This window comes from Pinus tabuliformis, chromosome 9, assembly GCF_031772625.1.
Source record: "Pinus tabuliformis cultivar Carrire ecotype Pingquan chromosome 9, CPIR1, whole genome shotgun sequence".
In the NCBI taxonomy this organism is placed as follows: Eukaryota; Viridiplantae; Streptophyta; class Pinopsida; order Pinales; family Pinaceae; genus Pinus; species Pinus tabuliformis.
In genome coordinates, this window is record NC_142307.1 from 1,583,566,591 (window position 1) to 1,583,854,948 (window position 288,358).

Here is a 288,358-nt window from a genome sequence, read left to right on the forward strand (position 1 = left end):
ATTGTAAAATCCAGTGGTAAGCTTGCTTCAGAGCATGCCCACTAGATTTTGTAAATGTCTTTGTACACATGCAAATTTAAAAAATCCAATGGTAAGCCCTCTTCAGAGTATGCCCACTAGATTTGGAAATTTGCATGTGCAAGCAACCAAGTGTTCCTACGCAATGACAACAAAGGGAAGGCTCACCCACTTTCTGATTAAATTATGAGTGTAGAATTTCCCACTGTAGATCAACAAATTATGCAATATACTAAAGCAAAATACAAGATCTACTTCTACAACAAACTTGCGGAAGCTTAATCGATTTTGAGCAAGATCAAATAGAACACATATAACTGAGAATGAGAAAGCAATCACACATGAACACAGAAGAATACTCTGGGGAAAGCCTCAACTAAAAACCCTGATCTCTATATTATCATACAAGTGGAAATATGTCTGGATTACACAAAGCATTAGCTCACAAGCTATCCTGCTCTCAGTACAATCCCTCAATACAACTCACAGACTGAATAGACACAACATATGCCTTCCCTCAGCCCTCCAAGCCTCCTATTTCCTTGCGCAGTTTCTCTTGGGGTCCAATGCTGCCACCTGTGTGAATTGGCCTCATCACACACTCATCAAACTCAAAAGTAACTGCGCAATCTCCAAGGAATGAATTCCTTCTGCATGCAAGAGATATCCTCAATGGAATATTCCTGCAACTGATAGTACACTGTCCCATCATCTGATCTCAACTGGGTCTCTGACTGAACTGACATGCATGAGTTATTTATGAGAGAATATTCAGTTATCTGAAGTGCAACAATTACATGCATGCATGCATTAACTAACTGAACTCACAATTAGTTCAAAAAACTATTTGAACTAATCTAACTGGACTTAACTCAGGTAACTGAGCTAACTAATTACAACTCAAAGTACAACTCATCTTGATCTCTTTAATCAAGGGATAACTTCCTCAATCAATGGAGAAATTGTTGCATGTCTTCACATAGACTTCATGTTTGATTTTCTACAGCTAATTAACTCAAGATGAATTAATTAATTATTTTACAAACAGCTGCTAAGATCAAATTCGAATTTTAATTTTCAATTTTAGTTTAGGGACTAACTAAAATTGGAATGTATCCCGAAATGCTATTTATAGTAGTGCTATTTTTAGCACTTCTATTTTTAGCATTTTTTGTTGCTATTTTCAACGATCCCTCTCAACAAGAAAGGGATTATCAGTCGCCCCAATCCTATCTCTGTGGAACTCGAACTTGCATTTTGACAATGCCTTAGTCAAAATATCTGCATCTTGTTCCTCAGTCGAAACATACAGCAACAACATGATCCTCTTCACCCCACAGTCTTGAAGATGATGGTACCAGATATCAATGTGCTTGGACCTGTCATGAAATACTGGATTCTTAGAGAGTTTGATACAACTCTGATTATTGTAGTAGATCACAGTTGGATCCATCCTCTGACCAAACAATCCCACTAGAATCTTTCGCATCCAAATGGCCTTGCATGCTGCCTGATTGGCAGCCATGTATTCAGCCTCTGCTAAGCTAAGTGCAACTCACCTCTGTTTCTTGTTGTACTAGGAAACTGCAGCTGAACCAAGGTTGAAGATTCCTCTAGAAGTGCTCTTCCGGTCCGATGGACTCCCTGCCCAATCTGCATCTGTGAAGCCCTGAAGCTTCACTCCCTCTGTCCGTTTGTACCACAATCCATATTGATATGTGCCTCTGAGGTATCTCAACACATGCTTCGCTTCCTTCCAAAACAACTTGGTAAGATGAACCATAGCTTGACTCAGCTGGTTCACCGCAAAGCATAAGTCTGGTCATGTGTTCACTAGATACATTAGTGAACCCACAAGTTGCCGATAAATAGTAGCAACTACTACCTCACCTAAAGTAGCATCCTCCTTCCTCCAGTTACCAGCTAGAGGAGTCTGCATGGGCTTGCACTTCTCCATGTGGAATCGCCTGAGTATCTCATTGGCATACTTGCTTGAGACACAAATACTTCCCCATCTTTCTGCCACACTTCCATGCCTAGAAAGTAGTGCATAAGACCCATGTCTTTCATCTCGAACTCTCTCGCAAGGTCCTCCTTGCAAGACTTGATCAATTGATCATCACCTGTCAAAATCAGATCATCCACATAAAGAACAATGATCAATGGCTTACCTCCTACCATGATGTGGTAAAGGTTCACATCTGCTTCACTCTTGGTGAAGCCCAACCTGGTGAAATAGTTGTCGATCCTGGTGTACCAAGCACGAGGTGCTTGATTCAGCGCATGCAAAGCCCTCTTGAGTCTGCACACATGCAACTCACGATTGAAAGTCTCAAAACCTTCCATCTGCTCAATGTACACCTCTTCCTCAATCTTCCCATTGAGGAACGTTGTCTTCACATCCATCTAATGGATCTTCGAACTCATCTGAGCTGATAGTGCTAACATCGATCTGATAGATGAGTACCTTGCTACAGGAGCAAAGGTCTCATTGTAGTCGATCCCCTTGACCTATGCGAAACCACAGGGAACAAACCTTGCCTTATGTTTCTCAACACTGCCATCAGTTGCCTGCTTTACTTTGTAAATCCATCGGGAACTCACCATTGACTTGTCCTGAGGTCTTGGGACAACATCCCACACACTGTTCTGAATGATAGAGTTGTACTCCTCTAACATAGCATCAACCCAGACTGGTTGCTGCACTGCCTCCTCGAATGTAGAAGGTTTGGACTCTACACACTCTCCAACTAGGGCCATGTAACCAGTATACCACTCGGGTGACCTCCTCTGTCTGCGCTGAGAATATGGTTATCTCACATTGTCTCGCACATCTAGCATCAACCTGTCAACTTCCCTTTAGCGTTTCCACCCATCTCTGCAAGACTCAGCATGAGTGGATGTCTCCACTCCAGGATCCTCTGCATGCGGATGCTCCGCATCAATTTGAGGCTCCTCCTCCTTAGGAACTGAAAGTTCCTCCTCTACATGCAACTTGAGCTTCCTCTCAAGTGATACTCACATAGCTTTCTACTCGTCGACTTCAGATCTCTGCGTACCACTCTCCTCTGACTATTAGGCAGGAACACCCGATAGTTGTGGGGTGTATCAGTGTACCCCACAAGTATCCCCAACTCAGTTGTTGGATCTAGCTTCTTCTGGGCATCTTTGGTCACATGGCAATAAACCGATGATCCAAAGATCTTGAAGTGACTCACATCTGGTCGCTTCCTGGAAAAGGCCTCCATAGGTGTCTTCATTCCCAGTATACGGTGCGGGCTTCTATTCTGTAAGTATACTGTTGTATTGCATGCCTCAACCCACAAATGAAGTGGTAAGCTTTGGTCATGCAACATCGCTCGAGCTGCTCCCACATCGATCTGTTCTTCCTTTCGGGCACCCCATTCTAGTGTGGGTTATGGGGTGTCGTCAACTCCCGTTTAATTCCTTCTGCAGCGCAGAAGTCCTTAAACTATTGGGAGACATACTCTCCACCATTGTCACTACGTAAGGCTTTTATTTTCTTTCCAAATTCTTTCTCTGCCAAGGCTTTAAACTCACAAAACCTCAAGAAGGTATGATCCTTCTTTTGCATAAAGTAGATCCAGCATCTACGAGAAAAATCATCAATAAAAATAACATATTACCTTTGTTTAGCAGTGGAGGCTGTAGAGAATGGTCCACATACATTTGTGTGAACTCGCTCCAGGATTGCTCCAACTCTATTGTCTCAATATTGAAAGGAAGATTTCGCATACTTACCCAAGGTACAACCTTTGCATGTATTCGTCTGCTCCAGTTTTCCCTGAGGAAGTCTGGTAGAAATATGTTGCATGATCTTCAAGGCCCCATGGTGCAAGTGGCCCAATCTTCTATGCCATAGCTCGCCAACATCTTGGCTCTGCACCATCTCTGCTTTGGAACTCAATGCAACACAGTCGTCTACCTCCAGCTTGTAGAGATTCTTAACTCGAATCCCAATCCTCTTTATCTATCTAGTACCGATATGCCTTAGGAATACCTTTCCTTTACTAAAGACTACATCATAGCCTTTGTCTTCTAGCATAGCGACAGACACAAGATTCTTCTTCAGACCTGGTGCATACTTTACATCAGTCAGGGTGAGAGGAGCTCCATGCTCCCTTTGAAACGCAACCGTACCTTCACCTGAAACACGATACTTTCCATCATCGCCCATCTCGATCAGCATCTAGAGATCCTTCTCCTCTAAGGTACTGAAAAGATTCTTGTCACCAGACATGTGGAAAGAAGCTCCACTGTCCAGGCACCAAACACATCCCACCATGGATGAAACCATGCATGCAATGAGGGAGAAATCCAATTTGAACTGTGAGGCCAGTGCCTCACCATCTGATCCCTTCGAGGATTCCTTTTTGGATTTCTTCTGTGGACAATTCGTAGCATAATGGCCCACCTCATGACAATGAAAGCATTGCACTTTCGATTTTTCAAACTTCTTCCCACCATGGGAAGAACTGGATTTGGAATGGGACGCCTTCCCTTTCCCTTTCCTTGCCTTACTCGCTAAGGCTATATTTTCTTCATCATCTTGCTTTGATGAAGATCCATCTCTGGTGCTTCTTCTTATCTCCTCCTGCATCAAATCCGACCAAAGTCGTTCCCAATCTGGCAGTTTCTCTCTTCCATTTACCGAGTCTTGGTAGCTATGCCAGCTCTTAGGAAGACCGAGGAGAGCAAGACTCACCATGTCATCATCAGCTGTCGTGATCCCTACACTTCCAAGCTCATCCCTGCAGGTGGTGAGCTTGTTCAGATATGTAGAGATTGTGTCGCCCTTTTCACACTTGATTTTCCAAAGCTTGTCTTTCAGTGCTAGCTTCCTCTGATTGTTGTTGTTCTGATATAGATCTTTCAATGTTTTCCACATTGAAAATGGTGTCTCCTTCCCATGGAGGCTCGAGACAATGTAGTCTCGAACTCCTTCAAGGAGGATTCTCCTCGCTCTAGCCACACATTTCTTCCATTCCGCCAATTTTGTAGCATTAGCCACTGTTGGCTTGGGGACTTCTTGATCAATGAAGTCCTTTAGACTGTTGTCCTCTAATACTACTTCCATGCGATCCTTCCAGGCTATATAATTCGAGCTACCATCAAGGGCATACTCAAGTCTTAAACCGTTGAACGCCATTGGTGAAATTTGAGATGTGATAAGAATTTGAATTCTATAATCAGGAACTTGAAACTTGAAACTTCTCCCTTCTTTGTATATTGTTCTTTGCTTTGATCACCTTTGCTCTGATACCATGTAGAATTTCCCACTGTAGATCAACAAATTATGCAATATACTAAAGCAAAATACAAGATCTACTTCTACAACAAACTTGCGGAAGCTTAATTGATTTTGAGCAAGATCAAATAGAACACATATAACTGAGAATGAGAAAGCAATCACACATGAACACAGAAGAATACTCTGTGGAAAGCCTCAGCTAAAAACCCCGATTTCTGTATTATTATACAAGTGGAAAAATGTCCAGATTACACAAAGCATTAGCTCACAAGCTATCCTACTCTTAGTACAATATCTCAATACAGCTCACAGACTGAATAAACACAACATATGCCTTCCCTCAGCCCTCCAAGCCTCCTATTTCCTTGCGCAGCTTCTCTTGGGGTCCAATGCTGCCACCTGTGTGAATTGGCCTCATCACACACTCATCAAACTCAAAAATATTTGTGCAATCTCCAAGGAATGAATTCCTTCTGCATGCAAGAGATATCCTCAATGGAATATTCCTGCAATTGATAGTACACTGTCCCATCATCTGATCTCAGCTGGGTATTTGACTAAGCTGACATGCATGAGTTATTTATGAGAGAATATTCAGTCATCTGAAGTGCAGCAGTTACATGCATGCATGCATTAACTAACTGAACTCACAATTAGTTCAACAAACTATTTGAACTAATCTAACTGGACTTAACTCAGTTAACTGAGCTAACTAATTACAACTCAAAGTACAAGTCATCTTGATCTCCTTTAATCAAGGGATAACTTCCTCAATCAATGGAGAAACCGTTGCATGTCTTCACATAGACTTCATGTTTTATTTTCTACAACTAATTAACTCAAGATGAATTAATTAATTATTTTACAAACAGCTGCTAAGATCAAATTCGAATTTTAATTCTCAATTTTAGTTTAAGGACTAAATAAAATTGGAATGTATCCCGAAATGCTATTTATAGCATTTCTTGTTGCTATTTTCAACAATGGGAGAACCATATAAACCCAATTCTAATGGTAATATCCACTTCTAGATTGTTGGTTGCACCCAATTGTAATATGTACACAGTTGCAGGCATACAACAATACAATACTAAGCTACCTCAGTTCATGTTTTTTTCTCCAATTTTGACGTTGTGAAAAATATTCTCCTCGAAGACACCAGTTGAAACCTTGCAATGATTGTCAGTAGATCTACTCACAAGCATGCTAATGTAGTATTGTTTTTCATCATTTTCTAAGTTTTCCACTTAAACTTTGAACTTACATATTACAAAGAATATTTGCAGGTATTTGCTCTCTTGGAAAATGAAATTATTTAATGTTGGTGGTTCTAATACTGATTGAAAGTTTGGACTAAAGTAGTCCAATGCCGTTTTTCAAACGAAAAGTGGCTTTTGGGTATATTCTTTGGGAGAGAGGCTTAGGAGGCCTCCTTGTTTATTGGTTCCAGTCAAACCCAACATGAATGCAAGTATGCTTCTTCCACCAGATGATGAACCCTTCGAGGGAAAATATATGTCAAAATCACTTCAGAACTTTGGGAAATCAATACAATCTCTTTTGGGGTCCAAAACAGACTTTACCTTCACATGGGTTGAATCAGTGCGCCTGATAGTAGAGGATTTATCTTTGGCTAATGAATCTTGTGATTATGATGGCAACCTAGCACGTTTCACAATCACCAAGTTGTTCGAGCAAGAAAAGAGTGATTTGAAATTTTCCATTTCAAAGCTGGAAGGTAGCTTTTAAATATTTTGCATCATACATGACAACCTAGATTTTTTTATTTTTTTGGACGTTGTGGTTGAATATTTCTAAGAATATTATTGTTGAAAATGGGTATTATCTCTGTTTTAGATGAGTTAGTTGCACTCCACGTCTGTCTCAGACAATTGAATGCAAAGCAGAGAGAGACCCTCAACAAGCTACTAGATCTTAAAGGTAACTGGAGCCTGCGGATCAAACTTTGACACTTTGTAATTTCAGGGGTCAAGAGTTCTCTGTTGTGAAACTAGCTAGCAATATGAAAGTTTGAAAACAATTTATTACAATGTTGTGAGAATTAAACAAAAGAACTCCACAAATGTTTGACAAACAATGCTCTTTTTTGGCCTATCAAATTGATTGTCTATTGAATGTTTGGTGGATAGAACATTCAACCCCTTTTATGATGGGTAAGGGCCTCTCAAAAGCAAGATACCCTTAAACTTGATCATCACTAACACTCTTGGATTGAAGGGTTCTTGCAAAAGAAATTAAAAACAAAAAAAATCCCCCTTGACTCTAGAGGCAATTGAATTTTTTATGGAGATATGATCTTCAATAAACCTACATTGTCTCAGTAAATTTTTTCATTAACATGCCATTCTACAAACATTACAAGGATCAACATTAGGAGAAATTAGTAAACTAATTGCAAATAGATTTTGTCTTTTATGTAAAAGACACCTATTTGACATTGCTTAATTAATTAACACATTTGCAGTTCTCACTGAACGATATAGTCCTTTGACGAACATTTCATTTTTCAAGCTTCAATCCTTGGTTTTGCTTTAGTGGTAGGTTGTAAATTTCACACACAAATTTTTGACCTGTTTGTCTCATAAGAAGAGTAAATTGATAACCTTCTGGCTATTAGTACAATCCTTTCTAATTATCATTGAAACCTTGATTTCCAATAATAAGATAGATGTGTTTTTAGTTATTCAAGGAACAATTTGACCTTACCCTTTTTTTATGGCCATTTCTTGAAACTTAATATACTTAGCAAGATGGTCTTGCTGACGTAGATGGTTTCAAAGTTGATCCATGATTTTCATGCTTGAAATCATACATTTTGAATTATGTAGGAAAAAAATGTGCTTTTTGTTCAGTGGCTCCTTTCCTCTTTAGTGAGAAGCAGGCAATACCTAGGCCTCATGTAGTTCCTGATCTAGACAAAGTGGTCATAAAATTAACTAGATGGAAATCTAAAGAATATAACTTTGACAAGGTTTTCCTTCCTGCCGTTTCATAAGGTGCAAAAAAACACTATATTTTGCAGTTAAACTGTAGGTTATTGTTTAACAGAAGCTTCACTTTTTTGTCATCATTATATCTAAGCAGTGCATTATATAACAAAATGTGTCTTGCAATTCTACAGATGAAATATTTACAGAGGTCGAGCCAAATATCACATCAAATTTGGATGGATACAATGTATGCATTTTTGCCTATGGACAGACAGGGATTGGCAAAATGTTTACTATGGTTGATATTTTCTATTTTGAACTTCTCATTGAGCCATCTATAATGATGGTATTGTTTCTTAAACACTTTGTGGATACAGTTAGGCTATTATCTATTTGATTCTTGTCAAATTTTGCATGAAGGTGCACCAGATTATCCTGGGATTGTTCCCCATATGATTCAAAAACTATTTCATCGGGCCTTTCTAGACAAGACTATTAGCTTCACAATCTAATTTAGCATGCTAGAAGTATACATGGGACACTTGAGGGATTTACTTACCTCTCAATCAACAAAGTTAGTAGACCATTTTTCCAAAATGATATTTTATACTCACAACATGGTATCCTTCCTCAAAAGTCAAATGTGTATGGAGTTGCAATGCAATTAGAAGTTTTTTTCTTCTTGTTATTTAGTCTTTCTATCCAAATGGATGCAAAGGGTACTATTGAGGTTAAGAACCTAAGGGAAGTGATCATGCCCAATGTTAGCCAAGCAAGAAAATTGTATAGCAACGATAGTAGAGCTCGATTTATAACTTAAACCAATGCCAATGAGTAATCTAGTAGGTCACATTGGTGGGTACCTCTTTTGACTGATAATAATGGATTGGTACAGTGAGTATAAATAGAAATTGCATTTGAAGTTCTATTATTTTTCATGAATGACCAAAAATGGCTCAATGGGAGTGGAGACTACTACATGCACTAGTAGCTACAAAGGGAGTGCATAATACATCTAATAGGAAAAACAAGAGTAAAACGAAAATTATCCTAAATCTAAATCTAAATTAGTAACCCTAAAAAATAACTAGCAAAGGGGTGGACCAAAGAAGATAAGTCCCCCCACAAAGTAAAGGGTGGAGATAATTCCTCTTATCATCTACACTTGTAATAAAGATTGTATTTACTCACATTCATTCATCTCGATAATTCTTCTGTTATTTGTAGTTTAATCTAGAATGCTATCAATTACTCGGATGCTTTAGACAGATACAAAAATACCAACAAGCTTTGTATGGTAGAACTTGCTGGAAGTGAACATTTGCAAAAGGCACATGCCATAAGTCAGATTATGGAGGAAGGAAAGGCAGATACATATGTCCCTATCAACTCTTAGTGATGTGATTAGTGCATTACAAAATAAGCAAGCTCACATTCCCTATAGGTAAATACTCTTGAGTCCTTAACCTACTTAGGTGCATCTTTACCTTAGATCTATCAATTGCTGAGATGGATCAAATCCCTTGAGGTGCAAATTTTTTTTAGAGTGCAAATATTTGAGGAAAGATTTTCATCTGGAGGTCTTTGATCCCTCTTGGTGCTTAATAGATTTGTGGTTAGGACACATCTAAGCTGGTTTAAAACACTCTCCTCTCTTGATATGTGTGATTTTATTTGTCCAACTTATTATTTTTATAACCATAAATGAACATTAAAGTATTCTAATTTTTTGTTTCCCTTCCACATAGAAAAGGTCAACAACGTAAGTGTTACACACAAACATTGCACATATCTCCCACTTGGGCTATAGAATGCACCTCTTGGTGCACCGAGTTTCATGTGAAGCTTCCAAAGTATGTTTTTCACATAGGTCACGATTCTACATTTTTTGTATCCTAAGATGTGGATTCCTTTCAGTTAATACTTTCTTATGAGATCTTGTTTCTAGAGGTGGAGGTCGCATTGACACAATGATTTTGGCGAGTGGTCAGAAAGCCAAATCAAGTATCTCATAGTTGACCCTCTTGCAACTAGGAAAGACACCCAAAGAGCCTTTTACATTAATGGAAAATGCTTTCTTTCCACACTTTTCACTTTCTTGGATCAAAATTTGATATACACTTTAGTAGCAAAACAAAATTTGTGATTAGGTTGATAAATGAGTGATCTTATTTGTAATGGACAATTTTGTAACATAGAATGGAAGATTTTGGGTTAAGGAAATTTAACTTGTTATACACACGGTTGCGATCCAGTGGGCTTCATCCTCTTTGATTTGGCTTGCCACAATTTTGGCTTCGATTACATCTTAATTCCTTAAAATCGATTGAAATCTCTTGGGTGAGGAGGAAACCCAATTTAAAAACCCTTGGATGAGAAGGAAACCCCAAATAGACTATCTTGTCTTGAATTTCCATTATTTGTTTGATAACGCATCACCATATTTTCAAAATCTTTGATATCTTTTACAACTATTGTTATTATAAAAATATTATAAAATATATAAATGCAATTTGAAATTATACAATTGTTTGATGGTTTGAGTGTGCTATTGAGCAGGGTTTCACATTGCACCGGGAATATTCCCAAGTGGTTATTAGTATTTTTAATGTTAGTTGCTGTACTAAAGTTTCTGTTATTGCCAAAGCTTCCTCTTTTCCCAAAATTCAAGCATGGTAAGCGGTTTTAACAACACCGCCACAAACATAATTCTCTATAGGTGTTTTGTGGCTACCGTAAGATAAAAATAAAACTTTATGGGATTTGCCATATTTAACATGTATTTCGCACATGTATTTATGGTTTTATATCACGGAAAATGGCCGTCGTTGACCTGCGTTATGCTTGATACTCTGGCCTTCCTTTTGAAATTTCTTCTTAGATGGAGACTCTATTGTTCATTCAATATTTCTCCCAACAATTATTCTTAAAACTAAGTAGGCCATACCAAGGTAGAAGATTTACATTTTTTTAAGATATTCCAAATCATGATTACTCTTTCCACGCCAAAGTGCTTTCACAATTTGGCTTAAAAATTTACCAATATGAGCATACTTTTAGATGAATGGTTATGCGTTGATGGGTTAAGCATCCGCCCTCTCTCTCTAACATTCTGTCAAAGTGGATTTCTTTGGTCTATGAAGAGTTAATTTAGTGTGGTGTGTGTTTTATGTTCCACTGTGGAATGTTGGGTGCAATATTTTCCATTATGAAATGTTGGCAAATAGGGCTGGAACTTGCAAACACCCCTCACCCATAATTTTGATGGTCTTATATATGTAAACGTGTTCATTAGTTTTTGGTATGTTTAACAACAGGGAGATCAAAATATTAATTGTACTTGATGGTTAAAATGCCTCATGACAAACATTTTGATTGTCAACTTCCATCCCTACCTATGAAGATTTCCTCCATGAAATATACCTCCCCTAGAAACCAATGGGCACTTCCCCTCATTTTGAAGATGACACTTCCCTTCCGATGTTATGCATTATTTCTGAGTTATTTTGGTTCCTAAATTTTCTTTCCCCTTTGTAGCCTCTATCTAGATATAAACTTGTGCAATTATTACATTGTTATGGTTTTGAGATATGTGTTGACAGCAAAGGGGTTGAAAAGGTCATTCAACTTCATTGCATTATACACATGTCCTCGTGGAAAAAGACATAGTAAGCTAAATAACATCAAGAAAATGAGTTTCCAACTTTTTAGTGGAGCCATTTCTTCATTTTGCTGAATATCCTCCCAATTTCTGGAACCTTTTTCCAGTGTATAAGATTGGGCAGAGTCTAGATAATGTAATTATCTTTACTTATAGTTTTTTAGCAATGCATGATAATGGTATAGGTAAACTATATATTCGAAGGGTCAAAAATCCTGGAACACTATTAACGTGCCCTTTATATATATATATATATATATGTATATATATATATATATATATATATATGTATATGTATATGTATATGTATATGTATATGTATATGTATATGTATATGCATATACATATACATGTACATGTATATGTATATCATGTATATGTATATGTATATACATATACATATACATGATATACATATACATATACATGTATATGTATATGTATATACATATACATATACATGTATATGTATATGTATATGTATATACATATACACATACACATGTACATGTACATGTGTATATATATATTAAAGGGCACGTTAATAGTGTTCCAGGGTTTTTGACCATTCGAATATATAGTTTACCATATACCATTATCATGCGTTGTCTTTCTTCATTTTGTTGAATGTCCTCCCAATTTCTGGAACCTTTTTCTAGTGTATAAGATTGGGCAGAGTCAAGATAATGTAATTATCGTTACTTGTAGTTTTTTAGACAATGCATGATAATGGTATATGGTAAACTATATATTCGAAGGGTCAAAAACCCTGGAACACTATTAACGTGCCCTTTAATATATATATACATATACATATACACACACACACACACATATACATATACATATACATATACATATACATATACATATACATATATATAATCAAAATTTAAACCCAAGTTTGAACAAACTATCTCAACATAACAAAATAGTTGAGAGCTTGGGCCTGGAGTATGCCTTAAAACTGCTTCTGCTTGGGTAAAAGCTCGTCTTCCTCAGACGTAAGGAAACAAGTTAACGACCCAAGATCCAAAGACATCTGGCAGGAGTGAAAGCCTGCCCCCTTACGGACCACCAATGGGTTATTCCAGGTGGTGTGGTTTTCCTTGAATAATGGTGATGAGTCATCTTGCATTCACGATAGTAGCTAGAGATGGTTGTCCTCACTGTTGGTTTGACAACTGAGTTATGATAGGTTTTCCCACATTGTGAAAAAAATAGAAATAGTTGAGAGCATATGTTTCCTCTTAAAATGTCACAAGTTCAATTCCAAAGGGGGTTAGAGTATGTACACCTCCATAAGCTTTAATAGTCAAATCACTATGGGAATGTAGGTCTCTTATCACTCAAACAAGGAAATCTAGTACAACAATTTAGTGTCTAACTTAACGATCACCTTAATAATAAATTATTATTATTATTTATACACAATAAGGTGAAAACTTGCAAAACCTTCTTCCCAACCAATTGAATAAACCATCTCAACATAACAAACTAGTTAAAAACACATGTTTCCTTTTAAGAGGCCAGACATTCAAATTCAAAGAAGGTTAGAGTATCTATATCTCCATAAACCTTAAGAGTCAAATCTCATCATGTAAAAATGAAAAATGAATTTGTTACCACAAAAACAAAAAATCCCACACTAATTTAATATTTAACTTAACCATAACTTTAAAAATAAATTATTATTATTCATTCCAAAGTTTCTCTCCAATAAAAATGTTGTAACGTCATGTTATACCATCATTTTAATAAAAAAATAAAAATAAAAATAAAAACAAAAACAATTAATAATTAAACTAACTAAAATTTATCTTAACTCCAAACCAACCAAATTTAAAAAAAATCAAATTTATAAAGCTATTTTATAATAAAAATAATTTGATGTCTCTCTAAACTTTAATAAATCCAACCATAATTATTACCTACCATTCCATATTCACAAAATATCACCCAATGCCATCATCTATAAAATGGATTACCATTCCATAGTCGCAAAATATTACCCACTGACATCATCTATAAAATGGATTACCGGAATTAGATAAAAGAACATAGAACATGTGAACATTTCCCTTTGCATCTTCATTAATTTTTTTTATCAATAACATTTTAACCTTCACCTTCATATTTGATGAACAAAATATTAACAATCGATTCTCCATAACGCAATGTCATGACAAGACCAGCAGTGCCATACATGAACCTCGCCCAACCATAAAATTACAGAACTATCTCATATCATACCATACCATAAATACTGTGTTTTTTTCATTTCAGACCATGTGAATGACACGTATGAACTATTGTGATTAAAATATTCCCATGTATGTAACCATCCCAATGATCTCTCATCAGAAAGCTGACTTGTCTTCAGAGGGAGCGAGCAGCCCGGGAAACCAGTTATCACAGGACAGTGAATTTAACTAAAGAATGGGCACAAGGCTTGCGATCCCCAGGTGATGAAACTGGCGTGCAAAGCTCATGTCAATGGATGGATTGCGGGTAAGTTTTCCAAAACCAGTTTCCAATTCCGAGTCTTATAAATCATTCTTTAATCCTATAATGGACATGGCGTTATATGTTTCAAGCAGGGTTTGGAAGATTTTTTTTCAGTTAGGGTTTACAGAGGCTTTGTTGTCAGCGTTGAAATGATGGCAGTCGCTGTTTGTTGGTAGAGTTTCAGTAAGTCAAGATGTTTTCAGGTAGGATTTCGAAACATGAACATCGCGGTCTGGTTGGACTTTACTGTTGGTTTTGGGCAAACATTTTAGAGAAGGGATTTTGGGTTGAGCATTTCTGCAGCTAGGATTAAGGTTAAGTTTCATCAGCATAGCGTGGAAAGGGATTTGCAGAAGTTAGCTCTGCTTTTGTTGGGAAAGCTCTAAAATTTTGTAATTTTTTTGACTTATTTTTTTCCATCAACAAGGGTTTGCTATCTTTCTTCTCTACGTAGGGTATTAACTGAAGTTACTAGCTGTAGAGTGCTGAGTAGGGCATAACCGTCCATGGAGCGAACCATTTTCCTTTTCTTCTTTAATGGTTTATTTAGCTGTTGTTTTACATGAGAAGTTTGCTAAACTGTGCTCTTGTTTGCGTTGGCTGGGATTTGATGAAGACTTGTCCGATGACATGTGAAAATTCAACACGAGAAATTTAGAAACATATCACATTAAAATTTTAACTGAGTGAGCTATGGATGGAGGTGACAAGGCTGTTGATGTGCAGCAAACATTGCAAAGTACTTTAGATGGAACCCATGTTGCATCTGGAGCGGAGCAGGAGCTGCCCCAAATTCAGCATGAATGGATTGGGAAAGATCTGGGCGGAGTAGAAACGGAGGTTGTGGCATCCCATGGACATGGAAAAATTCATCTTATTGATACGTCGCTGAATGTTCCCTTCGAACAAGGCAGTGAAAGCATGGTAAACAGTGGAAACGAAGAGAACAAGACAAGTCAAGAGATCGATGATAAAATATTGCAGCACCCCAAATCTGGCGTTCGTGATGTGATGGAAAACATAAGGACAATGGACAGTTTGAGGGTAATGCAGTCTGAAAGTGGGAATGGTTTGAGAACAGTTGAATCTAAACAAAGGGGTGCTTCTGAGTCGATAATGGCACAATCTGTGGATGATTTGAAAGTAATTACACCAGGAGAGGGGCTTGATTCCGGGACCATTAAGCAGGAAGAAGGAAATGCTTCGGTGTCAGTTCAGCCTGGTTCAGGGCTGAGTCAACCAAAAAGTAGGGATAATTTGAGGGCGCTAAAGCCAGAAAGCATGGATAGTTTGAGAGTATTTCAATCTGAAGAACAGAACTTGAGTCCAGGACAAACTGAGGAAAACTGTCCTTCAGATATGGCACTGAGCCAGGACACAGGTGATGGTGCTGAAGCATTCTATCGGATGAATCCAGAGTGTACAAACGGAATGCCATTTTTCTTATCTTCGCAGTCAATGGAAGATGCTGATGGGTCAGAAGAAGAGCAAGCTGCATTTGTTAGGGAACTGGAAAACTTTTTCAAAGAAAATAATATGGAATTCAAACCACCTAAGTTTTACGGAGAGAACCTGAACTGTTTAAAGTGAGCATGCCTATTTATTTTATTTTTGACATTTCTTAGAATATTGCTAGCCTTTTTCTTTAGTAGGAAAATGCACTGCCTACTGAGCAGTGGATATGAAGAGAAGGCTGATGGTTGCATTGTTGGACTTCGATTATCATGTTATAGGCTTTGGAGGGCTGTTACAAGGCTTGGAGGCTATGAACAGGTAGTTCAATTATCATGTTGACTTGCTTGACATGCACGCATGATTTTTTTATGTTTAATTTGTGCTGAGTTTTATTTCTAAGGAGTCATTTTTCTAAAAAAGTATTGTTATTTTCGGCCATAGCAAAATTTAACAGGTTCTATGTTTATTCATTGATTCTATCTACAGTTTTAACGTTGAGTGACCAATATACAGCATTAACATTGAGTGATCAATATTATGTTTTAGGTGACATCTTCTAAATTGTGGCGGCAAGTGGGCGAGTCCTTTAAGCCTCCAAAGTAAGAAATACTATCACATTTTTTATTTTGGTCGTATTACTTACTCTTTATCTACCTAGATAAACAGTATTCACTGACAGTTTTAGCTGCATGTCTGCCTTCTTTCAAGCATCGCAGTATTGGATTTATTCTGTTTGCTTGGTTGTTTTTGTGATAGATAGTTTTTGGCAATTAGGTGCATTTACCTTCCTTGCAAACTTTTGAATCAAAGTGGAATATCATTTGTCTGTATTCTGCAAGAGCTGTTGCTGGGCATTTCTAGTTGTCTTTTTTGGCGTGATTTATTGAGATGTTTTTGTCTTGGATTTTTCACGAGTTTACTTGCAGTGTTGGGGAAAATGAAGGAGAAGAAAGCACTAGATGGCTGCCAATGGGATGGAACTAATGCTATTTTTTCTGAGCAATTCATAATATATATTACTTGGCTTACTGTATGGTCCCATTCTATGCAACCACATTTTTGCCATTTCGTGTACAATGTCTGAGACAAATGGGTTAATGTGTCTTTGTTGTGTCTGAACCTGCTTCTTTATATTAAGACATTCACTGTACTTCAGTGATGGTTGTGCTTTAGCACCTGATCTTTGCCCACCACGGTTCATATCTTTATCTGTGTGAAGCATATGCTCTGCATGAAAGGCTTAGCAGGGTTGTTTTGCTAATACTAAATAGTTCAACCTCTTGTTACTTGTTAAAATTAGGCTGCTTGGTTGTTAGGCTGCATTACAGAGCCTATGGTGCTATGGTGGTGCAAGTATGGATTAATTACTTTCTTACTGAAACATTGCTATGTTTAGGCTTATAGTTATTTCTCTGAGCTTCAAAATTTCTTCTTGATTTGTCTTCATAATCAGTTCAAGAATTATATTGTTTATTAGTTGCTTCAAATTTTGATTCTGACTTACATTTGCAAAAAGAGAAAGCTTGTTTCACGTTATCAAAAATAATTCAGGTCCAATTTAGTATCAACTTCGATGTTTTCCATTGTTTATAAATTTTACAAATGACAAGATTTCTCATTTTCTGACATGTCAGACATTGATTTATGGATGTTTTAGAGTGGTAATTCCAGCCTGGTAATTTATTTGGCTTCTCTTTGTACAGGACTTGCACAACAGTTTCGTGGTCGTTTCGAGGTTTTTATGAAAAGGTGATGCCCAAGTTCTGATGGGAAACTGCTGTCAATGTTGTAAATGTTGTTTGGACACGTTCTTGGACTATTTTGGAATATCTATACTTAGTTAAGTACTGCTTTTGCTGGAATGTGTGGATGATTTTGCCGATATTTCTCTTTTTTCCATCTCTAGAAGACCAAAGCAAGGCTTCCTTTCTCCACTGAGCATATCTGTATCTGCTTAAGAATTGAGGGTGGACAAGAATGCATTGTGCTTAATCAATTTTCCAACCATTGATTTTTACAGTTAGGCTAAAATGTTTTTTGTGAACTCTTAGTTTTTGCTGTGTTACAGAGATTGTTTGATAACCAGAATCACTATTTAAACCGTAATACCATAAGAGAGCCACCAATTCAAAGAGAGTTTGGAGTTTTATCATGTGGCATTTTAATAATGAAGTCTCCAATCCTGGATCTGCAAAGGGACATTGGTACCAGTCCATTAGATGGGCAGCTTAGGTGGTGTCATACAACAAGATCCATTGTGTCTGGAATTAAGCAACTTGTCAAGCACTGATATTGTTCCAATATGCTGATGCCATGATATACCCTTATTTTTGCTACACAAAAATATTTCTTCCATTATAAAAAAAACATAAATGTTACAAGTTCACCCATTCTTGAGAGCCAAATTTAACCAGAGAGGGATATACCAACTCAATCTACATAAACAGCAGTAGATCTCAAAAAGAGACTAGAAGATATGTTCATGAAACATCCTAAAGAAGATAAAATGTAAAAGGATAGGACACTCATAAGAGATCTGGATGTAAGACTTCCTCCCTCTTGTTGATGAACTTCGTGATTAAGAGAACACCAACTTGCCTATTAAATCCCTGTTTTGACAAATGATCAACTTACTTGTTATGCTCTCTCAAACACATGTCAATCAGTACAACGCTGAAAGATATCTACACGGTCCCAGACTGAGTGAACAGCTGCACTGAAATCCAGATTTCTAGCCTCCATGGAACCATTCGTCCAAGAGATCACCAACTTCAAATCCCAATAATGATGCGGATCCCTAATGTTCAGTTCTAAAGCAAAAGGAAAATGAATGTTGGCAGCCCTGGGCCAGCAGATTTATTTGAACATCTTGCCAGACTGCCTTTGAAAGACAGCCACTGAGTATCTGACCAGTGAAGAACTTCACCTGCCCAACTCACCACAAGAAGTTTCCGTTGTGACGCTGCACCAAAAAAGCGGCAAGGCCTGGATTTATCAATTTACAAACGAGATACCTCTGCTTGTTTCTGCTGTTTCTTGGCCACCCCAAAATGCTGTGAAAAGCACCTTGAATTGTGCGAGAGAGGTATCCATACCCTGCACTTTGCTCCTCGGAGACTCTTGCCTCAGATCCTTCAACACGCTGGGCGTGAGGTTAGTTCTTAGAGGTGTCTGGGCTCCTTTGGATTCTCCCTTGAGGTGCCACGACATCTCTTGCAGTCTATAAGTCATATGACATAATGTCACAAGACATGGAGGACATGGAAATACATGTGTTCGACACAAGACACAACGACCATGGAAATAGGACACATTACACACATGCAAATTTGTTATATATATTAAATAGTATAACAAATTTGTGAATTACACATACAAAAATGAAATATAGAGAGATCCATTTTTTTTCAGAATTTAGAAACTAAAAGCATTTAGAATTTTACATTATCATGATACAAATTCAATCATACAACTTTTGCTCTTTAGCTTTTTGTCTTGCTAAAACCATGTTTTTTCAGCATCTGAAGGTACTATTGCAGCCCACTTCTAGCAGATGGAGCACTAGTAGATCCTGAAAAAAATGGAGTGGGGGGCATTCCTTCCTTTCCTTTAACTTTTTCCTGCTTCCCTTGATGATTGAGCCATGATTTTTCTGAAATGAGGAAGCAATGGGATTACTATAGGAAAAAAATGAAGATTGGTGGAGAAATCCACCTGCACAACAGTTGGAATCCCTTCTAGCACTACACAATAACGCTCATCTACACCAAATTGTTGAGTGAAATGAGCTCAAATGAAAGGAAAAACATGTTTTTATATGCTAGAGGCCTCTTTCACGATGGACATGGTGAGGGCATGTGTTGAACACATGTTTGACTGGTGTCTTGTTAATAGGACACATTCCAGACATGTATCAGACACGTGTCCTCACTTATTGGTGTCTGACACGTAGGATATAGGACGCGAGCCCTATTTGGAGGTGTCCTGACTCCTGTTACTTAGCTTGTGGACTAGATAGGTACTGAACCAGGCTATCAAAGAGAATATCTACAAATTGTACATTCAGGTCACTTGGACTTCACCTTCGACGAGCCTTGGCTCGAAGATGTCTTTCTACCTAGAGCACTTTTTGGAAGTGTGTGATTGCATGATCATTCGCTCCTCGTATACACATAGACATAGGATGCACTTGCTCAAGATCCTTTTGGGATGGCTTCGGTTGGATCCAATTGACTTCGGATAAAGACAAATCACCATATACTGTGATATAATAGGATTTGTGAGGTGTGCCCTTCAGGAGCCAAAGACAAAGGTGCACCTCATTTTTCGATATCCCTATATTATGAGATTAACAGATGCGATCGCTGCCTCTATAGGGACTCGAGAAGCTCCCTCTCTACTTTCTTTTGGTACCAGAATCAGAGATGCTTAGCCCTCTTCATCAGGGAGACTTTTAGCCACAAATCTCAACTCCTACATGCCATACCTTGCCTTAGGGTGACCAGACCGATTACCTCATGCTTCCTTGTTGATCCATTAGATCGGGACAACAAATGACAAGCAAAATTCTAGAGCGCACTAGACAATAGGATGGCAAGACCCTGGGTTTCTCCTCAGCCTCCCCATCTAGAAGACCACATGATATTATCGAGACTAGTTTGGAGGTGTTGGAACGTTCATTAGGCCACACATTCTTTGAATATTAAAGATACCGACTCCAGATGAATCTAGATTAGAGGATGCCCCGTTCATTAGACTGCATCCCAAATCTCGAGGAGCAACTAAAGATCTATTTAGAGTTCCATTCTTTCGGCATTGGATGTTAGGAGTATGCAGCCAGGCTCCTCGATGGTTCCAGTAGACTCTGATAGCGAGCCAGTGCCCAATCTGCCTTGCTCATCCTCGACCATTAGATTCAAGAGACCTTGACATCATTGGCCCCATTGATTGATCTCCCTCTCTCACTCTCCTGTGAGAACTTGGTTTGTCTGCTTTCAGACTTGGACAAACTCACTTAGTGTTTTATAACACCGTACCTTTGCCACAATATATATATATATATATATAGATATATATAGGTTTCTTTCATTGTATTATTTTTGGCATTTTCTAGGAGTTGCACTAGCACTCCCACATTGTATTCATACTGGTTGTACTCTTCAGTCCTATTGACCTACTTTTGTGGTCATTTGTTAGGCATTAATAAAATTATCTTATCTTATTGCAGGAGAAAACACTTTATCTTGAAATAGAGAGGCATTCCCAGTCAACTATAAAGCATAGGGAATATACTGGCAAATAATGGAAGTGCTTTCTAGTTCCATCATCATTCATCCAAGATTTAAATGCTTCATCCACAGAATATCCTTCCCACTGCCCTCTACTACGAGTAATACTTTTTAGTGCTGCCCACACTTCTATAGTGAAATGACACGAGACAAACACATGATAAACACTCTCTTCTTGCCCTTTGGGCAGGACAAAAATATGAGGGCCTTGTGAAGTTATATGCTGTAAGTTATCTCATGTTAGAACTCTATTGTGAGTGACAAGCCATAACAATAACCTAGCTTATAATGGGGCTTGAAATTTCCAGAGAAAATGTCAATCCCAACCCTAAGACTCCAAAAGCTATGCCTGCCAGATGCATAGATACCTTGTAACCCAACCTTACCTTGTAAATACCTCCATTTTTATTTGCAGCCAAGAATAAAGGTTCTTGATGATCTCCCAATCTGATTTCAAGAGCAGATTTGTACCTCTTTTAGTCCTCTTCCATTCTCCATCTATCTGCAGCTGAGATGCCACCCTGAATTCCATAATCACCTGAATTTCTATTTCGGCTAAAAAGAATAGGCCTCCTGAGTGAAGAAAGTTTACCAATCCCTGAGTATGACAAGGGCTAGCTTCACCTGCATCCATGAATCTGTACCAAGCTTACCAATTTTACCATCCATCACCAATGCGTCAAGCAAGAGGAAACCTTATAATAGGATAAGCTCTGATGAAAGCTTGCCAATAAATGCAGCTTCCGCTTGCTCTCTTCACAGGTATCCTGATCCAATCCTCAACTCTCTGAGGGTTCAATATATTTGTCCTTCATCGATTCCTGCCACCAACCCTTTATTGCAAGAATCTGTCACATTCCTTTCGCTGCCAACATGGAAAAATGCGCAATGTCTTTTAGACACCCCCGCCCCCCCCAAATACAAGATTGCAATCTAAATGATTTCAAACAGTAGCTCATTTACTCATCGATTTTACAGAAAGTTATGAAGCATTCAACCATAAGCAATATAGAATTATACTCATAACATGACAAGAAATTTCAGAGCAGTGAAGTATTTATCTTTTGCAAAAGCCAAATATATCAAATAACGGACTGAGATAGAGCAGTTTTCCGCCCAACCACTTAACTGGGCTATGAGACCAACAGGGTGAAGAAGACAAATACAAAACTCTCATATCAATATCTCCATCCCAAAAAGTAATAAAAGTTCAATCAAGCAACCCAGTGCTGAGTTCTATAATCAGACCAGCATTTTACACTCATAATACCTGCTCTACACAATAGTCCCTTAGAAGTTCTTCCCTCCATCTTTCTTTAGTGTGTGTGCAGAAAGTCCACAAAACTGCAACATAATCTCTATTGGTTCTTGCGCATATTTGTGATCAATTTTTTTCAAAGACTCTAATGGTGTCTCTTTTCTTGATCTTGTTACTATTGTTGCGCATCAATCCCTTCCTCTATTTCTCAGTTGCTTCATCTTCCTATTCCTAATTAGTGGTCACTTGTTGGACATTGATACATCTTATCTTATTTCATGGGTTTCTTTCATAGGCTACCCAATCTCATAGTATGGTAACTCCCTTTTCCAAAAGTAAAACTCCTTTTTCCTTTTCTCTAAAGCTTGCAAATAGAACCTCCTATTTTTATATTTGAGTTTCCTCTCCTAGCATGAGTGAAAGGTGGCGAGAGAGTTCTACTCCAACTTATTTTCGTTCCAATAATGTGGGGCATAATTCTTCCATAACGTAGGAGTTGGTTGTGTAGATATAGCATATGGTTAGGTTCACTTTGTCTATCTCAAATTAGACTTTAGGTTAGGTTCAACGTCAACATATAAAAGAATAAAGGGTTAGGATGGTGATGGCAAGGTGGGTAGGATGAGTAGACATAGGAAGTATAGGTATCCAGGCGTATAGATATTCCCTTGGATTCCCTTACCTTTCCTACCTTGTGGTATCATAGCCCCTTTAGGTGCTCATCTTCAGTCAACCTTTGATATTTCATCTATTTCAAATGTCAAGTTTACAAGTATTTAGAATCACCATGGCATGTCTACCTCATGGTATAAATAAGGCATACTGATAAACCATCTATGCAACACAGTTAACATATACAAATTAAGTTTAGATCATTTTGAAGGGTTGAACCAGGAAATTATATCCCCTCCCCCTTGGATTAACACCGTCCTTAGTGTTCTTTTTTTTTTTTTTCCAAAGAAAAATGCGTAATTTCCATTAAGATTTTAAGAAAATTACAAGTTGTATGCCAACATTTGAGCAATGCTTTCACTACTATCAGGTGGTGAGTCAGTTCAGATGTTCAATTTTGATGTTTAGAGCAATATATTTACATATTCCTTCATTAAACTTGAAGGATCAAAATAACCATGACTGTATTTGCAATGTTTAAAAAACTGTAGAGCAGTAGTAAAAAAACAGTAACAAAAGCTAGGATGATCATATTGATCAGTCCTGTGGATGAACCGCCTCGTCGATGAAAGGCCTGTGGTAGATCTGGAAAAAGTCTCCATCCCTGTACTCCTGGATTATCCACTGTCCTCTAGTCAACTGCACAGCCTCTTTGGAAAGAAGATCAACGACTTCATTCCTTTCCCTGTAAATATGAGAGCAGACAAAAGACTCAAACTGTGATTTTAATTCAATGGCTTCTTCCACCAAGTCTCTGAGTGTGTGCACGTGACAGTTATAAGTCCCATTTAGCCAATTTATGATGAGCTGAGAGTCTCCATAAATTTGTATATTGTGGCAGTGTTTTTCCTTGGCAAAGAGGAGTAGGTGTCTGAGACTGTTTAGTTCTGCGAAGTTGTTGGTGCCTCTCCCTAGTCCCACTTTTATTTTGAAGCTCACAGACTCGTTTAGGTGTAGGATAGCTCCTCCACCACAGCCCTCCGGTTGGGCTGAGCCGTCGAAGTATGCCCAAGGCTGGCCTCTATCTATTACTTCTGGGATTATTGTCCGAGGGGGACGCTGTGCTTGGTCTTCAGGGATAGAATTGTATGTGGCCAGGATGTTGTTGCAAATTGCCGCTCCCAATATGTCTTTGTCCTGGAAGATTTTATGGTTCCTGATGATCCAGATGCCCCAACAGATGATGGGTGGCAGATTTTTTAGCTTCTGGCTGGCTGTTTTAGACCACCAGTTTTGCCAGGCCTCCTTTACATTTTGGCCGGTCCAGCGAAGAGGAACAGTGAGTGTAGTGGTGGTTATTTTCTAGATGTCCGCTGAGACAGAGCAGTGGAGAAAAAGGTGGTCGATGTCCTCAATCGCCAATTTGCAGAGGCTGCATCTTGAAGGCCCGTGTATATTCCGTTTTGTCAGGTTTTGGTCTGTTGGGATTTTGTTTGATAGGATAGACCAAAGGAGGAGTCGCGCTTTGTGAGGGGCTTTCAGCTTCCAAATGGAACCCACCACTAGCACAGAGGGCCATTTGCTTGAGCTTCCATGATGGCCTCGAACCCAGTCTTGGGGGTGTAGTTGCCGTTGGGGGCCTTTGCCCAGATTAGCATATCTTCTTTTGCTGTAATCTTGATGTTCGCCTCTTCTAGAGCCCCCACGAACTGTAACCACTCCCTGCTCCATCTGTCTCTGATGCCCAAATTTTCAAAAGCCCGCCATTGTTTGTAAGGATTCTCGGCCCACCCCTCCTCTTTGATGTGGGCTAAGTGTGAGTATCCAGCATCATTGAGTTCCTGTCTCATTTCCTGTGGTAGAATATGGGCGTTGCCACTGCCTTCCCAGGCATCGGCCCCAATTCTGATTTGGGTGCCATCCCCCACCTTCCAAGCCAGGCCTAATTTGATGATGTTGATGGAGTGTGTGATGGCCTTCTAGATGTTTGAGACCCCAACTTGGTAGTGAATAGGGCTACGTAACCAATCTGTGGTTGTTTGTGGATAAATATATTTGTTGTAAATCACTTCTATCCAGAGGCTATTTGAGGTAATTATTTGCCAGGCCAGCTTAGCTCCCAAAGCCTTTGCGAACTCTTGGGGCTCCTTTAGTCCCCAGCCTCCCCATTTCTTTGGTTTTGCTATCCTCTCCCACTTGACCCAGGCAAAAGTTTTTCCAGCTGTTTGGCCCCTCCAAAGGAATCTGCAACAGATCTGTTTGATTCTGCGATGAATGCCTTTTGGGATCCAGGCCAGGGACATCCAGTAGACTGGAATGGCCTCAAGGACTGATTTGATGAGAGTGAGTCTGCTTGCCCTAGAGAGCCACCTCTGTTGCCAGATGTTTATGCGGGTTTCTATTTTTGCTATCATCCATGCCCAATCTGCAATGCAGTACCCATTTGGCTTGAGTCTGAATCCCAAGTATTTTAGGCCATCCTCCAGCTCCTGTCTCACAAAGCCGAAGTGTTGGGAGGCGAATCTTTGTTCATTCCGGAGGTAGGAACTGAATATGATTGTTGATTTGACAAAGTTTGGCTCCATTCCTGTAGCTTTACAAAAGAGAGATAAGATTGCCTTGAAACTAGAGGTATCCCTATAGGATCCATTTAGAAAAATTAGAATATCATCAACAAAGAGAAGGTGAGAAATGGTGGTCCTGTCATTGATTTCCACTCCTCCCAGTGTGCCATTGTTTCTTGCTGATGTTATGAGTCTGTTGAGTCCTTCCATTACCAGAAGGAAAAGCATTGGGGAGAGAGGGTAGCCCTGTTTGAGGCCTCTTTCAGCGTGGAAGAAATTGGAAGCTGCTCCATTGATCAAGACACTAAAGGAAACCGACGTGAAACAACACCCCATCCACTTGATGAATTGGTGAGGGAAACCAATGTGCGTGAGCATGAGCTGAAGATAAGTCCAGTTGACTCTGTCGAAAGCTTTGGATAAGTCGATTTTGAGGATGGTTGCTTTTTTTGAAGAGGTTTTTATGGAGTGGAGCATTTCCTGGGCAGTGCCTATAGCGTCCTGGATGTGGCGGTGCTTGAGAAAGGCAAATTGTTCCTTTGAGATCATGCAATTATCTTGGAGGTGATCTTGTAGATGCAATTGCATAGGGAGATAGGTCTGTAGTCATCAAAGGATTGGGGTTTGTCCACCTTGGGTATGAGAGCTATGAAGGTGGAGTTGAAGGCTTCGGACATTGTTCTCGAGGTTCTACAATCTTCGGCAGCTAGAAGGAGGTCCTGGCCGATGAGCTCAAGGAAAGTGATGTAGAATTCAATGGGCCAACCATCCGGCCCAGGACTCTTATCTTTTCCCAGACTTTTAAGGGCAGCCTCCAATTCATCCATGGTGATGGGCGAGTTCAACATCTCCCTTTCTTCTTCCTCGACAAATCGAGGGACCGCTTCAGCAACCTGGAGGATTTCTGCTATATTTGCTACTCTTGGGTTTTTGTAGATGTTCGAGTAGTGTCGAACCCCTAGGTCCGCTAGTTGAGCGAAAGTGTTGGCTTCTCTTCCATGTTGGTCCTTTAGAGCCCAGATAGTGTTGATACTTCGCCTTCCTCTGGCGAATTGTTGAAAGAACTTTGTGTTTTTGTCGCCAGCTTTTAACCAAGTAGCTCTACTCTTTAGGCGCCATGTCTCTTCAGCTCGTCTTAGGAGTTTTATTTTTTCCTTTTCTAGATTGATGAGCTGATCCTTTGTGCAGAGTGTAGAATAGCTTGTCAGCCCCAAAGATTCGAGCTGAGCTAGTTCTGCCTCGATCTTGACCAGTTCCTCCTCTTCTTTTTGTTTTCTGGTCTTTACCCAAGCAATTGTTTTCTTTTTGAGACAGTTTAGGTTGTTTGTGATAACTGTTCTAGGAGATAGCCTAGCTTCCCTGTTATAATGGGTCCAATTTCCTTTTACCAAATCTTGGAACCCTTCTTCCCCAATCCAGGCAACATTGAATTTGAATGGGGATCCTGGCTTCCTAGCTGCATCTTCAATTTCCAGAAAAATCAGGGAGTGGTCTGAATAGCCCCCAGATCTAACCCAATGCCTGATTCGGCCAAGACTATTTAGGAGGGAAGACTTGATAAGGAACTGATCTAGTCGATGGGCAAGGGAATTCTCCCCTATTTTGCGGTTCCTCCAAGTGGGCATTTTACAAGCTGATTCTATGCTTATGAGATCATTGTTGTCCAACATTTTTTTCGAAAAATCCTGTTAGGACATCAGATTGAGCCTTGTGCCCCCATGATTCTGCCAGCCCCAGGGAGAAATTTAGATCTCCCCCAATAATTATGTTCTCTGATTGCATGAAGTCCGACTGTAATAGGCTTCCCCAGTAGGCCTCTCTGTGATGGCAGGGGCCGTATATATTGAAGATTCTCAGAGTGATATGGGGGGAGTTTGAAGTGATGTCTGCTCCCAGGAAACCCTGCCCTCCCCAGACATTTGTGATCTTGACTGAGGATTTGTTGAAGCCCAGGGCTAGTCCTCCTGAGCGACCTCTCGCATCCAGAAAGAAAAACTCCCAGTTGGGCAAGAATGGTTTGAGTGTTTGAAGAACTAAGGGTCCATCGCCAAGAGTTTCTTGTAACATTAGGAAGTCCAATTTTTCTGCAAGACATAGTCTTTTTAGAGCCAACTTTTTATCAGGGTTGGCTAAACCCCTACAGTTGAAGGAGAGGCCTTTCATGGGTTCACTGAGGCAGAGTTCCCCTTTGCTCTAAGGACTTGATCTATGGGAGTTTGAATACTGGAGGCCACCTCCAGGCTGGCTCTTTTAATGGCTTTGGAGATGCGGGATTGTCTTCCTCGTGGGGCTTTGGGGGGGAGAGGTGGGATTGGGTCCTCCTCCAATCTGAAGGCATGGAGGGGTGGAGGGATGGAGCATAGGTTGTAGCGGTGGGAGGATCTGGATATCGAATCCCCGGGGGGCTCACTTGGCAGGATGAGATGGCTAGTAGTGCAAGGGGTGTTTAGGATGGGGGTGGGAACGGATATCACCGGGCAGTAGGCTTGGCTCGGCTTGGGGAGGGGGGAAGCTATATTCAAATTTACTTGTAATGAATTAGAAACAGAATTTATACATTTAGTCGGAGTATTAGTGTTAGAGGGAGAGGAGATACCCGTGAAGCCCGTGCCTTCTCTGGAACTTGCCTTGGTGATTGGCGCCTCTGGGTTCCAGTTTGCCATTCCCGACTGGGTTGGTGAAGTTGGGGGCTGCCTGTCAGGTCCTTTCGGCTGTCTAGATTGTAGGTTTGTAATCTCTGCCATTCCCAAGTTCGTCTGTGTATTGGCCGTGACATAGCTTCTCGGGGGGGATGGTCTTAGCCCTGTGACTAGTGGGCAGGACTTGTAGAGGTGACCAACTTCATGGCATCTCCTGCATCTAAACGGTATGCCCTCATAGTCCAATTCCTGCCAGTGGATTGTGGATCCCAACTGAAATTGATAACTTTCCACCAAACTGTCTCTAGTGTCTAGGTAAATTAGAATACGTGCCATCGCAAGGATGCCGGTGTCCGTATATGTTCTGTCATGGTCCAGAGAGGTGCCAAGGTCATCCCCAATGATTCTGAATATATCCTTGGACCATAATTGCAGTGGGAGACTTGGTAGCCGAACCCATATTGGCCTTGCTCCAATGCTCTCCTTCTCCGGGTCGAAGAGCGTTGTCCATCGCTTGAGGAGCACGAGAGTCATCTCTATGTGCTAGTATCGGGTTAATATCTAGTTCACATCTTTTGGCTCGGCGAAGATTAGTGCGAACCATCCTCTTGACATAGCCAACACCGCAGGGAGTTGCGCCAGGACGTTCCCCCAGACCTCCATCGTCCATCGTTTCAGGCGGCCCAGCAAGTAGTTTCTTCCGCGCACTTGCCCCACTAGGACAGTGCTCTCTGTTAGGGCTGCTTTGTCCATTCCAATGCCTTCGCCAAAAACGAGCTTCCAGCCCCTTTCCCTTGTCTTAGAGAGCTTGGACTGTTTGGCCTTCTTTGCCTTGAGAAACTGTTGTTCAGTATGGCTGCTTCTTGCTCTCACTGGAGTCCGGACTGCTCTTCGGGTCCGAGTCCCTTGGCTCTTCCTTGTTCGGCTCGTTGTTTACCAAGCCCTCGAAATAGCCCGAAGGCTGTACCTTGTTCCTTGGGTTGAGGTGCGTGTAGGCATCCAGTGGGTGTTCGGGCCTGTTGGGTTCGTTGTTTATTGTCCCATCTGCTGTGCTCAACTCAATGATGCCGAAATTCGGATCTTTAGAGACCTAGGCCGTGAAACCCTCTCTTTCCTGCAGGTCCTCGGAGGGCTGCTATTGTCCAGTCCAGACTAAGAGATCAGACGGAGACGGAATGGTGAGGAAAGGGGAGTTGGTGCCCTCGACGAGGCTGATAAAGCCCTCAGTTACCGCCGCTATCGGTTGGGTTATTCCCAACCCTTGTAATGAAACTTCCATGTTTGCCATCCCATGGGTATTTTGGTTAACCTGTTCATCCGGTGCAGAGGCAGTAGCCGGTCTGACCCCTTCTTGCGTTTGCGGATGGGAGGCCACAAAGATCTCGGTTTCTGAGTAATTATCTGAGGTGTAGTCAACGAGCTCCTCCTCGTAACCCTCTTCCATCCTCAACAAATTAATAATCTAATGGGGTTCAGGTCAAGAAACCGCGAACCAACTGGCCCGAGTAACCGTTGCGGGTTGCGCTCACACCTTCGAACCCTTAAACCGCGGCAGGTAGCTTCCGGTGACCTGCTGTCTTGAGTTTTGGGCACCCGTAACCACAACGTAGTCTACAACGGTGAGTGATGGGCCGGGGTTTTGATCGGGAGTTTGCGGGCCGAGTTAGTAGGGTAGGCCGACAGTCTTCGAGAAAGTTGGCTGACACCTGCTGCGCGCTATGTTAAGGGGACCCCGTGACTGTTCTGACGATGTTCTGTTGGAAAGCTTCCTCACCCCATCCTGAACCCTAGCGCGGAATGTTGGAGCACTGTGTTGAAACCAGACCTGGCTTCGATTCCCATACCCTTCACTTCATTGCTCCACCTTCTTAGTGTTCTTTTATTCCAACAATGTTTAAGACTAAAATAGAAATGGAAATGCCTCTTTCATGGCATCCTCCATCTCAAATAGAAATGGGTATGCCTCTCTCATAGCATCCTCCATCTCCTGGGGAGTCTCATCTGCTTCCATTCCACCTTTACTGAAGTGATGACTTGGTTTTGGAGCAATGTTACTTTCTGAGCTAGCATGAAGCCCGTCTTTCTTATCGAATTCCTACACCCTACCTTTCTATAGTGGAACATAATAAGCTGATGATTAGCATGAATGATTGTGTCCTTACCGGGGGGATGTAATATCCCCATTACTTGAGCGCTTGAACGCATGGAATTCCTTCTATATATATGCACTTCAATTATCTCTTTTCACATAAGGTGTTTCAGAATGATAAGCAATGGGCCTCCTTGCTCAAAAACGGCGCTTACGGATTTGAACCTGGATATGGGCCTGGAATTCTATCTGGAACCCTGCCCGGGGAAGCCTACGGTTGCAATATATATAATGACCGCCACGTTACAGTTGGAACTCTTAGTTTGGTTACACATGAATCACAACCCAATCAATAACATTGTTAGGATCATGTACATATTTATTAAGCAGTGAAACATGGAAAATATTATGTGCTTTAATGTTATAGTAGGTAAGGCAAGTTTATAGGTTACCGGGCCCATCCTTTTTAGGATCTCTAATGGCCTATAGTACCTAGGTGCAAGCTTGGCACAAGTTCCCAGTCTCAAGAACTCCTTCGTGGTTTGAGATAGACATGTTCTCCAACTTTAAACTCTTTATATATTCTATTCTTGTATACAGAACTCTTTTGTTTGTCTTAAGCTGTCTTTAGATTTTGTTTAATTTTAATAACCTCTTGTTTCATTTCCTTGAGCATTTTTGGTTCAAGCATGATTATGTTCACTGCATTATCCCAACTCAGTAGATTATTGCATCTTCTGCAATAAAGAGCCTCAAATGGCTTTATTTTCAATGATGCTTGATACACATTGTTATAAGCAAACTTTACCAGGTGCAATTAGTCCTCCCACTTGGTTTGTTTATAACGTACATGAGAAACATGTCTTCTAGTATCTGATTTGTTCTTTTTGTTTGCCAATCAATGTTGAAGTTTAATTGTGTATCCAATCCTTCAAACAGTGCTTTCCAAAATCTTGATATGAATTTTGAATTTTTGTTTGATATAATCGTTGTAGGCATCCCAAACAATTTGACTAATTTCCAGTGTTGTTAAAATCGCGATTAAATCGCGATTTAATGAAAAAATCGCGATTTTTTCAGCTTGCCGATTTAATCGCGATTTTTATACGAAAAAATCGCCTTTTTTTTTTGCCGATTTTTATTGAAAAAATCGCGGGGGCTTGGGACAACGCGATTTTATAATTTTTTTTTTGGTTTTTCATTTGGTCATTTGGGTTTTTTCATGCAATTTTTTTTGAAAGAAACAAATAATTTTTGAGTGGGGCAGCTTAATGATAAAGTCTAGGCCCTAGTATGGATATGCTATTCATGGTAATGTTAAATTCTTAAAGTAAAAGTGACATTCTCCTTAATCTTCATTTTCATCCTTTTACTTAAATTTTTAACATTACCATGAAATGACTCAAGTTCCAGCCTCATTGGATTTCATATGGAGAAAGTAGAATTTTAGATTTCATTTAAAATCCAGCAGACTTATCAGTTTTTTAGGATTTCAGGATTGGGAGATTGTAATGTTTCCAGGTGACACCACCTGCTCGGGCTACCCCTGCCACCAGTAGAGGACGTGGTCTACCTCCTATAGCTCCTACTTCTAGTTCTTCAGCTTCTAGAGCACATCAGACTCCACTGCCATCTCCACCAGCACAGGCACCAACATCTACATCTAGAGGGAAAGGGAAAGCTGTGGCATTTTCTCACAAGAGGGGCAGAGGAAATCAATAGGATTAGAGTTCATTTTATTGTATATGACATTATGACATGATGAGATACATTATCATATTTTTTGTTGATATTTTGAGGCTGAGTTGGGACTCAGGAGTCAGGACTTACTATTCAAGACATGATTCAATGTTATGTGTGATTTTAGCGCTAGAAATGATATTAAACATCTTATATATTAGTTTTTTTATCATATTTATGTGTCAATGTATTTATTTTATGTTGTAGATGGTTTAGATATTTAAAAAATTGAAAAAAAATGAATATTTTTGTACCAAACGATTTTTTCCCGCTTTTTTCCGATTTTTTCCCGATTTTTCCGATTTTTTCCGATTCGTTCCCTGCGCCGATTTAATCCCGATCGCGCTTTTAACAACATTGCTAATTTCCTCATAAAAGTTTCTGCAATGTTCACTGCTTTGTGTGTGGGTTTTATGGGATAAAGTGAGTAGCCTCTATCATTTTTCCAACTACAACCATGTTAGCATCATGTTATTTCATTGCCCTAGGCAATCCTGTGATAAAGCCAATTGTTATTACCTCCCATTTCCTCTTAGGTATTGGCAAAGGTTGTAACGTGCTTATTGGATGTTGGGGTTCATCATTAACTTGCTGGCATTCAATACATCTTGCAATGGAGCTTTTGATATCCTCTTTCTTTTTGGGCCAATAATGATGTTTCCTTGCTGTAGCAATCATTTATTGGTAGGTGTCTTAGTATGGTTTCTTGTATATTTCATCCATAATGGGCATCTTTAGCTCCACTAATTTAGAAATGTATGGCCAATCCTTGTAAATCAACGATCCTTCCTTCTTCAACCATTTGATAACCATCATATTTTTGTTTAGGTTGTTCTCGCAACAACGTATTTCTTGAATAATGTGTTTATCATAAACAAGGGCTTCTTTCACTTTGATTAGATTAGATTCACAAGTACTAATGGTTACCATAAGTATCACTTACATGCTTTAGTTGAGTTCATTAGCTACATTGTTTTCTTTGCCTTATATGGGTGTTATGTCAGAATCATTTTCATTGAGGAAAACTAACGCTTGAGCTTGTTTGGCATTCAAGTGTGGTTGATATAAATGCTTTAGCTGATTGTGATTAGTAAAAATTTCCTGCCCATCAAGTAATGGTCCCTCATTTCCAATGCATGGGTTATAGTAGCAAGTTCTAAACCATGGGTAACATAGTTTTCTCTCTTGATCTTTTTGCCTAATGGATTCATAGCATACCACATGGTTATCCTACAAAGAACTACACCAAGTCCTTCTCCACACACGTGTATGCACACTGCAAATTATCTGTTTGGGCCTACTATTTTTAGTACTGGAGCACTGGTAAAATGATTTTTCATTTGCGGAAAGCTCCCCTTACATTTTTGAGACTAGACAAAATTTACCTCTTTCTTCGTGAAGTTTTTGGGTGACCAAACTTGCAGAATCCCTTAATGAACCTTCAATATAACTTGCAAGGCCCATTTTTGGAAGAGGGCCAACTCATGATGGCCTTAATCTTTTCTAGATCAACTACTATTCCTTCTTTTGAGATGGTGTTCCAAATAATGGATCTGCTTTTGATAAGAATCACGCTCACTGAACTTTGCATACCATTGATTCTTTCTTAATATTTGCAAAGCCATCAAAGATGGTCCTCATGATCTTTTTAAAATTTTGAATAGTTAAGTATGTCCTCAATGAAAACAAGTACAAATTTATTCAGATTAATACTAAAGAGACTGTTCTTAAGGCACATGGATATGGTTGGTGCATTGGTAAGTCCAAATGTGCTACCACAAATTCATAATTACATTACCTTGTTCTGAAGGCTGTCTTATCATTATGTTCATATTTGATTATAACTTGATGATATCCTGATGTCAAGTTAATTTTAAAGAATACCTTCACGCTTCTTACTTAATCAAACAAGTCATCAATCCAAGGCAACGTGTATTTGTTCTTCATTGTAACCTTTTTCAACTCTCTTTAGTCTATATGCACAATTTGAGGGTCCCATCTTTCTTCACAAACAAAACTGGTGCTTCCTAAGGAGACACACTTGGTTTAATGTATCCTTTCTCTAGGAATTCTTGCAACTGCATTTTCAACTCCATTAGGTCAGGAGTACTCATTCTTTAAGGAGCTTTGCATATAAGTGCAACTTGAGATATCAGATTGATTAAAACGTCAATGTCCTTTTTGAGTTGTAGACTAGGTATCTCATTTAGAAATACATCGTTGAATTCTTGAAGTATTGGTTGGTCTTCAAGCTTTGGACCTTTGTTTTTTGCTGATTCCAACACATGACTTGCTTACAATTGACATCTCCTTTTGAAACTCTTCTTCAATTGTAAGGCTGAAATTAGCCTTATGGAAATGGTTTTTGGAGAACCTTTTATTGTTTTTGGATTGCCATCCTCATCTCTATAGTCAAAGATTTTGTTGTGACAACCAAATCTTACCTTATGTGTTTCTAGCCAAACCATGTGAAACAAGTCATCATATGAACCAAGTGGCAAGATATTCAAATTTGCCAAAGTCCAGACTCCATTAATTTCCAATGGACATGTCTCCACTGAATTTTTTACTTTTTTCTTTTAATTCTTTCATATGCCTGCATTTTTTAAGAACATACAAATCACCAAATTTAGGTGCAATATAGTTGTGACTAGACCTTGGATCAATCAAAATAGAAACACGCTGCTTAGCAATCTTACCTTCAATTATCAGCACTGATTTTTGGTGGTTTGCTTGTCGTTTCTCCAAAGCAGCATAGATTTTACTATTTAGGAATGGTCCTTGTTACATCCTTGATTGTTGTAGCTTTTTGAATGTTGTGAACTCCTAGTATTCAATTGTTTATGGAAACAATTTTTGAGTAGATGATATTCTCCATAACCCCAATATTTCAGAGGTCCTTTCAAAGGTCCACTTGGCCTACATCCCACTAGTTCTATTGGCTTATTTGCACTTTATGCTTGGGAGTTTTTCTAGAAACTACTTTGTGTTAGGTAACTTAGTTGGAAACTCCACTGTTTTTTACTGTCGAGGATCAAATCCTTTCTTCCTCTGCTCATATTTCTCTTTTCTTTTTTTCCCTACATGCCTTGTCGACCTTTGATTAATGCTTGTTCTGTTCATAGCAATGTTTAACCTTCCTAATTGCGTCGTCAAGAGTTGTAGGCTCATCAATTTTAATCATTTCTTTGTAAGATTGAGATGGTCCACTTTGGAAACGTTGAATTGTTAGCTTTTTGTCCCTCATATATGGGACATAGTATATAGTACATACCTTAGCAGTTCCAAAAACTTGCTTACATCATCAATTGTCATAACCTATCCTCATCTCATGGAACTCTTTGGTCTTATTATCATAGTACTTTTCTGAAAGAAATTTCTGTTGAAAGTGTTTCTTAAATTGCTTTCAGGTGATTTTTTTCTTACTGATCTCTTTTAGTTTCTTGAGATCTTCCTACCAAATGGATATTCTGCTATTTAGAATAAAAGTAGCCACTCTAGCTTTCATGTTCCCAAAGTAGTGATGGACTTAAAAATATTTCCATATGCCAAAAGTTGTTTCAACTTGTTCACCTAATTTCACTTCACCATTAGAAGTAGGTGGTTTTATTTTTATGAATTTTCCTTATAAATAATCTCTAGAATGCCTCTTCTTCTGCCCTATATAAGAAGAAGGCCTTGAACCATTATGATTGAATCTTTAGTAGTTGTATCCTTGTCCAATGATTCAGATGGTGTATGTGTCCCATCACTGGGGTCTGTGCTTCTTAATACTATTGAATCTTTTCCTTGAAAGACTTTATGAATATTGCTTGAAATCTATTGCTGAAGCATTTGTTTCTGAATTCTGGTCAAGTCATTTCTCTTGCTTGGCTATTATTGCTGGTTTTAATCTCTAGTCTTTTTGACTTATTTTGGTCTTTAGTGGACATCAAGTGAAATTTCAATTTCATTTTTCTTTTGTCAATCTCAAGATGGTTCCCACTACAAGGGGCCTCATGGCCAAGTCTCCACCATAAAGTTGGTTAGGCAGTGTAGATTCTAGAGTCCCAAACTATTGCCAGTCTGAATCTCATCACCATCGTTTTTTCAACCATGAATTCTAGGAGAGCTGCTGGGTATACTTTTCTTTCTTGGTGTCATTATTCGTAGGTTTCTTGTGCTTCATTATATCCCATATAAAACCTTCTTTTCATCTTATGCACTATTCCCACTTCTTTTCTTGGAGATGCTTTCCATACTCTTGATGTACACTCTTATTTTTGTACTTTTGCAATTTTCTCAACTGTTGATGCTAGGAGAGCTGCTGGGTTTTCCATTTTGGCATCCCTCTTCATACACTTTTCCATCTTTACTCTGGTGGGCTTTGTTATATCTCTCTCATTATATCTTGTATGAACACTTCTTTTCAATCCCATGCTTTCTCCCGGCTTCTTTTCTTGGAGATGCTTTAGCCACTCCTGATGGACACTTATTTTGTTACTTTGCTGTTTTCATGGAGATAATTTCAGCACTCTTGCTAACTTATTGCATCTTTTGCAGTTTCATTGCCCAATGTTGCCTATTTGTGGACGTTGCCTGGAAAAGGATGCAATGCATTTACACATTCTTTTCCCTTGATATAACATATAAATAATAACACAAAATACTTACTTATCCCTTTATCTGGAAGCTGTTATCTCTTGATGGGTTGTTGGTTCCTGGCTAGTACTCTGTTCCTTTTAGCCCTACTTACAATATTAAATCTGAAGGTCAGTTGCATCCTGTTCAGACATACCCATTTATGATCAATTCACTTTGGATTGTAAGAATCTTTGTTACAGACACATGTACAATACTTACACTGTATTGTCCTATTTGAAGATGTGTTTAAGATTGTCTATTGAACTTCCACCTCTTGGAATATATGTTCTTTTGTTAAATCAGAAGTGCCCTTGGGCTGTTAGTGATGAATGTTCACACCAACCTTGCTTGTCATTTACTGGTCTAAATCCATAGGTATAGATTACATTCAGCTGTTCTTGAATGCCGTTTGATGGAATTTCATTAATTTTGGTTGTGTTTTGAGGGTGGCTTTTCGTACTGGTTGTTTTTTGAGTTCACATTTATATAGGAGTCCACAAAAGTTCAAATATGTACATTTTGGGCTCTTATTATGAAATAATCATAAAATTTATTGAAGTTTTGATAGGTTATGCAACATAGCCCCTTATATCTAAGATATGCACATACTAGGCTGATGGAGATCAAGTTATTATTCTTGCAGGCTCTTCTTGACTATGAAAGGCACAAGTTACATGGTGGCAGTGGTGGTGGTGTTGGTGTTAGTGGTGGCAGTGGTGGTGGTGGGGGTGGTAGTGGTGTGGTTGCTATGCCCAATGTCCAAACAGATGGTCTGCTTCCTGCTGGTGCTGAAAGCCAGGTTTGTGTCCTCTTACTGTATTGTGTCTTTGTTCTCAATGTAATATGCCACAACAGCATTAGCTTTTTTTTTCACAAGAAAAAGACGACTATCTTTTATTAAAAAACAAAGTTAGTTACATTTTCATCCTTCTGTGTTCCCAATAGTCTGTACATCAAAAACCTCTCGAAAGAGAGAAACTTGTGATTCTGGAGAGCACATTCATCATTGTTAGTCTATCTTGCTGAATGGAACTGAAAACACTCAATTGCTTCTCTATTCTCTTCTGATATATGCTAATTGTCTATGTAAATAGAATACTGCTAAATATATTAACTTTGACCGTGACATGTCACAGCAGCATTAGATATGATAGGAATCTTCCATGAATTCAACATTGCATCCAGTTTTGAAACCAGGTCCAAACCTGATGAAGATCAACTCATAGAAAATACATTTTATGGTTTATGAAAATGTACATTAGTGTTATTCTGAACATGTATGAACTTGTCAATGTATGCTTCAATAACCCTAGGTTGAATCTTGTGTGACTTTTTGTTGTATATGGAGGAAAAATGGAAGGTAGAGGAAGTTGATAAAGCTGCCTGACAAGTGTTAATGATGTTTGAAGTTTTGAACTATCTTGTAAGGTTGATAATTAGGTGGAGGAGTTTTAAAACTTGTTTGGATTTGGTATCTGTTTCAGCCATGTGCCACACAGGTTTCAGGCTCAGGAAGAGCCAGAAGAGATGCAGCTGCTCGAGCTATGCAGGGATGGCACTCACAGCGACTCTTGGGTAATGGTGAGGTTGGTGATCCTATTGTTAAGGTAACTAATGTTTTCTGAGATAATCTAATCATGGTTGAATCTAATGGAGCTGAACCTTGTCAAAGATTTCAGTGCAACTTTTCTCTTACTGAGTATTCCCTCATGGCATTCTTTACTAATGGGTGAATTACAGGATAAAAACTCTGTCTCTGTGACCAAACGAGAGAAACAACTGAAGAGCATTGGTATGCCAATGAATGTATTTGCTCTTTCTAATTGTGAAGTGTTGCTTGATTTATTGATATTTGAAATTTGTGTCCCATGGAAGGCATGCTAAAAAGGAAGAAAACATCAACTATAGAGCGGGCTGTAAAAGCTGCACGTACAAAAACAGTAAATCCCCAGTTAAGACATGACTGTTCCATCTCTATAGATTTGATGAAGAATGAAGTCTCATGCAGTAATATTCATTCACCACAACATTCTAAAATTAATGAATATGATTGTGTCCTCCTTTGCAGAACGGATGCAATGGTTGTGGATGTTGGACCTCAAGCAGATTGGGTGAAGGTCAATGTGCACAGAACTGTGAGTATTACTTAAATATGAATGATTAGAATTAGATAAACATACATACATGCATGTGTGGATATGTATGTATCTATGCATATTTCGATGACTAGTATGGTCTCATTACAAATAATTGTGATGATACCAACCATACTTCATATAATTTATATAGACTTCTTTTTGGTAAGGGTAAACACTTTGTTGGATCTGTAGGCTAGGTCACCAGGTTCAATGAACTTGAAGCTTCGAGTTTGAAGTGCACAAAACTTCAAGCTAAATCAAACCTTTAGTTTTGTTTGTTGAATTTCAAGCATTATTGAATGTGGAACCCGAAAATGAATTTATTGGGTGGATAAATTCACGTGAGTTTGTCCAAATACAATTCACACATTTAATTTCATTTTTTAAATTAAAAAGGAAAAGCCCTAATTCTCTGCTGCTTCAAACTTGGTTTTTGTTTCTCAGCTCCCTCAGTGCTGTCCTCTCTGAGCTCTGACTCTGGTAACCATTCGACAATGCATCATTTATGTGCACAAATTACTTGAATATTTACTCATACCAGTGCCCAATTTACAGCATTATAAGCTCATTCGGAACTTAATAATCTCACCAAATTTACATCAAGACCTGCATTGAGAGGAGCACTAAGCACTCAGTTGTAAAGATTTAAAATCTCCACTCTCTGTTTGACAATGCTTGCAATTTCAACTCTCCGCTGGACAGCGCTTCAATAGCTCACTTGGTCTATCTTTAATAATAAAATATATATTTGGATATCTTTCTATGATATTTATACGTTTTTATTTATCATATATATATATATATATATTTGTCGATAAAAAATCTTCTATTAATTCATCCAAAAACTACAACATGCCTGACTAGCAGTCCTTGTTCTTCCAGCCTCACTCCTACCAGATTTGTTGGCCATAAGAGAAACACAAAAGCTGTTTACAAAATGCCAGAATCTGCTCAGAACTGAGAAACAAAAAGACTAGTACGCCCACAAGAGCCCTAAGATAAAGACACAACCCACAAACATCAATGATTAGGAGGATTAATTGGTTCGACGTCCGGTGCATATGGAGGCCTGAGTTCCCCATGAACATGAAACGCCAGATGAGCCAGTCTCCCCTCCAGTTGTTCCTTACGCTCATCCAACCTCCTTTGGCCTTGCTAGAGTGAAGCTAGAGGATCTTGCATATTCCATTGGTTGTGTTGCAAATTGTTCATCAAACTCATGATTTCATTTTGATCACCATGGCGGTTCCATCCCAACTGTTCCAGGAGTGCGGTGACATGTCGCAAATGTGCTTCCAAGGTATCAAAAGAGGGAGGAAGAACCATACGACCAGGGGAATGAGTAGGCTTATGGGCCACCTCCTCCTCTATCTATGCATCCATACCTCCTTCTCCCTCCATTGCCACAACTTCCCTTCTATGCACAACCCCTTTCCCTCTCATTCCTATCCCTCTTCGCGCTTTGCCACATTTCCTGAGCATATTCACTGTGACCCTAACCTGTTGAGACCAACACCAAACCTCTCGTAACAAACCATGGCTTGACGAAACCACCAAACCCCAGTTCTTGACAGAAGAGGTCGATAAAAAATCTTCTATTAATTCATCCAAAAATTACAACATGCCTGACTAGTAGTTTTTGTTCTTCTGGCCTCACTCCTACCAGATTTGTTGGCCATAAGAGAAACACAAAATTTGATAACAAAATGCCAGAATCTGCTTAGAACTGGGAAACAAAAAGACTAGTACGCCCACAAGAGCCATGAGATAAAGACACAACCCACAAACACTTAAGCGAACAAAGTTCCTTCTATAAATTAATTACTCCAGAAAACTTGGAATATCAAGATATCCATTAAGGATATAAATGTTATATTAAATAAGTGAATAAGAATGAGAATGAATGATTTACAATGAGAACAAGAGGCTTGCTTATATATCAGGCAAGTGTCTCTTCATGAAGAGTCATGTCTCATTTAGACATGCCTCTTCAACCTAATTACTAATTAACTAATAGTTATTTATGCTTATTATCATTTATATTATTTTACATTATTAATATATATTTTATTCGTTACATTGCCTCCTTCCTCAAAGAGCTTTGTCCTCAAAGCTTGTCGATGAAAAAAGGCTTGATCTCTTTTTCAGCTTCGAACGTCTTTCTCTCTCGGAATAGTCATCCTCGTCGATACAAGTTGATATGATCTTCTTAGTGACAAACAAAATTGTTGCACTGAGAAGGGATCAGACCATCCGAGATTAATCTTCTGTATAGTATTTTGATCACTGGAATTTTGTAACGACTTGTTAGCATAAGACTGGATTGAGGGTACATCACTATTATATGGAACATCAGTTTGTTGTTTCTGGTTTAAATGGTCCTGATACGTAGCTTGGTTGATTTGTCTACTCTCGTGATTCGGATGCTGATATAAAGTTTTTAGATTTTCTTCTGGCGAAGATGTTGTAGAGTTGGTTATGAAACATTCACTGGGGATGTTCATTGGCTGAATTGCAACATCTAAGTGTGTCGTTTCTTTAATTGTGTAAAGTTTTGTAGATGTTCTATGCTAAGAGCAATTTCACTTTTCTCACAGCAATCATACAAGTAGATAAGCAAAATGCAGATAGAACATATAAGCAGATCTTACAGAAGACAAATCAGAAACAAGAAAAATGTATGTGTTCGTTTCGGCGGTCAACATGATGCTTCAACCAGCAAAGTCTCCTTTGGTCAGCCAGCCTAGCATGTGTCACAACAACCCTCCAACCAGTAGATGAGTCAACCCAAGTCAGTTCTACCAAAGTCAACGCTGGTCAAACTTCTGCGAAACCCTAGCAGCAGAAACCCTAGCAGCAAAAAAATCCTCTTCGTCCTTCTCACGTGTGGTTCGTCCTCCAGGTAGCTCGTACTTTTAGGATGAGAGAGGAAGATGTGAGTTGTGTTGTTTTTAAATTCTCTCCAACTTTTCCTGTATATATATCCATCAATGAGGGTGTGTGACACATCTGTTGGGCATGTGAGCCTACATTACAAAACTGGCTGACCTTGCACATATAATTTATTAAGAATAATAAATTCAAAATATAAGTTCTGCTCATCGGATTAAGACTATTTTTATATGGATTTTACACCTCTCAGAAAGAGGAATCCAACAAAAATATTAGCCTCTTAATCTGAGCATCAGAACATGGAGTTTGGACCTAGTTGTCCAAATTTAACACTCCCTCTCAACTAGGGAGAACTCCATCTATTAGTGCAATTAACATCGTGAGTCATCCCGCCGAAACTTGCTTTGCTGGCTTCTTTATTTCAGAACAGAAGTGGGTCAGTCACAAAGACATCATTCCCCGACTGACTTAATCAGTCCAGAGGTCCCAGACCTCACAAATTTTGATCCCAGATCAAGTGGTTGGACCATGCCATCCTAGATAGAGAGTACGGCAATCTCTGATGCGTCCATCAGTCTTTGCTAATAGTCTCTAGCTTTTCCACACCTCATTGGCCAAATGAGAGGTACTTCCCATGAGCCCTGAACTCAATGGGTAGGATGCATACGGGGCACAGATTAAATGAGTGGCGAACCAGCTCAATAATCACAAGGGTGGGGCAGAAGCATTATGAGTGCTTATAGCTCCGAGAAGCTATCCCCAAAGCCCCCCAGAGCTCCCAGAGCTCATCGTCCAACAGGATCCGCATCATAGGGTCTTTCCACGACACCAAGATTCTCATGGAAGGTTAGGAACTTGACCTTCCCCAGGGGCTTAGTGAGAATATTTGCGACCTGCTCATCAGTTCCTATATGATCGAGCCTTACGGCGCCTCGCTGTACCATATCCCGGATAAAGTGGTACCTGATATCAATATCCTTGGATCGGTCGTGGAACACAGGATTCTCAGTCATACGAATCCCACTCTGATTATCACAGAGTATTACAGTGGTATCTAGCACATGTTGGAACAGCTCACTAAAGAGCTTCCTCAACCAAACTGCTTCACAACAGGCCATACTAGCAGCAATGTATTCGGCCTCCGCGGTGCTCAAAGCCACCGACTTCTGCTTCCTGCTCATCCATGAGATCGAAGCAGAACCAAGATTGAAACAGCATCCAGATGTGCTCTTATGATCCACCACACTGCCAGCCCAATCGGCATCAGTATATCCCCGGAGTATCACACTCCCGGCAGTGTATCTCAGCCCATGGTTTATCGTGCCCCGAAGATATCTCAAAAGATTCTTGGCACCAACCCAGTGAAAATGATGAGGCTCAACCATCTGTTGACTCAAATTATTCACTGCAAAATATATGTCCGGACGGGTGTTCACTAAGAACATCAAAGCTCCTATGAGTTGACGATACTCAGTAGGATTGGCCAAGATAGGCCCTGCAGCGCTGCCACTCAACTTCTTAAAGTTGAGTTCCATTGGTGTCGACATGGACTTACAGTCCATCATCCCAAATCTTTCCAGAAGCTTCACAATATACTTTCCTTGAGAAAGGAAAATCTCTCCAGGTCTCTGCCAGACCTCCAGGCCTAGGAAATAGTGCATCAGTCCTAGGTCTTTCATCTTGAACTCAACAGCAGGCTCCCTCTTACATTGATGAATGAGAGGGTCATCACCTGTCAGGAAGAGGTCGTCCACATACAGTACTAGACTGAGAGGCTTTCCTTCCACAACCTTAAAGTAAAGGTTTGGATCAGCATTGCTTCGAGTGAAGCCCAGCTTCATCAAGTAACTATCCATCCTCTCATACCAAGCTCTGGGTGCTTGCTTTAACCCATAGAGGGCTTTCTTCAACCTGCAGACATAAGTGTCTCGATCTTGAACTTCAAATCCCAGAGGTTGTTCTACATACACCTCTTCCTTTATTGCACCATGCAGAAAAGCGGTCTTGACATCCATCTGATGAAGACTCCATCCTTGCGTAGCAGCAAGGGCTATGATGGATCGGATGGTGGTATATCGTGCCACAGGTGCAAATATATCGTCATAGTCAATTCCTTCCTTTTGAGAGGAGCCACGGGCAACAAATCTTGCCTTAAACTTTTCAGCACTCCCATCAGGTCCATGTTTAATCTTGTAGAGCCATTTAGAGGTGACAACAGATTTGTCCTTCGGTCTCGGGACCACATCCCGGACATCATTCTTCATAATAGCCTCATATTCTTCATGCATAGCATCCTTCCAGACTTGATGCTTGATGGCTTCCTCAAAAGATCCAGGTTCAGATTGTATAATAGAACTCATGGCAGCGAGATACCCTTGGTATCTACACGGCTTCTTGCTTTCTCGGAGTGCCCCCCTTGGGGCAGCATGACCCTTAGCATCTTCGAGGGTGTCCCTGAGCCATGATGGCCTCTTTCTTAGAGAAGGGGAAGGATCAATAGGGTCCATTGGCCCTTCAACATCAGGCATAGTCTCATCCTGGGGTTCTTCCAGATTTCCGGGTCTTTCTTCATGATTTTCTTCAGATCTAGGAAGATCTACTACTTTCTTCAGGGAAGCATCTTCGTCAAAAAGTGACATCATGGCTTATCTCTACTTCCCTTTGACCAGGTACATAGACTCTATATGCCTTAGAAGTCTCACTGTAGCCCACAAACATTCCTTTCTTTCCAGTAGCATCCAACTTACTTCCCTTTTCTTTCGGCACATGAAAATAGACAGGACATCCAAAAATTCTAAAATGTGAGACATCAGGTTTCTTACCAGAGAAAACCTCTTCGGGAGTTTTGGAGTCCAAAGCGGAATGAGGGCATCGGTTTTGAATGTACACAGCAGTATTTGCAGCTTCTCCCCGCAGAAACTTTGGAAGACCCTGGTCACATAGCATGTTCCTTTTTTTCAAAGAATACAATATTCTTACAACCAAGTGTGCCGACTATTCACGGCCACACTTTATTTTATTACAACAGGTCTGCGCTCATTCCACGTACTACTGTCCACGTGCCAGCATTCCAGCACAACCCGATCTGCAATATACAATATATCCCTGTCTATGTGACAGGTCTTCAGCAAACCGCTCAACTGTTAAGTCAATCCGACAGTCTGCAACCTGCATATAATCTCCGTGCTTCCACGTGTCTGCACATTTACATGACAGAGCTACTATCCGGATTCTGAGATCAATTCACGTATAAACCGAGGCCGCAAATCCGTCGTTCACGCCATAACCCGACTGTGCACGCTCCTCGCTTCAAGTATGTCCAACTGTATAATTTTCGCGCTGTTTATTCAAGCGTTTCACGCTTTCATAAACCTGCGCAGCGATACACCCAATCGCTGTCCTGTATTTTTACTGCCTAATCTGTTCAGCAACCGGCTGCATATATATATACTCCTGTGCGATTATATCCAAGCTCCAGCGCTCATATAACCCTTGCAACCATATACATATCCAGTCGCTGCCTGAACACTGATTTCCAGCTAACCTTTCGGCCTCAACCTGCGCAATTGTTTATTGTCCGAAAGGCAGCTACCTTCCCACGTAACTTCACCCAAAACCCGACAGCTTGTTGGTTACATATAAATTACCGCGCTTTACCCGAGGGCTGATACCCAAAGCATACTTATCTCTCTGCGCATTTATATGTCGATCTACTGCCCGAGTTCTGTCCCTCGGTCGTATATAAACCCGAAGCTATACCACGTGAGATCCTTCCGCCAACCGCGTAGACTTCTCTCAATCGTATGACAGGTTCAACCCAAAACCCGACTGTTTGTTGATATGATCCCTACGCTTAATCGGGAGCAGTTATCCACGCGGATCACCCAAGACGCTCCTGTATCTCTGCGCAATTACACATCCAATTGCTGTCCAGGTTCTGTCCATCGATTACAGTCGCTAGATAACAGACTTCTACATCACTGTCTTAAGTGTCCAGCACTTATACAATCTGCAGGGATATACCTATACTTCGACTCACGTACCGATCCTCTGATCTGTCCACGTGACGATCTTTGATAAGCTGCTGACCAAATATATCACCCCGTTTGCTGCGTACGTGTCAATTCCTCGCACTGTTTATCAAGCGTTTGGCGCTCTGTATAACCCTACGTATTAACACGTCCCACTGTTGTCCACGTGTTAATCTGCTATACCATGCAACCTGCACAATCTCCTTCGCTGTTTGCTCCAACCGCATCAGCGTATATATATATAAACCTGCATATATATAATACTGTCCACGCGTTAGACCACCAGTGACCTGCGTAATACCACCGATCTCTGACCACGTGTTCAACCAAGTCCTGACAGCTCACTGCGTACATATATTACTGCGCGATTCTGTGTTTTCTGTCCACGTGACAGCCACCAGATAATCTACGTTCGAACGCAGATCTCTTCCCACGTAGCAGACTATCAACAAGTCCACGCAATTCACATACTCAGTCAATTGTCAGAAGCCGACAGTCTATGATCTGCGTAAACCTCTGCGTGTTAACCCGTGAACGCCAATGTTCATGTAATCCACGCTGTCTTACGCCCACAGCTACTGCCGAATTCTATCGAACAGAACTTCAATCGACCACCCAACCCCAATCAGCACAACCCCGTGCTTCTTTGGGCGTATGGGAGATAACTGTCGTTCCCAAACTTCTGTTACCAATATCCTCTCTCGCTGTTAATTCCACCGACAGGAATTAACGCCTGCATCTTGTCCTCTTGCGCCCCTGAACCTTACGCATTAGAACTGCGCAGTTAATCCGAGAGACTCCATTGATTGATTGCTATAGATAGAGTTTGTCTTCACCTCAGCTCTGATACCATGTAAAGTTTTGTAGATGTTCTATGCTAAGAGCAATTTCACTTTTCTCACAGCAATCATACAAGTAGATAAGCAAAATGCAGATAGAACATATAAGCAGATCTTACAGAAGACAAATCAGAAACAAGAAAAATGTATGTGTTCGTTTCGGCGGTCAACAGGATGCTTCAACCAGCAAAGTCTCCTTTGGTCAGCCAGCCCAGCATGTGTCACAACAACCCTCCAACCAGTAGATGAGTCAACCCAAGTCAGTTCTACCAAAGTCAACGCTGGTCAAACTTCTGCGAAACCCTAGCAGCAAAAAAATCCTCTTCGTCCTTCTCACGTGTGGTTCGTCCTCCAGGTAGCTCGTACTTTTAGGATGAGAGAGGAAGATGTGAGTTGTGTTGTTTTTAAATTCTCTCCAACTTTTCCTGTATATATATCCATCAATGAGGGTGTGTGACACATCTGTTGGGCATGTGAGCCTACATTACAAAACTGGCTGACCTTGCACATATAATTTATTAAGAATAATAAATTCAAAATATAAGTTCTGCTCATCGGATTAAGACTATTTTTATATGGATTTTACACCTCTCAGAAAGAGGAATCCAACAAAAATATTAGCCTCTTAATCTGAGCATCAGAACATGGAGTTTGGACCTAGTTGTCCAAATTTAACACTCCCTCTCAACTAGGGAGAACTCCATCTATTAGTGCAATTAACATCGTGAGTCATCCCGCCGAAACTTGCTTTGCTGGCTTCTTTATTTCAGAACAGAAGTTGTCATATTCACTCTATCGGTATTTGTTGTTTTGTCATCAACTTGAATTCCTACATTTGATGCTTCTTTCTTGATAAGTTGTTGTACCTTGTTTTCTAATGACTTCTTATCCTTCTTAAGTTTCTTAATTTGCGACAGTAATTTTTCGCTATGGTTTTTAAATTGAGAAACTTCTTCATTTTTGTCAACATTGATTTTGTCAATTTCTTTTTGCATATTTTGTAATACCTTTTTACCTTCTTGAGACATTACTTTTGAAATATCTGAGATATCTTTTGGTGTTACTGAATTTGGTTTTAGTGTAAAATCTTGGAGCGTTATTTTCTTCTTCTTGTAAGAAAATGTTAAAAACTTCTTCTTTGTATTTAGAATAAAGGAACCTAGAGTTTCCATCCAAGGTAAACCCAAAATAATGTCACCTTGATTGTTCCATAGGGTCTGAACTGAGAATTGTGATACAAATGTATAATCTTCAATGTTTAACTGTAAATTGGCTATGTCATATATTTTATTGCGTAAAAGGTCTAATTTTTCAGTTATATTTGACTCTGGAATCACTAGTTGGTTTGCGATTTTAGGTGTTATATAATTTGCATCTTCTGCTGGAGAAATAGAAATAATAGCATCTTTCCCTGCGAGAGTTCCTTTAATGTTAAATAATGCTTTACCGTCTCTGGGTAAGGTTTCTGGGAATCTTATAGCCTTCATTTTTGTATTAGACTCCATTTTTGCTTCTTGAATATATATATATATATATATATATATATATATTTGGTTCTAATAAATCTTTTTTTCTATATATATATTTTCCAAATATTCTCCTTTAATGTGGATTGTTAAAAACTTGAATACCCTTTTATTAAAAGAAATACTCCTTTATATTGTTGCCCTCTATATATGTATGTATTTCTTTATATTAAGACTCATTTTAAAAATAACTTTATTATCTTATAATAATAATAGTTTCACTTCTTTACCATGGGTTGTTTTTAAAACCACGGCCTTCTCCACTTAAAAAGTTTAAATATACTTGGAAAGATTCCCTCTTGTCTTTATTATGCATTTTTTTTTTTTTTTGAATTTTTTTTTTTGAATTTGATTTGATTTTATATTTTTTAATCTTTTTTGTTTGTTTGTTTTTTATATCACTTCTTTTTTTTTCTTAAATTAATAATCTTTATTATTATTTTTGCTATATATATATAGCTAAAGGCCTGGTAGCGAGACAGAGAAACCCCAAATATTTAGCGAAACGCTTGAACTGCAACAGCGATAAATTTGACGAAGAGTCGATAGCCAAAGACTTGGATTGAAGAACGAGCTTTGTGCACCGGTTAAACAACCTAGAGGACCGAACTGCTTTGATACCAAATGAAGCGAACAAAGTTCCTTCTATAAATTAATTACTCCAGAAAACATGGAATATCAGGATATCCATTAAGGATATAAATATTATATTAAATAAGTGAATAAGAATGAGAATGAATGATTTACAATGAGAACGAGAGGCTTGCTTATATATCAAGCAAGTATCTCTTCATGAAGAGTCATGTCTCATTTAGACATGCCTCTTCAACCTAATTACTAATTAACTAATAGTTATTTATGCTTATTATCATTTATATTATTTTACATTATTAATATATATTTTATTCGTTACATTGCCTCCTTCCTCAAAGAGCTTTGTCCTCAAAGCTTGTCGATGAAAAAAGGCTTGATCTCTTTTTCAGCTTCGAACGTCTCTCTCTCGGAATAGTCATCCTCATCGATACAAGTTGATATGATCTTCTTAGTGACAAACAAAATTGTCGTACTGAGAAGGGATCAGACCATCCGAGATTAATCTTATGTATAGTATTTTGATCACTGGAATTTTGTAATGACTTGTTAGCATAAGACTGGATTGAGGGTACATCACTATTATATGGAACATCAATTTGTTGTTTCTGGTTTAAATGGTCCCGATATGTAGCTTGGTTGATTTGTTTACTCTTGTGATTCAGATGCCGATATAAAGTTTTTAGATTTTCTTTTGGCGAAGATGTTGTAGAGTTGGTTATGAAACATTCACTGGGGATGTTCATTGGCGGAACTGTAACATCTAAGTGTGTCGTTTCTTTAACTGACTTGTCTTCTTGAGTTGTCATATTCACTCTATCGGTATTTGTTGTTTTGTCATCAACTTGAATTCCTACATTTGATGCTTCTTTCTTGATAAGTTGTTGTACTTTGTTTTCTAATGACTTCTTATCTTTCTTAAGTTTCTTAATTTGCGAAATAATTTTTCTCTATGGTTTTTAAATCGAGAAACTTCTTCATTTTTGTCAACATTGATTTTGTCAATTTCTTTTTGCATATTTTGTAATACCTTTTTACTTTCTTGAGACATTACTTTTGAAATATCTGAGATATTTTCTGGTGTTACTGAATTTGGTTTTAGTGTAAAATCTTGGAGCGTTATTTTCTTCTTCTTGTAAGAAAATGTTAAAAACTTCTTCTTTGTATTTAGAATAAAGGAACCTAGAGTTTCCATCCAAGGTAAACCCAAAATAATGTCACCTTGATTGTTCCATAGGGTCTGAACTGAGAATTGTGATACAAATGTATAATCTTCAATGTTTAACTGTAAATTGGCTATGTCATATATTTTATTGCGAAAAAAGTCTAATTTTTCAGTTATATTTGACTCTGGAATCACTAGTTGGTTTGCGATTTTAGGTGTTATATAATTTGCATCTTCTGCCGGAGAAATAGAAATAATAACATCTTTTCCTGCGAGAGTTCCTTTAATGTTAAATAACGCTTTACCGTCTCTGGGTAAGGTTTCTGGGAATCTTATGGCCTTCATTTTTGTATTAGACTCCATTTTTGCTTCTTGAATATTATATATATATATAATTTTTTTTTTTTTTTTTTTTTGGTTCTAATAAATCTTTTTTTTTTTTTTTTTTTTTTCAAATATTTTCCTTTAATGTGGATTGTTAAAAACTTGAATACCCTTTTATTAAAAAAAATACTCCTTTATATTGTTGCCCTCTATATATGTATGTATTTCTTTATATTAAGACTCCTTTTCAAAATAACTTTATTATCTTATAATAATAATAGTTTCATTTCTTTACCATGGGTTGTTTTTAAAACCTCCGTTAAAAATGTTCTCCACATAAAAAATAAAACATATTCCTTTTGTTTTTCTGTTTTTGTTTTTGTTTTTTAACTTTCTAAAATACCATGGGCAATTACCATGGGTTGTTTTTAAAACCATGGGCTTCTCCACTTAAAAAGTTTAAATATACTTGGAAATATTCCCTCTTGTCTTTATTATGCACTTTTTTTTTATAATTTTCTTTTTTTGAATTTGATTTTTTTCTATATTTTTTAATCTTTTTTTTGGTTAATTTTATTTTATATATCACTTTTTTTCTTCTTCTTCTTCTTTTTTTTTTTTTTAATTAATAATCTTAATTATTATTTTTGTTATATATATATATATAGCGAAAGGCTTGGTAGCGAGACGGAGAAACCCCAAATATTTAGCGAAACGCTTGAACTGCAACAGCAATAAATTTGACGAAGAGTCGATAGCCAAAGACTTGGATTGGAGAACGAGCTTTGTGCACCGGTTAAACAACCTAGAGGACCGAACTGCTTTGATACCAAATGAAGCGAACAAAGTTCCTTCTATAAATTAATTACTCCAGAAAACTTGGAATATCAAGATATCCATTAAGGATATAAATATTATATTAAATAAGTGAATAAGAATGAGAATGAATGATTTACAATGAGAACGAGAGGCCTGCTTATATATCAAGCAAGTATCTCTTCATGAAGAGTCATGTCTCATTTAGACATGCCTCTTCAACCTAATTACTAATTAACTAATAGTTATTTATGCTTATTATCATTTATATTATTTTACATTATTAATATATATTTTATTCGTTACATTGCCTCCTTCCTCAAAGAGCTTTGTCCTCAAAGCTTGTCGATGAAAAAAGGCTTGATCTCTTTTTCAGCTTCGAACGTCTTTCTCTCTCGGAATAGTCATCCTCGTCGATACAAGTTGATATGATCTTCTTAGTGACAAACAAAATTGTCGCACTGAGAAGGGATCAGACCATCCGAGATTAATCTTATGTATAGTATTTTGATCACTGGAATTTTGTAATGACTTGTTAGCATAAGACTGGATTGAGGGTACATCACTATTATATGGAACATCAATTTGTTGTTTTTGGTTTAAATGGTCCCGATACGTAGCTTGGTTGATTTGTTTACTCTCGTGATTTGGATGCCGATATAAAGTTTTTAGATTTTCTTTTGGCGAAGATGTTGTAGAGTTGGTTATGAAACATTCACTGGGGATGTTCATTGGCTGAACTGCAACATCTAAGTGTGTCGTTTCTTTAACTGACTTGTCTTCTTGAGTTGTCATATTCACTCTATCGGTATTTGTTGTTTTGTCATCAACTTGAATTCCTACATTTGATGCTTCTTTCTTGATAAGTTGTTGTACCTTGTTTTCAACCTAATTACTAATTAATAGTTATTTATTCTTATTATCATTTATATTATTGTACATTATTAATATATAGTTTATTCGTTACAAACACCAATGAGCAGGAGGATTAACTAGTTCGATGTCCGGTGCATATGGAGGCCTGAGTTCCCCATGAACATGAAATGTCACATGAGCCAATCTCCCCTCCAGTTGTTCCATACACTCATCCAACCTCCTTTGGCCTTGCTAGAGTGAAGCTAGACGATCTTGCATATTCCATTGGTTGCGTTGCAAATCGTTCATGAAACTTATGCTTTCATTTTGATCACCATGACGGTTCCGTCCCAACTGTTCCAGGAGTGTGGTGACATGTCGCAAATGTGCTTCCAAGGTATCAAAAGAGGGAGGAAGAACCATACGACCATGAGAATGAGTAGGGTTACGGGCCACCTCCTCCTCTATCTATGCATCCATACCTCCTTCTCCCTCCATTGCCACAACTTCCCTTCTATGCACAACCCCTTTCCCTCTTCGCGCTTTGCCATGTTTCCTGAGCATATTCACCGTGACCCTAACCTGCTAAGACCAAAACCAAACCTCTCGTAACAAACCATGGCCTGATGAAACCACCAAACCCTAGTTCTCGACAGAAGAGGTCCACCATTGCCAAATCCAGTCCTTTCTTGAGGACGACCTCCCTTCTTTAGTGAAATACTTGACACCAAAATATCTTGACAACCCCCCAGAACAAAAGTGCAACTCCAAAAGCTTCAAAACCCCACCAGAAGACCTAATTCGCCAAGATCAAAATGGGGGACTACTTCTGTCAACCTAATTATGGGGAGACCCGCTCATTGTAGAATCTTTTAAACAAAAATGCACCCTTAAAAGACCCGTGAATTCTCCATACCAACTACCCTTCCACCCTCTATTTCTTCTTTCATCTAGATGGCATTGAAATACCCGACCAAGCACCCATATAACAGACTCAAGCCCTAAAAACCACATAAATGAAAATGACCCGCATATACAACCACAATGGGCCTGGTCGTCTCTAAAACCCAGGCTACCTTCAGCAGGAATTGAAATGCCAAAGTACAAACACTGCTAATAAAATCCACCCATAAGTTGTAAGAAACAATTACACTATGAAAGCAGGAAAAAAATGCCAGGAGAAATGACCAGAGTGACTTATGCAGAGCACCAGGTCAATACCTCCGCTTCCGTTAGCCAATTCAGAGTGCGCCTTTTTTGCTTTGCACTGTCCCAACAACAACACAACCTTCCACGAATTGCCTCACGAGTCCCAAACTTCGCACGGCTAGCCTACAACAGTACCCCAAGGAAGTTCCCATTTGCAAAGAAGAGTCATTATCACTGTGTGCCATAAACTAAGAAGCTTGCACAGGTTGGCAACCTGCGCAAGCGCTTCATTATCCTCGCCACCTTCATGGCCGCCCATGCCCAAACCTACCAACACCAAGAATGCACTTGCCCGCTCGTATATAAAATTACTTCCCTATGTCTTGAAACTTCCATGCGCCATATGCATGCTTCCCATATGCCAGATGTACTTAGGTTCATATATCGAGAGGGCTGTAAGCCCTGTCCCCCATCCCCCATGTGACCATGATCATCCACCCCCATCGGGGGTAGGTAATCAATGATCATATTTATTATATTATTATGTTATACCTTTATTTATCATATTCATATTTATTGTATTTTTGTTATTTATTTTTTACGAGTTTTTGTTATAGTTAGTGAATTTTATTATATACATTTAAAAAATTTAAATTTAGAGGTTTTCGAATTTCATGATCAAAATTTAGAATGTTGAAGTTTTATTGCACTTCAACTCAAATACAATGTGGAAAAAGTCGAATTTGGGAATAAATCAACAAGCGTGCAAGAATTGAAAAAGTCGTTAAATTTGGAAGAAAATTGAAAAAATTGGCAAAAACTCGACAAAATAAAAAAGTACAAAATGAGTAAAAAATCGGTCTTTCCCCAACTTATATGCGGCACGGTCTTGAGTCACAATTTTTTTCATTTGAATTGCAATTTTATTAGGAGCTTATTGATTATATCACGAGTTTTTAAAGTTCTGAAAAGCTTGGCCGATAATATCGGCGAGTTGAAGAACTTGTGATTTCCAGATGTTATTGGGATTTTATCGAGAGGTTTTCCATAGAGCTCAAACACGGACAAGAACCAAATGAATTAGTCTGTAGGGAGCTTTGAACTCAAAGTTGCATTATTAAGGACCCACTTCGATGTGGGGAGCTGTGAATCTTAGCCAACAAACACATGCCACCAAGGTCTGAACCTGGGTTGTTTTGTTTGGAAGGCATTGGTCCGTTTCATGCTACATCGTGGCATGGCCAGGATAATTCATATATACATTAATAGTACACAAATATTTAAATATTGTCCATTTTAAATTTACTGTCTTTAAGTTCGTGATGGCCATTTTAAAATATTGGCTTGATGGACACTTAACAAGGAAAACTTGGTTTACACCTGAGTCACATGACATTAGCACATGGGACACAAAGGACACATGGATACCAGTGTCTGACATGGGACATGTTGACCCAAGAAATAGGACAGAGGAGACACGTTGTACACATATGCACACATAAAAAGAATCTACAAATTACAAATACAAAAAATGAAATATAGACATAAGGATCCAATTTTTTTTAGAAACTAGAACATTTGCAAAATATTGATACAACTAGTTACTACATCAATGATGATCAAACACAAGAAATTAGAATATTCAATACAGGTCATAAAAAAGAAGTTTATAAGTTAGAACCGTAAACTGCAATTTTCTCATAAATTGATATGAATCATGATGTTATCAAAATCAAAATCTGTTACATGGATATTGAGTCACTGATACTATAGGTGGGAATGTTAATGGTAAATACAAAATAGAGCAGATACTAGAACCATAGATGGAAGAATCTCATAGCTCATCACTATAAGTAGCATTATTGATAAAATTGCTGATTTTTCTGTGATGTCCCGGAAAATCATTTTATAGCCCAAAAAAATCGTGATTTTTTTCTCGATTTTGCCGTTTTTTGCCCAAAATTTATCAAATTTTCCCGATTTTTTTTTCTTCCGATTTAAAAAAAATGAATATATTTTGTATTTTTTAATGTGTCGCGGTTTGCCAATTTTTGCCGGTTTTTTCGCTGATGTTTCCAAGATGTTTTCTAGACCCTTGCCTATTTTTTGCTGATGCCGATTTTTCCAGCACTGATGAGTATTCCTCTCCCATGTCAAAATCTTCAAAGTCATCACTACTGCCACTACTCTCTCCTCCTCCTTGACCTTCTGTATATGCAATAAAAAATATGCATCTTCTGGCGCAGAGGCTGACCTCTCAAGAGGATCACCATCATCAAAAGTGACTGGATCTAGCACTGGTTTATTGGGATCCGATTTGGCTAATGCTAATTAACACCGCTGTCCAAATTCATATAATCAGGAGACACAACCCACATTTTTGTCTACATTGAGAAAAAACACTTTGAAAGAGTATCTATAGGTCTTTTTGTACCTTGGTGTTTGACTCATTAGGACATGTCTAGGGCATGTGCCTGACACATGTTTGGCAAATGTTGGACACATATCCTAGCATGTCTGACATGTTAAATTTCCTAACTCCAGTACATTGGCAGATTACTTCTTAATAATTTCCTTGTTGAAAATTAATTTAAATAAAAGCTTACTGGGATTTTTAACTGGTAAAATAAGATCTCAGTGGAAACAAATAAACCAATTTCTACAGATGCAACCAAAATATTTGTGCCTTTCAAATCTGCTTTCCTTTAAAATAATATCAAAGCATACAAGGGCTCTCTTCCTAGGAAAATGGCCCACAGAATTATTGGAAAACTTACATCTATTAAAACCTGACTTATCAGCCCTTGAAGAAACCAGATCTGCACCTTTGCTGGCTGTACGGCCTGCTGCTGCCCTGTTGTTTCTGTACCCATGTGGCATGTGCAGCCTGCTCATGCCCAGTGCTGCTGTACCTGTGCCATACGGTCTGTGTATGATGTGTGCTGTGCTGTGTCCACACGTAAGGCTCGTGTATGGCTTACCAACTGCCTGCTGTTGCTATTGCTCGTACTACCCTGCAATTTGGTGCCAGAACAATTTTCTGGCGCTGGGTTTTCTTCGCTGATGCACTATTTCCTTTTCTACTCAGCTTGAACACTGGATGAAGATCCTTTATCATCCTTGTTGTGTTCTCCTTGAATCACTGTCCTTCAGGACTCAATCACTCAAATGTCTTTCATGTGTCTTTTAACTTCACCTGTCCTTGCTTTTATAATCTTGAGTTATGAGCGAATCAATTAATCCTAATCTCTAAAGTGATTGATGGTTGAGATTAGATCTTCATCTCACCTTGCTTGAGATCTACGATCAAGATTTATCTAAGTCACTAATATAAAAACCTTTGCATTTTATTCAATTAAATTCACTTCACTTTAATAGTTTCTTTAAACTATTAAGGTAAAGACTTTGGATGACTTTCACATGCCATGACACTTAGACTTGTGCGGAAGTTCCTGTCTAACGCTACAAATATCAACACAACACATGGGATATGGACGTGGCCCCCCAAAGGGACATGTCTTGTTACTTAGTTTTACACTCGTGTTCATGGATGGTGAGGATTTACCATCCATGATCAAGCAGTATTGGTTAGCTCTTCTCATGAAGGTAGCATCCTTTACATATAGCAGCTTTCCAACGCCTCACCACATACATTAAGTGGCACCATGCCTACTTTTACTTCATCAATGAAATTTGTATTGATGGCAAATTTAAGTAAATAATAATAATAATAATCTATTTTTAAGGTCATGGCCAATCCAAAGACCAAATTGGCATATGAGATCCCCTTGTTTGTGGGACAAGTGACCTGCCTTCGTGCAGTGATTTGACTGCTAAAGTCTATAGAAGTGTACATACTCTAGCCCCCTTTGGATTTGAGCCTTGACCTCCTAGCAGGAAATACATGCTTTTAACCATTAGGTCCACTTAAGCTGTACATCCATCTTGTTTGGTAACTTTCAGCACAACATCTATATTGACCCATTGTAAAGGGTATGGATGAGGATGGTCGTTACCTCCTATCCAACTTAGGGTCTTTTGCAATGAGGTTGGCTTGCAAGCCATGTTGAAGAATGTATCCACTTTGTTCTTGTTGACATGGATCTTGGATGGAAGAGTTTTGTTATCTTCTCTTAAATATTATGGAGTTGGCTAGACAGTGTGTCCTCCTGCCCAGTAGTTTAGATAATTTGTTCAATGAGATATTCAGCCTCAATGAATAAGAGATGAAGTCAATACAGATTTATACCCAAAAATATTGTCTAAGCCCTCAAACAAATGATTTTCTGTGCTGACATTGCTTGGTGGAATTTAGGGTTGATCAAGAAAACTCTGATTTTCCTCCCCAAGCACCAGAAAGGATGACAAAATATATTATGATCCATTTTGGATCACCACAATTGTGCACATGTATATTTGCAATCATTATACAACTTTTGCAATATGCAGTCATGGATCTACTAAACAGACATATAAAGTATGGTTCTCATGTTATTGCAATGGAATGTGTGATTTTGTGCAAAGAAGTAATGTGCACCACAATTATTGGTGATGGTTGGAAGAGATAGAGTGGATATAAAATAGCATAATGCAAAACCATCGAAGAAAATGTGCTTGCCTTCATGCAACGTGTAGTGATGGCCATTACATATTAGATACTCATTTCCCTAATTTAGCAAAGGTTTATGTAACAGTAGACATCATGGCAAATAAAATAAAAAATGCAATTAAAGGGCCTAAAGATCCCCCTCTAGATCTTTATGGCATGATTGATGTTATTCTTGACAAGATTTGAAAGTAAAGTCTCTTTGTATATGGCGACACACTTTTATCCTAAATAGTATGACTACAGGCATAGCAGCTTCACACTTACAGATGATGCAGTTGTAAAGGAAGGATTTGTTGAAGCTTTGCCAGAAATATATCCTTCAAAACGGATTAGTCTCAATAAAATACTGTTTCTGCCCTTTGCTATATTGAGGAGCAAATGTGGGTTAAATTTATCATGCAAAGATAGAGCCAGAATGCCCCAAACAGGCTTGACTGATGGGTTGATGATGTGTGGAGATTTAACTCCAGATATTTGATGTTTGGCTGCTTGATTGTTATGTCACTTTGTGAGCTCCCTTGCATGTAAGAGGAACCAGAGTTCATATTCCTTTTATTCACTGAGTCAAGATGATTGGGTTAGTAGCAAAGAAGGCAGAAGTTTGTATTACATTCACAGTGACCTATATTAATGTTGCAGAACGAATGAACTTATTTGTAAGCTATAGCAGTTTAGTGAATGTTGTTTAGATGAGCTCGGCAAATTGACGAGGATGTTTGGAAAACAAAGATGGATTTTTTAATATTATTCACTTGCAATTAAAGGAGAAGGTTCATGAGTCACTACCACCAGATCACTATGGTAACCTTGATCCTGATGCATCTTTTAAAAGAAACTATGTAGTTGATAATTGAGCCATGATGGTGTGATAAAACATATTGGCATATGATTTTGTTTCATTTATGGTGATCTTGATCCGGAGACATTGCTTAAAGAGACTATGTAGTCGATAATTGATTCATGATGTTGTGATCAAACTTTTTTGACGTATATGATTTTGTTTCATTTCAATATTTGTATTTTGTGAATTATAAACATTGAATATTAAATGCAAAATTTAATCTGGCAATTAATATTGTTTTTGTCTACGCAATGAAATTCAAGTCAGGAATTATGGTTTATAATTTCATTGCTTTATTAAATGCAAATTTTAATCTGACAATTAATATTGTTTTTGTCTACGCAATGAAATTTAAGTCAGAAATTATGGTTTATAATTTCATTACTTTATATTTGAATAAATTATGAATTTTATAAATAGATGAAAAATTTTAATTGAAAATTTTCTCTATGTTTGAAAAAAGTGTTTCCATTGTTTATTGCAGCTTCTCCATAAGTCTACACAAAGTTTGTTATCCTTGGTGGATCCTTGCTTTGTGTCTTTGGAAACTCATTTCTTGATCCGAATTTATGAAGGGAATGAAATGATATACAAATTTATAACCAAAACGCAAACATATAGTGAAATTTGACTTCTATTAATAAATGGAAAATGCTAAAACTGTATGCATGTAGAATGAAAACGAACTAGCTCGAATAGTAGCAACTTATAATAGAGTTCAGGCTTCTGTGATCCATATCAAGTTAAGAAAGATTATTCGGCGAAAATCACATGGAATATCATTTGTCGACGCGTTTCGAACCAACTAGTGTGGTTCATCGTCAGGACAAGTTGAAGAAACAGATCCAGCTTAGCATGATAAATAGTTTGAGCAGAGACTCCAATGGCTAAATTAACGACTAATTTTGACCTTAGGACCCAGGTCAAATTCTTATTTACTATTTTAATGATATTATTATAATAATATCATTAAAATAGTAAATAAGAATTTGACCTGGGTCCTAAGGTCAAAATTAGCCGTTAATTTAGCAGTAGCAATTTATCTCTGAGAAGAGATGTGACGGCTACACATCTTCGTGGAATTGTCTTACAGTGAGGCTCAGAGGCCTTTTTATCATAAAGAAGCAATGGGAAACCGTAAACATCCAAAAACCTAACCCTAGGAGATGGAAGTGCCAAAAGCTTGTGGGCCTCAATGGGTTAAGTTGGAACATTAAATTCTTGGGGTTGTAACTTTGTCATACGATCTCTGTTTGACACACACGATAGCCCGTTGGAAATGTTTATTCAAGAAGTATATTTTTCGACTGTAGAGTGTTTGTTACCCACTACCTGTGGGTAGTATGCATAGGAGAAGATTTTCTCTTAGATGGTCCTTCGCTGACAACCAACCACCCCTTGTAGCCACCAGATAGTTCAATGTGCCACTATCTTCGCCATTGAGCCAACCATGTGGTCCCTCGCCCATTTGTTATGATCGTATGTTTGAAGGTGGGCGACCTGACCCTGAAGGTATGGCTTTTCATTGGCGTAGTTGAGTAATTTTCCTTACTTATCATGGACACTTTTGGTAATGGATTGGTGGGGGGATTTGGCGGAAAGAGTGGGTTAAGTCTGTACTCTTGTCTCCTCTGCTTGCTTTGGTGGTTCACCTTGTATCCTAGTCTTGTGTGATCTCCTTTACTGGCCATTAGCTTTAGGGTTGGCACTACACGGGAAATCCCAATTTTGGTTGCGTGGTCCCACTTCTTGACACCATATATATCGCTCCCTTGCGTTCTTTCTAACCCCATTCATCATTTTTCCCATCCGGGTCCACTCGTGTCCACTAGGTCCACATAGGGTTAGCCTCCCCCTCTCTTTGTCCACACCTTGGGTCGGGCTTAGAACGATGCCCCATAGGTTGATGCAGCGAAAAAGAAAAGAGCCACTACCAATAGGAAATGTACCACAAAATGCAAAAGATGGCTGGGACAAACAAATTTAGCACGTGGGCAAAAGCCAAACATGAGTTCTACCCCCTTATTTATAACCATCACCATGGTTCCTATCTGCCCTAGATGAGCCCCCTCCACATTAAGGAACCCATGATCATCCCAACCCTCGGTGGGCAATGAATGCCCCACCTTAAGGTGGGGGGGGGGTACTTACTGCGATATTCTGTATATCAGGCTCTCATTCCCTGGAGCCCCGAGTAATTATGAAGAAAAATCAATCAAAGACAAAATGCATACGAAGAAAGGTGAAAAACAAAGGCCGGGGTAACTCATGTACCACGATTTGCTCCCTCCTACACTCATATACCCAAGTGTGGGCTTCCCTTGTTATAGCCACCCTTGTACCATGGCATGTGGCTTGGAGCCTTCCCCTGATCCCCACTTCATACCATCATTATATCACTTGCCACCTACCACTTGATGGATGTACCATGGACATGTCACCTCCTTTAAAGGCTGAAACCACCTAATAAGGCCTTGGTTAACCCTCTTATTGAGCTTGGAGACACTTGTGCATGCCAATTCCCAGTATGGAAGGGCATGGCACCTTGAAGTGCCCCATTGATTCCATGATTTGTAAGCACTTTTACTTGATTTTTCTAATGATTTGTTGTATTGGAGGGCAAGAGGACACATTGGATCTTATGCAAGATTACAAGTGAGCCTCCATTTGAGGATTGATCTCCCTATACGGGGCCCATGCCCTCCAAAGGGCCACATGGGCACTTGTAGGGTGAGCGTTGAGAGCCATAGGCCTCCACCATGACAGAGCTTCATGGATCCCCAACACCATTCAGTGATTGCTCGTGTTCCACCTTTTTGGATGAGGATGATGCACCTAGTTCACCATGCCCAGTTAGCTCCACACTTGCACCATACACTTGGAAGATGATCTAGGGCCCAGATGAGGATGTGTCTCACTGCAAGAGACAAATGTAGGGCTTATTTCACCATCCTAGCTCTTACATATGGTTTACAATCATTATCGATCCACTTGGAGACCCATGAGGATGTCATATTCCCCCCCACCCACTTGTGGCACCACATATGACTTGCTTGGATGTCAAGGGGCCAACCCCTTGTCCACTATGTTTGGAGTCCATTCTTTCATCATGGCACACCTTGGACTTCATCAGGCCTTCTCAATGGCCCAACTATTCATTATGTTGATTATTTTGCCCTCTTGAGAGGCTTATTCTTATGTTATTGAGTTATCTTGGTGGGATTGTCACCAAGGGGACGTTATTATTGCACATTATTTTATTATTTGGGGATTGATTTGGCCTAATTAGGCAAATCAAACTCTTTAGAGATGATATAAATAAATGAGAAGTGATTCATTTCTCTCATTATCACTTGGATTGGATTAGTATCTCTTGAGAGATTTTTGCACTTTTGCTAGGATAACTTTTGGGAGCTTTCTTAATGCACTATGATATTTGGATTTTTGCTATTGTCTTTGGAGCTTCTTTCTAATGCGAAATTGATGAATGGATATACTCTTTCTCTCTCTCTCTCATGTAAGTAGAATTTTTGATGCTATTCTTGTTATCTTACTTGTCAAATGCATGTATCTTGTTATCATTGTTCTTGTATGGGTTAATGTAATGCAAAATTCTTCTGGGACCTTGAACAAGTGATTAAATGCATGCGTTGATCTTTGAGAGATTAGGTGAATGTTCTTAGAGACACCCCTTAGGTTGAAGATCTCGAAACTGTCTCTTTTGCAAATTAGTATAAATCCCTATTGACTTAGTTGCTGCCCTTGGAGAGGCTAGCAAAGATCAATTAGGGCTCCTTAGCTCACGAAAGTTCTCGATCTATGTGTATCTTGACTCCATTAAGCCCAAGCAATAAGGCACTAATCCTTGTATTCCTTTGGTAGTCAAATTTACTTCTTTTCTTCACTTTTCCAAATTCTAGGCCTAACCCAAGAGGGTCACCTAGGGCATCAAGCGAAATTCATTCTAGCCATTCAAAACTGTTGAATTTTGGTCCACTACTACGCTGGGGTTTTCTTAAGTAGTCCTCCAAATTTGTGGCAAATCTGACGATGGAATCCCGAGATATAGCAAGCCCTAGCCATAAGACCAATTCTTGCCCTAGGTTGAATTGGGTTAGTGTTCTCACATGGATCATTGCATTCAAATCTAAAAAAAAAACTCGTCCTTTGATCCTATTCTCTCCCCCAGCTAGGTCAAGTCCTTCCTTGGTCTATCAACTCCATACCCTTGACCTAGTTTGGGTCCACTTGGGTTCTTTGTGGTCCCACAACTCTACAACTCAAATTCCACAAGGATTACATAGAATCCATTTCTTCACAAGGATCTGTCAGCCTAGGAAGCCCATTATCAAGGCATATCCTCCAACTCTAGGTCTAGGCATCCTCATAACCCTTCTTAGAGAGCCAATCACCTTGCTTTCAAAGCAAGCAAGCTAATTACTTGAGCCTCTCTTGTGAATAGGCTTTAGGAATCACCCCATATCTTATCATTAATCCATCTATTCTTGTGATTCCTCTCGTATCAAGACTCCTCCCATTGGTGAAAGTCCATAAAGAGCAGGGAGCTTTAGCTAAGGTGACAGTGGATTATTGCGCTATTATTGCCCCTTGACCTAGTAGTTTCTCTATAGAAAACCCTCTTAGGACCCTGCTAGTTTGAGCGGTAACATTGTCCATTCCCCCAGAAACATCGTTTAGGGCCTCAAAATGACTTCGAAAGTTCAGGACCTAAAAACTGTAGAAGAAAATGCCAAAATGGAAAACTGTGCTATGAGCCAGTGGAATAGGTGGGTGGCCATTAATATGCCCCTGGATCAATCCTCCCACCTTAGGAAGCAATGCCCCCCATTGCATTGAATGCCTCCATTAGATGGGGAAACTTCTGTTGAACTTGGCCCCTAGTGAGTCACTTCCCTTGGTGCAGGAGTTGGCTTGCTTGGATAACTCGGTACAATTGGATCATCTGTTGGTGAGTGCTCTTAATCTGTGTGTTCACAATTTGATCAATGGTGGCTTGTTTAATGCAATCTGGGTTGAGCTCTATTGGTGTTAGTTGCTTTGCGATTTTTTATGTGTCCAACAATGGTGGAAAGTATGGCCTAAGGTGTTCCATATTAAACATTGGGTGTAGACCAAGGAAGGGGGGGATACTTAGCTCAAAAGCGTTGTCACCCACAAACTTGGTGATGGTATAAGGCCCATCGAAAAGTAGCCGAAGCTTCTGATAGGCCTGTGCAAGGTGTTCCTTCTGCATATGCAACCAAACCTTGTCTCCCATTTGAAACTTGTGTGGCAATTCCTGGCGTTGTTTGTACTTATTATTGACTTTTTGCAAGATATCATGGATCTGCTGGTGGGTGTGTTGAATTCATTCAATAAAGATGGTAGCTTTGTCGACTTTAGATTGAACATGTGCATATTTTGCCTATGTAGCTGCAAGGGGTAGTGCGACATCAATGGGACCCAATGGTTGAAATCCCAGACCCAAGAGAACTGTGTTGTAGTTGTGCTGAACATAGGGGAGACACTTGTTACATATTTGTGAATGCGTGGAGTTGTATATGCACAAAATGTGCATGATCATCCTGTTGATGACCTTTGCTTGACCGTTAGTTTGGGGGTGGAAGGTGGTTGATTTGGTGAGTTTGGTGTTCAACAATGACTAGAGGCTCAACCATAATGCGCTTAGGAACTTGTTATCTTGATTTGATAGGATAGTCTACAGGATCGCAAAATGTACCCACATTCGTTCGAAGAAGAGCTTGCCAGTGGCTTTTGTTGTGATACTCTTCTTATAGGTAGCTAGAATGGCAATCTAGAAAATCTATCAACGACCACAAACAGACAATCATTTCCATGCTTGGTAGAAGGAAGGCTAGACATATAGTCCATCGAGATGGATTCCCAATGTTGGTTAGGAGTAGGCGGAGGGGTGTAGAGGCCTTGCTTCTTAATGGTTTGTTTGGCAATGGCACAAGCGATGCAAGGCCTGACATAATTACCAACATCTTGTCGAAGTTTTGGCCAATAAAAATACTTTTGTAGCACTGCTACTACCTACTTCACGCTAAAGTGACCTGCTACCCGATTATGATTTGCCTCCCAGATCAACTTGGCACGCCCACTTGAAGGAACACAAAGGTGTCCCAAATAGCACAATAGTGCATCCTGTAGGTGGAAGTCTGGAACTTGCTTGCCTGTGATCAATATCTTGTATGTGGCAGTGAATTCCAAGTCACTATTGTATAGCTGTGGCCATCCAGAGGCCTTGTGCTCACAAAAGTTGAGAATTGTGGTTAGTGTCACAAGCGGGGGCCGACTAAGGCAGTTTGCGACATGATTGGTGCTACCCTTCTTATATTTGATGTTCAAATGGAATTGTTGCAGGTATGTGGACCATTTCTGATGGTGTTCGTTCTGTAACTTCCTTCATGTCTGCATAAATTGAAAAAGCCTGTGATACGTGTGGATGATTGTCTCCTTCCCCAAAATATAATGTTTCCGTTGTCAGCAAGCCTGCACGATGGAATACATATCCTTATCATAGGTGGGGTATCTTTGGACAATATCAAAGAGTGTTTCACTATGATATGTCACCGAATGTCCTTGTTGAATGAGTACTGCACCAATAGCATAGTCAGAGGCATCTGTTTCAATCTCAAGTGGCTGTTTCAGGTTGTGTAGAGCAAACTTGGTCTTTTAGTTCATCGAATTCTATCCTGACTCGGACCAAAAAAACTTTGCTTTTTCTCTACCCTTGGTCACTTGACTTAAAGGCCAAGCGATATAAGAGAACCCGGACACAAATATTTGGTATAAGTTAGCAAGGCCCAAGAAGTTGTGAAGCTCTATTAGAGTCGTCGAGGTCGGCCAATCCTGAATGACTTGGATCTTGGCTGGATCCACATGCACACCTTGCTCATCAATAATGTAGCCTAGGTATTGGACCTTGTCCATGTTGAAGGAGCATTTTTCCAAGTTAGCACATAGCTTGTGTTGTCACAGAGTGTGAAGGACCTGTTGAATATGTTGCAAGTGTTCTTCCCAACTCTTGCTGAAGATGAGGATATCATCTAGATATACAACCACGAAAGAGTTGGTGAAAGGCCGCAAGATATCATCCATCAACCTCATGAAAGTTGTTAGGGCATTCATCAAACCAAAGGGCATGACCAACCATTCAAAAAGACCCTCCTTGGACTTGAAAGTAGTCTTCCACACATCAGTTGGTTCTATTGGGACTTGGTGGTAGTTGGACTTCAAATCAATCTTACTGAAGTACTTGGTCCCCTTGAGTTGGTAAAGAAGGTTGTCATTCCAGGGAATCAGGGACCAATTTTTCACTGATTTTGTTTAGGGCTTGATAATCAACGCTGAGTCATCAGGTCCCATCTCTCTTCTGCACAGGTACAATTGGGTTTCCATAGGGCGAAGAACTCAATCGTATGTGCCCTTATAGGAGTAGCTCTTGGATATGTCACTTGATTTCCGAATTTCCAGAAGAGTGCTGTGATAGATTGGCCCATTGGGTAGAGGTGCACCGAGGGTCAAATCGATTGAATGCTTGACTTGACTGTGCAAAGGTGTCCAGTGGGTGACGAGAGGATGCCTTTTTGTTCTTCCATGACCTTATCCACTTGCTTTTGCTACGTGGAGGATCCCTGTGAGGAAGCCATGGATGTGGCCACAATATTCTCCTTACTTTTAGAGTGAATCGGGAAGAAGACAAATTTCGTAGTTTGGGAGATGACCTTATTGCATTGCTTAGTAGAGATCAAAGAAATGGCAGTAGGCGAGACTACCTCTGGTATCCTATATAGTTGTTTACCCAAGTAACAATAACACCACAAGCTTTAGACACATATATGACACTTCCATAAGTATGGCTGGCCTAAATAATCATCACAAACTTAAAGGGGAGCAACACCACATAATACCTTGTCCTTGAGAGGCTTGATGTTGTAGGGTGGGTGGCACTGTTGGCGGACTTGAAGATCTCGCCCTTGGTGGAGCCACTCGATGGTGTATGGCTGCGGGTGTGGTGTTGTTGGCAAACCTAATTGCTTAGTAACCTTTGCTAAGATGAGATTCTTTTGACTCCCTCTATAGATAATGGAACACAGTGGAGCACCCTTGGCCCACATTTGTTAGTGAAAGAGGTGCTCACCTTCTTTCGTATCTTCGAGCTCACTTTGCTAGACCTTGGTGGTGGAAATGGTGGCACTGGGTTCTACATCAATGATCTGTTTCCCCTTGTCTAGGTTTGGTTCAGTGTCGGAACTTGCATCTGACTTTGAGGCTTTTAACTCGGGCACCAATGACTTCCTTGCACGACATTCATTGGTGATATGAGAGGGGATCTTTTGGAACCTGTACCACTTTCCTGTATCTTTCTTGGTCTTCCCATTACCATTTTTTGTTTGCAGCTTAGATGGGTTGTCTTCGGGTGGTCCACCCAAGCTTTGCTATTGGTTGTGTGATTTGGGGATGCCATTGCACTGCTTTTGCTGTGAATGATTCACAAATCCAAAATTTTGCTTCTTCTGTTTAAATCTCTGCTCGATTTTGACAACATATCTGTATGCTGTGCCAAGTGAGATGTCTAGGAATTCCTTTTTTGTGTGGATGTACCTTTGTAGACAACCATGACACTTGAGCACCAGATGTCGCTCAAAGTATTTGATACCCAACTTGGTGCAAGGTATGAAATATTTTTGTGAACTCACTGCTTGATCCCTTTCTTCCTGCAGTGTGGTTCATCTCATGTATTGGTCTTCGTAGCTTCCAACAAGTTAATATTGTTACCTATCAACATTCCTAAAAGAGTCCCACGTGGTACGATTGAAAATAGTATGAATTCCTCCGTGGCCCTTTGCTGATGATGGTAAGTCTCCCACCCGCTTGACATGGAGGGCTGCCTTAAGGAGTGCAAAGGTAATCTTTTCTCTATCGGAAAAAATGATGATCGAAAAATACCCTTCTAGTAGATTTAACCATTTTGTCTGGAGCATCTACATCTATCTGGCCTTTGAATATAGGAATATCAAAATTAACTTGTACCTTAAAGGGGGCGACGCCTCCAAAGTGGCCACTTGATGAAGATGCATCGCCTATTGGCATCCGTCGAAGGATTTCGGATAAGTTCTACATAATTTGGTTCCGTTATTGCTTGAGGGCTTTTTTGAGCAACAATTTAATAGGATCACTTGCTCCCTCGTCTTTCTATTCTTTCCGCTATGGGAGGCCGTCAGGGTAGGCGAGAACAGTGTTGCAAGGGCTCAAGTAGTTCAAGTCCCAACTCCTTATACCTCGACCTTGTTGGGGACATGCACATAAAAACAAAAAGAGAGCAGACCACTCTGATACGATTGATCCGAATTTATGAAGGGAACGAAATGATATACCGATTTATAACCAAAACAAAGAGATACATTGAAACTTGACTTCTCTTAATAAATGGAAAATGTTGAAACTATATAAATGCATAATGAAAACAAACTAGCTCGAATAGTGGTAGCTTATCTCGATGTGACAGCTACACGCCTTTGCGGAATTGTCTTAAACATAGGTATTTTTATAATGAAGAAGCAATGAGAAACCCTAGACATCCAAGTGCCAAAGGCTTGTGGGCCTCGACGGGGTAAGTTGGAACGTCAACTTCTCCAGGTCGTAACTTTGGCATACGATTTCTATTTAGCGCGCATGATAACCTGTTGGAAAAGTCCATCCGAGATGTACATTTCAACTTGAGATGGACTTGTTGAGTCATTATGAATACCTCCCTAGTTAAGAGGGAGTGTTGGAAAAGTAACTAGCTTTGGTCTTCATAATTATTTATGTACTTGTATCAATTTGTTTTTAATGTAAAAGAAGAAAAATAATTTTATTTAAGCATGGTTTTAATGCTCAATTCTAGGTTAGGCATGTTCTGTTGAAAAATGTGTAACTAGGTTCGGTATTTATTAGTATGACATGTATTCTTGTATATATAAAATGAAAAATAAATTATTTTTATCATTGGAGCATGGGTTTCAAGCTTAAGTTCTTTTATTTTATAGGTCAAGCACCCATTGAGTGCTTCTAGGGTTTGACCTAGGTAAAGTCATTGTCATATATGGAAGATCCTATGGGCACATTATAAATTGTAAAAGAAAATTTATTTTGTCTTGAAAATGTCAAAATACCTCCAAGATCAAGTCGGCCTACATGAAGAGCCATGTCCACCCTTGAAGGAAGCCTATATATAAGAAGAGCTCGTCCTCCATTTTGTTCATTCACTCGCTCATCACTCATACGGAGAAGGAAGCAGTAGAAGGATGAAGAAGGAGGTGCGAAGGAGAAGGACAAGAAAAGTTGAAGTGTTTTGGGTCTCTCTACTTTCTTTTGAGAGTGCGAAGTTAGGGTTTTTGTACTGGGCAAGTCTAAGGTTCGATTTTGAAGCAAGAAGAGCAAGAAAGCAAGTGAAGGTCTCTTAAGGTTTACTACTAGCCCTAAGACTCCAGTCATGGCAAGCGAGGTCAAGGGAAGAGCAGTTAGAGGGAGATCGAAGTCTCCTAGAGAAGCAACAACAATTGCAGCAGTTGCTGGGGGCAGAATTTCAGGGTTACTGGGAGGTCGAAGATATTGCAGCAGGAGGCCGAGGAAGACTTGATCTTGGAGAGTATTTGTCTGAGTCTAGGTCATGGTATTCGTCATTTGAAAGATCTGAAAGATAAGAAGAGATTTGACGGGTTTCCCCTCAAGAGGAGGGGTTTTGGCCCTGGCTTATAGCCTACATACTGTGTCATTGTTCTTATTGTTTTGGTAAATGTTTGATGTATTGCACATTGAAATAAGAAAGATCAAAGCTAATAAGTAAAAAGCTAACACAAGCAGTTATCAAGTTAAGAGAATTAACATATACATTTCCCTATTGAATTCTCAACATGGTATCAGAGCTTTGGTTATCTAAGGGCATCATGAAGATCTCCTCTACAATGAAGAAGGTCATCAAAAGGATTGCAAGCCATCTCAAGAAAAGCATCAAAAGGGTATGGAGTCTCATATTATCTTCAAAGAAGGAATCAATCATAGAAAAGGATGAAGGACTCTTCTCTGCTCTCTCTGGGACATTTCAAGACGAAGACATCTGGGTAATTGACATCGGTGCATCAAGGTACATGACTGGTCATTCTCACCAATTGAAGACCTTATCAAAAGGAAAATCCACATACTCTGTGGAACTTGGAGACAACAAGAGCTATCCTGTGAAAGGCATTGGATCATCATCCATAAAGCTAGAAGATGGAAGCAACATCCACCTCAACAACATTCTGTTTGTTCCAGGTTTGCACAAAAATCTACTTTCTATTTCAAGCTTAGAAGATAAAGGAGATAGAGTAGCCTTCATTGATGGAAAGGTAGTTGTATGGGCAAAAGACTCAAGCATAGAACAAGCTAAAGTGATTGGTATTCGAGAAGGAAGGCTCTACAGATTAATATCTCCCGTAAATCATGCCCTAGTTCACACTGAGATTAGTCCATGTGAACTTTGGCATAGAAGGTTTGGTCATCTACATTTCAAAATTCTTCCAACCCTAAATTCCATAGTAGATGGAATACCAAATCTAAAGGAGGATCATGAAGGTGTTTGCAAAGGATGTGCATTAGGCAAAAATATCAAGAGACCATTGGAAGCAGTGCTTCACGGTCGAAAGAAATCTTGGATCTCATTCACTTTGATGTATGTGGCTCAATGACTCCAAAATCTCTTGGAAGACATCTTTATTATGTCACATTCATAGATGATCACTCAAGAAAGACCTGGGTTTACTTAATGAAAACCAAGGATGAAGTACTTACTAAATTTCGAGAATTCAAAACCGAAGTAGAGAACCTTACAGAAAGAAGGATCAAGATACTAAGATCTGATAATGGAGGAGAATATATATCCAAGGAGATCATAGCATTCTGTAAGGAATTTGGGATTAAGAAGGAGCTGATTGTTTTATACAATCCCGAACAAAATGGAGCTGCAGAAAGAAAGAACAGGTCCACTGAAGAAAGTGTAAAAGCAATGATACATGATCAAGATCTACCGAAGTTTTTGTGGGGTGAGGCGACTAAGACAACAATCTACATACAAAATCGATGTCCTCACAGATCTCTAGACAATAAAACATCGGAAGAAGTGTTTACCGGGAAGAAGCCATCTGTCGATCATCTCTGAATCATTGGATGTCCTGTGTATATCCAGGACAAAAGAAAGAAGTTGGATCCTTCTGGTGTGAAAGGTATATTTGTTGGGTATAGTAACTCCTCGAAAGCCTATAGAATCTATATGAAAGATGGACATCACATTGAAGTTAGTCGTGATGTCATATTTGATGAGAGCATAACATTCAAGAAATCAAAAGAACTTTCTATAGATTCTGATGACTAAGAACTTCCTATGTTTGAGGAAGAAGTTGACAAGGAAGAAGGATCTCACCATGATGAAGAAGGACCTAGTGAACCTGTTCAACCCGCGATCATTCAAGAAACAAGGAAAAGACCTATTTGGTTGAAATCTACATTACTTGATGCAGAAGGTCACGAGGTGGCTCAAGGATCATTTAGAGAAAGTAAAAGACCCAAGAGATACTCTGGGTATGCTGCATACATGACAAAGTTAATAGAAGTAGAACCATCCACTTTTGAAGAGGCTATAGAACATCGAGAATGGAAAGATGCCATGAATGAAGAATATCAGTCTATAATGAAGAATGGAGTCTTGGGAGATTGTACCAAGGTCTGGAGACAAATCTGTAGTTACTTCCAAATGGATCTATAAGATCAAGCATGCAGCTGATGGAAGTATAGATAAGTATAAAGCAAGATTTGTGGCAAGAGGGTTCTCTCAACTTGAAGGCATCGACTATGAAAAAACTTTTGCTCCAATAACAAGATATACAACAATTCGATTATTACTCTCTTTGGCAGCATCGATGGGATGGAACATCCACCAAATGGATGTCAAGATCGCGTTTTTGAATGTCACAATAGATGAAGAAGTCTACATAGAACAACCCTTGGGATTTGAGATCAAAGATAGGAAGGCATATGTTTGCAGATTAAAGAAAGCATTATATGGCCTCAAGCAAGCACCAAGGGCATGGTATGTTAGAATGGATGCATACTTACAGAGACTAGGCTTCACAAAAAGTTTTATTGACTCAAATCTCAATATTAAGGTTGTAAACAATGAACCTGTAATTATTCTTCTGTATGTAGATGATGTTCTCTTGACAGGTGTAGAAGGTCGAATTGAAGAATGTAAGAAGCAATGGGCAGCATAATTTGACATGAAGGATCTGGGGCTGATGCATTACTATCTGGGACTAGAAGTTTGGCGGGAACCTAATGAAGTCTATTTAGGTCAAGGAAAGTATGTGATCAAGATTCTGAAGAAGTTCAACATGATGGATTGTAAAGAGTTGACCACTCCGATGAGCACAAACTTGAAAAGACTAAGGAGTTCCGAATCAAGCCTCGTGGATTGTTCCAGATATAGACAATTGATTGGCTCGTTAATGTACTTGGTGAATACTCGTTCGGACATATGTTTTGCAGTAATTGTACTTAGTCAATTCCAAACAGAGTCGAAGCATGATCATTGGATAGCAACGAAACATATCTTGAGATGTCTGCGGGGAACCATCAACTATCGCTTGAAATATGGTAAAAGGAATGATGTTCAATTGACTGGTTATATAGATTCTGACTGGGGAGGCAGTGAACAAGATGGGGGAAGCATTACAGGAGGATGTTTTAGTTTGGGATCGTCTATGGTCTCATGGATGAGCAGAAAACAAAACACCGTTGCTTTGAGTAGTGCTGAAACAGAATATGTTGTAGCATGTGAAGTTAGCCAGGGAGCAGTTTGGTTAAGGAAGCTACCATCTGACTTATTTGAAGGAGCGATGAACCCTACAGTGATACATTGTGATAACATCGGTTGTATTTGTTTGTCTGAGGACCCAATGTTTCATGGGAAGATAAAGCATATCAATAACAAGTATCACTATATACGAGAGCTAGTGCAAAATGGTGTGGTGCAACTACAGTATATCTCCACTGATGAGCAGGTAGCTGACATATTGACAAAATCACTTCCAAACAAGAAGCTTGTATACTTAAGGGACAAGCTTGGTTTGGTGGATTTTTCCTCTCAGATTGAGAGGGAGGGATAGACACAACATTCTTGTCTTCACTTGGGAAGAAAGAATGGAGGATTGGGTAACCATTTGGCATTGGATACTCTTTGAGAATGTGGTAGGGCATTCAAGGCAAGAGTAGTTGTGGATCGATATTCTTTGAGGATTAGCTACCGAAGATAAAAATAGTCCAACTATAGGTCATACTCTGGGAACACCTAGGTGGGGTATGTACCTTGGAGAGATAATGATGATGGTGTCTACACATCATTGGTCTCGCCAACATTGTGCTATGATCTTGTGGAGAGATAGAGATGTTAGTCAAGGCCTTGTTATATGACAATGTTGGTTATTATGATTCTAGACAGATGGGTTACCAATCTAACTCTTCTTATGAGATCTCTTCAGATTGAGAATGACCATGTACCTCCTATGAATACCTCCCTAGTTAAGAGGGAGTGTTGAAAAATGTGTAACTAGGTTCGGTCTTCATTAGTATGAAATGTATTCTTGTATATATAAAATGAAAATAAATTATTTTTATCGTTGGAGCATGGGTTTCATGCTCAAGTGCTTTTATTTTATATGTCAAGCACCCATTGAGTGCTTCTATGGTTTTCCCTAGGTATAAGAGTCATTGTCATATATGGAAGACACTATGGGCACATTGTAAATTGTAAAAGAAAATTTATTTTGTCTTGAAAATGTCAAAATACCTCCAAGATCAAGTTGACCTACATAAACTATCAAGTCGGCCTACATGAAGAGCCACGTGCACCCTTGAAGGAAAGCCTATATATAATAAGAACTCGTTGTCCATTTTGTTCATTCACTCACTCATCACTCATACGAAGAAGGAAGCAGTAGAAGGACGAAGAAGGAAGTGCGAAGAAGAAGGACAAGAAAAGTAGAAGTGTTTTGGGTCTCTCTACTTTCTTCTGAGAGTGCGAAGTTAGGGTTTTTGCACTGGGCAAGTCTAAGGTCGATTTTGAAGCAAGAAGAGCAAGAAGGCAAGCAACAGTCTCTTAGGGTTAACTACTAGCCCTAAGACTCAAATCAAGGCAAGCGTGGTCAAGGGAAGAGCAGTTAGAGGGAGATCGAAGTCTCCTAAAGAAGCAACAATAGTTGCAACAGTTGCTGGGTGCAAAATTTCGGATTTACTGGGAGGTCGAAGATATTGCAGCAAGAGGTCGAGGAAGACTTGATCTTGGAGGGTATTTGTCTGAGTCTAGGCCATAGTATTCGTCAGTTGAAAGATCTGAAAGATAAGAAGAGATTTTTCGGGTTTCCCCCCCAAGAGGAGGGGTTTTGGCCCTAGCTTATAGCCTACATATTGTGTCATTGTTCTTATTGTTTTGATAGCTATTTGATGTGTTGCACATTGAAATAAGAAATATCAGAGCTAATAAGTAAAAGGCTAACACAAGCAGTTATCAAATTAAGAGAATTAACATATACATTGCCCTATTGAATTCTCAACATGTTCTTCGTGCTTCTAGGTTTTTGATTAAGTCAAAGAATTAATTTTGAGTCAAAGTCCACTGGGACTCTTTGTAAGAAAATGAAAAGATTTTTGTTGTTGTTGTTTATTTAAAAGGAGTCAAATAGTCCTTTATAAGACCAAGTCGTCCCTCTTGTTGGTCAAGTCGACCTGCTTAACAGACACGACCATTCATAGTGACGAACAACTATAAATTGGGGTGAATCCTCCACCAAAAGTCATGAAAAAGTTTGTGGATCCTCTGTAATAGATAAAACGAGTTTTTTGTGGAAGAAAGTGCAAGTTTTTCAAGGCCAAAGACTTAAAGAATATGCAAATTCCTAGATCATAAGTTTTGATAAGGATGCGAGTTTCTAAGATTAACAGTACCGAGAAAAGGTGTGAGTTTCCTGAAGATAAAATTATGTAGAAGATGCGAATCACTGAGGAAGTATGCAAGCTATTAAGGTTGTTCCTGTGATGACATGCTAGATGATGGAAGACTATAATATGAGAGCTAATTAAGGACTGAAATAACTGTGTTATGTGAGCTAGAGAAGGATCATGAAGTTTGTGTAGTACAGGCTACATGGAGGACAAATTTCTCTATGAGACAAAAGCATCTAAAGGGCAGGTTTGTGATAGTGATGGAGGGCCGACTTGGGGATCTTATGGAGGTAGTTGGTCTTGGTCTTGGATATCTTATTTGATCTGATTCTATAAGAAGAGAGTTGTTCGGGTTTTCCCCAATTGTGGGGTTTTGCCTTGGCGTAGAGCCTACATATTGTGTCTATTGTCTCTGGTGATCTTCATGTATATATTTTTGTTAATTGCTTGACGAAGAAAAAGAACACAAATAATTTAATAAGAAGCCAACTAAGTTCACAAGTAATTATCATGTAAGGAGAATCAACTGTTCCCGTGATTTTGCAACATGTAGGAGTGCAGTTAATGGGCTATGCAAATTCAGATTGGGTTGGGTGTGTAGTGGACAAGAAGAGCACCTTTGGGTGCTGTTTTAGTTTGAGGTCAACAAAGATCTTGTGGTTTAGCACAAAGCATTATTTTGTGGCACTTAATTCAACAGAGGCAAGGTATATGGCAGCTAGCTGGGCGAGTCGTGAGGCCATCTGGCTTCGTAAGATGCTCACAAGTTTATTTGATATTGAGTTGGATTTGATGTGATTCATTGTGACAATTAGGGTTGCATCAAGCTTTCTGAGAATCCTGTGTTTCATGACATGTCCAAGCACATTGATATTAGGGATCATTTTATCAAAGATAGGGTCTAGAGAGTAGCCATGAAGCTCCAATATATCTCCATGGAGCTTGCAGGCATTCTCACCAAGCCTCTTGTGAAGGGAAAGTTTGTGTTTTACAAAAAGAAAAATGGGGGTTGTGCCGTACATCTTCCTCAATAGGAAGGAGTGTTGATGATTTTAGCTTAGACAAGTGCTTTTGCATAAGCTAGCATGCAGAAGATGTTGAAGAATGTAGCTAGTTTCGATCTTCATAATTGTCATTTGACTCATGTCATGATGTAATTCTTATGTATCTATCAATATAAGAAAGAAAAATGATGTAAAGATCAAAAGAAAATGATTTATACAAAGCATGGATTTCATGCTCAAGTCGTTTTGTCGTTAGGTCACGCATCGGGTTTGTCATGAGTCAAGAGTCATTGTCACTTTGTAAAAGAACCTTATAGGCACTTGTATCAAGAAAAAGAAAATTAATTTTTTATTTGGAAGTGTCTAAAGGGCTCCCAAGAACAAGTTGTCCAACTACCTAAAGTCAGCCTAGAGTGGGCTTAAAAGGCCACTTGCAAGGCTATATAAGGAAGGACTTCGACCTCCATTGAGACACACATAAGCACACTTCATTTGGATAAGGTCTGCAACTAGAGAAGGGTGCGAAGAGGCTAGAAGAGCCTAGCGAAGAAGCAAGTCTGCCCTAGAAACAATGTTTTAGAACTCCGACTCTGACTCGGTCGAGGGTCTACTCTGACTCGGTATCGACTCCGCCGACTCGATTTCAATGACTCGGTCCTTGTAAAAAATACATTATATATATATATATATATATATATATATATATATATAATAAAAAAACATAACTTTAAAGATTTTCATTCATGTTTCCAAACACACAGCATTAGAATATAGATAGAAGACAACATATGATCAAAGTAGGCTCATGAATGGCACCCAGTGCACTCTCCAATACATACATGATGATGATATAGAGATCAAAACAAAAACACATAACCAAGGAGGCTAGAAATGGCCTCTACAACAAAAGTAAATTGACTAGTATTATTGGCTACTGCTAGAGGAGCCAAGATCATCTGGATCAACCACTGGTAGCATATCTACATGCTTCATAGTTTGTAACTCATTTTTAATCTTGTACCCTCATCAATCATCTTAGACCATCTCACCAAGATGGATGTTAATAGATGTATTCATGAGAAGAACTACAAAAGCAATTTGTATGTGACACAGATCAAGATATAGGATCCCTAACGCCAAAACTTCTGCATCCACATCTACATGTAGTCATGACAGACCCATCTACACCCCATAGAATATTTTGTGGCTATTCTCTAGTTTTAGGATCCCTTGGGGCAACTTCAAGTTTGTTCCCATCAACTTTGTAATATGTATAAAGATAAACTGCCATCTTCCAAGAGAGAATTGCACCTATAAACATTCTAACTAGGATCACATGTCTGATCAACATTTCAATTTCATGTGCCCTCTTTATTACATGGTTCTCAGATAGTATCATTGTTTACTTAGAAATTCACATTGTTCCTTGAGGAATTTTATACAATGAAGGCAACAGATGTCTTGCTCCATTCTTACAGGAGATTTCATGTTCTTGGCAAAAAGTTCACAACATTAGATCCTATCAAATTGCCAGCGCCAGACTCATCACTTTCTATTTTCAAGCACTAAATGATTCATGCCACAGGAAGCCGTGTGAACTAGTAAACAACCTAATAAAACAACCACCTAATGTGGAATTCATGTGTCTACCAACTTTTAACACAAATCTCTTCACCAAAAAGCAAGTGAAAAAAATCTTTTTTTTTGAGTTTTCGGGTTGCTATCATCGAGCCGGTCGGGTTATTACCGAGCCGACTGAGTTGTTAGACAACTCAGCCGGCTCGGTAATAACTCGGCCAACCGAACCTGTTCGATGGCCGATTCAACCTGGTGAGGGCTTGACTCGGACCAACTCGGTCGAGTTGGTTCTGAGCTGTCTGATTCTTAAAACAGTGCCTAGAAGGCATTGAAGATTTGAAATTTGTTCATCTCTGCTCCCACGTGTGAAGTCCTTAGGTTTTTCTAGGGTTTCCCCAGGTCGGAAATTGTAGGAGGAAATACCAGACTTTGTTTGTGAGACCGAAAGGGTAGAAGAGCCTCTTCTTGGAGATATTCCGCTTCGCTATATTTGAAGACCTTGTGTGGAAAGGCGGGCTGGTGGACTTGGTCTTGGTGGAAGCCATGGTCTAGGGCTTTGTCTTGGAAGTCTCCTTTGAAACTGATTCTATAAGAAGAGAAGTTCTTTGTGGGTTTTCCCCTTGGAGGGGTTTTGACTTGGCTTGGAGCCTATATCTTGTGTTCACTATTTTGGCATTTATATGATGATAAGAACATAATCATAATCAAGAACAAGAAGAACATAATATCACAAATAAATGTCATGCAAGGAAAAGTAAATTAAATGTTTCCCTAATCTAATTTTCCAACGAATGTCCTAAATTCTCTTTATGTGGTTATTCATGAGGAGTAAGTGATTATTATGGTTTTTTTCCTAAATCTTACTTGGGAGAAACACATTAATTAATTTAATTAAGTAATGTTCGCTATTGAGCTAAGTTTCTAAGGATAAATAGTTTAATTATTTAAGTGATCTAGATCTAATCTCAGTGGCTATTGAGCTAAGTTTCTAAGGATAAATAATTTAATTATTTAAGTGATCTAGATCTAGTGTCAACCATTGATCTCAAGCGAGGCTTAGGATTTAATCTTAGCCATCCATCACTTACGAGATCTAGGGTTTGAGATCTAGCTCAATAAGAATTTATAAAAGGAGCCCAAGAGAGAGGAAGGAGAAACATCGATTTCATTGGCAGAGCAATTTTCTCAAGAGGAGTGAAAGACTCAAAATTGAAGAGAAGAAGAGAAGTGTGCAGCAAGGATATTTCAACAAGAAGAATTTAGGGGTTGTGATCTTAGAGAGAGAGGAGGTCGAGTTCTAGTGGAGGCTTGTGTAGGGGGGTTTACAACCTAGGGGAGAGAGGCCAATTTCTCTAGTGTGCAAAGGGGTGTAGAGGTGGAAAAGAGGATGCCGAATTGCAAGAGGAGTTTAGTTTTCCAAGGGCCAAAAATTTCCAAGGGCTGAAATTTTCCAGCGAGTTGCAATTTATAGGAGGTGTTATTTCTAGGTTTTAAATTACTATATTTTGTATGTTCTTTGAGGGTTATTTTCGTTGATATAGAAGCCCTAATTTTCCTTAGTAATAGAAAAGTGAATGAGAATTTGTTGCGAAAATTTTTGTTGTTATTGTGACTGCTTTTATGTTTTTAATTTTGCTGCAAAATTGTGAAGTTAATATATATATATATATATTCAACAATTTTAAGAAATATTTTTTTCGGGTTTAAAATAAATTTCTAGGAAAATTATATCAATTATGGTATTGAAAATTAACATATATGAAAGTACAAAGGCTTTGGGAGTCATTTAATGCTTTATAAATAACATGACGAGAAATGTCAAGTTGTGGTGATTGTTGATGGGAATCCTCTAGTAGATGATGACTCTAAGGAGTTTTGGGGCCTCTTTAGAGGCATTACACCCATAAACAGAATGAGCATAAATAAAATTGACCCCAACATGGAGACCACCCTTGGAAAAATGTTTAGCAGGCATATGGATAACCAAATAGTGTCAGACTGTCAAGGGACCCATGTATAGGGTGGTGTTCGAACCAAAGAGATGCTATTAACTTGGTTGTCGAACCAAAACATATGTATGGATTGGGCATATAACCTAGATGGAGAACAAAAAACTACATGTTTAGTTGTAGAGAAACTTGACCCCAATTAGAAAAGTCAAAAGAAACGTAAATAATACAGGTCATTCAAGGGTTTGAGCAACATCCTTTTAAATTAAAATTTGAGTCATGCCCACTTGACTCTTCACTGAAAGATGGGAGAGACAAAGCTATTGCCCCATTGAAGTAACAAAGAGTCAAAGTGAAAAGCATGTTTAAGGGAACTCTAACAATAGAGGAGACTCACATTGAAGGCTAGGTAAATGAAACTCTTCAAGTGCATAATATTTGGAGATTTTGGACAAAAGAAGGGTTTGAAAAGTAGGTTGAAAGAACGTGGGATAAATAATATTGAAAGACTAACCTTGAAGGAGGATCCACAACAAGAAGGGACAAACAAAGTGTTGCCATGTTTGGGGGTATGGTCAAGACATAAATTAGATCTTGAGGGGGAGGAAGCAACTTCAAAGCTTGACATTGTAGTGTTCCTCATCCCTTGAAATACAACTAGGTATTTAACCCTTAAACATGAAACAAAACTAGGTATTTAACCCCTAACACTGAAACATTACAAAGTATACAGAGAATATAAATGCAGAAAACCACATGCAAGAGACAAATAAAGTGAAATATGCGAAAGATACCATTGTATTATGATAATAGGAAGAAAAAAAGCAATGTTCACTTGCTTCTTAAGCAAACTACTTAGAGAGCCTCATAAAGTGGACCCTTTTACATTAAATAACTGCCCACTTGTATCTAATGGGCCGTTTTAAATAGTGTGGTTGCATACATCAATTGCCTAACTCCTATGTAGCCTAAAGTAGGGAGGTGAAGGTAGGACCCTAATAGAAATGTTTCATAGATGAGAATCTAATGCCTATCCATTTGGAGGGCAAATGAATTGAATGAGAGAAGGTAAAGGAAGCCACACAATAAGGTAAATGGGCAATTTTATGGAAGAAAATTTCAAATAGCAATTTGGAATTTCCATGGGTACCCATGGAAAAGAGGTCATGGTTTAAACCCTATATTAGAAGGATAAGACTTAATAGTGCTAGTAGAAATCCATAACTATAAGGGCTACAAGATTTGTGATCTAATGGGGTACAAGAAATGGTTAGTTCGAAACAAGGCAACTAAAAACAATAAATGACATGGAGGAATCAATTGCTTGGTATAAAATACCTTGAGTGGCCACTTTTCATTGAAAAAATGATACCCACCACACATGCATATGGTTGGAGTAAAATAAATCTACAACATCTTCATTGTAGTTTGTTATTTTGCTTCCCTTTGGTCAACTATTTAGAGTAAGGAGGTTCTAAGTCATAAGGATCCTTGCTGAGTCCAGTCTTAGGACATCTAGAATTTAAGAACAAAGGAGAGATTGTGATAGTTGAATGTTTCAGTGGCTAAACACGAAATTTACAACTAGCGCAATACTATGGGGAGGGTGAGCACCCCTTTGGTTGATAGAGGACATTGGATGATGGAAATGGGAGTTGATAGATGGATACAAGAGGTTTACACATTTTAGTGAAGAGTCATTGACTATATGTAACACCCACATCCTAAATGGGTTGAAAAGATGGGCCAATTTAGGATGACATACATGCTTTACCCTCTATGGTGGGAGTGTAGTGGACTATATCCTTTGCTTGGTTGAAGGAATTAAAAGGACTCAACAATTTTTTAGGGGAAAATGCTGTGAGGTAATGTCCTTAGACGACGAGCCATTTTTTCTACAAATCACTTACGAGGACCACACCATAGTGGTAAAAGAAAGTGATAAAAAAATAGTATGGTTGTCTATAGTGAAAATCAATAGTAGGATCAAGGAGAAGTTTCAAACAATATTAGCACGAATAACCTCCCAATGTGATTTTGTGAACGTTGCTATAATAATGGAGCAAAAATGTGAAAGACTTATGACAACGATCAATATTAGGTTGGAAAAATGTAGAAATGATAGCATGGGTAGGCTAAGATGGTAACAAACAACTCAAGCAACTCTCTAGTCATCCTTTGGTACGATTTCATGCAAAAAAATAAAGAGAACTGACAAAATGGACCTGATCGACATAAATTTTAAGTAGGATGGATATGTTAAGGGAAGACAAGAGGAATTGCTAGCCATGGAAGAACAACCCCAAGCTGTTTTGGAAACAATTGCAAACTAAAAACTAGATGTTAGAAAATGTCATTTCGACATTGCAATGGTTGGACCATGTTAAGAAGCTTAATGGAAATATCACAGCAAGAGGGGTGCCTCCCAATATTAGTCCAAAATGAATTTTTTCATGAAAGAAGAAGTGGAAGATGGTATCAAAAGGGATGACAATAAGGAAAGCAAATGAGAACGAAGGACTCCAAAGGGAACACTTCAAGTGGGGGCTTGAGTATATCAACCACCACATAACATTGAGAACAAATTATTATTATTGTTATTTTATCTAATTTCTAATGGCTATTTCCTTACAAGCCTATTGAATCCATTTAATATATTACTCTTGTCTATCTTTCAAAAGCTTCAATCAGATCCCATGATGATGAGTGGAGTGTCCATTGGAAACATTCAGAATGTTTTCCAAAATTAGAAATGGTCAAAATCTAGAAATCCAACACAATAATGATGAATTATGAAAATCTGCATGCTGAAGAACGAAATGATGTTGGAAGGTCTTCTTCCACCATGTTGGTCAACAATTCTCATTATATGCATCTTCAAGGTAGGTGAGAAGAACAACCCAAGCAATTGCAAGACAATAATGGTTAGCCTAGTGTTGGTAAAGCTATTAGGAACTGTGATGGAAAGTAAACTTAACAAGTGAGGAAAAGATTTAGGGAAAGGGGATTGAGGGCAAACTTGGTTTCAGGCAATAGCAATGCATTGTGGATCAAAGCCTTTGATACGGTGCTAAGGGAGAAATTGTGGGCCAGGCTTGTGGAGTTAGGGGTCTTCGACCAGTGGAGGGATATAGTCACAAGTTAATGAGGGAGACATTTTGCAAAGCTTCAATATCAATCATGCAACATTTATCGCAATCTATAGAAAATATGCATCACACATTTTTAGCGCAAAACTTCCTTTTACTCCTTTTTGTCAGCTGTCCAACTGATGTTGACCACTGATCCCCTTGAACTTCTCTTCTCTAGAGTGAAGTCACTTTTATGCAGTTAAATTATTACTTTATTTTTAATTTTGTAATCAAAGTCTGTTATAGTACAGTATTTAAATTATGCTTCAAGTGTCTTGTCATTTATTTTATTCCTAGGGTAGTTTACATTGCACTTCAGCTCAATCAAACTTGATTTAGCATATACTTGCGGGCCTGTTTCATGACTTGTGATAACATTTTGTGGCCCCAGATGTAGCTATTGACAGTATGTGAAATGTTACCCAGGGGTGTAATCTCTATATGTTTACGCAAGGTTATCCTCTACAGTGCAAGGGACTATTTTATGAAGGGCAATGCATTTTATCTGGAAGTTATTTCATTATCGTTCAAGTCTTCCAAACAAAGTGTCTTATTTGTTTGGAAATAGTTCTCTTGAAAATAAAAATATTTTATGTTAATTGTTTATTCCAGAGGATTCCTCTTTTGCTTTTCTTTCTGTTTAATTGGTTTTAAACATGGTACTGTGGTTCATATCCACATACATAAATTGATGGTTGCTATATGTATATGTGCATACATCCACACATACGGGCAAATTTGTATATTTATACCTACACACACACCTGTTATACATATTACATATATAGATATATATGAAAATGTTTGCATATTTATATATGTTGGATTTTAAGCGCAATCAGAGGTTCTACGTGTGAAAAAAATACTAGGTTAGCTACTTGCAAAACAAGAAAGAAGACAGAATAAAATTGCTGAGAAATTGACAATTGAACTAAGGAGACAATTTGAATTACTCATAAAATCTGATGATGTATTATTGCTGAACATGAATACAATATGTAGACTCTTCAGGAGAAAGAACCAATTTGAATTAGGTTGGGATTCCAAGAGCATGTGCTCAAGTAACTACAAAAGCACTTGCATTACTTGTCAAGTGAGTCAAAATTAGATTGGGAGACCCAAAATTAGCAAAATATCCAATAATGGAGTGAACTGGAAGTGGAGTTAGAAATCAATTAGAATTGATTAATAACTCTCACATGCAAAAAAACTAACTAGTTAAACTCCAAAATAGGACTAAAAGTCAACTAACAAGGGGAGGAGAGAGAAAAATGGTGGCTAACTACTAAAAATTAGGGAGGAATTGCACATTCACAATAGGGAGGCCTATGCATGAGGGAATGCACATTAATGGAGTGGAATTAGCCATGTCATCCTCCAACCAGTGTTCAGTCAGTGCCACATGTCATCCTAGGTGGACACCCCCTGCTAAAAATAGAAAACGTGCCAAATGATAGGGAATGTCTAGTAGTGAATGAAAGGTGGCCATATGTGGCCCTGATAATGTATGAAGAGGGTCCAGTAGGCTAGAGTGTACATCCTAGTGAACTAGTGAGTGCATTGTACCCCAACACTAAACACACCTGATATACAAATATAGGTATAGGTGCACATTAGCTATATGTGGATGTATGGTTGAAACCTGTAATAGCAATTCATAGGCATATCTAAGCACGTGTTTGTGTTTGTGTGATGTATACATACACGCAGATGACCAGGCACATAGACCTGTATAAATCTATACAGAGATAGAGATGTGGTGTAGAATTGAAACTTCAAATTTGTATTTGAAATTATTTTGTTTCTTATAAAAGGAAGGGAAACATTCTGATACTTATTAGAAAATAATTGTTTGTAAATTTGAACAGAGGGACTGCTTTGAGGTCTATGCTTTAGTGCCTGGGCTTCTTCGTGAAGAGGTACAACCTTCTCTTCACACTTTCTTTTGTAAAATTGTAATGGTAAAATGTATTTCCTTTTTTTATTTGTTTATATATATATATAGGTGTAAATGATACACTATGTCTTGAAAATGCACACTGATTAGTATACAGTACTACACATGGAGGATGCTTAGGTGCAAATGCATGTGTGTAACCTCAGTAGTCACAGGAATTTGATTATTAGTATATTGGGTGATGGAGCAAGCAATTGCAAAATGGTTTCCATACCTTTATCTTCTTGATTTTTAATGGATTTTGCTTGTTTAATGTTGTTTATTATTTGATCTGAATAGTTTCTTACCTTACTCACCATTTTTTTATCTTATCTTATAATTATGTTAGGCTAAAAACATTTTGCTACTAAAATATAATTTCTTGTTTCACCTAAAGATATTAAGTTGAAGACTCCAACAGAATCCAATACAACACATTGCTGAATATGAAACAATTGTTTATAACAAAATTGCGATCCTTCAGTATATAAATAACTTCCAAACTCTCAATGTTTTAGAATTGTTACTAGTCACATTTGTTGTTGACCTTGCAGTACTCTTTTCAAATTACCGGTATCCAATTTTAACGAGTCTGTTTGTGAACTGATTTGTTTTTATCAGTAAGGTTGCTTTATATATGAAAGATATGCTTGTAGAGTTGCTCAGATACGCAATGGTGTTTGGTTTGTACCTCTTAAAGGGAGTTTTTAAAGTAGAGCATAATCTTATAGAAAAATATATTTTATGTAACACATGGAGAAGTAAAGGGCAATAGAAGAATGTGCATATAAGCCAACATTTCAGGTGTAATGGCACAACTATTTACTTTTGATTTCTGATTGTTGCTTTTGCAAAGTGATAGGCTAAAGCACATTTCATTGGTGTATTTTAGTTTGAGGTATTCTTGATAAACAAATTAACATCAATTGCTACCCTTATCTGCTTAAGGACTGAATATTGTGACTTAAATTATGACCAGCAGATGATGGAACAAATTCTCACCACACATTAGTTGAGGTTGCTTAGTTTGGGAAATGCATTATTAAAATTATGTTCAATGCAAACTAGGTAAAGGCTTTGTGTAACAATTGCCCTAGAGATTACAATTGAAGCTATTCGATTTGTGAGCTTCATGATAACCAATGCCTAGAAGTTAAGAAATACTATGTTAATGGATAGCTTAAGAGTTGATGCCAGACAACTATGGGTTTTGTTAGATTTCAGTGAACTTTCTTTGCTTAAATGCTTTCTACTCTATTATAGGTGCTCCGTTATATTTGATAAGTTTTTTGGAAGAACTTAAGATTAGAATAGGATGTTACTTTTAAGCAGTGTTGATAACATCAGTGAAAAATCGTGATTTTACGGGAAAGTGGCAGTTTTTTCTGTCTCTTGGTTCTTTGGTGTCCAAAAATCACGATTTTTTCAATTTGAAAAAATCTCATTTCTTCCAAAAAAGGCTATGATATAAAAAATCACTGGGACGGTGAGCCTGTGGGGTTTTGAAGAAAGTTTTGGGTTTTTCTTGCCCACTTTGGTTTTTTTGCTGTTGGAGAAGAAAGGAGGAGAGCTTGTGGTAATCTTGAAGGAGGGATTGAGGGCCAAACAACCATATCATCACCATCACAGTTTTTTTTTTTGTGGTTCAAAATCATTTGCCTAATCAGCCAGACGGACTTCTGATCTTTCATTCACAGGTATGTTCTTAAGTACCCCCTTGTTAATGATTTTTTCCATACATTTAGGCAGAGGCTTGCTTGCTTCTTTGCCTACCAACGTTTTATTTTTTATTTTTTTGAAATAATGTAATAGCTTTTTCCATAACTGGACAGCAAGCTTGATTTTAGTTTTTAACTTTTTTATGTACCCTATTATCGCTATTTTTCTTTGCAAATAGTCTAATTTAAATTTCTAAAATTTGATTTGTCAAATGAGGAGGCTGTTATTTTTTGTGTAATGGGGGTTTAATGCCTTTTTTTTTGTGTTTTTGGTGCCTTAGGATTGAATTTTGAAGCTGCCCATTTCTACTGCAAATATTTCGAAGGTCTTGGAGTCATTTTGGCAGTATGGGGAACCTGAAGGTGGGACAAACCGGCAAAGACTGAATTGCAAATTGTGTGCTCAACATATGACATGAGGGATCTACCGGTTAAAATACCATTTGGCTAAAATCCCTGGCCATGATGTTGATATTTGTACTTCATCTAGCTCGGAGGTTATGAGAGCTGCACATGATGCAATTTATGCAAAGGACAGAAAGAGAGAAGAGGCAGCTGCAAACAGGGCCGAAAGTGCATGCAAATCTTCAGGGCTATCTACCTCTGAGCCTGAGTGTAGTGGGAGGGGCTCCACAACTTGACCCACTGAGAAGTCATTTTTTTTGTTCCATGAACTGGAGTTGGAGCACAACCTTCAATCAAGTCAGTGATTAAAAAAAATGGAGAAGCAAGATGCAAACATGGTTATGGGGAGGTGTCTTTTTTGGAGTGATTTAGCCCTCCACATCACCAAAAACAATCCATTTTGGCAACCAATGTTTTGATGCTATTGTTGTTGTGGGTCCATGGTAGAAAAGTGCTACATATGAGGAGTTGCCAGGGCCAATCCTTTAAGCAGAAAAGAAGGACATCAGCTCTAACCTGGCGGAGTTGAAGCAATCGTGGGAGTTCTATAGATGCACAATGATGTTTGATTGCTTGACAGATAAGAAGGGTAGGACACTTATAAATTTCTTAAGTACATTGCCCTCAAGGTACCATGTTTATTACATCAATGGATGCATCAACACATATAAAATATGCAACATTGATATGTGAGTTGTTAGATGGGTTCTTCCATGAGATTGGTTTGCATAACGTGGTGCAAATCATAACAGATAATGAAACTAATTATGTGGCTACTGGTAGGATGCTTATGGATAGGAATCACTCATTGTTCCGAACTCCATGCGTTGCACATTGTGTTGATTTGATGCTCGAGGATGTGGGGAAACTGTCATACATCAAAGAGGTGATTGATATGGCTAGGAACATTCCCAAGTTCATTTATAACCATGTTGTTGTTCTTAGCCTCATGGAGATACACCAGAAACATGCAGTTGCAGCGTCTTGCAATCACACATTTTGTCACCAACTTCATTACTCTTCAGTCTTTGCTTCAATGTCAGTGTGAGTTGAAGCAAATGTTTGTTTGTGATGAGTGGCGTCATTGTAAATATAGTAGGAGAGAGGATGGTAGTGTATTGACTCCTTTTGGAAAGGAGTAGAAGAAGTGTGCTCAATTAGTGAATCTTAAGGAAAGGTCTAGAAATTGGTAGATAGCGATAAGCATGCAATGCCTTATTTGTATGAGGTTATGGATAGGGCCAAAGAGACTATTCGAGGTTATTGTTAAACACACATGGACAGCACAAGAGATATGAAAGATAAATCATGCAGTACATTTTTATTAACATGAGATATACATTTATAGTACAATATGTGACCGTTGGGATTCACATCCCAAGGTCTCTTGGACTGCTTTGGTCTATTCGGCTTCCACACTAACCCATTTAGGATTAGGTGTCCAACATTCCCCCCCTTAATCCGAAGGGTTATGTATGAGTCCAAGAAGAGAGCTGTAATACAAAATGTGCAAAAAATGCATGGCAGCACTAGGCTGTATGTGCTCTATGAAATGTTGGTATAAAGGGCAGTGGTTTAAGGATGACCATCAACACTGGAACGCTTAGTGCCTTTCCCGGAACTCTTCCAAAACTGGCAAGAAACTGAAGTTTTCTGCTAGAGGAAGTGATCCTATTGTTTTAAAGAGGGAAACCTTCAACCATAAAAGGGAGGTCTCACCCCGCATAAAAGGTAAAACTTCAACCTGAAAAGGGAAGTCTCAACCTGTGATGGTTTAAGGATAACCAACAACTCTGGAATGCTTAATGCAATTCCTGGAACTCTTCCAAAGCTAGCAAGAAGCTGGTGTCTTCTGCTAGAGGAAGTGTTCTCAATTTTGTTCCCGGAACTCTTTCAAAACTGGCAAGAAGCTGAAGTCTTCTGCTAGAGAAAGTGTCCCAGATTGCCAACTGAAGGCATGTTCAGGCATCTTTGTCTCTGGCTACAACTCTGAAACTGGTGTGGCAGGTTGTGGCTCAGGCTCGCTTGATGTGGCTTTGAAGCTTGTAGATGACCATCATTTCCCCCCTGTCAGATACAAGGTGAGATGATGAAGAAAACTCAACTGCAAGACTGTTCAATACTCTAGAACAAGTTCTAACATGCGTTTGGAATATCTTCTTGGCTGTTGATGCCCATTGCCAAGAAGCGATCCATCCAAGATGAATCTTTGTTCTTGCAGGACGTTTATTTCTGAAGCATCTGTGTGAAGAATGACTGGTTTTATGACAATGCTTACATGGATGAAGATCAAAACAGTGATCTTTCAAATGGCCAACTTTGTCACAGTGTTGGCATTTCACGATCTGTTGTTTTTGTTGTTGTTGTTGTTGCGGAAGAGGGGCAGAATCTGGAACAGCTGGAGGTGAACTGTCATGAATGAATCCAGCACTCTGAAACTGAATGGGCTTTGAGTAGTCTGGAATATGAAAGGACAAGTCCTTGTCATATCCAAGACCAGTTCTGTGCTTGTTGTGGACAAGCTGCTCCCAAGGTCTGATGATGGGCTAGGGAAGTGCAGATTGAGTTTCTGCATCTGCATGTACAGCTGCTACTTTATTGGGCATTGGATCTGAATGAACTTGCTGCTTATGGGAGTTTATTTCACTGTTCTGAACAAAAACAGGTTCAGAATGATGACTCCTTTGTTTTAATTCTTCTTGCTGAAGCTGAGATTCAAGCTCCAAAAATTCTACCTTTTCTTGTGTATACTGCAGATAGGTTTTGATATCACAGAGAGTGTTCTTGCTGATTTTCACTGTATCATGATCAATAGAATGCATCAAAGTTTTCAAGAATTCTAATACTTCAGTAATTTTAGCCATATTCTCCATTGTCAAAATTACACCTTTTAAAAACTGATCATAACTATGAACAAATGAATAAGCAGCACCCACTCACAATACTATGTCAAGAATCTTTTCCTTATCGCTGGAAATTTAGAACTGTTATGATTGAAATGAGACAGGAGTTATCAACACATGTTAAACACACATATCATGCACGAATACAGAGACCAAGAGTGATAGAGAGAGTCCAAATACAACAGTCTCTGCGCAAACCATCAATCCAATGTTTGTAAACTCCAGTTGGTTTATTGAAGATGAAATGTGAATGGCACACGCGCTAGGTCACTGAAGTGAAACTGCATCTGGCAGCCCCTCAATCAAAGCATACATCCATTCAATCGCCATGGCCACGACTGACTCACTGATCCCTGGTATTATTGACCACGTTGTGGAAGATGAAATAATTCCGCTCTTGCCGTGTCACATCAGACCGCTTCTGAAGGTCTTGAACAGAGATTGGAGGAAATCATTAGATGCAACTGGAGTACCATTAAACGGAAATGGAAAATGCATTGCTAGAGTAACCTGTTTGAGGCAGCCGCTGAAATTCCATTTTGCAATAGAATACTTTGAAAACAATGCTAGGTTACGGTACAGGAGATTTAGTCTAATAGTGCCCTACAGTGACCATCATTTAAAAACAGTGCACATTCAATATTAAAACAGCGCATTCAATATATATATCACTGTATGCTACCAATATATATCACCGTATATATATCACTTTAAAACAGTTCAAATTCGATATCAGGTAGCTTGTCTAGTTTTATGGCGCCCACTTACATCCATCCATTAAATTCAACCTCAAATCAAAGAGGCTTCTTTATCAATAATAACTGAAGGCTGGGTTTTAGCTGGTGAAAACTACCAAAGTAATCATACGCATCACAGGCTCTGAATCTATGCCAGCCTACAACATCCTCGTGAACACAAATTTAATAATAGGATCCCGAGCCACTGCCAGGTAAGTATCCACTACCCATACTGCGGCTTGAATACAGAGAAGAATAAGAACCTCCGCCAATATCAGCCCCACTGGACAAATAATCATTGGCATAGCTTGAATATGTTCACCCCTAAAAAGGACTTCGCCAGTTGCATACAGCACATCTCTCGAACAATGACAGACATAATAAAGTAACCATCGATATGCTAGCACACAAGCATTCCAATTGATTCTGCATGTGCTTCAGAGCTTGGATTAACTGCTACTGATGACCCTAATGTACAGTAATAATCTACTCGGTAGACGATGGATCAATGGAAAGCTTCTTGGTAGGTGGAACATGCACGTTTAAAACACATTCAAAGTTCAAAATGATAATATCACTGCGCATTCAACATTCAAGTGTTAATACGACTGCGCATTCAAACGTTGTGACCTTGCCGTCAGCCCGGAGCGCCCAGATATGGATCTTTGATGTAACACGCAGCAAGTGTAACCAGAATCTCGTCCCCTCAGTCAACACTCAACTCCACTGCCACAGAACTTGCCCAAGGTGAATGAGTGATGGCGCGACCTGGTCTATTAGCCCAGTTCTTCAATGCTTCCTTTCATTCACATTAACAGCCTGGGGTGCAGGCCATCGCATTTCATTTCGATATTGCAAAACACAGGCATTTCATTTCAAATTTTGACTTCTTCGTCCACTGTAGAATAACCGGATAAGTTGTTACGATTAAGGCCTGACTTGAGTATACTAGACTGTGATGGCGCCAAGGGCTGGGACCTGGCTACACAGCTTATTTCTGAGAGAGGCTTCTTAAGGCGTGGTCGATTATCAGCAAGTGCAGCCTTGAGGCATCCCTATTTTTTATTAGCTGGTGATCAAGCAGCAGCAATAGTCTCCAAGTTTACTTCTGCCATGTAGCTAATATTAAATTCGTAATCATTTCTCTTGTTGCTAATCTCAATACCATACCTTATCGTGTGCAAAGAACAGACATGGTGATCAGCTTTTATTCCTCTCTTCACAATGTACTGTACACACCTTAAAATGGGATGGGAGTTTTAGTCTGTAAGTTTCTTGTACTTTGCAATTTGCACTGAATTCGAATAGACTGTTTCAAAGGCGTGAATTGTTATCTGACAGGACAGAGCAGCGCATGCACAGGGATTAGGATTCTTCTGTTTGCCTCCAACGATTACAACTGACAATTCCTCCAACGCCTCTGGCAACGTCCAGAAGGTATTATACAAGGAAGATATTATAGCAGAGCAGCGCAGCCTGAAAAAAGGTCGGTCAGAGAAGAGGGCGCATAAATTTTTTATGGCAGAGAGCAGTTACAAGGAGCGTTGGGAGGCAAAGGAATCAACAGAGGCGTTATAACACAGTAGCGCATCAGCGTTGAAACGCTTCTGACACAGATAAGAAATTTCAGAACTAATTATTTATGACATAATGCATGCCGGCCCAAATAAAGGAATACAACCCCTTCAAGTTTCAGTTTTTAATGCACTGTATACAGTTCCACTCTCAACACAATACGCCACTTAATGATTTTTATATATCATAAAAACTTCCAAACATATACGAGTTCAACGACTTCCAACTAATTTGCAGAGATGGACCATAAAAAACTCATTAAGACATAGAAGCGTTGGTTTACACAGGCCACAAAAACAAGTGGCTTACACAATATTGAGAAGGTTATGAACGTACCAGCTCTGATACCATGTTAAACACACATGGACAGCACAAGAGATATGAAAGATAAATCATGCAGTACATTTTTATTAACATGAGATATACATTTATAGTACAATATGTGACCGTTGGGATTCACATCCCAAGGTCTCTTGGACTGCTTTGGTCTATTCGGCTTCCACACTAACCCATTTAGGATTAGGTGTCCAACAGTTATCATGTGGAAAAAGGCACCCATGGCTTCAATAAACCCATGATGTTATGGGATGTGATTGATAGTTGGTGAATAAGGATGCTTCATCGACCCATACATGCAACAATATTTTTCCTCATCTATGCATTTTCTTACAAATGCAACTTTGATTTTGATGGCGAGGTGATGGAAGGACTTTATACTTGTCTTCATAGGATGGTTCTTGATCTTGAGATTTGTAGCACAATCAATCGCGAGAAGAGAGGTATCAAGATGATTTTGGACTATTTGGCTTTGATGATGTTATTCATGAAAGGACCACCTTGATGCCACGTAAGTGACAAGTCATTACTCATTAGAATTTACTAATTTAGAACTCTAGATTTTTAAAATTCAATTATGTTTTATTTGAAAGTTTAATTATGTTTTCTTTATTTTGTTGTAGATGTTTGGTGGCGAAACTATGGTGCAAAGGCACCAAATTTACAAAAACTCGCCATCAAAATTCTCAATCAGACTTGTAGTGCTTCAGGATGTGAGCGCAATTGGAGTGTATTTGAAAAAATACACTCAAAGAAGTGCAATAGGTTATAACTTTGGAATTGAACTAACCAATTACATTTATTGTAATTTATGACCCTCCAGAGTTAAGACTCATTAATTTTTTATGACACTCTTATAGGATGGAGTTGTCAAGCCTTAATTACTTGGTGTATGTCCAATGCAATCTGCGTCTAAAGATGAAGCAAATGCAGAGAACACTAGATGTGGATGCCATTTTTGTTAGTTTTAGATAACAATGGTATGTTATATGCTTTAGCACAATTTACTTCAATGTTATTTATCAACCCAATGACAATTTCCAATTATTTTCAGTAGCAATCACATTAACTTAATCACATTGACAGTAAATGCAGATAGAACGTAAAGACATGTATAGAAGACAAGTGAAGACGAGAGGACACAATATTTGGTGGATGTCAAGGAAAAAAACCCCAATGTGGGGAAAACCCTTTGATCAAATCTTCTTATTATTATTCAATAGTTTAGCAGAGAGAGAGAGAGTACATAGATCAAATTTACTTGCCCAATACACAGTCAAAACAACCCTGTCAAAATTAGCAGTCAACAACAGTCAACTGCAACCCTAACTAGAAAGTCAACGCTGGTCAAATCAACAACAAAACTTCCTCCAAGCAGCTCGGTCAACAACAATGCAATTCGGCCTTCAAGAAGGGTCAAAGTCAACCCAAAATAGTCCACCCAACCTCAGTCAAACTCGGTCAAACTTCAGTCAATGTTGCGGTCAAATAGTCTTGTGGTCAACGCAGGTCAAACTGCCCCAAATACCTCGGTTTTTGTGCCAAAGAATGCAGCCTCAAGAAATCGGAAATCTGCCCAGAAAAATGCAGTCAAAGATGGTCAAACGACCCTTGGTCAACGCTGGTTTGTTCTTTGAAATTTTGACCTGTACTTGGCCCTGAAATTTTCGGTCTCCTGCCACATGTGCGAGAGAGAGAGAGATCGCCCAACTTGTACGAACCAATCAAGAGAAGAGAGAGAGAAGAATGATGTGTGTGAGTGATGTCCAAATGAGGAGAGAGGTCACTCCTATTTATACAATTCGTTGAGGGTGAGGAGACATCCATTGGGCTTCTTGAGCCTACATTTGACTGAGGTCGACCTTGACAATTTGTGCATGAGAGAGAATAAATTCAAAATTCCACTTCTGCTTGTCCGAATGAGATGATCTTTATATCAAAATTGGACCTCTCGAAAAGAGGAATCCAATGCAATAATCATCTCCATCATATGAGCTGTCCCAAGGTAGAATTTGGCCCTAGTTGCCAATTTTAACACTCCCTCTTAACCAGTGTTGAAAAGATCGGTATCGGCAAAATATCGGCGAGGATCCAGAAAACATCTTATCGGCAATATTAGTGAAAATATTGGCAAATATCGGCAAGCATAAAAAATGCATAATATATTCATTTTTTTTCTTCAGATTTTAAAACATATAAAGCAATAACAACATGAAATAAAGGCATTGGAACATAAATATGAAGAAAGCATTGATATATATGATGTCAAATAGAAATGATACATCAAAGGCGATACCAGATCCTGTTGATCCCTGATAATTGTCCAATTAAGGACACAAATGTGGAGAACCAATACAAAATAACATCACATATATAAAAATATCTCATCATCATGAGTTATATGTAGCAAAACAAATAAAACTAGCAACTATCTATCTGAAATCATTGCCCTCTCCCCCTTTTATGGGAAAACATGATGGGCAGTTTGCCAGGCCTGCCCCTAGTAGTAGAAGGCCTTGGCCCTGCCTCTGCACCTAATGTCAAATAATGAGTGCTAGGTATGGAGCTGTGCTCTCCTATATCTATAGCAGATGGTGTTGATGCCGACTTTCCCACAGTGTCCTCTTCCTCCTCCTCTTGTTGCCCCTGTTCTAATGGATCATCTAGCTCTAACCACGAAGGTGACTCTTCCAATATGGGCTCCTCAGACTCCACCCTCTACTGAGACAATATATCAATATTGTCTAAGGAAATGGCATCTGGATCCATTGGTGCTTCTATTTGCCTCATTCGAAGTCAGATATTGTAATGCACATACACTAAATCATTGAGGCGTGCGAACTCCAACCTGTAAGAGTGTAAAAAAAACTAATGAGTCTTGACTCTTGACTCTTGACACTTGAAGGTCATAAATTAAAAAATACAGTAAGTGTTTTTGCTCAACTGAAGGCTGGAGCTCAAAGTTATACTTGTTGCGCTTTTTTGCGTGTATTTTCTTAAATACACTCCAATTGCGCTTACATCCTGAAGAGCTACATGTTTGACTCAAGATTCTTATGGCCAATTTCTGCAAATTTGGTACCCTTGCGCCATAGCTTCACCACCAAATATCTACAACAAAATAAAGAAATAAAAAAATAAAAAACTTAAAACAGAATTAAACTTTCAAATAAAAGTTACATAATTGAATTTAAAAAAAAAAGAATTACAAGTAAAGAAATTCTAATTTCTAATGAGTGATGACTTGTCACTTACGTGGCATGAAGAGGGTCCTTTCCCTAATAGCATCATCAAAGCCAAATAGGCCAACACAATCCCGATAAAACTGTATCTCGCGATTGATTTTGCTACGAAGCTCAGGATCAGGTACCATCCTATGAATACAGGAATGGAGCCCTTCCATCACCTCGCCATCAAAATCAAAGCCGCATTTGTATGAAAATGCGGGGTTGAGGAAGAGTGCTGCTGCATGAATGGGTCGATGAAGCATCTCTGTCCACCGACTATCAATCACATCCCATAACATCATATGCCTTTCAAGGCCAACAGAGCCCTTGTCTGCATAATAAGAACGAATGGCCTCCTTGGCCCTATCCATGGCCTCATACAAATAAGCCATTGCAGGCTTCTCCCCATCTACCAATCTCAGAACCTTTACTATAGGTTCACTAATTGAGCATGCTTCTTCTACTCCATGCCAAAACGTGTCAGAGTACACCATTTTTGCAATGGCTCTCCTGTCCTGTCTCCTGTTGTATCTACAATTACGTAGTTATCAGACACAAATATTTGATTCAACTCGAACTGACATCGAAGCAAACACTGAAGAGTAATAAAGTTTGTGGCAAAACGTGTGATCGCAAGACGCCGCAACTCCTTGTTTCTAGTGAACCTCCTCATGAGGCTAAGAACAAAAGCATGGTTATAAATAAACTTGGGGACGCTCCTAGCCATATCAACCACCTCCTTGATGAAGGAGAGTTTCCCCATATCCTCAAGTAGCAAATCGAGACATTGTGCTGCACATGGAGTCCAGAACAATGTGCGATGCCTCTCCATAAGCATCTTGCCGGTAGACACATAATTAGCTGCATTCTCTATTATGACTTGCACCACATTCTGCACAGCAATCTCCCGAATGAACCCATCTAACAACTCACATATCGTTGCTGCATCTTTGATATGTTCTGATGCATCCACTGATTTAATAAACATGGTACCTTTAGGACAATGTACCAAGAAATTTAGAAGGGTCCTACCCTTCCTATCTGTCCAACCATCAGACATCACTGTGCATTCAGAAACTCGCCATGGTTTTTTCAACTCCGCCAATCTAGAGTTGATGTCGTGCTTTTCTGTTTGAAGAATTGGCCCCCGCAACTCCTCATATGTAGCACTTTTGTACCTTGGGCCCACAACAACAATAGCATCACACATTCGCTGCCAAAATGGATTGGTTTTGGTGACGCTAAGAGGTAAGTCGCTCTAGAAAAAGACACCTCCCCATGACTCTATCTGCTTCTTGCTTCTCCATTTTTTTAACAATTGATTTTATAACAGGTTGTGCTCCATGTCGTGTTCGTGGAACAAAAAATGATGATCTCGCATTAGTAGTAGCAAGTGATGCTGTGGAGCCCCTCCCACTATCCTCAACATCAAAATCAGAAGAAGATATTCCGAAAGATCTACCTGCACGTTCAACCTAGTTTCTTTTTGTCTCTTCCTTCTTTCTATCTTTTTCATCAATTGCCTCAAGAGCATTTTGTATAAGCTTCGGATTAGAAACTGTACAAATCCCAACATCATGTCCAGTGAGTCTAGCCAGATGGTATTTCAATCGCGTAACCCCTCTTGTCATCCTGGTCCCACACAATTTGCATGATAGATATGCCCAATTTGTCCCACCATCAGGCTCCCCATACTCCCAAAATGGGTCCAAGGCTTTTGGCATATTTGAATTTTGTAGTGAGCTAACTCAAACCTAGGGCACCAAAAAAAATAAATTGGAATTAATAAGTAATAACCACCTCATTTTACAAAATAATTTTTTTGCTACATTATTTGCAATGTGAATTCAATGAAAAACCAAAAATGACAATAAGAGGGTGCATTTGAAAGTTAAAAAAAAATGGAGTTTGCTGTCCAAATATGGAGAAAACCCTTGCATTTGCTCATGGGCATGAAAATCATAGCAAATGGAAAAAAAAAACAAGCAAAATGTTTGTAGGCAAATAGGCAAGCAAGAATAACCCTAAAACTATCAAAAAAATCATTAACATAGGGGTTTATTTGAACATACCTGTTAATGGAAGAAATGAAGATTGTCTCACTGTTCTTCAATCTTTGATCAACAAAATATTCGTTGTTGGTGGCGATAATGGCTATTCAACCCTCGAATCCTCCTTGGCAACAAGCACAATGCTCTCCCCTTCTCCAGCAATCAGAAATCAAAATGAATGAAAAAAAACAAAATTGGCCTTTTCTAGCCGCGACGGCGAAATTTTTTCTGAGCCCAGCGATATTTTGCATCGTAGCGCGATATTTTCCCGAGATATCACCGATATTTCGGAAATATCGCGATATTTTCGGGGAGACAAAATATCGCGATATTTCCTTGGCGATATCTCGTCTCCCCGAAAATATCGCGATATTTGCGAATATCAGCGATATCTCAATGATATTGTCATCATTGCTCTCAACTAGGGAGAATCCCACTTGTCATCATCATACCATCCTGTCATCATGTACCATCTCTATCATCACTGCTCTGCTCTGTTGAACCATGAAGTAACAATGAAGATGTGATTGAGAGTGAGTCACAAGACCTTGCCTCTTTCCACTGACAAAAGTCAGTGCTTGATACTAGATCAAGTTTTTGAACACCGTGCATCCTAGTCATAGGGAGTATGACAATACACGATGCGTCCATCGGTAGTGCTATGGTCCCTAACCACTTTTCCCAACTCATTGGCTAGATGAGAGGTACTTCTCATGAGTCCAGGACTCCATGGGTAGGATGTGTGTTGGGGAATTGACAGGAGAAAGTGAACCACTCATCGTGCTCATATGCCATAGGTGAACCACCCATCCTATGCAAATGTCAATCGTAGGGGAAGGTGAACCACTCATCCTACATACATGTGTCCGCAATCGTAGGGGAAGGTGAACCACTCACCTTATACACATGTCAACCATCATGGGGTATCACACGGGAAGGTGAACCACTCACCCTGTATCTAGCGCACCATTAGGGGAAGGTGAACGACTCACCCTATGGTCGCTCATAGCTCTAAGAAGTACCCCAAGCCCCCATGAGCTCTCAGAGCTCAGTGTCCAACTCATACGGGACCCTCGTAGGAGGGTCTTTCCACGACTCCAAGTCTCCCTCTAAAGGTTAAGAACTTGACCTTCCCCAAAGGCTTCGTGAGAATGTCCGCATCCTGCTCATCTGTCTTGATGTGTTGGAGCCTTATAGCTCCTCATTGTACCATATCCCGGACAAAATGGTCCCTGATATAATGTGCTTGGAGCGATCGTGGAACACAGGATTCTCTGAAAGGCGAATCCCATTCTGGTTGTCGCAGAAGATCACGGTGTTATCTAGCACCTGCTCAAATAACTCACGGAAGAGCTTCGTCAACCAAACAACTTCACAACAGGCCATACTCGCAACAATGTATTCAAATTTGACAATGCTTAAAGCAACTGATTTTTACTTCCTGCTCATCCAAGATATTGAAGTAGACCCCAAAGAGAAGCAACACCCAGATGCGCTCTTACGATCCACCACATTGCCAACCCAGTTAGCATTTGAATATCCATGTAGCCTCAAGTTCTCGACAGTGTATCTTAGTCCATAGTGGATTGTGCCTCGGAGATGTCTCCAGAGGTTCTTAGCAGTGATCCAATGAATGTGATGAGGCTCAACCATAAATTGACTCAATGTGTTCACAACAAAGCATATGTCAGGACGAGAGTTGACCAAGAACATCAGGGCCCCCACAAGTTGACGATACTCGAAAGGGTTCGCTAATCCGGGCCCAACAACACTTCTACATAGCTTCTTGAAGTTGAGTTCCATCGGAGTAGACACAGACTTGCAATCCACCACTCCACATCTCTCAAGCAATTTCACAATGTATTCCTTGAGAAAGGAAAATCTCACCTGGCTTTTGCCAGACCTCCAGTCTTAGGAAGTAGTGCATAGTCTTAGGTCCTTCATCTCGAATTTGGAAGCCAACTCCCTCTTACATTGATGAATGAGAGGGTCATCACTTGTTAGAAAGAGATTATCCACATAAAGGACAAGAATGAGAGGCCTGTCCTTTTCAACCTTGAAGTATAGGTTCAGGTCAATATCGCTCCTTGTAAATCCCAGCTTCATAAGATAGCTATCAATCCTCTCATATCAAGCCCTGGGGGCTTGCTTCAACCCATGAAGGGATTTCTTCAATCTGCATACATGTGCCTTACGATCTTGAACTTCAAACCCCTTGGGATGTTCTACATAGACTTCCTCTTTAAGCGAGCCATGCGAGAAGGCAGTTTTGACATCCATTTGTTGTAGGCTCCATCCTTGCGAGGCAACAAGGGCTATGATCGAACAAATGATGGTGTATCGGGCAACTGGTGCAAATATCTCATCGTAGTCTTCTACTACCTTTTGAGAGAAGCCTCGAGGAACGAATCTGGCCTTGTACTTTTCAGCACTCCCGTCATGTTTGATTGTAGAGCCATTTTGAAGTGACCATTGACTTGTCTTTGGGTCTAGGAACCACATCCCAGACATCATTCTTTATGATCCATTCATATTCCTCATTCATCGCATCCTTCCAAACTTGGTGTTTCACGACTTCTTCAAATCTACATGGCTTAGATTGTACAATGGTACTCATGGCAACTAAGTACCATTGGTCCCTGTTTGGCTTCTTGCTTCCACGAAATGTCCCCCTTGGTGCAATATATCTCTTAGCGTCTTCAAGGGTATCTTTCAGCCATAATGGTCTTTTTCTTGAAGTAGAGGGCTCACTAGGAGGCAGATCAATGGGATCCATCGGACTTTCCACATCTGGCATCGGGTCATTATTCAGAGGTTCATCTTGCTTTCTTGCATCATCATCATTGTCCTTCCTAGGGATAGGAAGATCTTCGACTTTCCTAAGGGCAAAATCTTCATTGAAAGTAGCATCATGACTTATTTCCACTTCTCTTTGACCAGGGACCTAGATTCTATATGTGTTCAAAGTTTCACTGTAGCCCACAGACGTTCATTTCTTCCCAGATGCATCTAGTTTGTTTCTTTTTTTTTGGCAAATGAAAATATATGGGACAACCAAAAATTCTAAAATGAGAAACATTAGGTTTCTTACTGGTGAAAACTTCTTCGGGTGTCTTGAAGTCCAATGCTTGATGTGGGCATCTATTTTGAACATACACAACAGTGTTGGCAACTTCTCCCCATAAGAACTTCGGTAGACCTTGGTCATGAAGCATGGCATGGGTGGCTTCTATGATAGTTCGATTCTTCCTTTCGACAACACCATTTTGTTCAGGAGTATATGCAGTAGTGGTCTCCCTCTTAATGCCAACTTCTCTACAATAGTCATTGAATTCATTTGACTCATATTTGGTCCCATTATCGGTCCTCAATATTTTGATCTTCTTCCCTGTTTGATTCTCGACCAAGGCTTTGAAAGAGCGGAACCATTTGAACACTTCGTCCTTCTTCTTTAAGAAATAGATTTATGTTTTGCGAGAGAAGTCATCCACAAAAATTGCATAGTACAAATATCCACCCAAAGATGTCATAGGCAACATACCTGATAGATTAGAATGGACCAATTGAAGAATATTGGTAGTTTGACTTTGACTTGAGGGGAATGGTCCCCTTGTATGTTTTCCAGCTGCACAACCCTGACAAACACCTTCATGATCTAAGTTGAATTTGAGCTCTTCGATGCCATAATTCGGATTGAAGAGAAGTATCACAAGTCATTGCTCCCAATGGAATTCCTCCAACCTGATAAAGACCTTCAACCATGAATCCAAGAGTGAATGCATCTCTCGGGTTCCTGTTGCAAACATGAACCTTCCCATCAACGAATGTCACCTTGAAACCTTTATCTTCCATTGTAGAAATAGAGACCAGGTTCTTTTTCAGATAAGGTACATACAATACTTCCTGTAGATGAAGAGTTTGACCTTGATTTAAGTGAAGAGTGACAACCCCAATTCCTTTCACGGAATAAGTGGCATTATTCCCAAGTATAATCTCCACATTAGTCTTATTTTCAATCAAGTTTGAGAGAGCCTCTTTGTACCTAGTGAAGTGCCTTGAGGCACAACTATCATTCAACCAATGATCCAATGTATCCAGAGGGGAGGCAGTGGTGAGGGCACAAATAAGATAAAATTCTTTTTGCTTTTATATAACATTAATTTCTTCATACCTGAAGTTTCTCGACTTCTTGGGAGGACGGCCATTTCCATTTCGAGCAACGGGAGCATTTCTCCTTCTTTTGTTGTTGAACCTGTTGTTCCTTTGATTGCCATTGCCTTTGTAGTTGTTATTGTTGTCATCATCTCTTGGAGTATCCTTCTTGTGAGGACACTCTCTAGCAAAGTGTCCAAACCTGTTGCAATTGAAGCATCTTCCTTTTCTTCCTTCTTTGAATCTTGGCTTGAACCCTTGACCTTGTCTTCTAGGACCACCATTGGTTCTTCTTTTTAGCAAGAGTGGAGAAGGTGGTAGGATTATTTCCATACAAGGGCTTGTCTCTTTTTATATTCCTTATTTCTTCTTGAGTGCATCTAGCCAATAATTCATCAAATCCTGGAATCCTGTTATTGTTGAGGATGGTAGTGTTAAACACATCCCATTCTCTTGTAAGGCATCCAAGTGCTATAAGAGTGATCTTCTCTTTCACCAATAAACTCTCCAATAGATAGGAGATCATTCTTGATTTTGGTAATCCTCATGAAGTAGGATTGAATGGATTCGCCTCTATCCATCTTGATGTCTTTCAATTTGTTCTTGAGAAAGAGAACTTGATTTGCATTATTTACTTCAAACATCCCAACTAGCTTGTCATACATCTCCTTAGATGTTTCCAAATTAGAAATATAGGCAACCAAAGGCTTGTGAATAGAATCAACAATAATTTTCTTAGCTTTAACCTCACCTTTCTTGTACTTTCTTTGTGCAGCTGCGGATGCATTTGAAGGAGGCTCCACTACTCTTCCTTTGACATAGTCCATGGCATCATTTTCTTCCAAAGTCAAACCTAGAGACATCTTCCATGCATGATAGTCAGATTTGTCCTTAAGCTTGTTCTCATATTTGAAGTAAGATGTAGTTGTCATTGGGTTGACCCCTCCTTTGTCTCTGTTGTTATCTTTAAAAAGAGGCCTCGTCCAAGCAATATAATCATCAATCGATCACACATTTGATTTTGAAATTCTGAGGTTGTGAACAGTCATACGAAGATCATGGACAGAGGCCAAAATTACTATTTCTTGGGGTTTGGTTTTGTTCTTTATTTCTGTTGGTGATTCACTATTTGTTTTTGCAATCTGGTAGCATATGATAAGTTTAGATGCTGAGCAATTAAGGGTGTCGATGAAACATTTGTAGTTTCAACTGTTATGTAATAATGGATCAATATACAATGTGGGTGAGAACTTGATTTGCATTATTTGCTTCGAACATCCCAACTAGCGTGTCATACATCTCCTTAGATGTTTCCAAATCAGAAATATAGGCAACCAAAGGCTTGTGAATAAAATCAACAGTAATTTTCTTAGCTTTAACCTCACCTTTCTTGTACTTTGTTTGTGCAACTGTAGATGCATTTGAAGGAGGCTCCACTACTCTTCCTTTGACATAGTCCATGCCATCATTTTCTTCCAAAGTCAAATCTAGAGACATCTTCCTTGCATGATAGTCAGATTTGTCCTTAAGCTTGTCCTCGTATTTGAAGATGTAGTTGTCATTGGGTTGGCCCCTCCTTTGTCTCTGTTGTTATCTTTAAAAGAGGCCTCGTCCAAGCAATATAATCATCAATCGATCACACATTTGATTTTGAAATTCCGAGGTTGTGAACAGTCATACGAAGATCATGGACAGAGGCCAAAATTAGTATTTCTTGGGGTTTGGTTTTGTTCTTTATTTCTGTTGGTGATTCACTATTTGTTTTTGCAATCTGGTAGCATATGATAAGTTTAGATGCTGAGCGATTAAGGGTGTCGATGAAACATTTGTAGTTTCAACTGTTGTGTAATAATGGATCAATATATTGTGTGGGTGGGGTCGTAGTTCTGTGCGTATGGCTTGAAGTCAAATTGCAGCCTGCACATGTGAGATTGCTTTTGCAGAAGGAGGTGGGATTGGAATGATCTATGCTAGTGTGTGATTTGTTCTCTGCAGAAAATGTGATTTGTCTATTGTGCGTCTGATCAATGCCCTGTAGGAAGTATGATTTGGATTGAGATCTGATGTTATGCATTTTTGAAGGCTGAATGTATCTCCTATAGCTTAATACAAATCATTTATCTGTTCGTGTGGCTGCCAACATTTGGAGAAAAACAATGGATCAACTTTACCAGTGGCAGAGCATGGCGTTTGATTGATTGCTGAGCATATTAATTGTTAAAAGTGCTATGACATGTATTGATCTCAGGTCAGATGGTGAGCGATCAGAACCAAATGAATACACCACTGCATCGATGATCGGATTACACACACATTGTGCTTTCGGAGGCCGAATGAGTAATGTTGTGTGCATTCAACACTAAGTTAATCTTCTGCGTACCAAATCATAGTGATGAAACAGAGAATGTAACGTGTTTGTGGTGTACATGAGGAAAGGTCGAACACTCTTACACATGGGTTAGAGACCTGAATGTTTTGTTTGGTGTTTCAACGTTGTTGCGGAGAATGCGACGCAAATTGATCATGATGAAGACTCGTGCCTTGGTGCAATTAGAGCTGATGTATATCTATGTGTAATGTCAACGTGAGACAACCTACGAATGAAGTATCTCAAGTTGGTAGTTTTGAGTTTAGATGTTGTGCGCATTATACTATATAGTCTGAAGTGTGTTCATGTAGAGTGCAAGTTGCAAATGAAAAGGTTGATTACATACATCTGTAATTGATGTGCGCACAATTAGAAGTGTGGATTGACATGCTGGACTAGAGTGTGCATGTGAAAAAGTGGCAGAGCATTTTCCTGTGCATGACAGAGAGTATATGGCTGTGCTTCTGTATCTTATTTGTGTGTGTGGATAAAGGGAGTTGTCTCTACATGCTGAGTGAGAAAGGGTTTCGATAAAGGGTTTGCAAATGATGTGTTTGCTAGCATATTGAACTCTTATGATCATAGACCATAGGTGGTTGCCTAAAAATAAACAGATTGTATGCGCGCAAAATGATTAGTTTGGATGTATGGTTGGCTGTGCGGGATTGATGTAGAAATTTGTATGTCGTTTCCAAAACATTGTTGCAGCTGCTAGTGTATGGAAGTTTGCTACAAAAGACGAAATATATTACTGATGCTAGATGCTAAGTATGTTAATAATGTTGCATTATATTCTTGTAGAATATTTGCATTAATGCTATTGTTACATGTTGCTAGTATTCCAAGTACAAAGAACAAAACTTTGTTGAGGCTGATATATATTAGTGTTTATTACCATTGTACTACTGCTGGTCTTTTTGTTGAGGGTTCTTACTAAGAAATCTATATGTGAGCAAACTTTTGAGGCTTTGTTATGTAAACAAATTAGTAATTCTGTAATTTTATATTAATTAGGCTAAAGGGCACGATTAGAGATCATGCCTTTCACCAAGAGGCACTCGAGGCGGTATATAAGCCAGGGGCCCTTCTATGTAACAACATCATTCAAGTTATTAATAATATATATATATATATATATATATATATTTTTTTTTTTTTTTTTTTGTTCTGACAATTAATCGGTTATTCGCACCATCTGGTATCAGAGCATTCCTCTGAGTATACGAACTTTGTTCATTACAGGCTTGCATTGCCATTGATAAAAAGATGAGTGTGGTTATGTGTTTGGACAAATTAATATTAAGACCTATTGCTAGGGGTTAAAAACAACATTTTTTGTTGCAAAGAGTTGTAGATTAGATTGTTGTTACAGGTTGCTAGGGTTTGGTTGTTCTGCAGGCGGCGATTAGGGTTTGATGTTATTATTGAGTCTGGTTTGGCAAACAAATTGTCTTGCTTATAGGATGTTATTGGTATAGTGACTTCATCTTAGAGACATGTATATGTTCTAAGCATAGTTGTTGAGACAAGGGTTATACTTGGCAAAGTTATTTATGTTGTTAGGGTCTGAGCAGAGAATTTTATATAGTTGGTGATGACTTTGAGTTAGCAATGATAACAATGGCATTTACACAATATTGTGATAGTGACATGACAAGAGAAAATGTAGTACAACAATGGTATTGATAGCAGTGGTTGGGCAGTGTATCCAGAGTAATCTTATTCTTCTATATTTTATATTCAGGTTGGTTGGGTGGTACAAGGTGAAGAGTGAAGTCTCCCTTAGGGTGAAGCCTGGAAATACTTCAAGGTGGCAGGTTGGTGCTAGGGTAGGTGTGACCCTGTGCTTGGCGTTGGAGAGTCCTTTTAGTTGGAGGCTGGAGCTGATAAAACTAGGGGGTTGGAACCTCCTTCTAGTTGGAGTTGGTGAACCAGGGTGTTGGAACATCCATTCAGTTGGAGGTGATAAATGCTAGGATATTCCGACACATAGGAAATAGTTAAGTATAACTTGGTCTAGTGTAGAGTTAGGTAATGTGTGTTCTTTACTATGTACTTTTGTAACTTACAATCCGATGGTCATGATATGTTCTAGACATGAAGTGATCCGACGGTTCATTCTCTCCTCGGTATTACCGACACCTGATTCTTGGCTTAACACCCGATTGGTCCATGATCTCTATTTAAAGAGCATGGAGGGTCATTTGTAGGGTGACCATTCATGAGAGAAGCTTATGTAAATTTTCCTTCTTTTATTAATAAATTGTCTAAAGTGGTCGCGTTGGCTAACGCCGTGGACTGTTTCCCTCTTTGAGGGTTTTAACCACGTCAAAAATACTAGTGTACTGATTTATGATTTGTTTGTGAGTGGTGTCCTTTGGTGTTCTATATGAGGAACTTACCCTGTAAATTACTACATGGTATTAGAGCCATTTGAGGGCTGCATCCGTTGGTGATCCAAATTCGAAACCGGTACAACTGCATTCGACTGTCGTTTCCTAGATCTATTGTTTTTGACCGCTTTCGGGCTAAGAGGACTGCTCTATTGTGTTAGGAGCATTTGTTCCAGTGAGGAACCCCTTTCGTTTCACGCGAAAAGGTTTCCGGTAGCCCTAGCTACGTTATTTTTAAGATCTTGAGGTATACAGTGTTTATTTGCAGTTTTAGTTATTTATCTTTCTATTTATTTCACTTTATTTATCTCTTTGGTTTTTTATTACCGGCACTCTTTTACAAGCCGGCCGATTCGAAACCGACTCGGCCGAGTCGAACTGAGTCATTAGCTTGAGGAGTGACCCGGCCACCTAACCGGTCCGGTTGACCGAGTCACACATGACTCGACCGAGTCATCCAATGACTCGACCGAGTCATGTGTGACTCGGTCAACCCGGCCGGGTCCGTTATGACTAGGCCGAGTCACACTTGGGACGGCTGGGCAGCGTAAAAAGTTAAAAAAAATTCATTTTTTTGGTAATTTTTCAAATGTTTAATGTAGTTTATGGATTCCAAAGGGTAATAGTAATTTGTTAAATGCTTTTGGGGTCCATTTCCCCCTCCCAAACCCTATTTAAGACACCCTCGTCTGACTCTGATGATGATGATCCAGAGGTTGGTCGAGATGATCTTGGCTCCTCTGGCAGTAGCTACTAGCCAGTAGTACTAGTATTGCAGGCTGGTCACCATCACAGTTTACTTTTGTTGTAGAGGCCATTTCTAGCCTCCTTGGTTATTTGTATTTTGTTTTGAGTCTTTGATCATGTATGACAGTTGACTATGTATTGCCATTGGGTACCATTTTGATATAGTGGATTGGTTCATGAGCCTACTTTGATCATATGTTGTCTTCCATCTATATTATAATGCTGTGTGTTTGGAAACATGAATGAAAATCTTTAAAATTATGTTTTTTAATAAAAAAAAATAAATATTTAATGTATTTTTTACAACGACCGAGTCATTGAAATCGAGCCGGCCGAGTCATTACCGTTTCGGAGTCGGAGTCGGAGTCTTAAAACATTGATTACCGGATCTATACCTTTCATTTCCACGTATGCTCTTTGCCTTGCAACTCTGTGTGATCTGGGCAAATCAGAAACAAAAATGAAGGATTTTTCTCATGCGTATGCTCTTTTCCGTCGTGCCTTAGTGTGATCTCGGAAAATCAGAAACATTGAGGAAATTTAATTGCTGGCAAAATGTATCTTCAAGCCACAAGGTTTGGTTTTTTTTGCATGTTTGTGTTAGGTTGTGGGGTTTCTTTTGTTTTGTAGGCAAAAGGCCTTTTTCAAGTAAGTACGCACCCCAAAGCTTCAGTGACTAAACCCCCCCTCCTCTTTTCAAAAAATTACTAACCTTTTAAACTAGCTCACTTGGTCCAAAGTTACTTTATGAGAATAGTGGTCTTGAGTTCAAGTCTCTTTTTTTGTTGACTTATTTTTTCAAAAAGCACATGTAACTTATGTTTTAAAGTTACTTTATGTAAAAGTGTTCTCACCCATTATAAAAAGTGAGTGACTTATAATTCTAAAGTCTCTTTATCTTTTATCTAAGTTACAATTTAGTGGGTAGCTCATAAAGTACCATTGTAAAAGTGATTTTCACTTATTCATAAAAGTGGGTCACATAATTTTCTTTTTAAAGTGAGCTAATTAAATTAAGTTTGGAAAGGGGGAGGGGGAGGGGGGAGGGGGGATTTTTTTAAAATATATCATTATCATTCACTTCCGCACATTCACGTACTTCGCCAACATCTTCAACAACTTTTCTTCAAAAAGCCAAAACTTTTTCATCCGGAAGTCGTTTTCAGAGCCGTTTTTTTTGAATCGGCCTAATTTTTCAAGATCTTTCCATTGGAACACTTAGTTTCAGCATTTACAACTTCAGTTTCTGTTAAAATGGAAAGTCCATGCTAAGTTATTCTTGACAACACCAACTACTTTCAATGGGTGTCCTACATGGAGGATTTACTTAGAAGTAAAGGTATTTATAAAATAGCCTCAGGCCGCGAGTCTAACCCTAAAGATGAAGATATGCAAGCCAAATGGGAAAATAGGCAAGATCAAGCACATGGGTTGATAGGGATGTCTATTTCTTCAGACCTTAGATTCTGTATCGCAGAACTTGATACCCTTGATGAAGCAATGAAACAACTCAATAAAGTTTTTGGAATTAAAAATGAAATTAGAGCCCATCAACTCGAAAATGAGTTGCTTATGTTGGACCTCGATAATTTTTCTTCCATTGAAGATTTTTTGTCCAAGTTCAAGACCCTTAGACTTCTCTTAGAAGGTGTTAAGGTTAAGAAAGAAGATGGTAGCCTTATTTATTCTATTCTTACTAAGTCGGGACCAGCCTACTCTGTGTTTGTTTCCACCTTCCATTCTACTAGAGAAGCCTTTATTTCTTAAGGACAAGACTACAAGTCTCTCTCTCTTTTGATGCCTTTTGTGATACTTTAACAAGAGAACAAAAAAAACTCTGACATCTTGGTCTTCTTAATCTTGGAGATTCTTCTAAGAAAGCCTTAACCGCCCAACAACAACCAAGTTCAAAGAATCCTAAGAAGCAACAGCCTAAAAAGAATAGTTCTAAACCAACCAAGGGTCCTAATCACTTTCAGTCTCAAAATGAAAAATCAATTCAACAAAATGATAAGGCAAATAAAAACAAAGGGAAGAAGACTAATAGACATTGCAACTTTTGTAATTGAGATGGCCACTTAAAATCCAAATGCTTTAAGAAGATGGAAGCCTTGGAAGCAGCAATGAAGAAGCATAACATCCCTTTGGAGCACTCTTCAACTTCAACTTCAACTTCATCTTCAGGAATAACAGTTTATGCATGTGGTTGTCAAGCATCTCGGTCTGGTTATGCTTTAAATGCATCTTTTTCTTCTCATTCTCATGTGTGGCTCATTGATTCTGGAGCTTTTTATCACATGGACAAAAACAAAGCCATGTTTTCTTCTTTAAATGATTGTAACACCAAAAATATATATGTTGGTGATGATAAATCTCTTAGTGTTGTAGGGACTGGAACTATTCATCTAGACAATGGTCAATTTAATGATGTATTATGTGTTCCAACCTTATCCTGCAACCTATCCGTATATCAGATAACTCATTCAGGGGAAGGTAAAATTGTTGAATTTTCACCTCATGATGTTGTAAATAAGGACCTACGAGATCCTAGACAGATTTTAGCTACTGGCATTGCTGATGATTCTACAAGGTTGTATAAGTTTAACAACTTTGGGTCATCAACTCTTCCCTTGGTATTTGTTGCTTATAATGATAAAGTGAACAAACTTTGGCATGAGCGATTTAGTCACTTAAACTATCGCTCCTTTCAAAATCTATGTAAAGAAAATATGGTGATAGTGTCAGGCTAGGCAGTAACTCCTCGAAGCAAAATTGATTTGTATTTTATTCCTTCAGGTTGGTCTTTATTATATATGTGAGGGAGACACTGTTCACTTCATCTCCCGATGACTGTTCATATTACTTATTATTTATTTACATTATATTCACCCAATCTTGATGATTAGGTGTCAACATCCCCCCCCTTAATCTGAAGGGATGTTGGTGAGTCCAAGCATCATTCTGAATTGTCCAAGTTTTTCTTTTCCAAGCGCTTTGGTGAAGATGTTTGCAATTTGCTCATTAGTGGAAAAATGACGGAGATGGATTGTTTTTGCCTCAACATGATGTCGAATCAGATGATATTTAGTATTGATGTGCTTCGTTCGATCATGGAACTTTGGGTTCTTAGCCAACTTTATTGCAGAGGTATTGTCAAACATGAGTGGAGTTGATTGTACTTGTTTTACCTGCAAATCTTCAAGAATTTTCCTGAGCCACGCAATTTCTTTTGTTGCTTCAGCTGCTGCCACGTATTCTGCTTCTGTTGTGGAATCTGTTGGAACTGATTGTTTGCATGATCTCCAGGAGACAGCTCCTGATCCAAGACTCATAGCATATCTTGAAGTAGATACCTTAGTTTCTTTGTCTCCATTGAAGTCTGAATCAGAGTATCCAATCAAGCTGAAGTCGGCCACCTGTGTATACTTGATTCCAAAGTCTTGAGTTCCCTTAAAGTACCTTAGAACTTTTTTTGCAGCAGACCAATGTTCCTTATAAGGCTTTTGCATAAACCTGGAGAGGATTCCAACAACAAACGAAATGTCTGGTCTGGTAGTAGTTAGGTAGTTGAGACTTCCTACAAGCTGTCTATACTTTGTTGCATCCTCAAATTCTTTTCCGTCAATAGATGTGAGCTTTAAGTTTTGTTCCATTGGAGTAGTAAGAGGATTGCATTCTGTCATGCCAAACCTATTCAACAGATCTCCAATGTACTTCTTTTGAGAAAGAAATATGGATATCGGATGTTGAGTTACTTCAATACCAAGATAGTAATGAACATAGCCCAAATCAGTCATTTCAAAACTTTTCCCCAATTCCTTTTTTATGGATGCAATGTAGCTTTCATTGTTCCCTGTCATCAAAATATCATTTACATATACCACAAGATATACAACTGTTTTGCCAACTTTCTTGACAAATAAAGTTGCATCATCAAGATCATAATGTTTGAATTTGAGTTTTAGAAGATGCTCAGTTAGTTTTTCATACCAGGCTCGCGGTGCTTGTTTGAGGCCATATAAGGGCTTCACAAGTTTGCATACTTTATGTTCATGTCCTTTCACAGCAAATCCTTCAGGCTGGGACATAAAAACACTCTTTTAGATCTCCATTCAAGAAAGCAATTTTTACATCCATTTGATGGACTTTCCAACCTTTCTGAGCTGCTAGGGCAAAGAGTGTCCGGATGGTAGCCCATTTTGCTGTGGGGACAAAAGTCTTCTCATAATCGACCCCTTCCCTCTGTGCAAAACCTTTTGCCACAAGCCTAGCTTTGTGCTTGTCAAGTGAGCCATCAACTTTATACTTGTTCTTGTAGACCCAATTGCAGCCAATTGGTTTGGTTCCTAATGGAGGATCAACCAGCTTCCAAGTGCCATTCTTTATGAGGGTATCATACTCTTTTTGCATCGCTTCTTTCCATTCATCATGAGAAACAACTTTTTTGAAGGAAGTTGGTTCAAAATCTGTAGACAAGTTCAATTCATAATCATAAGAAACATCCATATCAACAGGTGAATTAGAGTCATCTACATCACCTCCATTTTGCCGGTTTGAATTTCTAGTTCCTGTCTTTCCAACCTCATCAGGATGAACACTTTCAAGTGTCTTTGTTAGCCACTTTGGGGGACCTTTCTTAGATGGTCTAGGCTACTCCGCTGATTGAGTTGGGACTGAATCAAGGTTGAGTCTCCCAATTCTGTCAATCACATCACTTAAAGTATCATCCGTTGTTGGAGTTTCATGCAGGGGAGAGTGTTCTTCAGAAGAAGATTCCACATGTTGATCTAGTATAGGAATCCCCCCTTCAAGATGTGGAATCTGATTATCAAATTCTTGAAATGATTTTGCTTTTGCGAATCTATCCAAGCGATCAAGTTGCTGCTCAACAACATTGTTAGTTTTGGATGGTTCAAGAAAAATTACATCTCTAGATACAACAAACTTTTTATTTACTTCATCATAGATACAATATGCTTTGGAGGTGTTTGAATACCCTAGGAAGATACATTTACGACTTCTAGCACCAAGTTTGTTTCTATGTACCTTTGGTATCAAGGCATAACAGGTGGAACCAAAGACCCTGAGATGCTTTACCGAAGGAACATGTCCATACCACATTTCATATGGAGTCTTGTTTCTAATAGTATTAGATGGACATCTATTCTTTATATATGCAACACATAGAACAGCATCAAACCAAAACATTATCTTTACATTTTTGAAGAAGAGCATGGATCGTACCATATTTAAGATTGTCCTATTCATTCTTTCAGCTACACCATTATGTTGGGGATTATAAGGCACAATTGTTTGATGTTTGATCCCATGTTGGCAAAGATAGTTTTCAAATTCATTTGATGTGTATTCTTTTCCATTATCAGTGTGAATAGACCCAATATGAGATTGTGCATCATTTTCAATCCATTTATGAAAGTTCTTGAATGCTTGAAAAGCATTAGATTTGTTCTTCAATAAATAAACCCAACACATTCTGGTGTAGTCATCAATAAATGTCGTCACATATTTATTTCCATTTGCAGAAGGAACAGGCATTGGACCACATAAATCTGAATGAATGAGTTCAAGTTTTCTATGTGCTCTTGAATGTGAATCATGAAAAAGACTGTTTGCTATGCTTTCCTAGAATGCAAGCATCACATTGCTTAAGTTTCCTAGGAATTGTAGGCAAACTAGCAACACCTTTTTTCTTCAACAAGCGGAGGCTGTCATAGTTCAAATGTCCAAATCTAGCATGCCATAATAAACTTGATGGAAGTGTATCTTCTTCATAATGAGAATTTTATGAGAAATGTTGTGCACGAGTAGAGGTTCCTTGCAGCTTGAGAAGCCTTTATTCTTCTATTCCCCTCATGACAAGTGAGTGGTCAGATGCTTTTCTTACCTCAAGCTTTCCATTAAACATATGAATGGAGTGACCTTGCTGGCGGATGTGGACCAAGGACAACAAGTTTCTCTTGAGCTGTGGGAGATATAGAACATGATGCAGAAGAAAGTCTGGAAGACCAGGCAGTTTAAGCCTGATTGTGCCAAGCCTTGATGGCTTGATTTTTGATTGGTCTGCAAAGTATAGTGCTCCATCAACATTGTCAGTAAATTCTCCAAAAAAATCTTTTCTATGAGTCATGTGGCAAGTTGCTCCTGAATCAAGCAACCAATCATTTTTACAAGAAGCAAGTGAAGCATTAAATAAATCTTCATTTACTCCAATATTACATTGTGCCACAACATAGTGAGTGGATTCAGGTGCTTTACCTTGGTCTGTATCATCAGTTTTACCTTTCTGTTGGTTTTTTTGTTGCTCAATTTTGCCCTATGGTAACTTGCATGTAGAGGCATCATGTGATCCATTTCTTTTGCTGCCTATGCAATGCAAATCTGCCTTTTCTCCTTAAGAGTGTCTGCCCTCCCTGCCTCTGAAATATCTTCCTCTTCCTCTTCGACCACCTCTTCCTCTTGAAGAATCTTGAGCAGGATGCTTTTCTTTATGAGCAAGGCACACAGCCTCTTCAGAAGATTTAGGGGTTGTCTTCTTTCCAAAAGCTTTCTCTCTTTCAACAAATTTTTTCACAAGAGAGTCAAAGGTAATGTCTTTAAGATTTCCATTTGCTTGCAATGACTCAAGATAATTGGAGTAAGTAGGATAAAGTGCCTTGAGAAAAGCGATAAGAGGAATGTGCAAATCAATTTTAGTGGCTTGGATATCATGCATTATAGACTTTACTTCATATGCAAGAGCAAGAGGATCATTATTTTGCAGTTCAAGAGTGAAGAGTTTAATCATGAGTTGAACAACTTCAAGTGCAGAATGTGAGTCATAGAGTTCTTTCAGCTTTTGTAAGGCTTCGAAAGCAATTGAAAATGGCGTAATATGGCGACTCACCTCTTCACTTACAGATGCTGCGATTAATGCATAGGCTTTGCTGTTCTTGTTTTCCCAAATGGCGAGCTCTTTGTCTGATGTAGACTGCTTCGGCTGTTTGTCTCTGTCTCCAATGCACACTCCTTTCCACAACTCATTGAAAATGAGGGCGTGTTTTATCATCCGGGACCACTCAAGATAGTTCTCTTTGCCAGTGAGAACTATTCCCACAATGGATATGATTGAATGCATATTGTAACAAAAAAACTTTTGCTGCAAAACTTTTACTCTTAATGGGAAAAAATATAATTCTGATATGACTGGACAGCAAACTCAACTCGACAGCAAATGTCAATACCCAAGACTGTAAATACACCAAGACTGTGTATTAAAGCAGCGTAAATACAACAGACTTCATACGTTCTTGAAAAACCAAAGCATATAATTTAAATGGGCTCTTCCCACTTATTCAATGCCAACGCAAATATGGAGAGCATCATTTTTGGTTTTTTTTTTTAAATAGGTTTCCAACACATCACAATCATATTGCAGCACCTCACCATATATATCGCACTATTCAAAATATATATCGGCTCCTTTTTACATTGATCACCCAATGCAGCCCTTCAAAAAAATTTCAACACACAGCGGCGACATGTCTGTGGCAGAGTTCGATTTCAACCATTCGATTTTAAAACATGCACAAAATCAGGGCTCAACTCACATACACATCATAGGACAACGTTCAATATATAGGCAGCGTACCAAAATAGCATTCAAGATACATTCAACGCATGGCATTTAACACATTTTATATGCCAAAAAAACTTCAACGTATATACCAGCGTTATATGCCAAAAAACTTCAACGTATATGCCAAAAACTTCAACGTATATGTAAAAAAAACTTCAACGTATATACCAGCACTTTTGCATCAACACTCTCTCGTGCAGATCGATCTTCAGACACAAATTGATTCGTTAACCCGTTCTCTCTAGCGTGGTACGGAGTCGAGGCTCTACCAGAAACCCCAAGGCTGTTATTTCGAATCCTCATACGAAGGCTCCATGGCTCGTATCAAGCAGACAACTCATGTCAAGCAGGCAACTCGCCACCAAGGCTGCTCGCAAGCCTGTAGCGACACCATTCACGCAGTAAAACTTCGCAGCAACGCTCCCTCAAGGCATTCAACACAGCAGCATGGCCTCAAGGCATTCAATGTAACGATTTAGAAGGTTTTTAGAGCTGAGGCATGGCAGAAAGGGCGCAGAATTAATTATGGCAGATAGAGCGCTGAATGGTGCAAAATCAAGTATGGCAGACAGAGCACATAGGGGTAGTGGACAAAGAGCGCAGTAGGCAGAAGGGAGTTACAACTAATTTTGGGAGCTGGCTCTGATAACATGTCAGGCCAGGCAGTAACTCCTCAAAGCAAAACTGATTTGTATTTTATTCCTTCAGGTTGGTCTTTATTATATACATGAGGGAGAGACTGTTCACTTCATCTCCCGATTATTGTTCATATTACTTATTATTTATTTACATTATATTCACCCAATCCTGATGATTAGGTGTCAACAGATAGGTCTTCCTATGGTATCTTGCAGAGATGGTGCTTGTTCCAGATGTGTATTCGAAAACATCATCGCGATAGTTTTGAAAAACGTGCCTCTTGGCACCCCTCAGCCCCTTTACAGCTTGTGCATAGTGATTTATGTGGTCCACTTCCAGTTGTTTCATTCTCTGGCTACAAGTATTTCTTAACTTTCATTGATGATTTCTCCAGACGCATTTAGGTATACTTCTTAAAACTCAAGAGTGAAGTCTTTAACATGTTCTTGGCCTTTAAGGCCTTTGTTGAGAAACAATCTGGACCTCAAATTCTTAAGCTAAGATCTGATAATGGTGAAGAATATGTTAACAACAAATTCATCAACTTTTGGGTTGAGTATGGAATTCAAATGCAACATAATGTTCCATATACTCCACAACAAAATGGTGTAGCTGAAAGGAAGAATCACACCTTAAAGGAAATGGCTAATTGTATGCTTCAATCTAAAAGACTTAGTCTTAATTTTTGGGCAGAAGCAATTAACTGTGCAAATTACATAGTAAATCACACTCCTACTAAGGTTTTAAAGAATATCACTCCAGAAGAAGCATGGAGCTCAATTAAACTAGATGTAAGTCACTTTCGTGTTTTTGGAAGTGAAGCATGGGCCCATATTCCAGAAGAGAAACATAAAGCCTTAGAACCTAAGAGTGAAAATTGTATTTTTGTTGGATATTTTGAAGATGTCAAAGGATATAGACTTCTTTCACTTAAATCCAAAAATATTATCATTAGAAGAGATGTAAAGTTGGCTGAAAATATATTGACCTACGAGCCTAGTTCGACGAATGGGCCACCTCTCTCTATCCCTTTTACCTTTGAAAATATTTCTTTTTCAGATGATGACAGCGAGGATGAAAATCCTCCCTCACCTTCTCGGGATCCTCCTTTAGCTCCTCAGCTTCCAAAATGGGTCCGTGCTACTCGAGATGCAGCAGGTGCTCTTGCAGGTGATCCTACAGATGAACGACGTATACGTTCTCAGTTCGATAGAGCCTCTTCTTTACTGGCTCAAGCTTCAGTGAATTATGATCCTGACACCTTTGCAGAAGCTTCAGGCCATCTAGATTGGGACACAACTACGAATGAAGAATATCGTTCATTATTGGCAAATAATACATGGGATTTGTTCCTCTTCCAAAGGGAAGAAAACTTGTTAGATGTAAATGGGTTTACAAAACCAAGTTTGGACCAGATGGAAAAGTTGATAAACATAAAGCTTGTCTTGTTGCTAAGGGTTTTTCACAAGTTGAAGGCATTGACTATATTGAAACCTTCTCCCTTGTTGCCAAAATGAATTCTATCCGCCTTGTTCTTTCCCTTGTTGCCTCTTTCAAATGGGAAGTCCATCAGATGGATGTTAAATCTGCCTTCTTGCATGAAGAAATGTATATGGAACAACCTCCTGGCTTTATACAAATAGATTCTAGCCTTGTATGTCGGCTTAAGAAATCCCTTTATGGTCTCAAGCAAGCCCCTCGAGCTTGGTATGCCAAAATGGATAACTTTCTTTTAGATATTGGCTTTTCTAGGTGTCATTTTGACTATACTGTCTATACCAAGAAAGTGGGTAAGTCTCTTATCATTCTTGTTCTTTATGTTGATGATCTTATTGTAATGTCACTTATCCTTACTGGTAGTGATCCCAACCTTATAAACCATGTGAAGTCCAGCCTTAAAAAGCAGTTTGAAATGACAGACTTAGGACACTTGCATTATTTCCTTGGTCTTCAAGTCTCGCAATCCAAGGAAGGTATTTCCCTTTCCCAGTCCAAGTATGCCTGTGATCTTCTACGCCACTTTCACATGGAAGACTGTAAGCCAGCGCCTTCTCCCTTTCAGTGTGGAGCCAAACTTTCAGTCACTTGTACTTTCCCTGAAGTTGATGCTACTTTATACCGCCAGCTTGTAGGAAAACTTTTGTATCTGACCCATACCTGTCCTGACCTTTCCTTTGCTGTTGGCCTTATTGCTCGGTTTATGCAAAACCCACATGAAAGTCATTTGAAAGCAGCGAAAAGAATACTTCGTTATGTTCGAGGTACAGTTCAGTTTGGGATTCATTACAGTGCAGAAGCATCTCCTATATTGGTTGGTTTCATTGATTCCGATTGGGCTAGTGACCTTGATGATCGAAAGTCTATTGCAGGTTATATCTTCACTCTTGGTTCTGGACCCTATTACATGGCTTGCAAGAAACAAAGTGCCTTTCTCTTTCTTCAGTAGAAGCAGAGTATCGTGGCGCCGTAGAAGGTAGTAAGGAAGCCCAGTGGCTTCGTCAGATCCTGTCAGACTTTGGCTTTCAGCAGCAGCATCCGACTACACTTTGGTGTGATAATCAAAGTGCCATTCAACTATGCAAAGATCTAGTCCAACATCAGCGCAGCAAACAAATTGAACGACATGCACTTCATCAAAAAGCTCATTCATGACCATGTTCTTGAAGTGCGATATTGTTCAACAAATGATCAAGTTGCAGACATCTTTACAAAGGCTCTCACAGAGGCGAAGTTTACTAAACTTCGATTTATGGTTGGGGTTCAGGAAGTTGTCACTAAGGGGGGATAGGCTCTAATGCCTCCTTCCTTCTCCTATTGTGTCATATTTGTACATCCTTCAATCCTATCCTAAGTTGTTCTTAAGGGAGGATGTTAGGATATTCTGACACATAGGAAATAGTTAAGTATAACTTGGTCTAGTGTAGAGTTAGGTAAAGTGTGTTTCTTTACTATGTACTTTTGTAACTTACAATCCGACGGTCACAATATGTTCTAGACATGAAGTGATCCGATGGTTCATCCTCTCCTCCATATTACCGACACTTGATCCGTGGCTTAACACCTGATTGGTCCATGATCTCTATTTAAAGAGCATGGAGGGTCATTTGTAGGGTGATCGTTCATGAGAGAAGCTTATGTAAATTTTCTTTCTTTTATTAATAAATTGCCTGAAGTGGCTGCGTTGGCTCAGGCTGTGGACTGTTTCCCTCTTTGAGGGTTTTAACCATGTCAAGAACACTGGTGTACTGTTCTGTGATCTGTTTGTGAGTGGTGTCCTTTGGTGTTCTATCTGAGGAACTTACCCTATAAATTCCTACAATAAATTAGAGTTTTGGAGCCTTGTTCCAGTTTTTGCTAGAGAATCTTGGAAGTTGGAGCTTCCTGTTGATCTAATTATTAAAGGCCTATAATAAAAGTGTTTTGTGGTTTTTCTCCTAGAAGGTTTCCACCAAAAAATCTCGTGTACTGTCTTTAATGTTGTGCATTGTTGAATGGTGTTGCTGATTTATGTTTTGATATAATGCTAATGATAATTAATGCTCAGAAGATTAAAATTAACTAAATTAAGTGAAATACTGATTCACCCCCCTCCTAGTATTTCCAACACTTGGTATTAGAGCAGCTTCCTTCATTTGCACCCTAACAACTAGAAGGCAGATCGCAAAACAATAGAGATGGGAAAGTCAAGGATGCACATCCAAACAATCAAAGGAAGTCTCTGGTATTGTAGTTGTCCCAAAATCCGTTACAACTAATGAAGAGAATCAAGTTGGTCCAACTCCCGAGTTTGATGAAATCAAATATGAAATATTGTAATCCAGAACGAAAGGATATTTGAAAGCTCATGGATATTATGTATGACACTGTTGTTTCTGGAAACACATCCACATACAAATCTAGAAGGTATAATGCAAAAACAATGAATGCCATTCTTAGTGCTTTGCCAGATTCTATGAAATTCAAATTGCATGATTGCTCATCAGCCAAAAGGCTTTGGAAGAAGCTTAACAATCTCTACTCAAAGAAGCATGCAGGTCAAGATGAAGATGATGATGATGATTGTGATTCAGATGAAGTAGATGAAAAAGCAACAATAATTGACATGGAAAGAGAATTGATTAGTGCCTTAAGTGAGCTTAGAAAAACAAAGAAGGAAAATCGCATACTCGAAGAAGTTGCTCTCTTAAGACTTCAAATGTAGGAAGCAAAAAAGAAAGAGAAGAACTTGACAAGTAAATTAGAAGAATCTGTTCAGAAGTACGAGGCAAAAGTTAGTCAAAAGCAAAAGGAACTTGATGCAGCTCTAGATGAAATAAACAGGTTCAAAAATGGCGGAAGGAGCAATTTGCAAGATGTCGAAAGGAAAATCACGTCAGTACTAAGAAGGATCAAGAAATTGCTTGCTTGAAGATGAAGGCAAAAGAAGCAGGTGAAGCTACATTCAATGAAGACACAAGCTCCAAGCCCTAACAAAGCAAGGTTGAAGAGAACCCTAATGGAAAAATCTTTCAAAGGGCAAATCAAAGTGAAGCACAAAAGAAGGTTGAAAATGTTGCTTCTCCAAGAAGTAATGCTCAACAAACGATTGTACCTCCTCCAAGAAAGAATGTCTTTAGAAGATCTTGAAGACAAGACAACTTATCCATGTAGACTAGTATGTTTAATGGTTATTGCTTTTCATGTACTATCTTTGGGCATAAGGCTAGGGATTGCAAAGCTTATGACAGGGATGATCATAAAAGATATCATGAAAACCCTAGAAGTAAGGTTGCATAAATGCAAGATAGATATTCAAATGGCTTCATCATTAGAAAGTATATGTCAGTTCCTCCATCATTCAGGTACCATATATAATGCTTCAAATGTCATATCTATGGACATATAGCTCGTGATTGCAGATACATGTTGGAATCTTCCATGACGGGGAACTCTAATATTGGGGACAAGAAGATTTGGAGAAGAAAGAAAAATCAAGAGGATCAGGTGAATGAAGAATTCCTAGTGGTTATGCTCTCAGGTTTTGTAAAGTCGAAAGGTCACGATGAATCTACAATGGAAGATGTCAAGGTTCAAGATGTTTTGGTTGCAGAGCTCGTTCATACATTATTCTGAGTAATCTAGCTTGAAGACTCCCTGTCGTGTGAATGTTGTATAGGGGGAGTCTAAGTAGCAGTGGTTGCAAATTTGAAAATCTGTCCTTCATCAGTTTGATTTGGAATGTAAGATGGCGAATGTGAAGAAGTCATTAGAGCAATAATCAACATTGTGAGCAGATTAGTTAGCTTTATGTTTAGCAGATTTGAAAGGAAGCAAAGGGTAGTTTTCAAGATTGAAGAATCGCAGGAGGGCTTGTCATAGAGGTAAATCTTTTCATTAATGGGTGCAATAAACTATGGCAAGCCATAAGAGGCATAACAAGTCAAGGGGAGAGAAGCAGTCAAAGAAAAAAAGACATATTGCAGGAAGACAGAGGATGATATTTCGTTAGAGGGACTAACCCTTTGCCATTGATGTCAAAGTGAGAAAGAAATCAGGAAAGGAAGTTCAATGGCATGGAGACAGTGGGATTAGTAATCGTAGTGGGACTATGTGTTGCCATTAGTGACAAAGTGGGAGATTGTTGAATGGTGTTGTCATTGATGCTAATGTCGGTCTTTGAACGCTCTTAATATTCGTCTATGGATTGCATTGTTTGGAAGCTCCATTGGATAAGAAGCCCTAGTTTTTGCGTTGTGGTCATGATGCCCTGCATTTGATGAAGAATAACACAAGGAAGATGAATGTTTTTGCACATAAGACCTTTAACATTTGATTGTCCTTGCAGTGCCGATTCCAATGGAGATATGCTCCTTCAAAGATGATGCCCCGAATGTGAGTTCATGGTACCCAAATTTGAATGATGCTTTTGGTCTAACTCTGTCTTAAAATTAAATGGCAGTTTCAATTTGTTGACCAAATTGGTCGTCAAAAAGGGGAATTTCTTTATGATGTATTGATCAACCTCATCATATGGTTTATTTTATTCAAATTTAAAATCACTTTATGATGGCATAGTTTTGGGCGGCTCCATAAGATATTTGAATTTGAGTTTTTGATCTTGTTGGCTCCACAAAAAATGGGTTCCAATGTTATTGTTGGGATAGGTCAGTGCCTCCTTCATCTCTCTTGTTATCTATAAAAAGAGGTCCCATCCAAGCAATATAATCATCAATTGGTCACACATTTGATTCTGAAATTTTGAGGTTGTGAACAATCATACGAAGATCCTGTACAAAGGCCAAAATTACTGTTTTGGGGTTCAATTTTGTTCTTTATTTCTGTTGCTGATTCACCATTTGTTTTTGCAATCCGCTAGCATATGATAAGTTTGGATTCAGAGCGATTAAGGGTGTCGATGAAACATTTGTGGTTTCAAATGTTGTGTAATAATGGATCAATATATTGTGTGGTTGGGGTCGTAGTTCTGCGTATGGCGTGAAGTCAAATAGTAGCTTGCACATGTAAGATTGTTGTTGGAGAAGGAGGTGTGATTGGAATGATCTATGCCAACATGTGATTTCTGCTTCACAGAAAATGCAATTTGGCTGTTTTATGCGTGATCAATGCCTTGTAGGAAGTGCGATTTGGACTGAGATCTGATGCTGTGCATTTTTGAAGGCTGAATGTATCTCCTATAGCTTAATACAAATCGTTTACATGTTCGTGTCACTGCCAACATTTGGAGAAAAACAATGGATTGGCTGTATTTGTGGCAGAGCATGGGGTTTGATTGATCGCTGAGCATATTAATTGTTAAAGTGCTATGACATGTATTGATCTTAAGTTAGATGGTGAGCAATCAAAACCAAATGAATATACAAGTGCATCGATGATTAGATTACACACACAATGTGCTTTTGGAGGCCAAATGAGTAATGTTGTGCACATTCAATAGTAAGTTAATCTTTGGCCTACCAAATCATACTACCTGTATGTTTTCTTTCTTGTTTCAACGTTGTTGCAGAGAATGTGATGTGAATATGTTAATTTTAGGCAACAATAGTATGCTCTATGCTTTAAATAAATATTACTTCAATTTCTTTATTAGCCCAGTATCAATATTCAGATTAGCAATCACATCAACATGATAGTAAAATGCAGATAGAACATAAACATAAACAGTAGAAGACAAGCCAAGACAAGAGGACACAAGATGTGGCACTAGCCAGGGACAAACCCCAATGTGGGGAAACCCTTGATCAAATCTTCTTTTAGTCTTCAATAGTTTAGTAGAGAGAGATAATACAATTTACAAATCTGATAATTTATAACAACAACAAAAGAGCCATAACCAGAAAAGTCAACGTTGGTCAACATGGCAAATTTGACCCTCAGCAAATCGGTCAACTTCAGCCTCCAAACAACAAGATAAAACGACCCTCAAAACAATCAAATTCAGCCTAGTCAAAGTCTGGTCAAACAACCCACTTGCGGTCAACCTTAGCTGCAGTCAACGCTGGTCAACACTTAGTCAAATTGTCCAGAAATTCGGTCTCCTGAAATTTCGGCCTCTTGAAATTTCGGACGTGTGGAGAAAGAGAGGCCCAAAAATCTGTACCCAATCAATGAGGAGAGAGAGAGAGAGAGAGGTGTGAAGATGAGTGTGTCCAAATGAAGCTAAGTCACCTTCTATTTATATGCAACGTTGAGGATGAATAGACGTGACTGATGGGCTTCTGAGCCTACATAAGTTTGCTATCTGACCTTGACAATTTGACCATAATCAAAATAAATTCATAACTTCATTTGTACATGTGCGAATCGGATGATCTTTAGATCAATCCTATACCTCTCAAAGAGAGGAATCCAAGAAAAATATTAGCCGTCATAAATAAGATGACCTATGTGGAGTTTGGGCCTAGTTGCCAATTTTAACACTCCCTCTCAACTACGAAGAACTCCATTTGCCAATCCATCTGCCAATCTGTACTATCTCTGCCATCAATGCACTGCTTTGCTCTGCTGAACTATGAAGAAGAAGAAGTGATCGAGAATGTATCATACCATTCTCTACTGACTTGAAGTCAGTCCCAATCAAAGGAGAGTGTGTCATACCACTCTTACTGACCCAAAGTCAGTTCCAATCAAAAGAGTGTCTCATACCACTCTTACTGACCCGAAGTCAGTTCCAATTGATCCCAGATCAATATCGGTCATCCTAGCATAGGGAGTACGGTAGTACACGATGCGTCCATCGGTAGTACTATGGTCCCTATCCTCATTTCCCTACTCATTGGCCAGATGAGAGGTACTTCCCATGAGTCCCAGATTGCATGGGTAGGATGTCTCAACAGGAGAAGGATGAACCACTCATCCTGCCTACATGTCGCCAAGGGGTATCGCAGGGGAAGGCTAAACCACTCACCCTGTACACAACAAACCACTAGGGGAAGGTTGAACCACTCACCCTATGGTTGCTCATCGCTCCAAGAAGTACCCCAAGCTCCTCGGAGCTCCTAGAGCTTAATGTCCATCTCATACAGGACCCTCATAAGAGGGTCTTTTTATGACTCCAAGTCGTTCTCGGAGGGCGAAGAACTCAACCTTTCCCAGGGGCTTTGTTAGAATATCGACGACCTGCTCATCAGTCCTAATGTGATGGAGCCTTATTGCTCTTCGTTGTACCATATCCTGGATAAAGTGGTACCCGATATCTATATGCTTGGAGCGATCATGAAACACAAGATTCTCTGATAATCGGATCCCACTCTGGTTATCGCAGAGGATCACGGTGGTATCCAACACATGTCCAAACAGCTCACTGAAGAGCTTCCTCAACCAGACAACTGCACAGGAGGCCATACTAGCAGCGATGAATTCAGCCTCGTCGGTGCTCAAGGCAACCGATTTCTGCTTCTTGCTCATACAGGATATTGACGCAAAACCCAAAGAAAAACATCCAGAAGTGCTCTTGCGATCCACCACACTACCAACCCAATCAGCGTCAGAATAACCATGCAGTCTCACATCTTCGACAGTGTATCTCAGTCCATGAGTGATTGTGCCCCGAAGATATCTCAGAACATTCTTAGCACCAATCTAATGTATATGATGAGGCTCAACCATATATTGGTTCAATGTGTTAACTGCAAAACATAAGTCTGGACGAGAGTTCACCAAGAACATCAGTGCTCCTATGAGTTGACGATACTCAGAAGCATTTCCCAATTCAAGTCCAGCAGCACAACCACATAACTCCTTAAAGTTAAGTTCCATTGAAGTAGTCACAGGCTTGCAGTCCACCATCGCAGATCTTTCCAATATCTTCACAACATATTTTCCTTGAGAGAGGAAAATTTCACTTGGCTTTTGCCAGACCTCCAACCTTAGGAAATAGTGCATTGGTCCTAGGTCCTTCATCTCAAATTCAGAAGCCAACTCCCTCTTACATTTGTGAATGAGAGGGTCTGCACTTCCATCAACTCCATGCTTGATTTTGTAGAGCCACTTAGAGGTGACAACTGATTTGTCTGGGGTCTAGGGACCACATCCCAGACATCATTCTTCATAATTGACTCGTATTCTTCATTCATAGCATCCTTCCATACTTGATGCTTCACGGCTTCTTTGAATGATGAAGGCTCATTTTGAATGATAGTGCTCATGGCAGTCAAATATCCTTGATACCTGTTCGACTTCTTGCTTTCACGGAAAGTCCCCCTTGGTGCAATGTGTCTCTTGGCATCTTCGAGAGTCTCCCTAAACCATGAGGGTCTCCTTTTGGAAGAGGAGGGCTCACGAGGAGGAGGATCAATAGGATCCATAGGTTCATCAACATTAGGCATCGTTTCGTCTTCTTTTGCACCCTGATTTTCGGTGTCAGCTTCTTTGTCCTTCCTTAGGATAGGAAGGTTGTTGATCTTCCTGAGGGCCATATCTTCATCGAAGGTGACATCATGACTTATCTCAACTTCCTTTTGACCGGCCACATAAATTCTATATCCCTTAGAATTTTCACTATAGCCCACAAAGATTCCTTTCTTCCCAGATGCACCCAATTTGCTTCTTTTCTCTTTCAACACATGAAAATATACGGGACTTCCAAAAATTCTAAAATGAGAGACATCGGGTTTCTTATCAGTGAACATTTCTTTGGGAGTCAGTGCAATGCTTGATGAGGGCATCGGTTTTGAACATACACAACGGTATTTGGAGCTTCAACCCATATGAACTTTGGAAGGCCTTGATCATGAAGCATGGCACAAATTGCTTATACAATAGAGCAATCTTGCACTAATCGTTATCGGAATAATTTCAGCGCGGGGAAAATATTAGAAAAAATCGTAAAAATCGGGAAAAATTCGGTAATAATCAGGAAAAAATCGTAACATACAAAAATATTCATTTTTTTCAATTTTTTTATTATCTAAACCATCTACAACTTAAAATAATTACATTGACACATAAATATGATAAAAGAACTAATATATAAGATGTTTAATATCATTTCTAGTGCTACATCACACATTACAGTGAATCATGTCTTGAATAGTAAGTCCTGACTCCTGAGTCCCAACTCAGCCTCAAAATATCAACAAAAAATATAGTAATGTATCTCATATCATGAGTCATAATGTCATATACAATGAAATGAACCAAATAACTATAGTCTAATACTACTGATTTCCTTTGCCCCTCCAGATGTAGATGTCAGTGGAGTTGGCAATGGACTCTGTTGTGCTCTAGAAGCTGAAGAACTAGGAGCTACAAGAGGTAGACCATGTCCTCTACTGGTGACAAGGGTAGCTTGGGTCACCTCCTCATAATTTTTTTTCCCGATTTTTATGAAAAAATCAGCTATAAAAAAACTTGATTTTATCGCTTGATTTTATCTTTTTTTTTTTTTTTTTTTTGAAAAAATCGCGATAAAACGATTTTATCACGATTTTTTGGCGATTAGTGCAACACTGCAATAGAGCGATTTTTCCTTCCAGCCACACCATTATGTTCATGAGTGTATGGCGTTGTAGTCTCACTCTTAATGCCAACTTCTCTGCAATAATCTTGGAATTCATTGGATTCGTACTCGGTCCCATTATTAGTCCCCAATATCTTGATTTTCTTCTCGGATTGGTTTTCGATCTAGGCTTTGAAGTGTCAGAACCAGGTGAACACTTCATCCTTCTTCTTCAAGAAGTAGATGCAGGTCTTTGCAAGAATAATCATTCGTATAGGTGAGATAATATAAGTATCCTCCCAAAAAGTTTACGGGCATCATACCAGATATGTCGAAGTGGATCAATTGCAATATATCTATGGTCTTGCTATTACTTGAGGGGAATGGTCCCCTTGTAAGTTTTCCTTCGGCACATCCCGAACATGCACCTTCATGCTCTACTTTGAACTCGACATACCTGTCACCATCTGTCTAACATCGAGTAGGGCCTTATAATGAACATGGGCAAACCTCTAGTGCCATAGTTCAGATTGTAGAGATGTGTCACAAGACATGGCTCCCAGTGGACTTACTCCAACTTGATACAAAGTGTCAACCCTGAACCCAAGAGTTAAATTATCTTTAAAATTCTTTTCCAAACACGTACCTTTCCATTGATGAATGCCACCTTGAATCCTTTGTCCTCCATCGCTGAAATGGACACCAGGTTCTTCTTGAGATCAGATACATATAGTACTTCTTGCAAATGAATAGTGTTACCTTGATTCAAGGGTAACATTCCCTACTCCCTTCACGGGATAGGTGGCATCGTCTCTAAGGATGATCTCCAAGTTTGTCTCCTTTTCTATCAGATTAGAGAGGGCTTCCTTGTATCTGGTGAAGTGCCTTGAGGCACCAATATCAATAAGCCAATTTCCCAAAGTGTATGGAGGAGAGGCAATGGAGAGGGCCGATATAAGATAGTACTCCTTTTGCTTATTGTTAACAACATTTGATTCTTCATACCTAGAGTTCCTTGATTTCTTGGAGGGTCGACCATTTCCTTGATGTCCCACATTCCTTTTTCCTTTGCCATTGGACTTGCCATTCCTTTGATCGTTGTTGTTGAAGTTGACCCTAGAATGATTGTGATCATCATCATTCGATGTGTCCCTTCTATTTGGACACTCCCTTGCATAGTGGCCAAACTTATTACAGACAAAGCACCTGCCCTTCCTTCCTCCCTTAGATCCAAGCTTTCCGTGGAAATGACCTTTAGACCCTGCGTTATTTCTCCTTTTGGCATGAGTAGAGAATGCAGTAGGGTTGCTTCTATTAGAAGGCATTTCTTGCTCCATCATTCTTGTTTCTTCTTGAATGCATCTCGACATCAATTCTTCAAACCATGGAATTCAATCATTGTTGAGGACGATGGTTCTAAATACATACCACTTAGGTGGGAGTCCTCCAAAGGTGGTGAGAGTAAGTTCCCTGTCAGGAATGACTTCTCCAATTGAGAGTAGATCATTCTTGATCTTAGTAATCCTCAAGAAATAGGATTGAATGTCCTCGTCCTTGCCCTTCTTAATATCATTCAACTTATTCTTTAGAAATAGAATTTGATTAGCATTACTAACCTTGAACATGCCGACCAACTTGTCATAGATCTCCTTGGAGGTCTTCAATTCGGAGATGTAGGCCACCAGATGCTTGTCAATGGAATCCCTGATAATATTCCTTGCGTTGACTTTAACCCTATTGTACTTGGTCTTCGTAGCAGTCGGTGCATTTGAAGGAGGTTTAGGGATTTTACCCTGCACATAGTCCATCACTTCTTTTTCTTCCAAGGTCAAATCAAGAGACATCTTCTATCCATGATAGTCAGATTTGTTATGGAGCTTGTCTTCAGTCGGGAAGTAGGATGAGGAACCCATTGAACCTTCTGTCCTTGTCCAACTATCGTTGGTGATTGCTCTTTCACTCTTGCTTGAGCTTTGTCTTCATGTCAGCTCAGATACCATGTTGAAGTAAAGAAATTTTACTTCAATTTCTTTACCAGCCCAGTATCAATATTCAGATTAGGAATCACATCAACATGATAGTAAAATGCAAATAGAACATAAACATAAACAGTGGAAGACAAGCCAAGACAAGAGGACACAAGATGTGGCACCAGCCAGGGACAAACCCCAATTTGGGGAAACCCTTGATCAAATCTTCTTTTAGTCTTCAATAGTTTAGCACAGAGAGATAATACAATTTACAAATCTAATAATTTATAACAGCAGCAAAAGAGCCCTAACTAGAAAAGTCAACGCTGGTCAACAGGGTAGATTTGACCCTCAACAAATCGGTCAACTTCAGCGTCCAAACAACAAGATAAAACAACCCTCAAAACAGTTAAATTCAGCCCAGTCAAAGTTTGGTCAAACAACCCACTAGTGGTCAGCGCTAGCTGCAGTCAACGTTGGTCAACACTTGGTCAAACTGTCTAGAAATTCGGTCTCCTGAAATTTCGGCCTCCTGAAATTTCGATCTCTTGAAATTTTAGCCTCCAGAAATTTCGCTCTCTTGAAATTTCGGCCTCCTGAAATTTTGATCTCTTGAAATTTCGGCCTCTTGAAATTTCACTCTCCTAAAATTTCGGACATGTGGAGAGAGAGAGGCCCATAAATCTGTACCCAATCAATGAGGAGAGAGAGAGAAGTGTGAAGATGAGTGTGTCCAAATGAGGCTAAGTCACCTTCTATTTATATGCAACGTTGAGGATGAATAGACGTTACTATTGGGTGGAACACACAAATTTAGCAATTGACAACCATGATATATATTTTATTAATACATGAATAAATGATGATTACATTTTGTGGGAGGCCCTAGCTATATACTGCCTTGGGTGCCTCTTGGTGAATGGGCATGATCTTTGATCATGCCCTTTGCCTAATAACTTATAAACTAACGATCATGCCCTTTGCCTAATAACTTATAAACTAACTAATTTTTTATATAACAAACAACTTGTGATTAAATCCTCAATGTTGCGTCAAACAACCAAGCCAATTGAGCACCAATGGAAGGTTTGAAATAATCTTCCGTGTAAGCTAACTAGGGTGGCACTCGTAGTCCACCGAAATGAGCTTGAGTTTTGCTTGAAACTCTTGAACTCGCATGAGATCCTTTCAATTTGTCAATGAGATAGATAACATAGTCTTGCCATTGAGTTCCTCCTTTTATAATTCTACATGGAGCCTCCCTCTAGCTTCTAGATCCTCATTTTCCCTATTATTTTATTGGTGGGGCCCAATTTCCACTAGGAGACTTTTGCCGCCATTTTGAATAAAATAATAATTTGCCTCCTTTCTCAATAAAATATTAATTTGCCGCCATTTACCAATAAAATAATAATTTTCCTCCCTTCAATAAAATATTATTTGCCGCCATTCTCCATTAAAATAATAATTTCCGCTTTTCTCCACAAAATAATATTTTCTCCCTTTTAATTTAATATCACCAAAAATTGGCAAAACTCCTAAGTGGATTTTGCACTCACAAAATTTGGGAATATTACACTACCCCAGCGAAGAAGCCAGGATCTGAAGCTTAAATCCTCAAGCGCTGCGGTCTTATTTCGTTGTCTCTTGGCATACATTATGAGTTGTTTATGTGATGATCTGAGCTCTGAATTTCCGAATTATAGAAGATCTAAATCCTGAATTCGCTGGCTATCACAGTTAATCTGTGGAAGACATATTTTTCAAGCCATTCGGTCTTCTGTTAAAGCAGATCTAGGAGCATTGTAACAAGTTCGAAGCCTAAGTAATCATCTGTGATAGACTTAAGTCAAGGACATGAAAACATTTCTGAGCATGCTTTGAAGTTTGACGTACAAAGACCCATAGCCTAAGTTGCAGTCTAATCATCCACTCTTCTGCGGTAGACTTGTGACAAGCACCAACAGGGACGGTTTGCTACATATATGTATATATTATTATACACACATTTAACTTGCTTCTCTGAAAGCCGAGTTTTGTACGAAGCAAGTTTCATAACGCGGGGTGAAGTAACTTCACAAAAATTCTGTTTAGATATTCAGTTCGGTCCTAAGCACTGAACTGAAGTCTTGAGACATGAAGGTTATAGAGTAGTCTTTTACGGTCATGTCATGGTGATCAACAATTCTGAAGTATGATCTAACGAAATGACCTAATTACCTTAGCGTTCGTGACAGTCTCTGGACATGTACAATTTTATACTTCTGTATGCTGACTTTTGGGATGTTGCAAACCTAAGGTTGTATTCGATCTAGAGGAGTAACCAAATACAGTGGCATAACACCCTCTCCAGCAAGAATATATATGTTAAGTCATCAAATCTCGAATATACCTACATTGCACGGGTTCGCGAACCTGGGGGTGGGGTTTTCGAACCCATCTCGGGTTCTCGTCCCCAAGTACCGGGTTCGGGTACGGGTTCTTTTAAAAGGCACCCAAAAGGACTGGGTTTTTCGCAACCAAAATTTGGGTTCTTTTGTCTAATTGGGTGCGCCGAACCCTGACAACGGGTACGTGGAACCCCAAAATCGGGAATGTTAGGGTCAATTTTTTTTACTGATTTTGTTGTAATTCTTTTCAAGCTCGGCCTTTTTACTTCTCTTTCTGCAGTTTCGACCTAGAGATGGCCACCGTAGATTCATTGTGTAGGCTGAATGCCATTACTATTGTAGCTATGTAGCTGGAGAGCATGTTGATTGGAGATCTAAGTGATGTTGATGACTTGGATGCTGATGACATGGCTTGAGGAAGACATTGTTCACTATTTTGAAATTTACTAGTTCATGTTTGGAGATGCCTTAAGGAAAATTTTAAATGTAGTATGACAATGTACATATATCATGATTCTTATTAATATGTAAACTCCAATTTGCACTTGATATCAAACTACAGATTTTGAAATTTCAATGTGAATGTTGAATGTTCAATGGTCTGCATGATTAAATCGTTAAAGTTTAAATCATGAATATTTTATTTTTCTTGTTTAAAGTTCGAAAATATACAAATTCATATATATTATAATTTATAAAATAATATATATCATGATTTTGTTGTAATTCTTTTCAAGCTCGGCCATTTTACTTCTCTTTCTGCAGTTTCGACCTAGAGATGGCCACTGTAGATTCATTGTGTAGGCCGAATGTCATTACTACTGTAGCTATGTAGCTGGAGAGCATGTTGACTGAAGATCTAAGTGATGTTGATGACATGGCTTGAGGAAGCCATTGTTCACTATTTTGAAATTTACTAGTTCATCTTTGGAGATGCCTTAAGGCAAATTTTAAATGTCGTATGACAATGGACATATATCATGATTCTTATTAATATGTAAACACTCCAATTTGCACTTGATATCAAACTACAAATTTTGAAATTTCAATGTGAATGTTGAATGTTCAATGATGTGCATGATTAAATCGTTGAAGTTTAAATCATAAATAGTTTATTTTTCTTGTTTAAAGTTCGAAAATATACAAATTCATATATATATACACACACACCCCCGATGAACCCACGCACCCTCTTTCAAAAATTGAAGATCAAGGCAGAAGCATCAATATATTTTGCAGCAGGAATAGGGATTTTTCTTTTTGCAGCAGCAGACCTTAAGAGATTCAGTTGTCTTGCTAAGAAAGTGCAGAAGGGTTTCATCATTTGAAGGGTTCATTATCAAACAGTCAGAAGCAAGAAGCAGTGTTATCTACAACAGCTTTCCTTCTAGCATTCTCTGTATCAAGGGAGATTCTTCAAGGAATCTGTTGTTGAAGTTGAGTATTCCAACTGTAAAAAGACTCACAATTTGCATCACTCCTCAAGCAGACTCAAGCTACATTTATGTGCTATTGAAGAGATAAAGATTGCAGTCCTAAAAGAAGAGTCAACACAGTACTTGAAAGTCTGACAATACCACTTATACTATGATACTTGTGTCTTGCCTATGGTGAAAGTGATGTATAATCTAATGACATATATCCTCGGATGAGAAGCCTCATGTATACAGGGCTGTGACACCTATGGTTCAGTTGACGTTGCTATATGACAGTGGAACTTGAGAAGTTTGAAACAAAAAGGTTGCTGTGTCATCATTAAAGGAGTCTAGGCTTGGCAAGATCTTATTGATGAATCATACACAGTCATGACTCATGAGTGCAGGAATAGCAGCTTTTGTCAAGTCGTGCCTCAGTCACATATTGCAACAGTTTTCTCATCCTGCAGCTTACTGTGCATCTGAAGGAAGTTTTGTAATAAGGCATCTGAAGTTTTGACAGTGACCTAAGGTAATCTTTGATGTGAAACAGTGGAAGTGAGAGTGGAGTCTATATAAGCCTGACTTGAAGGAATAAGAATACAACAGTGGCCCTAATGGCAACATACCTATATGACAGTGAAGTTGATGTGACGGTGACTTTGGCAGAAAGACAGTAAAAAAATAAAATGATATTGTGACAAGTGATAATTCTCTTGATGTATGACAATGACACTGTTCTTGATATATGACAGTGACATCGTACTTGATATGTGACCGTATATGCTAGCAAGTTGTGTTTATTGCAGTAAATGATATATGACTGAAAGTAATTGTCAAAGAGGTCTCGATTGATACAACAGTAATGTAACCATAATCTTGCATTATGGAAACTGTGACTTTGACTATAACAGTATTCTTGATGATGTTGTGACTTGATAGTGATGATTGTGATTTGACAGCTATGATGACAGTGATGTTTTGACAGTGTCTTTGATATGACAGCATTGTATGACCTGCCCTTATGACAGCTAGAGTTTTCCAGTACAGATTGAGCAGAAGATGTGTTTTTAACTTATTTGTTGACAGCTAAGTCACCTGACACGGGGATTCAGGATTCGTAGGATATGGGGATTTGAGTGTCGGATTCGGATTTGGACACGTTGACCCCCTGGAACAGGACAAGTAGGATTCATTATATATTATTTTATATATATATATATATATATATATATATATATTAAAAATTAGATATTTCTTACACAAATTCTAATTAATGATACAAATTCATTGATTTCAAACATAGATCTTCATATATAGCATGCATAGTACATACACAATTCAAATACATGTCAGTGGTCACATAAATCATGATTCATAAATGAAAGACAACTTACAACTACAAGATAGTAAGATAAAGACACTGACAGCTGTAGTTTTCTCATTAAGTCATCAAATCAAAATGTGTTACATAGGTAGTGCTGGTGCAATGCCAATGGCAAATAGAAATAGAAAATATAAAACAACTACAGGTATACAAGCCTCAAGGCAATAGGTAGCCCATGACTCATGAGTCATCAATCCTCATAGTCATCATCAGAAGCAGCATTAATGTCCTCATCATCATGGTCACCATTGCTCTCCTCTGCATCCTCCTCCTCCCTTGTATCCATAGTCGCCTCTGCATCTGCTGGTGTGGAGGATGACCCCTCTAAAATATCACCGTCATCAAATCTAACAGGCTCTAGCACTGGATCATTGAGATCCATGTTGGCCAATGCCAACTCAACACCGCTATCCAGACCCATATCATCAGGAAGACATCCCACATCTTTGTCTTTCCCCTCAACCACTTTTCCCTCTGCCTGTAAATAAGAGGAAGGTTGGTGTGCACATACACCATTCTCTCTGCCCTGGACTGCTTGCTCTTCTTCACAATACACAAATTCCCATATGTGCTCCAATTCCTCTCGCAACAAGAGGATGAAGTCACCTGAGCCTCAAAGTATGCAAAATTGAAAGGGAAATATGGTAAAAAACATAAGGAACAATGCCTTTTTTATGCGCGCGGGTTTCAATTTAGGGGATTCGCATCCCAGAATCGGGACACGTTGTGTCCTAACGGGATTCGTACGAATCCCATTAGGACATGACGTGCCCCCTTTTGGGATTCGAATCCCCAGCGAATCGTGTCCGATTCGCAGGATTCAGACATGTGGACCCTTTATAACGAATCTGGTTACTTAGGTTGACAGTTGTGCAACATCAGATCGGTTACCGTGTTTGAGCAGAACTAGGGTTTGAGAGTGGCACATTGAGCAGGGTCATTATATGTCTGGATAGTTGATGCATGCGAGATGTGTAGATTGAGCAGAGACAAATTTGATTGACATGGCTTGTATTGTAGTTTTCTTGGATTGATTTTTGAGCACAAGTGGATCCAGTGTGAAAATTGTGAAACGTGGTTTGTCCACTGATCAGGGTGGTAGGGTGGTGCAAGGCACGAGAGTGAAGTCTCCTTCAGGTTGGACCCTGAGAACACTAAAGGGCGGTGCTAGGGCAGGTTGGAGCTTGTGCAGGGTGTAGCATCCTTTTAGTAGCAGTGGGTGAATGAGGGAGCCAGTGCTTCCTTCAGGTCGAACCCTGTAAAGTTGGGCGTTGGAGCGTCCATCTGGTAGCAGCTGATAAACAGGGTGTTGGTGCATCTGTCAGGTTGTACCCTATAAACCAAGGGGTTGGAGCCTTCCTTAATTGTAGCTGAAAATGATGGAAGCTGGAGCTTCCTATTGATGTACATTTTATTAAAGACAAATGTTAAGAAGCATTCAGTGGTTTTTGTCCTGAAGGGGTTTCCACCTAAAAATCTGTCTATTGTATTTATTGTTGGGTATGAATGCTCTGCGAAGTTAAAAATATACTAATTGATAAGAAATAATGATTCAGCCCCCTCTTAGTGTTTTCAACATCTATTTGCATTTGATGCATGCTATCCCAAAAGTCTAATAAACATGGAATGTGTGTATTCATTATCTGAATGAATTGACGAGCATGTTATTATGCATGCACCCATCATTTGCATATTTTGTCTTATTTAGTCTTGATATTGGTTGCATTGAGGTAAACACACACCTTAGATGGCATCTCCACCTTCACTTGTATCTGCCTGCTTTTGATGCAAGGCTATCCCAAAAATCCTATAAATATGGGATGTATGTATTGATTATTTGCACGAATTGAGGAGCGTCACATTATATGAATTACATGTTGTTTATGTGATTTATTGATGTCTTGATTAATTCATGATCATGGATAAGACCCAAATTTCAACAGCAGGAGGTCTGGTCTATTACATGTTTGTTTATGTGATTATCGATTCCTTGAGACTTGATTAATTGATGCTCTTGGATAAAACCCAAAGTTCAACAGCTAGGAGGTCTGGCCTTCCTCACTCATGTGCGTTTCCAAAATCATGCAGCTAGATCCCATCAGTATCAGTCACTACCGGAGGATATCATCTACGAGTTCATCAGACCTTTCATAGTCATAGACACTCTGATGGGAAGCCTGTCTTTCACTTCACAACTCATTGTGTTGGCAGCCAGATCCAGCATGCGTTGACATTCTTTTTTTCAGCGCCAGTTTTTTTCAGCTTTTAGCATCTCTCTTGTAGTTGCACCTCATCTTATATTCCCTCTTAGCTAGATATTTCATACTCCTACTTTGTATTTACACTAGACAATCACATTGACTTCTTTTGTGGTCATTTGTTGGGTAGTTATAAAATGATCTAATCTTATGTTATCCATGTCTGTTTACAACATATCGCAAATGTATATTTAGTTTTAAACATTTCAGATGGAGGAAAACCAATTTCTATTGATCACATATTACAGATGGCAGCGGTTGCTATTTGATGGTCATATTGTTAGATTGATTTTTGGTCTGAATACGGCAGTGGGTGTTTGCTAAAGACTTTTCGTCCTTGTCACAACTTCAAATCTAGAATCAGGCATTAACCAAGCCATTGACCTTGTTCAGAGGAAATGTCTTAAACGATTTTAAATGTTGTCTGATTTCACTGGAAACACTGGACCAAAAAAACTTAATATAAATGCTAGCATCACAAATCCTGACTAGAATAAGCATTTTCTGAATGTAATTGTGTATGTATGAATATTATGTTTCTTATGGTTTGACTTATCCCACCCGCTTTGTGCCGATGGTGGATGTACCTTTTTAGTGCTTTAACCTACTTTTGTGGTGCTTTGTTGGACATTAATAAACTCATCATATTTATTATCTTATCAGAACTACATAGAACAGAGCTAAACGAGGATAGATGTATTTATTCATTTTTACCAGAGAAAATTAAAAACTGAACCAGAGTCCTTTACATTGCAGTCGAGAGCCCAAAGTGCAGTAGTAATTATTGAACTGTTATTTTAAGTAATTGCACAATAATTAAGTTTCAAGAAGTAACAAAATTCTTGCCACATCGTATACAGGTTCGTGTCCAGTGTGATCCAGTAGGCCGCTTGGTTATTTCTGGTGACCCAGAGCAACCTGACAATCCATGGGGAGTAACGCCTTTCAAGAAGGTACAGTTACTTCTTGACATATGAAAAGTGTTTTTAGCAGAATCATTTTTTACTGTTTTGAAGCTGTTTGTTATCTTGAGGGTAAAAATTTACATTTGAATCGAAGTATTACTTTTCCAGGTAATCAGCTTGCCATCAAGGATTGATTCACATCAAACATCAGCAGTGGTCACTCATCATGGTCAATTATTTGTTCGTGTCCCTTTTGAGCAGTCTGAGTTGTAGCGTGAGTCGTATCATGTTTAGTTTCCTGTTTTATTGGTTAGAGCATGTCAGGTTGGAAGGAAGAGCCTTATGGGAACGCTATATTCAAGGAGCTGAACTTACCGTACAAGAACAAATGGGTGCAATTTTGAGCAAGAAAAATCAGGCAGGAAGAAAAATAGCTTCTCTCGATTTTGAGGAATTTTCCCTGCAACATTTGACAAGGAAGGTGGAGATCACTACCTTTTTAGTATTTACACCTGATTAATCAAGGAAGGAAGCTATTAGAGGCCACATGGTAGCTTTTCGGAAAACCATGGAACTGGATGAAATAGAACTCTTGTTCTGGTTGCCCCTGTATCTGTATTATAATTTTAGGGCTTGTAATTCCCGTGGCATACCAAATAGCCTTTTGTGTCTATTCTTCTTTAATATAATGTAGTGGCATGTGGATTTCTAAAAGGATGTAATGTAGCGCACCAGGAAAAGGGGTTTAATGCAAAGTAGTGATCTCTTCACCGTCCAGAGAGTGATCGTGCCACTGTTTTTAATTTAGTCGTAATATTTGATACATGATGCTTCTCGACCTCAGGTAAAGAAGGCTGACTTTTCGGTCAGTACCAAGTTCCAACCCTTCATACTGAGTTAAGGCAGGGAGAGAATTTTTCTTTGTGATTTGGGAAGTGTTGATGTCGGGATATTGTCGCCTATTAATTTTAACCAGTGTTGAATGGTTGCAAACAACTGTGTCCGCACTAGAACAGTACGGCCTTACACGGATGTTTATTTCAAATTTTATTTTCTATATAGGTCCGAGAACTTTGATCGTCATATCCCGATTTGCACTCATTAGAAAAATATCTAAAAATCTCATTAAAATAAAATTTGCAGTGTCCAGTAAGTAAAGTTGAGGAGGTGCTATTTGCTTTCAAGTTTATGGCCTTAGGATTGCTTTTGAAGTTTTCTGAATCTTTTCATATGACATGAACATTTACTTGGAGAATATCAATAACTAGATGGTTGTTATACGATTGGATAAATATTGTTTATACAAGATCACACATACAAAGAACAGCAAATAATTTATGATTGTTTATACAGGTATCACACATACAAGCAGCAGCAAACTATTTATGATCTCCAGGGATGTCTAGTTATGCAGAGGATAAATTTTGCAATGCTAGACTCAACGAATTTAGGGCAAAATTCTCCATTATAGTATGGTTCATCACATGGTTAGATTAAACTGAAAACTGTGTATTTGAAACATGAGAAGCAGAATGATTTTTTTTAGATGGAGACAGGATGGTAATCAAATTAAGCAGCTGCTTCAAAAACTTGATTATTGAAGGATCTGAAATTGCAAATATTGGAAGAAATACGAGGAAATATGTTTGGTAAAAAAAATAATGTTACTCCTTAATATGAATGGTCGTGTCAGATTTTGGAAAATGTTCCCTATCTCGAATTCAGAAAATCGTCCTAACAAAATTAAACATTTGGAAAACATTCAGATAGGAGATAAAACTGTAGATGTGTGCTTGCGATTGATTCCACTTATGCAGCGGAGTTGAGCTCTACCTGAGAGTCTACAAATATTTTTCTGTAGGCAGGGGGTTTCAGAAGCAAATTCCATGGCAGAAGATTGATGAAGTTAGTCACCTTGTCCAGCAGGGCTTGGATGGTCGACATTGACGCATCCGACTCTATCCAACTCTATAGACTACATGCGTATAATAGAAACCACACACCTAGACTCCTACTTCCTTTTATATGGTTTTAGATTGTGCTTTCTTGATTCAACATTGAATTTGTCGAGCCTTACATGCTTCTCGTGTTTAACGTTTGAATTGTGCTCTCCATTTCTCAGTGGCCACTGCCTCCCTGGTCATCTTACGTTCGACTTTCCTTTTTATGTAACCTCAGTGGACCAATAACAACAATGTGCCATGCCAACATTTATTGTTGCTTTCCGAGGTTCGCAATTGAGAAAAGACAAGTGTGGAGAATGTCGACAGTCTGTGAGGAAGGCATGGGTGATTAATGAGGGATACCGTGTTCTGTCCTTTTTCTCCTCCACTGCCTTAATTTTTTAAGGGTCAAGGTCAAAGTAAAATATTTTTATCCCGAAAAGATTAAGGATCTTAAAGTTAAAAAAGTTTGGTGTCACTAGTCCTTAATATAAAACGCGTGGTGATATTTTTGTAAAATGTTTCAAATTTGCTAATGATTTTATAATTTTTATAAATTTTAGGTAATTTTTAGATAAAATAATTTTATCCTGGATAATTTGGATGAATTATTTTGAAAAAAAATTGGAAATTGGTTCAGTTTTTTTGGAAAAGTATGGACAATTATCTCATCTACTAATACCAATGTTTTAAAACTCTCTGTTCGGAAACAGCCAAGGGTCGTCTTCGACTCCGAATCCTACTCGGTATTGTATTGACTCGGTTGGTTTGATTTCAATAACTGGTCGTTGTAAAATATACATTAAATATTATTTATTTATTTATAAACAAACATAATTTTAAAGATTTCCATTCATTTTTCCAAACACAAAGCTTTAGAATATAGAGAGAAGACAACATATGATCAAAGTAGGCTCATGAATATATCCATTATATCAAAATGGCACCTAGTGCACTGTCCAATACAAAGTTCATACTTAGCCAACAATGCCATGATTCTTTTCTGCCTCAGTGGAAGGACAATCACTAGACTACAACAATAGTAATTCCAATTCTCTGCAACCAATCATAGCTTTCCAAATGATAAGTCAATGAACTGATCAGTAGATGTCTTCAAATTTGTGCCTTTGCTACAGGACGACCTGTCTCATGCTTCTACCTAGACTGTTGGAGATGATTTCAAGAAATCTGCCCCTAATGAAGTATGAAAACCCTTGATTTAATTATGGTCAAGCTCCAGAACAATCAAAGGTAAATATGTATCTATTAGTCCATTGCTAGAATGTTTTCCTTTTTAAAAACATTGTATGGCTCAATGCATTGTTTCAGTTTTCTAATTCATGCCACTAGGATAACCATACTTTGGCCTTGTAATTTTCAAAACGTTCTCACTTTCTCACTTTCTCACAATGATAGATTACTTTAGGGCTATACATATGCAATAAATGACAACCCAACTGTTGATATGTAGGAGGCAGAACAACTTTTGACAAATGTGCTTCAGGATCTTATTCAAAGAGGCAAGCCGACCGGGTTGTTACCGAGGCAGTTGAGTCGATGATTGGCTCGACCGACTCAGTAACAACCCGACCAACCGTTCCGTTTTGGCCACGAGCGGATCCAACCAGGCATTAGCTCGGTCTGGCTTGGCCGAGTCAGAGTCGGCTCGACCATTTTTTAAAACACTGACTAATATTAGTCCTTAAATTTTTCCTAAATCCTCGTGGGCCATAGTGGAAACAACTTTTCAATTTCTCTTTGCATTTTTGTTATTTCTCATAGGTCAAAAAAGAAATAACCTTTCTATTTCTCTTTGCGTTAATTCCATAGGTTTGCATTGGAAACATCTAGTTTGTAATATGCTCCAATCTTCGATGTTTGAAGAAAGGCAGATATTTGTACAAGGGCTATGTAGTAATAAACCTTGATGCACAATGATGTGATTGCAAAAGGGGAGTGGACATTATGAAAGAGCATCGACTTGCCTTGTTCAGAAGCTTATCGGAAGTGAAGTGGGATGTGCCATATCACCCCAAAATATTTTCTTATGACGAAACTTCCTGTAAGGAGGTTATGAAACCTCCTCCCCTCGCCAACCAGTATAATTAATAAATCACCCCCAGTCCTTGTGGCAACAATGTTTTCCATGACATTTGTTGAAGAGTTATGTGTGCTTCACATGTTCATGTATCATTTCTTGAAATCATAGTTGGAGCTTCGTGTTGAAAAATAAGATCCATTCTAAAAAAAGGAGGGACCCTGACCTTGCTTCAAAGTATGGATGATTATTGGAGTCACCTATTATGATTGATAAGGCATTAGTTTTGGAGCTCATACCTTGTACATCTTGAATGACCATTAGCATTTCACTATCATTATTAGTATGATGCTCTGAACTCGAAGTGAAGCATAATTATGTTTTTTTCCGAATGTTAAAGATAACCCCCTTGCACTTTCCATCCATGGATTCCGAATTGCCTTTCAAGGTCGTCATAAAAAAATGATATACATTACTTTCACTCTAAAAACCATTGCTCAAATTCTCCTTTCTTCACATTCGTTGTATACCTTGGTTGACCACTAGCATTTTAATGCCATTATTAGTAGCATGCCCTAACTCTTAAGCAAAATATAATTATGTTTTTTCTTCAAGATAATCCCCTTCCCTCTTGTTACTCTTGTATTTCCTTTTGAAACATTGTAAAAAAATAACATAAATGGTTTTCACTCTAGAAACCACTAAAATCTTGCTTTCTTCCTTGTGCATTATCCAATGATAAGACCTTTCTCCCTTGTGCATTATCCAATGATAAGACCTTGAAGGTGAAGGGTGGATATTGTGACAAACAGTTGGAATTTTGATTGACAATGATTGAATGTGGTGCTCTTATATTTTATAACTTATAGGTGATTTAATGCTTCTCCCTCACTAATTAATTACATGCTCTTGGAAATTCCCGGTGACTTGAACAATCTAATGAGGATTTGATCTTCATTTGGGAAGTGGCGCAACTTTGAGCTAACCATATTTTCCGCAACAAGAAATTCATGAACATTGATTTCAGTCTTTAAAGCAAGGACCCTTTTGCTAGTGTTCTTGCAGTGCTTCCAAATTATCATTTATCACAAGTCATAGGGGTGGAATGATTTTTGGCCAATGTTGCCATAATCCTACATTCCAAGTAGCGACAATGGGAGGATTTATCCAAGTCACAAAGAACACAATTGGATGGGTTGTGGATTCCTTTTTTTCTCAAGTTCTTGGAGACAGTTTATTTTGCATTATTAACCACCAAAAGAATTTTGACTTCAAAGGACTCCTTTTCCCTGTTGAAAATAGCAATAAGAAATGCTAAATATAGAAGTGCTAAATATAACATTGCTATAAATAGTATTTCATGATACATTCCAATTTTAGTTAGTCTTTGAACTGAAAGTGAGAATTAAAATTCGAATTTGATCTTAGCCGCTGTTTGAAAAATAATTAATTAATTCATCTTGAGTTAATTAATTGGAGAAAATAAAACATGAAGTCTATGTGAAGACATGCAACAATTTTCCCTTTGATTGAGGAAGTTATTCCTTAGTTAAAGTGATCAGGATGAGTTGTACTTTGAGTTGTAATTAGTTAGCTCAGTTAATTGAGTTATGTCTAGTTAGATTAGTTCCAACAGTTTGTGGAACCGATTGTGAGTTTAGTTAGTTAATGCATGCATGCATGTAACTACTGCACTTCAGATAACTGAATATTCTCTCATAAATAGCTCATGCATGTCAGTACAGTCAAAGACCTAGTTGAGATCAGATGATGGGACAATGTACTATCAGTTACATGAATATTCCATTGAGGATATCTCTTGCATGCAGAAGGAATTCATTCCTTGGAGATTGCACAGTTACTTCTGAGTTTGGTGAGTTGTGTGAGAGGTGAATTCACATAGATGGCAACCAGAGGACCGAGGAGAAACTGCGCAAGGGAATAGGGGGCTTAGAGGACTGAGAGAAGGCATATGTTGTGTCTATTCAGTCTATGAGCCGCAGTGAGGGATTATACTGAGAGCTGGATAGCTTGTGAGCTAAAGCTTTGTGTAATCCGGAGATATTTCTACTTGTATGATCATACAGAGATCAGGGTTTTTAGCTGAGGCTTTCCCTAGAGTATTCTTCTGTGTTCATGTGATTGATTTCTCATTTTCTGTTATATGTGTTCTATTTGATCTAGCTCAAAATCGATTAAGCTTCTGTAAGTTTGTTTGTAGAAGTAGATCAAGTATTTTGCTTTAGTATATTGCATTATCAGGTGATCTACAGTGGGAAATCTCTATATGGTATCAGAGGAAACGTGATCAAAGCGAAGAACAGTATACAAAAAAGGGAGAAGTTCAAAGTTTGAAATTCCTGATTATAGAAATCGAATTCTTATCACATCTCAAATTAAACCAATGGCGTTCAACGGTTTGAGACTCGAGTATGCCCTTGATGGAAGCTCGAATTATATACCCTGAAAGGATTGCATGGAAGCGATATTAGAGGACAATGGTTTGAAGGACTTCATTGATCAAGGAGTCCCCAAGCCAGCAACTGCTAATGCCCAAGAATTGGCGGAATGGAAGAAATGTGTGGCTAGAGCGAGGAGAATCCTTCTGGAGGGAGTTCGAGACCACAATGTCTCGAGTCTCCATGGGAAGGAGACACCGTTTTCAATATGTAAAACATTGAAGGATCTATATCAGAATAGCAACGATTAGAGGAAGCTGGCGCTGAAAGACAAGCTTCGGAAAATCAAGTGTGAAAAGGGCGACACGATCTCTACATATTTGAACAAGTTCACCACCTGCAGGGATGAGCTTGGAAGTGAAGGGATCACGATAGCCGATGATGACATGGTGAGTCTTGCTCTCCTCGGTCTCCCTAAGAGCTAGCATAGCTACCAAGACTCAGTAAATGGAAGAGAGACACTGCGAGATTGGGAACAAATTTGGTCGGAGCTGATGCAGGAGGAGATAAGAAGAAGCACCAGAGATTGATCTTCATCAAAGCAAAATGATGAACAAAATCTAGCCTTAGCAAGGCGTGGAAAGGGAAGGGGAAGGCTTCCCATTCCAAATCGAGTTCTTCCCATGGTGGGAAGAAGATTGACAAATCGAAAGTGAGATGTTTTCATTGTCATGAGGTGGGCCATTATGCTACGAACTGTCCATAGAAGAAATCCATGAAGGGATCCTCGAAAGGCTCAGATGGTGAGGCACTGGACTCACAGTTCGAATTGGATTTCACCCTCATTGCATGCATGGTTTCATCGATGGTGGGTTGTGTTTGGTACCTGGACAGTGGAGCTTCATTCCACATGATCGACGACAAGAGTCTATTCAAGACCTTGGAGGAGAAGACCTCCAGATGCGCATAGAGATGGGCGATGATGGAAAGTACCGTGTTTCAGGTGAAGGTACGGTTGTGTTTCAGAGGGAGCATAGCACTCCTCTCATCCTCACTGATGTAAAGTATGTGCCTGGTCTGAAGAAGAACCTTGTGTCTGTTGCTTTGTTGGAAGACAAAGGCTATGATGTAGTCTTTAGTAAAGGAAAGGCATCCCTGAGGCATATCGGCACTGGACAGACCAAGAGGATTGGGATTCGAGTTAAGAATCTCTACAAGTTGGAGGTAGACGATAGTGCTGCGTTGAGTTCCAAAGCAGAGTTTGTGCACAACCAAAATGTTGGCGAGTTATGGCATAGAAGATTGGGCCACTTGCACCATGGGGCCTTGAAGATCATGCAACAGATTTCTACCAGATTTCCCAAGGGAAAACTGGAGCAAGTGGATGCATGCAAAGGTTGTACCTTGGGTAAGCATGCAAAATTTTCCTTTCAGGATCGAGGCAGTAGAGCTGGAGCAATCCTGGAGCGAGTTCATACAGATGTGTGTGGACCATTCTCTACAGCCTCCATCACTAAACAAAGGTACTATGTTATTTTTATTGATGATTTTTCTCGTAGATGTTGGATCTACTTCATGCAGAAGAAGGATCAAACCTTCTCAAGGTTTTGTGAGTTCAAAGCCTTGGTTGAGAAAGAATCTGGAAAGAAAATAAGAGCCTTGCGAAGCGACAATGGTGGAGAGTATGTCTCCCAACAATTTAAGGACTTCTGTGCAGTAGAAGGAATTAAACAGGAGTTGACGGCACCCCATAACCCACAACAGAATGGGGTGGCCGAAAGGAAGAACAGATCGATTGTGGGAGTAGCGCGGCCGCTGCTGCATGACCAAAGCCTACCACTTCATTTGTGGGCTGAGGCATGTAATACAACAATATACTTGCAGAATAGAAGTCCACATCGTATATTGGGGATGAAGACACCAGTGGAGGCCTTTTCCGGGAAGAGACCAGATGTGAGTCACTTCAGGATCTTTGGATCATCAATGTATTTCCATTTGACCAAAGATGCCTGGAAGAAGCTAGAGCCAACAACTGAGTTGGGGATACTTGTGGGGTACACTGATACACCCCACAACTATTGGGTGTTCTTGCCTACCAGTCAGAGGACAATGGTACACAGAGATCTGAAGTTCGATGAGCAGAAGGCCATGCGAGTTTCCCTTGAGAGGGAGCTCAAGTTGCATGCAGAAGAGGAATTTTTGGTTCCTAAGGAGGAGGAGCCTCAAACTGATGCGGAGCAGCCGCATGCAGAGGATCCAGGAGTGGAGACATCCACTCATGCAGAGTCTTCCAGAGATGGGCGGAAACGCTCAAGGGAAGCTGACAGATTGATGCTGGATGCGAGAGAGAATGTGGGACAACCATCTTCTCAGTGCAGACAGAGGAGGTCACCCGAGCGGTACACTGGTTACATGGCCTTGGTTGGGGAGTGTGTAGAGACCGAACCTTCTTCCTTTGAGGAAGCAGTGCAGCAGCCAGTCTGGGTTGATGCTATGGTGGAGGAGTACGACTCCATCATTCAGAACAGTGTTTGGGATGTTGTCCCAAGACTAGAGGACAAGTTAGTGGTGAGTTCCCGATGGCTTCACAAAGTAAAGCAAGCAGTTGATGGCAATGTTGAGAAACATAAGGCAAGGTTTGTTGCCCGTGGTTTCTCATAGGTCAAGGGGATCGACTATGATGATAATTTTTCTCCTGTAGCAAGGTACTCATTTATCAGATCGATGTTGGCACTATCAGCTCAGATGGGTTGGAAGACCCATCAGATGGATGTGAAGACTGCGTTCCTCAATGGCAAGATTGAGGAAGAGGTGTACATAGAGCAGCGAGAAGGTTTTGAGACCTTCGATCGTGAGTCGCATGTGTGTCTACTCAAGAGAGCTTTGTACGGGCTAAAGCAAGCACCTCGTGCTTAGTACACCAGGATCGAGAACTATTTCACCAGGTTGGGCTTCACAAAGAGTGAAACAGATGCGAACTTTTACCGCATCATGGTAGAAGGTAAGCCATTGATCATTGTTCTTTATGTTGATGATCTGATATTGACAGGTGTTGATCAGTTGATCAAGTCTTGCAAGGAGGACCTTGCAAGAGGGTTTGAGATGAAAGACATGGGTCTTATGCACTACTTTCTAGGCATGGAAGTGTGGCAGAAGGATGGGGAAGTGTTTGTGTCTCAAGGCAAGTATGCCAATGAGATACTCAGGCGATTCCATATGGAGAAGTGCAAGCCCATGCAGACTCCTCTAGCAAGTAACTGGAGGAAGGAGGATGCTACTTCAGGTGAGGTAGTAGCTGCTACTACTTATCGGCAGCTTGTGGGTTCATTGATGTATTTAGTGAACACACGACCAGAGTTGTGCGTTGTGGTGAACCAACTGAGTCAAGCTATGGTTCAGCGTACCAAGCTATTTTGGAAGGCAACGAAGCATGTGCTGAGATACCTCAGAGGCATAGCTCAGTATGGATTATGGTACAGACGGACAGAGGGAGTGAAGCTTCAGGGCTTCACAGATGCAGATTGGGCACGGAGTCCATCAGACCGGAAGAGCACTTCAGGAGGAATTTTCAACCTTGGTTCAGCTACAGTTTCTTGGTACAACAAGAAACAAAGGTCAGTTGCACTTATAGCTCAACAGACGCTGAATACATGGCTGCCAGTGAGGCAACATGTGAGGCCATTTGGATGTGGAAAATTCTAGTTGGATTGTTTGGTCAAAGGATGGATCCAACTGTGATCTATTGCGATAATCAGAGTTGTATCAAACTATCTAAGAATCCAGTATTTCACGACAAGTCCATGCACATCAATATCCGGTATCATCATTTTCGAGACTGTGTGGTGAAGAGGATCATGTTGTTGCTGTATGTTTCAACCGAGGAGCAGAATGTAGATATTTTGACTAAGGCATTGTCAAAATGCAAATTCAAGTTCCACAGAGACAGGATTGGGGTGACAGATAATCCCTTTCTTGTTGAGAGGGAGTGTTGAAAATAACAACAAGAAATGCTAAATATAGAAGTGCTAAAAATAACATTGCTATAAATAGCATTTCGGGATACATTTCAATTTTAGTTAGTCCCTGAACTAAAATTGAGAATTAAAATTCGAATTTGATCTTAGCAGCTGTTTGGAAAATAATTAATTAATTCATCTTGAGTTAACTAGGTGGAGAAAATCAAACATGAAGTCTATATGAAGACATGCAACAATTTTCCCTTTGATTGAGGAAGTTATCCCTTAATTAAAGTGATCAGGATGAGTTGTAATTAGTTAGCTCAGTTAACTGAGTTAAGTCCAGTTAGATTAGTTCCAACAGTTTGTGGAACCAATTGTGAGTTCAGTTAGTTAATGCATGCATGCATGTAACTACTGCACTTCAGATAACTGAATATTCTCTCATAAATAACTCATGCATGTCAGTTCAGTCAGAGACCCAGTTGAGATTAGATGATGGGACAGTGTACTATCAGTTGCAGGGATATTCCATTGAGGATATCTCTTGCATGCAGAAGGAATTCATTCCTTGGAGATTGTGCAGTTACTTCTGAATTTGGTGAGTTGTGTGAGAGGTGAATTCACACAGGTGGCAGCCGGAGGACCCAGGAGAAACTGCGCAAGGAAATAGGAGGCTTGGAGCACTGAGGGAAGGAATATGTTGTGTCTATTTAGTCTATGAGCCGCAGTGAGGGATTGTACTGAGAGCTGGATAGCTTGTGAGCTAAAGCTTTGTGTAATCCGGAGATATTTCCACTTGTATGATAATACAAAGAGCAGGGTTTTTAGCTGAGGCTTTTCCCAGAGTATTCTAATGTGTTCACGTGTGATTGATTTCTCATTCTTTGTTATATGTGTTCTATTTGATCTAGCTCAAAATCGATTAACTTCTGCAAGTTTGTTTGTAGAAGTAGATCAAGTCTTTTGCTTTAGTATATTGCATTATCAGGGGATCTACAGTGGGAAATTTTTACATTCCCCTCTAGTCCTTTTATCGAATTCTTAATGGAGACGACAACTCAAGTGAAAGGACTTGGGCTTCATGGCCTTTTGAAACACTTAATATTTTCATGATCTCCCAAAGCTTTGTCTTCATTTCATTGTTTGAAAATGATTGCTCCTTTAACAACATTGAATCATTTCCACATCTTAAGTTGCACATGGAGATGATTCATTACCCAATTTCTTTGGATGCTCAAGTAATCAAGAAAATAATTTTGGGTTTATTCAATTTCTTTGGATGATCATGTAATCAAGAAAATGATTTTGGGCCCATTTACTTCTTGGGTGGGTGAAAGCCCTTAACTAGGTGTGGATCCAAATTATTGTAATCTACTTTATTTTGCAAGAAGCTATGTGGGATTTAGATGAAAAGAAGAAATAAAAGGTAGCATAGAAGGGTTGGTAACCTCTACGTACTCATGAAGTTGCTTCTTGAAAAAAAACTAATTAGGAAATGCTATTTCGTTGTATAATAAAACAAAAGAAACAAGAAAACAATCACACCTCCTATAATAAAATAAGTGTGTGCAAGTAACATGTTCCCTCAATTAACATGGTTACCTTGTCATTGATTCGAATTGTGTTGGAGCTTCCTTTGAGGTGGAGATGTTGGATCATTGCAAGCAAACTAGGGACTAAGCCAAGCACCTTATTGAGCCAATCAACGTGAAATGGGAGCTCTAAGACAAATACAAAGGAAAGTATTAATTGTGGAAGACTTCAAATAGGTGGAGGGTCGATGGAGACAACAATTCTTGACATTCCCAAAGTGTGGAAGAAGGAAGGATATCATTAGATTACAAGTAAGCTAATAATTTAGTAGAGTTTCATTATATAAAAAAAAGATAGTAGAGACCCATAACAATGAGGGTGCATCATAAATAGTTTCAAAATGTTTGAGGGGCATATCCAACCATTGCACTAATTGTGGTTGAACAATCTTCTCATGAAAATCAAATTGTTGGTTTTGAGCGTGATTGTTGTTGGGGTCAAAACTATACCATATGTAAGTTTTGTAGCATAATAGTGAGAGTGAGGTGCCATGCTACCACAAAAAATGACCCAACCAATTTTCTGAGAAAGGATGGAGTGGAGTTGAAACTTGGTTGTTGAAGGTACTCAACAACTCTAACCACCATTTAGAGAAAGGATGGAGGGAGTGGAGTTGCCATTTGATTGTTGAAGGTATTCGGGAACGCCAACCACGTTTTGGAGAAAAGGTGGAAGGATTGGACTTGCCAATTGGTTATTGAGGGTGATGAAGGAGACTATGATTTTACAAGGTATTTTGATTAGGTTTCTAAGTGTTGTTTGTAGTTAAAAAGGGAATTAGATTTAGAATTTATCCTTGATTTACTTGCTAATTAAGTTATGTACTTTATTTAAGAAAATAAAGGGATCCAAACCAAAGTGAAAGGAGAAGAGAAGCATGCTACTTGGATTAAAAGACACAAATCACCTATTGAAGAATCACCGAGAGTTAAATGCCTTGTAACACACCAAAGTGACAAATATTCTTCAACACACTTGGACAATATCTGCTTAAACGAAGAAATAGATGCAATAAAAAGTTACCATATGGATAACACGAAAGATATTATCTAATGTGGAAGATGAAGTGTGCCCTTAGTTCTGAGGTTCTCTCACAGTGATTGATGTTGAAATTTAATGTTCTACGTTGAAATAATTACTTATTATGAATCTCCTTTCTATTGCAATATCAGTTAAGCAATTGTAGATAGAACATAAACCATATCAATCATATGTACAATAGAAAAGAACCAAGAACACAATGAGATACGAAGAATTTAGGTCTAATGACCAGGGCAAAACCCACAAGGGGAAAACCCAACCAGATTCTTCTTCTATTAGAAATCAATTGTTCAACAGAGAAACAAAATACAATGAGATATCAAGAGAATGAGTAAGTTCACCCAAATCTGAACTAGCTGTAGCAAGATCTCTGGTAGCAGCAACTGATGCAAACACTGAATCACTTTGGCTCACCAAGTTCTACTATTACTCTCCAAGTCTCTCTCTCTCTCTCTCAATCATTCTCTAGTCTCACCAACTCTCTCTTTCACAAGTTTGAATTCTTCTTTCACAATGCACAAGTAACTGAGGAGTGAAGATATGAGACACATATATATAGGAGGATCAACGAGTTCATGTCGTGGAGGAGGAATAACTTGCATGCCTTAAGGAAGACTAACATATGCCAATTTAAGAAAGGGGTTTCGAATGCCTTGTAACTCATGCCATAAAGGAGAGAGGTACGCATGCCTTGTAACTCATGCCATAAAGGAGAGAGTGTAACATATGCATTGATGAGTGCATAAGAGGAATGTTTTATGACGAGTCTTTAATGAGTGTAAGAGTGTAAGAGGAGTGCTATGAATCCATTGAGAGAGAGAGTAACACATCATTAAGTGAGAGAATTATGAGTGCCATCAAGGAGAGAGAGGTGCAAAGTGGCATGATTGAGTCCCAAGTAGGAAAGACGACATGCATTTCCATTTAGATAATAATATTATAGTATCATAAGGATAATAATACTATTAATGATAATATTGATGATTAAAAAAATTTGATCAATTAAGATTGATTAAGGATAATTTAAGTGATTTTCCATTATCTATACTTGATTATCAATTTAAGCAAGGTGATTTACTATTTTTGGAAATTCATGCTTGAAATGATAGTCATGACTTTCTATTTTTAAAAAGTCACTAGAATTGTTAGAAAAGAGATTTTATTCGAGGAAATTCATCTCTTAGCTGAAAATTTTCAACAGTTGGTGCATTGGTAACCTCCCTTAAGACATGAGTGGTGAATTTGCATGGTCTACATTCGACCATATGTAAAAGGTGGTTGAAATCATAGACAATTCAAATCTTTAACTCACGCTATTGTAGTAAATGTCATACCTTGTCTTTCTTGCTCTCCAATATTAATAGTAGCGTTCTCTAAAGTTAATCATTGCGACTTATGGAGTGTTAAACTCTCAGTAAGTTTTAATGGTAGTTTTATTATATTAGATCATTTGAATGCAAAGTGACCAACAATGTTGAACAATGGAAAATGAGAATAATAAGAATGTAGTCAATTACAAATACTTTACAGTTTCAAGAAACAAACATTTCAGCGAAATGAACATTTTATTTAAGATACATTAGGGGAATTTTGAGGTCTAAAATGGGTCTCCTAAGAAAAATGTACAACAAAAATAAACTTTATAAGGATCAATAGGATTCAAGATGATGATATCAACCATGGGGATGATTCACCATTTTTGGAGTAAAAAAAATAAAAAATAAAAAATAATAAAACTACTTTTTCAATTCGTATTTTCAACTTATCTCTCTAAAGTTTTACTCAAAATTTCGAGCGGAAATACTCGTTGGATGCAAAATTTAATTCATCATCCAAGGAATACCCGTGTTGCATACTTTCAATGGACCCCGCTACACGAAAAATGAAAATACACGAAAAAACGTGATTGCAATCACATTTTTCATGTATTTCTCATTTTTCGAGTAGTAGGGTCCATCGAAAGTATGCAACATGGGTACTCTTTGGATGAAGAATCAAATTTCGCATCCAACGAGTGCTACCGCCCACAATTTGAGTAAACCCATAGAGAGATAAGTTGAAATACGAGTTCAAAAAAATAGTTTTTTCTTTTTTCCCTCTAAAATTTGATGATGTAACCTAATATTATTTCATTATTTCCACTATTATTTTATAATTTCCTTATGAGGCCCATTTTAGACCTCAAAATTCCCCTAATGAAAATTCAAGTATTTTATTTATGGTAGAATCACTATAACATAGAAATCAATGCATGTTGTCAATAAATTTTTTGTGCTTACATAGAAATCAATGCATCTAATGCAAGGAATCAAATAGGTTTACAAATCAGCATCTACACTGAAATCAATGAATTTAATGCAAGCAATTAAATATGATTAGAAATCAACGTCTACACTGAAATCAATGCATCTAGTGCTAGCAATCAAATATAATTAGAAATCTACATTTACACTGAAATCAATGCATTTAGTGCAAACAATCAAATAGGATTAGAAATCAACATCTACATTGAAATCAATGCATCTTATGCAAACAATCAATTAGGATTAGAAATCAACATCTTCACTGAAATCAATATATCTAATGCAAATATTCAAATATGATTAGAAATCAATATCTACACTAAAATCAATGCATCTAGTGCAAACAGTCAAATATAATTAGAAATCAATATCTGCACTGAAATCAATGTATCTAGTGCAAACATTCAAATATGATTATAAATAAACTACTTTGCATCACAGAAATATAAAGCAATAAATCACATATGCACAAATATACACACTTTTTAACAAATATTGTACAACCACAAATCTTCGTTATATTAAACCAAATCTGTCTAATACAACAATATGTGGTATTCAAGATACAATGACAATATTCGCTGCAGCTTCTATGTCGTGTCTTGTCCTATGGTCCTTCACTTCCATACTGCTCACTAGTTGCCCCTTAGTCCTTCAAAGGACAACACCTCGAGACTCTAGGAGGGCTGCCACCTAACACTGCTTCATGTCACTTCCGCTGCATGTACACGGGCTCATAAATCTGCTCTCTGGGCAAGCCTTATTCATGAGCTCCAATCTAACTTCTAGTAGCCTTTTTCATCCTTCAATATCTACTCATAAGGCTGCAAAATTCACCCAATCACATACCAAACAACATCCTTCTTGTATGCTTCTTTGGGGCTACTTTCGATAGCCAACACACTGCCCTCCAATCAGATCAATGGCACCCAATACAATCACTGCAAGATATGCTCATAGTTGGAGTTTATTCACATCCAAGACAACTCTAACACTTGGCTCCCACAGGCTGCTAGAAAAGATGATCCAAAACAAGTCAAATCTTTGACCTAACACAAGACAGAAATGATGCTCCAAGTCCGCAGTACTACTGTTATGATAGTGACTGGTTAGGGTATCATAGGCACACTGTAACAACCCTAATCAAGCACCCAAAGATCCCTTAATCTCTGCAGCCCTACTAATAAAGAGTCCACCACATACGTATTGTTGTTCTAGGTGCAAATCTGCCCCAAAAACTCTCCACGATGTCCCCGTTTTGAAGTGGTTAGGCATGAGGCCTAGCACAATCCCATGTTGTCACCTACAACCCGCTCAAAACATATTTTCCTTACCTCGTTTGCTGCCCAATAGACCTGTGTTGACCTCTGTTGGAACTCGGTCCTCAAGTCAACTCCTCAGCCCTCTAACAACAACTCGGATACCCTTCAATGAGCCCTAAAACAGTGCCCAACTGCCTCACTGTCCATGCCTCTTTGTTGCGTCCTCAACAGAACCTTATGCTCCCTTGATTGAGTTCTTCTTCACCTTCAACGAGCTCTTGTATTGCACTTTTGGGCCTCAATGACATCAAATCACCCTTTATTTAGACATCAATAAAGGGTCTCCATGAATTCATGAAGAGACACATCTATTGGACAATTTTACTTCAAACCTACATGACTTGAATACCAATAATTACTTGTCAACTTAAAAAATTCATAACTTCGTTTCTAGAGCACCAATTTGAGTGATCTTTGGAGCGTTGGAATCGTCTCGCCAATAGCTGTCACCTCAATTTTTCTCAAGCTCAAATTCGTCATGGTTTTGACACAAATACCGATGGTGCAAAACCCCATGCTTGGGTTCCAAGCCCACAAGTGACCCTTGTGGCGCTTTGACCTCCAAACCCTGAACCTGCTTGGAGTACCTCCCAAGCTACAAAAAACCACAAATACTTGATTATATCACCAAATAGAAGGTTTTGCAGCCATATATAGGGAGCATATCACAGTTCGTGTGCGGGAGGAGTTAGACCAAACTGAAGGGGAAGCCTCTTCCCACATAAAATCCTTATCATATTTTGAAGTGATGGCATATTGGGCAGGTTGGATCCCTGATAACTGGCTCATGCGAGGAAGAGCTAGTCAATAAATGTAGAGAATATAATTATATTGGAAAATGAAGTTCATGATGGGATGTGTTCTATTAGATCGCCGAGAGTTTAGGATGGACCTACTAAAATCCTTAGATCACATGTGGTTCGTATCCTGGGAACCAAGATCTGATAACACTGAGAGAGGAGAAGAAAACACAAAAAACACACAGATTTTTTTTATTAAAATAAGGGAAACTGTTATGGCTACATTGTGTGGACCCCTCTATCCTTTTACAAAGTGAAGCCCATTATTTATAGCCTTATTGAGTTACAATACCATGGGTGGATGCCATTTTTTATTCAGATCAATCCTCCCCTCTTAGGAAGAAATGGTCCCCATTGCATGAAGTTCCCTCCTTGACAGATTTTGTTGAATATGAGCCAATGAAGAGAATGGTTTTGTGTGGTTAACCCATAATCATGGGTTTGTGGATGACCCTTAACCATGACGAACGAGGATCCGATAATAGAGATACCCTCTACTGCTTGTGGGCCAACTATGATACTGTTAGTGTGCGACCTAGCAAGTGGACTTTGATGGCAAGGGTTTTGGATGGTTTAACCATAACCATGGGTTTGTTGGTGACGATAGCCATGATGAATAAAGGTTTGAGGATAGAGATACCCTGTAATGCTTGTGGGCCAAATGTGATACCAAGAGCGCATGGACTAACAAATGGACTTCGATAACAAGGATTTTGTGTGGTTGATCCATAACCTTAGGTTTTTGGGTGACCCATAACCAATATGATTGAGGGTCTAAGGATAGAGATACCCTGTAATGCTGCTGGGCCAACTATGTTACTGATAGTGCATGTCCAAGAAAATGGACCTCGAAATCAAGTGGCTTATCTTCGTAGATTCACATTATCCAATGAGAAGTTGTAAATGCTTCCTCCAAGTACTCAAGTTTCACTTTTTTGATTCCCATTGCTGTGAGTTGATAGTCCCACGATGACATTACCTTGGCATCAGGAGGGGTATTTTGTCACAACCTCAAGTACACTTCACAATCGTCATCAAAGATAACCTTGTCACCCATGGGAACCTTTAAATCAACTTTGTTTCTAATCTCATAGTTAAAAATTTGCATAATATAGTTCTTACCACAAAAAATGGTTAGATAATCCATATTTTGACATAAACCATATGTAGTAGAATAGTCACAACCTTTAAGATTGATTTTTTTAAGGGCACAAATCGATGATATAGGTTTGTGTACTTTGTTTCTATCACTTCCTATATTACCTAGATTTTGATAGATTTTATTATTAACTTGAAAGAATGCATTTGGATCATAGTTCTTTTTCCTACTTTTAGATGTTTCTCTACTAATACCAACCTTCTCAAAGTTAATTTGAGAAGAAGACACTTGGAATGAATTTTTTAATCCACCTGCTAATTCAGGTCTTGGCCTCTCCCTTCATTTGCTTTGGGTACTACACGAGGCTCCTGAGAAATTATTTTCTCTATGGACATGGATTCAATGAGAGGCTCATGAGACACTTTTTCTTTTGTTATCTTGGTTTCAACTCAAGGCTCTTAAAGCCTTGCATCTCTCTGTTCTTCAATTAAACATCTACCACTATTTACTTTTGTAGAGGTAGCTTGCCCTCTAGATATATAAATGCCATAATCTACAGATAATGATGACAAAGGTCCATAAGTGCATCAGACTAATGCCATGCTATGACATGAAAAAGTTCCAAAAGTGCATTGGAATAATGCCATGTGCTGGTATGAAAATGTTGAACTTGTGGATGGAAACATAGATTCACATGGAGCTAAAGAGTTTCATGCATCAAGATGTAAATTCCTTGAATAATTTCCCAAAATAGAATGAGGATCTGGTGTAGGAATTTACAGGGTAAGTTCCTCAGACAGAACACCAAAGGACACTGCTCACAAACAGATCACAGATCAATACACCAGTATTTTGACGTGGTTAAAACCCTCAAAGAGGGAAACAATCCACGGCCTGAGCCAACGCGGCCACTTCAGACAATTTATTAATAAAAGAATGAAAATTTACATATGCTTCTCTCATAGACGGATTACCCTACAAATGACCCTCCATGCTCTTTAAATAGAGATCATGGACCAATCGGGTGTTAAGCCACGGATCAAGTGTCGGTAATACCGAGGAGAGAATGAACCGTCGGATCACTACATATCGTGACCATCGGATTGTAAGTTACAAAATGTACATAGTAAAGAAACACACTTTACCTAACTCTATACCTGACTCTATACTAGACCAAGTTGTACTTAACTATTTCCTATGTGTCGGAATATCCTAACATCCCCCCTTAAGAACAACTTGGGATAGGATTGAAGGATTTACAAATATGACACAATAGGAGAAGGAAGGAGGCACTAGAGCCTATCCCCCCTTAGTGACAACTTACTGAACTCCAACCATAAATCGAAGTTTAGTGAACTTCGCCTCTGTGAGAGCCTTTGTAAAGATGTCTGCAACTTGATCATCTGTTGAACAATATTGCACTTCAAGAACATGGTCGTGAATGAGCTTTCCGATGACGTGCATGTGCAGTTCAATGTGCTTGCTGTGCTGATGTTGGACTGGATCTTTGCGTAGCTGAATGGCACTTTGATTATCACACCAAAGTGTAGTCGGATGCTGCTGCTGAAAGCCAAACTATGACAGGATCTGACGAAGCCACAAGGCTTCCTTACTAGCTTCTACGGCACCACGATACTCTTCTTCTGCTGAAGAAAGAGAAATGGCACCTTGTTTCTTGCAAGCCCATGTAATAGGTCCTGAACCAAGAGTGAACACATAACCTGCAGTGGACTTCCGATCATCAGGGTCACCAGCCCAATCGGAATCAGTGAAACCAACCAATAGAGGAGCTGCTTCGGCACTGTAATGAATCCCAAAGTAAACTGTACCTCGAACATAACGAAGTATTCTTTAAGCTGCTTTCCAATGAATTTCATGTGGGTGTTGCATAAACCGAGCAACAAGGCCAACGACAAAGGAAAGGTCAGGACGAGTATGGGTTAGATACAAAAGTTTTCCTACAAGTTGACGGTATAAGGTAGCATCAACTTCAGGAGAAGTACAAGTGACTGAAAGTTTGACTCCAGACTAAAAGGGAGAAGGGGCTGGCTTATAGTATTCCATGTGAAAATGGCGTAGAATATCACAAGCATACTTGGACTGAGAAAGGGAAATACCTTCCTTGGATTGCAAGACTTGAAGACCGAGAAAATAATGTAAGTGTCCTAAGTATGTCATTTCAAACTTCCTTTTAAGGCTAGACTTCACATGGTTTATAAGGTTGGGATCACTACTAGTCAGGATAAGATCATCAACATAAAGAACAAGAATGATAAGAGACTTGCCCACTTTCTTGGTGTAGACAGTATTGTCAAAATGACACCTAGAGAAGCCAGATTCTAAAAGAAAGTTATCCATTTTGGCATACCAAGCTCGAGGAGCTTGCTTGAGACCATAAAGGGATTTCTTAAGCCGACATACAAGGCTGTAGTCTGTTTGTATAAAGCCAATAGGTTGTTCCATATAGATTTCTTTATGCAAGTCCCCATGCAAGAAGGCGGATTTAACATCCATCTGATGGACTTCCCATTTGAAAGAAGCAGCGAGGGAAAGAACAAGGCCGATAGAGTTCATTTTGGCAACAGGGGAGAAGGTTTCAGTGTAGTCAATGCCTTCAACTTGTGAAAAACCCTTAGCAACAAGACGAGCTTTATGTTTATCAACTTTCTCATCTGGTCCATACTTGGTTCTGTAAACCCATTTGCATCTAACAAGTTTTCGTCCCTTTGGTAGAGGAACAAGATCCCATGTATCATTTGCCAATAATGAATGATATTCTTCATTCATAGCTGCTTCCCAATCTGGATGGCCTGAAGCTTCTGCAAAGGTGTCAGGATCATAATTCACTGAGGCTTGAGCCAGTAAATAAGAGGCTCTATCGAACTGAGAACGTGTATGTCGTTGATCTGTAGGATCACCGGCAAGATCATCTGCTGCATCCCGAGTAGCACGGACCCATTTTGGAAGCTGAGGAGCTGAAGGAGGATCCTGAGAAGGTGGGGGAGGAGTTTCATCCTCGCTTTCATCATCTAAAGAAGAAATATTTTCAAAAGTAGAAGAGATAGGGAGAGGTGGCACATCCGCCGAACTAGGCTCGCAGGCCGATATATTTTCAGCAAACTTTACATCTCTTCTAATGATAACATTTTTGGACTTAAGTGGAATAAGTCTATATCCTTTGACATCTTCAGAATATCCAACAAAAATATATTTTTCACTCTTAGGTTCTAAAGCTTTATGTTTCTCATCTGGAATATGGGCCCATGCTTCACTTCCAAAAACACGAAAGTGACTTACATCTGGTTTAATTGAGCTCCATGCTTCTTCTGGAGTGATATTCTTTAAAACCTTAGTAGGAGTGCGATTTATTATGTAATTTGCACAGTTAATTGCTTCTGCCCAATAATTAAGACTAAGTCCTTTAGATTGAAGCATACAATTAGCCATTTCCTTTAAGGTGCGATTCTTCCTTTCAGCTACACCATTTTGTTGTGGAGTATATGGAACAGTATGTTGCATTTGAATTCCATTCTCAGTGCAAAAGTTGATGAATGTGTTTTTAACATATTCTCCGCCATTATCAGATCTTAGCTTAAGAATTTGATGTCCAGATTGTTTTTCAACAAAGGCCTTAAAGGCCAAGAACATGTTAAATACTTTTGAGTTTTAAGAAGTATACCCAAGTGCGTCTGGAGAAATCATCAATGAACGTTAAGAAATACTTGTAGCCAGAGAATGAAGCAACTGGAAGTGGACGACATAAATCACTATGCACAAGCTGTAAAGGGGCTGAGGCGTGCCAAGAGACACGTTTTTCAAAATTGTCCCGATGATGTTTTCCGAGTACACATCCGGAACAAACACCATCTCTGCAAGATACCATTGGAAGACCTGTCACCATATTTTCTTTACATAGATTCTGAAGAGAGAGATAGTTTAAGTGACCAAATCGCTCATGCCAAAGTTTGCTCACTTCATCATTATGAGCAACAAATACTGAGGGAAAATTTGATGACCCAAAGTTGTGAAACTTATACAACCTTGTAGATCATCAGCAATGCCAGTAGCTAAAATCTGTCTAGGATCTCTTAGGTCCTTAATTACAACATCGTGAGGTGAAAATTCAACGATTTTACCTTCACCTGAATGAGTTATCTGATATACAGATAGAAGGTTGCAGGATAAGGTTGGAACACATAATACATCATTAAACTGACCATTGTCTATATGAACAGTTCCAGTCCCTACAACACTAAGAGATCTATCATCACCAACATATATATTTTTGGTGTTACAATCATTTAAAGAAGAAAACATGGCTTTGTTTTTGGCCATGTGATAAGAAGCTCCAGAATCAATGAGCCACTCATGAGAATGAGAAGAAGAAGATACATTTAGTGCATAGCCAGACCGAGATGCTTGACAACCACATGCAGAAAGTGCCATTCCTAAAGATGAAGTTGAAGTTGAAGAGTGCTCCAAATGGATGTTATGCTTCTTCATTGCTGCTTCCAAGGCTTCCATCTTCTTAAAGCATTTGGATTCTAAGTGGCCATCTCGATTACAAAAGTTGCAATGTCTATCAGTCTTCTTCCCTTTGTTTTTATTTGTCTTATCATTTTGTTGAAATGATTTTTCATTTTGAGGCTGAAATTGCTTAGACCCTTGTTTGGTTTATGACCATTCTTTTTAAGATACAACTCCTTAGGATTCTTTGGATTTGGTTGCTGCTGGGCGGCTAACGCTTTCTTAGAAGAGTTTCCAAGATGAAGAAGACCAAGGTGTAAGAGTTTTTCTTGTTCTCTTATTAAAGAATCACAAAAGGAATCAAAGGAAGGGGACTTGTAGGTTTGTCCTTGAGAAATGAAGGCTTCTCTTGTAGAATGGAAGGTGGAAACAAACACAGAATAGGCTGGTCCCAACTTAGTAAGAATGGAGTAGATAAGGCTACTATCTTCTTTCTTAACCTTAACACCTTCCAAGAGAAGTCTAAGGGTCTTGAACTTGGACAAAAAATCTTCAATGCAAGAAAAATTATTGGGGTCTAATGTAAACAATTCATTTTCAAGTTGATGGGCTTTAAGTTCATTTTTAATTCCAAAGACTTTAGTAATCTGTTTCATGCTTCATCAGGAGTATCAAGTTCTGCAATATGGAATCTAAGATCTGGAGAAATAAACATCCCTATCAACCCACGTGCTTGGTCTTGTCTATTTTCCCATTTAGCTGCCTTGTCTTCATCTTTCGGTTTGGTCTCTTGGCCTGTGGTTATTCTGTAAAGACCTTTACTTCTAAGTAAATCCACAATGTAGGACCACCATTGGAAGTAGTTGGTGCTGTCAAGAATAACTTGGCATGGAATTTCCATTTAAAAAAAAACTAAAGCTATAGATGCTGAAACTAAGTGTTGCAATGGAAAGATCTCGAAAAATTAGGCTGTTTAAAAAAAAACGGTTCTGAAAACGGCTTCCGGATGAAGAAGTTATGGCTTTTTGAAGAAAATTTGATGAAGTCGCCGACGAAGTGCGAGAATGTGCGGAAATGAAAAATCCGCCCCCACAAAATGGAGACTTGAACCCAAGACCTCTACTCTCATAAATTAGCTTAGCTTTGGACCAAGTGAGCTATACAAAAAGTTTGAGAGAGAGAGAGAGAGAGGGGGGGGGGGGGGGTGGGTGAAGCTTTGGGTTGCGTGCTTGCTTTGAGAAAGCTCTTTTTCCCTACAAAACAAAAAACACAAAACCCAACACAGAAATACAAAAAAAAATGAACCTTACGGCTCGAAGTTAGCTTTAGCCGGAAACTAAATATTTTTCTCAATGTTTCTGATTTTCCGAGATCACAGTAAGGCGCAACGGAAAAGAGCATACGCATGAGAAAAATCCTTCCTTTCTGTTTCTGATTTGCCCAGATCGCACAGAGTCGTGGGGCAAAGAGCATACGCAGAAATGAAAGGTTCAGATCTAGTAATAAAAAAGGCTAAATAAACCGAAATCGAAATAAACAGAGAGAAAATGACTGTAAACTGCAAATAAACACTGTATACCTCCAGATCTTAAAAATGACGCAGCTAGGGCTACCGGAAACCTTTTCGCGTGAAACGAAAGGGGTTCCTCACTGGAACAGATGCTTCCAACACAACAGAGCAGTCCTCTCAGCCCGAAAGTAGTTAGAAACAGTAGATCTAGGAAACGGTTGTCGGATGCAGTTCTACCGGCTTCAGATTTGGATCACCAACGGACGCGGCCCTCAAATAGATCTGATACCATGTAGGAATTTACAAGGTAAGTTCCTCAGACAGAACACCAAAGGACAACGCTCACAAACAGATCACAGATCAATACACCAGTATTTTGACGTGGTTAAAACCCTCAAAGAGGGAAACAGTCCACGGCCTGAGCCAACGCGGCCACTTCAGGCAATTTATTAATAAAAGAATGAAAATTTACATATGCTTCTCTCATAGACGGATTACCCTACAAATGACCCTCCATTCTCTTTAAATAGAGAGCATGGACCAATCAGGTGTTAAGCCACGGATCAAGTGTCGGTAATACCGAGGAGAGAATGAACCGTTGGATCACTACATATCGTGACTGTCGGATTGTAAGTTACAAAATGTACATAGTAAAGAAACACACTTTACCTAACTCTATACTAGACCAAGTTGTACTTAACTATTTCCTATGTGTCGGAATATCCTAACATCTGGAAGCTTCAAATTTCCACTTGATCCTCGTAGTGCTCCTCTCTTACTAGTTGAACTTGAATCCTCACATAGACCATGATTTTGGACAGAGAATAACGTTTTGGGTGAAAACATGCCCTGGAAAATGTTAGATTAGTCGCAACAAACGTTAACGCTATGCATGATGAAACTGCAGGTACAAATAGAACTAAGGCATTGTTTGCCTCATTTCTAGAAGAAGAACAAGCCCTTGGTTTCAAATTTTGATCCATGGTCGTTGGTATTGTTGCTATAGAATTCAGTGATGGTTTCTTTGTAGCTGCCAACTCTAGTACTCAATATCCAAGAGAACCTGCATTTAATATCTATTCTAATGTCCCAACTGATGTCACCAATAGATGAAGGCTATAATTTCCAAGCCTTCCACTAAGATCAGGACCATCTAGGAGGATGCTTGTTTGATATGTTTTTGTATGATTAGTTTTTCTGTGCTAATAAAAATTACAGATTTATAAACATGTGCTTTCTTCTTGATTTTTGCGCTGAGGTTTCCTTAGTTGTTGGTGCTTACAAATAGGTAAATTTCTTTAAGTTAAACAAGACATTCATGAGCAAAATAGCTTCAAAAATGAATAATGAACAACAAACATGTACAATACAACAAACCATCAAAGAGACACATTAACACAACATTTTGATGAAGGAGTTCACCCCTCCCGGGCTACATCTCCTTGGTCCAACTTCCATGGCTTGGGCCTTTGTATTAGTTCAATGTGAAAAACACTGTTTACAAAGCTCTATGGCTCCTGATACCTGCACCAATATGTTCATAAGGTCCAAATTAACCAGAATCACTTCTTTCTGATCTCAATTTGGTTGAAAATTGAGTAAGTTATGCTTCATTCATTTTTTCCTCGGAAACCTCCGCTAAATCTAGAGAGACTCTAGTTATGTCTGCCAAAACTAGCAGTTTCTGCCTAATTAGGCGCGCCTCCAACTTAATCCAAATTTTAATCATGCTTAATTAATGCTTTAAACATATTTAGTTTAATGAAAACAAAATTAGCGCTAAGCGCTTCCATTGGCCCTTGGTTTCAATTTGATGGTCGTATGGAGAGGGGGATGACCCTGCGGGGCTGGCTCCCTCCTCTCCGCCGTCGGTCAACACTTATGGCATAAAATAATGTGCGACAACCTCCTTTCAAACACGCCCTCATTGGTCTATTGGCAAAGTCTTGGAATTCAGATGGGGGAGGTCACGGGTTCAAAACCCGCCTCTGCCAAATCCATACACTTTTAACATAATAATTATGTGCCATTTTAAATATATAACATATGTCATATAAATTCACATTGTATAACACATATTTATGCCTTTGAATGTATTCAGACTTTATATATTCGGACTTTGGATTTCAAACATTTAATTTGAATATGTAGATTTGATAAATATTGTTTAATATATATATATATATATATATATATATATATATATATATATATATAAACAAATTCGAATTCCACCCTGGAGCCAACTAGGCAATTTCACCTTCCCTGAGACAAATTAGCAAATCCGGAGGTGACACTTGTCACAGCCCCATTGGGAAAAAACTGAAGAAGATTCCCCTTGCTGACTAGACTGCCATGTCATCATTCTGTCCCATTCTACAATTTTTTTAGCTGTTTAGGAAAACAAACAACATGCATTTTATCCTTCATCCGGACTCCGTTTTCGATGAAACGAATTGCATTGCGACCGTCTTGATGAGACGAACACAACCATACAATTTTTGAGTCAATATGAGAACTTTGAATTTTGAGCTAAATACTGAGCACCTGATCATTTCTCCCCACTAGAAGCCTTTTGGACCCCAAAATATACTATCATCTGACAAGTAGATGAGGGTACAAACCCCTCACCTTTCCAAGCTTGATCGAATTTGCTTTTGACGATTTTTTTTCCTTGAGCTCCTCTCTAAGGAAATCAACATTCACTTGCCTTGATGACCCCTTTCTATACTTCTACTTGTCTTTTCCCTTTTCAAGCTGATCTTGCACTGTTGGTTGCACCGTTTTCAGTCGTTCATAGAAACTCATGGTTTTTTCCATGTCACCCTCAAAAGCAACATCCTTCTTACCATGTCTACATAACAAAATATAATCCAAATGGATGATAAATTTCACTACTTGGTTTACATGACTCAAGCCCGATTGTACATCTTGAAAGTATGAAATTTTCTGAACATAAATTTCATGTAAAACATAATGACGCTTGAATACAACAATTACATAACCAATAGGCCTAAAAGGCATAACAATGAACTTGCTGCTTATACCTCTTTTGTACCTTCGAACCAAGTGAAAATTTTGACAAGTATCCATCCAATGAAAGTGCATGGATTGCTGCAACTTAATATTTACACCATGGAAATCTTCTGAATGAAATAAGATGGTGAAGTTGTTTGCATAAACCTGAAACTCAAATGAACCTTTCAAGTTTGAAAGAGCATAAAAAGAAATTGAACTGATCTTTTGGTTTGAAGCAACACATGCCTCTTTCTGTTTGACTCCCCACTGGAAGACTTAGCACACACATGAAAATGCATGCCAAGGAGCTTCGAAAGAAGAAGTGTCAGCAACAACTCTCCTCCAACATTGGGCTGCTCTCAACAAACCTCTTATCAAAATGACGATTTTGGGTGTTGACCAATCAACAATGGCATCCAACTTGGAGAGGTTTGCCTTCAAGTTACCTCCTCCAATATCATGACCCAAATTCATAAAAAAAGTGAAACCAAACCTGTACTTTGATATCTTCAAAACATCAAACAATTTTCCTTCATAGATGACATGTGCATATGAAAACTTTCTCAACATGTTTATGTCACCCAAGTTGACAGTTTCTTCAAGAAAAGGCTCTTTTTTGCAATAATTCAAATACATGTATGTAATATATGTGCTACAAATAACATACAATGTTAAAAGCCATACAAACCATTCTTGTTTGGTGTTATGTATATTCTTGCACTGACCTCTTTTTACAACTTTGCTTTGGCGAAAACTACTCCTTTTGTCCTCTTTCTTGAAATACTTACCATTCCTCTTTGGCACCATAACCATCGGTGCACAACATGGTGTAAGGGATGATTGAATGAGCCCATTGTTCAAAAAACTTTTGCATTGCATTGGCGCCTCTACACTTTGCAATTTTTCCAATCCTTGCATGCTAACATCACAAAGAGAAACCTCTTGCTGCAAAGATATTTCATGTGAAGTTTCTTTCTCATTGAAGGACGATTCTTTCATAACTTGAAATACTTCATCAGTTTGATGAACTGAACCAACCAAATCAGAATTGAAACTTGCATTACATGCAACAACATTTTCATAAACAATATCATCATTTGGATTGAACATGAGAAGTACTAAACTTTTACTTGAATTCAAGTCTAGTCTTTTTCCTCCCCTGCATTAACCAAAAAAATGTTCAGCTTTTTGTGATGGGATCTTACTATGTACTCCACACCATCCTTGAATAAGTGATACTTGTTTTCATTGCAGTAAAAGACTGCTTTCCGATCATACAAATATGGACTACCCAAAACCACACCTGAAATATCAAGTGGTACCACATCTAACTCTACTTTGTCAACAAAATTTGCAGTGATTGCAAAATTAAACAAACATTTTCTTGTAACCTGTAAACTTGTGTCTCTTGTTATCCATCCCAAAGGGTATGGTTTATGGTGAGGTACAATTTCAAGATTCAATCTGTTGATTAAGTCTTCAGAGATTAGATTTGCTTGTGACCCACTATCGAAGAGTGTGTCAATATTGGTGTGTTTAGATATGATCATAACATGAAACAACTCAATTCGTCTCTTTTCATCTGGAGTAGTAGTAGTGTTACAATTTTGTGAACTAGTGCTTGCAATATATTGTTTTCCTTTGATTCCCATGACAATGATTTTGTTTTCATCACCTGATTCAGAACCTAAATATTCTTGAGTGATAGTAGTGGTTTTCTGTTTCCCTTTATTGTTTAACTTATTTGGTCTATTTTTTGGATGCAATTTTTAGTAGTGGGCTTCATCATGCCCCTCTTTGGAACAATATTAGCATGTGATTTTCTCCCCTTCTTTCTTCACACTTGCATTCTTCTTTCCCTTCCATTTTCCTCCTTTCTCTTTCTCCTTACCCTTAGGTGGCTTTTTATTACTATCCTCTTCATAAGTGTTCTTTCCTCTAGATTCAAGATGTGTGGCTTGCACACATACCTCATCTAAATTAGTTGGATTGAACATAAGAATAATGTGTTTAAGATAGGAATGTAAATGCCCAATATATTTCAACAGTGTATCTTGGGAATTCAAATTCACTTCTAATAACAAAGCCCCTTTCCCAAACTCCTATGTATAATCTTGGACTGTTTGGCCTTTAAGCTGCCTAAAATTCTGCCAACTCATAATGGATTTTTGCATAAAGGCTAAAGGATAAAACTGTATTTTAATTGCAGAAAAAAATTCAACCCAAGTGATAGATATCTTACCATGGATTCTCATTTCCTCTTGAGTCTTTGCTTCCCACCAAACTAGTGCAGCTCCTTCTAGCCTCAATGAAGCCAACTGGATCTTTATGTCGTCTTCTTGAAGGTTCTGAATTCTGCAGTATACCTCCAATTGTCGAATCCAATTGTCTAACTTTTCTGCATTCACTTCTCCATTGTACATGGGAAGTTCGAATTTTATGTCCAATTTCAGTAATGGAGTTTTTCCTTTTGGGGTTTTGGAATGAGTATGGGAAATTGAAGTGGTGGTAGTGGAAGATGATGAGGATGATGGAGATGGAGGTGGCTTTCCGCCATTCCCTTTGGAATCCTTCTTCTCATCATTTTTGTCCTCTGATCTTCCTTCTGCATGTGGAGGTTTATAACTCTCTCCAACCATTCTAGTGTTCCTCTCTTCATAGAGGACTTTAACCATCTCAGTCAAAGTGTAGAAAGCTTTCTTGAATTCTTCCTCTTCTGAAGAGGGACCTTCAGGCTCTCTTTCTCCAGACATAATGGCTATGGATTCAGGCTCAGAAATTTGTACTGATTGTACCTCTTCAATCTCAATTGAAGGAAAAACTTGAGGAGCTTCAAGTGCAGCTAGAATTGGAACTTTGGGTGGTGGAGATTGTGGCCTTGTGTCTCTCCTTCTTCTGGGAATTACCTCAGGAGTTGCAACCAATAACTTCCCTTCTCCTCTCTGCAACTTTAACCTTGTAAGCATCACAATTTTGCAACCATTAAAACCCTAATTGCACAAACTCAAGCAAGCAAGCAATTCAACCTTGTGCTCTGATACCAACTTGATCTGTTTTTGTATGATTAATTTTGCTGTGCTAATAACAATTACAAATTTATAAACATGTGCTTGCTTCTTGCTTTTTGTGCTGAGGTTTCCTTAGTTGTTGGTGCTTATGAACACGTAAATTTTCTTAAGTTAAAAAAGACATTCATGGGAAAAATAGCTTAAAAAATGAATAATGAACAAAAAAAATGTACAATGTAACAAACCATCAAAGAGACACATTAACACAATGTTTTGATGAAGGAGTTCACCCCTCCTGGGCTACATCTCCCTGGTCCAAATTCCATAGCTTGGGCCTTTGTATTAGCTCAATGTGGAAAAAATTATGTTTACAAAGATCTATGGCTCATGATACCCACACCAATGTGTTCAGAAGGTCCAAATTAGCCAAAAGCACTTCTTTCTAATCTCAATTTGGTCGAAAATTGAGTAAGTTATGCCTCATTCAATTTTTCCTAGGAAACCTTCGCTAAATCTGGAGAGACTCCACTTAAGTCCACCAACACTGGCAGTTTCCGCCTAATTTTGCGCACCTCCAAATCCGCTGCCAAATTAATCCGAATTTTAAGCATGTTTACTTAATGCTTTAAACGAATTTAGTTTAATGAAAACGAAATTAGCGCTAAGCGCTTCCGCTGGTCCTTAGTTTCAGTTTGGTGGTCGTATGGAGAGGGGGCTGGCCCCGCGGGGATGGCTCCCTCCTCTCCGCCGTCAGTCAACACTTATGATATAAAATAATGTGCACCGACCTCCTTTCAAACGTGCCTTTGGTGGTCTATTGGAAAAGTCTTGGAATTCAGGTGGGGGAGGTCTCGGGTGTAAAACCTGCTTGTACCCAACCCATACACTTTTAACATAATAATTATGTGCCATTTTAAATATATAACAGATGTCATATAAATTCGCATTGTATAACACATATTTATGCCTTTGAACGTATTCAGACTTCAGATATTTAGACTTTGGATTTCAAACATTTAATTTGAATAATAATTATGTGCCATTTTAAATATATAACAGATGTCATATAAATTTGCATTGTATAACACATATTTATGCCTTTGAACGTATTCAAACTTCAGATATTTAGACTTTGGATTTCAAACATTTAATTTGAATATGTAGATTTGATAAAAAACTATATAATATAAATAATAACTATATATAATATATAATAATATTTAAATAAAAACAAATTCAAATTCCACCTTGGAGCTAACTAGGCAATTTCACCTTCCCTATGACAAACTGGCGAATCCGAAGGTGACACTTGTCACAACCCCATTGAGCAAAACCCTGAAGAAGATTCCCTTTGCTGACTGGACTTCCATGTCATCATTCTGTCCCATTCTACAATTTTTTTCGCTGTTTAGGAAAACAAGCAGCAGGTCTTTTCTCCTTCACTCGGACTCTGTTTTCGACGAAACGAATTGCGTTGCGATCGTCTTGACGTGATGGACGCAGCCATATAGTTTTCTAGCCAATTTGAGAACTCTGAATTTTGAGCTAAATACTGAGCACCTGATCATTGTTGCTTTCAAATCTAGATAATTCAAACCATGAGAAATATCCACAACAATTTTTCGCTGTTGTGTCCAAGCCAAAGGTGAAGATTTACTAGAATTATCTGAAAGATTGTTGTGGATGAGATCCAATTCACTCAAGACCAAATAATCTCTCAATAATCATCCCTACGCCCTCCAGCCGATGCCCTACTCCTTGGGCCCTCCTGACACCCAGCCCCATAAAAGTGCATCTGCTAAAGGTCTAGAAAACCTGTTATTGCTAAGGCATGAGATCTCGAGGTTGTGAATGAAGTTGAAAGATGGAAGTTGTCCCGAGAGCTTATTTTGGTTGATATTGAGAACCTTCAATTTTTCAAAAGGAATTGCACCGTTATAAGTCAAGCTTCCATTGAGTTGATTGTTACTGAGATTGAGATACTAAAGCGAGTATATAGGGCCAAACATGATTGACCACATAAAAGGAAAGGGTCCAAGGAGCTCATTGTTGTTAAAATCAATGTATCATGTAGACTACAACAACATGAGGCCACTGTTAATGGGACCACTAAGAAAATATAGTTGGAGAAACTCTCTAAGCTTCTTGAAACCCTTGGGGATTATGTCAGTCAGATTTTTTGATGACAAGTTCAAGTAAATTAGGCATTGCATAGCAATTAGGGCACTAGGAATTCTTCCATAGAAATAATTATTTGAAATATCAAAATATTGAAGGGATGGGATTGAACTCAGCTTGACCGTGAGCTTACAAGATAAAGAATTACTGGATAACGATAAATTCACTAATATTTTCAGTTGAATATGATATTTGAGCTTGACGTCCCCAACGAGATTGAGGTTATAAAGATTGATACTTGTAATGAGACCACCAACACAATGGATCCCATGCCACATGGTGGGGTATCCATTGGTGTCAGGCGGAAATTGGTTCAAGGAGTTCAACACAAGCCCTAGAGGGTCTTTACAAATTCCCTTCTTGAACTCAAGAAGTGCAAGAGTTTCCTTAGATGTATGCTACACCAAAGAAGAATCCAAATGGTTACTGTCAAGGGCGAAGAGGAATATCACCCTAACTCATGTAATAAGCGATAACTGCTACATTCTTCTCGTGTCATCCATGTGACCTGAGGGAACTTTAAGGATTCAAAAGTTACAATTCAGGCTTATCTGCCATAGCTAATTGGTGTTAGAAACCCTAATGTGCAATGAAGCTCTGTCGAGCCAAGCATTGGATCGATGCATAATGTACATTGCTGAAATCGAACCTGTTACCATTTGAGCGTGGTATTCAATAGGCTAGAGTTTTGTTGTCATCTTTTTCAAATGTAAAATGAATGATAATGAGCAGATATAACAAACTTCCCTCGAGATCCTTAAAATCATAATTGCCATGGAGTCATAACCTGCTCTGAAACCACTAATTTGGGTCTTGGGGGCCAAGATATGAGAAAACCTAGAGAGGAGAAGAAAACACAAAAAAAACACAAATAAACTTTTTATTAAAATAAGGGAAACTATTATGCTATATTGTGTGGACCCCTCTGGCCTTTTACAAAGTGAAGCCCACTATATAGGCAAATTCCATGGGGAGATACCATAGGTGGATGCCATTTTCTATTCAGATCAACATTCATGTCCACTTGAAATATTCTGACAACAAAATGGACAAGATAGACCACACAATGGCGAGGATTGAGCACCATCTTAAAATCTCATTGGTGATGGCTAGACCCTTCACTGATCTAGCAGCTCCTATTATAGTGGCATGCTCTGATTTTGATCCCCTCACTTGATTGTCTTATGACCATGGTTGATCTAAGTGGATATTGGTGGCCACTTGCCTATTCAACTTGGACTCCCAACACTATTTTCTATTAGTTTCCTATTTTTCAGCATAGTTTCCTATTTCGACAATTTTTTATTTTTTGACATTTTTTGCGTCCTGAACTTTCAGAGCCGTTTTAAGGCCCTAAATGGATTTTTTTTGGGAAACATGCAAACATGCATACATGGAACATGGAACAATGATCCATGTTTGCAGTCGAAAGTTGTTTTCCTCAGATAGAACTTTATAATGGGCTATTGTGCATGCCAAATGGAGATCATATGCCAAAGTTACAACCCTAGGGAGTTGACGTTCCAACTAACCCCATTAGGAACCATTAGTAACACAGTTCAGAAGGAATGTAGCCATCACATCTCTTCTCAGAGATAAGCTACCATCACCCGAGCTAGTTTGCTTTCATTCTATATGTAAATAGTTTTCAACATTTGTTATTTATTAATTAAAGTTTCGTTTCATTGTATCTCTATGTTTTTGTTTAAATCTGTATTTCATTTCGTTCTTGCATAAATCCAGATCAATGGTTAATGTATTGATTTCTGCTGTTAGTTGAGAAAGGCCATATGGGCCATCATCCAGACCTAGAATTGATAGATGTTGATATTTTTTGTTTCAATCTGTCTCTCTTGGCCCTACATAGGGTTCATTTTTGGTATCCCATGTGAGAGATTGATATGACTTCTTATGGTAATCCTTGATGTAATCTCTAGTTTCCGAAGCTAATAGAATTCACTTCATAAAAAATCCGCGCTTGGATCATGACATGTACAACAAGTGAATACAATGAAAATCCTTTGAGGCAAGCTATAACTATAACCTCATGACAATATTTATTCTCAATATCTGTTAGTCATTTTATTATCCTAAAGGACACAGGGTCTTTGGAGATGTAGATTCTACAAAAGACCTATAGATATAAACAAATTTTACACTGCATAATAGACCCAATGCTAAGGAATAATTGCGATGGAAGGAATACCATTTCTCATTAGGACTCTTGCATCCAAGTTTACACCTTTATTGGCGAGATCATCTGTAGTAGAATTGTTCATTCTCAACACATGAAAGAAGCTAATAGTAGAGAAGGCTAGTTTTAGATTCCTAATTTGATCAATAATACTTGCAACTTGCAATCCTTCAGTAAAGGTTCATGAACATGATGATGAATAACCAATTGTGAATATCCCAACACCACAAAATCTTCGATATTTTCTTCTTTGGCTAGAAGAAGCCCTTACAAAAATCCATACACCTTTGCTGCATTATTTGTGCAATTGTCTAACCCCCAACTATATTCAATTTCAAATTTTCCCTCAGGGTCAGGAATCACCCCTCCCACTTCTACCACCTTAATATATTAAAAATAAAATAAAATAAAAAAATAGAAAAACTAAAAAAACCATAAAAATTATTTAAAAAATAAAAAATATTAAAAATTAAAACAATAAAAAATGCATATAACAAAAAATATTTAAATAAATAAATATATAAAAAAATAAAAAAAATAAAACAAATATAATTAAAACAATTCAAAAAATAAATTAAGAAAAAAACACGAAAACTTTGAAATAAATTTAAAAATAAAAATAAAAATTAATTAAAAAAAAAAGAACACATATTGATTTTTTTAAAGAGAAATGAAAAAGAAGGCATATGTGTAAACTACATGGAAGATGGCGATGCTTGACATCACCCTTGCACCCATAGGTTCGACTTGGAAGCTGCCTGCAGTAGATCAACCACACAACTTGTGTGGGGTTTGCGGCCAACTAGAAGATCTACCACACAATCCATGCGTGCTTTGTGGCCCGCTGATAAGTCGACCTCGTGGGTAGAAAGGTGAAGCCAGACATAGTCCCTCTGCCCCTTTATTTATTTTATTTTCAAAATTTTAATTAAATTTTTAAATTCATTTAAAATTTGAATTATAATTATATATTTGAATTATATATATATATATTATGTTAGTTTCTATTTTTATTATTTTTTAATTTTTTAAATTAATATTTTCAAATAATTTTTTAATATGTATATTTTTAATTTGATTCCCCCTCCAGCTCTCTCTCTATACAAAAGTTAGTTATTATTAATAATAATAATTTTAAAAATGATGTAATGTCAGTTTTTTTATATTCGATGGTACCAATGGTCAAGACTATCATGCCATTTAATTGGTATTTTTAACCCAAAAAATAAAATAAAATTAAAAGAAATAAAATTGAAGTTTGATAAACAATTAAAAAAAAGTATTAAAAAAAATATAATGAGGTGAATCATTCCCAAAATCGACATCAAGAAGGGTGCCCTCAAGACACGAGGGATCATTAATGTCACACCCCTAGAGAACTCCTCAAGTTGAGGTGCGTAAGGCACTCTAAGTGTGTGACACTAGTGAAATTCCTCACAATAACTATTGCCAACTTATAAGTATTTTAACTATTGCAAACTTATAAGTATTTAACTTCTGGATTATACCTCTATTACTTATACTTTTTATAATTCACATATAAAATATTTATGTGGAATCCAACATTTAATCTTAACACATGTATAATTCCCAACTAAAATTTCATATCCACCATAAAATCCACATTATTACATATGTATATGCTACAATATTTCATCACATATATACAATATAGAATTTTGACACCAAATTTTTACAATGGGATCCTTGGTCCTCTCTCCAAATTATGTGTAATTTCTTCCAATTAAAACGTATAGGAAACTATTGTCTTGACACTTGTTCCATCCCTCCTGTAAGAAACCTCAAATTTTGAGTAGTCGATTCATTCTATTTCGCGCGCGAAGGGCATCTCACTGACTTATACCCCATTTGTAAATAGTTTGGTACGATTGTTTTTTGTTAAAGTCATAATGTAAATGGTTAGTTGGTTTAAATAACATATTAATTATGTAAATACTATTATTCAAGTAAATAAACAGGTATAGTAACTTCCATAGAAAGCAATTTGGTGGTGAGTTATTTTTAAGCAACGGATTTCAAGTTTAATCTAAAAATTAGGAAAAAAATATTAAAGTGATTTTTCTCAATTATTAGGTGTATAATAGTATGTAAAAGGAAACTTTGATTAAGGTGTTGAATTAGGCACTGATATTTTTGGGCACGTAGTGTTAGGTGAAGAGAAAGAAACTAGTTTTGTTAAATACAAATAAGAGATACTTTTTTCTGTGGGAGTACTTTAGAGGGAAATGTTAGGAAGAAGTATCAAGAAATGAGAAGTTGAAGACTGAGAAAAAGAAAAGTGAGAATCAAGAAAGTGAAGAGATGAGACTAAATTGTTTTTACAACATAGAAGAGGGCTCAAGGCAAATTGGTAGTTATGAGACAATCTTAATGCTAAAAGTCATGGTTGGGAGCAGTAATGAGACAATCCTATTGGTAAAAGTCATGGTTGGGAGGAATGTCGAAAACAAGAACTTATCATACCTATTTGCAGATATGTTTATTCTTTTTTATTACCATTGATTTATTTTTATCCTTAAAAAGAAAATAATTGTTGAGGAGTTTGATATTAAGTTAGTGGTGTATAATGTATTAAATAAATATTCTAATTGTAGAAATATTTATTTCAGTATTGGTTCTAGTAGCAAATATAGAAGAAACAATAAGTTTCAAAGAAACCAATAATATACCATAACATTGTAGATAATATAGAAGTAATTTAAAAAAAATTCTTCTTTGCATTTTTACATATTATCTTGTTACTGTAAAATTGTTTATTGTTAGATTCATGGAATTTCATATATCGAGAAAATTAGAAAAATAAATTACAACCAAAAACTCTTTATTTCTTTATAAAATTTTGGAAAGAAAATAAACAAGTATCCATAATATATAATTACATTCATTGATTACAAGAATATATATATATATATATATATATATTCTTGTAATCAATGAATGTAATTATTAGTGAGTATTAAGTTTCAAAAAGAAATAGAAACTGATATAAAAATAAATAAGCATTTACAGACTCACTAAGTTTTAAAAAGAAATAGAAATTGGTATAAAAATAAATAAACATTTACAGTAATAACTTCTATTCTCTTGTTAAAATAAAAATAAAAATATTGTAATCGTTTAGTATTGTAACCATCATTGGTTATAACAAAAGAGTTCCTTGGAGAAACTATAGATATGTTATAATCTGAGATAAAGGCATGTTGAATTGTGTTATATGCATCAAGGTTGACACAAAGAAGAGAAAAACTCAACTCAAACTTGGGATCATTTAGATTCTTAAATAGTTTTTAAAAATATACGAAGTCCATCATACTCCATACACAACTCTTACGCTGAGTTGTGCGCTAGCCCAATACATAGATCACCGTTTACAACAATACATATAACCAAGTGTAAATGATATAATGGTGAAGTGTTATATTGTGTAATGAACTTGAAAAGGGAGTTAAAAAATTTACGTACACCATATCCAACTCTGTTCTAACAAAGACATCATTGAACCAACTTGGATACAGTGTGGTACTCATTTCCAAATGGCTTCATGAGATTGGATGGAACGACATTACCAACTCTGTTCTAACAAAGATATCATTGAACTAACTTGGATACATGTGTGGTACTCATTTCCAAATGGCTTCATGAGATTGGACAGAATGACATTGCCAACTCTGTTTTAACAAATATATCATTGAACCAACTTGGATACACGTGTGGTACTCATTTCCAAATGGCTTCATGAGCTTGGATGGAACAACATTACCAACTCTATTCTAACAAAGATATCATTGAACCAACTTGGATACATTTGTGGTAGTCATTTCCAAATGGCTTCGTGAGATTGGACAAAACGACATTACCAACTATGTTATAACAAAGATATCATTGAACCAACTTGGATACGTGTGGTACTCATTTCCAAATGGCTTCATGAGATTGGAAGAAACGACATTACCAATTGGAAAAGTCAGGCGAGACAATGTTTTAATTAAATAAAAGTAGATATACATGTATTTCCAACCGATTTAATCTAATTTACGAAGCAACATTGAGTTAACATTTGTAACTATATGGTATGATAATCATTTATGGAATCATGGAAGATATGGATAGAGTAAAACATAAGTTTGAAGCGTTATAAACTATGAAAAATAACTATAATACCATAACTAGATTTATTTTAAATACAGATTTAATATGAGCTGAGAGGGATGTAATTTTGGTCGATATGAGAAAAATTTCAACTTTGATGACAGACGGACACCCTTACACATCATACTGGGTTGTAGACTTTATACTAGGCTGTAGAATGAGCCTCCGGGCTCAATAATTTTAACATAAATGTCATAAGTTTACATATAAATTTTCATATATAAATCAATATAGTTATTTGATAAAGATAAATGGTCTTTCTCACAATATCAAATTATATATTGGTATTAAAATAAAACTGGTTCGAATATAATAAAATGCAAGCTAAAATTATTTATCATTTAAATGATTATTTTTAAGTGTTGGAGAGTTTATTCGTTGGTATATAATTTTCTTGTGGGATAAAAGTAACATGACAAATGGTATTCGACTTTATGGTGTAACTTATCTAATGATCCAGGTCCAGGGTGTGAAGAAGGACCCTTCCAAGACCTTTTACTTTCGTGATGTGTTAAAATTTCATTTTAAAAGAACATTAATGAATACATCTGCATGTGGAAAAGAAGAGGAACATAACAATCATTAGCACATGAAAACATAAGCCGTTGATAACGGAGTTCGTCCAGGAGGGACTACGTCTCTGGGCCCCGATGTCAAGATGGTGTAGGCTGCTGCATTAAGTGCTGTCAATAATGGTGATGTACACAAGAGATGATGTCGCGATCATACAAGGAAAAATGCCCTCACGCAAGAGTGGCTCTAAGAGATATTCCACTACTGGAATTCTCAATCAAAAGACTCCTATCAATATGACACAAAAACATGCATGATGAACATCCCGCCAACATGGCATAAAAGGGACTTCACAAACAAAACATGCATGACGCCAACAAGAGTATCCAAACAACATACAACAAGGGATCTCAAAACATAACATGATGAGTTATGATAGCGAGTACATCACATAGAAGATTCCGCATCAAATCAAGCAAGGAATCATGACAACATGTAATAAACAAGATACTGCATCAACATCAATCAAGGATCTATGCAGCATAATGCATAAGGAAGAAGTACATGAACACCTCATATACCTCACAACCAAGGGCCATCTGAAGAAGTGGGTGTCACACTGTTGAAGCTGCTTGGACCATCGATCTCAAGGCATCAATTGCATGAAGATGACCGTTTGCACATGAATGTGGACATCTGCACTGGCACTTAGAAAAGTGACTAGAAGAAGAAATGAGAGAATGACAAATCTGAGTGTACCATCATCTTTGTGGCGTCGAGCAGTACTGAATTGACTATCAAAAATATGAATTCTGAGAAGATGAGAATTCTGGGCTCAAGAAATCTTTTAGATTCCCCTGGGATTCCTCAAAGATTCTGCTCCATGGATGGATTGGAAATCTGCAACATAGATGATGAATCTGATCTTTCCATTGTGATCCCTGCGGAAAACCATGAAAAACAAGTATAAACTTGACTATATTCTGACATGGAAAAATTTTACCTCCTTGGGAAAATTTCAAGGCTCATGGTTCCGCTCCTTGTTTTTTTGCTGAAATCATGGTTCCACGTGCAGTCTGGAAATGACCAAAAAATGCAGACCTCTGATAGAGAAACGAACATCACCATTGCGTTTGTGGCGACGAGAAGTGTAGAATCCATATAAAATTTGTCAATTTCTGACAAAGTGAAAATTTTGCCCTCCTGCAAAATTCATGGTCCTTGCATTGAAATATTAATTAACTGCCATGAAATTCGTGCCTGCCTTCTGCCTCCTCGAACTGCGTGCACTAGTAAAAATATGAGTTTATATTAAAATTTCGGGTGGATTTAACAATGTGAGTAGTTATGGTGTAGTGGTTAAAAAACTGGTTAATAGGGAGGAGATCGGGTGGTCAGATCCCACCTCCTCCTTTTTATACACCAATTTTGTTTTAAAATATCAAATTTTGGGTGGCTGGGCCTGCCTTGGGAGGCCCGTTCCCATACCCTCCTTCGCTGGTCTTCGTATTAAAGCGAGCAGTTATGATATATTGGGTGGGCGGTTTATTAATGCACAATTTTATGGGGCCGCTCACTTGGGGGCCGACCCACGTGGGCCAGGCGGGTTCGACCCCCCTCGGCCCTGAATTAATATATGGTATGTTATTAATATGGTGCGTAGGGGGGTGGGGGGTTGGTGGCCCCCACCCCCAACGTTATATATATATATATATTTACCATATAACTGTTGGAAATAATACTGAGAGGGGGGGTGAATCAGTATTATCAAGTCAAATATTCCTTTTCTCAAAATCAAATGATATACGCTACTTCAGTTAATTAAACCCGCGTATATACGCAACTATGCAGAAGGAAACCCGCGTATACAATGCAAACTTTTAATTTAATTTATCTTTCTGATGTTGATTGTTAATTTGTGTTTGAGAATCAAATAACCATTAACCAGAAGCAGTAAAACAAAGCAAAAATACAGTCGCACATAAGAACACAAGATATAAGGTGGAAACCCAATGTGGGTGAAAACCACCTGCTGCAATTCGTCTCTATCTTCTCTTTAATTAGAAACTTCTTTTTACAATTGTACTGGTGCAGTCCTTTACCAATATGCAGGCTGCAACCTGCAGAGAGCTACAACCCTCTCTCGTTTTCCAGCTTCTCCTAGAAGGGAGATACAACCCCCTTAGCTCTTGCACCAGCCAAGATACTAGTATGTAGGTGCTGGCCTACAGAAGGCTACAACCTTCTCTTTCTTTCAGGGACCACGTTTCATGAATTTTCAGACTGGATCCACAAATAGCATCAATCAAACATCAAGAATTTCTGCATCAACCAATCACCTTTTCACCAATCAAAACTGAATCAAAATAAACACTTCTCTGATGACTGTACCCAGATCACAGTAACAGTAACCACACACCAAATCTGAACCCAGAACACTGCAACAATAAACAGAAGCAGCTAGATCACAACTCAAAAGATATACGCTGCTTTAATAACCTGAAACCTGCATACATACACTTCTGTTGCTGGAACAACCTGCGTATACGCTCCTTCGCTTCACTGAACCAGCGTGTATACGCGCCTTCGCTTCACTGAACCTGCGTACAGATCTATAAAGGATAATTTGCTCTTACAGATATTCAAACACTAATTAACCCAGATTATCAGACTTATAGATCAAGCAAGCGCCACATATAGCAGATCAAAATCATACAAAGATACTATCATTCAAGCTTAAATATTATGACCCATCAATAGAACTTATCCTTCTCTTTGCGCTAAGGTTCCTCCTTCATTCAGATCCAGATCTGCACCATAACCTAATTACCAGTATTCCAGATCTAGCACTTTATCAGATATTCAATAATAATTCAGATGATCTTTTGCCACATGATCTCCTTCCTCTTTTATAGCTTTAGGCCTTCCACAATACCACGGTCCAAAACCATAATAAACCAATACCACAGACCCAATACATGGGATCAACACTTCTGACGAGGTACCATGGTCCAAAACCATAGGTTCAAATACCAAGGACTAACTACCACGGACCAAAAGTAAGTTCTCCAACATATACGCGCTTTTCCTTGCATGAAAGTGCGTGTATACGCATACGCGCCTTTGAAACGTCTAACCCGCGTGTATACGCGTCTTCGTCTAGATGAACTTGCGTATATGTCTTTTCCTTCATTCTGAAAGCCTGCACTAAGATCTGTTACCAAGGAGAGTTGCCATCAAGGACAACACCTGTGCCATAGCTCCAAACCTGTGCCATAATGCCAACAATCTCCCCCTTTGGACTTGATGGCAACTCAAAATCCTCAAAGTCATTCTCCCCCTTTGTCATCAAGGGCAAAGGGTTGTGCTCCCCATGAGTACATGCTGAAATTTCTGCCCTGTTGTGCTGACCATGCTCCCCCTGACTGTAGGCAAGATCTGCAAAAGATGTTCTTCAAGAAGAACCATGACTTAAGCATCATAAAAGACCTTCCTATCACCAAAAGACTCAATACATACATCCATCACCAACCAAGTGGGGATACATAAAAAATTTACATATGACAACCAAGATCATTACATGTTCATCCCAGGCATAGTGGGGAAACCAGAATAGGCGTTACATGACCTTGACACCATAAAAGAGATACCATAAAAGAGATCCATGACATAGAGAAGAAATATCTAGAACAAGACTTATGAAAGTCACCAATAACTGATAGCAGCAACATCTGTCAATCACCATTCAGATCAGCAACCAAGATTTCCTTCTGTTCTCCCTCTGCCTCTGTTCCACCTGAAACCAACAACAGCTGTGATCTAGAACCAAAAGCTTCTAAGATAATGCCAACAATGCATTATTAGAAGATTATCTGCTCCCCCTGAACCTGTGCCGGATGGTCTCAGTCAGACCCATATCAGAATATCTTCAACCAGAGCCTGTCCCTACTGATATCCATCAAACCTCCATATACGCGATTGTCTCTGCACAAACCGGCGTATGTACGCGGATCCTCCTCATGAAACTTGCGTACACCCATTTTCTCTGAAACAGACAAGTTTTAACAGCAAGATGATGCATCAACTACTCCCAGCTTCTGTCTGAGGTATTCAAATGTCTCCCTGGGCAGTGGTTTGGTGAGAATATCAGCAACTTGTTCCTTAGAAGGAACATACTCCAATTTGACCTTTTGTTCCAACACTTGTTCCCGGAGAAAGTGATACTTGATCGGTATGTGCTTGGTCTTTGAATGCATGACTGGGTTCTTTGAAATGCTGATTGCACTTGTATTATCACATAAGATGGAGATAGGTGGTGTACAAGTGATTTGAAAGTCCTGCAAGGTTTGCATCATCCAAAGAAGTTGAGTGCAACAAGATGCAACAGCCACATATTCCGCTTCAGCTGTAGATAAAGCAAACGAAATCTGTTTCTTGCTGAACCAAGATACTAATCTGGAACCCATAAAGAATGCACCACCACTTGTGCTCTTCCTATCATCCACGCTTCTGGCCCAATCTGCATTTGTATAAGCATGAAGAGTGAGATCTGTATCTCTAGGATACCATAAGCCATAGTTTTGAGTTCCTTGAAGATACTTGAAAATTCTCTTCACTGCTTGAAGATGAGTTTCCTTTGGATTTGCCTGAAATCTTCCAACTATTCCCACTGCATGCATGATGTCTGGTCGGGTACCTGTCAAATAAAGTAGACTTCCAATCATAGATCTATAGGTTGGTTGATGTACTACTACTAATTCATCATTTGCACTGAGACTGCATCCTGTAACCATAGGGGTACATACTGGTTTCGAATCTTCCATGCCATACTTCTTCAGAATCTGCTTGAGATACTTGGTTTGAGACAAGAAGATACCGCCTTCATTTTGTTGGATTTGCAATCCAAGAAAGTATGTCAGTTCTCCAAGCAAGGACATTTCGAATTCTTTCTGCATTAGCAAGGCAAAGCTTTGACTCATAGCTTCTACATTGCTGCCAAAGATAATATCATCTACATACACAACAAGTATTAGCAATTTGTTATTTTCAATTTTTATATAGAGATTGCTATCTGCTGATCCTTTTGAAAAACCTTGTTGATGAAGATATTTGTCCAAACGGTAGTACCAAGCCCTTGGAGCCTGTTTAAGATCATAGAGAGCCTTTTTTAGTCTACATACAAGATTAGGATCATTCCCAAGAATGAAACCATTTGGTTGCTCAATGTACACTTCTTCTTCTAAGTCTCCATTCAGAAAGGCTGATTTCACGTCCATTTGAAATACTTTGAACTTCTGAAAGCTTGAGAGAGAAAGGAACATTCGGATGGCCTCAAGTCTAGCAACGGGAGCAAAAGTTTCTTCAAAGTCTATTCCTTCTTGTTGAGCATACCCTTTACACACAAGTCTGGCCTTGTTTCTGATTACTTCTCCATTTTCATTCAACTTATTTTTAAAGATCCATTTTGTCCCTATGACATTCTTATCTTTTGGTCTAGGAACCAACTCCCAAGTGTTGTTCTTTTCGATCTGCTCAAGTTCTTCATCCATTGCCTTGAACCAGCATTCATCTTTGCATGCCTCTTTTACATTTTGTGGCTCAGTGGAGGAGAGCAAAGCCAAATAGCTTGAGGCTTTTGCAATTGTTCTTCTTGTTTGTATACCTGCCTCTTTCTGCCCCAAAATTTGAGATTCTGGATGATTCTTCTGAACATACCTGGATGGAGTCTTCTCTTCTATCCTTATCTGTTCCTCTGGTGCCTCTTGAGGTTCTTCTTCATCATCAGTCTGATTTGGAGAGTAGTCTTCATCCTCTTCGATATTTTCATAATTTACTTGCCTAGGAATGTATCCTTTTTCATCAACCACTACATCAATGTTGTCAACAATTCTTCCAAGTCTTTTATTGTAACACTTATATGCTTTGTTGTGGGGAGAATAACCAAGGAGAATGCCTTCATCTGCTCTAGGTTCAAGTTTGCCAAGATGCTCATCATTATTCTTAATATAGCATTTGCTTCCAAAAATTTTGAAATGCTTTACCGAAGGAGTCTCACCATACCAGAGCTCATGAGGAGTTTGAGTGCTGTTCACTTGGACATTTGTTTTGTTGAGAATAACAACCGCAACAAATGTAGCTTCACCCCAGAATGTTGCGGGAGTTCCAGACTCATCAAGCATAGCACGAGCCATTTGTTGGACTGTTCTGTTCATCCTTTCCACCACTCCATTTTGCTGAGGAGTCCTAGCTGTAGAGAATTCCCTTCTTATTCCATGTTCTTCACGGAAATCGAAAAATTCATTTGAGGTAAACTCCCCACCTCTGTCAGACTTGAGGCACTTAATTTTGTGATCTGATTCGTTTTCAGCCAAGGCTTTGAAGGATTTGAATTTTTCGAATGCTTCATCTTTGTGCTTCATAAGTCCTAACCAAACCATCCTGGAGAAGTCGTCAATGAATAATATAAAGTATTCTTCTCCTCGAGGTGACCTTGTCCTAAATGGACCACATACATCTGTATGGACTAGCTCAAGAGGCCTGCTAGCTGATCCTTCCTTCTCAGGGAAGTTAGTTCTGGTTTGTTTACCAAACTGACATGATTTGCAAATAGTGTTGTCTGGAATTTTGATATCTGGAAGACCACGTACTGCCTGGTATTTGCATTCTTTCCTTATTTGTGAAAAGCTTAGATGCCCCAACCTCCAGTGCCATAACCAATGTTCATCATCCTTGCTCAAATAGCATTGTTGTTGTCCTTCTTCAAATATATATAAATTATTTGGAGTTCTTCTGCCTTTGATCACTGCTTTTCCTGTATCAAGATTACGAACACTGCATCCATTTGATTGAAATATTACCTCGGTTCCTTGATCGCACATCTAACTGACACTCAGAAGAATCTAACTGACACTCAGAAGATTATGCTTCAAGCCATCAACATACAAAACATTTCCTGCTTTGACCTTTTCTTTCAACTGGACAATGCCTTTTCCTTTTATGACTGCAGGGGTATCATTTCCAAAAGAAAATTTCTTTCCCTTTTCTAAAACACTATATGATTCAAGTTTTTCTTTATCACCTGTCATATGCTTCGAACATCCGCTGTTGATGTACCATTGATTTTCTTGTCCTTCTGCATATAAAGCTATCCCACATCTTTCTCGTTGCGGTTCCTTCATTCTCCATGTTCTGGCACTCGAGGTTTGTTCCTTCTGAGTTGTCTTCCAAAACCTGCTCCTGCATTCAGAATCTTCATGACCGAAGTTATTACAAATAGAACATTCAATTTCATTTTCAAGGGCCGAAAAGTTGTTATAGGTTCTTTTCGTGATTCCAGTCATATTTCTTTGTTTTTGATCTTCTCTAGTCATGATTGTCTTATAGGCAACACATTGAGCTGCTTTGTGGCCAAAGTTATGGCAAGAGAAACATTGGCCATTGAAGAAACTCCTCCGATTATCAAATCTACCTGCCAAATGATTGTAGTTTCTATTGTTATCCATTCTTGAGGCAAATTGAGAAGATTTTACCTGTGGCTGGTTGTAGCTTTTTTTCATCCTTAAGGTGGATTGCCCCTGATTTACCTGGTAGTCTTTGTTTATTCTTGATGTAATTCGTCACTGATTTACCTGATGATCTCCATTGGGCTTTTGCTCATTCCTCCTTGCTGCATCGAGATAACTCTTTGAGGTGGATGCTTGAGATGCTTCTCCATTATACCCCAGGCCAATCTTGATTAGTGGAGAACGCTATACATTGATAATCTCATCCAGAGTTTCAGATCCTTTAACAAATTTAAGATTAAGAGCCTTTGTTTTCTCAATTTCTTTTCTAAGGCCAACGATTTCACATTCTAACTTCTCAAGAAATTTTTATTTTTCATCAAGTTGGAATTGCAGAGTATCAATGATCACATTCTTTTTTTCTAAACATGTTTTGAGTCTAGAAATCTCTTCATAAAAGCCATCCACATCTATAGCATCCATGTAATCATCATCTTCAAAGGCCATTAAAAGTTTATAGTTAATACCTCGTTCATCTTCATCACTATTTGAAATACCATCACTATCTTCATGAGTGTAGTAAATTTTCTTAGTTACATTCTATTTCTTGTTCCATCTTACAGGTTCCTTCCCTTTGTCAATTTTATCCTTATGAGGACATTTGGCAGCATAGTGACCGACTCTCCCACAAGCAAAGCATTTGAACGGTAACTTACCTTGGAATCGTCCAACACCCCGTTGAAGATTTCTGACAAAATTTGATTCTTCTTCTTCTTCTGACACGTGTCCTGACTCATAGTACTCTCCTTTTCCTGAAGCCTTGAAGACAGCTTCTCTCATGTCTGATGGACCTCCTTTTCTCATTTCATAAGTAGTTAGAATTCCATGCAGCTGTGACATTTTAAGGTTTTGTAGATTCTCTTTTTCTTCTATTGCAGAAACTTTAGATTCAAACCTAGGGGACAAAGATCTTAGAACTTTTTCAACCACAACAACCTCTTTTATTTCTTCACCCAAGTTTTTCATACAATTAACAATCTCATCTACACGAAGAAAATAGTTAGCCACACTCTCATCATTGTACATTATGAGATTTTCATACTGAATTCTGAGGGTTTGAAGTTTTGCTCGTTTTACCTTATCATCTCCTTCATAACTCAGTACAATCTTGTCCCATATTTCTTTTGCGGATTTAAACTGCATAACCTTGACAAATTCTGATTGAGATAGGCATCCTAATAGAGTATTGACCGCCTTTGCATTTGTTTCATATTTCTTCTTCTCAGCCGGATCTGTAGGAGTTGCTGATGGAAAAGTATACCCTGTTTCTATGATATCCCAGACTTCTGTACCAAGAGATTGAAGATAGGCAGTAACTATTACCTTCCAATATACGAAGTTTGTCCCATAAAAAATCGGTGGCCTGATTGATGCTTCCCTCTCGTAGTTTCTCATGATGAAAGATCTTCCTTCAAGTGATCAAGCTTCTTCTGAAGGACCTGCTCTGATACCAATTGTTGGAAATAATGCTGAGAGGGGGGGTGAATCAGTATTATCAAGTCAAATATTCCTTTTCTCAAAATCAAATGATATACGCTACTTCAGTTAATGAAACCCGCGTATATACGCAACTATGCAGAAGGAAACACGCGTATACAATGCAAACTTTTAATTTACTTTATCTTTCTGATGTTGATTGTTAATCTGTGTTTGAGAATCAAATAACCAGTAACCAGAAGCAGTAAAACAGAGAAAAAAGACAATCGCACACAATAACACAAGATATAAGGTGGAAACCCAATGTGGGTGAAAACCACCTGCTGCAATTCATCTCCATATTCTCTTTAATTAGAAACTTCTTTTTACAATTGTACTGGTGCAGTCCTTTACCAGTACGCAGGCTGCAACCTGCAGAGAGCTACAACCCTCTCTCGTTTTCCAGCTTCTCCTAGAAGGGAGCTACAACCCCCTTAGCTCTTGCACTAGCCAAGATACTAGTACGTAGGTGCTGGCCTACAGAAGGCTACAACCTTCTCTTTCTTTCAAGGACCAAGTTTCATGAATTTTCAGATTGGATCCACAAATAGCATCAATCAAACATCAAGAATTTCTGCATCAACCAATCACCTTTTCACCAATCAAAACTGAATCAAAATAAACACTTCTCTGACGACTGTACCCAGATCACAGTAACAGTAACCACACACCAAATCTAAACCCAGAACACTGTAGCAATAAATAGAAGCAGCTAGATCACAACTCAAAAGATATACGCTGCTTTAATAACCTGAAACATGCATACATACGCTTCTGTTGCTGGAACAACCTGCGTATACGCTCCTTCGCTTCACTGAACCAACGTGTATACGCGCCTTCGCTTCACTGAGCATGCGTACAGATCTATAAAGGATAATTCGCTCTTATAGATATTCAAACACTAATTGACCCAGATTATCAGACTTATAGATCAAGCAAGCGCCACATATAGCAGATCAAAATCATACAAAGATACTATCATTCAAGCTTAAAGATTATGACCCATCAATAGAACTTATCCTTCTCTTTGCGCTAAGGTTCCTCCTTCATTCAGATCCAGATCTGCACCATAACCCAATTACCAGTATTCCAGATCTAGCAATTTATCAGATATTCAATAATAATTCAGATGATCTTTCACCACATGATCTCCTTCCTTTTTTATAGCTTTAGGCCTTCCATAATACCACGGTCCAAAACCATAATAAACCAATACCACAGACCCAATACATGGGATCAAAACTTCTGACGAGGTACCATGGTCCAAAACCATAGGTTCAAATACCAAGGACTAACTACCACAGACCAAAAGTAAGTTCTCCAACATATACACGCTTTTCCTTGCATGAAAGTGCATGTATACGCATACGCGCCTTTGAAACGTCTAATCCGCGTGTATACGCGTCTTCGTCTAGATGAACCTGCGTATATGTCTTTTCCTTCATTCTGAAAGCCTGCACTGAGATCTGTTACCAAGGAGAGTTGCCATCAAGGACAACACCTGTGGCATAGCTCCAAACCTGTGCCATAATGCCAACAATAACCATTTAAAAAAAAATTCGGATTTTAGGCGGAATTGGGAAAATTACCGAGGAAAAAATTTGCCTGGAATTTGGCCAGACTGGCTGGAATCCGGTGGCCGGTTTCGGTCGAATTTGTGGCCTCCTTAAGCCTGCCCAGTATGGAAAATTTTAGGGGCTAATGTTCGCCCAGTGGGCTAATTTTCCATTATTTTTCAACAAAAAAGATTCGCCAATTTCCAATTTTATAAAAGACGATTCGGCCAAATTTTAGAATATAAAATTATTTTACCTTAAAAATCGCCAACATTATATAAAGACTATATATAAAATCATTATAATTTGAATAATTTTACAAATATATCTATAAACATTTTATAGTTTGCATATTAGGGGTTAGTGAGATTCGCCAATGTTTTTAAACTTGAAGAAATTTTTCCATCCTTAAAATTTTCCTTGCTGCCCAGTCATCAAAAAGTCAACCCAACTTTGACTGCTTCTAACTTTCGCATCCAGACTCTGATTGACGAACCGTTCGCACTGCCACGATCAAGAAGACGAGATATACACTCTGGTCCTAGTTCAAGAATAATCCAAACAATTTGATTGTTGAGCTTCCCTGAGTCCTCCTTGTCCAGTGTGTGTCTCTAGAGCCACCTGGATCATCTAATAAAGGAAAATGAATTAATAAACTATAATTCAAACACAAAAATATACCATTGATTTTTGTTTATCTATTTAATTTAAAATAATAATTAAATATTTGATGTTTTAAAATGGTTACATTACAATCTTCCTCTTGGGTTATCGCTTTTCTCTTTCCCTAATGCTGAGGGAGAGAGCTCGAGTGTGGAGAGGGGGAGGTGGCCGAGGCCTACAAGGTAAATTGAGAGCTTGAGCCCAAGCTCGAGTCTTGACAAAATGCTATTGTGAGAATGCTCTCATGGAATTGTGCAACAAGAATTATCTGATATTGAACAAGAGTTGGTGGATGAACGAGAACAATTATCAGATATAATTTTTTTGGTTGAGGTGGAGGATTGGGTCCCCAACTTGGCAACACCATGAGCTAGATGAAACTGATACCTCCACATGGTTGAATTGTACTAAAATCTTAAGCATTTGCTGGGAAGAGTACTGATCGACCATAATGAGAATAGGGATGAGCTCCTCCTTCACATGGAGGAACTTCACCTACTCTATTAAATCATGGATGGCCAATTATAGAATTTGGAAGAAACTCTATTAAGGGATAGTGAACAACCACCTCTGGTGAGGCCTGCATTAGTTGGATGACAATATGGACTTCTTGTGGCTCATCACCATTATTCGTAAGCCTAGTTTCTTGCTATAGTATATAGTTCCACATGTGTTTTTCAGTTTCCTACTTCCGTGCCTATCATGGATTTTAAAGTCCATTTTGTATCCTATCTAATGAGCATGGCTAGAACCAACTTAATCTATGACACATTTGGACTAGACAACACGAATTCAAACCGACCTTCTAGGCCTTGTTTCGCTCAAGCAGGCTAAATTTGGTCACATAATTGTGTTATGAAACCAGCTCACAAAAAGATAGAAAAGATAGATCAACGCCTTATAATTCAGCCTCTTCGAGGGGGCAACCTCCTTTACATTACACAAATGAACAATTCTTGGATGATTCAAATGACAAAACCTCCTTTCTATATATAGGAGTCTAAGGGGTCACAATATAACCAAGCCGACCTAACAATAATAATATAAAGGCACAAAAATAACAATAGAAGGATTCTATGGAGCACAATAATAACAATATGGGGACAATAGGGGCACAACAATATTAATAAGGGATACAATGACAATATTAATGGGGGAATCACTAGTATTATAGGGACCTAACATGCCCCTCTCCTTCAAAAAAGTTTTGACCTCAACGCTTGAATAGTTCTGGATGCTTCTGTATAAAATTCTCATCCTCCCATGTGGAATCTTCAGCAGATAAGTTCTTCCACTTGATGAGATAGCCCGCAATTGATCGATTTCGTAGCTGCCGAGTTCTTGTTTCTGTGACTTCTTCCGGTTCCAATATAATTTTCCCTTCCTTGTCAAGTTCTGGCAATAGTGTTTGAACTGGGAGCTTGTCCTCTATAACCTTCTTTAAACATGAAACATGGAAAAATGGGTGCACTCGAGAAGCTGCAGGAAGCTCCAATTTGTATGCCATAGTACCAATCTTTTGCAACACCTTGTACGAACCATAATACTTTGGTGATAATTTATTATCCTTCTTAGCTTGCTTGAGGGACATTTGTTTATATGGCTGTAACTGTAGGAATACCCAATCACCTACATCAAAACTTCTTTCGCTGCGATGTTGATCTGCCTATTGTTTCATTCTATTCTGCACCGACATGAGGTTATCCTTTAAGAGTTGGAGAACTTGTTGTTGATGCTCGATGTGATGTTCAACTACTTGAACCTTAGAATTTTCTCTTAAATATGATGTGATGGATGGTGGCTGATATCCATAAAGCACCATAAATGGGGTCATTTTTGCTGTAGTATGGAAGGAAGTGTTATACCACCATTCAGCCAGAGGCAACCATTTGACCCATTGTGTCTGCTTATTAGACACAAAGCAAGGAAGATATCCTTCCAAACATTTGTTTACTATCTCAGTTTTCCCATCAGATTGAGGATGATAAGATGAGCTATGAGCTAACTGAGTACCAAGACAAGAAAATAATTTTGTTCAAAAATTTCCAGTGAAAATGGGATCTCTGTCACTTACAATAATCTTTAGGTTTCCATGTAGCTTTTGAATTGTTTCCATAAATGCAGTAGAAACTATACTGGCTTTAAATGGATGTGATAATGCACAAAAGTGTGCACACTTGGCAAGTCTGTCAACTACCACCATGATGACACTCTTTCCTTCAGACTTGGGTAACCCTGTGATAAAATCCATTCAAACCTCCTCCCAACATTGGCTTGGAATGGATAAAGGTTGTAATAGACCTGGGGTCTTAATTGTTTCAACTTTATTTTTTGGCAAACCAAACATTCTGCCACGAACTTTTGAATATCCAATTTAAGGCCATACCAAAAAAATTCCTTCTTAACCCTGTGGTAAGTTTTTAAAAATCCCGAGTGCCCTCCCAAGGGAGAAGTGTGCAATTCCATAAGAATCTTTTGTTTGAATTGGGAATTCTTATAGAGGTATAAGCGATCTTTGTACCATAACGAATCATTTTTCTAGCTAAATGTATCAGATGTACTGGAATCTTGTTGTAACTTTCAAATAAGTGCCCACACTTATTCGTCATTCTTTCATTCCTCCCTTGCTTCATTTATCCAATCTGGTTGGATAATAGAAATGGCGCACAATAATGCTTCCACATCCTCATCCTTTCTTGAGAGTGTATCTGCCACAACATTTTTCTTCCCTTTTTTGTAGATGATTTCAAAGTCATAACCAAACATCTTTGTGACCCATTTTTGTTGCTCTTCAGAGGATAATCTTTGTTCTAAAAAGTATTTAAGACTATCATGATCTATTTTTACCTTGAAGTGTCTTCCCATTAGGTAGGGTCACCATTTCTTAAGTGCATGTAGTATTGCCAACATTTCCTTCTCATAGATAGATTTGTGTAAATACTTTCCCTTGATTGGACGACTTTCGAAAGCAATGGGTATTTCATCTTGCATTAAAACAAGACCAATTCCATTTCCTGAAGCATCACATTCCACAATAAAGGTTTTTGTGAAGTCTGGTGTAGCTAAGACTGGTGCTCGACACATTTCCTCTTTAAGATGTTCGAAGGCCGTTGTTGCTTCTGGAGTCCATGAAAATGCATCTTTCTTCAATAATGTTGTTATAGGTGCTGCTATTCTCCCATAATTCTTAACAAACTTGCGATAATACCCTGTCAACCCGAGAAATCCTCGTAGATGCTTTATGGATGTGGGGATTTTCCATTCCTTAATGGCTTTAATTTTGCTAGGGTCTACTTTAACACCTTCATGAGATACAATATGACCTAGATATTCCACCTCTTGTACTCCAAAGAAACATTTGGAGCTTTTTGCATATAATTGTTTCTCCTTCAATAGTTTGAGCACCTTGTCAACATGTTCAACATGATCCTTCCAAGATTTGCTGTAGATTAGTATATCATCAAAAAATACTAACAAAAATTTTCTAAGGAAGGGTTTGAAAATGGAATTCATCAAACCTTGAAATGTAGAAGGTGCATTGGTAAGGCCAAAAGGCATGACCAAAAATTCATAATGACTCTCATGAGTTCTAAATGCTGTTTTCAGAATGTCTTCAGTCTTCATTCTGATTTGATGATATCCTGAACAAAGATCTAACTTGGAGAAGTAAATTGATCCATGCAATTCATCCAATAATTCATCAATGATAGGAATGGGAAATTTATCTTTAATAGTGAGCTTGTTGAGCCCCTATAATCTGGACACACGCGCCAAGATCCATCCTTCTTGTGCACCAATACTACTGGAGCAGAGAAAGAACCTTGACTAGGTTGAATTATACCAGCCTCTAGCATTTCTGCAACCATACGTTCAATTTCACTCTTTTTGGCATAAGGATATCTGTACGGCCTTATGTTTGGAGGAACACTTCCTGGAATCAAATGAATAGCGTGATCATGATCACGAATAGGTGGGAGACCTTTGGGAGTCTCAAATACCTTGGAATGATTGTCCAAGACTTTTTTGAGATATGGAGAAATAGATGATTTTGATGTGGAAACATCTAGTGAACATAATTGTGCAATTACACATCATTGTTCCTTCTTTAGAAGCTTTGTCATACTGTTAGAGCTGATTATCTTTCCTGGTTTTCCTACAATACCCCTTAATTCAACTTCCTTTCCTTTCGTAGAAAATTTCATGAAAAGTTCTTGAAAATTAAAAGCTATTGTACCCAAGGATTGTAGCCATTGGACTCATAGTACAACATCAACACCACCCATTAGAATGGAAAGAATTGGGCTATTCAAAACATATTCTCCCATGGATAGCTTGATATTATGGCACTTTCCAGAGAAATTTATGGTTCCTCCACTGGCAACCATCACTTGACACTCTGGTGCTAGATATAAGAAGCAATTCAATTCTTTTTCTACCTTACAATGAATAAAATTGTGGGTACTTCCTGAATCAATCAACACTATTACCTTTTTCTTCCTGATATGTCCTTCTAACTTGATAGTTTGAGGAGTGGTAATTCCAGCCAATGCATTACAAGATATGGTCAGATTCATTTATTCTTTATCTAGGGTTTGTTCCTGGAGTATATCCTCTTCTTTTGAAATTTCTTGTTCCTTTTCTTCCTCCTCTTCACAATCTATGTAGAATAATTTATTCTCAGCACACTTATGACCTTTAGTGTATTTTCTATCACAAATGTAAGAAAGCCCTTTTGCTCTCTTTTCTTCCAATTTTTGTGGTGTCAACCTTGTAGGTTGTGGAAGGCTAGGGGCAACAACACTTCCATCTTTATAGCTGTGAGTGGTAGGCTTCCTGGTTGCCATAATTTTGCTTTCCATTTTTCTTGCTAACCTGAATGCCTTCTCCAATGAATCAGGTTCCCAAAGGCAAACCTCATGTTGGATATTATCCTTTAAAGTCCCTATGAACACATCAATCCTATTCATGATTCCCAACTCATCAGATTCAAATTCGGTTGGAGATCAACACAATAATCAACATCCAGTGGGTCACCTTAATAAACGACAGTGAGGGGGCTGCTCACCTAAAGCAGTGATAGATCCTAAATTCGATGTCTGAACCAATCAAATTGGTGAGTATATTTAGTATATGAGGGATCATGCACTTATTTGAAAATTTTTAGGCATCTGGTCATTGGAAAAATCCCTTTCCCATTGGGTATATAATAAATGGAAACCTAAAGGTCATATTAAGCTTGACTTGGGAGAAAAGGGCTTTTTTCGTTATTACCTTCACCAGCTTAGAGGACCGCAATCGGGTATTTGATAATGTGAGGTATTTATTTAACTCAACTAGACTCTATTTACATTTTCAGACTAACCAATTTGTACTAGAAAAGGAGGATTTCACAGTGGCACCCGTATGGATTCAGATGCACTCGCTATCGCAAGAGTTTTGGGACAAAGAAACTCTGGTTGGAATTGGAAATTCCCTGGGACACTTTGTCAAAGTCTCTAAAGCGACTAAGCAAGTAAGGTCACTATATCCTATGCCCAAATATGTATTTATATATACATTCCTAAGCCTCCCCCATAATCAATTGATATTTACTACTCAAATGAATTATGAAAGCAAACTCTTGCTTATGAGCATAACCCATTCAGATGTTAGTAGTGCCATGAATATGAACATTTATACTGTAACTGCCATTTGGTAGCCTCAAATGGTAACCATGATTCAGTTACAACACATGATAATGATGGTTTTACCATGGTTGAACATAGGTATTGAAAGCCTAAAACCACCCCTTCACAACAAAAATCATAAGAGACAGAAGGGGCAGAGTTGAATTAGTATGAGTCACTTGTATTGCTTGAGTCCTCTGATCCCAATCATGTTGATCAACAACTAGAAATTGAGATGAAAGACATGTCACGGCCTTCCTCTATTACTACATCATCACCTCTTCCGATCATTCCCTCTCTCCCCCACCCCCTTGATATTTCCAATCTATCACCTTTGCTCCTTGTCTTTCTCCTTGCTATGCCAAAAGGGACGGATCTAGTCCCTAATCAAGTGGAGGACATGGATCCCGATTCACACAATTTTCCTGAAATAACTAAGGTTCGGAAAGGAAAAAATCCTTTTACCCTCTTAGAACATCAAGTTTGCCTCTTAGGCCATGCTTATTTGAAGTATTGACATGTCGTGTCCAAATCCAATTAAGGAGAAGTGGGTACTGGGACACTGGAAGTTGAAACTCATTATTTAAGTGATAAAGCTAAGCCACATTGAGGTGAAAACAAAAGGATGTTAGAAGAGTAACTTGCAACTATTGGATGAATTAGGAGATACATTGGTCAATTTAGGTAAAGTCAGGGTCATCACAGAACCGTTCCATGGTTGAAGAAATCTCAGTCATGTAAATAATCTCATGGAAATGTAGGTCTTTAATTGTAAAGGAAAATAGAGGCTCCTGAAACAAAAATGGTTTGTGGAAAACCACTCAATAACGATGATCTAATAAACCAAAATATCTAATGAGTCTCATTGGAATATAATCAACAAATGAGGGAGGAAATGGAAAGAAGTTGCAATTGATGCCCAAGGGTATTCCATGGGTTTGGAATTATTTAGAATGACCAGGATATTAGGGTTACTAATATGTTTGCTTCCTTCATCATTCAGACTATACATTTATGGCTTATTGGTTGGGGGGAGTCATGCCATTTATCCAACGTTTATGGTCCCAATGTTCCTAAAGGTAAATGCTTGTTTCTCAATTCTATTTTCAATACTCGAAAAATACTTTCCCTATCTCCATGGATTATCGAGGGAGGTTTAAATCTCATCAAATCATTAGATGAGAAGAGGGGCAAAATCAGAAGTTTGGAGGTGCAGGCTATTCTCTTCTAGGAGACAATTCGACTCAACACAACTCATAGAAATAAACACAAAAAATGGAACCTTTACATGGAACAATAAGAGAGGCAGTCAACAATAGGTTGCTTCAAATTTGGAAGGTTTTCTTCATGAAAATAATCTCATGGAAAATGTGGGGCCTTAATTGTAAAGAAAAATAGAGGCTCATGAAAGAAAAATGGTTTGTGGAAAACCCCTCAATAATGATGATCTAAGTAACCAAAATATCTAGTGAGTCTCATAAGAATATAATCAACAAATGAGGGAGGAAATGCCAAGCAATTTTGTTTGATGCCCAAGGGCATCCTAGGGGTTTGACTATTATTTGGAATGACCAAGATATTAGGACTACTGATATGTTTTCTTCCTTCAACATTATGACTATACATTTCCAGCTCATTGGTTTGAGGGAGTTATGTCATATATCCAATGGTTATGGTCCCAATGTTCCTAAAGATAAATCTCTATTTCTCAATTATATTGTCAATACTTGGAAAATAGCTTCCCCATCTCCATGGATTATGGAGGGATATTTAAATCTCATTAAATCATTAGATGAGAAGAGGGGAAAAATCAAAAGGTTGGAGGTGGAGGCTATTTCATTCCATGAGACAATCCAACTCAGCACAACTCATAAAAAAAAATACAAAATATGGAACCTCTACATGGAACAATAGGAGAGGAAGTCAACAATAAGCTGCTTCAAAGCTAGATTGTTTTTTCTCATATATGAGAACATCATAAGATGGTGCCCATTTATAGAGGCCTATATTTTCCTAAGAACATATCTGATCACTGAGTGATGTGTCTCAACATCAATTTAAAATCCCATCCAAGGTACCACCCCTTTTGTCATGTTGGAAAATCATTGGGAATGAAGTTTGGCAAGAAGTTTGGGAATCCAGACCGTCTCGATCCAATTTGAAAGCATTGGATGCCACCTTTTTAAATTTGGTGCCAAAAAAGGAAAAGGTGTATGATCTAGGTGGATATTGGTGGCCACCCGACAAGTCCACTTGGACCCCCACCATTGTTTCTTTCAGGTTTTCAGTTTCCTTAATTGTAGCATAGTTTACTATTTTTAGCAGTTTTTCGGGTCCTGAACTTCCGAATTGAGGCCCTAAACGACGTTTTTTGGGAAAACTGAGAAATATTGTACACGTCAAACATATAGATATTTCTAACGAGATATTGTGCACGTCAAATGGAGATCGTATGCCAAAGTTACGACCCCGGGAAGCTGATGTACCAATTTACCGAAATGGGGCCCACAGTTTGGCGTTTCATCTTCTAGGGTTAGGTTTTTAGATGTTTAGGGTTTTCCATTGTTTTTGAACAATAAATAGGCCTTCAAGCCTCATTGTAACACAGTTTAGAGGCATGTAGCCACCACATCTCTTCTCAGAGATAAGCTACCACTGCCCTAGCTGGTTTATTTCCACCTCTGCTTGTAAGCATATTTCAGTATTTTACATTAATGAAATGAAATATTATTTCTGCTACATCTCTGTGTTTATGGTTATCTCTTTAATTTGTTGCATTCTTGTTTAAATTCGGATCAGTGGTATTAGAGCGGTCTGCTTTTTCTCTGTTTTTCTTTGCATGTCCCCAATGAGGTTGGGATATAAGGAGTTAGGGCTTGAACTGGTCGAACCTTTGTAAGACTAGCCTCACAAATTCCGACGGCCTCCCATGGAGGATGAAAAGAAAGACGAGGGCATAGGAGATCCTATCAAAACCTTGCTCGAAGAAGCCCTCGAGCGATAAAGGAATGCGATGATGGACAACTTTGCCCAGATCCTTCAGCGGCTACCCAGGGGCGATGCATTGGCTTCCAACAGCTACTCTGGAAATGCCACACCATTTAGGGTACAAGTTAATTTTGAAATCCCCATATTCGAGGGTCAGATAGAGGTAGATGCCGTCGATAAATGGCTAAATCTACTAAAGGGTTATTTTTCTATTCATGATTTTTCCAGTCAGGAAAATATTATTTTCGCTCTTCTCAAAGCAGCCCCCCATGTCAAGGACTGATGGGAAACCTACTATGAGTAGAAGGATGAAAGTACAGGCTCACTATTTTCAGCCGCACCCACTTGGAATTCATTTCGGGATGCCATTAAGGAGCAATACTACCCTGTCGGAAGCTATGAGGGTCAATACATAAAATGGACCACGTTGCGGCAGGGAAGGGACCAATATGTGCCAAAGTTTACCAATATTTTCAATACCCTTCGCACAAAGTTGGGTATCAAGGATTTGGAGCAGCATTTGATACTCAAATACCGCGACTGCCTGCACAAGTACATCCATGAAGAAATAGAATTCCTGAACATCTCCTTGCTCGGCACGACATACTGATATGCCGTCAAGGTCAAGAAAAAGTTTAAACAGAAGAAGCAAGACTTTGGATCTGTGAATCCGAAGCAAGGGAAAGGTGCCCCCAAACCGCAGAACAAAGGACAAAGCCAAGGCGGGGTGGCCCAAGACAACCTGCCAAAGCTGCAAGCAAAGAACAACGCCGCGAAGTTGAAAAAGGACACGGGAAAGTGGTGTGAGTTCCATAAGAGCTCCACTCACAACACAAGTGAGTGTTGGGCCAAGCAGTCACTGGAAGTCGAGCTAAAGGTTTTAGAATCAAATGCATGTTCTGACTCTGAGTCAGAACTCGACAAGGGGAATGACAAAGGGAAGCAGATTATCAATACGGAGCCCAACGCCACCGTTGCCACCACGAAGATCCAGAAGGAGGAACCCAAAGATCCTGAGGAGGAGGAGCGTCTCTTCCACTCCCAGATGTGGGTAAAGGGCTCCCCGCTATAGTTCATTGTTGACAGTGGGAACCAAAAGAACCTCATTTCAGCAGAGGTTGTGAAGTGGCTGGGCTTACTGACCGTAACACATCCACAACTACACACCATCGGGTGGCTTCACCAAGGACCGGATCTTCGCGTGAGCCAGCAGTGTTGCCTTCCATACAACATCAAGCCCTTCATGGATGAGGTACTGTGTGACATTTCTCCCCTTGAAGTTTGTGATGTATTATTAGGACAACCATACTTGTGGAAGCGACATGCTGTGTATGAAACAAGGCCCCGTGTTGTTATTATTACTTTGGGAAATAAGTTGTACATGATACAGGAGGTAGCACTGCCTACCGCCATCTCTTTGGATACTGTAAAACAATGCAGTAAGCTCATTTCCAAAACCAGGAAATTTTTTTCCTGATGATACGACCTCAACGAAAGAAGAAGATGGTGGCCACGAACTCCAGTCAGGGCCCCTCCACATGACAACTACAGATGGACAAGGTTTTGGAGGAGTGTGAGGACATCTTCACCTCCCCTGCAGGGGTTCCTTTGCACTGTCAGGTCAAGCACTCCATTGATCTAACCCCAGGTGTGCCGCTGCCCAATGGACCAATCTATCGGTGCTCTGTTCTGGAGAACAATGAAATCAAGAGGCAGATTCAAGAGCTGTTGCAGAAAGGTCACATCCATCTGAGATCATCGCTCTGTGGGAGCTCGATCGTGTTGGTACAGAAGAAGGATGGGACTTGGAGACTCTGTATTGACTATTGGGCGTTGAACAAGATCACTGTCCGTAATAGGTACCTGATCCCACAGATTGATGACCTCCTGGACCAACTGAAGGGGGCAAAATATTTCAGCAAGATCGATTTGAAGTTAGGATATCACCAGGTACCAATCGAACCCTCCGATGTGTGGAAGACTTCCTTCAAAGCCAAGGAGGGATTTTTCGAATGGTTGGTTATGCCTTTCGGATTGACGAATGCTCCTGCAACCTTCATGAGGCTAATGGATGACATCTTGCAGCCATTCACCAACTCATTTGTAGTGGTATACTTGGATGACATCCTGATCTTCAGCCAGAGTTGGGAAGAGCACCTCCACCACATCTGACAGGTTCTCCAAACATTGCAGAAACACAAGTTATGTGCCAATTTGGAGAAATGCACTTTTGGCATGACCTAGGTTCAGTATCTGGGATAAATTATTGATGAACATGGGGTGCATGTGGATCTAGCCAAGATCTAAGTCATTTGGGATTGGCCATCTCCAACCACTCTGACAGAGCTCCACAACTTTCTAGGTCTTGCCAAATTCTACCGAAAGTTCGTGTTGGGATTTTCTCATATCACTTGTCCCTTGAGTCAAGACACCAAGGGAGGAGCGAAAGCAAAATTCTTTTGGTCTCAATCTTAACAGAAGGAATTCACATAGTTGAAAGATCACCTCTGCTCAGCACCAGTGCTCGGATTACCAGACTTGCAACAACCATTTGAGGTTAAGACAAATGCCTCTGACTATGCTATTCGGGTAGTCCTTACTTAACACGGGCATCTATTGGCATATCATAGTGAGACACTTTCAGACACAGCCCGGAAGTATCCCACTTATGACAAAGAGATGTATTCCATTATGCAGGCTTGCCGACAATGGAAGCATTACATTTTGGGGAAGGAAACGGTCATCCACACAGACCACCGACCCTTGTAGTTCATACAGATCCAAGGGAAATTGCAGAATGATCACCATTAGAAGTGGTCCACATACCTGCAACAGTTCCATTTGAATATCAAGTATAAGAAGGGCAGCACCACTAATGTTGTAGATTGCCTCAGTTGACCACCGATCATGGCGTTAACCACCATGCTCAACTCTTGTGGGCACGAGACTTCTGATTGACGACTTCTCTACAAAAGCGACCCATAATTCAGCCACACATACCAGAAACTCTTGGAGGGTTAGCATGTTCTAGATTTTCACCTCCAAGATGCTCTGTTATGCCACCTGGGTCACCTTTTTGTTCCTTCAAGTGAGCGTGCAAAGATGATTTGGGAAGCACACTACAGTTGAGTTGCTGGGAATTTTGGGGTCGAGAAAATGGTGGCAGTACTGTAGAAGTATTTCTCTTAGCCGAATCTTCGACAGGATGTTGGGAAGTACACAGATCATGCACTACCTGTGCCATTGCCAAATCGACCATCAAGAAGCAAGGCCTCTATACCCCGCTGCCTACCCCTAGTCGACCTTGGGAATCCATCTTGATGGATTACATGTCAGGCATTCCTTCCACTAAGCATGGAAACGACTATGTTTTTGTGGTCGTCAATAGGTTCTCGAAGATGGCCATTATGGTAGTCTGTAACAAGGATATCATAGTAGAAGCCACTGCTAAACTCTTCTTTGAACGGGTGTGGGTACACTTTGGGATCCCACAATCTATCATCTTAGATCGAGACAGCATGTTCCTCAATACATTTTGGTCCAGTCTCTGGTCGATGCTGGACACCAAACTCACTAAGTTTACAACCTTCCATCCTCAAATTGATGGCTAGACAGAGGTTGTCAATAGGATGATCGTACACATTCTGCGCATGTACAACTCAAAGAATCCACGCACATGGGACGAGAGCCCCCCCATGTTCAACACAGCTACAACCAGGCTCTCCACAGCTCGATTGGCCACAGCCCTTCTGAGGTGGGCTTGGGATTCCAGCCACTATGTCCCATTGATGTGGCCATGCCATTTGCATCTACTCACACAGATTCAGCTCATGTCTAGTCCGAAATAAATAAGGCAAACAACTTCATTGATCACATCCAACATATTTTCCAGCAGGTCCATGAAATTTTGGAGAAATCAAATGCCAAGTACAAGCATCGACATGATCAACATCGGGTGCCACACAAGTTTCAGGTGGGTGACAAAGTCTGGTTGCATTTGCAGAAGGAATGCCTTATGGGAGCCTATCGGAAACTCAGACCACTCCGATATGGTCCTTACACCATTACCAAGGCTGTGGGAGACAATGCATTTGAGCTCAACATTCCCCCATTCCTTGGCCTGCACCTAGTCTTCAATGTGGACTACCTTCGGCCATACTTTCCACCATTACTAGACACATCCGACATTGTAGAACAAATCACATCCACAAAGTTAAATCCAGATTGCATGGAACAAGCTGCAACTGATCGGATCATGGACACCCAGATCAAGCACACTCACTAGTAGAATATCCAACTGTATCGAGTTGTCAAACCAAGCCAACTCCTTCACCAGGGCAAGTGGCTCACCAAGGACCAAGTTCAACAGAAGTTTCCTCATCTCATGGAGGAACTCAACGCAATGGGGACCATTGCTTCCTTAGGGGGGATGAATGATCTAGGTGGATATTGGTGGTTACCTGCCAAGTCCACATGGACCCCCACCATTGTTTCTTTCAGCTTTTCAGTTTCCTTAATTGTAGCACAATTTACTATTTTTAGCATTTTTTGGGTCTTGAACTTCTGGAGTCGTTTTGAGGTCCTATACGACGTTTTTTGGGAAAACTAGGAGCAACATGGGTCCATGGACCGATGTTTATCTTCCCAAAGTTGTAGTGCTTAGATATATCTTTCTAATGAGATATTGTGCGCGTCAAACGAAGATCGTATGCAAAAGCTACGACCCCGGGAAGTTGATGTACCAATTTACCCAAACGGGGCCCACAATGTGGTGTTTCATCTTCTAGGGTTAGGATTTTCGATGTTTAGGGTTTTTGATTGTTTCTCAACAATAAATAGGCCTTCGAGCCTCATTGTAACATAGTTTAGAGGCATGTAGCCACCACATCTCTTCTCAAAGATAAGCTACCACTGCCCTAGATGGTTTATTTCCCCTTCTGTTTGTAAGCATATTTTAGTATTTTACATTAATGAAATGAAGTATTATTTCCGCTGCATATCTATGTTTATGGTTATCTCTGTAATTTGTTTCATTCCTATTTAAATCCGGATCCGTGTAAGACCCCAATAACTATCGACCTATCACCGTATGTAATGTAATTTATAAGGTCATTACCAAGATAATAGCTAACAAGATTAAGCCCTTTCTCCCTAAGATCATTTCTCCAGAGAATACATGTTTTGTAGAGGGGTGAATTTTTTTGGGTGGTATCATGGTTTCACTTGAAGCAATCCATTCTCTGAAGATCACAAAGAAGCCCATAATTATGATCAAATTAGATCTCTCCAAAGAATATGGAAAACTGAACTAGCAATTTTTATGTAGCATCCTGAGAGGCTTTGGTTTCACAGGTGAATTGGTTTAATGGATTTATAATCTCATTTCCTTAGCTTCCTTCTCGGTCTTGGTTAATGGTTCCCCATATCCACTTTTCTCTTCTTCTTAAGGGATTCAACAAGGTGTCTCGCTCTCTCTATTCCTATTTATCTTGGCAATGGAGGGATCGGGTCATTACTTCAGAGCAACAATTTCTAAGAGAAAAATCAAAGGCCTTCGTCTATTTGGACAAGATGTTCCACTTACCCATCAACAATTTGTAGGCGATAATGATGGGATTGGGAACTCCAACAGTGGAGGAAGGTTGTGCTTTCACTAACATTATGGAATTTTTCTCTGTAGCCTCAAGTATGGACATTAATAAAAAAAATTCTCAAGGTTTTTTCTTTCACTCCCATGCTTTTTCAATGTCATGTAGCTTGATCCTTGGGGTTCCAAATCAGTGCTCATTTAAATGGAATCCGTGGAAGGTTTTTCTCACCATATTTCATAGTAAATTAGAAAGATAGACCTTTCAATTTTTAAACATCATTGGAAAATTAGTTCTCCTCAAAGTGGTCCTTCAAGCTCTACTTGTATATCTTTGCTCAACAAATATGGCATGATTGTCCATTATCCAGGAATTCCATAGAATTTAATGATATTTCCTATGGGAGGCTCATGATTGCAAAACTAGTGGTCTCTAGTGGCATGGGATAAATTATGTCAGCCAAAGCTCAAAGGAGGATTGGGATTGCATGATCCATCAACCATGTCAACAATTTTTGGAGTGAAGATCTAGTGGAGATGGCTCCAAGTAGGCTTGGATATTTGGAAAAAAATACGGAAATGAAAGTATGCCCCTCAGATCCCTCAATGAAATCTAATCAGATAAAACACCACAACCCTTAGATTGTCTATTTGGACCTTGGAAAAAAAAGCTATGAGCTTGATACAAAACCACTATTTATGGGAGAAAAAAATGGGTACACTATCATGTTCTAGGTAGATTCCTGACAACAACTGCCCAAAATGGGAGAATAAAATGAGTTAGACAAATTGAGCCATGAGATGACAACCCAAGGCATAACTCAAATGCAGATTATTGGATAGAGGAAGAATTGACTTTGAGATGGCATGATGGATCCCAATAGAGACGTGGCATACCAAACTAGATGGTGAAGTATGGAAAGACTTATAGAGAAATTTGCAAAACATACGAATCCCCTTTTCCAATGAAGAAGATGAATTATGTTGGGGTTATAAATCCAAAGGCATATTTTCTATCAAGGAAGCCTATCACTTAGAAGTGTGCCATCAACATCTCCAAATAGAAAACGTTTGGCCCAAAATTTGGAAATAGAATGTATGGCCAAAAAATTCTATTTTTCTTTAGCTTCTGTGACAGAATATCCTTTAACTTGGGAAAGCATAAAAAAATGGAAGTACCACAACCATTGCCATTTCCCTCTCTTTATTCTACGCTTAGGGAATTTGGGGCATTTATTCAACAATTTCACCTTTCATGTGGGATTGTGGAATACATTAGAGGATTGTTTTATGAAATCCGACATAGATCCCTTGAATATTTCCAACACTATAGTTTGTTGGCAATCACAAGCCTTTTCTAATATGGTTCTAAATAAAATATGGATCCTTTCTCTGGGATTCTTTCTTTGCGGGGTATGGAAATAACACAATCAAATAATTTTTAAAGGATCAACTATACCATTGGACTCCACCTGAAAAACTCTATTATGGGCCAGGTAAAATAATCGATTCTTGCCCTTACATGGTCCTAATAGGACTGTTGAGATTTCGACAGTGAGGCGAGGATCTTGTATGGGTAGTTTCCATCCCCTCCCCTAGGGTTGTCAACCTCTCCTCCTTCTCCTCTTCCAATCTCTAGTTTGGTAATCTGTCTCCCTCCTCTGCCTTCTTTCTTGAAATTAAAATTTGATGGGGCATTGAAAGGAAATTTGGGTCTAATGGGATATGGTGGAATCATCCAAGATCATTTTGGTATGCCCCTTTTCATTTATTTTGGAATGATAGGTATTAGAAGAAACAATGCAACTAAACTTAAGGGTATTTGTATGGGATTGAAGTACACTCAAGCTCAAGGCTTCACCAAGTTCTTGGTAGAAGGTGACAAACAAATTATTATTAATATGCTCTGAAAGCTCCAAAATGGTACCAAAATATATAAGGTATCATTGATTTGGAGGTTAGAATCCCTCATGGAATAGGTCTCTCATTGATTTTACACATTTCAACTCTTATCCTGATGCATGTTTGAATATCAAGAAATAAAATAACCGATTTTCTTGTAAAATACAGGTGTTTAGACTCATCTACCACAATATCATCCACTTGGAGCCTCATGCCAAAATCACCTTTAAAGACTTCATGTTGGTAGATAGTATAGAGAGATTTCCTAGCCTCGGATGGGGTGACAAACGAGGAAGTTGGGGGTGGGAGTGTGGGTTGTCGTCATCACACCTGGCCAATGAACCGAGGGACATGGAAGCATGCCCCTAAGAATGATAAGTGCAATGAAGGTTGATAAAAGAGTAACCATAATGATATGCAAAGGTTTTAAAGGACTGAAGTTGTGACATAGTAGGTTATTTTCCACTTATGTATGCAATGTAAATATTGATAAAAATATGGATGAGTTAGAGGGACACAAATTCCAGAATTTGAGGAAGGAGATTTATTAGGATTTGAAAGAATATTGATTGTTTCATGAAAAAAATTGAACGTTGGTAGTTGTGTGATTAAATGGATTGGTTATGCCATTAATCCAACTAAAGAAGAAGGAAAAGGAGCCATGCTTGCATTAGATAAATCCACAAGGTAGAGAGAAAATTTTTTTAGGAGTAATGGGTTGTGTTGGATGCAAGGATAATTGAATTCAACCATGTAGGACAAAACCATTGTTGACGAGCAGGAGGGAATGACAACATTGTTAGTCCATGCAACAAAAGATGGTGGAACGACCTAAGGAAAAACGGGAACACAAATACTCAGGGAAGAGGGGGGAGTAACACAAGAAGGAAAGAAGAAATTGATCTCAGGTGAGAAACAATGGTCTCTAGATTCGCTGATAGCTAGAGGGTGGAGATGGTTTTTATTTGGATGCCATGATGGCTAAGGTCGAGAATTGTTCCTTGGTTTCCTAAAAGGAGGATTTCAAAAATATTTTCTTGCTATGGTTGTTTTACAATGAGTTTTGAAGTCCCCAGGATGGGTGGAACCACTATGTTGTAGCCTTGGAGGGTGTATATATATATCTATGTATTACCTAAATTGTATTGGTTGTTGAATAGCTGAAGGGTGGAGGTGATAGGCCTCTGGACTCCCTGTGCGATTGTTGAATTCTTAAATAGTTGGTGAGTGGAGGTGGGAGAACCTATAGAATCCATGTTTCGACCAACAGTTGGAGTTTAATCCCTTGATAAAAAATCCCCTCATTCTTTAGAATCTGGCTTGAGGGTGACAAATACAAGTGAGAACTAGTTGTAGTTTGTCTATGGTTGGGTGGAGAGTCACTGTCCTAGACTCAGTTGCCTAGTCTTAATTTGAGATAAGTGTATTCATATGTATCATGTGCCATGAATTTTATGTATAAATTATTTAGTTAATTTTTGTATTGATTGCATGAATACTGTATGGTTCTCTTGTGATTACAAGCATGAGGTTATGATAGCTCTAAGCATAAGAATGTATATAAATAGTTCCTTATGACTGTGGACCTACACTCTCTCTCTCTCTCTCTCTCTCTCTCTCTCTCTCTCTCTCTCTCTCTCTCTCTCTCTCTCTCTATATATATATATATATATATATATATATATACTAGTGTTGTACGCACAAGATAAATGCCCTTGTGCTGTTGGTGAGAGTAAACACTAAGGGGAAGGTATAACAACTTGTGATAAATTGATTAAATGATGATCTACATATGCCATCTGAATGTTTAAAGCATTGTTTATCCTGTGTGGATGGATTATTGATGCCTGCTTGTTCTAAAAATGGTGATAAAGGCCCAGTAAATGATTATGAATGTGAATTTTGCACTATTGTACTCCTTATGCAACGAGAACGCATGAATCTGACTGTAAATGTGGTCTAAATGATGAGTTCACCTATAGTGCAATATGAAAACATTATTATAATGTATGGTATAGGGAATATCATTCCCATTGACTAATAAACTGTGTGTGGCTACAAGAATTTTTCACGGTCCTTGAATACTTGGCTACCTGTAACATATAGTTGTATATGAACATATATATACATGTATGAATTCGGTGGAAGTTGTTAACTAGATCATGAGGCTATGTCTAGTTGTTAATGAGGATTGTGTGCCTCTATATAACCATGCATACTCTCGAATAGGTTAGAGGCCACGATCAACTATAATGTTAATCCACAGAGTGCTTGTGGGGTGGAGAACTTGAGTTTGATAAATTAGCTTGTAAAATTTCCATAGGCCTATGTAATTGATTATACATAGTTATAAGAGTAGCACTTAGGGTGCACTCCCAAGGCTTGGATATATATATATATATAATTGTGAAGTTGGGTCTTAAGTGAAACCATTGTGAAAATGTAGCATATATCGTAATACACTATCACACCATGAATAGGTAACCCAGGGTGTGGGGATAACCCTCAGTCACATGGTGGGTGTGTGCTCTGGAAGAAGGCCCAAAGAGAGGAGTCAATAAGGTGCCTAGTACACTACTTGTGGGTAATGAGCATAACCACGACAATACAAATCGAAATCAGAGGCCTTAGCCCTAAGGACCCATGTTGTTGAATGTCCATATAACCATGTACTGTAACCGAGGGCGAAAACTTGGGCTCATAACATATGATGATTACCTATTTACAAGATCGATGTTCATGATAAATAAATCGACCCCTCATGACATCAACGATGGAGGGGGGTGGCACTATTGGACGTGAATCATTGGATGGTTTGAATGACAGTGAACTGTTGGATCTCCACCCGGAATGGTGAAGAAGAATTAGGATAGTGAAATACCCCCCTATGACATCAATGAGGGAGGGGATGGCACTATTGGATGAGGATGGTCAGATGGTTTAGAGGATGGTGGACCATTGGATCTCTGCCCGAAACCTTGAAGCATAGCCGTGATAGCGGAGCCCCCCCGTAATCTCAACAAGGGAGGGGGGTGGTACTTTTAATCGTAACTGTGGTTTGACTATTTTCGTGGGCTATCGAATGGTGGAGGACTAAGAAAATAGTGGCCTAGAGTAAATGCATATGAACAATGGTGGTTAGGGCATAAGTGCGCCACTAAATTATATAGTTACACACACACACATATGTGTGTGTGTGTGGACAATGCGTCCATATTTTATGTTGGAAGTAATATAAGATACATGGTATCAAGACATACCACATATTTAGGAGCCCTAATTCCTTAAGAGCATCCACCATATGGTAGGATAGTGACATGCCACGTGGCAAGAAAAGTGAGGTGGTGCATTTGAACTAATGATACTTTAAAGGATCATAATTAGCAACCTTGGAGTTCGATTGGGACCAAATTTATATCATTGGAAAAATCACTCTGAGACAAATACAATGATGACATCCAAATTGAGTTTTGGAAAATTGGAAGAAGTCAATTTTTTTTACCCCATTTCCCTAACTGTATCAGGGAAGTTGGGTTAACACAGTAAATAAACTCCTAAGAGTAAAAGGGTGTTTCGATAGGTGGTATTAGAGGTAATGTTCAACACAATACCTTTGGAGATTAATGACACCTTAGAAGAATACAATAAATGTCAAGGGAGATGTGTGTGTGTGATTGACCATTGTGTGAGCCAAACATTTGTGTGGGTGACATATTTTGTTTACAATGTATGCATTTGTAGTAATTCTACCGATTTGATGATTGAATGATATTGATGTACTAACATGAATTTCTTGTTTCAGCTAGCCCTACCATAACAACTCCACAAAAACAAGTTCATGGTCATGATTTTGTTATCTATTTATGTTATGATGTATCTAATAACTGTGTGTGAATGAAAACACATAACAAGCATTAAAGGACAATGAAACAAATGAATGAGTAGCAGGATGGTTCAATATAGTTCTGACAAGTCACAACATGGACATGATGAAGCTTCAATGGAGAACAAAGGACGAGCAAACTCTCCAGACTGATTGGATACCTTAAGGAGCCTAACGACTGATATCATGAGATTCAAGGTAGATAATGAAAGGTTGGTAAGGGCTCATGAGAGGTAAGATGAGGTAAATGCAGTCATACTGCAATGCTTCTTAGACTTAGAGACAAAGGGAGCATAATCTGGGGGCTAGTCATAGAGATAGGTAGATCCCTTTAGAACCAGAAGAGAGAATAAATGGGGAAGATGGTAAAAGGTTCAGGAAGAGGTACATATGGGAAAGTGAAGACACCGTTAGAGGGAATATGCCATTGAGTACTCTAGAGAGAAGAACTAGTACCTATGGGAATCACTCTGGTATATATTCTAGTTCTACTACTAGGAGGCATCATCATCATCAAAGAAAGAGAGAAAGGGACTATATTCTAGAGGAATTTAAGAGTGTTAAACCACCCATATTTTATGGAGAAATGAATAAATTTGAAGATGAAGAAGCTTGGTTTCTTGTAATGAACAAGTTTTTTCAGAATGCATAACTATTCTAAGAACATGAAAGAAAAGGTAGCCACCTATAGTTTGAAGGGAAAATCAGACATATGGTGGGAAGATTTGAAGAATGTCAAAGGCATAACTGAAGAGGAGTTGACTTGGAGTGAATTTGAAAGGCTATTTAGGAATAACTATTTATCAGACATATAATATGAAAACTAAGGAAAATAATTTAATGAGCTTAGAATGGGATGAATGACATATGAAGAATACACCACCATGTTCTTGTAATTGCTGAGATATGTGCCATTTATTAAAAATGAGAAGGCAAAAGTTCAAAGGTTCATTAGTGGGCTACCCCTATCATTCAAAGATCAAATTAAATTTCATGAACCTTAAACATTATATGATTCCATTAAAATTTTAAAAGTTGAAACACTATTATCAACAGTCAAAACATAGGCCAAAGTTCAAGGGTGATTGGAAATAAAAGAGAAACATTAAAGAAAAAACAAATGGCATAGGAAATTTGTAGACAAGAAAGAAGGTATGAGCACAACCAATGCAAGTTGATCACTGCAAACATTAAGTTCAACTAACAAAGGTCGTGCACAGTATCCTGCGAGAGAGTAGTGTATATTTGAGGCCAAGAAGCTCTTGCGATGTTCAACTTGTGGATAGAATCATCACATGAAATATTTCCCACATTATAAAAACACAAGACCATGAATATATAACGTACAAGAGTCTCGTACTGTGAGAGATATAGTGTAGAGAATACCCAAAATATATGCACCTGCAGACAATCAACAAGTAGACCATCAAGCGTCCATAAACGAGATGGAAGGCAAGCTTTGCAATCAAATTATCTCTATTTTTATTGAACCTGGATAAAACTACAACTATATTAGTCCTAAGCTTATGGAAAGATGGCAGCTAGCTAAAGAATTTCATGCAGAACCATGGTTGGTCCAATTAGAAATAGGGACAAAAAGAAAAATAAATCACTGGGTGAAATCGTGTGCACCGCTTGTGCTCAACAATATGCCAATGACAACACACCTGAATTTACTACTGTTGGGTGCATATAACCTATTGTTGGGCATGGATTGGCTATATGCACACAAGAAAAAAGCTGACTGTTATTTGAAGGCCATTGAATGCTTGGATGAACTTGGAGAGGGGAGGATATTATAAGGGAAGAAAAATCCCAATTTAGTGATGTTGATTACAACCATCCACGCTAAATTTTTTCACCGAAAAGGTTGCCTTGTATTCACTGTGCAAATTTTCAGCAATGAAAAAACCAACAACGATGTTAAGAAAGAGGAGAGTGAGGTGTTGAAAATATATCCTATTTTGCAGCAACATGAAGATGTGTTTCCAACATATGTTCTTGGATTACCTCCTCACAAAGAGGTAGATTTATCTATTGATTTGATGCCTAGAGCAACACCAATATCCAAGGCACCACACAGGATGAGAACTTCTGAATTAGTTGAATTACAACTACAGCTAAAAGAGATGTTGGATAAAGGCTATATAAGGCCCAGTGTGACTTTGTGGGGAGCTCTAGTTATGTTTGTGAAGTAAAAGGATGGTACACTTAGAATATGCATTAATTACAATAAATTAAATAAAGTGACCAATAAGAATTGATATCCATTGCCACATATTGTTGACTTCTTTGACCAACTGAAAGGAGTATTTGTTTTCTCCAAGATTGATTTGAGGTTAGGCTATCACCAAGTACATATCAAGGACAAAGATATCCATAAGACTACATTTCAGACAAAATACAGGAATTATGAGTTTGTGGTGGTACCCTTTGGGCTTACTAATGCCCCTGCCACCTTCATGTGTTTAATGAACAATGTGTTGCATCCTTACTTGGAAAAATTTGTGATTGTCTTCATTGATGATATATTGGTATATTCAAAAGCTAAAGAAGAATATTAAGCATATCTAAGGGGACACAAAATTTATGCAAAACCTAGTAAGTGTGAGTTCTTCCAATCACAAATACATTATTTGGGACACATCATCTCCAAGGAGGGGATAATAGTTGATCCAGAAAATATCAAGGCCATAATGGAGTGGCCAACACCAAAAAATGTGAATGATATTAGATCATTCATGGGGTTGGTAGGATACTATAGAAGGTTCATAAAAAAATTCTCCAAGACTGGACACCTAATCACTTGTTTACAGAAGAAAGGAAATAAATTTGAGTGGAAAAATAAATGTGTAGCAAGTTTTGAACAATTGAAATAGTTGCTCACTAATGCACCCGTGTTAAGAATTGCATATCCAAACAAATATTTTGTGGTTTATATAGATGTTTTCAAGGAAGGGCTCGGTGGATTCTTGATGCAGGAAGGATAGGTAGTTTTCTATGAGTCACAAAAGTTAAATGAACATGAGGAAAACTATGTAATTCATGATTTGGAGTTGGATACCATCATCCATGCATTGAAAACGTGGAAGAATTACCTCCTCGACATAAAATTTATGCTTATGACAAATCATGGGGGACTTAAATATTTGTTTGATCAACGTAAGTTGAGTGTGAGACAAGATAGATTGTTGGCCATATTTAACGAGTTCAACTTTGAAATCAAGTACATTAAGGGAAAAGAAAAAAAAGTTGCTAATGCACTCAGCAGAAGGATTCAAGTAAATCACATGGAAACCATAAGTTCTTATGGATTGCACCTAGGAGAACGGGTGAAAAATGTAGGGAAACATGATGAGAAATATCATCAAATAAAGAAAATATACAACAATATGTCGAGGGTGGAAAGGATGAAGAATATCATCTCACAGATGATGATCTAGGTAGATTCAAGAATATAATCTATGTGCAAAACAATGATGATTTGAAGAGGCTCATAATGCAAGAGTTACATGCTAAGACATATTCTATCCACCCAGGATACCAAAAGACCCTCATGGCCATCATAAAGTTTTACTATTGGCCTAGCTTGAAAAGGGAAGTAGCTGATTTTGTTGCTAAATGTATGAAGTTCCAACAAGTGAAGGTTGAATGTAAACAAACAACATGTTTTTTGCAACCCATTCCCATTTTGGAATGGAAGTGGGAATTGATATCCATGGATTTTATTACTAATTTTCCAAGAATCATTAAACAAAATGATGCAATTTTGGTGGTCATTGACAAGATGAGCCAAGTGGCTCATTTTGTGGCAGTCAAATCCACCAATTTAGCTAGTGAGGTGGGTCAAATATTCCTAAAGGAGATTGTGAGGTTGAATGGAGTTCCGAAGAAAATAATTTCAGATAGAGATGCTAAGTTGAATTCAAGGTTTTTAAGGAACTGTATGTTGGATTGGGGACATAATTGGCCTTCAATACATCCTATCATCCATAGATAGACGGGAAAACATAGAGGACATATATAATACTGAAAGACATGTTGAGGATGTATGTGATGCACCAGCCAAGGAAGTGGGAAGAATATCTCCCACTTGTAGAGTTTGCATACAACAATGGGTACCGATAATCTCTAAATATGATCTTGTTCGAGGCACTTTATGGAAGGAGTTACAATACTCCTATCAGCTGGAGTGATCCATTTAATAGGGTCCTTATTGGACGGATATGCTAAAATATATGGAGAAACAAATGCACATCACTAGAAAAAATTTAAAGGTGGCACATGACAGGAAGAAAATTTATGTGTTTCAACATAGGGTGCATAGGGATTTCCAGGTTGGGGAACATGTTTACTTGAGAATTAGACCCAAGAAAAGTTCCTTGAAGATTAGGTCATGTGCCAAGTTGTCACCATGGTTTTGTGGGCCTTTTGAGATACTTGAAAGAATAGGCTCAATGGCCTATAGGATAACCTTACATCCATCAGTAAAAGTCTATGATGTGTTCCATGTTTCTTTGCTTAAAATATATGTACAAGACTCTAATCATGTGATTGATTGGTCTGTGCTACAGGTGGAACCAGAAGGATAGTTTAGGCAGAGCCACTATGCATCATAGACTGGAGGAACCTTGCGCTTTAGAACCAAGCAATAGAGCAAGTCAAAGTGCAGTGGAGACACCTTGGGCTCAAGGAAGCCACTGGGGAATGGATGATTGAATGCAAGCATCATACCATTTTTTCCAGTTGAAGAAAATGTATATAAATTTGTAAGTACTATACAGAGTTGTATATATAAAGATCCATAAATAATATGTTCGTTTTTGAGTATGTATTTTGTGTTGTATATCGAAAATAAATACCAGGGATTATTTTCCCCTAAGGGGGAGCGGTTTTTGACAACCTTGATTATTTTCACTTATGTATGCAATGTAAATATGGATAAAAAAAGGGGTTGAGTCAAAGGGACACAAATACTAGAGTTTGAGGAAGGATATTGGTTGGGATTTGAAGGAATATTAATTGTTTCATGACAATCATTGAATGTTGGTAGGTGTGTGATTAAATGGATTGGTTATGCCATTAATACAGCTAAATAATAAAGACAAGGGTCCATGTTTCCATTGTATAAATCCACAAGGAAAAGAGGACAAAAATTCAGGAGTAATGGGCTGTGGAAGCAGGGACATTTGAAGGAAACCACATAGGATAGAACCACTGTGGACGAGAAGGAGGGTGCAACAACTTTGTCAGCACAGTCAAAAGAAGATGGTGGAATGACTTGAAGAAAAAGGGGGAAATCATCCTTGGGGAAGAGGGGGGAGCAACGCAAAACAAGGGAGGTTTTTTTTTTTTTCATTTGGTAAGAAGGTAGTGTGGTGAAGTAAAATTATAAGTGCGGACACCAACAAATTCCTCTAGCCTGATAATGGGTCTAGCCACAACAAATACATTCTATGGAATATTTCCTTAGGTTAGAATCAATCAAGAGGGCCTACCTCTTGGTCACTTATCCTGCTTGATGATGTCCTCACTTGCTTGCTCCAACAATCTCTCGCTTCTTTCTTCAAGCTCTTGTAACAAGTAAACAACAACAACATACAGACATAATAATAGACAAATTGCAATTCAACCTACTTAACAAGTCAAGAAACATTAAAACGTGGATATGTAATATTACAAAACATGTAGGAAATCAATCGATAGTTGCATATATTAATATAAAAGAGAGATTACAACCATTCATCTTGACGTTGCAGTCTTCCTCTGACAAGACTAGGTTCCCACACACTTCTGCTAGCATTCCATAATGGCTTCAAACAACAATAGTTTTAAAGCTCTTCCCTTTAGGCTTCACTCCAAACCAAAACACACTTCTCCCTCACACAACTAGATATCTACAACTAGTAATAGCTTCCTTTTCTACTCCAAAAATAGCATCAACACTTTGCAACTATAACACTCACACTCATCCAAAACTATCAACTGTGACTGTGACTAGTTTGTCCTTGGGAAGAAGGGAGGTTTATATAGGAAATATGGATGGGAGATGGATCCTCTTCTCATGGGAGAAGGGCTTATCCCTTGAGGTAGTTCCATCATTATAGGGGAAAGGAGCCCAAACTGTCATCCTCGACCCCATCCGGCCAAACCATTTACCAGACTTCCGTTACAGAGCTTCTAGAGCTGGAAGCTTCGACTCTAATTTAAAAAACTTTCCATAACAGGACCGACACGACTGGAACACAACTTAGTCACTCCAGTCGGTGCGAGGAGTAGTGCTAATCTTTGCACATCGGCATGGGGGAGACAAAGGCCATTAGCGCCAATCTTGTAAATTGGGCAAAACAGAAGTTTCAGGGGAAATGGTGCAAAAGGGAATTTATCTGCTCATGAAGAGGGACACAATGGGAGTTTCTTCATGAAGGAAAAGCATGTGGGGTTCACTATAGAGGTCCTCCAGGATCAAGGAACAAGGAGTATAGGGACAGTGAAAAAATTCTGTGTAACAGATGCCCCCTAAAGCGTGAAGGCCAAATTAGAGTGAGGGATGAAATGCTTTATAAATTAGTGTGGGGAACTGGTCCGCCGCCAGAAAAACTAAAAGAAAGTACAGATACATATACATAAAATGAGATCTATGTCAAATGATACATGAATCATGGAATGGATGCGGCCATCCAGAGAATGATCATGTAAATGGACCCAGGTATGGGCGCATCCATCCGTCAAGGGGTATCATAATGAAACCAAGGTATGGTCACAACCATCTAATAATGAGAAGGATCACATATGATAACTCATGATCTAGTCGCAGCCAACCATTTGATAGAGACATGCATATCATCATAACCATGTTAGACCACTTCGAAACCTAGAATTTTTGTGATCTAAGTCCAAGGTCTTGCGCTCGAACACGACCCGATCAAAGTACAGATCCTAGCATGCGAATGAGTGCGTTGATGTCAAACATGCTAGAAAGTCACTTGATTATCAGTCAATGATGTAAACTATTAACAAGTGCGAGAGAAACCACCAATAATGACAATGGTCCTCAAGGTACTATCAACGCAATTTACGAAATGTGAATACATGAAATGAAGTCGAACACGCGTGAAATCACTTGATGGAAAGCCAATGATGTGAACTTGTCATCGAGTGCAAAGAACTTGCCATTAGGGCATGCAAGCTGTAAGGTACTGGAAGGGAGTCTCTCGGTCAACTTCCCAGATAATGAGTCGAAGTCGATGGAAAGAGACCATGTCGAAGGAGGGCCATAATGAATCCCACATCATCGACGCGAGACGAGAGGATGAAAAGTATTTTGGATGATATGGAGAATCAGAGGTAAGTGTAATTGCAGAAGGACAACTCTTGAACATATCAGTGACACAATTGGAAGTTTGGTAGCTTTTGGATCCATGGGATCGATGGTCATGATGACGTGACAGAGATCAAATGGAAGGTAAAAAAGAATGACCCAAACCCAGGAATGTCAATGATACAAAGGAGGATATCCCAACCCGACACGAAGCAAAGAGTGTCATGTTCAAGAGTGAGCTGCTGACACAACTGATAGATTTCCAAAATTTCCCCCACCATTTTTGGTAGGTACCCCAATTATTTTTTAATTGCAAGTTAAAAGGGGATATCATATGCTTGCACTGTAAGTTCATCCTTTGGACGAATCTGACCTAGTAAGTTTAACGAGCCCTAGGAATGAGAAGCTCATGTTCGTCATGGTGACAAATTTGATGTCGTTTAATATTTTAACGAGTCCGAAAAAGGTGTAAATCGGTATCTTTTTAATATTTAGAGAGTTTGAAAAAGACACGTAAAAGAAAACTCCACATAGTTCCTTTTCGTATATTTGTTTCTCTCGAGCCCGAACAAGTAGAAAATGATACTTGAGAGAACTGCTTGACTATTTCAGTCAAGGAGTACCTTTTTTGTAAATAGTGCATCCCATCCCGAAAAAGGGGTAAACTTCTACTGGGCACACGACGTTTCACATCTGTTAACGAGTTCGAAACGATAAGGGCTCAACCATATTTTTGCTTTTAAAGGGTCGGAAAAGAGCTGAAAGTGGACCCCCCGTTTTATTCTCTTTAGCGAGTCAAAAAAGGGAAAAATACTTAGCAATATTTTCATATGAGTTTAACGAGTCGAGAAAAGAGCTTAAAGGTGACTCATCCTGGAGGAACGAGTGGTATAAAGGGTAGCAATTGGTTCCAACAATTGTGGAACTGCTCAAAATATGTAATGGTCAAGAGGCTGGCTAACAAAACCACTCATCACTACGGTTCCTCAGGAAAGGAAAAACAACCAAGTGAAAGCATATGATTGGCCAAAGAGATGGTGGCAATGGAATAAAACAACCAAGGTTCATCTAACAGAAATCAACTGATAAAAAGAGCAATCACGAGATTTAAATCAGGCATGAGTTTAGTTTTTCACAAGCTTGAACTATGGAGAACTCTGCTTGGATTCGGTTTCATGTTTACACAAGATTGAAACAAAAAACTATGCTTGCTATAATTTTGCATGCCCCCAACATAATGACTCAATCGAGGTACATGCCCCCCAAGCTTCATTTCAATCAACTAGATGGATGGAATGATGTTGCACTTTCGAGATCTTGGAAAGACTCGACTGGGATTTTACGAGATATTAATCAAAGACTCGATTTGGAAAAGGGAGTTGCTTCATTTTTTAATGAGGTTGACACAACAAAAGAACTATCCTCGGACATATGTTTCATTTTTTAACGAGGTAGATATAGGAAGAAACTATCCTCGAACCCTTGCTTCATTTTTTAACGAGCTTGACACAAGACAAGGAACTATGCTCATGACTCCTTGTTTCATTTTTTAATGAGGTTGACACAATAAAAAGAACTATCCTCGTACATCTTGATTCATTTTTTAATGAGGTTAACACAAGACTAGGAACTATCCTCACAACATCTGTTCATGAACCATACTAGAACATGGCTCCCAAGAGGTCTTCACTAGATGGAAGAACCACACTCCGGGAGGAATACATATCATTGGGTACCAAAGACAGATCAGGTTCCAATGCCCCCAGTACATAATGTACTATACCATCTAAGTGATCATCAACAGACGTGGAGACAGAACGGGTAGCCACATAATTGAGCTGTGGCGGGGAAGGTACTGCTTGCAAATAGAGACAATAGGGGATGATGGTTGCAAATGAGGTGCCTGGTGACCAATGAACAAAAATTGATCAATGGTCACTATTCTCCTTTCGTGCGGAAAGCAAACCACATGGAAAAGTGAAGAAACAAGAGCTCCCATGACATAAACATAGTCGCGTCCAAGGAGAAGATTGAAATCTAACGGACCTTGGACTACCATCACGTCTATATAGATGGTCTTTCCTCCCAAAGTAATAAAGAACTTCAGAAGGATCCCTAAGGGCTGATTGGTTCTTTCGTTGAAGGCCAATAGATTCTGAGTGATAGGAACAAGCTGTGGGGAACCCAAAGCTTGCCAAGTAGTAGAAGACATGATGCTAACAGACGTGCCTTCATATAATATAGTGCTAGGTACTACCATATTATAGGCTTGTACTGTGATCTAGAAAGGCACATAAGATGGGAGGTGGAAAGCAGTCAATGGACCCCAATTGAAAGAAATGATAGAACTACTTGGTGGGGGTATCATGTGATTGTCTCCATGCTCTGTAGGAATAGAAGAAGGACTCTCCTGAACAACGGGGACGGGAGGGTCACTCTTCAATTCATGAGAATCTAAGGAGACGAGAAGAACATGAGCAATATGATCATCACTCTCTTCTAGAACAGAGTGAAGGTGGAGCTAAGTCGACACTTTTTTTGACAAATGGTTGGTTGGGAATAGGCATAAGAGAGTCATGCTTAGGAAGAGCAGGATGGGCAAGGGATGAATCCAAGTCAATCTATTTACCAACTAGGAGAGGGTTAGAAGAAAGCCTCTGATAACCAACAGGAATTTGGGGTTGAGGAGATACAAGGTTTTCCAAAACTTTGGAATCTTTATCCATAAGAGGACAAAGGTGAAGTAGATGCTCTCCTTCACATAACCTACTGGGGAATCTAATCTTTCCCTTCTTATTACCATCATTAGCTACAGGCATAAAATCGACATGATCTCCAGAGGTCGACGGAGATGGTCGATCCAAATTTTGAGACCATACCTCTAAGACTCTGGGGACGCCATGACAGTCTCGAAGGAGATGGTCACCCTTACAAAACTTGTAAGGGAATTTTACCTTCCGTGAAGGATTAGAAGGTTTGTCGACAGGGGGTGGATTTTGAATAATAGCTACATGATTGGCCTCTCACTTATTTGATTTCTTCTTCTTCTTCTCAGCCTCTTGGTTACTAGATTTCAAACTTTCACTAAGCGAAGTAGAAGAGGAAGAGGAAGAAATAGGGGAAGAAGGGAGAGGTCAACCTTAGAATCATCGTGATGTGATTCAAATGAAGGAGACGTTTGGATAGGATTCGAGATGCTTGGGACCACCACCAGACAGGTAAACCAATGGATAACCCAGGAAGGGACGTCTCCATATAAGGAGTACCAACGTTTCCAAAAGAAGGAAAAGGACCAGGATTCCCATCCGAGGGGAATCCTTAATTGGTGGACTCTGGAAATGTTGCTATTGGAATAGACCCTAAAGAATTACTAAGGGAGATAACTTTTACTAGGAATATTTCGTGGGAAGTTAATTTTAAGACACTGAAACAAAACTTTGCCTTTTCATTTTTTAAGAGTCGAGAAAAGGACCAAAGGTGACTCTAGTTGCTTTCGGAATTAACGAGCTCGAAAGTACAAGTTCTCGAATGATATTTTAAGTTTAATGAGTTAAAAAGATCAAATGACTTCTCTGGATGATCTATGTAAAAAGGATTACCAGGCAACCGTGAACTGCAGAATACCTCTTGGCGAACCGAGAAGTACGAGTAGGCAATCTCCCCGAATGCTGTGTTTGGTGTATCACGTTTGTAAGGTGGCCAACTTGGCTTCCTATGGATAAAGGATTGCAGCCTAGTGGGGTATCTTGTTATATACTTGACGGTACGGGGAGCACAAATCTGTACTAGCACTGTCTAATGCTGAAGCTAATGACAACTGCGAGGTTTAAAGACGCCGGAACATGTCTCTAGCCGAGACCACTAAATGTGAGTGTTAAGTTTCAATGCTTCCTTAGGTTAATTCAACAGATTTTAACGATTGATATTGAATTAGGTTTCAATTACAAGGCCCTACCACTGTCATCTGAAAAAATTCCTACATGCAGCTATATGAGAAAAAAGATCTTTCTTCGATGAAAGTTAACACTAATTGAGGGATAGAGAGCACAAATTAATGCAACAATTGAAAAATGAAATCTTTCACTAATAAATCTCCTAAATGCACTTAATATTCCTATAACAACATAAGAAGTTTCATTTCATTTCCAATGCTTATGATGATGTAATTCTAGCTTCTCAATAATGCTACTAATGCAATATTTTCGCTTAAGTAAACTAGAATGATGTTCTCCTTTTCATAAAATGCAAAATGAATCTTTCACATAAAGCAATTTAAATGAAAGGTTTCACAATTCCGAACAAACAAGCATCAATCAAATAGGAAGATGAAAAGCCAAGAAGCAAGAAAAACCAAATGAAAAGTAGCTTTCTAATAAGGGAGAAAATAGTCTAAAAAGCTCACGGGGTCAAAAACACAAGAGCAGAACACACTGGACAAGATTGGGGTTGAGCCCTAATCTTCACTTACAGGCATCAATGTGACTGCCTAACTAAAAACAAGCGCTAGAGGCTGGTTGGCACGACTGTTCCTCAGCAATTCGCATTGGTCGGCGTGAATGTCAGCGGTAACTAGGGATTTTTTTTTTTGTTTTTCAAAACAGGGTCCAGTTCTACTACTATGAATTTTAGACTTAGGCCAATAAGTAGGAGAAAAGAAACAGAACCAAAGGGAAAACGTGAAACTAGAAAATTTCTCACGAAATCATGAAATCTAAAACAAACAAAAGGATTGGGATCCCCAGCAGAGTTGCCAATTTGTGGTGATTGTAAAATTATAAGTGCAGACATGAACAAATTCTTCTAGCTCGACAATGGGTCTAGCCACAACATATACATTCTATGGAAGTTTTGCTTAGGTTAGAATCAATCAAGAGGGCCTACCTCTTGGTTGCTTATCCTGCTTGATGATGTCCTTGCTTGCTTGCTCCAACAATCTCTCGCTTCTTTCTTTAAGCTCCTGTAACAAGTAAACAACAACATCATACAAACATAATAATAGACAAATTGCAATTCAACCTACTTAACAAATCAAGAAACATTAGACATGGATATGTAATATTAAAAAAAATGTAGGAAATCAATTGATAGTTGCATATATTAATATCAAAGAGAGATTACAACCATTCGTCTTGATGTTGTAGTCTTCCTTTGACAAGACTAGGTTCCCACACACTTCTGCTACATTCCGTGATGGCTTCAAACAAAAATAGTTTTAAAGCTCTTCCCTTTAGGCTTCACTCCAAACCAAAACACACTTCTCCCTCACACAACTAGATAGCTACAACTAGTGATAGCATGCTTGTCTACTCCAAAAATAGCATCAACACTTTGCAACTATAACACTTACACTCAACCAAAACTATCAATTGTGACTGTGACTAGTTTGTGCTCGGGAAGGAGGGAGGTTTATATAGGAAATATGGATGGGAGATGGATCCTCTTCTCATGGGAGAAGGGCTTATCCCTTGAGGTAGTTCCATCATTATAGTGGAAAAGAGCCCAAAATTTCGTCCTCGATCCCATCCGGCCAAACCATTTACCAGACTTCCGTTACGGAGCTTCTAAAGCTGGAAGCTTCAGCTCTAATTTAAAAAACTTTCCATAACAGGACTGGGCCTACTGGAACACAACTCATTCACTCCGGTCGGCGCGAGGAGTAGTTCTAATCTCTGCACATCGGCATGGGGGAGACAAAGGCCATTAGCACCAGTCTTGTAAACCGGGTAAAATAGAAGTTTCAGGGGAAATGGTGCAAAAGGGAATTTATTTGCTCATGAAGAGGGACACAATGGGAGTTTCTTCATGAAGGAAAAGCATGCAGGGTTCACTGTAGAGGTCCTCCAGTATCAAGGAACGTGGAGTATAGGGACAGTGACAAAATGCTGTGTAACAGGTAGGAAGAACTTTATCTCAGGTGAGGAACAATGGTCTCTAGATTCCCTAATAGCTAGAGGGTGGAGATGGTTTTTCTATGGATGCCTTGATGGTTTGGTTGGAGAATTGTCCTTGGATTCCTGAAAGGAGGATTTATGAAATATTTTCTTGCTGTGGTTGTTTTACAATGGGTTATGGAGTCCCTAAGATGGGTGGAACCACTATGTTGTAGCCTTGAAGGGTGGAGATCTATATCTTTGGATTCCCTAAATTATATTGGTTGTTGAATAATTGAAGGGTGGAGGTAACAAACTTCTAGACTCCCTATGCAATTGTTGACTGCTTAAATAGTTGGTGGGTGGAGGTGGGAGAACCTCTGGAATCCCTGTTTCAACCAACAGTTGGAGTTTAATCCCTTGAGAAAAAGTCCCCTCAGTCTCTAGAATCTAACTCGAGGGTGAAAAATACAAGTGAGAATCGGTTGCAGTTTGTCTATGGTTGGGTCAAGAGTCACTTTCCTAGACTCAATTGCCCAGTCTTAGTTTGAGATAAGTGTCTTCATATGTATCATGTGCCATGAAGTTTATGTACAAGCCATTAAGTTAATTTTTGTATATATTTCATGAATGGTGCATGGTTCTCCTATGATTAAAAGAATGAGGTTATGATAACTCTAAGCATAAGAAAGTAGATAAACGTTTCCTTATGACCATGGATCTGCACAAGATAAATACCCTTGTGTTGTTGGTGTGAGTAAACACTGAGGGAAGGTATAACAACTTGTGTTAAATTGATTAAATGTTGAGCTAATCTCATGCCATCTGAATGTGTGAAGCATTGTTTATCTTATGTGGATGGATTACTGATGCCCTGCTTGTTCTCAAAATGGTGATAAAGGCATGGTAAATGATTATGAATGTGATTTTTACACTGTTTTGCTCTTTGTGCAATGAGAATGCATAAATCTAACTCTAAATATGGTCTAAGTTGTAGCTCTTGGAAACATTATTATAATGTATGGTATAGGAAATATCATTCCCATTGACTAAGTATCCATGTGTGGCTACATGAATTTCTCATGGTCCTTGAATGCTTAGCTACATGTAGTATATAGTTGTATATGAACACATATATACATGTATGAATTCGGTGGAAGTTGTTAACTTGGATAATGAGGTTATGTCTAGTTGTTAAGGGGTATGGTGCACCTCTCTATAATCATGCATACTCTCGAATAGGCTAGAGGCCATGATCAACTATAATGTTATTCCACAGAGTGCTTGTTGGGTGGAGAACTTGAGTTTGATAAATTAGCCTGTAAAATTTCCACAGACCTATGTAACTGATTATGCATAGTGCTAAGAGTAGCACCTAGGGTGCATGCATCTGATCTTAATGCATAGTTCGACGACACACACACACACACACACACACACACACACACACACATATATATATATATATATATATATATAATCGTGAAGTCAAGTCTTAAGTGAAGCCATTGTGAAATTGTAATGTATATCATGATACACTATTGCACCATGAATTGGTGACCTAGGGTGTGGGGATAGTCCTTGGTCACATGATTTGGAGGAAGGTCTAATGAGAGGAGCCACTAAGGTGCTTGATACACTGCTTGTGGATGACGAGCATAACTATGATTGTATGACCCATAATTGGAGGCATTAGCCCTAAGTTCTAGGCCATTGAACCATATAACCATGTATCACAACCAAGGGTGAAAACTTGGGATCACAATGGATAAAAATGATCTATTTACAAGATCAATGGTCATAATAAATAACATGAACCCCACATGTGATGTCAATAAGGGAAGGCGATGACACTATTGAATGTGAACTGTTAGATGATTCGAATGATAGTGGACCACTGGATCTCCACCCATAACTGTGAAGCATAATTAGGATAATGTGACTCACCTTATGAAATCAACGAGGGAGGGGGGTGGTGCTACTGGATGAGGACTGTCAGATGGTCCAAAGGATGATGGATTGTTGGATCTCCACCCGAAACCTCAAAGCTAATTTGTGATAGCGGAGCCCCCCCCTTGTGAAACCAACAAGGGAGGGGGTGGTGCTTTTAATCCTTATTGTTGATCAAATGTTGTCGTGGGATGTTGGATGGTGGAGGAATGAGAAAAGGGAGGCCTAGGGTAAATGTATGTGAACACTAGTGGAAAGGCATAAGTATGCCACTAAATTATATAGTTATATACATACATAAATAAATACATATATGGACAATGTGACCATATGTGATGTTGGAAGTAATATAACACTACTACATATATGAATAAATTGCAATGACATAGTCGATGGTATGGCCCATATTGTCACAAAGGTCAAGAAAAATGTCATTAATTTTTTTTTTTGGCAATGTAAAGTCCCCATGTTCATCGCAATTCCAACAACCTATTTCTATGGTGTGAGAATTTCAGAGAACAATTTCCAGGTCATCTTAATTATGACAACAAACATTGTTTTTTGCAATTACAACTGCCAATTTTAGGAGTAATAATTACGATGAATAACATTTTTTGTCATAATTGCAATGACAAATGGATTTTTTCATTCTAACGTCAATTTAACCTTTTGTTTGATGGTCATCTTTGACTTTGACTAGTCATCTAATGTCGTAATTGCGACGATAAATAAATATATAAATATCCTGCATGTAAGAGATGTTGCGGCATATTTTTTGTAACTACAATAATTTTGAAAGGCTATAAGGTCTTTTTTGTGAGCGAAAAATAGTCTTTTCTTTATATAACTATTTGTGGTTGGGGAGAATGTCAAAAAATGTTAAATGAGGAACTAATCAGCTAGGGGTCAATGATGGGAAATATTATTTCCCTTGAAAAGTTTGTGGGTGCAGAGGTTCAAGAATTTCATATGAAACAATTGATAGACATTGTAGGAAGAATGGGCACATTGAAGGGGGGAACGAATATTGTCTGGTAGTAAGCTATATTTTATGGATCATTATATATATTTTCTTTATATTAATTGTATTTTTATATTTTTTTTATTAATATAAGATTTTTTATGCATACTAATATCACATGATTGTTTGTAATTATTAAAAAGTCAAGGTGGCCCCCTAGGTACTGTGATTCGAATGCCCCAAGCAGTAGTACTAGAAATGATCTTCTACAAGTTGTGGAACATGGAGAAAATATAGAAGATCAAGATAATGATATTATAGAAGAATATGACAATAATAACATAGTTCAATATGATGGGACAAATGAAGTGATCCAAGACTTGCTCGATGAACAATGATGCTATTTGTGATGATGAACCTGTGCTACAAAAGGAAACAAAACCACTTTATGAAGGCTCAAAATAAAATATACCCTATACTACATTATTGTTGGTGAACTTAAATTTTTTGGATGGTTTTTCAAGCACTTGTATGAAATAGATCCTAAGGTATAATGTAATATGTTTCATCACATGAAAGTTTTTATTTTATTTATTATTTATTATATGTATATGTATATGTATATGTATATGTATATATATATATATATATATATATATTTCTTATATTTCTTATATATATTTCTTATATTTATTTATGTATATGTATATGTATATGTATATGTATATGTATATATATATATATTTCACTCTTTGTTAATGTGTAAAATAAAAATGAAATATTTATGATTTATTATTTTTTCTTGGGGTATATTGTTGTTTGATTTATATAATTGTATTTCTTTATTTACATATTAAATTCACCCCACAACATCATAATATTATTTAGTTTTACAACATCATTCAACAACATATGCAATTGTATAGAAATAACAACATCATCATCAATGCAACAAAACTTAAAGGAACAATACAAGAAAAACATTCACACATAGAGACATCAGGATTGGTCAGAGACCAAGGCAAAACCCCACAAAGGGGGAAAACCCTTTCAAATTCTTCTTCTTATTAGTTTGTCATTGAATGTTTCAACAAAGGGAGAGTACAATTATCCATATCTTCAACCACAAAATATCCAACAAAATCAACTAAAAAACATCCAAGAGATGAACCCAATAATGATAGTAATCGAAATCCTAATTGAGAAGCTTGCAGTCAACTCTCACTGTCTGGGGTCAACTGTTGAATTCTGCAGTCAACTAAAAAATAAAATCCTAGTTTCAAATTGCACACATAGAGTGTATGTGTGTGTGGATGAAACCATCCAACCACACTCATGAGCCTACATACCTGCGGTTGCAACCAAAAAAATTTTAGTGTCATCCCTGTGGTTGCAAATTAAAACCCTAGATCACATGTGTGAGCTTTAGATCCTGTAATTTTACACTTGTATGAACCAATCTCTATGAATCACTTCAGACCTATGCGAGCCAAACCAAAGAATAAGAATGATTGATGATCTCCAAATGAGGGTTACTTGACTTGTATTAATATGCTTCTAAGGGTGTCCAAATTCTTCCTAGGGCTGACCTGTCCTTTTTGTGCACATGTGGGTTTTTATATTAAAAATTTATTTTTCATTAATCAAATTAAGGGATAGGATGGGTTTATCTTGATGAGGAAGACTATCCAAAGGAGGGAATTTGTCCTTGAGCTGCCAAATTAACACTCCTTCTCAGCTAGGGAGAAATTACCGACTAAAAAATATGTCTTATCAAAAATATATCGTCATCATCAAATGTCGTCATTGCATAACTTGGCTCATCTATGATAATTTCTGCTCATATTCTCATATATACTCATCTTTGTTCATCTCTACTCATCTTTTCTTATTTTTTCTTGTTTATGCTCATATGTTGAATACTCTCGAATCAAATAGAAGAAAAAATTGACATTGGTGGGGAGCCTAAGATACCACCATCTATCCATCAGGAAGGAACTGCTACCACCCATAATCACTACTAGTGGGGATCCCAATGTTATTACCTGGGAAACATCTAAGAGCTTATTGTCAAGGAGCCCTTCTTAACCTGGAACCACATCGGGGAGCACATCTCAACCCGAAATCCAATGAAAATGAGGAAGGTCCTATGGAACACTCTCACCTAATGTTTATGACAATGGGGAAGGTCCTATGATACACTCTCACCCCAATTCATCTCATCAAGCAATAGGCGAGATACCACTTGCTATACGAGGTAAGGATCACAACCATCCTATTGCTTGCTGATCTTCCCAACAATGAACCTAAGGCTTCATGTGGTAGAAAAACTACATCATAATCAGCTTGGGTGAGATACCTGACTTACCAAAGGTAAGGATCACACATCCCCAAGCTCTCTCTCAACCTGTTAGCCAAACGGGGAGCGAATTTCCCAACAAGGCCGACTTGTGGGTATAATGTCAATTGAGGTACACTATACATAGACTAAGTAGGGGAGAACATCTTCCACACTATGGGTAACATATAGGGGTAATACCCTATTGTCCATATATCCATCAACCACAAGACCCTCCATCTCAATTCCACAACCTAGGAGCTCATACGGGGAGGAAGAGTTGGCTCAGTATCCTCGATTAGTCTTTCTCTTTGTATATTCGATAGTTGCTTAAAAATTATATTGAACCAGTCCTCTGTCTTCCTATTCATGTAGGACATCAAATCAATTGTTAGAGAAAATACATGTCACAAAAGGATACCTTATTCATCCTCCCTCTCATGGAGGGAACAACCACAAGCCTAAGCTTGTATCATACAATAACATTGTCTCAACATATGAATATATCTTAGTCCCAACTATATATGGAATTATTTGCCAATTAGATCCCACTCTTTATTATCACAATGTATTATTGTCACATCCAGAACCTGTTCAAAATAGCTCTCCAAATATTTTCTTCAACCTGCCTCACTACTAGTCATGCTAGCAACATCATACCAAACCTCGTCTGTGCTTAAATATGTTATGCTCTTAACCTGCAAAATAATACCCAAATACAAAATATGTGAAGAAAAAGATACCCAGAACACAGAATAGCAATGATTTTATTATTCAGAGAGCAATGTTCACATGCCTCTTCGAGGGGGCAACCTCCAATAGAGCAGAGCTCGATTACAAAAATAAGACACAATGCTCCTCACAGGGAGTCTCTATCCTTTATATATGACTCATACATGCAATACCACGGGCCAATACCGTGGGTTTTATTAATACCATCTATCTAATACTACGGCCCATTTGCAACTAACTGTGGTCCCGTCATTAATTGCGGGTTAACCACTTACAAATATTAATATGGGCTTTATTGACTCTTGACTATGATGTGATCCCATGACATAAATAAGGGGGTTAGGGTGGGACCCTAACATGCCCTCCCCCTTAAGACTAGCCTTGTCCTCAAGGCTGAAGCTGCGGAAACTGCTGAAGAATAGTGGTTGGTTCCCAAGTTGCATCTTCCGGAGAGGTGTCTTTCCATTTGACGAGGACTTCCTTAATCATGCGGCCGCGCAGGTGCTTGTCTCGTGTATCTAGAACCTGTTCGGGTTGAAGCCAGATTGACCCTTCTTCGTCCAATTCAGGTAGACTGGTTTGAACTCGGCAATTGTTCCCAATCACTTTCTTGAGGCACGATACATGGAAAACTGGATGGATTTTTGCCGTAGGTGGCAAAGCCAACTTGTAAGCCACTTCTCCAATGTGCTGAAGTACTTGGTATGGTCCGTAGAATTTTGGAGAGAGCTTTTGACAACCCTTGTCTTTGAGTGATGTTTGCTTATATGGTTGCAGCCTCAAAAAGACCTAATCCCCTTCTTGAAATTGGCGCTCTGAGCGATGTTGGTCGGCCTGTTGCTTCATGCGGTTCTGAGCTTGATGAAGATTCTCTCTAAGATGGGCGAGCATGGTTGCGCGGTGTTGTAGGAGTTGATCCACTGCTTGTACTTTGGAGCACCCCTTGAGATAAGAAGTAGGGGAAGGCGGGAGTTGACCATAGACTGCTTCATAGGGAGTCATTTTGGTGGTGGCATGATAGTTGGTGTTATACCACCATTAAGCCAGAGGTAACCACTGTACCCAAAGGTGTTGCTTTTCTGAAGTGAAACACCTAAGGTAGGTTTCTAGACATTTGTTGACGGCTTCGATTTGACCATCTGTTTGCGGATGATATGAAGTACTGAGTTTGAGTTGAGTGCCTTGTATTCTGAAGAGTTCCTGCCAAAAATTACTGGTGAAGATCGGGTCGCGGTCGGACACAATAGAAGTGGGCATGCCATGCAATTTGAAGATCTGATCCATGAAAGATTGAGCAACCAAAGTTGGTGTAAATGGGTGGGGTAGGGCGCAGAAATGAGCATACTTCGACAGTCGGTCCACAACCACCATGATGACTGACTTGTTCCCTGACTTTGGAAGACCTGTAATGAAATCCATAGAAACCTCCATCCAAATTGATGCCGGAATGGGCAATGGTTGTAATGAGCCTGGTGTGTTGACGGTTTCCCCTTTGTGGCGTTGACAGACATCACATTCTGCTACGAAAGTAAGGATGTCCTTTTTCATGCCTGTCCAAAAAAATGATCTTCTGGTGCGAGCATACGTCTTCTGAAAGCCCGAATGTCCTGCAATGGGAGATGAGTGCAATTCTGCCAAAATGCGACTTTTGAGGGTGGATGTTGGTGATATTACGACTCTGTCCTTGTAGCGAAGAATATCATTCTGCCACGAGTAGCCCTTGCTGGAATTAGGATCTACCTGCAATTGAGAAATGAGTTGGGAGAGCCCGGGGTGTGAAAACCATTCCTTGCGAGCCTCTTCAATCCAGTCTGGAATGGGGAGGGAAATTGCGAGCAGAGTACTTTCCTCCTCAAATTGGCGAGATAATGCATCTGCTACACTGTTGTCTTTCCCTTTCTTGTAAATGATCTCATAATCATATCCCAACATTTTGGCTAACCATTTATTTTGTTGTGGGGAGGATAGGCGTTGCTCCAAAAAATATTTAAGACTGTGATGATCTGTACGGATTTGGAAACGTCGCCCCAATAAGTAAGGTTGCCAGGTCTCTACTGCATGTAAGATGGCCATCATTTCCTTCTCGTAGGTAGATTGGCCCAGATTCCTCCCACTGAGTTGTTGGCTTGTGAAGGCCAATGGTCACCCTTCCTGCATTAAGACCGCCCCAATACCTGTACCCAAAGCATCACATTCAATGACAAAGGATTTGGTGAAGTCAGGTAGTGCTAAGACTGGAGTGGAACAGATGGCATTTTTGAGAGCGGTAAATGCCTGTTGTGCTTCCTCGTTCCAGAAGAAGGAATTTTTCTTTAGGAGTTGAGTGAGGGGCTTCGCTATACGGCCATAGTTGCGGACAAATTTACGATAATAGCCTGTGAGACCCAAAAATCCTCTCAAGCTCTTCAAGGTCTTAGGTTGAGGCCATTCTTGCATTGCCTGGATCTTTTTGGGGTCCACCTTGACACCTTCACGCCCCACAATGTGGCCCAAATACTCAACTTCTTCCATGCCAAACGAACACTTAGAAATCTTGACAAATAATTTATGCTTGCGGAGCAGTTGCAAGAGTAGATCTACATGCTGAAGATGTGCCGCCCAAGTGCCACTATAGATGAGGATGTCATCGAAGAAGACAAGGACAAATTTTCTGAGATATGGTTTGAGAATGTGATTCATAAGGCTCTGAAAAGTAGAGGGGGCATTACAGAGACCAAATGGCATGACCAGGAACTCATAATGGCCTTCATGAGTTCTGAAAGCTGTCTTGGGAATGTCGACTTCCTTCATGCGAATTTGGTGGTAGCCTGAGCAAAGATCCAACTTAGTGAAGAATTGAGCCCCATTGAGTTCGTCCAGCAAATCGTCAACCACCAGGATGGGAAATTTATCTTTGACTGTCAACTTATTGAGGGCCCTGAAGTCGGGACACATCCGCCACTCCCCATCTTTCTTGAGGACCATGACCACTGGGGATGAATAAGGACTAATGCTGGGACGAATGACACCTGCTTCCAACAATTCCTTGATGATTTTTTCTATTTCATTCTTTTGGGTGAACGGATATCTGTATGGCTGCACATTTGGGGGTTGGGCCCCTGGAACCAAGGTGATGCTATGATCATGTTCCCCTCGCAAGGGTGGAAGCTCATGAGGCTTGTCAAAGACCGTCCGATGGTTATTTAAAATCTGTTGCATCTCAGGATGAATTGGCAGAGACATGGTTTCGACTACCTAGATGGCATTAAATTGAGCGACCACTCCATGATGGCCCTTTTTTAACAATTTTTCCATCCTATGCGAGCTGATGATAGAGGGGGCTCCCGCCTGGAGTCCACGGAGGGTATGTGTGGAGTTGTTCTGCTTAAAACTCATATATAACTCCTGGAAATCCATTGTGATTGGCCCAAGAGTGCGGAGCCATTCAGCGCCTAGGACAATGTCGCAACCCCCCATGTGTATGGCAAACATGTGGGTTTTCAACTGATAATCCCCCATTTGAAGTTTGACATTTTCACAACGGCCTTCACATTTCATTGTGCCCCCATCTGCAATTTGGACTTGGAAGTTAGAAACTGCCCGTACAAAACAATGCGCTGCTTCTTCGATTTTTTGATGGATGAAATTATGGGTACTTCCACTATCAATCAAGACTACTACTGGGCGATGTTTAAGAAAACCCCTGATTTTGAGAGTTTGAGGGGAAGAAATTCCTGCCAACGCATTTAGCGAAATAACTGGTTTGTCAGATACAATCTCCTTTTGGTTGTCTTCTTCGATCGCCTCCTGTTCCTCAAGTGGTGGATCTTCCTCGGTGGAGCTGTAGTCAATGGCATCTATTTGAAAAAACTTGGGCTCCTTGCATTTATGACCCGAGGAATATTTTTCATCACAGTAGTAACATAGTCCTTGCTTCCTTCTTTCGGCCATTTCCGCAGGTGACACCTTTTGAATCTTAAGTGTCTGAGTCGTGTTGGGAGCCTGTGGGGGACGACCTTTAGCGGGGAAATTGGGGCGGCTGTATTGGGCTGCTAATGCACGTTCCACCTTACGAGCTACCTGGCAAGCCTCTGTCCACGTGGGAGGGTGGTGGAGTAGAACTTGAGCTTTGATGGCTTCTTTAAGACCGCTGATAAAACATTCCGTGTAGAACTCATCTGTGAGACCCTTAGTGCGGAAGGCTAAGGCTTCAAAAGTGGTAATATATTCATCCACTGTACCCGTCTGTCGGAGCTTAGTGAGACGCCCCAAAAAAGAGTCTTCCTGTTCAAAGCGATTTCGAAGAGCTTTGGTAAATTGGGCCCAATTCTGAAAAGGTCCATTGCAACGCTGATGCCATTCCCCCATTGCCATCGTTCATTGTCCAAGTACATGGTCCCCACCATAAGCTTAGTCCAATCATCTAGGATATGATTCAATTTGAAATACTGCTCCATTTGTGCTAGCCATGCGGACGTGTGAGAACCGTCAAATTTATGCATATCCAACTTGGGAGGTCGCTGACTGGGTGGTGGATGGGTGTGCCAGACGTGAGGAGAGTGGGTAGACTCACCCTCATGGTATTCATGGCTATTATACGCCTCCTCGTGGGCTGGCTCCTTGCCCTTCGAGAGTGCTTGCTGTATCTGGAGACTTAGTCCGCTAATCTCACGTTGGAGGGAGTCCATATTTGCTTCAAGTTTGTCCAGCCTTTCATTGGCCATTGCTTGAGCTCTAGTTTCTACCATACACCAACTTCATGAAAAATCGGGACCGCCTAAAATTTTTTTACTAATAAATTGAATGGTACCACCTTGCTCAGCTCGTCGTCCTGATGCTGATGGGCTAGATCACCAAAAAGCACCTCGGAAGAGATACTGCAGTTTCCAAATCCTCAAAATGTCAATGCTGCCAAAAGTCCTACGAAAAGTATACCCCGGTATAGGAACCCTTCACAACAACTCAGATCTGGTGGATCTGAGAGATCTGAATGGTGGAACAACTGCTGCTGCGGATCTGATGGAGCTGCGGGACTGATGTTTGCTGCTGCGACACGTCTTTGCACACGCGGATTTGGAATAGATGATGTGTGATCCCCCGATAGAAAAGGGAACTATGGTCTAGAGGAGTGTCAGGTGCTACAGATCGCAATATACATAAGGGTCTGACAGTAGTACTCGGCCCAATGTTTCACGGCTCTAACTAAGGAGGATCGACCGTACCCTTAGCCGTACAACCCGACTACCCTATCGTACGAGCGAGTAATCTCTCCGAGTGCTGTTCTCAGTGTACTGTAGCCACAAGACGGCCGAAGGTTTATCTATGGCGAGGTTTCAAGGGAGCCTAGGGGGCTTCCTATATACCCAGAGGGTACGTGGAAGACAGTCCGTGCGCGGTTCTGTCTAATGCGCTACTACTCGAAGGGGTACCCACAGGGGTTACAAGGGAGTCCAACAGACGTGACCACCTCTTGTATTTCCTGCGTGCATGCCTCCCCAAATCCGCAGGTTTATGCGCTTAACGACAGATCCCATGGTTTAAAGACGCCGGAACACGTCTCTAGCCAAATTTTTTTTTGCTAAAAATTGGAGATCCCACCGAGCCCTGGAAAGTGCTCTGATACCACTTGTTATGCTCTTAACCTACAAAATAATACTCAAATACAGAATATGCGAAGAAAAAGATACCCAGAACATAGAATAGCAATGATTTTATTATTCAGAGAGCAATGTTCACATGCCTCTTTGAGGGGGCAACCTCCAATAGAGCAGAGCTCGATTACAAAAATAAGACACAATGCTCCTCGTAGGGAGTCTCTATCCTTTATATATGACTCATACATGCAATACCACGGGCCAATACCGTGGGTTTTATTAATACCATCTATCTAATACTACGGCCCATTTGCAACTAACTGTGGTCCCGTCATTAATTGCGGGTTAACCACTTACAAATATTAATATGGGCTTTATTGACTCTTGACTATGACGTGATCCCATGACATAAATAAGGGGGTTAGGGTGGGACCCTAACAAAATATATAGACTTGTCATCCAAAATATCATGGCAGATATCATACTAAAGTAACACTCAGATGTCCTCATCTCATCAATAATAATCCCAAACATGATAAGTACATCCACGCAGTCATATATGATAAGAAGAATGTATCAAAACAAAAATTGATCATCCAATGAAAATATCTCAAAGGGTGTTTGGCAAAAACCTAGTGTGTAGGAAGCGGCTCAATCACAAATTGAATTGAGTTGTTCTTTGCAAAAACATATTTCTTGATGGGATTTCACAAGGAACATCAATGTCTTAATCAATTGTCAGTTTCCAAGTTAGGTCCATCAATGTCTCTACATAAATTCTTGAAATTCAATTCCATTGGGGTGTCCAAGGATTTTCATTCCATCATGCAAAATAACTTCACAACGTATTTTTCTTTTCCAAAATTCCAATCTCAGAAAGCAGTGCATCATTCTAAGGTCTTCCATCTTGATCTCAGAGACCAAATCCCTCTTACTTTGATCATCAAAGGATTTTTTCCTATCGAGAATAGATCGTCAACATATAAAACCAAAATCAAAGACATACCTTGGACCACTTTTGAGGTAGAGGTTTGAATCAACACATCTTCTAGGATTCACTAGGTAACTATCAATGTGGACATACAAGGCTCAGGGATATTGCTTTATACGATGTTTTTTGCAAACATAATACTTGACCAAACCAATATGCTCAGCCTCAAATAAATCAATATTGTGCAATCAAATCAATAAAGTTTACTTGTCAAACCAGAACAAATATCAAAGCTATGAAAGTTCCTGTGAGTATCATTGTTAAAATTTTTAATCCAAGTTCCCAAGTAGATCTCACATCCAAGTACCAGGATATAACCTTATCTATTTGACCTATCAACACTTGTTATTTATAATATCAAGCCAAAATTTATCAAGTCATCCTTATAATCATCATTTATGTCCCCAGATGCGAATGCATACACCAATAATAAGTCATATAAGTTATATTGATTCATAGTGAGATCATTGCACACTGAATCATAATTGTTTACTTTTCAACCAATGTTCCAAATGCCAATTATGCCAATACAAAATCAATTATGTCTACATAACATTGTTATTTCACATAAAAGAAAATTACCATTATCAAGAACCAAATCTAATAAAAAACCTAATTTATTATCACTGTGACTTCAATCAATCCATAAGACAAAATATATTTATGAATTGTTAAGCATCATGTAAAAAATTCCAATACTTCTCATCTATGTTAAACAAATAAGCCAAATCTTGTCAAACCCTTGCAACTGTTATCAAATAATGACACGTACTAACATCAATGATTGAATTAAACTAACATAATGAAATGAAAATTCCAGTCCCCTGCAAACACAAGTTTAGTCAACACATATGCATTCTCTATAATAAGTAAAAAATTCAAAATTCCCTACTCATAGGACTTTCTATTGTTTGTTCTGTATCTGTAAGTCTGTCATACTCCTGGTGCACTCCTATTCTTGTGCATAGTATTGTAGCTTTTTGTGTCCTACACGCTCAACCATGCCCATATGCCTTCTTCCATGTGGTTGGGAGTCTTATAACCACACCCTTTATCCTTTCTCCTAGCAGTTGGGGCTTGGACTAGGAGAAACCTTCTCTGCTCAAATAAAAAATTGCCATAACTTTTTCCACAACATCAGATGTTTATTCATGACCATAATTCTTCCTTCTATAGTCAGGTGTATTCTTTTCAAATAATAATAGGTATTGAAATCTCATGAAAAGTTTCTCCCTCTAAATGGGTGGCCACTCCAATCATCATCATTCAAAACATTAACCTACCTATCATAATACTGCCATGCATCAAAAACACTGTCAGGTCACATAGTCAAATTATACCAGGTTCTAAAATATATATTCCTCATAATCATAACAAATCATCATCAACTGCTTTATTGAACATGTCATCAAATATTCATCGAGGGTTAGTGTCATAATTATGGCATATGACAAGTGTATCATCATACTTCAAGGATCATAATCGCTACATCACTTCTTTAAGTTAGGGCATACAATCATACTTTATAAACTTATCGAAAACTAAATAAGGTCATCAAGAAGATCCTTAGTATCCATCTTATTGTTACACTTTCATAATCAAGGTTTCCATGCGTATTACAAGAATTTAACTATAGTATCCACTTATCATATATAGTATCAAGCTATCATGTATTAAAATCAATGCATATAGGAAATCCATCATGTATAGAATGTAAGATCCTTTCCAAATATCAAGTGTACCGATATATCACATGTACTAGAGATCATACTTACTTTCATATGCATGGGTCATTTATGAAGGTGATATTACCATCATACCTAAGGGCTTATCTTTCCTTACAATCTTACAGCTAAATCATAAACTGAAACAATACACCATACATACCTTGCAGTATTCAAATACCTGTGCAACTTGTAGCTCTTTGTTTGTCATGGGAAGCTGCAACTCTTCTCTTCCTGCACTAGCTATCTTTTCCCGTACCTCAGATGATCCTCAAGAAGTATCCACTTATCACATCTCATCAGGATGCTAGAAGTATCCAAATACATCAAGGAAGTATAATCAATGATCAAATCAATTAATCTAAAAAAAAGTAATGACTTTAAGAAGTAATATAAATTGAAAAAGTACTTATCTTCAATGAGAGGTGATCATCTCCCTCTTGAACCAACCTTCAAGAGTCATGATTATCCATTTTCCATATAACATTGTTTCCTTCATTATATTTCAACCAACTTCATCAACAACTAGGCCTAATTGAGACTATCCCATCTAGTGCTACATTAAACCTGTCACAAGTGCTATAACATCTTCACATTGATCATGCTAGGGTTTCTAGATTGCATATCTCAAATATTTGTCATAATCCATGGTTTCTTCCAAACCCTAACCTCATAATATCCATCAAACCCTAATAACCATATTGCCTATGGTTTCCTTCAAACCCTAGCCTTCTTTTAGGTCTCCTCCATCTTCTCTTGCTTCCATCAATGATGTCTATATAGGGGTGATCTTCAATGAATTTTCTTTAGCCAACTTTGATCCATGTTAATTTTTCTCAGGGATATATCATTATTTTCTTTATATAACTGCATTTATTTATTTCCATATTAAATTCACCCCAGAACATCATAACGTTATTCAGTTTTACAACATTATTCAACAACATATGCAATTATATAGAAAGAAAAACATCATCATCAATGTAGTAGAGCTTAAAGGAACAATAGAAGAAAAACATTCACAATAGGGACACCAGGATTGGTCAGAGACCAAGGCAAAATCCTACAAAGGGGGAAAACTCTTTCAAAATTTTCTTCTTATTAGATTGTCATTGAATGTTTCAGTAAAACGAGAGCACCATGATCCATATCTTCAACCACAAAAATATCTAGCAAAATAAAATAAAAAACATCCAAGAGATGAACCCAAGAATGCTAATAATCAAAATATTTATTTAGAAGTCCGCGGTCAACTGTCACCGTCTACGGTTAACTAAAAAATCAAACCCTAGTTTCCAACCGCACGCAGATAATGTACATGCATGTGACTGAAACCCTCCAACCGCACTCATGAGCTCGTGTGCTTGCGGTTGCAACTAAAAAATGCCCGTGTCATCCATACGACTGTAGATAAATCCCTAGATCATATGTGCGAGCTTCAGACCTTGCAATTTCTGACCTGTATGAACCAATCTCCGCGAACCACTTTATACCTATGCGAGCCAAACCAAAGAAAAAAGAATGATTCATGATCTCCAAATAAGGGTCACTTGACTTGTATTTATAAGCTTCCAAGGGTGTCCAAATTATTCTTAGGGCCAACCTGTCCTTTTTGTGCACATATGGGTTTTTATATTAAAAATATATTTTTCTTTAATAAAATAAAAATCCTCTAAGGGCTAGGAGGGATCTTTCTTAATGAGGAAGATTATCCAAAGGAGAGAATTTTTCTCTGAGCTGCAAAATTAATAGGATTAATATTCTTTACACTAAATAATGATTTTTTATGTTGTACAAGATTATTAGGTGAATTTATTTTACCATTGCTAAATAAGTTACCTCACACATACTGAGATTTATATGTTGCTATGAAATAAATTGGAATGGAGTATCAAGCTATAGATGCATGTCCTAATGATCATATTATATATTATGAACAACATGTATTGAAAACAAATTGCTCGAAATGTGACAACAATAGATATTGAACCAATCAAATAACAAAAAAGGTGCCTCAAAAGATTATTCATCATATTCCCATAATTCCATGTTTGCAACGATTTTTCAAGTGTTAAAGCATAAAACAGTTTATGGATTACCATGCACGAAATATAAGTGGAGAGATGGTTATGCATTTCGGAATATTAAGGAAAAATGTCTGCATTTTAAGATGAACCTTGTAATGTTAGGCTTTCATTGGCAACTGACAGTGTTAATCCATTTGGAGAGCTCAGGTCTATTTACTTAGTGTGGCCAATTTTTGTTATCAACAATAACCTTCCTCCTTGGATGTCAATAAAGAGGGAGCACATTATGTTGACAATGATTGTTCCAAGTATTTGTTTACATTAAATTTTTGAATATTGTAACATTTTCATTTGTCTTGTTAAAAATTGCATAATATGTTATATGTACATATCATGGTAGTAATTATGTGTAATTTGAAACAATTAGGGAAGTTCCAATTTAAAGATATGAATGTATATATTGAGCCTCTTATCGATGAGTTAATGAATTTATGGCCAACATCACTATGTATGACATCTATAAACCAATATGGGAGAGGCAATTTCAATTCTATGGAATACTTGTATGGACAATTCATGATGTCCTAGTACTAACACATTTTTGTGGTATGTAATGCTCCATTGCAATTTAATAGTATATAATTATTTCAATTAGATAATATCATGAATGTTTTTAAATAATCCCTTCATTTATATTAATTGACATTAATCCATCTCTTGTAGGCCTTCAAACAAAGGGTATATTTGCTTGTCCAATTTTTGGTCGTAAGATAAAATATCATTGTTCAACAAGTTTAGGAAAGGCTATGTTTAATGAGTATAGGCACTTCCTCTCTAAGAACCATAGGTATCGTGTTACTGAAAAACATCTTTTCAATGGGAAATAAGAGACTGAATTAAAACCACGAAAAATGAATTAAAACCACGAAGAATGACACCTTATCTATGAAAGTTGGAATATAATATAAATTATTGTGAAGGACATGGGCTTCCACGAGGAATGAAAAGTTATCCTTCTCAATTCATGAGGTTTTCATACTATGGGCACCTTAAAATTGCTCATTTGTTTGATACAATGCATATCGAGAAGAATGTGATAAGAAAGTTATGGTGGATCATAGATGGTAGGAGGGATAGATAAAAAGTCCTCCAAATTTGTAATGACATTCTGGAAGATAATCATGCAATGAAAAGTAGGATACGATGAAGTAGCTATGGAGACCGAAACAACCTTCCATGGTTATTAACAGAGAAGCAAAGCAATGATATAAAATAGGTCATTCAAAAAATTACATTTCCGACAAGATTTTCTTGTAAACATAAATAATATATTAACAAAGAATGGTGAATTTGGTGCGGTAAAAACACATGATTGGTATACCTTAATTAAGGTAATTATTTTGTTATATATATTTATATATTGGTGTATATACATCTTTATGGTTTTTTTTCCTACTTTGGATTAAAAAAATAATGATTCATTTTTATTTCTAACTATGTTCTACCTCTATGTCTCCCAGACGACTTCGACAACAACATCAAACAAGTTATATATGATCTTGGAAAATACATGAGGTAAGTAGCAATTTATATGCTAAGTGTTTTTTCAATTTGTTGTTGATCAACTAAATGACATGATTTTTACCTCTAATGTAATGTATTATGTTTTGTTGAAAATTTTTATTTACTTACATCATCTATACGTGATTTTCAAAGAAATAAATAAATATAATATAAAGTCTTGGAAGAGAGAAATTCCTTAGCTAATGTGTGAAATGAAAAAATATCTACCTCCAACACTTTTCAATGCACAAGAACTCTAACTCATACACCAAGTTCAGGAGATTGAATTGTGTGGACCTGTACACACAAGGTCAATGTGGATGGTGGAGAGGCACTTTAAATCATTGAAGGCTTTGGTTAGAGGAAGAACATGTCCTGAGGGTTATATGGTGGAGGGGTACATGGAATATAAATCCATGGTGTATATTACCTAATATTTCCCTATATTAGTAGAAAATATACACATGGATCGCATTTGGGATGTGAACTCCATCAAAAAATTTGAAGGGGAGCACTTGTTGGGGAAAGGTAGAATGACGAAAGTGAGAGGTAATTAAATATTTAATGTGGAGATTTATAAGACATTTTATAATACTTATAAGAATTTTCATTTTTGTGTATATCATACTTATTTATTTTTTATTCTTTCATCAATTATTAATATTGACCATGGTAACTAATATTTATTGGTGAATTATGATTTTCTGATATAGTTGGTCAAGAGTGGGATGCACTACATTTATACATTACAAACAATCTTGATTGGATGAAGCCATGGATTGAAAGATGTGAACAATCTCATGGTACGTTATCATGGCAAGGGGTGTCTGCATTGGTTAAGAAGCCTTCCGTGCTTGAGATACCAACGTTATGCAAAGGGAAATTGATTTAGCAATGGTTTGAAAGATAAACATACAAGCATGTAATTTCACTAGCCTATAATATTTTATTAAGTTATTTTATAAATATATTATTAATGTGAATGTAGGTGTTTTTTTTTCAAATACTTTCCAAGTTATATGAATATGTTTATTAATTGACAATGCCTTTTAATGTGTTTTGCATATTGCTGTTGAAACACCACAAGGCTATGTGGTAAAATGGTCGTAAATTTCGCATCAAAAAGTTGGATGAAAAGAGGAAAAATTCTGATTGTGGGATAACTACAGTCTTCTAGGTCACTAATATTTCCTCTAGAAGTGACACATGCCCACAAGTCTCTGAAAATCGATACTATGGGTATTTGGATGACATACTTGAGTGTGACTTTGATTCCTTCAAATTGGTTCTGTTCGACATGAAATGGTATAGGCTACGAATGAATGAACATGATCCTGATAGAACTATTATTCAACATGATAATGGATTTACCATGGTTAATATAAGGTCATTTGCGCTAGGATCAGACTATTTTCTTCCAAGCCAATGTGAACAATTATTTTACTCAGAGGTTCCAAGTAGAGCACGTTGGTCATATATTGCTAGATATGATTTAAGGGGAAGGTCAGTAGAGTATAATGTATTGGAAGAAGACGATAATATTGAAGAGGATGATGATATAGAGGAGAAGTAAATTGATGGTGTTAGATCACGAAGATGTCGAATAAGTTCAAGGAGATGTTTGAGACGATGTTCTTGATGAAGATGATATTGATGATGTGCTACCAAATGAAGAACTTAAATAAGTTGAACCAAATGTAGGAGATGATGTTTATCACGATGATGATATAATTATTCGAAATGATGACATTGATGTTAAGCATTTCAATGTCATTTTTGAGCTGGATGACATAGACTTTGAGTTGTATGAAGAAGAATATTACTAATATATCGAAATGTTGAAATGTACGAGGTATGCGTTTATATGTTTTCAATTTATTTGTTCTCTTTCATTTAACTAAAATTTTTGTTTTTTTGGTAATTTATATATATGCTTGATTCTTACTATGTTGCTTTCAAATAGTTTATAGTAAATAAATTTGGATATTGGGAATTTTAGAGTGATGAGAGGTGGGGGGAGGGGCCATATGAACTTCCACCTTCACATGGTCAGCATTGTTTAGTAGATAATATTATATTATTCTTGGAACCAAGAGAGGCTCATTATTTTCACCGATCTCAAGCTTGTTGTCAAGACAAATACATGAAATAATTTATCAGTTGATTGTATACTTTATTGTTTTGTATTATCTCTATTATTTGCAAGTTTCGTTGAATCTATTTTGAGAGGCCCACAAAATTCTCTTCAGCTCATTGCGGTGTGACCTGTGAATGGGGCCAATGTTGAATTTTTTTAGTTTGTGCTTGTACTAATTGAAATTTGACATGGATATGGTAGATTCATTCATAGATGGTATGGGAGGGTTTTGAGACTCAAATATGAAAAACAAAAATATTTCTCCATTGTGACCTATGAATGGGGCCAATGTTGAAATTTTTCAATTTGTGCTCGTACAGACTGAAATTTGACATGGATATAGTAGATGCATCCATTGATGGTGCGGGAGGGTTTTGAGACTCAAATATGACTCATATATAGAATTTGACAATCAGGCGAGATCACCTAGATTTCACCATTGTGCTTCAACGTGAATAAGGAGACAAAGGTATTTGCAGAGATTTGTCAAACCTAGAAGTGTTATTAGTTGATTCTATACCTTATTTTTTTACATTCTCTCTACTAATTATCTGCAAGTTTCAGTGAATCGACTTCGAGAAGGCTGCACAAGTAACTTGAGCTCGTCGTGGTGTGACATGTATTGAATGGGGCCAATGTTGATTTTTTTTTAGTTTGTGCTCGTATGCACTAAAATTTGACATGGATATGGTAGATGCATGCATTGATAGTATGGGAGGATTTTGAGACTCAAATATGACTCACAAAGATAATTTTCCATTGTGACTTGTGAATGGGGCCAACGTTGGAATTTTTCCAATTTGTGCTCGTACAAATTGAAATTTGACATGGCTATAATAGATGCATGCATTAACAGTGTGGGAGAGTTTGGAGACTCAAATCAACTTAGAAATAATTTGACAATCAAGTGAGATCACCCAGATTTCGCCATTGTGCTTCACCACCAAAAATGAGAAAGATGTATTTGTAGAGATTTGTCAAATTTGAAAGTGTTATTAGTTGGTAGAACTATACTTTATTGTGTTGCATTCTTTCTATAATTATTGGCAAGTTTCAGTGAATTGATTTCGAGAGGGCTGCAAAAGTCCCTTGATCTCATCGCGGTGTGACCTATACTGAATGGGGCCAATGTAGTCACTAGGTGAGGGTTTTATAAGGGATCATGTTTAGATGTGACTCCCTTATTGAGAGATGGTCATTTTGTCAAGATTGGTAGAAAGAAATTCATTCAAATGGATGATATTTTGGTGTATAACACAAATCCAATTGATTTTTCCATAAAGGTAGGTGTACATGTCCATATTTATTATGAAAACTTGCCTTGCATGTCTAAAGATGAGCCATTGAAATTTTCATATACTATGGAAGTGTTTGATTGTTTAGTAGAGGTTTCCATTGTTGGAACATTCTATTAGGCACTAATATTTGAAAGTTATGTGGATTTCATGCATAGAGGTCACCATAATCTTAAAGGTGAAAATTTGTATCCACATGAAGTGGTTTAATATGCAAAAATAGTTTTATTAATATCAACTGAAATCATTGTGTATGTGTGTGTTAAATAATACATCAACAATGTTTACAACAAAAACGAAGAGAAAATTATGTAGTATAAATAAAATTATACTACATAATTTTATCTTCATTTTTGTTGTAAGAATTGTTGATATATATATATATATATATATATATATATATATATATATATATATATATCAACAATTCTTCATAATTTTATCTTCATTTTTGTTGTAAGAATTGTTGATATATATATATATATATATCAACAATTCTTCATAATTTTATCTTCATTTTTGTTGTAAGAATTGTTGATATATATATATATATATATATTATCTTCATTTTTGTTGTAAGCATCGTTGATGCATTTTTTATTATGATATCTATTAAAAGGTGAGGCATAAGCACTTGAAAGGGAGAATTTGGCCTCTCAATTTTATTGTTATGAATGATGACGAGCACATCAATTTCTAAATTCATGTAACAAAAGGCGATGATGCTTTTGTCATTACCCGATGACAGTTGCCTCAACATAATATGGAACACACAATGCATTACCATAATTGCAACTACAATTAATACACTATCACAATATTCATATTCTCTCCTACGAATATTTCAATCACGTAAGGTATTAGAACATGATATGTAGTAAATATTATGTGTAAGCCCCTTGTTCAAATGAAAGTCTCATGGTTAATTTTGAACTTATTACAATGCATTATGTACCTCATAAGATTGTGAAGAAGAAGAATTCATTAGAGTTCATTGTAGAAGGATAAGAGTATCATAAGGAGGTTATTTTATATACATGATAAAACTTTCATAATAAATATCAGTGAACTTTAATTTCAAGTGATCATACTCAACCTCCTAGTAAATGGACTATGTGAAAAACATTTAAATTTCACTATTTATATAATATCTTACAACCTCATATAATAAGTGCACCTTTCATAGAATTCACATCAATGGCATCCCATCCATTGTTGTTATGGATAAGGGATAAGGTCCAATTGTAGGAATTTACAGGGTAAGTTCCTCAGACAGAACACCAAAGGACACCGCTCACAAACAGATCGCAGATCAATACACCAGTACTTTTGACATGGTTAAAACCCTCAAAGAGGGAAACAGTCCACGGCCTGAGCCAACGCGGCCACTTCAGAAAATTTATTAATAAAAGAATGAATATTTACATAAGCTTCTCTCATGAACGGTTAACCTACAAATGACCCTCCATGCTCTTTAAATAGAGATCATGGACCAATCGGGTGTTAAGCCACGGATCAAGTGTCGGTAATACCGAGGAGAGAATGAACCGTCGGATCACTACATATTGTGACCGTCGGATTGTAAGTTACATAGTAAAGAAACACACTTTACCTAACTCTATACCTAACTCTATACTAGACCAAGTTGTACTTAACTATTTCCTATGTGTCGGAATATCCTAACATCCCCCCTTAAGAACAACTTGGGATAGGATTGAAGGATTTACAAATATGACACAATAGGAGAAGGAAGGAGGTACTAGAGCCTATCCCCCCTTAGTGACAACTTCCTGAACTCCAACCAATAATCGAAGTTTAGTGAACTTCGCTTCTGTGAGAGCCTTTGTAAAGATGTCTGCAACTTGATCATCTGTTGAATAATATTGCACTTCAAGAACATGGTCATGAATGAGCTTTCTGATGAAGTGCATGTGCAGTTCAATGTGTTTGCTGCGCTGATGTTGGACTGGATCTTTGCATAGTTGAATGGAACTTTGATTATCACACCAAAGTGTAGTCGAATGCTGCTGCTGAAAGCCAAACTCTGACAGGATCTGACGAAGCCACAAGGCTTCCTTACTAGCTTCTACGACACCGCGATACTGTGCTTCTGCTGAAGAAAGAGAAATGGCACCTTGTTTCTTGCAAGCCCATGTAATAGGTCCTGAACCAAGAGTGAACACATAACCTGCAGTAGACTTCCGATCATCAGGGTCACCAGCCCAATCGGAATCAGTGAAACAAACCAATAGAGGAGATGCTTTGGCACTGTAATGAATCCCAAACTGAACTGTACCTCGAACATAACGAAGTATTCTTTTAGCTTCTTTCCAATGACTTTCACGTGGGTTTGCATAAACTGAGCAACAAGGCCAACAACAAAGGAAAGGTCAGGACGAGTATGGGTTAGATACAAAAGTTTTCCTACAAGTTGACGGTATAAGGTAGCATAAACTTCAGGAGAAGTACAAGTGACTGAAAGTTTGCCTCCAGACTGAAAGGGAGAAGGGGCTGGCTTACAGTCTTCCATGTGAAAATGGCGTAGAATATCACAGGCATACTTGGATTGGGAAAGGGAAATACCTTCCTTGGATTGCAAGACTTGAAGACCAAGAAAATAATGTAAGTGTCCTAACTCTGTCATTTCAAACTTCCTTTTAAGGCTAGATTTCACATGGTTTATAAGGTTGGGATCACTACCAGTTAGGATAAGATCATCAACATAAAGAACAAGAATGATAAGAGACTTGCCCACTTTCTTGGTGTAGACAGTATTGTCAGAATGACACCTAGAGAAGCTAGATTCTAAAAGAAAGTTATCCATTTTGGCATACCAAGCTCGAGGAGCTTGCTTGAGACCATAAAGGGATTTCTTAAGCCGACATACAATGCTGGAGTCTATTTGTATAAAGCCAATAGGTTGTTCCATATAGATTTCTTCATGCAAGTCCCCATGCAAGAAGGCAGATTTAACATCCATCTGATGGACTTCCCATTTGAAAGAGGCAGCAAGGGAAAGAACAAGGCGGATAGAGTTCATTTTGGCAACAGGGGATAAGGTTTCAGTATAGTCAATGCCTTCAACTTGTGAAAAACCCTTAGCAACAAGACGAGCTTTATGTTTATCAACTTTCCCATCTGGTCTATACTTGGTTCTGTAAACCCATTTGCATCTAACAAATTTTCGTCCCTTTGGTAGAGGAACAAGATCCCATGTATCATTTGCCAATAATGAATGATATTCTTCATTCATAGATGCTTCCCAATCTAGATAGCCTGAAGCTTCTGCAAAGGTGTCAGGATCATAATTCACTGAAGCTTGAGCTAGTAAAGAAGAGGCTCTCTCGAACTGAGAACGTGTACGTTGCTGATCTGTAGGATCACCGGCAAGATCACCTGCTGCATCCCGAGTAGCACGGACCCATTTTGGAAGCTGAGGAGCTGAAGGAGGATCCTGAGAAGGTGGGGGAGGATTTTCATCCTTGCTTTCATCATCTGAAGAAGAAATATTTTCAAAAGTAGAAGAGATAGGGAGAGGTGGCACATCCGTCGAACTAGGCTCGCAGGCCGATATATTTTCAGCAAACTTTACATCTCTTCTAATGATAACATTTTTGGAATTAAGTGGAATAAGTCTATATCCTTTGACATCTTCAGAATATCCAACAAAAATACATTTTTCACTCTTAGGTTCTAAAGCTTTATGTTTCTCATCTGGAATATGGGCCCATGCTTCACTTCCAAAAACACGAAAGTGACTTACATCTGGTTTGATTGAGCTCCATGCTTCTTCTGGAGTGATATTCTTTAAAACCTTAGTAGGAGTGCGATCTATTATGTAATTTGCAAGTTAATTTCTTTTGCCCAATAATTAAGACTAAGTCCTTTAGATTGAAGCATACAATTAGCCATTTCCTTTAAGGTGCGATTCTTCCTTTCAGCTACACCATTTTGTTGTGGAGTATATGGAACAGTATGTTGCATTTGAATTCCATTCTCAGTGCAAAAGTTGATGAATGTGTTTTTAACATATTCTCCACCATTATCAGATCTTAGCTTAAGAATTTGATGTCCAGATTGTTTTTCAACAAAGGCCTTAAAGGCCAAGAACATGTTAAATACTTCACTCTTGAGTTTTAAGAAGTATACCCAAGTGCGTCTGGAGAAATCATCAATGAAAGTTAAGAAATACTTGTAGCCAGAGAATGAAGCAACTGGAAGTGGACCACATAAATCACTATGCATGAGCTGTAAAGGGGCTAAGGCGTGCCAAGAGGCACATTTTTCAAAACTGTCCCGATGATGTTTTCTGAGTACACATCCGGAACAAACACCATCTTTGCAAGATACCATTGGAAGACCTGTCACCATATTTTCTTTACATAGATTCTGAAGAGAGCGATAGTTTAAGTGACCAAATCGCTCATGCCAAAGTTTGCTCACTTCATCATTATGAGCAACAAATACTGAGGGAAGATTTGATGACCCAAAGTTGTGAAACTTATACAACCTTGTAGAATCATCAGCAATGCCAGTAGCTAAAATCTGTCTAGGATCTCTTAGGTCCTTAATTACAACATCGTGAGGTGAAAATTCAACGATTTTACCTTCACCTGAATGTGTTATCTGATATACAGATAGAAGGTTGCAGGATAAGGTTGGAACACATAATACATCATTAAACTGACCATTGTCTAGATGAACAGTTCCAGTCCCTACAACACTAAGAGATCTATCATCACCAACATATATATTTTTGGTATTACAATCATTTAAAGAAGAAAACATGGCTTTGTTTTTGGCCATGTGATAAGAAGCTCCAGAATCAATGAGCCACTCATGAGAATGAGAAGAAGAAGATACATTTAGTGCATAGCCAGACCGAGATGCTTGACAACCACATGCAGAAAGTGCCATTCCTAAAGATGAAGTTGAAGTTGAAGATTGCTCCAAATGGATGTTATGCTTCTTCATTGCTGCTTCCAAGGCTTCCCTCTTCTTAAAGCATTTGAATTCTAAGTGGCCATCTCGATTACAAAAGTTGCAATGTCTATCAGTCTTCTTCCATTTGTTTTTATTTGTCTTATCATTTTGTTGAAATAATTTTTGATTTTGAGGCGAAAATTGCTTAGGACCCTTGTTTGGTTTAGGGCCATTCCTTTTAGGATACGACTTCTTAGGATTCTTTGAATTTGGTTGCTGCTGGGCGGCTAATGCTTTCTTAGAAGAGTTTCCAAGATGAAGAAGACCAAGGTGTAAGAGTTTTTCTTGTTCTCTTATTTAAGAATCACAAAAGGAATCAAAGGAAGGGGACTTGTAGGCTTGTCCTTGAGAAATGAAGGCTTCTCTTGTAGAATGGAAGGTGGAAACAAACACAGAATAGGCTGGTACCAACTTAGTAAGAATGGAGTAGATAAGGCTACTATCTTCTTTCCTAACCTTAACACCTTCCAAGAGAAGTCTAAGGGTCTTGAACTTGGACAAAAAATCTTCAATGCAAGAAAAATTATTGGGGTCCAATGTAAGCAATTCATTTTCAAGTTGATTGGCTTTAAGTTCATTTTTAATTCCAAAGACTTTAGTAATCTGTTTCATTGCTTCATCAGGAGTATCAAGTTCTGCAATATGGAATCTAAGATCTGGAGAAATAGACATCCCTATCAACCCACGTTCTTGGTCTTGCCTATTTTCCCATTTTGCTGCCTTGTCTTCATCTTTCGGTTTGGTCTCTTGGCCTGTGGCTATTCTGTAAAGACCTTTACTTCTAAGTAAATCCACAATGTAGGACCACCATTGGAAGTAGTTGGTGCTGTCAAGAATAACTTGGCATGGACTTTCCATTTAAAAAAAAAAACTGAAGCTATAGATGTTGAAACTAAGTGTTTCAATGGAAAGATCTCGAAAAATTAGGCTGTTTCAAAAAGAAACGGTTCTGAAAACGACTTCCGGATGAAGAAGTTATGGCTTTTTGAAGAAAATTTGATGAAGTCGCCGACGAAGTGCGGGAATGTGCGGAAATGAAAAATCCACCCCCACAAAATGGAGACTTGAACCCAAGACCTCTACTCTCATAAATTAGCTTTGCACCAAGTGAGCTATACAAAATGTTTGAGAGAGAGAGAGAGAGAGAGAGAACCCAACACGAACATACAAAAAAAAAACGAACCTTGCGGCTCGAAGTTAGCTTTAGTTGAAAACTAAATATTTTCAAAAACAAACCTTGTGGCTCGAAGTTAGCTTTAGCTGGAAACTAAATATTTTCCTCAATGTTTCTAATTTTCCGAGATCACACTAAGGCGCAACGGAAAAGAGCATATGCATGAGAAAAATCCTTCCTTTTACAGGGTAAGTTCCTCAGACAGAACACCAAAGGACACCGCTCACAAACAGATCACAGATCAATACACCAGTACTTTTGACGTGGTTAAAACCCTCAAAGAGGGAAACAGTCCACGGCCTAAGCCAACACGGCCACTTCAGGCAATTTATTAATAAAAGAATGAATATTTACATAAGCTTCTCTCATGAATGGTTAACCTACAAATGACCCTCCATGCTCTTTAAATAGAGATCATGGACCAATCGGGTGTTAAGCCACGGATCAAGTGTCGGTAATACCGAGGAGAGAATGAACCATCGGATCACTACATATCGTGACCGTCGGATTGTAAGTTACATAGTAAAGAAACACACTTTACCTAACTCTATACCTAACTCTATACTAGACCAAGTTGTACTTAACTATTTCCTATGTGTCGAAATATCCTAACACCAATGCACCTATCCATTTAAAGATTTAAATTGTCTACCTTTCCTTAATATATGTATATATTGTTTGGCGTAATTTGTGGAGAATATATATATATATATATATATATATATATATTAAAATATTAAAACACCTGTTTGATTTTGCATAATTCATTTGTTTTCAACTAAGCTCCAATGCTGTGACTCGAAAAACATTGCCTTGAGCTCCGAGGAATTGAACCATGATTGCTTTTTCCAAATTTTTTGCTTAGTGACAATGATTTTGCCTTGATTTCCGATGAGACTCAAATCGTGACTTCTCCTTCTCCAAATTTTTTCCCCGAGATTTGATGAGACTCCTTGCTGTGACTCCCATGAATTCTCCTTGGTTCAAATTATTTTTTAGTGATAATTTTTTTTTCCTTAATCTCCAATGAGACTCGAACTACGACTACTCCTTTCTCAAATTTTTTTCCGTAAGCTCCAATGGGACTCCTTGCTCCAATTTTTTTGCCTTGAGCTCCGCATTCAATCCTTGCTCCTTGCTCCATGTTTGGTCCTTGCTTCGCGTTATGAGATGAAGATGATACATTGCACCCACCTATTCAAGCGCCACTTTAGAGGAGACAAAAAAAGGCTGAGATAAAAATGGTAATGTCAATGATACCTTATTTCCATGAGTATTTTGATAAAATTTTTGTTTAATTGAAATTTGAACCATGATTATAGTCTCTAGTAAAAACCCTTCCGTAAGTATTTTGATAAAGGAATTGTTTAATTGAAATTTGAACCATGATTATAGTCTAAACTTGACCATTCTTTTGTGCCCCATCGCCATCCTTCTTCCTTCACTACTTCTTGAACCTTCCCACTGATACCTTTTCTTCTTTGCTCGAATTAGGTGACCCTTTCCACCCACAGATATAGTGTGTTCCCTTGACTTGATCCTTTGGTCATTCTTCCTAGTGGAGAATACAAGTGGTTGTCGGTGGTTGTATGCAAATCGACTCATGAGTCTCTATTCATGGTCACTGATAGCTCGTCCCTTCGACAACTCAACCTACAGCCCGGCTTGCAACTCAACCTACAACTACTCTCCCTCATCTCTATCACCCTCATTTTCTACCCATGGTTACTCGCAACTTGACTCATGAGCTATCTCATGAGATCAACCTATCTTCATCCTGTGCTCTTTCCTTCGTGGAATAAATCATGGTGTAAACCTACCTGGATATTGAACTTCCAACCAATGAACCAAACACGAGGTTTGGATTCAAGGTGTAAATTCAACTTGGTCCCTTGATGAGGTCTTTCATACAAATCATGGTGTATCTTGACATACCTTTGGCACATGCTACAAATCTCATACCACTTTCTCAATATCACGTACTCGGATCTATGTAACAAACTTTCACTGTAGAAATTGGTTATGTACTTCATAATTTTGGTCAAGTCACCACAAAGTTAGGATAGGAGATATATACCTTGATCATACCACCACATTCAGATATGTGCTGTAGACTTCGGTCAATGTAACAAAACTTTGAATTGATGTTACATGACTTCTGTTCAAGCTCTCAAATCACTGTTCTTGATGTCAAATCCCATGCTTACTTCAATATTTCCAAGCTTTTAGATCATAAACTTAGTTTGTGTACACATCTATTAATTCTAATAGGCATTGGGAGTCTATTAACGAGGATTTTCTCTTAGGATCCCCATGAAAATAACATCATAATGATTAGATTTTGTTGTAGAATAATAATTCTCAAATATGGCCAACATGGTCACATAAAATAATGCTATTGGTGTGTGTAGCTTTGATACCAACATTATGAATTTCAATTTTGAAAGTGTGAATTTTGAAATTCAGAAGTATCAATTTTGATCCCAAAATTGTGAGTTCTGTTTCTGAAATTATAAATTTTGATTCTAGAAGTGTTAACACTCAATTGTTACAATTCATATTTTTTTTTTTTTGTGTGTGTGTGTGTGTGTGTGTATGAATAACATCATAATGACATACATTGCTAAATATATCAAGATTGAAGAGACATAATAAAGTAAAAACAAGTATAAAAATCATTGCATTGCAGATTTGTACCTTTTTCACAAATATTTGAGGAAATGTACAATAAGGTTCCATATAAACAAAATGATGACTATGAGTTAGTTCTTTTTACCAGCTTCCTCACCTTAGCTAAAAACACTATAACTTGTTTTAATTATGGAAAATTTATTGACAAAACCTGTATCCCAAAAGAGAAGAGAGAAATCAACATTCAATATTTACATGAAGCAACAAGTATTAATTAAAACTAACTACTAATTTATGAGTTCTTACAAGATATAAGGCATTAAAAAATGACAAGTGTAGAGGTTTTTAGTTCTTCGTTCAAATAAAGCTTCATTTGTTGACATCATTATCACTCCCTCAATTTTATTCAACTGTGATTGTCGTACCTTATTTTATTCAATTCCCTTCCAATTTACTTTCATTATCTCTCCATTTCATCCTAATTTTGATGACCATGCCCATATGATGTTATTCATCTATGGAGACCATTATTTTTGTTCCAACAACTCACTATTGTGTTATTTTTAAATTTTTTTTAACAAAACTTTATTTTTCCTTGTTGTTCTTATGGGCTTCCACAAATGAACCACTATTTTGTATGTCTTAGTGGAAACATCTAAATATCTATAAACATTACCCTTTATCCTACCCAACCATATTTCATAATGTGGGTTTGATGATCACACTATGATCATTTTAACATCTTCTCTCAGAGAGAATTCATGTCTAGGCTTGTTACATAGAGGTCCAATGTAGTAATTCTCAATAGTATAGACATTATCACTTAAGTAAGCTTCCATGAATTCATGTGTGGGTTGTATATGATCATTGCTTCTTATTTCTTGCATTAGGAATGGCTAGTAATTATTTGTTGAGTGCTCAATGGTAAAAAAAGTGTGTCCATGGATTTTAATATATTATCCAAATAAGTTATCTTAGGATGCCAATATTGTCTCCCTCAATTATCAATCCCTTTCTTTGATAATAAAATATATGCTTCCAATCCTTCTTTATTTCTTCCATATTAGAAGGTCTATTTACTTATATATTTGACAATTAAGGTTGCCATGTAAGTAAGTTTGGATGGCCTTCAAGAGAAGAATGCCATAGTTTAACAAGAGGTGACCACTTTAATCCTAAACCAAGGAATTATATTGTATAATAAGCATGTAGTTAATGGGTTGAAATTTGAAGTATTGACATCCTTGATACCAGTTATCTTGTAGTTACCATCCAACATGTTTGGATCCATAAATATTGGAAGTTAAAGAGTTCATCAATTAGATATGGAACAAAGGAATTGTGGTCCTCACATGTCCTATATGTGTCCATCATCTATGGCAATGAAAACATGTATTTCCACTTTATTTTCCAACTTATATCATCTCATAAGTTCCATCTATGTTTTCATGTGTGTGTCACATTGTGAGGGAACCAAATACAAGAATGTCAAACACCCTTTTTGTTATTAAAATGGATGTAAATGCAAACACATAGTGAATTTCATTATTTCTCACACAATTATCCATTTGCTACATTAATATTGGTGGAAACTTTCTATTTGACCTATAACAATTTATATTATCAACTTTTACCTCATGTGCTTTCATATAATCTTAGTTGTAGAATGAATAGTTTTCATAAGATTAAGTTTGTAATAGAGCTTCATGCAATGGGTTGTTTGATGTTCCCCTCTTATATAACAAATCCCCATATTGATCCACCATTGGTTCTTGAAGATCTTTGAGCCATTTAACTAATGAAGGGATAATGAAGTTTGAACCCATCTTTAGAAAGGAAAGGCTAAAGCAGACAAAGCCCCCAATTTTGTGTCCATGTGTAAGCATGCTAGGTAAAGAAGTTGAGAGATTCATGAGACTACTAATAATGTTTTTCTTCTTACCTAACCTTGGTATAGAAGTCTTTTCCTTGTCCATTTTGTCATACAAAATTTTCAAGTAGGTATGAGCATGCTTCTCTAAATTCAATCTATGGGTATAATACACACTATGACTAACTTGTAATATAGTTATCATGGGTCATCTCAATTACCCACAACCTTTTTTATTTGAATGGATTAGTGATGGCCCTAAGTATGTTGATGATTGAGAAATAATCATCACACATTTCAAAGAATTTGTTCTTTGTGATCAACACTTCTAGAAATTGATTTATCATTATTATGTTGAAAATAAAATTATGACATTGGAGGAACACCCAATAGTTGCATGCCCTCATTAACCATTTTTCCAAGTGAAGTCCAAGTCATATTTGAAGGAAATAATATGAGAGATTCCCTTGTTCCATCTTGAAGTATCAAGAGCATTAGATGTCGAACCTTACTTGAAATTTTGTCCACAATATCATTAAGACTATCCATTATTACAATTGTATTGGATCTATGATTTTAGTGCACTATTATCATTCATTGCCCTTAAGTCACCATTTTCGTATCAATTACTTCTTTTCATTCCATAAGCCTACTTATACCATGCATTTTGATAGACATTGAATGTTTCCAACTTCATTGTAAGTAGAGCTCTCTTATTTATTTCCCCTTGTCTGGAAATAACAACATTTGATGCCAAAGTATTTAGCACAAATTCTCTTCTTGAATTTTGATTCATGAGACACACTTCCTTAATACCCTCAACCATCGATCCCAAAGATATTTTATAAATACAATAATTTTTAAAATAAGGTGTAGTGTGCATGCTTTGAAAGAAAGAAATTTCATAAGATATTTTAACAAACTTTATACTCAATTTAGTTTTAGAATATGCATTCATCCTTTGGTTCTTCCACTAGTTGTAAGGATTTTGTTATCACAATTTTACATCGAAAAAATCTACAATATATGTAGGTGGATACACCAATTGTAGAGGAGAAACTGCTTCTATTGCATCATATAATTTGACCTTAATTTCCTATGCACTTTTGTTAATATCACTTTTAAGGGGGGACCAATAAGGTCAAGCAGGTGGTAGTTGATCATCTCTAAAGAAAGTCTTTTGATATGTAATATTTCTCACATTGGATGAATACTTTCTTGATTAAAACTTAAAATTTGTTACCATCTAGTGGTGCAAAGTGCACAACCTCTCCTTGCATAACATTTGAAATTCTTGGAAATATAAAATAAGGATATTGGTGTGCGTAACTCTGATAGCTACAATGAGCTCAGATTCCACTCAAATATGTTACCACAGTAAGCTTGGATTCCACAAACAAAAAACACAAAACTTGGCCTTCTCTTCTAGCTTGATAAAGGTCATAGAAATATCTCCTCTTTCTTTATTACTTTCATCTTCTTATTTCCTTATATACTTCATAAGTTACAAAGATGAATGAATTTTATGTTATGTGCATGAATGCTCTTTAGGTGGAACAAATGCCTTCTTTATATAGTCATGAATGGAGCCGAAAAAGTTCCAGAAGGGGGCTGAGCTGACTTGACCAACATGGAGATAAAAATATAATATAAAAATTCAATTTTCCTTTTTCTTTTCAATGTCCAAATGGGACACGATAAAAACAATTTTCGTTTGATTAAAAAATGAAGAGGTTTTTCGTTACACCAAAATCCGCAGGTGTTGTAAAAGTTCCAAACCAGTGACTAGGATCCCCAGGGTGGAAATTACAGATTCATAGAGGTGCGGTGATTCTTCTAACATCCCCCACTCAAACGCAACTCAGGGGAATTGAACTTGGGTCTAGGCTCTGATACCATGAATAAGTTTTCTGTTACTCCAAAACCCACAGGTGTTGGTAAACATTCCAAACTAGTAACTAGGATCCCCAAGGTGAAAATTACGGATTCCATAGAGGTGCGGTGATTATTCCAACAAAAAATGATTTCTTAAATATGAACACATTGGATGGATTGTAGGTAAAACGAAATAGGTACCTCCCATATCTATCTTCATCAAGCGAGGGAAGTTCAAGTAGAGTGGATGAAGTTCAAATATCTAGTATGTCTAACAGATAGAGATCAAATAGGGGTGAGAAGATCAGAAGAAAATTTCATAGACACATGGAATTTTTTATTGTTGAAGGGGGGTTGTGTTCTTATGATACTAAGAGCATAGACGACGTCAAGTTGTCCTTGAAGTGTCAAAATCTAGTGAAAATACAGGTACCCAAGGCCCTTCCTCAAGTAAACACATATTTTTGTCTCAACAAGAGGATATATCACATTACTCCATCATCGCTACATGGTTTGGGGCTATTTTCCATGGACGACATAAAGGTTTCTTATGATGGATTAACTAAATTGATGGAGTATGTCAGACCCTGTTACAATTATAGAGATTGGATGTGGCTAGTCCAATAAATGTCAGGTATGCAGACTTACAAATTGGCTCCAAATTATATACAACTAAGAGCCACCAATAAAAATAAAGGAGCGTCTATCTATATTGACAAAAGGCCAAAAGAATCGGGGAATATTGTAGGATTCATAAATAGTACACACCCTGGGACAACAAATAAGCAAACTAATTTCATATTTGAGGCACGTGGAGGAAACCGTGTATTCTTATGCACAATAAGATCAATAACTGCAGGAGAAGAGTTCTTGATCAATTAAACTTGAATTGAATACATACATGCATTGCCATTATGGGGGCGGTATGTAACCTCTCATTAATGATTCTTATATGCTATGTTTAAAAATAGAATCCTACACCAATAAGAATAGGTAGCATGGTAAGCTAATAAATTAACTGTTAAAATGCTCAAATTAACTCAAATTTGTGTTATTTTTTCTTGTCTCTTAGTCCCATTTATGTATGTCCTTTGCAATAAAAACTTGGGTTTGAAAATGTTATAATTACTCACATGCATGCTATAGGACTAGTACTTTATTCAACATGTTTGTATGCATTTATATGTCCATGAATGAAATGTTTATGTTGATACCTATTCTTTAATTTTTTATAAAAATATTTCACTACTCTAATTATATTTTCATGTGGCAGGTTGATCCACGTGGAAAAGCACCTGCACACTCAGAAGTAAAAAAGTAACAATTTCGCTTTACATTGAAAGTGGATTTTTCATTATTTATTTATATAATTGAAATAATAACTTTTATTTTGTTGAAATATTTAGTTCAAGCCCCATGATGATGATGTTCTTGATGAGGAAGACTTGTGGTCATCCCCCAACCTTGAGGTCACAATAAGAAAGTATGTGAAGAAAACGAACAAACAAATTATGGATTTGATTCACAATATGGATTATAGTCTTGTGATTGAGGCTAGGATCAAGAAATTGAGAGAAGATCTTGAGTCATACAAGGTAATAACCATATTTTAAAGTGAGTTTTTTTTTTTTTTTTTTTTTAATGTCATAAGTTTAATTCTGAAAGTTTGTTTTTTAACTTTTACATTATTTCATCGAATAAGTATTTTATTTCTTATGTACAATCATTTCAAGGAAATTCCCCCCCTGCATTAGTGAGTTGATCCTCAAGTCTATGATGGTATTAGTGGAACTAATGAGACACAACATGAGCATCTGGCCAACACTAGCACCCATCATATATTTGAAAGGAAACTATTCACTTCTCCACATTCGAGTGGTCATTCTCCTAGTACTGACACTGGGTCCACACCATTGGTTATGACCCATGAGCACATGACCCCTGAGCCAAACACACAGCTAGGATATGGTTAAGGGGGTGACAGAGGAGACCCTAGTACTGATGACATTTTGGGTTCATCTCCTAGAGCATCACATATTAAGAGCATAGGGAAAATTGCATGCATATTTTTGGTGATTGACAAAGGACTTCCAATAAAAACACCAAAAATTCTCGGTATTTTTTTATGTTTTAACTATTTGATGTTTTCTATCTAAAACATAAGTCATCAATATTATTATTTTAAAACTAATGATTGTAAATTTTTTGCATGTAGGTAAAAACTTGTTTTATATAAAAATGGATGAAAAAGCATTAGATATTATTGGGCCCACCATACGTGTAAGGTGGAATTTCCAAAATTCCAACCTTAGAAAAGAGGTTATGGACTACTTGCAAGATATATTTGGGGTAAATACCCTCAATAAAACCAAGGTAACCGTTGCAATTAGAAAATAGTTAAAATATTTATGAGACTAGTATAGCAAAAGCTTGATAGATAACCCTAGGTATGATATGCCTCCCATGATTCCTCAGATAGAATGGAAGGGCCTCGTTGCGGATGCAAAGTGGAAGCAATTGAGAAAAGAAGGGAAAACACCACTTGGTCAAGCAAGAAATAAATTACATCTTGAATTCAATACTTCTAATTTTCTTTAGTTTTGAATAAAATTGTAGTAAATAACATACATAAAACTTTTCATAGGCTCCTTGACACTTCGTAGGCAACCAAGGCAAGGCTTGAGAAGCATGGGAAGAACATACTGGGCTAGGGAAGCTATTTGAAGCTACATGCACGAATTGTAAGTGCCTAAAACTTTCAAACAATATTATTTATTATATCTCCTTCCAACATTTTGGGAATTGCACTATAAAATAAAAAAATCAATACTCTAATGAAATGCAGGTTGATTTATTCAGAACTGAAGCCACAAAGGAATAAATACAAATTGGTTTCAAGTTTGGATTTAAAGGAGTAGTCGAACACTGAAAAAGCATGGGCCAAAAAACCCCAAAATCTAGTTTGAAGGATAGGGTAAATAAAAAAAAAATCAACATTAACCTTTTATAAGCTATAAAATACAATCATGTTTGGTATAAATCTAATGTGTTACTACTAGCATCAATCTTCTAATACTGCGCACCAGCCTAAAAAATTTGGTTCTCTCGAGGAACCCCATGACAATGGGGTGTAACCCCAAGACATTGCATCGAAAAATGAGGCCCACAATGGTAATAGGGTTGTATATTAATCATATAATTAATAATTTCATACTTATAAAGTATGTACTTCTATTTTTTTTACTTATTCATTTACGATTGTCTACTTATAAATTTTGTGGTTTGATTGGCAGAGCATGTCATACAGGATGATCCTCAACTAGAAGAGGACCACAAGGCAGTCATTGCAACGATGTCGACTAGTGCACAAGGTAAATAATTACATTGAAAAGGTATTTTTTTATTATTAAAAAACTACTTCAATGATATGTAATAACTGACCTTATAAATTTAATATTTTTTGTAGGTGATTCTCCCCCACAATATCCTTAACTCCATGAGAACATCACAACCAGAGGTGTAATGCGCCAGAGGAGAAAATTACAATCATCATCAGAAGAACCTCGAATAGAAGATGAAAATGCAAAAATGGATGAAATACTTAAGAATTATGTAGGTCATAATAAGAAGAGGCGAAAAAATTGATGTACAATGTTATAATGTATTATATAAGACATATTGTTGTATAATATTTTTGATGTATAAAAAGACATATTGATGTATAAATATTTTTGAATGAGTTCTTGCATACTTTTTCATACTTATGTTAGAAAAATATGAAATATAATTTCTTATAAGTTGTTAGAGGATGAATGTCAACAAATATGTTTCTTTATCAACTTTTTGTTTTGCTAGTGTGTATGCATGAATCTTAATGTGTTGATATCAAATTTTTTATAGTAGATAGATTGGGTACTGGGGGCTGGAGAGTAATGTGGGGGGTGGGGGAAGGGGGGGTGGGGGGAGGAGCCATAAGATCTTCCATCTTCACCTAGTTGGCCCTGTTCAATAGAGAATAATTTAGGATTTGGATAGTCTTGGAGAAAACCTCCCTCATTCCAACAAATGAACAACTAAGTCAATGTTGACTTTGTTGTTGCTCTGTCAAATCGAGGAATGTTTGCTCCAAGATTAAATTACTCCAATAATTTACTCCAATAAATTACTCTTGAAACCAAGAGGATCTCATTAGGTATTCATGTGACTTAGTCTTGTCTAATTTTTATTTAGTCATAAAAATGTTTCTTAATTTATTTTATTATTTTTCTTATTCTTTATCTACCTTTAACACATTTTATGTGCATTGCAAGTATTCTTATTCCAATTTTTTTTTTTTCCACAAATGTAACAAAATTGGAAATCAAGTGGATGAATTGCTCCTCTTGAGTAGCCATTCCCTATCAAGTGTGCACCCTACCTTTTTCATTTCATAAAATATATCCAAATATTGTGTATAATTTGAAATTGTGCTATTGTTAGTCTTATGTTTTACATTTTTTTAATATTTATTTTCTTGCAAAAGTTTATCAAACTCTTTAAATATTCAAGCATTGGATCTTGCTATTGAAATCCCAGTGCAAGAGAAAATTTCTCATCATGCTAATTACTTGTGACATATATGTGTATGTGTTTCTCTTAGTATTCATTTCGTTTATTTAGTTCATCAAGAAATTATACATTAAAAATTTAGCCATTCAGATAGAGATCACAGTGCACAAGAAATCAAAGACGAGACATCAGAAATTAGGCCAATGGACAGGGAAAAATCCACAATGGGAAAGCTAAACAATCATTTCCTTATAGAATCTTTCGTCAACAAGATAAATCCAAGCCATATAAGAACTAACCAGTAAATCATGAAAACTAATTCCTCCAATGCTAAGTCATCCCTCCACCAATATCCCAAACATGTTTTCCATATTCTTGTCGTTAGATGCCATGCCTCTAAGCCTCCTCCAATTTACCCTATTTACCAAGCATGTGCATCATTGTATTGTAGGTTAAAGCATCTAGTTGAAATTCCATTCATCAAGATCTCACAAAATACTTTTAAATTATATAGGTGCAAGCATGGTTCTCCTTTGCATCCCAACTAGAACATATCAGTATATGATTGTCTTATGATCGTCCTATCACTTCCAAAATGAGTACTATGCCATGTTTCATTGCATTCATGAGCAAAGAGTAACTAGAAGTCAAATTTTCTTCTCCAATGTCTCTAGCCAATACTTGAACTCGTGACCTAATTCTAGTCTTGCTTACAAAGGAATGAACCTGCATGTCTTCCTCTAGCGACGCTAACCCAATGCATGCCTGTAGAAAATCAACAAAAGTAAACTAGTTTTGCTTCACAGAAACCAAACATTATAAATCACAAAATCTTGAACTTAGAGTTTTATACATCTTAACCATGACTCTTTTTCCATAGAAATGATCAACTCAAACTTGTTTCCAAGGTAGTTTTCAAATAGCCCTTTTGTGAAGCTTTCTATTTCTTTTCTTTCTGAGATTAACCTTGTATGCATAGTCAGGGCTAATAGTAGTTAATCTATTTGCACAAGGGATGCTTCTAACCTTTGAATTTTACCTATTTTACTACATTGTCCGACCTTGAGGGGATTGAATAGACATTGATATGTAAGTATTCTTTATAAACCTCTCTTAACCTTCACATATTTCCAAAACCTTGGTTAGGTTTTCAAATAATAACCATAACCTCCAAAAAAACTAAAAACACTCTAAAACCCAAAAACCCTAAGAATAAGTGTTAATTTCCCTTGGACGTTTTGGTCCATCCTACCCAGGGTTTACTTCCAAAGTTGTATTCTTTGTTGCTGGTAACTTGGAATAGACTTAGTAGGATTATTGGAGTTTTCCTATGACTTTGTCTTTCTCTCCTAGAGTATTTTTTCTTCCAAACCCTAGCCCTAATCCTATGTCAACCCCCTAGTTTGAATCCTCTTCCTTGGCTTGACATCATCTTTCCTTTAGATGATTTTTTCCATTGACTCCGTATTCCCCCATTGTTACCTACATCCCATTGTCGGATTCACAAACAAAATCATCATTACTTGGGGACTTCCCATTTTTCATTGAACAGAGTTAATGGGCCTCCCAAATACGTACAATTCAAGGCCCATATGACCATCCTTCAACACATTTTAAACTCTCTTTTTGAATTTGATAATATTTTTTTCAAGCTATAATGTGTTCCTAGGAAGGTTAGGGAATATTTGTTATATCTTGTAGCCTAATGCATTAAATGTGCAAGACAAAGAAAATTTATTGTGCAGAACGCATTGGATACCAACAGGAGAAGATTTAGGAGGCTTGTTCCTTACATCAACCCATAAAGAACTCGACTAGCTCATGGGAAGTTACTACCCCTCAGTGTCTACGAGTACACATGGATAACAAATCCACTTTTGTAGGATTTTTGGAGGGAATAAACCATTCCTTCAAGGAAGGTTTCTCCTCACTCTCTTTTGTATAAATAAAAGAGTCTAGTAGCTTAGTAGGATTTGAATTCTAGAGGCAAGATAATGACTATTAGAGCAAGAGACTCTCGCTTGTTATTTCCATTATCATGTTACATGCTTCAAAATTTTTTGAGATTAATGAAAAGCATCATTTTGCTTCTAGTTTGAGTTTTCTTTAATTGAGTTGAGTTTCCTTGGGTTAGGGACCAACCCAAGCACTCAAGATCCTCCTTTTTTACATTTCTTTTATGTATTCCTTTTGCATGCGCTTAGCCTAGCTGTGGTTCTTTTATGCAATTTTGGTTTACAGGAAAAGCATTATCTTTGCAGGTTAGTGAAGGAGATTTCTTGGGAAGCTTGGTTATGTAGCTTGTGTGGAAAAGAACCAAAAATAATTTATCTTTTATGCAATAGTTATATTTTGTTCCAAACTTAGTTCATCATTGCACATGCATTTTTCTTTCTAAATTAGTATTTTAACAATCATTTAATCACTTTGTCTTTGTTAGCTAAACATTTATTTGGTGTGTAGATGAATTCTATCGGTTGATAGAGTAGAATTTCACCATTTCCTATGCATAAGCATCACTTCCTTCAACATTCCACCTTCCATTTCTACTTGTTCTACAAACTGTCTACATTCTGGAAATTACACCACCAAGCTACAGGAAGACTATTAGTTTTGTTTTTCCCCTTGCACAAGTTAGTATACTAGGTATAGCTAGGATTTGAAGGGTCTCTTGCACCATTCAAGAGCCTCATACCACCTTCTCCCACCTTCATATCTTTCCTATAATCATCAGATTGCTGTCATATGAAATCTTGTAGAAAAACAAGGCATCCTATAGAAATCGTGTAACATTACACATAATTCTTTCAAACGCTCCTAGAATTGCCTCTAAAGCTTGTTTTTTTTAATCCTCGTCACTCCACAATATTCTCTAATCCTTGAGAAAAAACTTGAGAATATTAGAGACCCTTTGGATACCTTCTTTCCATCATTGTGGTTTCAATTCTACAACTAGGGTAAATTGCTTTGGTTATGAGTTAAGTAGCATAGAAGTAGTTTATCTTGATCACTTTTGAGCATTTAATGGTTTTTTACAAATAGAATAGAAATTACTTTGATTGTGATAGTATAGATTTGTTTTCCTACAAGATATATTAGAGTCACTTTCATGGCATTTACTTTCATGCAACTAGCTTAGGGTTACTTTCTTGTTATTTACCTTCTGCAAAATAGATTAGGATTTCCTTTCTATAGTTTCCTTCCACGCAAAAAGATTAGTGTTTATTTCATGCAATAGGAAAATTAATGTTTCAATTATCTCTTTTATTGCAAACTTAAGTTTAGTAGTTTTCCTTTTTGCAAAATGGTCTCTGAACATCTTAGTTTAATTCATTGCTTTAGAGAAGCTTTGGTAGAATCTTGCTTGATGTGCATATAGCACTGTCAATGCTTAAGTTTGTATGTACTATGGACTGATAAATTAAATTTGGTAGCCCTGGGAATTGCAAAATTCTTATTATAATACCAATACTAACCACTTCTTGGCATCATTGTCGGGGAGGTGTCGAAGTAGGCATTATTTTCTACTTTAAGTTGATTCCTTTTCCATTCCATTTCCTAAGAAAACAACATTTTTTTTGCATCAAAAAAAAAAAAAACATTATTTTCATGCCTTATAGAGCTAGGGACAGCTCAAGGATTTTTTTTCCTAAAACCCTCATTTCTACAAGCAGTTAACCGTTACTTTTTAGTGACTATGAACCTCCTCCTCTGACCATAGAGGATTTGGAGAACCTTCTAGGTGAGAAACCAGTTATTTCTGAGGAGCCTATAGGGGAAGAAGAACCTCCATCTCCCATTGAAGAGATGGATGGAAACAAGAAACCTAAATTCTTTCCTAGAAAGGAGACAAATGGGAGGCTATAATGAAGAACATTAGCCCCACTACTCTTCCAAGGTTTCATGGCTTGGCTTCTGCAAGACATATGATTACACCTCTGATGATCAAAAACTTAAATTGTTTCCTTCCACCCTAAAGGATGCAACCTTTCACTAGTTCATAAGTTTGGAAGGAGGAAACATGACTACTTGGGCTCAAATGGAGCAAGCATTCAACACAAAATACAAAGATCATTATAGAACAAGGGAAATAAAAGAAGAAATATTCACAATGACTCGAAGGCCAGATTGAGTCCCTTGAGGACTTTGAAGAAATATTTCAGATGAGCTATAGGAGAGATAATTTCACCCTTGATCTGAAATCAATGATGCTAGTGTTACTTCAAAGGGTCAGGGAAGAGATGATGGAGACCCTCAACATGCTATCTAATGGAGATATTTACTAGCTCAATTATATGTAAATTAAGACAATGTTCAAGAGCCACTCTAGGGCTGCAAGGAAAAGAGGTAGATCTAGCTAAGGTCTGGTAAGATGCTCACCTTCTACCTCAGCCATCAAGAATGAAATAGGAAGTATATAGATGATTTTAAAGAAAAATGTTAAATACTTTTTCCTTGTAGATGGACACAATGCAAATCAAGAAGAAACAAGTGGATGTATTAAGGGAATTAGTCATATTTTTCCCTAGATACACCAAGAGGCACCCTAGAAATGTGTGTCCAGTTAATGTAATAGAAATATGCTCTGTGTGTGAGGAAAATCATGCATCTGACAAGTGTCCATGTCTTTTAGGTCTGAAAGCAGTGTATCAAGGAGCAGAAAGAGGCATGGAGCAACTTTTATTTGTCAACCAAAGCAGACGACAAGGCCTTAGACCATATCAACATGGTAGGCAAGGTATACACTATCCTCCTTCTTTTAATTCAATTCATAATGCATCTTTTCATTCTTTTTATCCTCCAAAAAACTCACCATGGTCCATATCTTCACCTTGGTCCTATCCCCCTCAAATTGTCATTCCACCTTTCCAACCATATCATCCCCAACCTCCTCCGTGGGGTAATTACTCACAAGGATGGAGGCCTCAATAAGTACAACCAACTACCTTATTGCCTCCTCCTCCTTAACCAAAAATACCGCAAAATAATCCACCTAAGAAACCCCAAATGCTTGCTCAACCTAATCTAAACCCAAACAAGAACTTAGGTCCAATAAGTCTATAATGGAGAAACTTCCTTTCCTACCTATGTTGTAGAAATCGATGAAATCAACCTCAGGCCTAGGAAGGTACTTCCTAATGCTCACCCACCTTATCTAGCATAATATATTGAAGAATAGAAGGAATAAAGTACTCCTCAAGCCAATCCAACTCCCCATCCTAAAAGGTTGGTCCATTCAAAACTACACACCCCAAAAGAGGTTGAACTTCTGGGAGAAGAGACAAATGTGTCAAAATCCCTCTCCTACAGGCCATCAAAGATGTTACCATATATAATAAATTAATTAGGGAAGAATGCTTTAAGAGGCCAGGAAGGAAGAGGAGGGATTCCTCCACTACCAATGTCGCTGGGGAATTGGTTAATCTAATGCTTGGGAAGGTCATTTATCCAAAGTATTTGGATCCAGCTATCCTGGCAATGGATGTACATATAGATAATATTGTAATCCCAAACACCCTAATTGATATAGGGGTTGCAATTAATGTCATGACAAGGGAAACAATGCTTAAGCTCAACCTCTAGAGAGCCCTAAGGAAAAACACAACAGTGCTGCAACTTGCAAATAGATCCACAGTAGCACTTAAGGGTGTCATTGAGGATGTTACGGTCTCCATCAATTCCTGGGAATACCCTATTGATTTCCTTATACTCCAATCTAAGAGTAAGTATGGGCATAGTCTCATCTTAGGGAGACCTTGGTTAGCTATTGTTGATGCTTATATCAGTTGTAGAGTTGGGAGCATGACCATCAAGAATGAGAAGCTCATAAAACAACTTGTATTATACCCCCCTACTCAACCCCTTGTTGAACATGATTTTCATATGTGGGTCAAATGAGGAAGAAGAGGAAGAATTCTATCAATCATCCCCCTATCCCATCTGTACACTAGAAGCCACTATAGGAAGCAAACATTTGGATGAAGATAACCTAATTGATAATTTTCTGCAAAACAAGTACCCTGCTTCCATGCAAATTGATGAATTAAGAGAGGAAACTTTAGGAAAACCTGAAGACAACCCATGGGAAGAATTAATCACTGCCAATTCTGATCAAGACCATCTCAAAATTATAGAAATAATCCCCTCTTGAACTTTGAAAATCTATCCTTCCCTTTCAACATAACAAGAGGAACAATCGCTTGTTGTCATAAGGCAACACCTAGATGCCTTTTCTTGGGACTACAAAGAAATGAAAGGGGTCCACCCCTTAGTCTATACAAATCACATATACATAAAAGAAAACCACAAATCTATTCACCATCCCCAAATAAGGATGAACCTTGCACTCAAAGATATAGTAAAATAATGATTGCAGAAATTGTTAGATGCAAGATTCATTTACCCTATTTCAGAAAGTGAATGGGTATCAACTTTAGTTGTTGTGCCCAAAAATAATGGGAAATGGATATTTTGTGTTGACTGTAGGGATCTTAATAAGGTTACCAAGAAAAATCATTTCCCCTTACCTTTTATTGACAAAGTTTTGGATGCTCTTGTAGGAAAAAAGTTGTTCTCATTTCTAAATGGTTTTAGCGGGTAAAATAAGGTCTGAATCAGTCTTAGAGACTAATATAAGACTACCTTCACATGTACATGGGGGAAATTTTCCTATAGGGTCCTTCCATTCGGCTTATGTAATGTCCCTGCCACCTTCTAGAGGGCACTACTGAGTATTTTTTTGATCTTGTGCATGACTTGATTGAAATTTATATGGATGACTTCACTCCATATGGATATGCATTCCAGGAATCCCTCTCTAAATTGTGTAAGGTTTTGAAAATATGCATTGAAATGAATCTCTATCTAAGTCTAGGAAAATGTGGATTTTTTATGAATGCAGGGATTGGTTTGGGCCACTTCCTCTCTAAGGGATTTAGGTTGACCCTAATAAGATTGCCATCATTAGGAGGGTACCTGTTCCATAGAAACAAAAAGATTTTAGGAGCTTCCCAGGATTAGCTAGATATTATAGGAGATTTATTAAAGATTTTAGTAAAATGGCCTCACCTTTGTTTGGTTTGATAACAAAAGATTCAATTTTTTTTGGTCAAACTAGTTTTAGGAAGTAGTTGAAGAGCTCAAGGAGAAGTTGACAACTACACTAGTTCTCAGGGGCCTAAATTGGGCCTTTGTAATAACCCCGATTAAAAATCCATGTAATAAAGTTAATAAATGCTAAATAAGACCAAGGTCATGGGACACATATTCTAATTTGAATGTTGGGAAAAACATCATAGTGTGTGTTCATATGGTTTATTATGGCTAAGGAAATTGGAAAAGGCAATGGAAAAGGCAAAGAGCCATTAACTGGCATTTATTTATGAAAAAAATTGAAAATAGGAGAAAATGAAGGTGAAAGGTCACATATTGTATGTGAGGAGGAAAATGAAGGAAAATAGAGGAAATCAAAGAAAATAAAGGCATCATTGATAAAAAGGCTTATGAGGATCAGTTTACAACCTTTTGTCAGTTTAGCTTTGGAGTTCTCTCTGTATTCTCCCTATTCTATCATACTCTTGCACACTTAGAGCATTCTTGAAGCACTTTAGCATTGAAGAAATAAGGCCAAGGAAGGAAAAAAAATCAAAGATCAAGCAAGGAAGAGTTGGATCAAGCGGCTACATCGGGTTTACTTGCAGGTATTGAGTTGCATGTATGATTTCCTTGTTATTTCTTGCATGCATGGTACATGCATGTGTGTATTTGGTTCTCTTGTTGTCACGGGCATGGGATTTTCCAGGTGTGATAGTGGTTTCACATTTTCCTTTCCATTTTCATATAGCCATGGTGTGATGGGGTTCTTTCATTTGGTTGAGCTTTAGATTGTCGGATGGTTTTGGAACTGGGTGAGGTGGTCTCATGAAATTCTCAAGGGCCTAGGAATACCTTAATCTTTAATGGTAGGATACATAGTAAATCCCGAGGGTGGAGACGAGAAAATTCCTCAAGGTATTGTTGAAGAAAGCTGGAGGCATCCATTCTTGTTTAGGGCTTAGTGATCCCTTGATCAATATTAGGGGGATTGCGGTAAAACCTAGTAGTGTATGTTTTTTTTTGGGCCTAGGAATCCCTTGACCGGTAATGGCGGGATTGTGGTAAATCCTGGTTGTATAGGTGAGGGTTTCATACCTAGTATTCCCTTAATTGATAATGGTGGGATATGCGGTAAAGCATACAAAAGCCCTAGTTGTTTTGTTGTGAGTCCCACATTAATGCTTGGAATATGGCACATGGGTGGTTAGATGAAATAAAAATTTGGTTCAACCTAATTTATGGTCAGGTGGTACGTGGAAGTCTGTGACTTGGTTGGATTTGCACATGTAAATAAAATCTCTTTTTTTGTCTTGTATTTCATGAGTATTCATACTTGTTATTATATGGCTTTAATGGTTGTTCTATCATTGTTATTATTCCGGTTATATGCATGGTTTTATGATAGACTTTAGTTATCGCTCTCATCACATTTTGATTGGTAAATGAATGTTTAATGAATATATGACCTAATATATGATAATGGAGCTATTGTGAGAGGGAATTAAACCTTCTTGATGATTTTAAGATAAGTATGAGACCCCTATGTTCATATATGAATTTATAACCGGTACATTACATGTTCACTATGTGTTTGACATAATTTCTGTCTTGGTTAGGCCTTGTTAGGCCATGTTCTTGTCTAAGTTTTGCATTAATGACTTTGTCCTTGTGTCATTCATCATTCTGAAAAGTTCTATCAAGTTCTGGGTAGAGGTATGGACCCTAGCCCTGAAAAAGTAGCTCAGATCTCGGGGTTGCATGCACAGAATTGGGTAATTTAGATTTCAGTCATTGGGAGGTAGGGTTATCCATGTGACTGGAGGCTTACATTCATTGGCTTTCCTTTTTGTGCAAGCGACTGGGATTCCAGGTCAGTGAAAAAGTAGTCTAGCTCAAGGCCTAGGAACTTGGAGTGGTTGTTTAGCTTCTAGGCGTCCTGTAGCTCCTGAGGGAGGTCAATAAAGTTTTGGTTGGACGATTCCACTTCCTTAAATATACCTAGGAGGTTGATTCATATCATAGTAACTCTTCGTCACATATTTACCCCAGTGGATTGGTGAACTTGGGTAAGTGTGAGAAGTGGGTGTTACAACCTTTCCTTTCCATATTCATTAGACAAAGCTATAGGGGAAGCCTTGGGTCAATTCGAAGGTAATTTTCCTTATTCTATCTATTTCATTAGTAATAATTTGTCCAAGGTTGAACTCAATTATACAATCACTGAAAAAGAGCTCTTATATGTTGTACATTCCTTGAATAAATTTAGACATTACATTATAGGGTACCAAGTTTTTGTGCACACTGATCATGTAGCCATTAAGTATTTGATGAAAAAACCTGATGTCAATGCTAGGATTATTAGATGGTTATTTCTATTACAACAGTTTGATCTAACCATTGTTGACAAGCTAGGGAAAGAGAATGTGGTTGTATATTTCTTGTCTATAATAACCCTATCTATAGAAAATGAAGAGATGATAGATGATCAACTCCCAGATGAGCACCTCTTCACCATATCATTTTTGTCACCTTGGTTTGATGACATAACAAACTTCTTGGTTGTTGGAAAATTTCCTCCCAATCTGTCCTCCAAGGAAAAGAGAAAAATTGTTAGGAAGAGCACCCCTTACACTTGGATTGGGGGAAACCTTTTCAGATTGGGACCAAATCATATTTTGAGGAGATGTGTAAGGTAAGATGAAGTATTTGATATCCTATCATCATGCTGTGATGGACCCTGTGGGGGGAATTTTTTTTCCAATGAGACGACCTTCAAGATTCTCGAAGCAGGATACTATTGGCCTACCCTACATAAAGATGCGAGAATATACATTGCTGGATGTGATGAGTGCCAAAGGATGGGAAAACCCACACAAAGGGATGATATGCCACTACAACCTCAAGTGACTCTTGATCCATTTGAGAAGTGGGACATGGATTTCATTGGGCCTATTGACGCCCCATATAGTTAGAAGAGGTATACTATTGTTTGCATAGATTATATAACAAAGTGGGATGAAGTGAAGGAAAAAAAAAGAAGCAACCAGACAAAAAGTGGCAGAATTCCTAAGGGAGAACATCTTCTACAAATTTGGTTTCCCAAGAGAACTAGTCATTGACCAAGGAACTCAATTCACTTCTAATTTGATAGAGGGGATAATGAAGAAACATCACATCAGGCATAGGAAGTCCACCCCATATCACCCTCAAGAAAATGGGCAAGTGGAAGTGACCAATAGAGCATTAGAAGGCATCTTGACCAAGGTTGTTAGCAAAAAAAAGAAGGATTGGGTAGCTAGGCTTGTGGAGGCCACTTGGGCCTACAATACTACATGGAAGAACACCACTGGATTCACCCCCTTTGAGCTGGTTTATGGTAAGAAAGAATTGTTGTCCATTTAATTTGAATATAACACCTTGAGAATGGTAGCACAACTTGATATAGACATCAAAAGAGCTTAGGAAGTTAGGTTGCAACAGTTTAATGCTCTTGGTGAACTCATATTATAGGTTCTTATGCATACTGAAGTGGTTCAATTGCAGAGAAATGTTTGGCATGCCAAACACATCAAGGAAAGAACCTTCTAGGAGGGTGATTAGGTCCTCTTGTATGACTCCAGATTCAAGGACTTCAAAGGGGAAACTTATGACCAGATGATTGGGTCCTTACCTGGTGGAAAAATGTGATGACAATGTCTTTGTTCAGATCTGAAAATTGATGAGGAAAAGGTACAATTTTGGTTAATGGTTATAGGTTGAAATTTTACAAGAATCTCTTGTCAGTTCAATAAGTAGATAATTGAATGTGATTTGGAGCCTCGAAGCTTTCAATCCATTCACCACTTAATGAGAAGAGAAGGAAGAAAAAATAAATAAATAAACAAAAAAGAAAAAAGAAAAAAGTCTTAGGTGAAAACCTCCATGAGGCACCTGAGGCAAGCTCTTAAGTTGAAAACCTCCATGAGTTAGCCAAATAGCCTTAAACAACAAAAAAATAAAAAATAAATAAAATGATCCCAAGGTGAAACCTACATTAAGGCACCTGGGGTAGGCCTAGTAGGTTGAAAACCTCCTTTGAGGCAGCCTACAAGTCTAAAAAAATAAACAAAAAAAAAAAACAAGAAGAAAAAGGAAAGTGAAAAGAAACCCTTACAATATCTATTCTAACACTTCTATAGGTACAACAAGGTTCGAATAACAGTAAAAAAAGGTCAACGTAGTTAGAGAAGCAACATCAAAATTCATCTTCACACACTCCAACTCAGCTCTCTGTGTCCAATCCATCCATCCCTTGACCTTTCCCAAGTTTTCCACATCATTACATAACCCCTCTCACTCGATTATGTCAGTGTCCTAAAATGTTATAGGTAACTCCTTGTATTGCTACACGAAGTTGATAAACTTATAAAGAAGAAGAAAATTGGAAGTTTTTCACTTAAGAATAGGGAAGGGGGCCCATGAGAGTCTTGTCATCTATCCACTCCACTAGTTGTCACATTTTCCACCTTTATTCCAATTACTATCCATCCAAAGCCTTACTCTTAATCTCTTCTCCACTCATTGCCATCACAGAAGAGCTCTCTATCCACTATCAACAACCTTCCCATGAGTTATGAATATTTTTGGAAGAAACATTCATAGAAAACTGGGATCCTAAGGGGTTTATGTGACTGCTACAAGAAGACAGAGTCTTGTAACATCTTGCATAAAGCCTACAACATTACATTTGAAGCATAAGACTGAGAGTTTTGAATATCATGAAGCTTCAGGAGACTCCAACACTAGTCGTGAGTAGCTATGAGATTCCCTGTAGACTACTATATGAATCTTGATCATCAACAACAATAACATATGATCTATGGTGGCGCCTGTACTCTAATCACTTGAATCATGGAACTTCAATCAACAATGAACACTAAAAAATTCAAGCCAATGAAAGGATTGGTGAAGGTTATAAATTGCACCTCAGAGGGACTTTCAACAGTCTCAACAATGCTCAAGCAACCTCATGCAAACATCAATTCATAAAATCAACAACTATAGCACCACCAAAACAAGCATAATTAGGTAAGGCTTAGGTATAAAAATTCCTAATCCTTCCTTACATCTTAGTTTATTTTTTTTATCAGTGCATAAAAGAAGAGGTTTTATGGGCTAAGTTCACTCTAGTAGTCTTGGCCACCTTTGGTAGTGAACTATAGTCATCTCCTTCATCCATCACATGTGCAAAGGAAAAATACAAAGAAAGGGCGATGACTCCAAAAAGTGGGCCAATGTTCCTACTCATCACATGGTTTTTATATGTAAAGGTGGTAGGTGAGGGTCAACTCACATAACGCGTTGATCCCAACCACTTGACCACCAATCACATAAGTCGATCTCTTGAGCCTCATTTGGCATAAAGATTGTATTTTAAAACCAAGGGAGGCCTGCCACTACCATTTAAGGACAAGCTACCCATGCCATCGCTTTCAAGTCCACTACAGGAAAGCTACTAGACCTATAGGTTGTTGCTATAGGATAGTCACAGAGTGCTATATGATAGTTACCAGGTGCTATAGGAAAGTCCAAAGAGCTACAGAAGCCCAATTATGAGAAATATCACCACTCAAACCTTGGTATTCAAAGAGGAGCATCAGATAAAGGGTAAGTACAAACTCTCCTTTCTACCTTTTGATGAAAAATCTTGCAAAACACTTCATTTTTTCATAAGTGTATCCTATAGTTTTTTTTTGCTATAATTTCAGGCAAGAAAGGGAAATGAAGTATAGGTGTCTTTGAAATAAGAATGAATGGAAGAGGATGAAATTGTTTGGAGATACACTATGAAGTCCACCCTCTCCTAGGCATTACAATCAAAATGTTCACTTTATTTTTGCCTTAATAACCCAGTTACACATAAATTTTTATAACCATGTAGTAGAGAAAAGGAATTTGTTTGTCCAACTTTGGGAGAATATATGTTGATACTATGGGGGGTGGATTCAACCATAGGGAGCCCACAAATCCATCTATAATTCACCAACACCATGATGTGAGGGACCTCTTTTCCAATTATCAATGGCTAGGGTTCTTTGAAAAATCAGGGGTTTCAATGATAAGGTCACTCAAGAATTTTCTTTGAGCCTCTAGCCACACTGAGAGAATGATTCCATCACCATAGTGAGGGGCCTCATTACTCATTTGAATGAGAGAGTCATCAATAGAGTAACCACACTCCCCCTAGGGGTGAGATGGAGCAAACAAGAAAGGACATAGGCCATCAACAAAGAATAACTTCTTCCTCCCAAAAGAACAACCAATTGCAGACAAAAATGGGGTTAGATGAGAAAGTTTACCCTATCCTTGGAATTAGGTAGCATACCGTGTAATGAAGTATATTTCTTGTGAATGAAGAATTAGTATTGTTTATGCATGCTAGTTCATGATGCTCTATGAGCTCAAGTTTCAAATGAATTTTCTTATCTAAGACAGATGGAGCATCCCTCACTTTCTCTTCCAATCAATCAAGAAAATGAGCCTAAAGGTAAAAGGAGGGAAAAATCAATGCATGAGACACCATGGGATCATAAGATTAATATTCATGGATGTTAGGATATTCCGACACATAGGAAATAGTTAAGTACAACTTGGTCTAGTATAGAGTTAGGTAAAGTGTGTTTCTTTACCGTTGTACATTTTGTAACTTACAATTCGACGGTCGCGATATGTAGTGATCCGACGGTTCATTCTCTCCTCAGTATTACCGACACTTGATCCGTGGCTTGACACCCGATTGGTCCATGATTTCTATTTAAAGCACATGGAGGGTCATTTGTAGGGTAATCCATGCATGAGAGAAGCTTATGTAAATTTTCATTCTTTTATTAATAAATTTCCTGAAGTGGCCGCGTTGGCTCAGGCCGTGGACTGTTTCCCTCTTTGAGGGTTTTAACCACGTCAAAAATACTGGTGTATTGATCTGCGATCTGGTTGTGAGTGGTGTCCTTTGGTGTTATTTCTAAGGAACTTACCCTGTAAATTCCTACATGGTATCGGAGCTATTTGAGGGCCGCGTCCGTTGGTGATCCAAATCTGAATCCGGTAGAACTGCATCCGACTGCTGTTTCCTAGATCTGCTGTTTCTGACTGCTTTCAGGCTGAGAGGACTGCTCTGTTGCGTTGGGAGCATCTGTTCTAGTGAGGAACCCCTTTCGTTTCACGCGAAAAGGTTTCCGGTAGCCCTAGCTGCATCATTTTTAAGATCTGGAGGTATACAGTGTTTATTTGCAGTTTACTGTTATTTTCTCTTTGTTTATTTCGGTTTCGGTTTATTTAGCTTTTTTATTACCGGATCTATACCTTTCATTTTTGTGTATGCTCTTTGCCCTGCGACTCTGTGCGATTTGGGCAAATCAGAAACAGAAAGGAAGGATTTTTCTCATGCATATGCTCTTTTCCCTGCGCCTTAGGGTGATCTCGGAAAACCAGAAACATTGAGGAAAATATTTAGTTTCCGGCTAAAGCTAACTTTGAGCCGCAAGCTTCATTTTTGAAAATATTTAGTTTTTCGGCTAAAGCTAACTTCGAGCCGTAAGGTTCGTTTTCTTTGCATGTCCGTGTTGGGTTTTGTGTTTTTTGTTTTGTAGGGAAAAAGAGCTTTCTCAAAGCAAGCACGCAACCCAAAGCACACCCCCCCCCTCTCTCTCTCTCTCTCTCTCAAATTTTTTGTATAGCTCAATTGGTTCAAAGCTATTTTAAGAGAGTAGAGGTCTTGGGTTCAAGTCTCCATTTTGTGGGGGCGGACTTTTTCATTTCCACACATTCCCACACTTCGTCGGCAACTTCAACAACTTTTTTTCAAAAAGCCATAACTTCTTCATCCGGAAGCCGTTTTCAGAGCCGTTTTTCTTAAACCAGCCTAATTTTTCGAGATATATCCATTGGAACACTTAGTTTCAGCATCTTTAGCTTCAGTTTTCGTTGAAATGGAAAGTCAATACCAAGTTACCCTTGACAGCACCAACTACTTCCAATGGTTGTCCTACATTGAGGATTTGCTTAGAAGTAAAGGTCTCTACAGAATAGCCTTAGGCCAAGAAAAGAAATCGAAGGATGAAGATAAGGCTGCTAAATGGGAAAATAGGCAAGATCAAGCACGTGGATTGATAGGGATGTCTATTTCTCCAGATCTTAGATTCCATATTACAGAACTTGATACTACTGATGAAGCAATGAAACAAATCAATAAAGTTTTTGGGATTAAAAATGAACTTAGAGCCCATCAACTTGAAAATGAGTTGCTTACATTGGACCCTAATAATTTTTCTTGTATTGAATATTTCTTGTCCGAGTTCAAGACCCTTAGATATCTCTTGGAAGGTGTTAAAGTTAAGAAAGAAGATAGTAACCTTATCTATTCCATTCTTACTAAGTTGGGACCAGCCTACTCTGTGTTTGTTTCCACCTTCCATTCTACAAGAGAAGCCTTCATTTCTCAAGGAACAGACTACAAGTCCCCTTCCTTTGACTCTTTTTGTGGTTCCTTAATAAGAGAACAAGAAAAACTCTTACACCTTGGTCTTCTTAATCTTGGAAACTCTTCCAAGAAAGCTTTAGCCACCTAGCAGCAACCAAATTCAAAGAATCCTAAGAAGTCATATCCTAAAAAGAATGGTCCTAAACCAAACAAGGGTCCTAAGCAATCTCAGCCTCAAAATGAAAAATCATTTCAACAAAATGATAAGACAAATAAAAACAAATGGAAGAAGACTGATAGACATTGCAACTTTTGTAATCGAGATGGCCACTTAGAATCCAAATGCTTTAAGAAGATGGAAGCCTTGGAAGCAGCGATGAAGAAACATAACATTCATTTGGAGCATTCTTCACCTTCAACTTCATCTTCAGGAATGGCACTTTCTGCATGTGGTTGTCAATCATCTCGGTCTGGTTATGCATTAAATGTATCTTCTTCTTCTCATTCTCATGAGTGGCTCATTGATTCTGGAGCTTCTTATCACATGGCCAAAAAAAAAGCCATGTTTTCTTCTTTAAATGATTGTAACACCAAAAATATATATGTTGGTGATGATAGATCTCTTAGTGTTGTAGGGACTGGAACTGTTCATCTAGACAATGGTCAGTTTAATGATGTATTATGTGTTCCAACCTTATTCTGCAACCTTCTATCTGTATATCAGATAACTCATTCAGGTGAAGGTAAAATCGTTGAATTTTCACCTCATGATGTTGTAATCAAGGACTTAAGAGATCCTAAAAAGATTTTGGCTATTGGCATTGCTGATGATTCTACAAGGTTGTATAAGTTTCACAACTTTGGGTCATCAAATCTTCCCTCAGTATTTGTTGCTCATAACGATGAAGTGAGAAAACTTTGGCATGAGCGATTTGGTCACTTAAACTATCGCTCCCTTCAGCATCTATGTAAAGAAAATATGGTGACAGGTCTTCCTATGGTATCCTGCAGAGATGGTGTTTGTTCCGGATGTGTACTCGGAAAACATCGTTGGGACAGTTTTGAAAAACGTGCCTCTTGGCACGCCTCAGCCCCTTTACAGCTTGTGCATAGTGATTTATGTGGTCCACTTCCAGTTGTTTCATTCTCTGGCTGCAAGTATTTCTTAACTTTCATTGATGATTTCTCCAGACGCACTTGGGTATACTTCTTAAAACTCAAGAGTGAAGTATTTAACACATTTTTGGCCTTCAAAGCCTTTGTTGAAAAACAATCTGGACATCAAATTCTTAAGCTAAGATCTGATAATGGTGGAGAATATGTTAAAAACACATTCATCAACTTTTTCACTGAGAATGGAATTCAAATGCAACATAATGTTCCATATACTCCACAATAAAATGGTGTAGCTGAAAGGAAGAATCACACCTTAAAGGAAATGGCTAATTGTATGCTACAATCTAAAGGACTTGGTCTTAGTTTTTGGGCAAAAGCAATTAACTATGCAAATTACATAATAAATCGCACTCCTACTAAGGCTTTAAAGAATATCACTCCAGAAGAAGCATGGAGCTCAATCAAACCAGATGTTAGTCACTTTCGTGTTTTTGGAAGTGAAGCGTGGGCCCATATTCCAGATGAAAAGCATAAAGCTTTAGAACCTAAGAGTGAAAAATGTACTTTTGTTGGATATTCTGAGGATGTCAAAGGCTATAGACTTATTCCATTTAAGTCCAAAAATGTTATCATTAGAAGAGATGTAAAATTTGATGAAAATATATCGGCCTGCGAGCCTAGTCCGGCGGATGTGCCACCTCTTCCTATCTCTTCTACTTTTGAAAACATTTCTTCTTCAGATGATGATAGTGAGGATGACAATCCTCCCCCACCTTCTCAGGATCCTCCTTCAGCTCCTCAGCTTCCAAAATGGGTCCGTGCTACTCGGGATGCAGCAGGTGATCTTGCCGGTGATCCTACAGATCAGCGACGTACACGTTCTCAGTTCGAGAGAGCCTCTTCTTTACTGGCTCAAGCTCCAGTAAATTATGATCATGACACCTTTGCAGAAGCTTCAGGCCATCCACATTGGGAAGCAGCTATGAATGAAGAATATCATTCATTATTGGCAAATGATACATGGGATCTTGTTCCTCTACCAAAGGGACGAAAACTTGTTAGATGCAAATGGGTTTACAGAACCAAGTATGGACCAGATGGGAAAGTTGATAAACATAAAGCTCGTCTTGTTGCTAAAGGTTTTTCACAGGTTGAAGGCATTAACTACACTGAAACCTTCTCCCCTGTTGCCAAAATGAACTCTATCCGCCTTGTTCTTTCCCTTGCTGCCTCGTTCAAATGGGAAGTCCATCAGATGGATGTTAAATCTGCCTTCTTGCATGGGGACTTGCATGAAGAAATATACATGGAACAACCCATTGGCTTCATAAAAACAGACTCCAGCCTTGTATGTCGGCTTAAGAAATCCCTTTATGGTCTCAAGCAAGCTCCTCGAGCTTGGTATGCCAAAATGGACAGCTTTCTTTTAGAATTTGGCTTTTCTAGGTGTCATTCTGACAATACTGTCTACACCAAGAAAGTGGGCAAGTCTCTTATCATTCTTGTTCTTTATGTTGATGATCTTATCCTTACCGGTAGTGATCCCAACCTTATCAACCATGTGAAGTCTAGCCTTAAAAGGAAGTTTGAAATGACAAACTTAGGACACTTACATTATTTTCTCGGTCTTCAAGTCTTGCAATCCAAGGAAGGTATTTCCCTTTCTCAGTCCAAGTATGCCTGTGATATTCTACGCCACTTTCACATGGAAGACTGTAAGCCAGCCCCTTCTCCCTTTCAGTCTGGAGTCAAACTTTCAGTCACTTGTACTTCTCCTGAAGTTGATGCTACCTTATACCGTCAACTTGTAGGAAAACTTTTGTATCTAACCCATACTCGTCCTGACCTTTCCTTTGCTGTTGGCCTTGTTGCTCGGTTCATGCAAAACCCCCGTGAAAGTCATTGGAAAGCAGCTAAAAGAATACTTCGTTATGTTTGAGGTACAGTTCAGTTTGGGATTCATTACAGTGTCGAAGCATCTCCTCTATTGGTTGGTTTCACTGATTCCGATTGGGCTGGTGACCCTGATGATCGAAAGTCTACTGCTGGTTATGTGTTCACTCTTGGTTCAGGACCTATTACATGGGCTTGCAAGAAACAAGGTGCCATTTCTCTTTCATCAGCAGAAGTAGAGTATCGTGGTGCCGTAGAAGCTAGTAAGGAAGCCTTGTGGCTTCGTCAGATCCTGTCAGAGTTTGGCTTTCAGCAGCAGCATCCGACTACACTTTGGTGTGATAATCAAAGTGCCATTCAACTATGCAAAGATCCAGTCCAACATCAGCGCAACAAACACATTGAACTGCACATGCACTTCATCAGAAAGCTCATTCACGACCATGTTCTTGAAGTGCAATATTGTTCAACAGATGATCAAGTTGCAAAAATCTTCACAAAGGCTCTCACAGAGGCGAAGTTCACTAAATCTCGATTTATGGTTGGAGTTCAGGAAGTTGTCACTAAGGGGGGATAGGCTCTAGTGCCTCCTTCCTTCTCCTATTGTGTCATATTTGTAAATCCTTCAATCCTATCCCAAGTTGTTCTTAAGGGGGGATGTTAGGATATTCCGACACATAGGAAATAGTTAAGTACAACTTGGTCTAGTATAGAGTTACGTATAGAGTTAGATAAAGTGTGTTTCTTTACCATTGTACATTTTGTAACTTACAATCCGACGGTCACGATATGTAGTGATTCGACGGCTCATTCTCTCCTCGGTATTACCGACACTTGATCCGTGGCTTGACACTCGATTGGTCCATGATTTCTATTTAAAGCGCATGGAGGGTCATTTGTAGGGTAATCCGTGCATGAGAGAAGCTTATGTAAATTTTCATTATTTTATTAATAAATTGCCTTAAGTGGCCGCGTTGGCTCAGGCCGTGCACTGTTTCCTTCTTTGAGGGTTTTAACCACGTCAAAAATACTGGTGTATTGATCTGCGATCTGGTTGTGAGCGGTGTCCTTTGGTGTTCTTTCTGAGGAACTTACCCTGTAAATTCCTACAATGGATGCTCTGGAGGGTCTTCAAAAGCCTGTAACTTGGGCTCAATTTGTGGACATGGATAGGGAGGCCTTCCTAGAAACCCAAGCACAGGCCTAATTGGAACTATGAGTTACAACATTCTTGTTGTAATACCATGACTCATCAAGAGGGTAGCAAAAAAATCATTTTTGTAAAATATCTTTCCAATCTATATAAATTTCCAATTGAGACTTCACAAGGAACAACTTTGTAACAAGCATCCCTAAAAACCACAAGTGAATCTAAAAAGTATAAAGGAGACAAATTATTTTGAAAAAGATAAGTAAACACACTAATTTAGATCTTTATAGGGTTCTCCTCAAGAGCCCCACTATCCTTGTGAAGACCAAAAACTTTGTCAACAACCACTTTTTTCTTCAAGAAGTCAAATAATAACTTAGATCCCTCCATTCCCTCTTGGATCCATTAAAGCAAGGCTTTGAATTGATCCCCTATAGCAATATACTTCTCCTCCTTATGGATCACCATATCAATTTGAGTTACATTTTATTGGAGGATGACATTATGCAAGTTCTCCTCCAATAGAATAAAATCCTCCTCTAATGCCATTAGGAATATTGAAGTTGTGTCCTATTCTTTCAAACACTCATGTTGTCCAATCCTCTAATAAACTTCATAGTAAAATGAATGATAGCCTTCCACCATAAAATCCATCCTTTCCTCCCCTAAGGATGAGGACAAGATTACAAGAACTATGCTCCAAAACCCAAAAATCTATAGAATCTAGTTGGGAAACATAAATCTTGACCAAAGATGAAGGTTTGGAGTCCAACACATGACATACTGAAATATAAGTCATAATGTGTTGGTGTTTTGAGTATATAGTTAAAAACAATACATCAACTAGATGCAAATTCCCAAAAAAGGAGATATCATCCCTGAAACCATAGATTTGATCTAGCCTAACTAGAACTTTGGGAAGGACCTATTTAAAGTTTGACCAAGTAAACCATATTTTGTAGGCAAACCCCTTGTTTCCATAATTGGGGTCTAATAGTTTAAGAGAGGCTTCCTTCTCCAAACTACTAGTCGTAGAGCCAACCCCTCCTCCCCTATCCTCATTGATGAAGATATAACCACATTGGAGCAAACACATAGATACAAAACATGGAGAATTGGATTTTCATAATATCACATGTATTCTTAATTTTTATTATTCTTAATTATTACAATGCTTTCAACTCCTTTATATAAGGAAGACTCATATCTAAATGGATTTTGTTGAGATCTTCCCAAATCTAGGAAAATCCAAACTACTTTTATTCTTGTGCTAACACCCCTAACCATATTCTAAAATAAAGTACATCATATTTATTTAGCTCATTACTTGAAATTTAGGAGGTTATGGACAACTAACTCCCTCCATACATGCATGAATCTAGAATTATCTAATACAAAACACAATTACTCTCATGCTCCTGCATTCAACTCCTAGGGTATAAAAGCAATTTCATGGTTTTCTGCCCATGGTTTTCTATATGTTTCATTTCACCTAGATCCAAAACTTTGTGTTGTTGGTGTCCACTTTATTTGATCTTTTGTTACTTTGCTATTGTCTATGTTTTTCCAGGATCCCATACTTTGCTTTCTTGATGTTCAATTTTCTTGCTTTCACAAGCACCTTTAACCAATTGATCCTTGCTACTGATTTTTGTCTTCATCCTTTTACTTTTCCATTATTTCAAAACTTCTTCAATTTCAATTTCTTTAACTATACCATTGTTGTTTGGAATTCTTGGATGCTCCTTATAACTGACTTGAATTATGTCTACAATCTTTGTGTAGTTTATCAACCTTGGGATTTACCAACCATCCTTCCAGAAATTTTAGTTCTTCCTCGAGATATGTTGTCTCTTTTATTCCATCTACTAAGGTATTCTTAATTTTTTCCTCTTCTATGCCTTCATGAGGTAATTCTTCCTCTTCTTTTATGACAACTTCTAGTGGTTTTCCATCTTCATAACCTACACATATACAAAATTATTTAGTTTCAAAATCACGAGACTCCTTTCTAGTTGTTGATGCCACTAGCACCTCTTCCTTGTGTTGATATAAATCCTCTTAACACTCCATAAGTCTCTCATCTTCTTTATCATCTTCTCCAGGAATTATTACCTAGTCTGGTTTACAAATGTGAACTCCTTCCTCTTTCATGGATTTATGTCCATATGCAGTTCTACTGAGTTTTTCCTCTATTTTGATTTAGATATTCACCCTATGTATTATTTTCCTTGCATACAATTTCACAATATGCCATTTAACTCTTCTTTTTAGCTTCCAACCATGATTCAAGTTCTCTCTTAGCAGCTCCTTCAAAATACTCAATTTCTCCTTTAGCTTAGCTATCTCTTTCTGTATGCCCCAACTCATAATCATGGCATCTTCTTTCACTAAGCCATTCCTTTTACTATGCATGTCTTTCATAATATTTTGTACCTTATTTCGATTTCAATTTGCTCACCACCCTTCTATTGCACTACTTAGGTACAAAAATGACACAAAGGTATCCCTACATCAACCTTATAACAAAAACATTTCACTGTACAAAACAATTACTCATTGGATTTCCATAAATTATACTTCACTCTTATTGATATTTAATTCTAATTGGTAATGTTTCCCTTCTTCACAATTTTGATGAAGCTACATAATTGGACAGTGAATCTTCAAATTGTGATCTTGGACTGTGATATGGTATGATCTCTAATTTCACAAATATCTTGAATTGACCACTATCTTGTTTTCAATTTGTTCAAGGAGTAATACACTAAAAAAAAACAGCGGAGTGCAGTTTCAAAATGCCAAATTACTCACAATTGGAATGATATGGATTTTCTTTCACTTGCTATAGGATCAAAACCTCCTTGAATCAATTTCCTCTAAATTTTAGTGGTCATGATGCATCTCTTGTGAAAATATATATTACATATTTTTATTCTCATACTCTCATTCTTGAAAATGAGAAACTATGTCCCTCAATATAAATTCTTCAATAATTGAATTTACTAAAATAAAAAAATGTGTTTGACCTCCCATCTGATCCTTTTACAATGGCATGATTCCACAACAATCTCGTGGATCCTTTTCACAATGATCTAGTTGTAGGATTGTATAATGAGCTCATTCTACTATCTAATTGTTATTTCCTTTTATTTGTAGAAACTATGACAAGATGATTGAAAATGGGTATATGCTTTGGCAATTTCCAACTCCAAATAGTTTCCCCACACACTCAACCACAACATCAACACAAGTTAGCAACAATAATAACAACATGGAAATAAATATCTGGTTATGTAAACTTTATCTTCACACCAAAATACAACACTGCACTCACCAAAACAAAAACGCGTCCATTGAGAACGAAAACAAATCACAACATCACAATTAAATGACCAATTGAAGAATTCAAGTGTGAAAATATAACAAACAATGTTAAAAAAAGTCTAGCTCACACTCAAACATTCCTATGCAATGTCCAAGCTTTTTGGTTGCAACATAAAATTCAATTTTATTGGCATTCCACAATCTAGCTATAAATCAATACTTCAACGTCTAATTTTTGGTTTTCACTAGAACATCCACGTCATTTACAATCACCACAATGAGTGACTATAATTTCAATGTGACTAACTTCAATTATTATTAAAGCATGAATATTACTATGTAAGTCAACCCAGGTCATGTGGAAGATCACTATTTCATAATCATATTATCATTCACATGAATCTTCTAGAGCTAGTAGTCTCGTGCCACCTTTGATGTAAAAGGAAAATCTTCTTTAAATATATTTGTATACACCACAAACTATTTCTTCTCACAACGTGAAGTGGTCTGATGGCTTGTAGAGTAAAGACAATTTGAGTGAACCACAACAAAAACAAGAGTAGAATGAAGTCTTCTTTATCATTTTCTAATGCTTTTCCCGCTCCAAGAAAATAATTCAAACAATCAAATCAAGTCTATTTAATTCATGATAGGAAACTTCTCATTGGACAATATACCCACTTTTATATCATTTGATGAAGACAAAGCCATAAGAAAAACACGTAGATACAAAACATGGAGAATTGGATTAATATAATATAGCATGTTCTTAATTCCAATTACTCTTAATTATTACAATGCTTACAACTCCCTTATATGAGGAAGACTCATATCTAAATGGATCATGTTAGATCTTATGAAATCTAGGAAAATCAAAACTACTCCTTTTCTTTTGCTAAAGCCCGTAACCATATGCTAAAACAAAGTAGATCATAATTGCTTATCTCAATATGTGGCATTTAGGAGGCCATGGACAACTAACTCCTTCCATATGTGCATGAATCTAGAATTATCTAGTAGAAAACACTATTATTCTCATGCTCCTATATTATCCATCCCATTCAACGATGTTAAAAGATCCACCAATTATCCACTCAATATCTATAAGACAAGTTTCCATCCATTTGTAGAGATACGTACATGTAGAGTTAAGGTTTGGGGCATACACAAAATAAAAACCAAGCAATCTCTCATTAAAAAACATACTAATCCACACACAACGATTACTTGAGTCATTCCTTAAATTTTTAAGAACATTATGGATATATGCTGAAATGGATAACACCAACCCACCTCCTCCTTAATCACAATCCGTGGCACAAAATGAGCCATTACACTCATAGATCATTTGAATAAAAATATTAAAACTGGATGATTTAACCCTCTACAGAAAAACTATTCCTGGCTCAATTTTTTGGAGGACTCCTCGAACTACTTGTTTCTTACCTAGGATCTTCATCCCTTTAAAATTCCATTAAAAAAGAGAGATATTCATTCAAAGAACAGGGGATTGGCTAAATATCTCTATATATTATATGTAACCAAGGAAGGTACCTACCTCTCATGCAAGTAGCACATAGCTTCCTTAAAATACTTTACTCGTGGGATGGGCTCATAGTACTATCAAGCATGTCCAACATTGTAGGAGACAAAGCCCACTTATATTTGTTAGATTTAAATGAAACCCCTCATCCACTTCCATATTTTGAATTGAAGCACTAGTAATGTCTGCAGATGTCTAGATGGCCTATATTGGAGGATTAGCTAGAGGAGCTAGAAGAACTTCAAAGTTGTTGGAAGTTGATTTTGTATCATGCCTCCAATGCATTTAGAAGTAAGTCCCTTGAACCATTACTCCCTAGTCCCTATTGCAAAATCCAAGCCTTGAAAGAGGGATTGACACTCCTAGAGGTTCCTTAGAGGTTTCCTCCTTAGAAACATCAACTAAACCAAATGAGGAACTTGCCTTACATGTTGGGGCCAATGAAGTACCAACCTCACCTAAAGATAGGGGAGTAAAGGGGGCATCTGATGGAAACAATTGTTATAAATTAAATAGTAGAGCAATGGAACACATAAAATATTGTGAAACACAAACACCGAAAAAAATAAAACAAGAGAGACACATGTATACATGGTTCACCCAATTTGGGCTATGTCCCTGGAGAAACAACCAATACTTCCTTTAATATTATCCAATAAATTGAAGGGATACAACCTACACCAAATTTATTGTAAATTTCTCTTTTCTCTCACACAGTCTCTATTTTTCTCTCACTGAATAATGTATAGCTACAATACAATTCCCTCATATAAACTGAGGGTTTCCTTCTAGGGAAAAAAAAAAAACCTAAATTAAACTAACTTCTACCGTCATATCTTTCACCTAATGAATGGCCCATATTGACTACAAAGTTACAATATTTTACAAGGAAAATTTTCTCTAATTTTTGCACCCCCCCGGACCCCCCTGGAAAAATTACTGGGGGAAAGCTCCCTCACATCCCCCCGTCATGGAATGAGATCAAAACACAACTGAAACAAGACCTTAGAATCAAGAATATAATCAGGTTCCACACCCAACAAAAATCTCAGATGAGATGATATTGTACTTGGAAAACATAGTATCCATTCTACAAATTCAAACAATGAAATTTCAGTCATTGAACTTCATCACAAGTCCTCACAAAAATAAATGATGACAAATTCTTCTTCAAATTTAACTTCACATGGACTCTTAGGTGATTTAGAATTATAAGTTATGTTTTTCCATCGGGGATCAACACCTTTCCAAATCGATTAGAAAACAAATCCACAAAATATCTCAAATCAACAAAAATAAGAGGGAATTGAAGCCACAATGGGTAGTTGCCTTGACCACAATCATCTAGGTTAAAATCAAGTCTTCTATATTGGACTTAAGCTAGGGAACCTACAATATTCCTTGTATCATATTGGAGAACTTTCCAAGTTTCAACAAAAGAAACACATGATGCTCCAAACCCCACTATGAGTTCAAGGAAGCTGCTTTCACCTCTTAGTTCAACAAACACCATTTGTTAAAATCCACCTCATCCAACATGTGGTGGAGGAAATACAATATCACCCCACGACATTCTAGATTTTGACATCCCCTTGTATACTCCTTGTTACTAGTTAAAGAAAAATTGAAATCATCTTCATTGAGATCCATAATGTTTTGAGAAGTAGGGATCTCAACCTTTTTAGAAACTATGGAAAAATAAGTTGGTTGATTTGAATAATGAATCTCACTGTTTCCAATTAACAACTTTGTTGTAACACCCTCCTCCCACATCTACCCAAGTAACCATGCCAATCGGGTAAACATGCAATGAGAGGCTACTATGATTGGATTTGACCTCCTATGTGACCTTAAGGAAGTGTAATCTATGGAACACATAAACCAACCTATCCACATCAGCAATAAAACCCTCAGGAGACATGACAACCACTCAGACATCCTGTCCATGGGTCCCACTGATGTTTTGGACATCTTGAGCCTTAGTCTCTCTCATGCTATAAGCATGACAACATCTAGAAACCCAAAGTCGCTCTCACAGGCTTGCCTGTTAGCGTCCAGAGACCCAATTTACGAGTGTTATGCCAGTGTCCCTAGGATTTGAGCCACTCTTTCAGGCCTAGAGCCCAGGTCACTGCCCAAAATGGAATGATAACTTAGGAGTAGTAAAATAATAGGGAAACAATGATGCAAAAGCAATAAATTGAACAAGACATTAATCAAACCCCTTTTAGCCATGCCAGTAATTTCGTCAAACATATCATTAACATCTAACCTATAGGTGTAAACAACAGAATTAAGTGTAGGGATCTCATACTTATCTGATAATCGCTATGAACCATTGTTCCCTCATGTCATTTGTTGCATTGCCATCTATTAGGTCATAGATACATTATCCACTCATCTTCAAGAAAAAACATGATGAGAGACATACAAAGTTGCTGTCGTAAAACACACATATAACTAGCATAATAATAACATAAATACTCATGAAAGTACAACCATATAAACCACATATGATCCATCAAATTCTCATAGAAATACAAGGAGAAATAAATTTCATTAATGATGCAAAAACCAAACCTGGGATGGGACTTCCATGTTTCACCCAACCATAGAATGACTGAGCAAAATCTCTCTTCATCTATTCACCCCCATGTGATATTCAAAGCATGAAAACACTGTTACACCTGGCAAAACCCATGCCACAACAACAAAAGAACCACATGCAATACCATGCATGCCAAATCTAGCAAGGAAAATACACATGAAAATCGATACCTGTAATGAATCCTATTGTAGTTGCTTGATCTTGCCTTTCCCTGCTTGATCTTTGCTTCCTCTTGCCTTCTTTTCCTTTCTTGCTCCAATGCCAAAATGCTCCAAGAAAACTCTAAGTGTCCAAGAGTGAGAGAGAGAGAGAATAATGAGAGAGCTCCAAAACTCAACTGACAAAAGGTTACCAACTGATCCTCAGAAGCCTTTTTATGAATGAGGCCTCTATTTTCTTCATTTTCCATTATTTTCCTTCAATTTCCTCCTCACATGCAACCTGTGACCTTTCACCTCCCTTTTCTCCTAATTTCCATTATTTTCATAAATAAATGTGCCAAAATGCCATTTTTCCTTTCCAAATCCTTAGCCATTTCCTTTGTCAATTTCCTTAGCCATAAACAACCAAATGAAAACCCCCTAGGATGTCTTGCCCAACATTCAGCTTGGAATAAGTGTCCCATCAACTGTGGTTATTATTTTTTCATTTATTAACTTTTATTACATGGAATTTTCACCAGGGTTGTTATAGAACCCTCCCCCTTGGGGAACACCATCCTCAGTGTTAGACCACACCAAGACCTCAGCAAAACCATTGAAAAGAAAACATACTACCCATGGAGCTTTATAACATAGCTCAATGTAGTATTTACAATGATCACCCTGCTGAAAGCAAACCATCATGACAACATAACAACATGACAAAGTAATAACATGACACCCATACCGCTTATTGGAGCTTTATAACTTAGCTCATGGCAGTACTTACATCCATATACATATGTACACATGACAAAATCATCAAAACTCATACCAAAACATATACCAAGACATATACCCAAAACTCCATACCAAAAAAACTTTGCCTCGACCGATAAACAAGGAAGGATACATAGCCCACTTCTAATCTACCATCTCCCATGTAGCTTCATCGGGCCCAAAGTGCTTCCACTGCACTTTAACTTTCTCGATTGCTCGTTTCCAGGGCATGAGAACCTTTTTCTACAATATACACTGAGGTTCTGACTACAATTCTCCATCTGGTTCCACCTACAATACAGACCAATAAATCACATGATCAACATCCTTAACATACTTCTTAAGCAATGATACATGGAAAACATCATGGACTTTCATTGTTAAAGGCAGCGCAAGTCGATAGGCTACTGGCACAATCCTCTTAATGATACTGAAGGGTCCACAAAACCGTGGTGCTAACTTGGCACATGATCCAATTTGCAAGGAGCTCTTCTTTGGGTTGATGCACAAGTACACCTATTCCCCAACCTAGATCTACTTGAACAACCTATCCCGATCTGCATATATTTTCTGCCTATCCTCTACTGCCTTTAGATTTTTCTTTATAACCTTCATTTCTTGTTCCATGTCTGCCAACATCTCTAGTCCAATCAACACCCTGTTAACCAGATCACTCCAACTTATGGGAGTATTGCAACTCCACCCATACAATGCCTCAAAAGGACTCATCCTCAATGACTCTTGATAAACCGTTGTTGTATGTGAACTCTACCAAGGGGAGATAATATTCCAACTTCTGTTGTTGATGCATCACATACATCCTCAACATGTCCTCTGATATCCTGTTGATCCTTTCTGTCTGTCCATCTATCTGCGGATGATAAGTTGTGTTGAAGGCCAACTCTGTGCCCAAATATACAAATAACTCCTTCCAAAACTTGGAAGTGAACTTTGCATCCCTATTTGACACAATCTTCTTTAGGACACCATGAAATCTGACTACATCTCTCATGAATACCTGTGCCACATTGCTAGTTGAGAATTTATACTTCACTGGAATGAAGTGTGCAACCTTCGTCAACCTGTCCATAATAACCATGATGGAATCATGTTTTCTCACTGTCTTCAGCAACCCTGTAATGAAGTCCATGGAAATGACCTCCTATTTCCACTCTAGAATCACGATCGGCTGTAGTAGTTCACCTGGATGTTTCCACTATGCTTCACTCATTGACAATCAAAACACCTAGCCACAAAATCTGCTACATCCTTCTTTAGATTTGGCCAATAATAATATCTCTTCACTGCAGTTAATGTCTTCTGATAACTCAAGCAACCTGAATAAGGTTTCGCATGAAACTTCCTCAAGATCACCTTCTTGAGCTCATTGCTATCTGACACATATATCCTTTCTCTGAATATGATCAATCCATCCATTGTAAGACAATAATCCATACCCTGTACACATGCACATGTACCTATGCCTGTACTTGTACCTGTACCATTACCTATACCTATACCGCACCTATACCTGTACTTGTACTACCACTTGTACATGTATCAGTACCTTGCTACAATTTGTGCACAATCTCCATATATCTGGCAT

The 288,358-nt window shown here is 38.2% G+C and overlaps 1 protein-coding gene across 4 annotated transcripts; it reads left to right on the forward strand.

Annotated features, from left to right (window-relative positions):
* Nucleotides 1-14,088: 14,088 nt before the first annotated feature.
* LOC149154750 (AT-rich interactive domain-containing protein 6-like) lies at nt 14,089-136,955 on the forward strand. Of its 4 annotated transcripts, none has more exons than XM_089440948.1 (14): nt 14,090-14,413; nt 14,503-14,613; nt 15,137-15,996; nt 16,144-16,183; nt 16,412-16,464; nt 17,569-17,614; nt 37,322-37,477; nt 38,163-38,285; nt 38,419-38,470; nt 38,554-38,629; nt 38,747-38,813; nt 84,026-84,076; nt 136,197-136,289; nt 136,410-136,955. In XM_089440948.1, exons 3-14 carry the CDS (start codon nt 15,332-15,334, stop codon nt 136,512-136,514), a joined length of 1,527 nt encoding a protein of 508 aa, XP_089297074.1. In that variant the 5' UTR covers nt 14,090-14,413; nt 14,503-14,613; nt 15,137-15,331; the 3' UTR covers nt 136,515-136,955. The 4 variants fall into 4 exon arrangements, with proteins under 4 accessions (XP_089297073.1, XP_089297074.1, XP_089297071.1 ...); XM_089440945.1 differs by having other exon boundaries at nt 14,091-14,413; nt 15,027-15,996; XM_089440947.1 differs by lacking the exon at nt 14,503-14,613 and having other exon boundaries at nt 14,089-14,413.
* Nucleotides 136,956-288,358: the final 151,403 nt, after the last annotated feature.

Bases quoted from the DNA above. Each gene is read 5' to 3' on its own strand.
- LOC149154750 (XM_089440945.1), top strand. From the start codon at position 15,104: ATGGATGGAGGTGACAAGGCTGTTGATGTGCAGCAAACATTGCAAAGT. The intron at 15,997-16,143 runs GTGAGCATGCCT...ATCATGTTATAG, and splicing joins GAGAACCTGAACTGTTTAAA to GCTTTGGAGGGCTGTTACAA. The intron at 37,478-38,162 runs GTTTGTGTCCTC...TATCTGTTTCAG, and splicing joins CTGCTGGTGCTGAAAGCCAG to CCATGTGCCACACAGGTTTC.